Source organism: Gymnoscopelus microlampas (genome assembly GCF_963454915.1).
Source record: "Gymnoscopelus microlampas genome assembly, chromosome: 6".
NCBI classification, from domain to species: domain Eukaryota; kingdom Metazoa; phylum Chordata; class Actinopteri; order Myctophiformes; family Myctophidae; genus Gymnoscopelus; species Gymnoscopelus microlampas.
The window spans coordinates 20,866,060-21,121,792 of record NC_139943.1 but is presented as its reverse complement, the minus strand read 5'-3'; the positions used below and the strand labels follow the sequence as shown (position 1 = coordinate 21,121,792).

At 41.1% G+C, this 255,733-nt stretch overlaps 14 protein-coding genes across 24 annotated transcripts in view; 6 read left to right on the top strand and 8 right to left on the bottom strand.

Annotated features, from left to right (window-relative positions):
- Positions 1-9,235: 9,235 nt before the first annotated feature.
- snx20 (sorting nexin 20) lies at positions 9,236-13,276 on the top strand. 3 transcript variants are annotated; one of them, XM_084059990.1, is made up of 4 exons: positions 9,236-9,367; positions 10,122-10,272; positions 10,488-10,624; positions 11,574-13,276. In XM_084059990.1, exons 2-4 carry the CDS (start codon positions 10,155-10,157, stop codon positions 12,243-12,245), a joined length of 927 nt encoding a protein of 308 aa, XP_083916116.1. In that variant the 5' UTR covers positions 9,236-9,367; positions 10,122-10,154; the 3' UTR covers positions 12,246-13,276. The 3 variants fall into 3 exon arrangements, with proteins under 3 accessions (XP_083916116.1, XP_083916117.1, XP_083916115.1); XM_084059991.1 differs by having other exon boundaries at positions 9,309-9,367; positions 10,150-10,272; XM_084059989.1 differs by lacking the exon at positions 9,236-9,367 and having other exon boundaries at positions 9,412-10,272.
- Positions 13,277-14,945: 1,669 nt separating this feature from the next.
- Positions 14,946-18,925, top strand: mphosph6 (M-phase phosphoprotein 6). The gene is made up of 5 exons (XM_084059192.1): positions 14,946-15,121; positions 15,674-15,786; positions 16,880-16,970; positions 17,900-18,000; positions 18,393-18,925. Exons 1-5 carry the CDS (start codon positions 15,074-15,076, stop codon positions 18,532-18,534), a joined length of 495 nt encoding a protein of 164 aa, XP_083915318.1. The 5' UTR covers positions 14,946-15,073; the 3' UTR covers positions 18,535-18,925.
- A 1,982-nt stretch (positions 18,926-20,907) lies between these two features.
- On the bottom strand, positions 20,908-29,750 carry hsd17b2 (hydroxysteroid (17-beta) dehydrogenase 2). 3 transcript variants are annotated; one of them, XM_084059773.1, is made up of 6 exons: positions 29,630-29,750; positions 26,270-26,383; positions 24,600-24,812; positions 23,726-23,911; positions 23,364-23,501; positions 20,908-22,005 (listed from the first exon to the last, which is right to left on the bottom strand). In XM_084059773.1, exons 2-6 carry the CDS (start codon positions 26,295-26,297, stop codon positions 21,665-21,667), a joined length of 906 nt encoding a protein of 301 aa, XP_083915899.1. In that variant the 5' UTR covers positions 26,298-26,383; positions 29,630-29,750; the 3' UTR covers positions 20,908-21,664. The 3 variants fall into 3 exon arrangements, with proteins under 3 accessions (XP_083915899.1, XP_083915897.1, XP_083915898.1); XM_084059771.1 differs by lacking the exon at positions 29,630-29,750 and having other exon boundaries at positions 26,270-27,281; XM_084059772.1 differs by lacking the exons at positions 23,726-23,911; positions 29,630-29,750 and having other exon boundaries at positions 26,270-27,284.
- Positions 29,751-30,721: 971 nt separating this feature from the next.
- On the bottom strand, positions 30,722-44,375 carry gpia (glucose-6-phosphate isomerase a). The gene is made up of 18 exons (XM_084060379.1): positions 44,143-44,375; positions 41,972-42,062; positions 41,283-41,351; positions 40,630-40,749; positions 40,336-40,419; positions 39,165-39,311; positions 38,595-38,666; positions 38,390-38,434; positions 38,221-38,274; positions 37,469-37,529; positions 36,979-37,022; positions 35,675-35,827; positions 34,766-34,895; positions 32,928-33,004; positions 32,540-32,668; positions 32,079-32,154; positions 31,481-31,547; positions 30,722-31,239 (listed from the first exon to the last, which is right to left on the bottom strand). The coding sequence occupies exons 1-18, from the start codon at positions 44,259-44,261 to the stop codon at positions 31,116-31,118; spliced, it is 1,662 nt and encodes a 553-aa protein (XP_083916505.1). The 5' UTR covers positions 44,262-44,375; the 3' UTR covers positions 30,722-31,115.
- Positions 44,376-48,782: 4,407 nt separating this feature from the next.
- On the bottom strand, positions 48,783-59,227 carry lsm14aa (LSM14A mRNA processing body assembly factor a). 4 transcript variants are annotated; one of them, XM_084060993.1, is made up of 10 exons: positions 58,931-59,227; positions 57,435-57,598; positions 56,984-57,143; positions 56,222-56,332; positions 55,198-55,536; positions 54,024-54,222; positions 53,404-53,565; positions 52,968-53,006; positions 52,326-52,569; positions 48,783-50,437 (listed from the first exon to the last, which is right to left on the bottom strand). In XM_084060993.1, the coding sequence occupies exons 1-10, from the start codon at positions 59,049-59,051 to the stop codon at positions 50,414-50,416; spliced, it is 1,563 nt and encodes a 520-aa protein (XP_083917119.1). In that variant the 5' UTR covers positions 59,052-59,227; the 3' UTR covers positions 48,783-50,413. The 4 variants fall into 4 exon arrangements, with proteins under 4 accessions (XP_083917119.1, XP_083917120.1, XP_083917121.1 ...); XM_084060994.1 differs by having other exon boundaries at positions 53,404-53,575; positions 54,040-54,222; XM_084060995.1 differs by lacking the exon at positions 56,222-56,332.
- Positions 59,228-59,877: 650 nt separating this feature from the next.
- Positions 59,878-83,771, top strand: LOC311046899 (transcription initiation factor TFIID subunit 4-like). The gene is made up of 16 exons (XM_084059478.1): positions 59,878-61,250; positions 62,364-62,530; positions 62,676-62,765; positions 63,966-64,169; positions 64,713-64,835; positions 65,146-65,235; positions 65,687-65,943; positions 67,376-67,427; positions 68,482-68,557; positions 68,915-69,020; positions 69,384-69,553; positions 70,826-70,956; positions 71,864-71,989; positions 73,897-73,953; positions 77,892-78,014; positions 81,796-83,771. The coding sequence occupies exons 1-16, from the start codon at positions 60,014-60,016 to the stop codon at positions 81,955-81,957; spliced, it is 3,171 nt and encodes a 1,056-aa protein (XP_083915604.1). The 5' UTR covers positions 59,878-60,013; the 3' UTR covers positions 81,958-83,771.
- A 1,012-nt stretch (positions 83,772-84,783) lies between these two features.
- Positions 84,784-93,493, bottom strand: LOC311047493 (BTB/POZ domain-containing protein kctd15-like). The gene is made up of 5 exons (XM_084060225.1): positions 92,849-93,493; positions 90,101-90,276; positions 87,757-87,901; positions 86,139-86,441; positions 84,784-85,736 (listed from the first exon to the last, which is right to left on the bottom strand). The coding sequence occupies exons 1-5, from the start codon at positions 92,873-92,875 to the stop codon at positions 85,575-85,577; spliced, it is 813 nt and encodes a 270-aa protein (XP_083916351.1). The 5' UTR covers positions 92,876-93,493; the 3' UTR covers positions 84,784-85,574.
- Positions 93,494-96,304: 2,811 nt separating this feature from the next.
- LOC311047186 (enolase-like) lies at positions 96,305-97,603 on the top strand (the record flags this gene model as incomplete). The annotated part of the gene is made up of 1 exon (XM_084059826.1): positions 96,305-97,603. One exon carries the CDS (start codon positions 96,305-96,307, stop codon positions 97,601-97,603), a length of 1,299 nt encoding a protein of 432 aa, XP_083915952.1.
- A 4,935-nt stretch (positions 97,604-102,538) lies between these two features.
- On the bottom strand, positions 102,539-172,192 carry LOC311047666 (carbohydrate sulfotransferase 8-like). 2 transcript variants are annotated; one of them, XM_084060463.1, is made up of 4 exons: positions 171,842-172,192; positions 150,550-150,761; positions 108,611-108,651; positions 102,539-106,005 (listed from the first exon to the last, which is right to left on the bottom strand). In XM_084060463.1, exons 2-4 carry the CDS (start codon positions 150,734-150,736, stop codon positions 104,932-104,934), a joined length of 1,302 nt encoding a protein of 433 aa, XP_083916589.1. In that variant the 5' UTR covers positions 150,737-150,761; positions 171,842-172,192; the 3' UTR covers positions 102,539-104,931. The 2 variants fall into 2 exon arrangements, with proteins under 2 accessions (XP_083916589.1, XP_083916590.1); XM_084060464.1 differs by having other exon boundaries at positions 171,857-172,192.
- Positions 172,193-175,776: 3,584 nt separating this feature from the next.
- On the bottom strand, positions 175,777-178,643 carry LOC311047343 (uncharacterized protein). Of its 2 annotated transcripts, XM_084060030.1 has the most exons (3): positions 178,445-178,643; positions 177,494-177,661; positions 175,777-177,026 (listed from the first exon to the last, which is right to left on the bottom strand). In XM_084060030.1, the coding sequence occupies exon 3, from the start codon at positions 176,970-176,972 to the stop codon at positions 176,010-176,012; it is 963 nt and encodes a 320-aa protein (XP_083916156.1). In that variant the 5' UTR covers positions 176,973-177,026; positions 177,494-177,661; positions 178,445-178,643; the 3' UTR covers positions 175,777-176,009. The 2 variants fall into 2 exon arrangements, with proteins under 2 accessions (XP_083916156.1, XP_083916155.1); XM_084060029.1 differs by having other exon boundaries at positions 177,494-178,643.
- A 4,701-nt stretch (positions 178,644-183,344) lies between these two features.
- Positions 183,345-193,998, top strand: LOC311047344 (apoptosis facilitator Bcl-2-like protein 14). Its single transcript, XM_084060031.1, has 6 exons — positions 183,345-183,479; positions 184,416-184,672; positions 185,058-185,153; positions 187,031-187,089; positions 187,326-187,592; positions 191,574-193,998. The coding sequence occupies exons 2-6, from the start codon at positions 184,438-184,440 to the stop codon at positions 191,607-191,609; spliced, it is 693 nt and encodes a 230-aa protein (XP_083916157.1). The 5' UTR covers positions 183,345-183,479; positions 184,416-184,437; the 3' UTR covers positions 191,610-193,998.
- Positions 193,999-194,269: 271 nt separating this feature from the next.
- On the bottom strand, positions 194,270-204,529 carry tph2 (tryptophan hydroxylase 2 (tryptophan 5-monooxygenase)). The gene is made up of 11 exons (XM_084061052.1): positions 204,416-204,529; positions 203,399-203,533; positions 201,174-201,364; positions 199,816-199,975; positions 198,902-198,969; positions 198,114-198,310; positions 197,009-197,144; positions 196,210-196,336; positions 195,879-195,974; positions 194,844-194,977; positions 194,270-194,448 (listed from the first exon to the last, which is right to left on the bottom strand). Exons 1-11 carry the CDS (start codon positions 204,524-204,526, stop codon positions 194,274-194,276), a joined length of 1,530 nt encoding a protein of 509 aa, XP_083917178.1. The 5' UTR covers positions 204,527-204,529; the 3' UTR covers positions 194,270-194,273.
- Positions 204,530-207,171: 2,642 nt separating this feature from the next.
- Positions 207,172-222,453, bottom strand: tbc1d15 (TBC1 domain family, member 15). Its single transcript, XM_084060316.1, has 17 exons — positions 222,343-222,453; positions 220,982-221,083; positions 220,721-220,795; positions 219,032-219,194; positions 218,571-218,778; positions 216,552-216,654; positions 215,379-215,573; positions 215,159-215,287; positions 214,485-214,588; positions 214,126-214,220; positions 213,603-213,719; positions 212,693-212,793; positions 211,816-211,915; positions 211,386-211,483; positions 210,775-210,891; positions 210,397-210,483; positions 207,172-209,852 (listed from the first exon to the last, which is right to left on the bottom strand). Exons 1-17 carry the CDS (start codon positions 222,364-222,366, stop codon positions 209,652-209,654), a joined length of 2,019 nt encoding a protein of 672 aa, XP_083916442.1. The 5' UTR covers positions 222,367-222,453; the 3' UTR covers positions 207,172-209,651.
- A 10,970-nt stretch (positions 222,454-233,423) lies between these two features.
- Positions 233,424-255,733, top strand: part of zfc3h1 (zinc finger C3H1-type containing) — a 24,354-nt gene continuing 2,044 nt past the window's right edge. The window contains exons 1-32 of one of the 2 annotated variants that reach the window (XM_084060930.1): positions 233,424-234,208; positions 234,915-235,424; positions 235,559-235,905; positions 236,215-236,764; positions 237,038-237,249; positions 237,719-237,842; positions 238,151-238,245; positions 238,865-239,044; positions 240,057-240,206; positions 241,417-241,554; positions 243,382-243,500; positions 243,817-243,966; positions 244,185-244,359; positions 244,546-244,674; positions 245,631-246,281; positions 246,908-247,020; positions 247,580-247,711; positions 248,348-248,469; positions 248,651-248,752; positions 248,935-249,063; positions 249,459-249,636; positions 249,867-250,053; positions 250,432-250,620; positions 250,926-251,163; positions 251,964-252,069; positions 252,470-252,668; positions 253,156-253,250; positions 253,505-253,612; positions 253,877-253,981; positions 254,200-254,353; positions 254,853-254,953; positions 255,371-255,472. In XM_084060930.1, the coding sequence (XP_083917056.1) occupies positions 233,620-234,208; positions 234,915-235,424; positions 235,559-235,905; positions 236,215-236,764; positions 237,038-237,249; positions 237,719-237,842; positions 238,151-238,245; positions 238,865-239,044; positions 240,057-240,206; positions 241,417-241,554; positions 243,382-243,500; positions 243,817-243,966; positions 244,185-244,359; positions 244,546-244,674; positions 245,631-246,281; positions 246,908-247,020; positions 247,580-247,711; positions 248,348-248,469; positions 248,651-248,752; positions 248,935-249,063; positions 249,459-249,636; positions 249,867-250,053; positions 250,432-250,620; positions 250,926-251,163; positions 251,964-252,069; positions 252,470-252,668; positions 253,156-253,250; positions 253,505-253,612; positions 253,877-253,981; positions 254,200-254,353; positions 254,853-254,953; positions 255,371-255,472 (6,479 nt within the window). In that variant the 5' untranslated portion in view covers positions 233,424-233,619. Of the gene's footprint in view, positions 234,209-234,914; positions 235,425-235,558; positions 235,906-236,214; positions 236,774-237,037; positions 237,250-237,718; positions 237,843-238,150; positions 238,246-238,864; positions 239,045-240,056; positions 240,207-241,416; positions 241,555-243,381; positions 243,501-243,816; positions 243,967-244,184; positions 244,360-244,545; positions 244,675-245,630; positions 246,282-246,907; positions 247,021-247,579; positions 247,712-248,347; positions 248,470-248,650; positions 248,753-248,934; positions 249,064-249,458; positions 249,637-249,866; positions 250,054-250,431; positions 250,621-250,925; positions 251,164-251,963; positions 252,070-252,469; positions 252,669-253,155; positions 253,251-253,504; positions 253,613-253,876; positions 253,982-254,199; positions 254,354-254,852; positions 254,954-255,370; positions 255,473-255,733 lie in introns of both variants that reach the window. The other variant, XM_084060929.1, reaches the window with a different exon arrangement.

The window sequence follows — 255,733 nt, the reverse complement described above, 5'->3', positions numbered from 1 at the left end:
CAACTGAGGATGCATACTATTATTGCCCATCATCAGAGTTGTGCAAAAAGGTTATATTGTGCTTCCAAAGCATACAAAAATGCTTTCACCGGTTAAACATGACCATTGCAAACATATTATGTTTACACCTTGAACAACAGACATGGTTGGGGGTTTAATAAAGGAATTAATTAATAGAAGGCCCATTTGTGTCATACACCCAGCTTTTGCAAACTTCTGCCAAGGAGAGGTTTTCCAATCAGCTATGTTTGTTCACTATTTTTAAAATAGGGTTTAGGTGGTTAACCAATATGGCAAACTACAGTAGCAAAGATTTACCCGGTCCTGTCCACACCGCTATATCACTGATTCTCTAAGTGGCGTCCGGGGACCCCCAGGGGTCTTTGGACAGCAAAATGAGGAACAGTTAAACACTTAAGCCCTATTTTATTTTTCAACTCTTCAAAAATAGCCGATGTACAAGCTCTCAACCCGACGCATCACGATGCATTGATAAATGGGGGACAGAGCCAAATATTTTGGGACATTTTGGGGTCCTTGAAATGAAATCTTCTGGTCAAACATTAAATGTGTTTATTAGAATCTTTCAGGTTATTGTTCTGATCCAATTTGTGCACTATTTGGGCAATTAGCATTATAAATCTGTACTCTGTTACCAAACAAAGACCATAAGCTAGACACTTGTATCTCATGATGTGAATACAGAAGTCAACCCCCCCCCCCCCCTTCAGCCTTGTGTTAGAGGTCCTTTCTCGAGTGGAAGCAGTCACTCCTTCAGAATAATTATTCAAAAGTACAAATTATGAATGATTAAATTCAGAAATGTTAATTTTGAAATGTTCATTTACATGCAGTAATCCTGGTCTCTATACTGCCTCCCCCTGGTCAGCCGGGGCACCTGATGGAGGGGAAAGGAACTGGTTGGAATAACTTTAATGTTGTAGCTGTTAAAGGTGGAGATGATTTTACTTATTTCATGTGCTTCCAAGTATCTTAACCAATAACAATACATCATATTTCATCAGTTAAGGTACATTTTGTATTGCAAATCTAAATTCGCCTCTGAGATCTAGTGGAGTTGAAATATAAGTACCAAAAAAGGAACTATTTAAGTAAGGGTACATCAAAATTGTACAAAGTACAGTACAGTAAAAAGTAGCCCAGTTACTTTCACCCACTGTTGAAGTGATGTTGGTGACCAGAACTCTGAATGCAATCTGTTGGGGTACTCTGTTGGCGTACTGTCTTCCCTAAAGATACACAGCTAGGTATTTGATTAGGATATTTCTTTCATGGGGCGTCTGGGTTTCAACCCAAAGGGATTGAAAAACAATTGGCTTATCTAAAAAATTAAATAAATTAAAAAAAAAGCAGTAGTAGTGCCTCTGTCTTGGCCAGACGCGCCAGTAAACACAATTGACAATGATCACAGGAGGGAAGTTGGGAGGGGATCATGTTCTTGTTGCTGCACTAGATTCAGTTTGATTGATTGATTGATTGAATACTTTATTAACAGTAGTACAGTGGTACAATATTCCTGCTTAAATAATAACAAAAAGCCCTAGGGGCCTGTTTCCATTGTGGTCCGTGTATTCAATTCATCGAGACATTTAAAGACATACAATAATATACAATCCTAAACAAGACATCATTAGCACTAGTAGCAATAAACGTATATGTACAGTAAACAGTTGGGGGGGGGGGGGTGGTCAGCAGGGAGGGGAACAGGGAAGATATAGCGAGAACCTCCATGCACGTTAAATGGTAAATGGTGCATTTATATAGCGCTTTTATCCAAAGATAATAGGAGAAAAATGAGGAATATAATACTATATATTCACTGTCGAGTGGAAACGTATTTCCAAAACCGTTAAAATTAAAGGATTTACCTGTGTTCCAATGGATCCATCATTGGTTAAATATTTATAAAACCCACAAACAGACATAACCACTTTCATGTTGTTACACGTTGTGAGCTTGTAGATTTCCACTATTTTTGTGCGACACCATCATATGACTAAGTATAAATAGGGTATAATTTATGGGGGGACAAAGATGACATAATGGAGATACAAGGTTTCCACCCGACAGTGACAATATGTTCTTGGTTTATGTCAGACCCTTTACCTGTAGGGTGTCATGGGATATTGGGCAGGCCATATGGATACAGAAGTAGGTGGGTGGATGTGCAGTTTTATACAAGGGACTTCCACATGTACATCATTCCCCTGTATGAATAATATTTATGGAATGACTTTGAAAATCAATACAAATATTTGAAAGCTTCCTTGAGTATCATTGCTGCTGTCAATAACTGAGCTATTATTGGTGACCAATTCATCACGTAGTTTCTAATTAAAATGTGTAGGCTACTGTAGTACAGAACAGCAGGTTAATTTACATTTTCAGCATCATGGTTGTAACATGTTCAGAATACATTATAATATGAGATATTCTGAATATCAAAACATTGCCCTGGTTTATCACTTTCTATTCACAGTACCAGTGAATCAGGTGTTGCGTATAGGCTTCTAGGCTATGCTTGCCTCAGGGTTAGATAGCTCTGTGTCCATCTGAATATCACTCAGCGGCACCTGTCATATCCTAACCAAACACCTGAACTCCACTCCTTCAACTCCTGCATAAATCTTTTTGACGTACAGGAAATGTGACAGCATTTTACTTGGCCTGGGGGTCATTACTACTGGCCTCAATGCAAAAAAATGTTTATGTTATCAATGGGTGATTCTGTAACCTGCCAACTGTTGGTAATTACTCAAAACCACATTTTCAGCTGTTAGAGAATATTTTGGTGTTGATTTGCAGATGCTTGTCTTCAAGAACTGAGACCATGCCAGAGGCAGGTGAGAAATACCCAGGACCACAATGGAAACAAGCCCTTAAGGCTTTGTGTGTTACCCTTTTAGCACCATTGTATAATCGTACGACTGTAGGCTACTATTTGCAAACTGTTAATAAAGTATTCAATCAATCAATCAATCAATCAGGTATGTCATCCAAAAGGAATTGGTACCCTGAGGGGAGGTAGAGAGGACAGAGTTAAACTATACCTCTGTGCTGGAATTACCCAAAAAAAAAGACAGCATAGACAGGAGATTAAAAGCATGATAAAGGATGGGCACAGAGTTAAAAACCCAAGCAATTCTCCCAAGGGACGAATGCAACTCTTTGTTGTTAATTCTGCATAAGCCAATTTTCCCCATTAAACCACATGAAATCTAGCTTCCCTATTCTGAGCATGTCACAATACAGTAGGTGAACATTGTGAGTGTGTAGATCAGCAATTTTTGGCGAAGAGATTTTGTGTGTGGAAAAAGAGGAGGGGACCAAGTATAGACTCCTGGGGGACGCGGTCACAAAGTATATAGGGTTTAAGTGAATTCAGATGAAAAGCTGTTAGTTAATCCAATAATTTGTAAGCAATCCCACAACACTAATGAACTGTGTGTTGCCTAATTGTGGTCTCATGTCTAGTTCATGAACAGACAATAGAATATTGTCAATCATTGCGTGAAGGAAACTGTTATAATTATTTTATGTTGTAAAAACACAAAGGCGCTATGGATACAAGAAAATATTGCATTTCAATTAACTTATTATTAATCTAAATGCTATCAATCTTCGGGTGACTTGGCCCTACATCATCCATGCAAGTTAATGCCCATTTGATCCGAGTTAATGATAGTGTGTGGTGGTGTAGAGGGGCAGGATGATGCAAACAATGACAAACGCACTACCTTCCTTCTTATCTAAAAATATTATCAGTAACCTGTAATATAAATATGCAAATCCACTGCATGTACATTATCATCTTCACTTGGGGTGATTCATCTCCCTAAAGATTTAATTTGCATACAAAGATAGGGACCATGCATCATTGTATGTCATTTTGAAACCAAATATTAATCAATTGTTGGACCTAAAGTGGCCCAGAGTCCGTTGATATACAGGATACACAGGAAAGAGCCTAGAAGAAACTTCAATGTACATATTTGCTGCTGCTTCAAACGTCACATGGTAATTCGGCTGTGGCATCAAAATTCATTAAGGGATGATCTTTTTTTGTGCTCTTATCACTTGCTCACATAGTCAGACTGGGCAGCCAATCTGTTCTGCAGATCATACATGGGCTGTGCCGCTGTATAGCCACTTAACCTTGACCGGCTGAGGCTCCAACAAACACAGCCCCAAAATATTCAAGGACATGTGAACACAACTTGCCTGTGCTGACTAGAATGGATGCTAATCATCTTCCAGAATTCAGTCACTTCAGCAGTGTGATTTTTTTTTTCATTTCACTCAAAATCTGAGCTATAATTAATTTTCACATCAATGAAAGCTAGTAAAATTACATTAGTATAATTTTTTATTTCAGTGTATCCAACACAATAAGGATTTTTGTATGCTGTCAATTCACACACTGTGTTATTATGTTTGTTGGTTCAGTAGCCATATTGAATTTCTAGAAATCTGTGCTGAGTATGAACACAATGAACACTTATAGCTAGGCCCAAATGCACATCACTCATCTCAGGAATATTATTATTACAACATCTCTAGACCAGCTGTCTCTACAATACTCCGACAACAGCTGGACTGTGGAGGGGGCTAATATGGACACCAGCTATGACCCTGAATCGTACACTCCCTGGTCGGTGCCCGCCTGGAACGCACTGGCACCGCATTGTTCTGAAATTATGTCTTGGGCAGCTGGTTGATATGACACTCGAGGACAACTGATAAGCTATTGTGTGTGTGTGTGTGTGTGTGTGTGTGTGTGTGTGTGTGTGTGTGTGTGTGTGTGTGTGTGTGTGTGTGTGTGTGTGTGTGTGTGTGTGTGTGTGTGTGTGTGTGTGTGTGTGTGTGTGTGTGTGTGTGTGTACGCGTACATGTGTGTATGGGCAGGGAGAGAACGAGAGATAGAGGAACAGAGAGAGCAAGAGAATGTCATTAATGCTCAAACGTGTTAGTACATGTCAAGCTAGACATGTACCTGGTGTTAGCCTACGACAACATGTGACCAGCAAAGGAAATCAGACTTAGTTTAAACAGTCCCAGGAATCATACTGAATTCATGTAGTCAGGGAGACATGCAGTCAAACACAACCGGCTCATAGTTTCTTAGATGTGGTAAAAGGGGATGTCATCAACAGCTTAGGTCACAGACCCAGTCTGTACAGTTCACCCATAGCGGCTGTACTTGAGTAGTATTTACATCAGTCAAAAACCTCACCCACAAGGGCCAGTTGCAATTGAAAATGTTGATAGCACATGCAGAATGTGCAACTGAATACTTTTGTATATGTGTGTATATGTATAATATATACCTTAATTAAATAACTGGAATTATTTTAGCCATTATGCATTTGTTGAATCTGGTGATGAACAACTAATAAAAAGTCGAGATTTTGATTGAAATCTCACATTATTACCGCAACTACTTTTGTGTAGCCCAGTGGTTCTCAAACCTTTTCATGTCAAGGACCCCCAAATTGATATCTATTTGGCCATCTGAAAATGTGTTATGTCAGGGGATGCCCAGAAGATAAGATTTCTGTCTATTATTCAAAATGATTAAAAATGTCCCAATACTTTCAGATGTACACGCTTGTAGATCTGCGATTTTTGAATAGCCAATGTATAAATGGATAAAGTGGTTAAAATTATTGGGATGCTTTATTATCAAATTAGCTGGAGACCCCTTGGAACCCCCCCCCCCAATGACCCCTGGGGGTCCCCGGACCCCACTTTGAGAACCACTGGTTTAGCCTACTGTCATTGCAAGTCATTTTAAAAATGTGCTCTGACCTTGACCTTTAATTCAACTATGTTGTTGATTTATTATTGATTTGAGAATACTGGACCCCTACTGAGTAGAAAATACAACCACTAACACACTGCAGAATGCAGCCATATCCATTAGCAGTGTGCCGTTGATAAACACTTGTTTAGGTTCTACAATGATCAATCTCAAAATGGTTCTGACATTTGTATGTGGCATTCTTTTTGGGTGACCCCCCCCATTTTTCAAACAATATTTTCTTTGCTATCGACCCTTGATGTGAGCAATGCATATTAATTAGAAAAAACATTTCAAATACATTAATTGATTAGCCTTTGCTGCCTGGAACTGAAAATGCAATGTGCCACTCGTTCAAAGCATACAAGTATGAATGAGCAAAACATATTATAAACTAAAGTGTTTCATTTCAAAATGCCGTTTAACCTCAACAGCGCCTTCTTTCATACGGCCTTATTGCTGCAAAAAAAATTATACTCTTATTTTGGAAGAAGAAAGAGACCCCCACAATCAAACTCTGGCTCAACGAGATGACAGAGTCCTTACATTTAGAAAGAATCAGATTTATACTCAAAGATAGAAAGATTTTGAAAAGATTTGGAAGCCTTTAGTCTCCTTTCTTACAGGTTGAAAGGCTAATCCTTGTGGATGACCCGTGTCGCACGTAATCTGGGGCAGCACTTCTGGGGAGGGGGAAGGGAGGCGGGAGGGTCCCTTTGTTTTTTGCTTAAGTTTGAGTTTTTTTTTTTTTTTTCATGTTACCTGTCTGTTTTGTGTTTATGTCTGTTTGTTTTTGTTTAAAAAAAGGAAGCCATCCATGTATGAACAGTAATGTATAAACATAACCTGTGCTTCACAATAAAAAGATTTGAAACAAAATGCCGTTTAAGAAATAACAAAAGAATAAATAGATCTACAGCAAATAAAGCAACAAGACATAATAAAAAATATGAGCACTGGTGTTGTGTTAGCTAGTAATGTTTTTTTCTGCTTGCAACTATTTGGTAAGATGGTTTTACGTTATGAGGATGGTGGATCTCTATCTGTCTTTCCATAGCAAAGCAGCCGGTGAGTAAAAAATCGACAATGAAATCATCTCATGTCTCCCAGCTGGCTCTGTGGCCCACTGTACTCACTGGCCCCAGAACAAACAAGGACTTATGCTCTCTCACTGGTACAGACAGACAGAAATGTATCAAAACTGATAAATAAATGCATTTGGCCGCAGCGTGCCCTCTTAAGACAATGGAGCCTCAATGAAATGCCATTGTTTTTCCCACAAGCGTCCGTTTATGTGCTTATTTGCTGTATTAAAGCCACACAGGCATTGACAGTGTGAGGATTGTTTCATAAATAGACGCTTGAGTAAAGTGAAAGGACAAAGAATCATCTGCTTGCATGATTCTCAATGAATATTCAGTGACCATTTGAACTAAAGATGATAGTCATGCATCCTTCAATAGTATTAATGCAGTTATGATAACAATTGATTACCATTAAACCCAAATTTGTTTTATACAATATTAGTTGGTTGGCTATAGCTCTCATCCTGACAACGATGCAATCTTTTGTTCTAAAATATTGTGATCAATTGCTGAATTTATGTTTATATTAAGGCAATATGGACAAAATCGAATATCAGGATTTTTTTTGCAACAATACCTCAATATCAATATGGTGGGGTTGACTATTGACAAATATTTACACAATGAGATTTTCGATTAAGTGGGTAAAGACAAATAGAAAATCTGAAAATCACATCACATTACTGTAATGCAACATTTAAAAAAGGAAAAGTCCAAACCCATATCATGATATGATATTTAAAATCCCAGACAGTATCTAGTCTCATATTGATATAATTGGTATATTGACAAAACCTATATGATATCATAATGATGTACTAGGCAATGTACTGTATGTCTTGCATATTGTACTTCATTGTGTTCTACGTGGGTTCCTTCTTATGCTGTAGGCCTAGATTATATTGTGTATGAATACCACAGAAGATTAGCCCACACCCTATCCTATATTCAAATTGCCTAATGGACGGTGGACACTACAGTGGGTTGACGTCACAAACATAACATGCGGACCTGCGAGGTGCACCGTTGCTTCGATCCGCACCAAACTTGGCACAAACACTGTTCAGGGGTCTGCCATAACAATAGTCACACCAGGGGCCATACGTCCCCTGGGGCCATGTCAGGGCCCCCCGGGAGCACAAACACAAAACTCAAAAACGCACCAAACTTGGCACAAACACTGTTCAAGGGTCTGCCATGACGATCTGTCTGCCTGAGTCACCCCCAGGGGCCCCAAGGGGCTACAGGTGCACTGATGTTCCAATCCGCACGAACGTGGCACAAACACTGTTCAGGGGTCTGGTATGAGAATAGTCACGCCAAAAAAACTAAATTGCACACATAATGGGCACTACAACAGTGTTACAACAGTGTTTAAGACTTTAAATGGCCATAACTCGGTGACCATTGCTCTGATCAGCACAAATAGGACTAGATTTGAAGCCCACGTAGTGGCCTGAAAATCTAAATATTTTTTATCTACTTGAACAGTGTGAATCAGTAGTAGGCTAATTAACATTGGTAAGGAGATTGTGTTCCAAAAATCTATGATGTCATATTACAATATTTAGAATGATAAAGAGATATTTTCTGCTTGGTTTGTCGGACTATTGGAATGGTAGGTCGTTGGAATTATGAGCGGACCCCCAAAAAAACTCTGCCATTCATTGTCAATGGCACCACAGGGTATAGCAGGCACCTTAGCGCCTTAATTTGTAAAACAACATCAAACGGTCCTTGGTCAGCAGAATAGCATATAGTAATTATTACATTGAGCACTAGTCTCTTCATTACTAAACTTATTAGACAAACCTGTATAAGATCAAAGACAAGTATGAACAACAGAAGATTAAGGACTGCAGCTTTGGGCAGGCAAGAGGCAACATGTTGATAACAACAGTAATCCTTTGAACTAGTCTCCACCTAGTGGAGAAACACTGGTACTACAGTGTAGGTGAGGTCGGCGTAGAGATGGGCTGAATCAACCTGCCAGACCATGCTTTGCTGCAGAATACCTTCTTCCTGTTCCCTGGATTAGTAGGGCTGATTAGCTGGGTTTGGATTGGATTGGGGCAACTTGCATAGGCTTATATCCAGTAAGTTGCATAGGCTTATATCCAGTAAGTTGTGAGTGACAGTGTGTCACATAAAAATAAGTAGCCTCCCTACGCTATTTTTTTCATGTAGGCCTATAGGTCTTCTATTAATTGAATTGTCTGGTAAATATTTGGGTAGCCTTACACATGCAAATCTCACCATCTCGGATCAGGTTTCACTTCCTTTTTTCTTATTCTTGCTTCACTTTTGCACGCTGACATGACTTTATCTACAGACCAACTTCCCCCTTCAACTGGTTCCTCTATTAATACATCAAACCAGTAATTGTGATGCCTCTGTCACGCCGAGATTTCACTCCCTGACAGAACAGCATTCAAGAGACGCCCTTACTGCAGGAGGAAAGGTAAGACTAATAGTCTTCTGTAAATTGTGATGTTGTGTCGACACTGGTTATGAAACACAAATTATTACCATCCACCACTAAGAAAATATTTTCAGTTTTGTTTGAGGTACTCTTTGGATAGGCAAGTCTACATCGAAACTACAAGAAAACTTCAAGGCACTCTCATTTGAAACAAATAAAATGCCTTAGGCTTTACTGTCATGGCATGGCAAATATAAGCCTCTAAACAAACTCTGTGTTTCGACTTCAAGCCTGTGGCAGGGAGTCAATAAAGTAAAAGAAAGCTTTTGATAACATTCTGGGTTGGGTTTAAAACAACTTGGTAAAGTTGGAGAAAATTCACAAAAATGTACCAAATACCTAGAATAAGACATGTGGTTGAATGATTCAACCACATCAAGAAGAAATATGCTAATTTTCAACCATATCTTCATAGTAATTGGTCCTCACTAATGCTCATTATAAGATGCCACAATTTCTGTCTCCTCACTCACTCTGCATCTCATTGGTGGGCTGCTACGGACTGTTCAGAAACCTGCCTAATGACATCTTCGATGGGGATTCCAAGCTAATAGAAACTACAGCCTTTCCCTTCATGTAAAGTTAGCATTCTGAAACAGAAGCCATTGTTCTTAGAAATGAATAAATACATAGAATTATGAAAGCATGTTTGAAATTACGAAACCTGCCTACCGCTGATGTCACTGGTAGGCAGGTTTCTGAACTGTCCATAACCCTCCTCTGGTCCTTCAAGCTCTGCGGTTGCTTATATGCCAATATAGCTGGGATGGCAGAAGCGCGACTGGTGCGAATACCTGCTAGACAGAGGCATAGGAAAGGCTCAGACACAGTGACACAAGAGTCTGACCAGCACAATGGAAAAACATATGAGACACTGGCCCCAGGTATTCTTTCAGTTCTGTATTTCAATCAAAGAAACTTCCCATTTAACAGATTATGTTACAAGAAACAAAAAGTGCCTGGAAAAGGACTCCATTTTGCTTAACTGTGTGTGTGTGTGTGTGTGTGTGTGTGTGTGTGTGTGTGTGTGTGTGTGTGTGTGTGTGTGTGTGTGTGTGTGTGTGTGTGTGTGTGTGTGTGTGTGTGTGTGTGTGTGTAGGACCCAGTTCTTCCTCTTTAACAACCAAGGAGCTTCAGCAAAATTGGAAGATTGTAAAGAAGCAACTGAGGTCTTCCAAACTGCTGTTTGAAATCCCATCTGCACGCATTATAGAACAAACCCTGTCCAAATATGTGGTGAGACAGACCTCTTGATACAGAATATATTCAAAATCTGTCAGTATAAGGTACTATTATTAATTAGCCAATGTGCTGCTTGTTGGAATGGCCACTACTGGCTGCAGAACTTGTATATTTTAACCGACAATATTTCAGCATCCATAAACCAACAGGACAGTGTGTGTACGTAGGTAAAGTTAAAGGATAACTTTACAGATGTTTTTATCCTATCATTCCTTTGTGCAGGCATGTGTGAATCTGACAACACTTTCTGTTGTGTTTTGTGTTGAAATCTCACTCTCAGTGGCGCTGGAAAAATCTCCGCTATAGCTTGAAACGTGTTGTTTTACGTGAACTGGCACAGATTTTCTAAAGAGCAACGCCTGGACACAGAACTCATTGGGAAGTGTTATGTGAGATTGTCACATGTGCTCACAATCGAATGGCAGGATTCAAGTTAATAATTGGTTAAAGGTTTCATGACGTTCAGTTTTACCACACATTAAAAGTCTTTGTCATGGTCCTTCAAACGTGTATAAAAAGTTTTAACAAAAAAATCCACTCCAGTGATCCATGGAAGGTGTTTTTCTCTCACATTTCTAAAGCCTTTTCAACTGCAATGAAAAAATAAATCTTTGCCTGCTGGTGTCGCTGGTGAGGGATTTTGCCTGTCAATCATCGCCTCTGCTCCGCCCCCCCAAAGGAAAGGATAGGGGAGGGGAGGGGCAAGGAAGAGAGTGGGCGGGATTAATCGACAGTGACCTCACTGTCGAAGGGCCAAGCTCAGATTACTTTTCAGCCTAATTATTCAGAAAACCCCAGACCACAGAAAATCCACTGAATGTTCAAAGTTCTGATTTTTTGGGTGTAATTGAGGTCATAAAACCCCGCAAAAAAACATTAAAAAAAAAAAAAGTCAAAATGAATGTCATAGAACCTTTAAGTTGCCCTTTATTATATATTCCAGGTGTACGAGATTGTGGTGATGCGCTCTGGCAGCTACGACTCCAGGCGCGTGTCTGTAGAGCGCCGCTACAGCGACTTTGTCTGCTTCCACCGCCAACTGCTTGAAGAATTCAGTGATGAAATTGCGGAAGTAGAACTTCCACGCAAACTTCTGACAGGGAATTTCGACGAGGAGAACATCAACGAAAGGCGCTTAGCCCTCCAGGACTACCTAGCAGACCTCTATGCAGTGCGCTGCATTCGATATTCCTGCCATTTCTCTGAATTTTTCACCCAACAAGAGCAGATGCGTGCGTACAACCTTTTACGGTCGGGACAGTTTCGATTAGCGAGGGACCTGCTGCAGAACATTCTAGAACTCCTGGAGAAGTTGGCACAGAGGCAAAGCCCAGTCCAGCTGGTGCCCACACTGTGTGCTCTTGCTGTTTGCCACCGTGACTTGGATGAAACCGAGGAATCGTTCTCTACGGCCCACAGGGCACTGCCCGCAGTGAGACGCTATGGGCTGAAACGCTACAGAGCACCACTGTTAGAGCTCCTAGTGGATTTGGGGTACCAGCTGGGACGTCCTGTGGCTCAAATACAAGAGGAATTGACTGGTGTTAGGGATGCAGAGAGGGGGCTGGTGTCTTTTCTCTCTCTTAAACAGGTAGTGGTACAGGAGTTCACATAAGGATTGTGTGTTGGACCACAAATGTAATGTTCATATGGTATGAACTAAAAGTTGTTTTGTGTGTGTTTTGGCGACCCCACTAGTAGCTACGTGGTCATTACAGCATGTCATAGCTTGTGTTTTCTTAGCAGCCTGCCATGTTGGCTGTGTTATTTGTTTGACTAATCTCTCAAAAGAAAATTTGTTTTTGTTTTATGGGTTCCCAGATTGGTGTTGGACAGACCAGTCTTTAACTTTTGAACAGGATTATTCTAAGATGGCGGAATGGATGAACAGTTAACCACATGATGCTATGCAGAAAGATATAGTATGTAGCTCAAATAAAGGTTATTATAGGTTATATAGGTTAAGGTTATTATAATAAAGTTCATCAGTAGCCAGCCAGTAACCATGTATAAACCAGTAATTAAAACAGACATGGGAACTAATATGCACTGTATGATTATGTACTATACAGTAGGTACATGAGCATATATCCTCTGCCACCAATGGAACCAAAGAAAATGTCATTGAGTGCATGGTTGTCAAAATGAATACTGATAAGTAAAATGAGGAACTTGTTTGTTACACTGTTCTGCTTTCTGGTGGAGGATGGTCAATCACCACCACCAACCACCATGACCTAAATAATGTTTATATATATCTATATATTTACTAAATATATGTTATAATCAAGTGCTGATATGATTAAAGTCATACTGTGTAACTTTTTCAACTACGTTATTTTTGATATTATCTTTCAGTGGTATATTTTTCACAATAACCATTCCACATAAATGTGTTTTATTTTACAACTTCTCTAAACACTATTTTGACAATCGCGCCAAAAGGACACAGGCAGCGGAAATATACCAGAAATGTATTTATGTATTTCTGACGATGCTGTTCCAAAATATTCATACTGCTAGTCTCTCTCTTCCTGTTTCCTGTCACTCCACACTCTGTACTATCAATAAATAAAAAGAATATGTAAAAGCAGATCCATTCATTGCCAAACCAAATACAAATTTGAATAAAATATATTAATTCAATGTGTGTGTTGTCCTGACTGAAGTGTGTGTATGTGTGCTTGCATGCATGTTCCTGCCATATGCGGGGACAAAAGTTGGACATGAAACCAGTTAACTGAGGAGTGTGTGTGTGTGTGTGTGTGTGTGTGTGTGTGTGTGTGTGTGTGTGTGTGTGTGTGTGTGTGTGTGTGTGTGTGTGTGTGTGCGCGCTGGATTTGACTGGGGAAAGTTGAAAAGGAAACAGTGCAGGGTAGACAATACACTCACACATACTGCACTCAGTGCAGTATCAGATACACATCATCCCCCACTGAGCCACTTGTAGAGCCACACATGAACCTGAGAGAGGCTTTTAACTCCAATGCAGAACAACAGAGCAGAGGACAGATGATGCCACCAAGCTGAACCATACAACAACCACCCTGCATCCTTCGTAGCCAAATCCAATTCATAGCCAGCCTTTGGGCTACAAATTATACAACACAGCAATACACCAACAGCATGAATGAAATACTGTATGTGTATGCACAACACAGACAATGATAGGCAGCAGCACATAAACCCAGTGTTGGAAAAAGTATTCACATTCTTTACTTAGGTAAAAGTATCAATTCTGTAATATAGAAATACTCTGTTAAAAGTAAAAGTCTGGAATTCAAAATGTACTTGAGTGTAAAAGTACAAAAGTATTGGTATCAAAATGTACTTAAAGTACCAAAAGTAGAAGGTACTCATTATGTAGAATGTCCCATTTCACAAGTTTTCAAATTTATACAATGTATAAAAAATCTTTTGAAAATAGCCGATCTACAAGCTATAACTAAAGTTTTCAAATAATTATAGTGGAGTAAAGTACAATATTTGCCAGAGATGTGGAGTAAAAGTAAAAGTACTGAAAATTGGAAATGCTCCAGTAAAGAAAAAATACCTCAACATTGTACTTAAGTACTGTACTTGAGTACATTTTGGTACTTTACACCACTGCATAAACCATGGTGCCTACCTTAAGCCATCTTCTGTTGTCTGATGTCTGTGCAGATACGTCCTCAATCACATCACTAAAGAATCTACTTTCTGCGGCAGGCCACTGCACTCTCGATGGACATGACATAAATGTCTCACTCTGCTTTATATACTTGAGAGTGAGACATTGGTGTGAGATGTTTTTCTCATGATGGGCCCATATTAACCAAACTGTTCACCCAACTCTGTCTCACATAGGGGCCTGGGGAAAGGAGTCCATAAAGATAGACAGACAGATCTCCATAAGGGCATAAAAGGAACAGGCACACACTCATATAGACAGATAGATACAGAAATGTCCAAATATGAGCATACGTACAAGGAGACACACGGGTATTGGCCTTGTAGGCTAAAGGGCAATGCTAACAGGTGAGTGACATTAGTTGCTGCCCACCCAGAATGCATGCATTCTCTCTCTCTCTCTCTCTCTCTCTCTCTCTCTCTCTCTCTCTCTCCCCCCCCCCCCCCCGCGCAGTTTTCTTTTTAAAACACCCACTTTCTCTATACACTTATAAACTTGATCTATTTTTGTCTTGTTTGGCCACTAACAGTAATGTAAATGATAATAGGCAGGTGGAATGATTGATTGATTGAGCAGACTGCCTCTTCCTTTGTCATCATCGTTGAACACCGCTCGGGGTTCGATTGCTTGAATGTGAGGTTTAAAGTGGCAGCGTCAGCGTGTGTAACTCGTGTCTCTGGCTCTACAGTCTGTTTATGGTCTTTATCTAAACGTTCATTAAACACAGAGTCGAACGCCTCCTGTACATAACTTTTATATTTTTTAACACAGCTATGGCCAGTGACCCCGCGCATCTCTCCAAAAACCTCTTGCGCATGAAGGTAAGCAGTGTTGATAAAGTTGTGGGACCTGTAGCAACAACTTGCTAACATCATAACATTAGCATTAGCTAAAGCTAGTTTTTATCCATTTACAATGCAGGCATTTAGCCAAAGCGATTCACAACAGTAAGCAAATAAAATACAAGGTGATACATCAAATGTATAGAAATAGTAATCTAGGATCATGAGTAAACCAAGAACCTACCATCCATCTAAAAACAGTATAATATCCCCATAGCCATGGTTCACATGACAGTCATGTTTCAGGGATAAATATACCCCCCAAAAAACAATCTGTACATTGAAACTAGCCTTAGATCAAGACTCTCGTAGCTCGTAGATATAAAAATGTAAAAATCAATAAAATACGAGAGTATTGATCTAAGGCTACATTGAAACTATGCCAGGTCTACAAATGATCTTGCATGATGCATCTGTCTACATAACATGCTATAAGTTACATTTTAGCCTTTGCATAAGCCTGCAAGGTAAAGGTTATGTGTTGGTTGTGAACTTTAATGTTGTATGTTGTTCATCATCATGTCCCTCCAGTTCATGCAGAGAGGTCTGGATGCTGACACCAAGAAGCAACTGGAGGAAGAGGAGAAAAAGATAATTAGTGATGAACACTGGTATCTAGATCTTCCAGAGCTCAAAGCTAAAGAGTACGTATCCAATGCTGGTAACCGGATAGGTGGGCACTAGGGACATCTGGGCACCTTGATGTAAAATTGGCCATTTTGTCCAAAATGTTAAAAAATAATGTATTTGGAAAATGTTTTAAAGTATACATGATTAGCACATGCTTAAACAGTTGACAATTAAGGTCTAATATTTCTACAATTGCTTCACAACCTGTATATCCAGTCATTTTGGGGCATAAAAAAGAAGTCGAAGGATAAAATTAAGTCTGATAATGATGTACTGCATGTTAACATCATGCATGTTCACATCATGTACTTACATAAGACATTATTTTAATATTACATTTTTGACAAAATAGCCAATTTTACGCCGAGGTGCCAGATGTCCCTAGTGCGCACCTATCCTGTGTCAGCAGCAAGCAACTCAAATGCTACAATGCTAGCTGGCATCTAGAGTTGCAATACCAACCCTTGACAGACATCCAGACAGAAAAGTCTGATTGTATTAAACTATGTTCAACTCACCAACATTGCAGCTGTACGGAAAGCCTGGATTATCCTCTTTGTCTATATGTAAAGTTTTTGTTTCATAAAAATCCACCGTAGACATGTTGTGAGGTACTTTCTGTCAATAAATGCAGTGCAGGTGATTATTTTTCCAAGTGTTGAGCGCTCGTTGGGAATCACTCAATGGACCTGCATACCACATAATGCACATGCACATAATGCAGGAGGCAGTAGGACATTGCGTTATTGAAAACGAGTGCTTCCAAGCTCGAACACTTGCACAGAATTTATTGACAGAAAGTAGCTCATAACATGTCTATGGTAGATTTTATGAAACAAAAACTTGACAGATACAAAGAGGATAATGCAACCTCTCCTTAGCTGCAATCTAGGGGAGTTTAACGTCGTTTAATACACTCCGATAGGACTTTTCTGTTTTGATGCATGGGCTGTCAAGGGTTGGTAAAAAAATATATATAATACAAATAAAAACAGTCTACTAATTGTACCACCTTATTTTGAAATGAGAAATGGAATGGCAAAATGTCTCATAAGCTTGGATATCTTTGGGATAGAATGTCTCATTCTGCCACTTTTCTCACGCCAGGAACTTCATCATAGAGGAGAGGAGTTTTGTGCTTTGTGAAGACCTGAAGTATGGACGAATGTCATTCAAGGGTTTTAATCCAGAAGTAGAGGTTTGTATTTATTTTGACCAATTCTTCGATACATCGATCCACTATAAAGGGGAGGATCTTGTTGTTAGGAAAGAAATAACATACGTTACACTAGAAGGCACTGGCGAACCGTGATCTTGTGTGCTTGGTTCTAGTTCCTGAGGATATTTTGGAATGCAACAACAAGTTATCAAACAGTACGTCATTTTGGTGCCAGTGTCAGGGGCAGACACTCGCAAATAAAATTGGTGTTTAAAGAAGTTGTCAAAAAACATTTATGTGGAATGATTGTTGTAAAAAATATATCTGTGAAATATGATATAAAAAGTAACTTGTTTAATTGAATAAGTTACACAGTATGACTTTAACTTTCTGGGCATTAGAAGAAAGGGGTGGTTAAATGACTTCAGCATGAAAAACTCTCCCAGCATGCATCTGCCTGACACAGCGAGTACCTGCACCTGGCGTTAATGGTACAATGTACCGTCAGTGACTTTTCATTATGCCTCTGATGTCACCAAGACAAATTCATGCATACCTCAGTGCTTAATTTGTAAATGATTAGGTGCCGTAAAAACTGGCCTCCCTATTTTGGGCAGGTCATTATATAGGCGAATAAAAAAATGAAAAATATTTAATACCATTGTGTGATCTTGTAGATCGGCTATTTTTGAAATCGGGCTTAAGTGGTCACTTTTTTGCCACCCTCTAGTTTTTTATTAAATGATGACTCTGTTTCAAAGACCCCCACTTTGATATGCATTAGGCCCTCCATTTGGTATGAGTTTTATCTCTGGGAACCAATTGATTACATTTGTTACTGACTCATAACAGAAACGCAAACTATCAATAATTTAACTGGAGAACCCCCTTCAAGGACCCCTGGGGGTCCGAGATGCAGGTTGAGAACCAGTAACAGGATAATGACTGTTATGTTGCATCCACCATAGAAACTGATGAAATTGAAGAATGGCCCCAACGAGATTGAAGAGGAGGGAGAGGATGCAAGAAAAATGCAGACGGATGTCACAGATGAAGAGATGGCTCAAAGGTACAGTTAAAGACAAGGAACAGATAATGCATGCATCATTTGCATAGGGAAAATGTTGTTTCTTCTGACTTGTAACATTTAAGCTGTTGAAACCAACATGATAGAAAATAATTATACTATTTAATTTATTGACATTTTTAAAAGTACAATTTTAAAAATGCTAAATTGGATAAAAACACATAAAGCTTGTTTCCATTGTGGTCCATTTAAAACATTCAACACTCAAACATCCGTACAATGCACAAATATACAAAAAAGAAATAGAGTATACAGTTTAAAACAAATGACAATCAAAATGAAATGGGGCGGGGGGGGGCCTGTAGTTTGAAGGTTGAAAATCTATATGTATTAATTTGCTATTCTTTATTGCTATGCTGTCCTTTTCTTTGCAGGTATGAGAGTCTTGTAAAAACCATGAAGAAGAAGTTTGCCAAGAAGAGGGAGAGGTCAGCCATTGAAGAGGAAGAGGAAGATGTCAACCACAATATTGCGGAAACGAATACAAAGAGAACCTTTTTGAAACCTCAGGATTAAGTACAAGAGCATGTTAGACTTTAGAATTATCATTTTTTGTTTTTTATTTGATTGACAAAAAAAAAACCTTTACAGCAATGCTTGCACAGATAAATCCAGAGTGTTAATTTAACTGCAGAAATTGACCTGTAAGGGTCAGTTAACACGAAAGATTAGCTGTGTATAAACTTTAATGGATAGGGTCCATAAATATCACAGTTGTACTGTATTTTTAAGTCTGAATGGATGTTATACATCCTTGTTTAAAAAAAAAGTATTTTATGAGCGTTACAATGGGGGACATACTGTACAATGACATACAATGTACTCTGTATTTATGTTTTATTTTTTACACTTGCTCTATGTACCATGGAACAGATTCCCAGTAAATTCATGCCCCAACTTGTTCAAATGTGTGCCTTGTGATATTTGCCATGAAATGTTATTGCTTTATTGCAAGCATTCCAACAAAGATACAAGAGGATTTACGTGTCACTCACTCCAACAAGTACAAGCAGCGAAATGTTGTGACATGCTCCACAGACAGTGCTAACAATAACAAGATATCAGTCTATTCATGCGAAGCCTTGATATTAAACTCAAACTATCTGAACAGCATGCCTCTAGAAACAAATGCACCAACAGGCGATGGTAACATCATTTAAAGGTGTTTGGTTAAATGTTTGTTTTGCATGTGAAAGGGTTAAAACTACTCAGATAATTGCTATAGAGCAGGGGTCATCAAAGTGTCCATACACGGACACATTGTCCGTGGCGAGACTTGTCCATGTCTGCGGCAGAAATCTTTGATTTAAAAAATACAAATATTAGAGCCAGTATACAGTGACTGACTTGCCAGTCTCCAGGTTTTCTTCAGAATAGGTAGGACACTGATTTAATTTATTGAGTTATTGATCCCCATTAACTGGTGCATAACAGCTAGTCTTCCTGGGGTCCACACATAAACACATGACATTCGACAAGACCTTACAGGACAATGATATAAAAAAATTACGTCCATTTTCCTTCAAACAATGACTTTCATATTCATCATATGATGGATAGGAAAGTCACTGTTTGAAGGAAAATGGACGTTGTACATTTATACAACTTATTTTCTGATTCCCCTTCTTTTTTTTTCACAAATGCCTACCTTCAATTCTAGTAAAGTAAAAACAAACAAGAAAATAAATAAATAAATCCTAATCATAACTGTGAAAGGGTGTGTGTGTGTGTGTGTGTGTGTGTGTGTGTGTGAGCGAATGTGCCATGTTCCTGCATATGTTTAAAAGCTACCTGTATGAATGTGTGAGCTACTGTGTGATTACCATATAACCTGTCTGCAACTTGTGTAATTACAACCTTTGGGTTTCTAGATGCCTCTTAAATTGTCTTTTGAAACTTGATTTTGTTTTTTCTTTAGCAATCTGATCTGGCAGTGTGTTCCATGCAGCCATGGCTCTATACAGCACTGTCCGCTTCATAGACCCTGTTTTGGCTTTAGGGATTTGATAGCAACCTCTTGTGGCATGTCTCGTCTTATATGTATGGTTATTAGAGCTAGGTGTAAGTTGATTATATAGACAGGTAGGATGTTTCTGCACATTGATATTTCTCAAAAGACAAGGAGTGATACGGTCAGCCTCTCCGTGACTATCGTCCAGGAGAGCTTGACATGCATTTTGTTTACATTACACCCTGGTGTACACCTAAGGGCAAGCCGAGCTGCTCTGTTTTGAACCAGTTTCAGCTTTCCCAGGTCCCTCTTGTTTGGCCCTGACCAAATCATTGAGAGGGTGTGAAAGGACTCGAGTCTCAATGACTTGTTTTGTCAGTTGCGGTGGCAAAAACACCCAACACCTCTTATAACAGATATATTCCTCCCCATCTTTGGCACCGATGAATCAGTCTCTGGTCCATGATAGATTGTTCACTAGGATGACTCCCAAGAGCTTTGTTTCCTCCACCTTCTCAACCTTTTACATTATTCAACATCAGATTCAACTGCGGTTTAGAACTTAGTACATGATTTGTGCCAAATACAGGCTTTTTGTTTTTTGAATGTTGAGCACTAATTTGTTGCTGGTCACCATTACCAATGAATGTGTGCATTCAAAAATGCACACATTCATCGACACAAGCTCTCTCTCTGCACTGGACTAGCCTTGACGGGGGTAACTTATACAGTCTATGGGGGGTACTAGTCTCACACAAACGCCAACAAGGCGAAGCTGCCAATCACAGCGCGTCCTTTCCGGGACTTGGCAAAATCCAGATGCACTTGTCTGTACTCCTTCCATATACGAAGTGCACCTGCTGATGATTCAGCAGCTGATGAGGCTAAGCGCACGAGACAAGATCCGACAATATAGGCAATATAAACATAGGCTTGATATGAGGATGCACTGTCCCTTCCATGTTTGTTAAAAATAAAAACACAAATCTGACAATAATTTTATTTTAATGGCTCAGTATTGTTTTCAACATAACAGGTATGTGTATGCATGGAAGTGGCATTAATAGGCCATTTTTCTTTCCACATTTATGTTAAAATAAAACATGATTCTGTTCATGTGAATAACATGATTATCATGCAATTGACAGACTGTTGATAGTATTGACATTTGTTCTCAGTTAATATGGTATGTTTATAAATGGCAGTGGCACAGCATGAATATATTAATCTGTCTATTATTTGAATAGCTTAGTATTGAATGCACAATAAAATGTTATGTTTATAAATATTTTGTAGAGAAAGGTCCTTTTGCACACCTACTGGGACAGGTGCGTAGGAGCAGACATTTTTTTCATGTTTACACATAAACACAATTTTATATACATAAATATACAATATATGTGGTAGCGCCCTCTACCCTACAAGGTAGGGGGTCCCTGCTCCATCTCTCCATCAGTTTGGGGGTCCCTGGCCTGAAAACGTTGAAGACCCCTGGCCTACACAGTATTTGCAGTGAATTACACGTGGCCCTGTTATAACACTCGATACGTGCATCCTGTATCATTAAAATATGGGCTAACTAAGAGACTATTAAGTCTCTGGCAACTCTTTTTTTTTTTTTTAAAGATATATTTATTTAGACAAACATGTCATACAAGTTTTCTGTTTTTTTCACGTCTCTGGCAACTCTTAATGTCAATTCATCATAAGTCCTGCTGGTTGAGTGTCATAGAATTTAAAGAGGCGCGTGAGTAAGATGTCTGAGATGACAGTGGGGCAAACTCGGTGAATGAACGGGAAGAGCCAGCCCGCCTGTCCTGGTGTGTAGAGAGGGTTAGGGCTCACAGACAGCAGGGCATGGCAGATGTCATTAAGCACAGGATTCAGGTCGTCAGAGCATTGATCAGCCATCTTGGAGTACCAGCCTTGGAGAGAGGATATGTAAGCCTCCCCGTAGTCCCCCCTTGCATCAGGTGATATGCCGTTTAGGATCTCCTCTTGAAATTGACTCCAGTCTCCTTTATCTTTGACCATATCTGAAATCAAATATGAAGATTCATTGTTACATCTCCCATGTGTATACTGCAGAACTCGTTTGGAGCAATGGCAAATGTCTGGAATTGGCTTCAGGGTTTCTCAAAAGGCATCTTTTGCGGTGCCAGCTGCTCTACATTTGACCGTGTTTGTCCATCCGTCCATCTGTATATGCATCTGATACGCAGCACGCAGGAGGGGCTGGGCTGGGGAGGCAGCAATACAATCAGCAAGAATGTGGTCTGACTAGTCACTCTGAGGTGAAGGCTTATCATGTGTGTGGCTATTGTTCTTGAGGTGATAATTAATTGGCTGCTGGTGAAGGATTTCACACATTAACTCAACGATTGAAAATGCATCTAAGGCTAAAAGCAGCTCCAAAGTGGTTGAGTTACAGGGAGGGAATAGTTATAGTATATCCTCCAAAATAATCTAGAACACACCACTGCACACACACACACACACACACACACACACACGACCGATCTACAATGTGAGTAAAAGTAAATAGACAAGTAAATATATTTAAAAGTAAATAAATTGAGTAAAAGTACTTAAGAGTACTTAAATTGAGTAAACATACTTAACTCATAACCCATAGTAAAATTTGTAAAAATACTTAAAAGTTGTTAAAATGAGTAAACATATTTAAAAGTTGTTAAAGAGTAAAAACTTAAAAGTTGTTAAAATTAGTAAAAAAAAAGTTAACATTAGTAAAAAATATAAAGTCAGACAAACTTAACTGATTAAGTAAAAGTACTTAAAAGTCACTAAACTGAGTACAAATACTTAAAAGTAACAAACTTGAGTAAACATACATTTAATTAACTTGTTTAATATACACTTTTAAATATAAAAATATTTAAAAGTGATTAAAGTAAGCACAAATTAACACATTTAAGTATAACTACTTCATACAAACGTTCATACAATCATTAAAAATACTTCAACGGAACTAAATAAACCTAAAATGCACACATACTGTATGGGTCACTACAGCAGTGTTACAGCAGTTTCAAACCGGTTCGGTGACCATTGCTCTAATCAGCGCGAACTGTAGTACCGCCTCAATACCAGCACCCACACTCATCAAACAGAGTAGGCACTGCTTACTCACACTGGGTGTGATTTTAGACAAAGCCCTGATTCAATAAGAATGCAACAATGAAAAACGTAATCTCAATATGTTTCTTTGTAAACCGGGTCCTGGATGTCAACTTGAACTTGATTTATATTTAGCCGTGCCACAAAGAAATGCAGATCTACAATCTCACAACCCGCCACGTGTGAGCTTGTAGATCAGGTACTTTCAATGTTGCATGATGCACAACCCAAATCATACTTAAAAACTATTACATACTTGTTCTGAAGCCTGCAGGTTGAATCACAGCTACTTGAACGCCCCAGCCAGCCAGCTCCATTCTTATCACTTTTGAGAAGAGTTTCAGAGCTGCTTTTGATGCTCCATAGGCAGAATATCTAGGGAGAGGTACCTCACCTATATGAAAAAAATCAATAAATGAATACTGAAAATTTGCATTTTCTATTTGTTTTGTTTTAATTGCACAGAATAAAGCTGTCACATATTCCCTATTCATGAATGGTTTCATAAAAAAAAAAATTAACTCTACTTTTAATACCAACATAATGATGCTTTGATGAGTTAGTTCACAGGATTATAATCTGTGATTATCTCTGTCAGTGACCTGTGGTCAGAACTACCTCCCATGCTGCTGACGTTAACAATCCGTCCCCTGGATCTTCTCAGCAGCGGGAGGAAAACCTGACACATCTCCACAGCAGCCAGGAAGTTCACGTCTAGGCAGTGTCTGTAGGAACTCATGGGATGGATCTCCCCATCGGCCGCCCAGCCTAGGAACCCTGCATTATTCACTAACCCCCAGAGACCTGCCAGCCAATGCAGACAGGATGTACTCAGGGGATGTTTTAACACTGTTCACAGTTTTATTAGCTTCTCATGGCTGAGCCCTGGAAAAGAACTACAACTGAAAGTGTGCAACTGTTAGTTGTCGTGGAATTCTGGATCAATCAGTAATTGATGAGGCAAGACGAGTCGGAGACACTTGTATAAAGGTGGTGGTGGTTGTGCTTTAATTACATGAATTCATGGGGACAAATACATTAGACACACAGATCGGTGGTAAGGTAGTTCTGCCAACGAACACAGACCATAGTTATACAAGGACAAGCTGTACCAAAACAACAGCTATCAGGCCTAAGCCAAGAGACATCTCGACTCTTATAACGTCAATATATCATATCATAAGGCAAAAGATGAACAACATAAGTGAAGGTCAGATAACGTATAACAATAACAATATAATATGTAATTCTACCACAATTCTTCCTCATGGTATAGGGCTACATGTTGTCCAGCCTACCGGATCTTCCTGTAGTTCCTGCAGTTGTAGTTCTTGGCCATGAATTAAGTCATTTGGGGGCCACGGCCAAAGTTGTAGCAGTAATGGCATAATAATACAAATACACATAAGAATGACATTATAGGCTAGTTGCATATTCTGATGACACTGAAAAGCTAATCTTGATCCTGTTTCATTGTAAAACCTAACCATACCTGCCTCCCCAACTGTAGAGCGGATGTACTGGTGAGCTTGTTCTATCTGCAGGCGGTCCGTCACATCGAGCTGTAGAACATGCAGCTCCTTACACCCCTGTTTCCTCAGATTCTGAGCCCCAGCAGCATTCTCATCCAGAACACCAGCAAACACGTTCACTCCCATGTTACTCAAAAGTGCTGCCAGGGCATGTCCAAAACCTGAATCACAGCCTTTTGGGGCAGAAGAGATTTAACAACTTAATCTCCACTCCATTTCAATTTTTTTTCAAAATGTAAAAAATAATTTGAAAATACACAATATATAAGCTCACGACATGCCGTAATGCAATGTGTTGTGAGCTTTTCGCCTAATATGACGTGCCAAAAATAGGGATGCCAGGCTTAAAGTGTATATGTACACTCCGTAGCTGTCCGTGGATAAAGAATCATGTCATGTCACGAGTGGAGGAAGTTGCTAGTTGTACAAACTGTATTGTACTTGGTACATTAGAAATGAATAGCAATCAAAACCAGCTTTATTTGCAATGCGCTGGAAGCCTTTCTTCTGTTAAATATTAAGTTACAGTTACATTGATGAAGTGTCTTTGTATTTGTTTAGGTAGCTTGGGTGAATCAGGTCTTCCACTCCTGACTCACTCCTGATCACAAAACAATGTTTTCTGAATGCCTGTTCAACCACCGATTTCCAAAATGCATACAACATATGTATTTTTCAGAAGGCCACATTTTTAAACAATAACACACTGTTTTTCCAAATAATAAGCATTTCAAATAAAAATGTGCCCTGCAGAATTATTGACTCCAATGCATGTTGCTGAATAAATTGAGCATGGATGCGTTTAGGAATTTTAGATATGGTATTGTTCATATCATATGGTATGCAGTGAAAGACCTCACCTGGTCTTTTCAAATTGCAACAGGCAATGTACAGTAGTAGGCCTATAAATGTCCTGCCAGCTGCCACATTGCTATTGAAAGTAATATGGCAACTACAGTATGATTTTCTCTTTCATTTGAGGGGCTGCTACGCTGTATCAACAGACGGCATGTGAGGCTGGGACCAGTGTGTACCGTGTTATCAATTCTAGGAATGTAATGAGGGATCAGCTTGGTGTACAAGAGGCTAGGTTGTAGTCACACTGCTGACTTTTGGTTCCGTTGGAAAGGGCACAGATCATGTTTAAAAATAATACAACCGCAGAGGAAAACAAATGTATTTAAAGGAGATGTAAGTGATTATTTTTGTTTGTTTGCTAATAAGTGTTAAATTGCTCTATTTTCCCATAGTAATCATTGCTATATAGTGTTTGTTTAATGTTTAGTGACAGGCTTCTATCTCCCTGTCTCTCCATCTCTTTAGTAAACAGAAAATACATTTTCAGGTTGGGATACAATTTTCTTCCAATCAGGGGAGAGAACTCATACAGAATAAACAAGCGAAATTGGAACACTATAAAATGTAAGCAATGATTATTATGATAATATAGCTTAAATTTCTTACCCACAAAATAGAACTTTTAAGCTTCATGTTCCATTGTATTATAGCATGACTGGAAATAATCTGAGGAAAACCTATAGTACAATACAATTGTTGGATGCAGGAAAAACTGTTTCAAACAGCTAGCAGAAAAACATTTCATTACACAATCATGTGTGTGCATTCTCACCTGTAACCAGAACCGCTTTTCCATGCATTGGCAGCAACTTGGTATCTCTTGTTCCCGATGTCCTCCTATAGCACAGCCAGATGCCACAGCACAAAAACAGAAGTCCCAAGTAACCTGGAAAGAAGAGAGGGCCCCCAAGGGCAACGAGGGCTACGGTCGAACAACCAGAATTATGACCCTTTTTGACTTTCCATATCAAAGCACAAATGTATACACCTATGGTTACTGTATAAATAGTAGAATACCAGAATCCACTGTCAGAGCTTTCCATTATTCAAGACTGACAGCTGTAGTCCTTAAGTTGGCATGTCACCTGAAGCCTATGAGTTGCCAATATCTCCCTGTCTTTATATTCTCCACTCTGGAACGCTAATTCATACTTGCCCTACCCGCTTCCCAGTCGGCCAATCAGCCAGGCGTTTTATACTCGAGCAAACAGGCGTGTCCCAAGAGCCCATTCGTCTTCTGCTACATTAAGAGGCGGTGACAGGTGGGAGAGTATCTGTGATACTTTGTCATTTGGCAGACACATCACAGTCCCAGCTTCCTGACTCGTTCTGGGAAAAGCGAGTTGTCTGATACAGTTCTCCCCTTGATTATGCTTCACATGAACATTGAGTTTAGAATCTTAGAACAGATTAGAATATAATCTGTCTAATCTAATCAGGGCTGGGCAATTTTCTCTGCCATGCCGTCTACTTTGTCTGCTAATCAGAGCCAATCAGAGGCAATAATTTAATAGCAATAATTTTAATAAAGAAATGAATTCTTCTGGGTTTTCAAAATTGTCCCTTGATCTAGCGAGAGGTCCATCTCTATCTACCAGTAGATAAAAAAAAACACTTCTGGATTCATCCATTTTATATAGAGTATACTTGATCTTTGCAAGATTGCATTGATCAGGAAAAGAAATAAAAGGACTTGTGTATAATACTCAAGGTCAGGGACGTGCTGGGCCCCTAATTCAGCCCAAATACTAACCAATGAGCTGTATATTTAGCGGTGCCAACCGCTCTACGTTTGACTCTGTCTGCGTGTCCGTTTGTTTGAGCACGGGATGAGCACAGCAAAGAAGCAAACAGCTATAACTTCAGTTTGCAGCATGCCACCAAGTCCAAATTTGGTATGTGGACTTAGACCACCAATAGGGACGAGCATGAATTGATGACGTTATCAAAGAGGGGTCCAGGGACCCCCAGCGCCCGTATGAGCACGGGATGAGCACAGGATTTTAAACAGCTATAACTCCAGTTTGCAGCATGCCACCAAGTCCACATTTGGTATGTGGACTTAGACCACCAATAGGGACCAGCATGAATTGCTGAAGCCCCCCCCCCCTCTGTCTTCCCATTGGCTGGCCTTCAAACAGCCATAACTCAAGTTCGCAGCATGCTATGGAGTACAAAATGTCTACGTGGACTAAAGCCAGCAATAGGGACTAATTGTCATTACTTAAGCCCCGCCCCCTCTGTCTGCCCATTGGCTGGGCTTTAAACAGCCATCATTCCAGTTTGCAGCATGCTACCAAGTACAAATTTGGTAAGTGGACTCAGACCACCAATAGGGACGAACTGAAATGAGTTAAGGCCCGCCCCAAAGGCACCGCTTCCTTCACACAGGGTGTGATTTTTTTATTTATAATAAAAATACACAATGAAAAATATACACTAATGATAATATACTGAAGGCAATGGAAAGAAGAGTTAAAATTTAGGAGCAGCTTAAAAAATGTGCAGGTAATGTGCAGAATATACAATCACTAATCAATAGCAGGCTAGCAGTGCTCAATCAAATGCGCAAGAGGAGTCAAGCATATACATAGAATAGGAAATAAAAAAGAAGCAGTAGTAGTGGACTATTATGAATGGGTGAAGTATGAAAATGATTACATGCAAAAATGAGTCTGCATGCAATCAGAACTTTGGCTAGTTAGCCAAAGTATAGAAAACAAGGGTTGTCTATTAATGATTTGAGAATGTTATCTTTTATAGGCTAGATCTATAGGCTATATGAGGATGGCATAACAGGAAATTCTTAATGTATACATAGTGAAGGCTGTAATGTGCGTACTGTGTGTATGCAAAGTTGTTTTATTGTAACAGTCATTCAGTGTTTTTAATAACAGCTATGTATGACCCTGTGAACATAAACAATAACACTTTTACTGAAACAATAATATTGTGATGCCTAAATGCCAGGGGTTCCTGGGCACCAGGAAAGATGCATATCACTTTAACCACTTTAACCCTGGTGGCCTGGTTTTGGGGATGTCATTATTGGCAGAAATGTTAAGATCTACAAGGATACAACAATTGCAGTTACACTTTGTGCCTTGTGATTTTGTAGATTGTTATTTTTGCATGACATAATCATATGACGATAGGATTCGATTATTATTATTGCCATGCTTTAGCAGTGGTGTAAAGAAACTAAGTACATTTACTCAAGTACTAAGGAATTTTGAGGTATTTTTTACTTTATTGTAATATTTCCAATTGTCTGTACTTTTACTTCTACTCCACTACACCTTAGAGGCAAATATTGTACTTTTACTCCACTACATGGAGTTTTGATTATTAAAAATACCTCAAAGTTGTACTTAAGTACAGTACTTGTATGTACTTAGTTACTTTACACCACAGGTCGCAACACACCAACAACATGCAGTTTAACGTTCTTCAGATAGCTAAGCAACCATTCGGAACTCTTTTGCGATAGAAAGAATGTTTTACTTTGATTGGCAGCGGCAGCGTATGTTCACAACGTGTTGCGATCATGCGTCGCGCTTAAAAAGTTATCCATGCTTAGCCCGGAAACATGACTGTCATGGCGCTACTTGTTCCTGGTTTTCTACATTTACAACCCGTACATCTACATTAACGTTCAAATGTAAAATATGAAGTGCTGACCCACGGCCATGGATGTAGCAAGTTAAAACGCCCGGGTCTAAGTACCCGTATCTTCCGTTTTTGTTCATTTAAAAGCATTTTACTCCAATCGGCAGCCATTTTTCAAAGAGTTATAATGTATCAGAGTGCAGTACACCTCCCAACCGATAGGGTCGCATAATTAAAAGCACATGGAGAAAGTTCTGAGAAAATGGCTACCGATCGGATTAAAATGCTTTTTAATTGAACAATACGGTAGATACGGGTACTTAGACCCAGGCGTTTTAACGTGTTACATCCATGGCCGTGGGGTCAGCACTTTATATTTGAAATCTGAACGTTTATGTAGATGTACAGGACACATTTCAAAAACCAGGAACAAGTAGCGCCATGACGCTTGTGACAGACGAGCGTCATGTGAACCACGCTGATGTTGGATAAGAAAGGCAGTCTTTCTGTTGTGTTTGCTTACCACATCAACATCACCTCCTTCCTTCACATGGTAAACTGTCTGTCCTCTCTCCGGAGTGTGACACGTGTTTTTTCTCCCTCTCTCTTCTCTGCTCATGTATTCCTCGTCGCGTCGTGTACTGTGCAGAAGATCTACAAGCGCATAATACGTCAAGTCAGCGATACAGCGACCAGTTAATATGGGCTTGCAGATCAGCTGTAATATGATTGGGTGGAACTCCTGGGCCACGCCACTATAGCCAGTGATTGGTCCACTTACTAGGACGGTATTCAGATGGTAGACATGCCATTTGCAGTGATCAGTTAACCAATAGTACTGACCTAATTGCAACACTAACTATAGTTGAACTACTGTATACTAACACGAACTACGCTAACAGTGTAACCACTGTATAATATTAACATTACCAACACTAACTATATCACTAACACTATACTGTAACTGCAAAATGCAATTGATTTTCCCATTTGAGCATTTGGTCACATAAAATTGTTCATGATTGCCTGATGTTTGTTTAGACCTGTGTGATTAGTTTACATGCCATTTTAATTAAACCGAAAGTATGTGATTAGTTCAAATAATCCTGTCCTACAGATATTGGTTAATTATCTCTAAGATTTTAGATGGCAAGTCTAAATACACAATTATACATTAACGTGCAGTAGGTGATATTCTTTGTGTTAAATATTCTGATAGCAATGATTGCTATGGAGTGGTTCTTCACTCAGTAACTGGGAGTCTTCCTGTCAATAGAGCTCTTTAGTAAACAGAAAACATTCAGGTCGGGATAGCAATTTTATCCAGTCAGGAGAGAGAACTCACACAGTATACAGGATAAACAAGTGAATTTGGAAGTGATGACACAAAGTGAGCAGACAAAACCGGAACACTATAACATTTAAGCTGATAAATGGAGACTCTCTCCTGATTAGCTGAAATATGCAACCCACCAGAGAGCTGTAGAGACGGGTTTGTTATTGAACAAATCAATGATTACTATCAGAAAATAGAGCTTTAACTTTTTTACTTTAACTTTGAGGGATAGGAATAAATGTGTTGTGTAACCAACCAAAGCACAAAAATACAAGTGCATAAAGTGACAAATGGAACATTTATTTTGCAACTCAGTGCTGACTATGTTAAAAGTGTGGGGCACATTTTCACCTACAGTAATATCTGCACATTATTAATGGGAGATTGTATTTCTTCCCCTCAAAAAGCAACCAGATGATTCCCTTTAAAAAGGTTATACACATCAACATATACAGTAAAGTCTCACAATGTACATCAACACTCAAATTAACATACTGGCGATCACAAACGTAAAGTGCTCATCCTGGCGGCAGGGGTCAAACAGCTACTGTATGGTGGCCAAGGACTACATAGTGAATTAATTTAGCCAATGAGAGGACAACACTTAAATTATTCAGCCAATGGTGTTGGGTTATAAACTGAAGCTCAGAGCAGAGGGAGGTTGGGAGGTTATTCAGGCATAGTTTTTCTTCAGGAAGTTGATAAGCCCGTTGGTGGAGGAATCATGGGAGGTGACCTCAGATTTATCTTGGAGCTCAGGTTCGATCTGCTTGGCCAGCTGCTTGCCTAGCTCGACCCTATGGGTAGGGAAGACAATAACTTTGTTAAACAACCAAAAAACAACACATTTTCAATGTTGAATAAAATAAAGTTTTGCGTCAGTGTGGCTCTCATCTTAGAGGTTATTTCCATTTCATCTTCAAAGTCGATATGTCTAATTTCATGAAAGGCCCTCAAAAGTATTATAAGTTTACCTAAGATTCATTAAGTATATGGTTTGTACAATATACAATTTACATGGCTGAGTTTTTGACTTACCCCCACTGGTCATAGCTGTTGATGTCCCACATGACACCTTGCACAAAGATTTTGTGCTCATACATGGCTGTAAAACACAGGACATCAGATCAGAGTGGAAGCATAAAATACAGAGGGCCCTATTTTGCACGCCGCCTTACCCCTTATGCCTAATCTTTAGGCTTTTATTTTGAAAAAATATTTTAAATTAGCCGCTCTATAAGCTCACAACATGTCGATGTAAATCGTCTATTTTCACTATTTTAAAATATAATCTTATGATTAAGTTCCTTTGGTTTGACAGCCATGGATGAAAAAACAACCCAAAAACATTTCCCTTGGAGCTCATTAAAATACACCTGGCTGACTTATGATGTGTCACCAGATGAGGTACTGGTCCCAGTATTGTCCCCTCATCATAGTTCAGTATGCCTCAAACACAGTATCACTAACGAAACACAAGCTTTACTTCCTAACAGCAGAAACACTAGCTTAGTTACCAACAGCAGAAATACTAGCTTACTTCCTCCATCCTTAACCATTTGTGCCAAGTCCTTCCCCCTGACCAAAGATGCCAATGGGGCAAAATTGCAATCTGTGCCAACAAACCACAACTTACCAACCAGAGCTCCAAGCATAAAGGGACTCAGTTTCTTGAAAACAATAGAGTTGCTTGGCTTGTTCCCTTGGAACACCTAATGTTGGACAGGGATAAAAAAGAAAATAATTATAATTAATTCACAATTGGAATAGAGCAAAACAGAGCATAGGGCTAGGCATTTGCAGTTACAGACAATTCAAACTGAGGTTCAAATAAGCAGATAAGTTAATGTCCATTGGGATTTTAACCTCTGTAAGCTTAACCACTATATTCTTTGTTCACCGAAGCCCCCCAGGAGTCTATACTTGGTCTCTACACCAATTCCCGACTTATACATATGCTATTTTCCCTGAATGTTTGCCTATTATGGCATGCCCCGAACTGGGACACTACAGTTGATGTGAGTAAGATCAATAAAAATGCCTTCCTACAGGATTGGACAATCAACTGACTAACAGATCTATGATCAGTGCACCTACTTTGTGAGGCAGCAGGTTCTCCAGGGCCGGTCCTCCCAGGCCGCTGGCCTCCAGTTCTTTGCGGGCCTCGTCTGAGCTCTTCCCCTTCATCAGCGCTTCCGTCTGGGCCAGAAAGTTGGCCATTAGGATCTGAACAACACAGAATCAGGAGAGACATTAGCCTGCAGCAAGTGGAATTGGAGTCTTGAATTTGAACCATTGAGAAATAGACATTTACAGTTTGTTTAGTTGCGAAATTCTTCTACGTTTCCACTGGCACTGGATTAAAATACATGAAAAAGCAGACTGAGGCACATGCTTTCACATTCAAAATGGTCACATATCTTCTGCAAACAATTCGATTAAAAACTATGAGAACAGTTATTGGGTCACGGGGGGGTGGGGGTACCTTGTGATGAAGGTTGTCCCTGATTGGGTTCTGTGACTGGGCAGGAATGAGGAAGTCAGCAGGAATCATTCTGGTGCCTGGTTGGATAACACATAAGGGGAACTGGTCAAAGATAACACATGAGGGGAACTGACATTCATGAAGGTCCTCAGGAATTTACAGCAGCGGTCGGCAAGTAAGTTTGACCTCGGGCCAATTCTTTTCTAAGCCATTAGAATGGCGGGCCAGAACACAATCAATGGCTAATTTAGGAACTGGAACATGCGACAAACCACCTTATATACACACACTTAAACACACAATAAAAGCTAAATGTGTGTGTAATTAAATGTTATAGTTGTACATGTTGTGCACATTTTGTGTATGCACCATCCTCAAAGGTGGCACTTAGAGGATATTTAGTTCATCAAAACGTAAAAAACGTATCCATATTTTATCTAGAGAGAGACAGTCATACTTTTCTAACAGACCCCTTTCATGGTTCAAGGTCTCTACTTAGAACAGAGAGAAACAGTGTATTGTTTTAGGCATGTGAAAGACACGTTTTGGATTTTAAAACATGAGTATTTCATCCACAAGTCTAAAGATTAAAGTTGGCAGTGAAAACAGAACATTCAAATTAGAATGGAAAGAGAACCATGCGTTCATCCTGCTTGGTTTCATCAATGCAAAGCCATTGCTGTCCATATCCTACCTATGTGGGATCAGATATTCTGATATTCAGATTTTCTGATATTGTTGCTGGCGGACCATGGGCTGCCTGTTACCTACCACTGATTTAAAGTATAGTTCTGTTTGCCAATAAGAACTACACGATTCAGTCATTAATATTTAGAGTAACCAGCTGGTCTTAATGATGATATATACCATGCTCTGCAGATGACACTACATACAGTAAATGTAGTAAATGGGGGTGGCTCAAGCTGCGCAGCTCACTTGGCCTGTGTGGCTGCTCTAAACTGTTGTTTTCTTGGCACTCCATTAGCTTGACAATTTTTTTGTTGACTAGGATTCATGCCATTTACTCGGATCTTGCACTTTGTAAATCACTATAGATAAGAGTGTCTGCTAGGGCCGGACAGAGATTCAAGCCCGGAGTCATACACCCACACGGACCACATGTACACCACACACACCAACAGAGGTCGCTGTAGGCAAACTTTGGTGCAGTAATTACCGGTATAAGCCATTTTAAAAAATGACAAAGACCAGAAAATATAATTCCATCCAGATATCCTGGCCAGTAAAAAAAGAAAAAAAGCACAAAGGAAATGTATCATTATTTATTCTCCTTCTGTCTCTATTTGTCTCTTTCTTGGAGGGCGATCCACAGCATTACAAAAATGGAGAGTTTGGCAGGTATGAGAAGTCCACCCACAAATCAACAACAACACACACTCATTTGAAGATGAAGCATCCAACAGAGATGCCGAAAAAGACTGAAAAACAGGTGTCCTATACTAGTGTCACGTGGTGATGACAAGTGTGCAGGTTAAACCACAGCACTAATTACAAAGGTAGAATACACGGTCCCATTCCATAAAACATTACCATTTGAATTGAATTTTAAATAAATCATAATGCAACCCACACTAATTGACTGCTAAATTCAATAATTGTAATTTGATAGACAATTGCGACAAAACCCTAACAATTCAGGCCTTTTTATTTTTACTTAGTGGCAGAAATGGGTTTCCGTCCATACTATATTCATAATTTTCACCACATTCATGTCTACAAAACCATTTTCATTTGAAAATACAATATCAAAATTCTGTTGCCTATTGCAAACTATGCATCAGAGTACGAGACAATGTGCGTTAACATTACAGTAGTACCTTGATGAATGAGCTGATAGAAGGCATGCTGTCCATTGGTCCCTGGCTCTCCCCAGACGATCGGTCCAGTGTGGTATGCGACACGGGAGCCACTTTTGCTGATATACTTTCCATTCGATTCCATGTCACCCTGTGGACCACAAACAAAGATCACAATCAGACACAACACAGCTTCTCTATCTCTGCCATCCTGACAGCAACCAGGCGTTCCTGGTGCCAACCAGGCCAACGCTCCAGGGGGCCTAGCGCTTACAGTAAAACTGTGTCTGGACTTCCTGACATTTTTGAAAATATACTTTTATACAAATAGATTTTCATATTCAATTAGTTAGATTAACTGTTGCACCACACACACACACACACACACACACACACACACACACACACACACACACACACACACACACACACACACACACACACACACACACACACACACACACACACACACACACACACACACACACACACACACACACACACACACACACACACCTCCATGTATGGGCATAAAGGGGACACAGACAGACAGTACAAAAATCTCCATAGATTATGGGCATAAAAGGGACGAACATGGGTACAAAGGGTACTCTGACAACAGGTATTGCATAACCAGGTTGGGCATGCATTCCCCACTTGTGTGGTCCTTGAGGAGGCTGGTAATGTGTGAGAGATATACTGTATATAGATATACAAGTCTCTTTTACAAGACTCGGACGCCAAGATGCCATCAAGATTTTTTTTTGTCAAAGAGTATTTTAAAATGGAACAATTTTTAAAACAAGTAGCAGACCACTCAGTACATATAACCTGTTGTTCCAACAGATGTTATGTCTTTCAACCTCTGTCTTCTATCTTTCAGTCCCTCTTTACCCTTTTGTTCTGTGTTTGTGTCTCTGCCTGACTGACCTGCTGGAAGTAGGCAGCAAAGCGGTGCATATACTGGTCGTAGGGCAGCATGGCGTGGGTCTCAGCCTGGAAGAAGTTGATGTACCAGACTCCCAGCACAGCCAGAAGCACCGGCACATTCTGTTCCAGAGGCGTGTTGCGGAAATGATTGTCCTGAGGTGGGATTTGGAAACAATGGTAACTATACTGCTCAAAGAAATGTAGGGAACACTTTGAACCCTTAATTATTTTGAATTTTCATGATCTGTGTACATACTGCAAACAAAAACTGCTCAAAAGAATTAAGGGATCAAAGTGTTCCCTTAATTATCTTGAGCAGTGTATAATGCAAAAGGCCTCATTAACTCATTCACTGCCAAGGGCGTAATTGACGTGTTTTTTTCCAAATGCCTGTGGCCAGTTGAAAAGGTAAGAAAAGCGTCCATTTTTGGCAAGGAATGGTATATTCACTGTTAGAAGGTAAGCGGCCATCGCGATTGTAATTATTTTTTTCTCTGGGCAAGGCACATGGATACTGTGTGCGTTTACAAACGATCGAACAAGGGATCATAATAATATACATTTTCTGTGACCAGTTGAAAGGATTAAAAAAAAATGAAAATTGCTGGCAGTGGGCAAATGCAGCCAGAAATAAGTCTGGCAGTGAAAGAGTTATATTATATATATACATATATGTTCTTTATGCTTCATTGCATAGTACAGTGGCAAGATACTGGACAGAAGGTAAAGTGAGGAGATGACACAGGGCCCACCCTAACCCCTAATCCGACTCAAACCCCAATAGGACCCCATTAGGAATGACCCCATGACACATGAGGGGTCATGTACCGGATTGAAACCCCCGATACTGTGATTTAGTCTTGCCTTTGTAGTGCAAGAACATACTAGGAGTCACAACTCCTGTTGTGACTGACTGTGTGACTGAGTTCTTGTTGTCCTAGTCTAGTGTTCTTAGTCCTATATTTTTCTCTTTCTTCGGACTGCGCCCCGGGCCAATGTAATAACTGGGGGGGGGGGGGGGGGGGGGATTCACAAATCCCGAACCTATGAACTAGCCAGCTGCATGCCCTGGCAGATATTTTCAAAGGAGCCTCCCTCAGATAACTTTAAAGTCAAACAAGTAAAATAATAATAGAATGCAAGAATTTGTCATTTCAAAATGATTTAAATTCAGTGGAAGTAATATGATCCCCAAGTCTGACACGTACTCTGTGGCACAAGCATGCACCAACTTGCCCTCAGATGCCAGAACAGTATTGAATAATGCCTACGGAGAGGAAAGGGAGGAAGAAAAGTGTGCCTACCATCCAGTGTGCACCAGCAAGAAGCTGCTCAAAGTTTTCAAATCCTACAGGAAGGAGGGGAAACAGAGGAAACATTTTGATAATACTTAAAAACAAAATTTAAATACTTCCAAGATGAGCAGGGAAATTTGATCCACAATTACACATTTCAGTAATGAGCATAACAAAGCATATTCACATACATAACATGGTTAACAACTTACTTTATAATGGCTTTATTCCAGCATATTAGCCTATATTCTGATTTAATTAAGTGATAATTATTATATACACAATCACAGTGCCAGTACAACCTCTTTCCTAATGGCCTAATCAGTCAATAACATTTCTGTAAATGCTAGCAGCACTGCATAATAGTGTACTCTGCAAACCTTTCCATAATTAATTCCACTGGAATAACACCATAGTAAAGCCATGTTACCCAGGAATGATCTAAACTGCTTTAAGACAATGCCATACAATAGATTATGAGCAAATCCAGCAGACATACCTATGTGCAGTGCAATGGACAGACCAATAGCCGACCACAGTGAGTAGCGGCCTCCAACCCACTGGAATATGCAAACATGACATAACAGTCACCAAACCAATCAGACAGACAGCAACCCACAACAGACATGGCCTAGTTTCTCAGACAAGGCCACAATTCATCAAAAATGTCAAAAACATTTTTGATGTTGATGATTGTTCATTTCCCAGGCTGATGCTGATCTGAAGTCCTTTGTGGCATCTTGTAATTGTTTTATGCATAGCTGGGTAAAATTTATAATAATTAACATTTGAAGATATATTTTATGGCTTGGTATGTTCAAATTAGTTAAAATCAGTTCAATGGCATAACATGTATGCCACTGAACAATTGAGCTCAAGAGACAGTTTAGGAAACGTATTGCAAACTATATAAAAACTTAACTTGACCTGGCTCGAGTCTGATGCTATGCATGCTACTACAGTCGCTCAGAGCCTTACCAGAGCCATGCAAATAATGTTTATGCAACAAATGAATGCAGATTGTGTTAAAAAAAGAAAAGAAATCCATACCATTACAAAGTATTTTCAGACAGGCATTTGTCACTCAACTTTTTTGCAACTAGCCACTTGTCATTCTGAACTTTTTGCACATTTCTGTTAATATTTGCATCATGGCATCATCATGTTACGTGCATGGTCTTTATACCATTAACAAAGAAAGTCTGTTGATTTGTACATTATACAAAGCATACTGTAACAGTAAACACTTACATCCCAGAACTCAAACATGTTTTCTGTGTCAATGCCAAAGTCCTTCACTTTGGGCTAGAAGAAAGGAGAGGAGATCAAAGTAAAATGTCACTGAAAGGTTAAATCCATTACCCAGTATGGCTGGCATGGGCATATGTGGGGATCAGTGTCATTGGAAATGGCCACTTACTGCGTTGGTGGACAGCGCTACAAAATGTTTGGCAACTGCAGATTTCTGCAACAAAAAGAGAAGAGAGAGACACATGCATAAAGCTGATGACAATGACATGTAACTCTTGTGTCTGATACTTCCATGCACTAATCAAATCAATCTTTTTATACCACGGTAGGGAAAACACTGGCCTCATTGGTATTCAGAATAATAATTCACTCACGTCTTTTGCGGTCTTGAGGAACCAATCCCTGGCAGACTCGGCGTTGGTGATGGTCTCTTGGGTGGTGAATGTCTAAAAAGGTTGATAAACTGATTGTAATGCTGTGCAGAGTTAATGAACACTATAATTATGTGCCTCATTATCTCTGAGAACAGGGAAAATAAACAGCTATTCTGTGTTGATACCACCCATTAACTGTTTATGTCCATGTAAACATAAGTCAATCACAACCATAATAACTAGATCCTGAGCGATATATCTATCAGATGATATTGATATACAGCATCATTAATTGGCGTATAATGTTGTCCAATACACACCAATATGACATTGTTTTCAGAACATAAGGCCAAAAAAGCGAAATGCTTGGGATGATGTATAAAAACACAAATAAAACAATTTCTAATACTAAAGTAATTTTGGACAATATGCTTTATTATTAAACTGTACAATATGGTGCATGTGGTGGACAGCAACATTTTAGGAACCATTGCAAAAATGTACGTGTCCAGTATCGGTCAGGCTCCATTTACATGTATGTAAGATGGCAACAATTGTGTTTATTCAAACCTTGGAAGCGATGATGAAGAGTGTGGTCTCAGCATTGAGTTGAGCCAGGGTCTTGGCCATGTGAGTGCCGTCAATGTTGGACACAAACCACACATTGGGTCCGCCTACCGAGTAGGGTTTCAGAGCCTCTGTCACCATCAGTGGCCCCTGCACGTTCACATAAAGAAAATCAATGATACTGCTGCGTCATGGCGGGTATGCATTGTGATGTCTGACCTTTTCCAAGAGGATGTCATAACATGGCTCCTTTGTTTGCCCTGCTGCATGGTGTCATTATGTGAGTTTGTTTGCTTTTTTGTCTCGGGCTCCATCTTCTACCACCTTATGACTTTCTGTCAAATGTCTTGATTCATTAAGACCCTGTGACACAGTGATGCGTGACTGGCAGGGCATAATTTGTAATAGCTCCTGTCTGTCTGTTAACAGACAGCCAAATTTCATTAAATCAAAAATGGAGATATGTAGAAAGATTAGATTTGATTCATTGGAAATAAAATAATTAACCAATGTGGTGCATAGCTACAGTAGATGGTGCAGGGTATGTACCACCAAATGCATCTTATTATACTGGTGCATCTTATTACTTTTATCTGTATTTCCTTCCCTTTGAAAAGACCTTTTTTTTGCCAGGCCATGAAAATGTGGTACAGTGAAGGAGTGGCAAAAATGAAACAGGCTTCAGAACCACGCTTTAACATGATCAATTTGTATGAATGAAGCTGTGGGGGAAAATAATGACAATCCACCAACAAGCTAATTTAAAAATCATTTGTAGTGATTCCCTGCAGCTTATATGTAATATTAAAGCCAAGCACAACTCCATGTTACTTTAGCTCATATCTCATGATGTATTCTTGAGCAGTACCAAAATAGCTAAGCATAAAAAGTAAAATAAAAATCGCTAAAGTGGGATCACTGGGATGGGGACATACGGTGTATATATTGTAGTCCCACATACATTTTATAATCTCTCTAAAGATCAGACACGGCGTCTGTGATCTAGGCCTAGTCACAATGATAAAGATGTTCTGTCTATCTTTTAAACCCATCCCTCTTTTTATGTGCAAGATCTGTCATGTTTCTAATTAACTAACACAATTACAAATACTTGCTAGTAAGTACATTCAACTTGACTCCTTTTTAAAATGGGGGGGTAGAAATTAACTCTCACCAGATCAGAGCCTCCGATACCGATGTTGACCACATCAGTGATAGACTTTCCACTGAATCCCTTCCATTCTCCACTACGTACTCTCTGCAGTAAACACAACAGTAAAATCTCAAAGTTAAAGGGTCTTTTACATTGCTCTTACTTAAAAGAAATACAACACCACATTATACAACTACAAGACAAGGTTTAAAACACCACAAATAAAAGACTCCAATTTGAAGTCCTGTACAAAAGTTGAAATATGCATACACACCCACAGACACTATTGTGCATACATATACACAGAATACTCACGTGACAAAAGGCCTTCATCTTGTTGAGCACCCTGTTGACCTCTGGCATGACATCGTTGCCATCGACATGAATTGGCGTGTTTGAGCGATTACGTAGGGCAACATGGAGCACAGCACGACCCTACACACACGTCAGGTAAAATGCATATAATTGTTTAATTCTAGACAGTTAAATATATAGACAATAATATTTAGATGATACAAGGTGAATAATTGGTAATACAATATCATGAACAAACAGTGAATCTTCTATCCAACCTAGGCTGCATTATCTTTGAATGCATTAGTCTGCACAAATTGCAGTGTCACTGGGACGATGTTACGTAATGCCTTTGCATCATAGTGTTGTGTGAAAGAGGAAGGTTTACCCTGAATGACTAAACAGGGTGTGCTGTAATAAGCAGCAACCCCAAACAGTGTGCAGGCACCATTGTGAGCACAAGGCAGTCAAATTGATAAACCACGACATATGGTCAGACTTATAACTATAGCGTATAACAGAACTACAATACTATCACCAGCAGCAATATTTGCTCCTCAGTCAAAATCAGGACATAAGCCCTGATATAATTGTGCACTTTCATAAAGCTTTCACACAGTATGGAAATGTACTAAAAGGTGTTGAAACCTTTCAGATACTGTTGCAGTCAGTACCTCTGTGAAGTTGATCTTTTCTCCAGAGAACATCTTCTCCCTGGCCTCCTCGACTCCTCTGGACTTGGCCTGGGAACAACAAACAAACAAACAAACAACATTAATAAATCAATTTATTGCCCATAGACATTAGGATCAACAGCAACACTGTATGTACCAACACTTTGGGCAGTTATTTCTTTAGCAATCTTAGGTTGCTCCATTTAAAAAAGGAAGAAAGTTTTCCTCATTTTGAGTGAAAATTAGTTACCACATTCTCGAGGATGTTAGCGTAACACTTCTACACCACAGTTTCCAAGTAAGACTTTAGCGAAATACCTCAGTACAATGTCCTCATTTGGTCCCAAGTGCATCACATGTGGGTACAGAGGATACAGAGCCCCTGAGACTTGTACACCTCAATATAGTGGATGCCTGAACCCCACAATTTAAACATCGATATTATATTACGTAAAATTACAACAAATCCCCAACATTGCTGACAGATAAACAGCTGGTATGTAGACCATCATTTCATATGTAGGGAAGGCTCTAAGAGGCTGACAAGCCATTTGACTACGAATAGAATGAGCTTAAGGCTGATCAAGTGTGACAGCTGCGGCCTAACCCACACACTGACCGTGTGTCGTGTTGTGTAAAAACAGAGGAGGAAACGCTGCTATTGTTACAGAGGATTGGATTTACCGTACCATGGCCAACAGCATGGTCATGACTTCCTCGTTGATGAGATTCTTAGAGTAGTCCAACAGGATCTCTCCATCGTCTGTCTCAACGATTGTGCTGTCAGAGAGAACAAGAGCAGAGTCATACATTCAGAATACTAAAACCAGGGATAGTTCTGATCTTTGTTTACCGGTACCAGCGGCTTGTAAGCAATGATGAAAATGGGGGGAAAAAAGGAGAGAGGGTAACAAGTGTGTGGATTATAAAGGTCTACATTTACAGACTTGGCAGTTCCTTATTTAGAAATACTGTTCGGAAGTTAACAGTAGTCACAGTTAGTTTCCATAGCACTTTACGTTATGATTATTGATCGACAATGACAAAATCATGCAATCAATGATACTGAATCTGCATACGTTTTTCAGAGGGTGCACAGCACACCAGTCCTCATGAGGTGCCAGCTCACGGCAAAAACACTGAATGAAGAAAAAGAAGTAGAGCCGCACACTCGTAGCTGCCGATGCCAACTTTTTTAATAATAATCACAGGGAAACCAACTGAATCTGCATGACATCATATGGGGACTGCTTGCTATTTTGCATTTAAAAATATGGTCATTCAGAGAACAAATGCAGGAATCATACTTCTATTAACCCATTAAAACCTGGAAAGCATCAGTGTCATTTTAAATTTGAGCTAAAAGGCATATCTTATACTTTGGCTATTCAAAAATAGCAGATATACATGCTCGTTAAGATTTGTGCACATCATTGAATATATAGATTTTTAAAGTGAACATTTTTAACTCAAATATTTCCTTCTGGGGGTCCCTAGAACAAAATATTTTGAGATGGGGGTGCATGGCCAAATACAACAATGCTGGGGCTCCTTGACATGGAAAGGTTTGAGCACCACTGATGTATATAGCAACATCTCAAAGTCGCTTTAGATTGCTTTAGGATTAGGTGCACGACTGCACGTTCATGATGAAGTAAAAAAGTACACAGTGTATCCTGCTGTAAACCAACGACACGACTGGGTCATCATCCTCCTGCTTATCGTGGGCGTAGCACCCATTCCATGCTGACGAATGAATGGACGCTGAATGGCTCATATTAGAACGGCATAGCAAACTTAATTTCCAATTTGTGAACAAAATCACTCTCAGGGGAAACAGTCAAGTAAGTCACCCTGACTGGTCGGATGTCCCCTCAGAATCAGATGGATGATGTGCAGACCTGCACGTAGCAGGCTGTGCTTTATAAATGGTAACCGGAAGACTCGCCCCAAAACGAGCTTACCCCCATTTTCTTTCCGCGGACCGCTCGCCCACAGCGGTTCTTGTATTTGTTTTACTACGGTTAGAAATACGTTTAGGCATAGTTTTACTGAGGTTAAGATTAAGAATAAGGTTTGGTTTAGGCACAGTTTTACTGAGGTTACGTTTAGGAATAACAAGGTTAGGTTACCGACCGTTAAGGCATAGTTTACTGAGAGATTACGTTTAGGAATATCTGTTGGCGACCGTTCCGAGGTCGCCGTATTTGCCCCGGGGCGACTGTGTTTTGGGGCGAGCGTTTTGGTATTTCTTTACATGTGACAGAGGAGGAGGAGGAAACGCCTTCGCTGCAGTCAAACAACCCCGGCAGCTTCACGCCTTAAAGAAAAGCCCTACTTGTCCTGCACCAGAACCAGAAACCAGAAATGTGTCCTCTTCCTATTCAGAAACACTGTTGGAGGAAGGCGAGGTCACGACGAAAGGAGACTGACTGGGTAGCTAGCTATGGCAGCAAGCCAGCAGCTAGCATTAGCCAGCTATTATCTTATCACCACATGATGAGGCCTTTAGCTCACGTAAGACAAGTTTGTATAAAGTCGAACCTGAAGATTAACCAAAAAACTCGACCCAGGTCCATTTTTACGGTGGAACAGTTCTGAAAGCTTTCACTTGTCAAATGAGGGCTTAAGAGAAAGGCTTCATTTGAAACGATGACCTTGTAACTCATACAACAAGTGGAGGCAGAAAGTCAGTCACAGTGGTGTTTAGATGTAAAGAACACACGTTAGTTCCATCACAAGAGCGTCGGTGTGAAATAGGCTGTAACCTGTTACCATAGCATTGAATCTCATCACCTGACACGTGAAAGAACTAATTGCGTTCTGTTAACTGTATGGACAGCTCTGTTACGAAACATACCTGAATTTGCTGAATCTCTCCTTGTCCGCATCAAACATGGCTCTCATGTTGAGATTTCCGGCATTGGCTTTGTACCATTGCTCCAGTTTCTCGTAGTTAGGGTCGCTTGCCAGTCCCATGGTGATTGAGTGATGGTGATGGTCCCTAAAGTTCCAGACAGTCCAAACAGTGCTGAAGCCGCGGAGTGAGTGAGATTCAAGAGTTCGTGACAGCGGGGATGTAAGGAAAGGGGTCGGTACTAGGTACAATGCAGAGGAACGGTTTGAGCACTCTGCACCAATGACAGGCCCAGGTGTGACCACTCCTACTATGACTGTATCGGCTCCGCCCACCCAGTGTTAATTTTGACAGCAAATTTTGATTCAAGTCTTTTGAATAAAACGTCATTTAGTCCTAGACACATTTTAGGCATGTGATTTTTTGTTTGTTTTAGTCGACTAAATATCATAAGATTTTAGTCGACTAAATGTACAGTTGATTTTGTTGACACAAATGTATTTTTAGCAGGCCTTGATGGCGTCATAATGGTTGATTTTACACTTGGTTGCATGCTGAAAATAGTCGATCTACAAGCTCACAATGCGTCGCATCGCGATGCATTGTGAGCTTGTAGATCGGCTAATTTCAAATGATCGAAATGTATTTAGGGTTGAAGTGGTTACTATGTTTTGTAATAATAATCCAAATCTGCAAAGTAACTTGTAAATAAAGTTTTCAAATAATTGTACTGGAGTAGAAGTAAAAGTACTGCAAATTTAAAATTCTCCAGTAAAGTAAAAAAAATACCTCAAAATGTGTAGTTACTTTACACCGTGGAAAGTTGATTATTGATTATGTCCGTGTAAAATCTGCAAACTGTTAATAAAGTATTCAATCAATCATTGATTTGATTGATTGATTGAATAGTTTATTAACAGTTTGCAAAGACAAGCACAGGGAAGCTCAGTTCAATACAAGGTCTGTTAAGAGGATTTTAAATCCAAGAAAGCACTGTGGCTTGTTTCCATTGGGGTCCTTTGTACTCAATTCATTGAAATGTACTCAATTCATTGAAATGTACTCAATTCATCAAAAAATCAAAAATCAATAAAGTTCCACCACCACTCAGGCCTGTTATGTGTGAACCTACACACCACTATAAGGCTAGTCCACAACAATATTCACGACACAACTCCTTGCAACATGCAACTACTTGCAACCATTATCCCCAATGGAAGTTAGCCTTAAAACGGTTTTGTTGCAAGGATTTGCGACAACGGGTGTATTTTTTCTGAGCACAAGGAGCTTTTAAGTTCATCCTTATTCCCTAGTCTGTAAAATGATTGTCTAGACATACAAGTACATTTAAAGACACCCAAGTGAACATTTGGGTAATTACTCAAGTACAAGTGAACTTTTATTTTTCAACATACTTGGAAGTTTTTTTTTATTCACAAACATCATCTTGAGTATATTATGTGGTTCTAGTTAGCTGCTTTCCATATCTTCTAAGTTCTGACAGTTGTAAAAGATTGAAAAAACAAGACCAGGAGACCTGGTTGTGCCAGACCTAGGTGTTGTGTGAAGTCGTGTGAAGTCTAATTCTGAAATCTTTGTGTCTTACGTTATATACCAACCGTATTTATACTTGTGACATAATAGTGATGTCACGACTAGTCTGTGCCTATTTATTCATGCATAAGAAACTTAACCACAACCAGACATACCATGTATGGACAAATTGGTGACAAAGGCTTGTGTAGGCCATACCTCTCAGGTCTGGCAAAAATCACACAACAAAGTAATAATGAACTGTTTATTTTATGCATAAAAACAGTCCAATGAGGCCCACGATGGAGGACACCATGCTGGATTCAAAGACAAAACATGTGGCTATGACTCCAGAAACTGTTAAAGGAAACCAGAAGACAAAAATGTTTTTCTGTAAATATACTTTTACTGCTCCTAGTATTGATGATCTCTTTTGTATAGTATTGTATCTTTATATGTATTGATAAATTAAATACACAGGACCACAATGGAAACAAGCCCTCAGGGCTTTTTGTGTTAACCTTTTAGCATTATTGTATAACTGTACCTTTTGCAAACTGTTAATAAAGTATTCAATCAATACAATTTATTTTAAAAACAGACAAAATAACATGACCATCACCTGTGCATACTGGGCGTGTTCAATGTTCTGACTACCACCTTACATTTCAGTAATTCAGCAGGGGTCTTCAACCCTTTTCAGGCCAAGGACCGCTGAGAGACGAAGCAGGGACCCCCTCTACACAGATATTTATCTGATTGTCTCATCAACGTCTGTTGACCGTTGAGAAATTTGAGACTAGATTGGAAGTATTCAGGTTTTTCTTTCAACTGCCTATATAGGCTGCCTCCAAGTGATGCTGCAGCTTTGATGGCTTCATAGATTTCTTTGACAGCACTATCATCAGTGCTGTTTTTTGTTTGTTTGGGAAATATCTTTGGGCAATAAGTTTTTGAAATCATTTAAAAATAAATGGTCCAATCACACAATAATATGGCAGCCCCCCCACCCCTGTATGAACACCGAGAAGCACCTATGGGGTCTGAGACCCCCTGTTGAAGACCCATGCCCTACAGCAAACAGCAGTAAACACTTTGTTATAAACATCTACAGTATCAGGACAAGGGTTTAAATTTCATATCAACAAAGATTATACCCATATATGCTATGACATTCAATACTATTCAATTGTGTACCAACAACAATTGGTACACAATGGGCCAGAGATCTACTGATTACATCTTTCTCTCGTGTTTTTGCGTATGGCGGCTACCAAATAACAGGACCACCATGCAGGGCTCTGTGGATTCTTATACACCACCAGCTTAAACTTGACATCATCTGTTAAACTCCTAGAACATAATATCCCCCTCTTCTGGGGGAACATTCGTCAAAAATAGCAGATCTAAAAAGCTTACAACGCGTCTATTTTCGCAAACATATTTAGTGTAGAATGAAAACAGGAGGGATCCGGTCAACCAAGTATAGGGTTTAAGTGGTTATACCAGTTGTACCAAACTGGTGTGCCAAGGAAAACTTATGTTACGACCCCACTTAGCTGTGATTAGGTTAGATATTACATTGTTTATTACAATTCAATTCAACCAAATCAAGTCTCCAAAACAATAAGGTCCAATACACATTGCAGTTCTTTTCACTGAACAATGCTTCCCCTTGCATTAGTGCAAGGCTTTGTGTGCCATAGATATTAACAAGTAAAGCTATGGCATTTGTGTTTCTTTCTTAAATGTGTGACAGCACTGAAATAGTTGAGAACCGCTCTTCCTATCAATTAACTTCCCTCTTAATAACATAGCCTGATTTATACTTAGTTACATGTCAGTGGGACACGCGTGCAAACAAGTTTAGCTCAGGCTTTATGCTTTGAACCGGTCACCTCAATAATGTGCCAAGAGGAAAGATCTTAACATCTATGCATGACAGCCATGCTGTATTTACAAAGGCTGCTCTGTGCATAACTGTCCCTTGGTTTCCAGAAGGTGGGACGACCGTTTCCCATAGCTTTGTTTTATTAGCTCAGCAACAGATTTGAACCAGAAATACATATGAAGTTTGTGGATCAAACCTGCTGCCTAGCCAATTAAACAAACCGATGGGAAACTTAACTGGAACAGTGAACAGTTTTGCCACTGTCTGGAAACCTGGGACAACAGTTATGCACAGAGCCCATTAGAAGATGGTAAAACTGAAATCAAATACTGTATATTCTACTGACAATGAGCCACACTGACCTACATACTTATTACTTAGTGACTTGATGCAAATAAATAGCTATTCAACAACCTAGCAGTAAACAGTTTGATCTATGAATGTATCTGCTCATAACTGGAACACATTTGAAAATTAATTCACGTTCAGAAGTGCTGCACCACCATCAAGCTAAAGTTGAAAAAGAACTGTGTAAAACAACTTGGTTATAACTACACAACAAATGAACACCTTTTGATTATTGTTCATAGACTTTCAATCATCTGGGGACCTTAGCGATGATCTAGCATTAAGGCAGACCATAATATATTTTCTATACATTTCCTGAGCACAATCAAGTACATTAAAGGTAGCTTTGCATGTCACACTGACATCTTTTTAAAGAGAAAAATACATAAAAGAAAAGAAAAAAATATTCATTTTATAACTCTTAAATTAACACTAATTTGCATTAGTGCTGTCAGTGCCAGGCCTTGTGCACCAACAAATCTTTATGCACACTTGGCTTTTAAACCCTTGGCATACCGTAAAACAAATCTACTCTCTGGCCCATGTTCTACATCTGGATTATACAGTACTTATAATATGGAGACTCTAATGACAGATGCCAATTATTAATATATATATATATAATTGTTGCTTTCTGGCACTGTGTTTTGGCCTATAGTGTAATCCCATTCAATCTGCTGCACCACATACGGGTAAAAAGATACCAATTATTCTCTGCCTGTATAGACAAATATTCCATAAATTAAACTCCACTCTAAAATCTAGCTTCCCTAGCTGGGAACCATGAGAAATGGGTAATATGATTGATATGAACAGTATCAGTATCAATGTAATTCTATGATCAACAGAATAAAATCTCAGGACAGATGAGCAGAAGACACCACTTTATAATACAATTTTGGAAATTGTAAAAGTGCAACTGTATACATTTCTTGCCTGATCAAAATCCCATTCCCATTCAAGACTTTATTCAGCCAAACTTCATCAGTTCCTATTTAACTTTTCCCAACTGGCCCCATCATTCATATGCTCAGAAATATGCATTAATATTGCTAGAAGACTATAGTTGCTACACCCTGATAGCTATAAATAATTAGTCTTCTCCTTTTTTTTGTAAGAGTAACTGCATTGACATGACATCTCTTATGTAGATTTAGTAGGCCATCAACCTCCATGCAGTGTCATGGGACAAAATTAGTGGCATTGAATCAAGAGATTATTAAAAGTGGAGTAATAATAATATAAGCTGATGAACTAAAGAGACAGACCTTGGTCTATCTGTACCTGTGCTTGACATTATGAATATCAGGATGAAGTTACAAAAGATACCAGAAACAGTCCAGAGGAAATTAGTGTCGGTCATGAAACAGCAGCGGACATAAAAGTGAATATTACACATAATTATGAATAACATCACCTCAAAGAGGTGTTTAGCCAAGACACTAAGTGCAATCAACCTTAACTGGCCCATTTTCTGGGAAGCAACTCGTATAACTTCATTTTTTTTAGATCTTGCCTATATAGATGAAACTAATAGACATGATTGTAGCAAAGAGCAGCATCTCCAACTCATGTTTGTACCAGCAGCCTGTGAAACAATTCAAGAAAAATAAAAGCAAGTCGGCTTTGTCCTATGATCTGCAATGCTCCTGCCTTAAACTAAGTTGCGTTAACACCAAGTTCAGTTGTGCATTGGTAACACTACCACAAGAAAAAACAGAGGTTGAAGTACAAGTTGACATCTAAACTATGTTAGACTTGACAGATTTCCTTCCTTTGATTTCAAACCTACAATTTAACAGAAAGATCAGAAGACATAACTAAAACACAGGAGATGTAGTCAGTCAAAACGGAATATTGCGTTGATTATGAGATCTAGTGGGAAAAAAACAAGCACTGCCACTTCGGAATTGGGATAGTTACCAAAGTGCATGGACTGAGTAAATACGGAATACCGTAGGTATTGTGGGAGGGTGAGTGGTGATAGAAAAATACATGGTAAAAAGCTGTGACTGAGACCCTGTGGATTGATTTGGTGCTTAAGTTACATTAAAGGCTAATATCCCCCCTACCCTCCCAAAAATAAAGCTATACCAGTGATCATCACAGTCAAAGGACTGAGGTTTATGACCCTCAACACCAAACAAAATATTATCAAATACAAGTTTATAGGGAAAGGGAGGGAAAAAAAACATTACTGCAAAAAAAATAACAAAAATAATGACATCCCTCTGAAATATGACATTTATACTTTTTTTTCAGCCACCTGGAAATGTTTCTTGTAGAGATCTTGAAATTTTCTGAAGGACTGCGCTGTTGTTTCCATTGTTGAAAAGATATGGAAAGGAAGTTGCATTCAAGCAGTCTACCCAGTGCTGGTGACGAATATACAGCTAGTACACAATCTTCATTCTTTTAGTCAAAAAGTAGCAACCAAAACTAATTTAATAACTTTTTAGCACAAGGAATTGCACCTTTCCATGGACTCTTCCTCCAGTTGTACTATGCAGACACTTTGTTGTCCTTCTGGAAAAAAATAAAAAAGACAAAAGAAACTTCTTCAAAAACTGAGCAGTAAATGTCTCCTATTAGTACCTACAGCAAAAACTACCAAGTTTTCAATAAACATATTGGCCAATTATTTTTTATGGACATTATTTTTATAACCTTTTTGTATTGATGCCATGTTTTTCATATAGCCAAAAGCTTGTATTTTTGCCCCAGCTTTTTGAGGTAAAAGTTAAAGGCACAATCCCCAAGTCCTGTGGTCATCTGAAGTATTACAATAACAGAATTTCTAAAAGCTGACAGTTTTTGTACACCTTCAATTCCATCATGATCATCAGATAAAAATTGTTATGCGCCGAAACGACACCTTGCACACGGAGTCTGACGCGTATTATTCTATTAGTTGTGAAAATTTCACAGAACGAAACAATACAGTCTGTCATCAAACAGTAAGGATCATTGTGTGGTCCTCTCACTTAAAAATATAATGTAAATATTCTGAAATCGCATAAAGACCAAGACGAGTTTCAATTGCTGACCAAGGAGCTGTATAATTATCTCAATTGTTTAAATGATTATTTCAATGCCGTATTTGATGCTTTGCTAGCAATACTGGTGCCATATTTCCATAAACCGATTGATCCTGAACAGCGGCTGGTAGAAGGGACACACGAACACACACTTTAAGAGTTAAATTGTGTCATTGCATTAGAAAAGTGTATGCACACTAGGCAAGGACCCTTCCTGAATCCACAGACAGGCTATTTTAAAGACGTAGTGAAATGAAAAATATTTCTTTCACATTTTTAGAGCATACCCACGGACATATCCATCATTAGATGCCAAACAAAACTTAAAAAAAAAACGTGTATTCTTGTCAAAAGTCCCTAAAACTCGATTTTTAATTACTTCCTGTAAACGCAAACGTACTGTGTGATGACATAGACCCTTATGAATATATATGAATCTTGATTTCATTAACCTGTTTTATTCCCATAGCTCACGCCTGATTTTAATTAGCCCACTCTTGGGCTGCTACGTTCTTTATCTAACACAAGATGACGGCCAGACAGTGCATTGCTAGTTTTAAACTTAAACAGTACAGTAGTGCCGCTAGAATTGCACCCCTCGATTATCGGTGTGGTTCCGGAGGGGTTGGCAAACATACAAACGGTTTATATCCTGCATATCCTTTTGTTGATTGCAAGAAAAATGATTACCCTATCCTGGCTGAAACCTCTACCACCTACGATCAGCCAATGGCGTGAGAGGATATTGAAAATGTATACTATGGAAAAAATGACTGCCATGCTCCAGATGAAGTACGATGTGTTTCTGAAAAGATGGGCCCCAGTTATAGGGTACTTAAATTTGCCTATATGAAAGTATATGTTACCATGTATGTGTTCTTATGTGTCATGATAATGTATGTGTTGTAACTAGTTATATTCTTCCAAGTGAATGTCCTGATATTTAAATCTGATTTAATTTGTAATCTGTAATCTGCCGAATTGTCCTGTTTGTCTTTCTTTTCTGTTGTGTTTTTTTTCTTTGTGTTTTCTTTATTTTATATATTTATTTATTTTTAGTTTATTTGGTTAAAAATGATTGTACAATGTGAATTATCTGCAGAAAAGCAAATAAACGCCTTTGTTCAAAAAAAATAAAAGAATTGCACCACCTCACTCTCTCTGCCTGCCTCAGCTGCGCTATGATCAGTGCAGTGTCCAGAGATCCCATAGCCTGAAGGGGATGGGACCGTACGGTATAGTAATTGCAATCGCTCCCCTGTTTCAACATCGGTAAACTTTCTTCAAGGTGTAAATTCTGCATTATTCCCAATATTAAGATTTGTAGATCAGAGCTTGCAAGGCCATCATCTTTCTAAAAATCTGATCAAATTTACCCTGTACTCTGGTAAGTCGGCAAACTCCCGGCCTCCCTGGCTGTTTCTGTATGCTCCCCTATAGCCACCGCCTCCATGGGGAGGTCCAAAGGACCCTCGGCTGTTAGAGCGACCTCTGCCCCCACGGAAGCCCATGCCACCACCACGCCCACGGTAACCACCGCGGCCTCGGTTCTGGCGTAAGGGGATGCCAAATGTCTCTGAGTTCATCCGCCTCTCCTCAGCCCAGGTCTGTCTCCGTTCCCTGCACGAAACAGTAATAGAGTGGATGGTCAGCTTTCAAACTATTTTGTCATCATAGGTGAAAACTTCTCAAAAGAAATTCTGGGGGGAATGGGGGGGGGGGGGGGGGGGGAGTAGAAAATCAATCTACAAGTTCATGACATCACATAATTTTCGCCACATGTCACGCTCATACCATGAACTATACATCAGGTGATTTAAGAAAATAAGCACCAAAGCCAAGTATCACTTGAAGTAAAAAAATATATATATATATATTATATATATATATATATATATATATATATATATATATATATATATATATATATATATATATATATATATATATAAAATAAATAATACACAGTGGCAAATACAATAATGACTGTAATTGGTAGATCCTTTTATCACATTTACCTTGGGAACACCAAGCCTCCAGATTTTTCATTCGCTTTCCTAATGAAAATAAAACAACAACAATAGTTATTTCATGGACATCAAGATTCAAATGGTGGCTGGTTCAATCACATGCAAGGACAAGGACTAACACTGCATGTATATGAACCAGCATGCTCCAATGACAAAACACTGTCACAGCACCCTGCAGCAGGTATTTACTTGCGGCTTTACTTGTCCTTGTACACAAGGTAGTAGACTACTGTAGCACTAGCAGTTAAGCACACTTATCTGACCCCTGCCATTATGTAATGCACCACCTAGTAATAATGTTGGTGCACTGTACCTTTGTTTGCTAGCTAGTATGATATTACATGACTTGGCATTCAAGTGTTTCTGATTCTGATTGTGGTACATTGTGGATGCTGTTGCACATTTTTTATCTGTAGGCCTATACCTGGTGTCATCACAAGAGATGTTGTCGAAGAATGACTTAGACTTGTCGTAGTAACAGTTGGGGCCTAACGGGTCTCCTTCATCAACGTTCCCTTCACTGTTCTGGGTCTCCACGCCCGAGTCTCCTTTATCCTCTCCATTCACCGCCTTCTCTGGCTTGTCACTCTTCTCATCTGGATGATGAAAGGTTTGATGTTTACTTGATTATCCCTTTGGGGAGCTTCTCTTTATCAGGTATAGCAGGTTGATCAAAATACACAAAAAGTAAAGAAAACGAGATCTGTGAATCCACAACGTGCTCGTACCATAATGCAAAAGGTAAAAACTGCCTCAATAATATATTTAGTTTGGTCTGCTCCAGTTATTCCCATAATATAGTAGCTACAAGGCATATTAGGGGACCACAGTTATTGTGCAGGATGGCCTGGAAAATGTTTCATATCGGTTTGGTTTGATTAAATAAATATACAAACAACTTCCAGAGAGAAAAAAGTAATGAAGTATTGCCATCATCAAAATTAAACTTTTGAGGCAAAAAAAACACTACAGTAATGCTGTTTTTCAAAGAACCATTTGTGAAAAAGTATTGAGAATATCCTGTTTTTCAGTGTTACTATGAACGTATTCTGTATGCTACCTTTCAGCTTCAGCTTGCTCTGAAACTCCCTGTCGATCTCCTCTTTGTTGAACTGGGCGTTTGCGCTCTCAAAGTCGAAGTCTTTCTCAAACTTCATGGGTCCATCGCGGCGCACATTGAAGCGTCCCCGGCCGCGGTGACCACCTCCTCGACTGCGCCGGTTTGTTGGGGCACCTGCAGCTGCTAAACAGGCACACCAACATAAAGTGTCAATTACTGCCATCTATGGTTGAGCGGATTTCATTCATTTAATTAGATATATTTAAGTAATACCAAATGACAAGAATGTTTCATATGCGCACAGGAAATAGTCAAACAAGTCATATTGTCTGTTAAAACACAAAAGCATACTTGCTGTGACAAAGATTTTCTTTTTCAATTGCCAACCAACATAATGCAAGTGTTCATGGCATGAAGTGTTGGTTATAAAACAGCCCAACACTCCCATTAAAGTCAGATGCAAAACAAACATGGAATGATGCTGTACGGTCACTAATCACAGTTACTAATCACCAACATTGATTAGCATGACAAGCATAACCTCCAAACGAAGAAATGGCTTATCATTCACCTTTATAGTCATTGACACGAACAGCATGTCATTCTGCACACGTATGCAAACAAACAAACAAATTAAAACAAAAAGGGGGTGTGAGGCTGAATGACTTTCAAAAAAAGAAAAACATGAGATATGGGCTCCATTGCCCAAAAGGGAACTGGAAAGGCATGCAGTCTTTATGGGCATAGAGCTCTTTGTGAAGATGGATTTCAGAGCAGTAGGAGGGTTGGCGGACGGAGGGGGCGGGGTTTAACCTGTGGAACGTTTAGAGGTATCCCTGCCTTCACCTCGTGCCTGCTCAGACTCGGGCTTGTGGACTTTCTGGGCATCTGTGCCTGTAATAGTAGAGTCCTTTAGTCTTCCAAAAATAAAAACACCTTGAACATTCAAGAGTGAGAACAGCCCTGTGCTGTATCGAGATGGGCCATTAGTCTCCTACCTTCTGCAGGAAAAGGCACAATGGTTTCAAATATGGAACCTCTGGAACAAAATGTTAAGCAATTATACAAACTGGCAGGTTTCTTTTCCAATGATTGCTGTTTTAGTGGCACAAAAACAAAACCACACATATTAGAGTATACACTGGGCTGGGCTCTCACCTGAGGCCCTAAAGATAGAGTGGGTAAACCCTGCAGGGGGAGCCCTATCTACAGCAGTGGTGTGATAGACGGAGGTGGGACGGAGCGCAGGCCAGCCCTGGCTGCTGCCGACACCCCTGACAGTCTCACCCCGCCTGGGCTCCATGCCATCCTGATGCTGACTCTTCTGACTTCCATGGCCGGCGGGGGCGGGGGCTGTACGGCCATGGGCGGGACTCCTGCGTCCCAGCCCGGGTGCAGGAGCAGTGGGGGCGGAAGATGGAGTCGACGGGGTGGCTTGTACTGCCTGCTCCAAGGTGGGGCTCTTCCTTAGGGCATCCAGGCTGGGGCTACTACGACCTGGAGCAAAAGACAACAGTTAAAGATGACTGGTCTTGACTACTGATAGATAACAGATGGCAATATTTATTTGACCACCATTGAAACCCAGATTGAGGTCAGGTTAGAAAATGCACATCACCTAATTAGGAGTTAAACTTTAGATTACAACAAGGCTCTGTACGGACTTCAAAGCCTAAAACGGACCGGAAGCCCATGGACACAAAAGGAGTAAATAACACCGAAAATGCAGATCATCAAGACAGTCATAATCATGCAGTTATAATCTTGTCATCAGGACACAGAATAGAAGTTATTGTAAGAAAACCAATTCACAAAAATATACCACTTTTTGAGATTTAACCAAAAATGTATATGTTATGGATGCAGTTATTACATTATTTATTAAGTTATTATGTTTTAAGCAAACGTGCATGTATGACAAGTTAATTACTGTAAATCAAATATTCAATGACTCAGGCAATCTTATTAATTCCAGACGGATTTCATGTTTTCTACTTTATCTGGCTTGTAATAAGTGTGTATCTTCTACTGTGAAATCAAAATATTCCTCAAAATGTCATCCTCATCAAAACAACAGTCACAGTAGAGGCACACGGGGGCAGCACCACACAGCGTGGTAAGAATTAGTCAAACAGATTCCGTGGATTTTCCTTTTCAAACCCTCTTTTTGTGGGTATTTTACCTTCGGTACCCAGAGATAGTGAGTCAGTGGGGAGAACAGAGCCAAATGCACTGCCCTGACACTGGGTTGCTGCTCTGCTTGTGTCACTCCCAAATGAGGGTACTGATCGTCCTGTATAGGAAGGAACAGCAGGCAGAGTATTGAGTGCAACAACACTCTTGGTTCCTTTTTTTGTCATTTTCCACATGGGCTTCACAATTAAAGTGTGTGTTCAAATTATTCCACAAAGTTGGCATATCTGTAATGCTTAGTGTTCAATGCTACAAACTTGCACCCCAAATAAATTAAGACCACGAGTCCTGATTAATAATAATTAAATATATTTAGTAAGTGTGTGTGTGTGTGTGTGTGTGTGTGTGTGTGTGTGTGTGTGTGTGTGTGTGTGTGTGTGTGTGTGTGTGTGTGTGTGTGTGTGTGTGTGTGTGTGTGTGTGTGTGTGTAGGGGGAAAGAGTCACCTCAGTGGTCTGTGCGCGCACTGAGATGAAGAATCAGTTCTTGTAGCATGCCCTATGTGGTCCATGAGCCACACAGTGACCCTGAACCTTTGGATAGCATGCTTGACTGGGCCCCTTCACAGCAAGCTCCTAGTTCAGAATGAATTTCACAGCTTTCTTTTCACACCGACAAAAAGTATGTTTGCATAAAAAGTATGTTTGCATGGCACAAGAGGAGGAAAAGCAATAGTTAACAGACTATTCAATCTTTAATTCTACTTAGCTTACTCCCTCTAACATTATGTGAACCGGAAAAGTTATTCTTACCGACACCAACGGCTCCAAACTGTGGGGAAACCAGAGGGCTGTTGCTGAATTGGCTGTACTGGGGAACTGGGACCCTGTTGAAGAGGCCATAGGAACCAGCAGACTGGAATGGGGTTGAGGCAGTGGAAGCAGCAGATGATGGAGCTGAGCCCATGGAAGACTGCAGAGAGTAACAGACCTTAACTCTAGCTTAAAACTTAATCTATAGGGTCAAGTACAACCGTGTCACTTGCCCACAACAACAACCTAGGATGGAGCACAAATTAGGCTTAATCTAGATAAATCGTTTGCTGTGGTTCTTGTCACTCTACCACTTTGTCAAGTAAGTTAATACACTGTGTCATTATTTAGCCATTATTTATTTTAATCACACGGGTATGAGATTGAGTTGAGGATGAATTTTACAATGCAAAAAAAAACACTTTGATTAAGTGTTTCGTTGATTGTTTACCTGGACAATGGCAGGGTCCTGGGGCAGAGAGCATGTTGGCTTAGGTGGCTCACACACAGTCAGGTCCTTGATGTCGCTTCCTCTGAAAATGATGTACTCAAAGATCTCATCTCTGGGCGGGATGGGTCTATCAGTGGGGCGATCCTCCGTGCCAAAAGAACGAACTAAAAGGAAGACACACACCATATTATATTTAACTTAAAAGCATTTGACTCCTTCTGCGCAACACCCAGGAATCATCAGGATTGTGTCGTGCTGCTGTGACTACAATGCTGGAAATTGCTTATCAATATGCATAAAGGAAATTCAAATAATTAACCACTTAAAACCTATATTCTTACTGAAACGGACCCTGTTACAACTGTACTTGCCAACAGCAAAACTCTTTGCCAAATATAGCCAATCTACAAGCTCACAACGTGTCAACGCGTTGTGAGCTACTGTAGTACATCTGCTCAGAATATGGATGTTGGGGTTCAAGAGGTTAAGCCCTCTCTAGCAGACCAGGTGTAACGTGTAGTAGTACTGTAATTGACGCCATGATTTACCACTCTTTCTGCCATCTTTGAGGACTTAACATTCAAAGCTGCTTGCTTACTTAGATAACATATGTAACTAGCCTGAAACTTCGCAGAAGTAGTGGTGTTACATTTCAGTTACATACAGTAATAAGTGTATTACAGTGTAATAATCAATGGACCCTTTTGGTGCATTTCAGACAGGTCGTTACGGTCCTAGCAAAGTTGCCAAGCTGACTCATGTTGCGTGACATACACACAGGTCAACATCATCCGTGATGTTAACCTGTGTGTAGCTTATGTTCTCTTCCAGAGTGTCAATGCATCAGCTGACATGATGATGGGACATCAGCAGACGAAGATATTTATCCTTCTTGACAGTTCCTATTAACCACAAATAAAGTTAAATAAATAACATGACTACTAGTAATGTTGACTAGGTAGCTGGTAGATACAACTTACTAACTGACATCGACAAGATAATAAAATAAAATAAAATACCAAACAACAGACTGGACAGGTCAGCGCCTGCTGGCCAACAAAACCCAATCAAGTTCTATTACTATATATGTTTATAAACAACATTGCACGAGTCTTTTCGCTCAACGAAATTACGTATTCCCCACAAAGATTACGTTATTTCCAACGTAATGACAACTAAACAAATAAGCGTCGGCATTTATTTCAGTAAAAAAAAAAAGCCATTAATTTCAGTTGTAAACACGTCATTGTTTTTGTCGGAACGAAAGACTCGACGAATGCTGCGCGCCGCCGCGTCGCGCAAGCGAAAGTGTCGCTTGTCACTTGTGCCAAAAAACAGAACAGTGCGATGCGTTGTTGTCAGCTTGCAGATCTGTTCTTTTTTGGCTTCTCTTTTTTTCTGCAAAGCGACAAACCGTCGTCGAACTGCGGAACGGGAGCCCCGTTCCGTAGTTCGACGGTGTCGCTTTTTCGTCAACAGCTCGCTGGCATCGTTACCTTTGGCGAGAGCGACGGTGGAGTTCTCTGTGTCAATGGTGTAGAGGATTCCCTCGTAGCGAATCTCGGCCTTGGAGATGAGGCTGATTTTGCTCCCCAGATAGGGCGTCCCTCCGCTCATTGTGCCTCCTTCTCTGGGCTCCACAGTCACACTGCTCCTCCGCTAGTTCGATGCCCCCCCTCCACTTTCTAACTGCGTGGTTAATCGCAGATGAAGCTATCCTCCACCCCCCCAACCTTCCTTGGATGTGTGCTTGTTGTTGTTCTCTAACTCGGCTACACAGCGCACGACCAACCACTACAATATGGCTACCTCATTTTCTCCATCGAACGGCTCTTCACGCGGGGGTTAATGGGAAATCATAATATCGCGCGTTTACACGCTGGGGTTGGAAAGTAGATCCGCGCCGGGTAGAAACGCTACGGTGTGGACCGTGCGCGCGCACACCGAGCCAAAATACTGGGGATCGATTCATTTTGCGGGTTTGCATCCGTCTTGAGCGGATACGGAAAGTTTTCATTGAACGTATCCGTGCGACGAGCTTGATATTGTCTTCGTTACCGGATACAGTAGGCGGACCAGCCTACAGTCTTCTAGACCAGCCGGATATGAGCACTGAACAGTAAATAGGAAAGCCTCATGGAAAGCCTGCTGCCATAGGGTGGTGACGCGAGGTTAATAAATAAAACATAATAATAATAACAGCTGTTGTGCATGGAGGACCAACTACGACGTATTAGGAAATGCATTACTAAACTGTTCGTATAATTTGAACATCATTTCATTTTAATAATTGTATTTATTAATGTATTGTATTTCCTAATAGTTAAAGTGGCCCACTAGCACATATATCTCTGCAAACTCAAACAAATACATTCCTCAATTGATCAAGAAAAAAAGAAAGAAAAAGAAAAAGGAGCAAGTGGTCGGTGAAGAGAATCGCATATCAGACCAACGCTCATTTTCTAAAAACGGCACCGATTCCCTTCTGCTCGCTCTGGTTCTATGGTCGTAAACAACACGGGTTGTGCGCGCACGCGCACATTCTAAAATACGATTTGCACAACGGTCCGACATCAAAGATGGCGGGAGCCTCCGACCCACTGGAGGACATGCTCTTCAATGAGGTGGACGAGAAGGCAGTTAGCGACTTAGTTGGCTCGTTGGAATCGCAACTCGGCCATCAAAAGACACCCAGTGCTTCGTATACCGGGGTGAAGAGAGAGGGACCCGCGGGCGCTGCCGGTCAGTTCTCAGGGAAAGTGCGTGGTGATCAAGTGGGGAGCTCTCTGGAGCAGCAGCAGCAGCAGCCACAACAAGGACAACCAAAAGCGGGGTTAAACAACCAGGAACCGAGCGCCAACAAGATCCCCACCTCTTCTACCTCTACTTTGTCCCCCGGGGGCGTCATCAACGCCGGATCTAATTTACAAACACTTGGGGCATCTCCCACGATCTCTACTCCCGTGCCAGGATCTGTAACTTTGCCCACTCAGTCCGCTGCTGCTGCTAGCTTCAACAGGGCTACTGTTCTGGGTTCGGTGGTGGGCACATCGTCGGTAGTGTCCGCTGCCCCCAACCCAAACATCAACACAACACAACAAGGGATCAGAACTGCCTCCTCGCCCGGATTACAGAGTTTGAACGGTAACTCTGGAGGAGCGGTGAAACGGGTCAACTCCCCCGGTGTGATCCCACCACCACCCCAAGCTGGAGCCACCAGCACTGTCATAAGTAACGTTACTGTCAGTGCTGCCGTTGGTGGAGGCTCCAATATTATTGTGTCCATGGCCTCACAGCCCAACTTTCCCATACCTCAGTCTTCTTCAGTGGCGTCCACTACAGTTGCTTTGCAGAGGCACCCCTGCAGCCCCGTGTCCAGCCTGTCCCAGAACGGGATGGACCCAAAGGTCGCCCCTCTGGTCACGCAGGGGGGCACGGGGGGCTCCCCGGCATCCGCTCCACCTCAGGTCATGAACCACAGCAACACTCTCATGCACACCAAGATGTTGGTGCCCAACCAGCCTGTTTCTGGCAATTCTGTCATCCTCGGAACGACCCCCCCGCCTCCGTCTGCGATCAATCCCCCCATTAGCCAGCCTGGCACCGCTGTCACACTGGCTGCCGGTGTGAAACCTGCGGTCAACGGACTTGGTCAGCCCGCAGTGACTCTTGTGAGACCTGTGATGGCCACTTCGGTCCAGCAGCAGAGGCCGGGGCTTGTTGCCAGCCCTGCCAGGACCGCTGCCCCTCAGCTGGCTGTTAGACCACAACAACAGACCACAATTCAGCTGCCTCCTGGATTTACCATACCCCCTGGTAACTATGAGCTCCTAGTTGGTGACCTAAAGCAGTGGTTCTCAACCTTTTCAGGCCGTGACCCCCCAAAATAATCATATTTGAACTGAGGACCCCCCAGGCCCCCACCCTGATTAGCACTTGGAATGTAGGAGCCGAGGCATTACATTTTTGCTTCCACAGATAAATATTGTGAAAATAGCAGATCTACAAACTCACAACGTGAGTTTGTGGATCGGCTATTCATTCTTATATTATATTATTTGACAATTTGGCCAATGTTTGAGGTCTTTTCTTTGCTTTTCTTATTTTGGAGGTATTAAGGATAATTCCTTTTAACAGGTCGTCCTTGCGGTCTTGTTTCCAATGAGAACCTGTGAGCAATTAGGGGTTAAGAGTCTTGCTCAGGGACAAATTTCATTTCATCGACACATATGCTGACCTGGCCTGGAATCGAACCTGCGGCAACCAGGGCCTCTGGCTCCCTAGGCGGACTCACTAACCACTCAGCTATGGCCGCCCCACGTTTATTAAAAACGTCTTAAAAGTCCTTAAATTGTCACTTCACTGTCATCTGGGGACCCCCACAAAATCATGTAGGGACCCTCCCGGGGGTCCCGACCCACAGGTTGAGAACCAGTGATTTAAAAGGATAAATTCTTCCCCCCAGCGTGTTTTAAGTTTTTCTGAAAGTGAACATCACTCAGCACCATGCAATGTCTTTGCAAAACACTTGTTGAGCTGAGCAGGAAAACAATATTTTTGCTTACTGCCTGGTCATCATTATACAAGCTATGTTGGTATAATAGAATAGAACCCCCTGTGTCCGGTAGAGTTGACTAACTTACCAGCCTCAGCTATAATGTACCAAGACACCTTTGTCATTCATGTTGCCTTCATAATATTGAACTAAATAACAGCATGGAAAGAAAAGAAACAAATGACAAGTTTGCAAAGATAAAAGAAATAAAGGGGCATATGAAAACATCTTATCTTACAACAAAAACCAAGAGCCAAAACCCCCCACTAGATTCATCTTTGTAGCTGGACGTACAGTATGTCAGTGTGTCAGCTTGGAAGGTCTGTCAGATACAGTTGACTGACTGACCGATTATTTCCCCTTCATCTTTTCAGGTATGGTTCTGGTGAGAACAGAGACTGGCCAGCTGGTGATGGTACCACAGCATGTCCTGGCCCAGGCCCAGGCGAAAACCCAACAGGGCCAGACGGTCACCAACATCCCCCCGAGACCTGCTACCCCTACAGCTGCGGCCACAGTCCGAGTCAGTGCGCCCAGTCCGGTAAATACTACAAGTAGATCGGACTTGGAGTTACAATTGTGTCAGTCCCTACTTCTATAAAGGTTTATAACGGTGGTGTTTGATCCATGTTTTTTTTGTATCGCCCTTGACCTCTGCCCTCGGCCCCTCTCCCTGTTTTCTGAAGGTGCCTGGAACGGCCCAGACTGTCCGACTGGCGTCTCCAGGACAGACTAGAATGGTACAGTCCCCGTCTCCTGTTGGTGCTTCCACACAGGTATGTACTACGTTGTAATACCCTAATCCGTTCTTTACACTTATGCTGCTTCGACGTTGCATTTCCTTACTTTCGTGTTCAGCCTAACTGATGTTAGTAGTAGTAGTGAGAGATTTGTTACGGCATGGCTCATAGAAGGGGCGAGCGTCTCTAGAAGAGTGTCTGTGTGTGTCTTTGTGCCTGTCCTCCTGGGCTGATCCTGCAAACCGCTGGACCAATCAGAGTCAAATCTTGTACACACTGCCAGTAGGCCAAGGCAGTAACTCTTCAAATATATATTTTTACATATGTTTTATACCATTATATTTTTATAACCTTATTTTCATAGTGGAAGTCAATGGGGCTCAGATCGATTATTGTAAAGCAATAAACTGTTATACCATATTATCTGTTTCGTCTAGCCAAAGCAGGAAAAAATGCCTTCAGTTTTGTCGTGCCATGCAGTGCATCTCTTCTATCTGTCAGTTCTGTTGGTTTTGAAACGTGTATCCTATCAAAAGGTTTGTTCTTGGCAGCCTTATGCTGACTGGTAGAGGTGGCATTTGCTATGTCAGGGGTGGGTTGTCAAAATATCACAATACTATATCAGATCAAGTATCATCTTAATGCAAATTAATTGCTAGCTGTAGTAGTAAAATATAATAGAGTAGTAGTAATACTTTTCCAAAGGGTTCAAATTGCTAGTCCATATTAATTCATATTTGATGCTAAGGTGGGTGGTCATAGTCAGAGAAGGAAGCTAATAAGCTAAACACTTAAACAGCTGACTTGCCAGAATGTATCTGTTATCAATACAATATTACTGCCCAATGCTGCTGTCCATCAGTTTCTGCACTGTTAAGACCCTAGTAATAGGTATTTTGTTTTGGTAATGAAGTGCTAAGTTAGTGTCAAAACACCATGTAGGCTGAGTTTAGGTGTTCCGTTACAGTCTGCTTTAAATTGGTTCTGTCAAGACAAGAGGACATTTTTTTAAATGGCTTGTAAATTCTAGATGTTCACCAGTCACTTTCACTTTTCTACTATCCATCTGCATTAAAATAATATTAATAATACATAAAATATACATTTATTATATTATATTGTTATTGAATCTTTCTTATGGGTCACTAGTAAGTAGTAAGTAATAGTAAAGTACTCTTTATAATACTGTCAACTACAACCTACATGTTAACATGAAATATTGCTGTGTTTCTCTAGAAGGCCATCACAGTGGCTCCTGTCGGGACGGCCATGTCAGTGAAGATGAGTGCCCCTCAGAAGGCCCAGACGGTGATAACGGCAGGAGCCACAGGACAGACCATGGCCAAGCCTGGCACTGTTCAAACCAACATGGCCCCCCTGAATAGCGGTACAGCAGCCACAGTCTCCACCCCTGCCGTCAGAACCACAGTGGTGTCGCAGGTTTGTGCAAAATTCAGGCCAAAACACTTGAATTAAGTGCTTTCGTCATCACCTAAAATAGTCTCAAAACGATTCACAGAGAACACATATGCAGCAAAAAAAAAAAAAATTATTCACCAGCCATTTGTACTTTTTTTCCTTTTCCAATTAAGTTTTCCCTTTTTCCTCCCTATTTAGCCATTATGCCAATTCCCAATTCCACCATTTACTGTAGTCTCCTGCTGACTGTTAATGGTTGTGTCTCCTCCAATACACGTGCCATTTTCTTCTTTTCACCGTCTCGCATAGCCAGATGATCAGAGGTCTCCGCCTTCTGATATGGGAAATCTAAATTCAATAAAGGGGCTAGAACAGCAGTGAGAGGTTCTGCAATCAATTGCAGTATTTATTCATGTGGTTTTAGCCCCTACGTTGAATTTAGGTGTTACCAGACATATCAGTAGGCGCAGATCTCTGATCTTTGACTGGAAAGGCCACAGAAATACAAGAAATGTTATAATGAATGTTATTTTTAATGTTACTTTTTATTCTTAATTCTCACAGGAAATGCAGGAAAACGTGAAGAAATGCAAGAACTTTCTGGCCACGCTGATCAAGTTGGCATCCCACAATTCCCCCTCCCCAGAAACCTCCAAGAATGTGAAAGCCCTGGTGCAGGATCTACTTGTGAGTCTAAAATGCCACATTTACTTTCGTAGAGTAAGAATTGCATATTGGGTTGTGGTTTACATGAACGTGTGTGTGTGTGTGTGTGTGTGTGTGTGTGTGTGTGTGTGTGTGTGTGTGTGTGTGTGTGTGTGTGTGTGTGTGTGTGTGTGTGTGTGTGTGTGTGTGTGTGTGTGTGTGTGTGTGTGTGTGTGTGTGTGTGTGTGTGTGTGTGTGTGTGTGTGTGTAGTGTATAATATATGTATTTATTTTAATTTTTAAATTATTATTATTATCTCATTTCATGACTGATTTATTTTTTGTTTTTTAGGATGCTAAGATTGAGCCAGAAGAGTTCACCACTCGGCTCCAAGCTGAGCTGAATTCCTCCCCTCAACCCTACCTCATCCCCTTCCTCAAGGTACAGTATTAATAATGCTCTAATGACGATCTATTAATACCACTACTACTCCTTAAAGCACTTAATAATAAATCAAATTAAGTAAGGCAGTTTGATTAAATTTGATATCAAGTCTGTCATAGTGATTTAGATGCTGCTGTTAAGTGCATTTTAATTTTGCTCGCCTGTCCTGTGACACTTCAATGATAAAACTCATCATTACATTATTTTTCAGACTCAGAAAGTTACGCTTTCAATTTAGTTGAAACAAATTTTATTTGTTTTAAAATAAAAGTAAACACAAAATATGACTAATAGTAATATGGCAGGTGAGACCTGAAACCATTTATTTATGAACTCTCTTTCCAATACAAGTGCTAGCTCTGTAATAAACCGGACATAATTAAAATCTTAATCATCATAATACATGATCATGATCTACTAAACCTGTGACTGATTCTCTGCCCCACAGAAAAGCCTCCCTGCCCTGCGCCAATCCCTGCTCAACAACCAGCAGTCTCTAATAACCCCGACGACTTCCTCCCAGCCTATCCTGGTGACTCCGACAGCACACAACACCACCACCATCAGGGCACGGTTGCCCACCGGCCCCACCTCGGGCAGCATCAGGCCAGCGTTCTCACAAATACAGCTAACGTGGTATGATGGTCTAGATTTAAGCCAATTGCTGCTTTTCTCATCAAACCGCATACGGTTACGCTTTGAAATGTAAAATCAAAGTATAAGTGAAGCACAGAAACGTCTTAAGAGCATAGTAATTTTGAGGTGGGAGACTGCTCTCTTCCACTGTCATCTATAGAATCAAATCCTGAACAGTAGAACCTAGGTTTGAAACCAACTGCATCACATTTAGTTAAATACCATTTTACTTTGTGCTCAAAATGTATTTATTTACGGGAAAACATTAAACATCTGGAAAAAAAGTCTTAAAAATACTGTAGGGGGCTTTAAGCCGGTGGTGTCCCCTCATGAGGGCAGAATATATGTAGGTTTTCATTACAAGAGAACACTACACGTGGGGATTTTACTGATTAGCACACACTTTCAACCAGAGAGAGGAAACAAATTAGAGAAATCAGCTGGTGTCATGTTTGGTTGCTATATGGTTGCATATAAACATGACATATTGAATGAAGTGTTTGCAGCAATATTTGGACAGGAATTATTGATCAGCATTTTTTATATAGTTGTTTTTTTTTGTGACATGCATGAGTACAGACCTTGGGTATAAGCACCTTGGGGATACAGTTCAGTCACATAAAAGACAAGAATGAGACATTGATTGTGGTGTGTGTTTAAGTGACTGGTGTTGCTTTAGTATAGCGGATTTGTCACATTCCTGGGAATGCATTCCCAGAGAGCGTACAATCTCTAATTGAGTGTGATGAATGACTCATGTCAGCCATACTAACATCTCAATAATGTTGCCTGTCTGCTGTTCCATACCAGATAGAGTAGTATGCTTCTGCCCCTTCTATGTGTCTGTTGCTAGCAGCAATACATCTCTCAATTGCTAAATATGGTTGACGTCTCCTCTTACTGTGTTGCTTAAAACAAAGGTTCTGTGAAACAAAAGAATATACACACACACATTGCCGATGTTTATACCAATATATTGTCAGAACAAGTTTCCAAATCAATTTGAAAAACTTAGTTGATAACATTTAAACAAAAAGCAAGGAAATACATACAAATAGAAATATAATATATTCTTTTTTAGAATACATTGTCGTACATACGGGCATATACGGTACATATACAATTCATATGTCTTGTGATACGTTGTAGACCTTATTAATCACCAGGGGAAATTCAGTTTCAGCTTCACCCAGCTGATGGCTGCTCAGATGGTCATGATGAGCGCTTTTGGGGGGCGTGGCAGTTTAAGTGTCTTGCTCAGGCACACTTCGGGGGCCAGGAGGCAAACCGATGACCTTATGATTACCAGCCTCTCTACCCACTAAGCTACGGCCGCCCCATTCAGCAAGAACAGACAAGAAATAATACACAAAAACAAACAAGTTAACTTACACACCCTGTCCATTCAAGAAATTACTTCAGCGGTGGCTGGTATTTAGTGTTCTCACCACAATTGAAGGAAATAAGCTACCACTAAACCTACCGGTGTGTGCACTGATAGAGTGGTAAAGCCTGACACTGGGGAGAGCAGTAATGTACTCATTACCTCGATGGTATTCATCCTGGATAATCATATCAGCCTTCTAGAGATGATCCTCTAACCGTACAATAAGTCAATGGAAGAAAACTCTAAAGTTTAGAGTCTAAACCAATGACTATTTCTCTATTTCTGTGCGTCCTTCATAAAATATTCCCACTTGGGCTACTAGTGTGTGCGGCCACCTATTCGAGTTCTTCTGCCGTGGACCGGCACTACTACAAGGAGTGGTGTGCATAGCATTCCTATAGTGATTGCTTGTTGTCTTAACACAATTCATATCACCAACATACAGTATGTATTAGTTGTGAATACACATAGTGTGAGCTGTGTTTACATTTCTTAAAATGCTATTAATATGATTTGATCCAGTGCGTACCAATGTCATTTTGTCAACCAAGTACATAAGTTACCTGCTATCATTTAAAATGGATGGATGGTTGATAATAGCAAGTATTGTATTTTCCAAAGGTCAAATATCTACATTTTGTGACGCAAGCTATTGACATGCACTACCAGGATATAAGCAATTTATCCATGAAATCCCTTTCATTGTTGGGTTCATAATTGTCTTTGTCCTGGAGAAACTCGTTTTTCAATGATGTTTTTTCAGGGACAAAGTGCTGGTTCATTTTTCCATTGACTTGACACCATTGTAAAAGGGTAATTATGCTTTACAAGGCATTTTAACAAGGATTAGCTGGTCCAAGGGTAATAAAATCCCTTTTTACAAAGGGGAAACGGTGTCAGCTCTTGCTCACTGCATCATTCATTTTCTGTATATTTAGATATGTAGATATGGATGTGTTTTCTAGATTTGTATGTTAAAATGTTGGATTACAATGTGCCATAAAAAAAGTTCCCTTATAGATCATTAAAGCTTGATATTGGCTTAAGCTCAACTAAAGGCACAGGTGGAAAAAACAGAATTCTACTATTAAGACTAGTGTGTGTTGTAAGACTACTAGTGTAGTGTGTTGGACACTTGTCCTAATATTGTACACTAGTCCTATTATTGCACTACCTCAACCGCTGACTAGAGTTATTGTTTTCTTCCTCTTTCTTGACAGGCTATGAGAAGGCCGGGGGTCCAACCAGCTAATACCCGTATGCCCATTATGATCTCCCAGTCCATAAGACCGCAAGGTACCACACATCATCCAGTCAGAATTCCTGATGTTTGTTTTAACCTGTTTGTTGTAATGAAATGGGTGGTGTTTACCACATTAGGTAATGTTTGTTAATTGGCGTAAATGTTCTTTAATTTAATTTTAAATATTTTCTCTGTGCTTCTCCACACATTGTGGTTTGCGGATGTCTCTGCATTTGCTTTTAACCCCACCCAGCTGTGGTGCCCAAGTACATAAAATGAAGCATCATGTATTTGCTAATGCTGTTTTCCACTCGTGTATAAGAGTAATGTAACATTATGAACATCCTCAATAGTGAGAGCATTGATGTTGAACAGGGGTTGACTTAGTTTCTTCTCCATTCGTTCTTCAGGTACAGTTGTGAGGGCGCCTACCATCATAGCCGGCAAGAGTCCCATCAGTGTGACCGCCCAAGCCAATCAGAAGAAGCTGAGTGATCCAGGGGGCGGGACTTTCCGGTGAAATATGGACTTATTTTGTTTGCAAACCTCTTAGTGTACTTAAATAGGATGTTGAACTCATGACCTGATGCTTGTTCTTGGTGCAGATAAGCTGCTTATTAACATGTAGATGCACTTATCAGCCACACGAGGGCAGCTCCTACCCATGCAGTGAATGCATTTCAAAGGTAGAACTCAGTAAATGTCTGTAATGGGTCTGATGGATAAAGAGGTGAATTTAGGAGATCCTTTATCCTGAGTATGAGCAAATTCTACAACCACCCATAATGTTGAAATGTCGGCTGTAAACATTTAGATAGTACACTTAAAAACTCCCTTGGCTTGTGCTTAAATGTGGGATCTGCATCTGTTGTCTTCCAGAGATGACGATGACATCAACGACGTGGCGTCCATGGCAGGTGTCAACCTTAACGAGGAGAATGCCCGTATCCTAGCAACCAGCTCGGAGCTGGTGGGCACCAAGATCCGGTCCTGTAAGGACGAGGCCTTCCTGCCCACTGGCCTGTTGCAACGACGCATCCTAGAAACGGGTAATAATTAATAACAATAATAATAATAATTAATTGGTTGGGAGTGGGATGGAGGGGACAGGCCAACAGTCCATCAGTGAAGGAAAGGCATCACTGAATGAAAATGTTTTCAGGTTCTTTAAATAATAATAATAAATAATAATAAACTTTATTTGTATAGCACCTTTCATGACATGAAATGCAGCGCAAAGTGCTTTACAGAGCAAGAATACAGTTACAGTTACAACCAATTTAACAATAAAGCAAACAAAAAATAAAATAAAATAAAAGCAAAAGCATAAAACATTAAAATAGGCAATACAGTGAGGACTTAAAAATCAACCAAAGAGTCAGCTAAAAGCAAGAGTGAATAAATAGGTCTTGAGCTGTGCTTTAAAGCTATCGACAGAGGCTGCCTGTTTTAGGTGTAATGGGAGTTTATTCCACACTGTTGGTCCGTAAAAGCAGAATGCTGCTTCACCGTATTTTTTATATGTCATTTTAGGCACCTCGAGTAGGTCAGCACTTAAAAAGACTGGTGCAGTGCCCATTCGTGACATGGCCGTAGTTTACAACGCAATGCCCGTTCGGAGCAGGCTGCTGTTCTGGAGACACCCTTATATCCGATCGATTTCGCACTCAACACTGCTCTTCCTTGCGTCCTTAGCAATACACTCACCAGGAGTGAAGTCGATCACATGAACTGTTCTTGAGATATATGAAGGAAAGTCAGACATACAGTACAGGCATTCCTGGAATTTATAGATAGATGAGTTTGTGGAGCCCTCTGGTGGTCGGTAAGGAGATGAGGTACACTTGCGCAGAAGGTATTAGTCCTCTATAAAAACAACTTGTTGTTTTGTCATAGTCAACTTTGAATGAGCAAGTTTTTTTATTAAACATACAGGATCGTGATTTCTTGCTCAAACCATTATTCAGGTCCCTGTGAGAGAGACCTGCTGATTAAAAGTAAATCACCTCTAACCTTTTTTATTGCTTTTAAATTTTGGGGCAAATACAGACTTACAAGTCGTTAAACAGGCATAAGAAACCTCCTGAACATCACACAAAACTGAAAAATAGCTGATGTGTATATAGGGCCATGGGGGTCCCCGGACCCCACTTTGAGAACCCCTGCATTAGACCATGGACCACCATAACTCATAACTCGGTTCCTAACTATCCATTTGTCTGGGGACCCCCTGGAAGCCCCTCAAGGACCCCTAGGGGTCCCCGGACCCTACTTTGAGAACCACCGAACTAAGCATCATTTTCCATGCCTCCCCCTCTCAGCCAAGAAGTTTGGTGTGACGGAGGTTCCCGTGGAGGTGGTGAACTTCATTTCCCACGCTACCCAGTGCAGACTGCGCTCCCTACTGGAGAAGGTGTCGGCCGTAGCTCAGCATCGCGCTGACGGGGGCAAGGTAAAGTCTTACTTACTAATGCTAACTGAGAGTACATAGTTAGTTATAGTTAGTTAGTTAAGCCCTTTCAAACGAGTGTCCCTATTGTGGGAATGTCTTTATAGGCAACATTTTCCAAAAACTTTCAAAGACGTCATCGTACGATGAAATATAAATAGGGCGTAAGTGGTTTATATGAACTAGTTCTATATTGCTTAATTTATTTTTGTTTATAAGTTTATTGTGTTTGCTTTTATTTGTTGTTTTCATATATTCTTGGTTATATTGTGTTAATGTGATAATCTTTTAGAAAACCACTTCATTTTGATTTATTTTTGTATGTGGGACATTCACAGTCCCAGAAAATAAACTAAAATATTTGTACTGGACTAATCGATAACCCATAAAGACTGTACACATCTAACACTTTTACCTCGGTCTCCCCCTCTCTTCCTCTATGACCTCCTTCCTTCCTTCCCATCTCCTTGTCTCCTCCCTCTCATCTGTCCATCCTGTGGTTCTGTCCTCTCCTCCCTCTCATCTGTCCATCCTGTGGTTCTGTCCTCTCCTCCCTCTCATCTGTCCATCCTGTGGTTCTGTCCTCTCCTCCCTCTCATCTGTCCATCCTGTGGTTCTGTCCTCTCTCCTCCCCCTCATGTGTCCATCCTGTGATTCTGTCCTCTCTCCTCCCTCTCATCTGTCCATCCTGTGGTTCTGTCCTCTCTCCTCCCTCTCATCTGTCTATCCTGTGGTTCTGTCCTCTCTCCTCCCTCTCATCTGTCCATCCTGTGGTTCTGTCCTCTCCTCCCTCTCATCTGTCCATCCTGTGGTTCTGTCCTCTCTCCTCCCTCTCATGTGTCCATCCTGTGGTTCTGTCCTCTCTCCTCCCTCTCATCTGTCCATCCTGTGGTTCTGTCCGTTGGACCAGGATGAAGGATGGTATGAGCAGTCGTCGGATGTTAGGGCACAGCTCCGTGTATTTGAGCAGCTGGATAGAATGGAGAAACAACGGAAAGACGAAGTAGAGAGAGAAATCCTTCTAAAGGCTGCCAAGGTACACAGCAACCACACACACACACACACACACACACACACACACACATTTTAACTATTTATTTATGTCCACACAAAAGGAAATGTATACGGGTATAAGGACACAAATATTACGGTGCAGCGAGGTTACATCCACAAAGTCAAGGCATGTGTCCTCATGATACAAACAAGCATGTCAGGTCACCCAGCCCTCCATGGGCACCAGCAGCAGTGTCTCCGCATCATAGTAGAGACAGCACAACACTCTGCCAGCCCTCCTGCCTCGTTTCAGGGCATCCCATTCCCAAGTTGTCGAAACACGCTCTAACAACCAGTCTGCGGGCATATCCCAGGCTGGACCACCAGAGGAAACAAAGTTCCAAGTCCACTCCTGCACTGCCGCCCGGTGTCAAAGTGCTCTCCGTAGCGTAGCTGCTCCCATGAGCCCGAAAGTCTGTTCACCCATTGTTGTTCCTCAGCTAGCGGACACACCGCTAGACCAGATGGCTGCCGGGTCTTTATCCACCGCCGGGTGGTAGTTAGTTACACCGCCCCTCTTCCCGGTATAGCTGCTCAAGGGAAGGGCCGCCAGGCAGCGTGGGCTGTCGGTTCACTCCATCGGTGAGCAGCACCTTCTTGTATGCAAGCTTGCGATCGTAATGAAGAACACAGTCCCCAGAAGTTGCTAATGCATCTTAAATGTGCACCTACTACATTAACGGTGGTAGTTACAACGGGGCAGTTTAACGTCATGCCCAGGACACACACACACATACACACACACACACACACACACACACACACACACACACACAGCACAATATAGCTTGTAGCAGCATTATAGGCAGTGAAATTCTTTCACTTCAAGCTTCCTCAACAGTGTGGATAACAATGAAATAAGATGGAAAGGTAAACCAGTAAAAAAACACACACACACACACACACACACACACACACACACACACACACACACACACACACACACAGGGGTTTACCAGCTCAAACCAGATTTTGAGTTTTTGCTTTGAAGTGTTAAGTCGAGTCATAAAGCAGTCAAGTCTCAAGTCAGGTCAATTCATAAAGCAGTCATGTCTCAATTCAAGTCGAGTCATAAAACAGTCAAGTCACCTGTTGAGACTTAAAGCAGTCATGTAAGTATTGTTTAACATTAGTATACAGTTCTGAAGGTGTCACCTTATATCTGTGTGTGTGTGTGTGTGTGTGTGTGTGTGTGTGTGTGTGTGTGTGTGTGTGTGTGTGTGTGTGTGTGTGTGTGTGTGTGTGTGTGTGTGTGTGTGTGTGTGTGTGTGTGTGTGTGTGTGTGTACATGCCTGTGCATATACCTGCATGCAACTGCTTTTGTGTGTGTGGATTCTGACATATGAAAGGCGAGGCAATTAGAGAAGCATCCACACACAGTGTCCTTAATATATCATTATTGGAGTCACACACACACACACACACACACACACACACACACACACACACACACACACACACACACACACACACACACACACACACAGGGCCAGGCTGATTATGTTGATGTAGTATAGAGATGTCATGAGGAAGGTGATTATTTCTTGGCTTCCGCTGAATAGAATTCCCCAACCATACTATCACTGTCACAGGAATTAAGTTGGCCAATTTAATTCACCCTGCACACCACAGTGACTTATGTGGGCTGTTGAATACCATTAACACTTTTCTCTGAATTATCCATTTGTGAACTAAATGTACTTTCCTATCTAGAAAGTGAATGGTATTAAATCTATTTTCTCTTTTTTTATTGGAGTATTATGTGTTAAGTTATGACCCATATTATCATAGGCAATTACTTTTTATTGCAGTTCTTGGCCGCTATTGGTTTAGTCTGTCTTTCTCTTTATGTTTTATTATAATTGTCTTGCATGTTTGCTCTAATTTCAGAGTCGTGCCAGACAGGAGGACCCCGAACAGGCCCGTCTTAAAGCAAAAGCAAAAGAGGTAAGCCGCGTGCACGCGTATGTGTAATAAATACACAATTAAATACCTAAAAAGGATTGTCTCCTCTGCTTAGAAATCCCTTCATACAGTTTTCATTGGTTTATTTAAGATTATTCTATTTATATCTGCATTTGTATCATTTCATCCCTGTAATGGCCAATAACATCTAACCACCAAATTGACACACATGCGCACGGACACACACACACCACTCTACCATGATTGGTGTCCTTGTTCCTCTCTCTGCTCCTCCCTGTTGACGAGCACCCCAGGCAATATTTAGGGAACGTCTCGCGACAGTAGCCATGAGCATGCCCGGAGGGTGTAGGGTGGATGGGGGTCAAGGGTCATTACCCACAAGTCTCCGATGGAGGCTGAGGCACGAGGATGGAGAATCATGTTGAGACATGCTGGACCTAGTGTAGTAGCATAGTAGTAGCCAGAAAATGCTTCAACTCTATATACTTTGACGACGAACAGCGAAAATAGCGATCCCAACATGTCGCATCGAGCTTGTAGATCTGCTATTTTCGCTATTCTTGAAAATATTTAGGAATCTTTGAACATTTGCCCAAAATAGGGATGCCAGGGTTAATGTGGTTAAAACTGGATGCTGTACTGTGCATTCTTAAGGTTTGTAGTCGAGTATAGTAGAAAAATGTAAAACAGAAATCCTGAATGTGTATGACAATATGGAACAAACTGATTAAGATAAGACCTTTGTTGATCCCTTAAGGGAAATCCAGTCGCCAAAGGCAGCACATCGGTTGAGGTCACAGTTACAGGGCAAGAAAATGTACTGTAGATACAGCAGGGTAAAGACCACACAAAAAAAGAAGCACCATCAATAATGAACAAAATGTACAGTACAACAGTATACACAGCCATATATACACCGTCAACAAAGCTTGCATTATGCAGGACAAAATAAACCAGAATACACACACAGTAACCATGTCAGAATCTTTCTGATCATACTGTAATGAGCTAAATGTCTAATTAGCTCTGAAGTAACACAGCAATTGGCTATTAGCAATTCATTGTAACACTGGCTCTGAACCCCTAAATCATGGGTGTACCATAGTTAGTAACACAAAGAATAAGAGAAAGGCATTTGTGTGTACAATAAAAAAAACATCCCAATTTCCTGCAATTATTTACTGTAGTATTTCCTCAGTACTCAAGCTATTCTTCCGAAAAAGTAAAATAAAAAGTCCACTAGTGGAGATTACATTGTAGTCTTTCCTATAGCTACGGTGTATCTGTCCATATGTAATCTATCAGATGGTTTAGTCCAGTATGACTTGGTTTTGTATATGCCTAATATATATATATATATATATATATATATATATATATATATATATATATATATATATATATATATATATATATATATATATATATATATATATATATATATATATATACTTGTAACTGAAAACCAGCACAACACAAATAAGGTATTTCAGTCAACACTGCGTTGTGTTGCAATACTCTCGTGAGATGGGAGTATAAATTAAGCTTTAGTCAAAAAAAAAGACAGGGAGCCACAGGAGCCTGAGGCAGGAACACTGCCTGCCCGTCCGCCTGACTGCCCTCCAGGTTCTGAGTCACACCAGGGTTTGCGGCTCTGATACTTTATACAGAGTGTATCTGAAGGATGTGATGCTGCTGTTTAGGTGTGTGTGTGTGTGTGTGTGTGTGTGTGTGTGTGTGTGTGTGTGTGTGTGTGTGTGTGTGTGTGTGTGTGTGTGTGTGTGTGTGTGTGTGACATTGTGAGCTTGTAGATCGGCTATGTTTTGGCTTTAGGCTTAGTACAGTTAAAATGGTTAAAAGATAGTGAAAATGGCATTCATAAAATCGTTTATATAATCTTGCAAAATGCTGGCTAGACCGGCGATCAATGCCAAATTTCTAACACCCAATGAAAAAGAAGGACATGCACATGCACTAAAGCCCTAAATCGGGCAGGTGCTGAGTGAAAAACTGTTTGAAAAACTGCCTTTATTGCATACCACAAAGTGCTGTGATGTTTCAAGCTGTGTACGATCGTTTTTTGGTTTATATATCTCTAACTCCCATTTTTTTCACATAATGTTATTTAAAATAAATGATATTTAACTTTTTTATTAGGAAAGTCAACGGTGGTCAGATTGCGCTGAGTCCTTGCCCAGATAATGGAGTCATAAGTCATAGATATGTCATAGATGTCACAGGCATCATAGACTGGCCTGTCTTGTTTTTAAGGAAATTAGCCATGTCTGTTTTAACAATATTAATTTATTTGTAACTTATTATTGTCACTCATCTGGAAATAAGATCTTGGCTAGAATGGAAGACACCAATATGTTAGTTTGTTTTGCTTGCTGCCTTCTCAAAGAGAGTGATTGAAGCAAATATCACACCACTACCATTGTACTTTATTTGTGAGAGGTAAAAAATCTGCCAGTATCGCCACAGCAATACATCGCTCACTCTAAAGAGACATACAGTCCACACGACACCAGCCATGTATATAGACAATGTCTCTATATTAACAGCAAAGATGCATATTAAAATTCTGCTGAATGCACGCCTACACACGTGCACAGCTAAACACAGTATGTAAGCATATCCATCTTATAGGACCCTAAGGCAGATGACCTCAGCTCCAAACTGGCCGTCATGATCAGCTTAAAGGTTAAAAGCCATAGACCTGTAGGGGGCAGCAGTATGTTTCTGTCTGTAGGTTTGTGTATCTTATCAGTAGCCAATTTGCACCTGTGTGAGGTTATTGTTTGTGTATTAGACAATTTAGTTGCTGCTTGCGCCTGAGCATGGGTTGTTTTATCTACATTGGGTCTATCTACAGTTTGTGCATACGTATGTATGCACGGTATTGTACATGGAGACAAAACAGTGTGTGTGTGTGTGTGTGTGGTCATGTATACTACTTCCCTTCCAATTAACATTACGGCCTCTTAATGAGGATGTTAACATAGCCTTGAATTATGTCCTCTGTCCATTCAACTCCTCGTCACTTTCTCCTCCTCCCCCGCAGAAGCCAGTCGTTTCAGGGCATCAGCACATAGCTCTAGCAAGCTGCCAGCAGGGCTTACTACCAAAAGGTTGTTTATACAGGGATTTGACTCTGAGGTACTGCATCAGGATGATGCATTGCACTCAGGGAAGGAAGACATATGTTTGAGTGGTGGATAAAAGAGATTACTTTTAACTATTTAGCCCGCTATTTTAACATCTGATGACAAAAAGAGTGAAAGGCAGTGAAAGAGTTGACAAATAGAGCACCCACATGTCAGATTTGCCACAACTCTGCCTGGAGCTTGTTAATTTCCCAACCTGACTGTGTTATCGTCTGTATATTCTTTCCCACTGGCATCTGGTTTTGCTTAAAATTACATTTTATGACCACGTTTATCCCAACACGTCTATTCGTTTATTTAAAAGATTTTACATTAAAAATGTCACTCAGCAGAATAACAGCTATTGGACGTGGCATAACAGGCCCCCAGTCTTGGCCTATAGCATTTTGTAAAGTGACAGCTCATTTGTAAAAACTCTGCATAGCAGAACAACATGTACTCAGTTCCTTTGCAGACAACATGCAACCACAATAATAAATTCCCTTCTGGCATATTCCCTACTTCTTCTGACACAATCAGAAACACTTATTTGTCATGTACAATATAAAGGGTTTGTCCTGGTGACCCTATTACTGAAAGCCGACAACTACAGTAAAATCTTTAGAGACATACGTCATGTACTGGTAGGGCCTACGAGGACAGCAAAAATGTAAATTGTCCGATCATCAGGAGTACTGACAATGACTAATTGGAGTGATTGTAGTATTTGACGTGATAATCAACACTTACCATTTTTACCCAAGTCTGCAGCTGTACTCACATTGTCATGCCCATGTCTGCCTTTCCTTACAGATGCAACAGCAGGAGCAGGCCCAGATTCGGCAACGAGATGCCAACCTCACGGCCCTCGCTGCAATCGGCCCCCGCAAGAAACGCAAGCTGGACTCGCCAGGATCCAGTTCAGCTGGCACAGAGGTAAGTGATACTGAACACGGTGAAGTTGTTGCGCATTAACCACTTAAATCCTATACACTTCGCAGACTGGAGTCTCCGAAGGGTCTACACTAGGCCCCCTCCTTTTTCTCCTGCTACACCAAATGTCTTTGCCCCAGAGTAGGGACGCGAGGGTTCATGTTGCTAATTTAGAACTGAAATAACCATTCTGTTATATAATTTAAACTGCTGTTGAGTACATCCACACAGAACGCAAATTTCAATTATTATTTTTTAAACAAGATAGATTTTTCACAGCACATAAAAGCTTCAACTTGTACGAATGAGGCATCACCAATGTGGTGGTTCTATAATATTTGCCAACACATTTTCTGATCGTTTATTCGTTATTCATTTATCGCCTATTGCAGTTTTAATGTATGTTTTATTAACTGCTCATTAAGCCCAACTAAAACCTATTTTCAGCTGGTGGCAGGTGTTCATTTCCTACTCTGGTGGTCATGATGTTTGTCTGCCATAACTTTGTCTCTACCTCTCTGTCTCTCCTTTCTGGATGCTGTCACAACACTGTGTAGTAATGTTTGAGTAATGATGACAGGACAAAACGACAGTGGGAACTTTTTGTACCTTCTGACCTTTTTCATACACACACACACACACACACACACACACACACACACACACACACACACACACACACACACACACACACACACACACACACACACACACACACACACACACACACACACACACACACACACACACATATACACACATTGCACATACAGACACCCCACCCCCACACTGTGGAGTGAATGTGACCAAAGTTGAGTGAAGGGGGTCAGTGTGTGCCTGGAGGCTTATTGTGGGTGTGTCTGCTCTTCACTGCCCGTCTATTTTCCCCTCTAACTCATTTGTCTATTACCCCTCCCTCCCCACACACACACACACACACACACACACACACACACACACACACACACACACTGCCCTGAGGGGACCATAGACTTCAGCTCTGCAGAAATGAGCCTCGGGCAGGGGGCGTGGCCCCCGAGGGCACCTGGCTGCAGGACGGGGTCCTGCCTTTGCACTCGCCCCCCCCTCCCACCCTCCTCTCCCTCCCTGTCACACATTCGGCCCAAGGCTCATAGCCTCCAGAAGCCCCCAGACAAAAGCAGAGGCCTCTGTGCAGAAACAGAAAGCACAGGATTAGGGAAGGGAGGGCATCGGGGAGCTGAGGGGTCCTTGAAGAGAAAGACGGGGGGGGGGGGGGGGTTTAGGTTTGCTGAACTTTGTGATATGTGAGCTATTTGCTAGCCTGCAGGTCTTAGTTACGCTGCCAGGGGATGTTTACGTTTTATCTCGATTCTGGGACTATGCTAGTTTGTATGTTAAGCAAGTCAGCGCATTTATGAGAGAGCACGGCCCTTAAGCCTAGCCTAGACATGTCAGACGTTTCTGATAAACATGAATTGGTTGACCGACGTCTCAGACATCTGCCTCAGGTGAGCCGCTACGGTCGCTTATTTACTGTTTTAAGTGAAAATACAAAGCCTGCCCTGTATTGTTTGCAAGTATTCATAACAGTCTTGTGCCTCGGAGGGAACGGGGATGTGTTTAGAGAGAGAGAGGGGGGGGGGGGGTGGTTGATGTTGCCTATCTGAAGCCTGAGTCGGCCCACGGCCGTTGGGAGCTTAGGGCCCCGCTGAAGCTCCTTGAGGGCAGATTAGATAGAAGGAGGCAACCAACAAGACTCTGAAAGAAACAGAAAACCATTTGTGTTGCGTGAGCATTTCCAGCTACAACCGGTTTGAAAGTCATAGCACACTGGACGAAGGTTCTTCTGCTTGTATCCTGAATTTCCTTGAATGTGTGATTAGAGTGAATAATTGGAGCATCTACAGGATATGTGATGTTTGGGATGTATTGTGCCAAATTTGACACACCCCTGGGTATATGCGTGTGTGTGTGTGTGTGTGTGTGTGTGTGTGTGTGTGTGTGTGTGTGTGTGTGTGTGTGTGTGTGTGTGTGTGTGTGTGTGTGTGTGTGTGTGTGTGTGTGTGTGTGTGTGTGTGTGTGTGTGTGTGTGTGTGTGTGTGTGTGTGTGTGTGGGAGAGTAGGAGGTTAGCGTGCCTGCAGGCTGTGAAGCTTCATAATGCTCTGATTGTGTTCCTGTGTAGACCTGGAGCCTCATTCCTATCCTCTGGTGTCAGCTCTGCCCTGGAGCTCTGCTTCCATAGAAATAGTAGCCTAGTTATCTATACAATGGCTACCACCACTGCACCATGAAAAGATAGAAGCCTAACCCATTTTCAGCTGCTGTTCAAGTTGGTTCACAAACTTCTTCTTTTTTGCCCCTCCGGAAAAATGGTAGCCTAGTTATCTATATAATTGTTCACAGCACTAGCTCACAAAAAATAGAAATTCACCCTCACCATAACATTGGAGAAGTACGAGCTGCCCCATGACATTTTCAAATAATATTTGAGTTGGTTTGGTTCCCAAAAACATTTTTTTTTCTTCTTTTTTTTTGGGGGGGGGGTGGTTTTGCTCACACAAATCATAGTTTTTTTTATAGCCATTACCCACAGGCTCAAAAAAAGAACAGCCACCTAGGACAAATTCAGAAAGCCACAAAGGTCTATTTCACAGGCCGGTTTCAACTAAGTTCAAGTTGGTACCAAAACTTTTTATTTATTTATTCTGCTCTCCCCTCAGGCTCTGTTCACATAGAAATAGTAACTTTGGAATTGTAGGTAGCATCACTGGCCCTCCGCCAACACCTGTTTTGGCAGCACATTGGAAAGGCATACAACTAAACACATTTTCAACTATGCCACCAGGTAAAAAGACATGTCAAACACCCCGAGCCAGAAAACCAACCGTGCTATATTTCCATATATTTACCCGAGGATTAATTCAGGAAGTGGCTCTCTAGTACTAGGGAACATTCTCTCTCTCTCTCTCACACACACACACACACACAAATGTTCATTTGTGCCCTGCGATGCTCTCAAATATTTCACCCCACTGAACACGCCCGGGGCCATTTCAGCGGCATGGGAAGCAATGCTTCAAGTCATCATCACTGCTGTGTGAATTGGATTATTCTGTTTGGATAATATACAGTGTTGGGAAAGAGGGCTTGTTGGAGCAAAGTCTTGTGCTGCTGTATATGGCTACTAGCCATATAGTCCATAGGGGGAGGGTGTGGCTTTTTGCCTTTGGCTATGGACACACCTTTTGATATAAAGGTGTGGCGATCCTATTACAGGTCTGGGCCGAGTGTGTGATTACTGGTGTGTGAGGTGTAGTCTGTCGTTTTTACTGATGATTCAGACTTGTCGGGAAAAAAGTGAGATGGGTCAGGAGAACTGTAGGGATGACTGAAAAGGGTGGTCTTCTAGAGATCATGTTCATGAAGGACTTGTCAGTTAAATTTTATATTTAAGAAATTTAGCTCATGCTTGTATGCAGAGTCATTTGTTGTGAATGCAGCAGAAAAATAAGCTTCAAATCCTAGATTACCAGCATTATAAACAGTCAATGGTAAGGAATGTAGAGTCAAAGACCTGACTGTAGGTATAACATTATGTCCTTACAATGATCATGTATAATAGAGAAGCAGTTAAACAAACAAAATTAGCCACCATGAAAAGGTAGAAAAGTCATCAATCCTGCTGCATTTGTAGGAGCCTGTTTTTCCACTACTGCTGCTTGCACAATTAGCTTGATTCCCTGAAGGCTGACTCCCATATTGTACATCCTCTGCATAATGCTGTCCTCTCTTTTCCTCTAGGTTGCTTCGGGCTCAGGGGCAGGCTCGTCCACAGCTGTCTCCCCCCGTGGGCAGCTCCGGCAGCGGATCACGCGAGTTAACCTCAGGGACTTCATCTTCTGTCTGGAGCAGGAGAGGACCACGGCCAGGTCGTTGCTGCTCTACAAGGCACTACTGAAATAAGGTGTCCCTCAAGGAAGCGTACTCTGCCCACTGCAGATCACAAATTTGAGTTAAACCTTTTATGCCCCCCCTACCCCCCCTCCTCCTTTATACATGTTTATTGTCATCTATTATGAATTGGTAGCCAAATCCTCTGTAAGACCTCCATGCTCGCATACCTATTAGGTTGACCTGCAACACTTTAACTGAGTCTCTGAGATTTTAATTTGGCATGATTCTTCACCCGTACAAGATGTCACTTTTCAACATGTCCGTGTGTCTAGTTTGGGACAATAGTATTATATGTTACATTTTTATCACAACATGTTAACAGAAACACAACAAACCATATATTGTGTTGCAATGTAACACTAGTGTATGTGTTCCCAAAAAAGATACAAAAATATGCTGAAAATGATAGGTTTTTAAAGTGTAGTTTGATAACAAGTTGAGATATTGAATCCTGTTGGCAGAGATGCTGCCAGGATTGTTTTTATTTGCTATGATGACTCCAGCGCTGTACCTGAAGAGGTGCCTTTTGAGTCTGTCCAAACTTCTCCATGAAAAAATACAGATCATGTCCCTTTTCTTGCTAATTGTAGCCCAAATGCAACTCACTCAGGATGCTACGTAATGACAGGCTTATGGGCTCTGTAGTTTGTTTTCACTTTACTCATCATGGTTAGTTCTGTGACAAAGTCTATTAAAGTTCGTAGGAACGAACACATATTCACCTATCATGGTATCATCATGTTTGCATTTTACTGTTGTTGAAGGCTGAATGTCTAACTGTGTTGCATCAAATCTCGATAGTTGTCAGATGAATGTACCGACAGTACTGTGATGCTTCCTTGGTGACATACACAGTATGCATGGTACTACAAAAGGTGATGGTTTGGGAATGCATAGTTGCCAGAGATGTGTGTGTGTGTGTCTGTGTGTCTGTGTGTCTGTGTGTGTGTGTGTGTGTGTGTGTGTGTGTGTGTGTGTGTGCGCGTGTGTGCGTGTGTGCGTGTGTGTGTGTGTGTGTGTGTGTGTGTGTACGTGTGTGTGCGTGTGCGTGTACGGCTGTGTGTGTGTGTGTGTGTGTGTGTGTGTGCATGCACGAGTGGAAATCATGGCTCTCTAGGATAAACTGTGAACACAGTTACATTTGTCTGGCTGTTGTTTTTTTGTTTTGTTTTTTGGTTAACACAAGCTGTCCAAGTTTAGATTACAATCAGCGGAATCAGGGAGCTGGCTCTCCTGTTAACATTAATTCACGCTGCGATCATGAAGGGTAACAAAATAAAAGATAGCAATGTCAGATGAAACAACATTCCTGTGATTTCCTCAAAATAAATTCCCCTTCAAATGGATTTCCCTCATCCCGATCATTGTGTAACAATGATTTAGCTCAACCTGCTAAATGCTTTAGGATTCACATGATAGCCCAACTGTTTAACTGCTTCCATTATTGATTTGTCATTGTCTTGATTGATTATAATACGATTGCTTCACAGTTTGTTGTTGAAAGGCTGTTTTTAAGTTGAGTTTGTTTTGGAAAGACTGTGCATTCATTGAGGGTTTTTAACGCTTGAAATGTCTTTTTTACAGTAATGGGCATTTGGTTTGTATAGTATATAGATCTAATTGATGATTGAAGCTGTGGTGTTTGTACTGTTAATTCAGTAAGAGCCTGGGTCTTGGAGACACCCAGCTTAAGTATCATCTGTTGGAAGGACACATTTTTGTGACTATTTATATTTCCTACATTCTGTATTCAATCCTGACACATTTCAGGCAATGCAATTTTACTATTGTTTGTACCTTTGCAAAAAAAAAAACTAAATAAAGAAAATTATAAATAAGTCTGTTTTTGGTATGGTTGTACCCTGTCAGTGATGTCGGTCTGTTAGTATGTGATGCGTGGTGGCAGGGTGTGAGGGAAATATTCATCATGGGATGATGAACATTTTGGACTGCTCAACAACGGTCAACAATTATTTCCAATTTTTAGATTTAAAAGCCAATGTGTGAAAAATGGTTAACACGTTTCAAACAGTGTCTGCAGTTTATCATCTATCTAACTATATAAATGGCGACCAACTTCCGCACCCTCGGTGTCCACACCCCACAGCTCTGTTATCGAATAAACAACGCACCGCCAGACCACATGTCGCCAACTGACTCGCCACGCCGGCCGCGCTGAATTTACGCCTCGCGTAGGGGACATCTCACTGGTCACTACACCTTTTCCACCGCGCAACATAATTAATTCTACTCACCAAATGTCGGACAAAACGGAAGGGGAGGCAGCTTCGTACCGTTTACCGTGCGCACAACCTCATCACCACAACAGCAGCCAGCCGCTGCGGGGGGTTTTTCCTTTTTTTCCAAACTTTTTTTTTGGTCACCATTTTCTCCAGGCACCATTTCTGGTGTAACGTGCGGCAGCATGCGCTGGGCTGCCAGGTTTGCACAGCCAGCGCCAGCAACAAGCAACCACCTTCATGAAAAAAAAAAAAACACCGAAATGGTCCGCCATGTTCCAGGGGGGTCCCCGCGCGTCCCAACACTCCACAGGGGGTCCGTCGACCAGCAGGGGGTCCGCGGGGGTCCCCCTCAAACATCAAAAATATATTTTTTTCCAATTTTTTTTTTTTTTTTTTTTTTACTTTTCCACAGTTTTACTCCGGCGATTTGGGTCCCCCAATATACACGCGGCCACGCTCGGCCACGTGCGCGGCTGGGGTTGAGGGGGGCGTAGCCCCCCGAAACTCTAGTGATAAATATTTCCCCAATCACTGTTCTCTCAGATCATTATATGTACCGTAGCTTGCCTCTAGTTTAAATTGCAGAGGTGTGAAAACAAGACAACAAACAGAGACCATTTCAACTTTTTACCAATACATCTGTACAAATGGAAAATTGTGACACAAAGCAAGCTAACAAATACATTAAATATATCTTTTCAAAATCGCTCCTTATAAAAAGAATTAAATTATGTGCCTTATGGCACCAAAGCACAGATTTAAAAAATGACCTTTCAATGAATTTGTATACACAACATATTCACCAAGCAAGTTATCAAACAAAAAACATTTTGATTCTTATTACAAATATCTACATTTGTAAAGGGAGAACTATTGTATAGATGTTGAACAATGTATGCTTTGTTCCTGAAAGGAGGGGTTAGATTCTGGTATATATTACATACATACTTGGATTTCGTTTTAATTTCCCCTGACAAATATTTGTCACTGGACTAGGAAGTTCAATTGCTTTGCAGAAGCTACTAGATAGCATCATCAGCCTCATACTGAAAGAGGAAGGACATGATTGGTCTTTAAGTAGCTACTCTTCAGTCCAGGGTGCACATTTATATTTTTCAGTCTCTAATGAAGAGATCTAGGATTCTTCCCCAACCCCAAAAAAAGAAGAGACATTTCCTTTTCTGCAACATGATCCAAGTCTTCAGGTCTCAACAAGATCAGGTCTTATTTGCTGGCTCAACATTGCCATTAGTGCATGAGGATATTCCCCTCTGGCTACTAGAGACATTAGAAGGATTCAGACATTGCTGTTACTATTTTAGTTGGTAATGGTGTTGACAATTGTCATAAGGAGTCCCTTGGTTGGTTGGTTTTGGTTACATGCTAGTCCAGTGGTTCCTGTTTGATCCTGATTGGTGTGCTGGTAATGGACTGGCTCCTCCTCAGATCACGACACAGGACATACTCGCTGAACTGTGATGAGTCAACTCCACCACCACATGATGCCTTGACTGTGAAGCCCTTCTGAAACAACCTCTCCAGGACCTGGATGGTTTGCAAAGACAGAGATTCAATGACCACGAGCTTCCTTAGTACTACAGATGAACACCTCCTCAACAAAGTAATAGAGTTGACTTTATTATTGACATGGAACTGACATTGACTGTTTACAAGGTTAACTGAAACTGTCTGCCAGGGTGCTACTGTACTCGTGTACATTAGATTCCTACAGTTCATCAATTCATGATTGGTGCTTAATCTTGTCTTATTTTAAATTGCTTTTAAATCCATACTCAAAACGACTTTGGCCATTAAGCCTTCATCAGTGGCTGAAGATTGAGTGCAAACTATCACAAGAAGACCGAATTCATCATTGTTTTGCTGTTGATCACAAGACAGTAACAGATTTGCCTGTGTGATGAAGTAGCTGAGCTGACCGTAACTCACCTGCACAGAGTTTAGCCTACAGTAGCCATTGAGTGGAAAGCGGATGACATGCGTGGGGTCCTGGTTCCAGCCAGCGTTGACCGAGTTACACATGACGTCTCCGGTCTCGGGGAAGATCTCCTCAATGAGGACCTTCTCCCCACTAAGGGCAATCCTCTCCCCCAGGTCGGGGGTGACGCGGACCACCAGACACTCACAGGGGGCAGTGCGCTGAGCCTCGCGCTCCACTTGCCAGCGCTCCAGCTCCCGAACCATGGGAGTGAGCTGGTAGTAGCGTGCCTCCTCATACAGCTGGGGAAAGTCCTGTGACACACACACACACACACACACACAACACAACATGTAAAGACTTCCACATGACATACTTAAACCATCGCCTGTATGACATAATTAGCGATGCAAATCAATACGAAGTCCTACAACGCATGTAAATGTGTTCAATACATGACAAACTTCGATAACAAAAACTGAAAGCATGTTTTTGGTTTACGGAACAGTTATGCCAACAAAGCCGGCTTCAACTCACTTTACGGAAACCGCCCGAGAGGCTGTGTGCAACTAGAGCTTAGAACTCACACAGTGGCTTTACTCGCAACATGAAACAGTATCTGTGAACTCGACGACATGCTTTTGTAGCGTTTGATATCCAATCTCTCATCCCTGCATACACAGGTGGCCATGGTATCTCCTGCGCCAAATCCCTCTAAAGCTCTTTATGACGTCTCCCTACGTGTTCCATAGTGTGCCGCTTTAGCGGGCGAACAGCAGACATGTCTATTCATAATTAGTGCGTGTGAAAGGGAACGAGCGGCTTTTCTCTCGCTATATTCCTTTTTTCTACTCCATATCGTTTCTGACAACAAGCATACACAGAGCTTACAGAGCTTCTGGGCCCCGGGGCTCTGCTCTGTATCAAAGCTTCAGCCTCCTTAGCTCCCCTCCCTTCATGGGCTTGAAGCAAGGGATAGATGTATTTTATAAAAAGGGGCTCTGTCCGCAGGGCATTTTAGTCATCCTGAGCGCAGAGGCGCAGAATAACAGAGGCAACGCTAGCTAACTACAGGGAAGATGAGAGAGTTGCGATATGTGCACAGAGGCACGCACTCGCACAGTATCAAACATACACGTTTATACATTCAAACACAGTTTCTCTCTCACAGACACACCACGTTCCTCACACATCAATTTAATAAAACACACAGCGTGTCCCTGCTGTAAGCCATGCACAATCGACCCCAATAGCAGCCACAGGCATACTGGAGCACTGATTAAAGTGTCAGCGTCTGCACAGTTTAAACACAGTAAAAGACTGGCTGCTGTCGGTGCACAGTGGAGTAATGAAGATAATGCGTTTGTGGACACTGGCGGATAATTTGTTTGACCTCAGTGTCATTTCTCAGATTTCTGTGAATTACATGAATTTGCCGTGAGGAAGATTTACAACAGTATTTGCGTTTCATCATCATGGACAGAAATAACATATGGATGATCGTTTGAGAGCAGTTACAATCAAACATAGATGCAACAACCTTATACTCAGGCCTACGTGTTGAGCCTGAAAAGTTGTGTTTTGTGTCATAATTTTTACAGTGTCGTCTTCTAGTGGACAGTAGAATACCTTAAAGTCCTCTGGCAGAAGTAGTTTGCAGGTCCGCAGGAAGCTGAGGATGTGGCGGAATATGTCTCCATCCCTGTCGATGAAGTAATGCTGCTTCAAGCTGTCCAGCACAATTGGCTCTGTGCCATTAAAGAGTCGACTAATTCTGGAGGGGGAGAGAGAGAGAGAGAGAGAGAGAGAGGGAGAGAGAGACAGACAGACAGACAGACAGACAGACAGACAGACAGACAGACAAGGTCGAATTAAGAAAGAATAGTGAAACAAATTGTATTATGAGCCTAATGAGCTAATCTGCTATTAACTGTATGGTTCATCAAGTTCATTAAGTTAATTTGGTGGTTTTAGTGTCCGTGCATTAATTGTTTTGCTATTTTTTATTTTTTAGGAGTTGCCTCCCAGGAAACGCCAATAAGCCAATTTCTGGCATAGAAACAAAATGTTCAAATCTTTGGTACTTCATAACAAACCCTAACCCTTCAGCAGTGATAGCAGTCAAAATACTATGATGAATGATAAACGTAGAATGTGTTTTTATGGGGGACAGGTTATACTGTACATTGTCATACACAAGTGTGTTGAATAGATTATATATTCAACAAAGTTATTTGACTCTTTTGTAGGTTAGGTTCCTCTTAACTCTGGGCAATTTAAGTCCTCTCTTTTTCTGTTCACTCTCTCTCTTCCTCATTCTCTCTCCTTCTTTCCCTGTCTCCCATCTCCCTCCTCCTGTCTGTCTTGCTCATTTTCACTCTATCCCCCCTCATTTCTTTCTCAGTAAATCGATGCCAGATCATTTTCTAAGAGCCAGTGCTCATCTTTCCCTAGCTGCCTGTGGCGTTCCTCTGTTTTCCAGTCGGAGACTCACCTCCTTGCTCCAGGCCAACTCAGCCCTTCTCTGCTGCACTCCCTCCCTCCTCTCTCTCTCTCTCTCTCTCTCTCTCTCTCTCTCTCTCTCTCTCTCTCTCTCTCTCTCTCTCTCTCTCTCTCTCTCTCTCTCTCTCTCTCTCTCTCTCTTTCTCTCTCTCTTTGTCCTCCGAAAGGCAATTAAAATCTACCCTTTACTTCTCTTCTCTTCTGTTCTTCTTTCTGTCCTTTCTCTCTATTGCACTCGCAAATTGGATATCGTGAAGGGGGGGGGGGTTCTGTGTGAGAAAATTTGTGAACAAGTGGAGCTGGGGTGGAGAGTATTATTATTAGAGGGTTATTAAAGGTTTAGCCAATGATGGCTAAAACAGTGTTCAGCAATCTATAATTCTATCATTTTATATAATTTGATATGAGCACAGTAAGGTCAATTTCACTCTACAACTATAAGCTCACTAGGTGGTGTGGCCGTGAGGAGGAAAAGACTATCACAGGTTGCCTCTGATGGCTAAAATGTAGTTTTTAGTAGTTACATTTACATGTATTTATTTATTTTATGTTCTGGCTAAGAATAATATATGTTTTTAAATTGCAAACAGAGATTTGCAACCATGATGAAGAGTAATCAATTGCTAGACACTAATACAGTCACAATCGGACTGTTAAATGATTTAAAATACAAGAGGATTGAAGTAGTTAAGTTTCCAAATAGGGGAGGAAATAGAGAACAAATTCTTCTCCATAGGCAATCATTTCTTAGGAACCTTTATGCCAAAAGGGTGGAATGAAGAATTTACACATGTTTTTATGGGTGGGTGGGAGGTATTCCATTTTTTTGGTTTGTTTGTTTTATTTTGTTTTTTTATTCTCATTATATTTTGAAGGTAATTGGTCTTTGTGAATAGTTTATGAGATTGTGAGTAACCCAGGCAGTTGAGTACTGTCTGTACACAGTCTGGTTAAAAGCAAATAGAATGTGTTGAACATGTTTGTTTGTTGTAGGACTGTCCTCGACTAAACAAATTCTTAAGTCGATTGTATACAATTATGCAGAGACCAGCCTTAGAAAAATTGATTATTCGATTATGAGGGGCCAGGTTTATTTATGGTTTGTTGGCCAAGTAGTATCTCACTTGAGGAAAACGGAAATGTGCCAGGAATGTCCATGCGGATAGAATGTCTTAATTTGTAATGTGTTCCTGGTCTTCTATTCATTGTTTTGAAGAGATCATAGTATGATACCTGCAAAAACACATCCAAGGTCCATCAACAGTTAACACATATTGTCTGTTGTCAAGGTGCCCTCAAAGGCACACTGAATAACACCATCAGATAAGTGTCCATATCTAAATGTTAATTTCTCCATTCATTGTACAGATTAAAATCAACCATTTGCCTAGTGCAAATTTAAACACCTTTACCAAACCATTTAATAGACTTGATATAACATTAACTTAGAAGCCTATCATTCTCCTCTTACCTTGACTCTGGGTATTTGGTGAGGGTGGCGAGGCTACTGGTGTACATGTGCCCTCCGACATCGATGTGAACAGGTGCATTGGACTTGGTAAGCTGGGCTGGCGAGGGGATGCCCTGAGTTGTCATCGGAGAGACTGGGGACCTGCTCAGAGACATCCTGGACATGCACCGTCCATCCTGATATGGGAACAAGACATCATTTAATGTATATGAGATTCAGTAATCATCTGTAATCACATTTACATTGTAGGTATAAACTGATTAGCTTATTTGGGCTCCTATTCCTATAGGTGGAAGAGATTGAATGTCTAGACTGGAGCAACCACAACATATTGAGAGCAATGGCAGAAAGCTTATTAGATCATCAACATAACCAGCCAATAGTGAGGAGTGAAAGTCACTGTGCCTGGTCCCGGCCCTGACTATAGGCCTGGATAAATTCAGACTCTAGGCCTAGGTTCAGTGACATTGATTTCTCAGCTAGGCTATAGGGTCATCCATGAGCAGACAGACACCAGTTATTTTTGGGACGATGGGTCCCCAACTCAAAAAAGATGTCCCAGTCACCCTAGTCCTAAGGCTAGTATAGAACCTCTAGCTACTGAATGGGTCCCGCGTATAAATAAAGTGAGAGGGGTCTGAGATAAGCTCACCAACCCAGATCTCTCAGCCGTAGCGTGTTCGGCGCTTGCTTGGCACCGTTTCTTTTTCAACCCCAAATCCCAAGAGCTGTTCTGCTGGTGAGCTGCTGCTGTTGGTCTGTTCATGGCCCTGAGGATCGTTTCTTTTTTAAGTCGTTCAGAGACCAGCTACAGGGCACACTGTGTAGTTTCACTTTAGCTGCCGTCCTTCCAATTGAACTCACTGTTAATTTGATGTCATGCTTTTCAATCATGTTTCTATAGACCTAGCCGCCAATCTATGCCACGACTCGAACATTATATCAGTGATTAGAAAAGAAAGAGATGGAAAAAGCTGGTCCCTCAAATTACCATGAAAGTAGGCAAATATTCATATTCATAGTGCAAGGGTGGTTGGCAGTGGTGTAAAGTAACTAAGTACATTTACTCAAGTACTGTACTTAAGTACAGTTTTGAGGTATTTTTACTTTACTGGAGTATTTCCAATTTTCTGTATTTTTACTTCTACTCCACTACATCTCAGAGGCAAATATTGTACTTTTTACTCCACTACAATTATTTGAAATCTTTAATTACTAGTTACTTTGTAGATTTTGATTATTATTACAAACCATACATTAACCACTTCAGCCCTATACATTTCTGCCATTTGAAAATAGCCAATCTACAAGCTCACAATGCATCCCAATGTGAAGCATTGTGAGCTTGTAGATCTGCTATTTTCAAAAGGTTTTTTTTAGAAATGGGACATTCTGTATAATGTAGGCTACTTTCTACTTTTGGTATATTTTCATGCCAATACTTTTGTACTTTTACTTGTAACAGAGTATTTCCACATTGCAGTATTGATACTTTTACTCAAATAAAAAATGTGAGTACCTTTTCCACCACTGCTCAAATTACCATGATAGTAGGCAAATATTCATATTCATAGCGCAAGGGTGGTTGGTCGAGGAGGGTGCCCGCATTGATGAAAGTAACAGAGGGCGGTTATGTCCCGGGGCCAGTGGGCAAGGGCAGATTCAGGATTAATTGAACCATCCCCCCGCAGAAAGTCTCTCAATTGTGAAGAAGTTCTTTGAACCATAAAAGGTGAACAGGAGGCGGACTTCATTCAGCGCCTCTCTGCCCCCGGGCAGGTTGATGCCCTGGGCTTGTAAAGGCTACAAACAGACCGCGGATTATTCCACACAATATTTTGGGTGTTGTCTTTCTTTCTCAGCAAAAAGCTATTTTTATGGATATACGTTGTTGAGAAGATGTCAGTATTCCTTTTTTAAGGAGTTAAGAATCTAATGCCGGTTGTAGACAGTTTTTTTACGGCACGTGTTGCATTGCATAGCCTACTTATTTTGTCTAAAGCACCAAAGGAAAGCAATATTAAAGTAACACTAGCCTACTATCTGTACAGTTACTAGCAGATTGCATTGCTTGGATATCTCTAAATTAGTAGCTACGTGTTTCAAACATGATATGCAATCCAAAGATTAGAGCGATCCGTTTCTATCAAAATCCGACAATTCTCGGAAGATTTTCTCTGAATGGCGTCCAAATAAATTGCAAACAGAGAAACTTTCACTTTAAATCTACAGTAAGAAGGCTGATTAATGACTGACTGACACTGTGTTGGTGTGTCTTAAGATAAGACAACCCAGTCTGTCAGATTTAAGTCATTTGAGCCACGGACCACCATTTGATGAGATGTAGCCTCTCAGACCCAAAACTTTGAATATTTCGTTGTCGTTGGAAACGATTTTGTCCACAATTCCATCCAAGCTGTACTGTATTGTATTAATTGCATTGAGAGATAACAGGCACACGTTGATCAAAGTGACACTTATTGAATTAAGTAATAAGATGTTTAACAATAATTTAACTCTTGAGAGTGTAAAATGAAACCAAACCATTTGGTTTCATTTTACGCTGTCAAGAATTAAAGATCTACCTAATAAGGGTCCAATTGGTTGCCGACTCTCCATCATTTAGCTGGGGACCACCTGGAACCGCCTCTCTCAAGGACCACTGGCGGTCCCCGGACCACTGGTTGGGAACCACCGCGACGGAGTAATAGAACATTGAGCGAAACGACGGCGTGCGTCGATCCTTACCTGAGAGGACACTGACACGGTAGACATGGATGTAGTATATCTTCTCAGCTCCAGATATTTGTGAGAAGAAGATCTGTCACTTTTCGCTGATGTGCTGCAGAGCTGCTGGTGTCCTGATCGTCTCCCTTCTCTCCCTGCCAGTGTGTGACTGTGAAGCCGCCGAGCCTCTGAGCGAGAAGCCAGTCGGTCTCCAAAATGAGAGGAGGGCTGAAAGAATTCGTGCCCGGGGCTGATCCAAACCGCCCCAGGGCCGAGGATTAGGTTACAATAACGTACAGGCCCTTTCTCTTCTCCTCTCTCGCCCCAACTCGCTTCACACACCAAGAAAATGTGATCCTCTCTGCCTCGTATTAGTCCAAACGTCAATTTGACTTGACAAAATGCATTGTTTGCGTGTTACTCATTGAAGTGGTGTCTCTTGGGTTATACGGGTAATAATTAAATTAGATCATCCGGATCAAAAAATAAATGCGTTATTCTCTGAAGTCATCCATAGCCTACTACTACGTAGGCTACAAGCCTTAAAATAGGTTCATTAGCCTATCTTAGATAAGGGAAGACAGAAGCTTGTAAAAACAAACGCACAGACCGACAGATCCTGCTCGCGCTCTCTCTCTCTCTCTCTCTCTCTCTCTCTCTCTCTCTCTCTCTCTCTCTCCCTAACAACTCACATTTTAGCAACATCAAATCCCTCTGGCACCGGAGCCAAATGACGTCTATCGTCATGCATTATGCCATGGCAAAAAAAAGCGCCCTTTCAACAGCCGCCGGCCAAATGCGCCATTTCAATTATTGCGCACTGGTTAGATGGAGATGGGCGCCGCGAGGGTGTACAGACACATTGGTTTTATTCTCCTCATCCCCGCTCGGGAACTGTTGGCTCGAATGTCTAATATGGCTAAGAAACATTGTTGGAATTCTGTAATAATTTAATAAAATGTGTTCAATGAATGAATGAATCTTCATCACATAGGCTACTGTAGGCCAAATGGATAGCGAAACCCATTTTATATATAGGCTGATGAGCACAGCCTTTACGCCAGGGGTCTTCAACAGGGGTCCGGGATCCCTAGGGGGTAAAAAATAGCAGATCGGCTATTTTTGGCAAAGAGGTATAGGTGTAGAGGGAAAAAAGAGCAGACCAAGTTTAAAAAAAAAAGTTTGATCTGAAACACAATTTTATACAATATAGAGGGGGTCCCTGCTTCATCTCTCTCTCAGCTAGGGGGTCCTTGACCGGAAAAACGTTGAAGATCCCTGCTTTACGCAATGCACTCAACATCACCGGTTCACTGGTGTTTAGACGACCATACCCCGGTCCCGATATCGTACAAATGCACTGCTTTCTATTGCATCATGACTATTTTGCTAATGTGGGCACTGTGTCATGTCAGACAGTCAACCTCCCCTGACGCCCCATCACCACCATTCCCTTCCAACTTCCAATCAACGCTCTATTGTCTTACAGAAGGCACTGGTGCAAAAATTAATTTAAAATACTGTTTGGGCATTTCTTGTCTCTGAGTAGCCTATCCTCTCCCACGGGGACCAATAGGCCGGTGTGATTAAAAAGACATATTGTAGGTCTATGTCTTCATTATAGCTTGACGCTGGGAGAACTGCCCTCCCCTCCTCGACTAAGTCAAGCAAAGAAATAGAGCGATACACATAACGTCTGTTTAGACACCGAGACTCCAGTGTTAAATTTTCCTCTTCCATTTGTTTTTGCCCGGGGCTCCAGGCTGCGCATGTCTCCCTTTGCTGTGCAAACCGGCAGAAGTACTTGGACCCCCCTCTCTCTCTCTCTCTCCCTCTCCCCCCCTCTCTCTCTCTCTCTCTCTCTCTCTCCCTTTTTCTAATTAAAGCAACCCTGCAGTTAGCTCAATTAGATGAAGTAAGGGGGAAAGATGTTGTGAATTTAAAGATTTAAATAGCTTGTAAACCCACCCCGGGCGAACGCAGTTAATTTAGTTAATTTATGAATTTTATGCAGTAAGGGATGAGACTAGGGTGAACGGGAGGGATGATGAGGGGAAGAGTGTCCAAAGCAGTCGGTCGTCCACCAACATCACAGCAGTATAAATCCATTTCATGCTCAATGCATGAATGGTGACATTATGAGGCCAAAGGCTGAAGTAGCCTACTTCTGATGGGCTGGCGTGATGGCACTGAGACTTAACAAAATGTTGGCCTATTACATGGGTCATAGGCAACATAAATACATGTCTAGTAGTAGTGGAGACAATAATTGCAGCCTTAAGATGCGTGTGTGTTGTGTGACATGTGTACATGTAGCCTATGCATGTGTGAAGGGTGGAGAGGGGTCAGGAGGAGCTGATGCGCCCCCCGACATTGAGCCTGGGGCTGGGGGGTGGCTGAGGCCTGATGAGACAAAGGGAAGAAGGGAACAGGATGGGGGGTTCGTTCAGTGTTCCCTCTAGGCAAGGAGATGACTGTGGATGAAAAGGTGACAGACAGTAGCCTACTGGGTGACTTCAGACTTGATTTAGGCCGAGGCCGGTATCTGTGGACACAAATGTTAGAAGACACACAATCACATCAGAGACTGAGTCAATGTGTCACGACTCTTGATTACAATTATGGTATGGGTTTAGTCACCATGAAAAAAGGAAGCACAAAAATGAATTGCTGCATCAATCCAAAACATGAAACATATTCACGAGGTTTCTTTTTTTATATATACTATTTTAATGCATGAATGGTTGTGTTTTTCTTGAAAGGAAAAATCCCTAAAATAAACAAAACAGCACAATGCCATAATACTGTGACATACTGTGTGTGTGTGTGTGTGTGTGTGTGTGTGTGTGTGTGTGTGTGTGTGTGTGTGTGTGTGTGTGTGTGTGTGTGTGTGTGTGTGTGTGTGTGTGTGTGTGTGTGTTTGTGTGTGTGTTTGTTTGTTTGTTTGTTTGTTTGTTTGTTTGTTTGTTTGTTTGTGTGTGTTTGTTTGTTTGTTTGTTTGTGTGTTTGTTTGTTTGTTTGTTTTTAGCGGCGCTAGCCGGTAGCCCTCTATACCTGGCTTTTGCGTTAACGTTCTGATTGGTCAGACACGTCAACAAAGTGATTGGTCAAGCTTCACGTGACACGTGGCTATAAACACATTATAAACACTTATTGATGACAAAATGTATCAAAGGCGCCGCTACCTTCACACAGGTGTGATGTTTTTGTTTATATGTGATACATAGGACAAAATATATAATAAATAAATGTCATACTATGTTATGTGGTAATGATAGAATATAATATTACCACATAGCTTATGACATGTTTTGATGACACTACGGTATTAATTATTTCGACAACAGACTGACGTCATCACCATGATGTCATCGTCAGGGACATAATCATCAGCTGGGACTGTCACAAGCTCCTTATCTGCCCTCCCGCATGAGAGACTAAGAACTACTCATAGTTAGCTGACAGATCTCTAAAACCATGTCCATCCTGAAGATCCACGCACGTCAGATCTTGGACTCCCGTGGCAATCCCACTGTGGAGGTCGATCTGTACACCGAAAAAGGTCTATTTAGGGCTGCAGTGCCCAGCGGTGCCTCTACAGGCATTTATGAGGCACTGGAGCTCCGTGACAATGACAAGACATGCTACATGGGCAAAGGTGTCTCAAAAGCTGTTGAGCATATCAATAAAACAATTGCACCTGCACTGGTTAGCCAGAACATCAATGTCTTGGAGCAGGAGAAGGTTGACAGGCTGATGCTCGACATGGACGGCACAGAGAACAAGTCCAAGTTTGGCGCTAATACCATCCTGGGTGTTTCCCTGGCTGTGTGCAAGGCTGGTGCAGCAGAAAAAGGTGTGCCTCTCTACCGACACATTGCTGACCTTGCTGGTAACTCCAACGTCATCCTCCCCGTCCCTGCTTTCAACGTCATCAATGGTGGCTCCCATGCTGGCAACAAGCTGGCTATGCAGGAGTTCATGATCCTACCTGTGGGAGCCAGCAGCTTCAAGGAGGCTTTGCGTATTGGTGCAGAGGTCTACCATAACCTGAAGAATGTCATCAAGGAGAAGTACGGCAAAGATGCCACCAATGTAGGAGATGAGGGTGGCTTCGCCCCTAACATTCTGGAGAACAAGGAAGCACTGGAGCTGCTGAAGAATGCCATCGCCAAGGCTGGTTACACTGACAAGATCGTAATTGGCATGGACGTGGCCGCCTCTGAGTTCTACAAAGGTGGCAAGTACGACCTGGACTTCAAGTCCCCTGATAACCCATACCGTTACATTAACCCCGACCAGCTGGCCGACCTCTACAGGAGCTTTGTCAATGATTACCCTGTGGTGTCAATTGAGGATCCCTTTGACCAAGATGACTGGGAGGCATGGTCCAAATTCACAGCAAGCACCAGTATCCAGGTGGTGGGTGATGACCTCACAGTCACCAACCCCAAGCGCATTGCCAAGGGTGTGGCCGACAAGGCCTGCAACTGCCTGCTCCTCAAGGTCAACCAGATTGGCTCTGTCACAGAGTCCCTACAGGCATGCAAGATGGCCCAAAGCAATGGCTGGGGCGTGATGGTGAGCCACCGCTCTGGAGAGACAGAGGACACCTTCATTGCTGACCTGGCGGTTGGACTCTGCACTGGACAAATCAAGACAGGTGCACCTTGCCGATCTGAGCGCTTGGCCAAGTACAACCAGCTGCTAAGGATTGAAGAGGAACTTGGCAATGATGCCCGCTTCGCTGGCCAGAACTTCAGGCACCCTATCTGAGCTGGTCTTCCTCCTTGGGCCTTTGTGTTTTCAATACTCATAAACAATCCCACACATACAGTATATGCCCACTCTTTCCAGAAAGAAGATGGAACGCAACTGAAATCCAAGGTCCAAGCCTGTGATTTGTGACACTGGCACAACACAGGCAGTAGTGGAGAACTGTGTTTCTATGTTCTCGTGCACGGTGCACCACAGCGCAGCCCATCTGTGTCTGTGTAACTGATAGAGCTTTCTTTTACTTTATAGTGTTATTGGTTCTCTCCAAGTATTTAAGTGCAGACCTTCTGTAAGTAGGCTACAGAGCTGCCTTGAGCAGAATGTGTTGTTGTAAGCATTGGTAGACATACTATACAGTATGTAATAAACAATATAATTTTGGAAAGAAAAAACATGACATGAGAGAACCTATAAAAAAACATCAACAGTTAAAGGGATAGTACAACCCCAAAATGACTTTTTTTCCTATCGATTAGTCACCCCATGGAGACTTGAATTCATGGATATTTTTGTCGCATTCCTAAGCCAATAATTTGATGACCGGCAATGGTTCCGATAGGAGACACAAAGAGTCTCCTTTGTGTCTCCTACCGGAACCGCTGCCCACCGGTCTGCCAGCAGACCGGTGGGCAGCGGTTCCCACCGGCAGCGGTTCCCACCGGCAGACCGGTGGGCAGCGGTTCCGGTAGGAGACACAAAGGAGACTCTTTGTGTCTCCTATCGGAACCATTGCCGGTCATCAAATTATTGGCTTAGGAATGCGAAAAAAACATAAAAATATCCATGAACTCAAGTCTCCATGAGGTGACTAATCGATAGGAAAAAGAAAAAGTAAAGCAGCAGACATCAACTAGACTAAACATGCAGAAAGTCAGGCATGCAATCCGAAATATAAATAATACATTATATACACACACACACACACACACACACACACACACACATATGTATATAACTTCAATGGGGCTTGGGCAGAAACTTTGCCAAAGGTTCCGAGTCATACGTCAGAGATACGTCATAGATTGATAGATCCCAGGCTGGCCACATGAAATCCACATTGGAGCCACGCTGCTCACATGTGGATCCCAAGATCCACATGATTCGATTATGTTTTACATCCTTTTTTTTTACTTTCTAGGTACATACTTTTACAGTTTTGAAAGGTAGTTTATACTGTAGAAGAACACTTCAAGAGCACTGGGAGAACCTGCAGGGGCGTCAATTGGGTATGGCAGGCTATTGCAGCTGCCATACCCTGGCTCCAGGGAAGAAAAAAAAAAGAAGTACTTTTTTGATAATAAATCAGGAAAATCAGGCAAAAATAAGAATTAAATAACATAACCCTAACCTAACCCGAATCCTAACCCTAAAACCGAAATAAAGTAACCAGAAACTGGAAAAAAACGAACCCAACCCGCCCAGAACCGCACAAAAATTGAGGTCGCGTGCATGCTGCCATACCTTAGCTTTTGCTGAACTGACGCCACTGAGAACCTGTCTAGAGTGTGAACTGTGAAGGTACTGTTGGTGCAGTGCGTGAGGTCAACTTAATCGTGACCTCTGCAAAATGATCTGGCAGGTTCAAGTCCCAAGCCATCCTAATATACTGGATCACAAACCCAGAGGATGGGGTCAGGTAGAGGCCATGTCTCTCCCGGATGTTTCCAGAGAGGTAAGGTTGGGGGGTTATGGAAAGAACATCCTCACCCAACTGAACTGTTACAGATAGCCTATGAATTAATGGCACTAATATTTAAAGGAAAAAAGTTGCATCTATATAAACAAGAATAGTTGTGTACTGTAGTTACTATACAAACAAAATAGTATGACACTAATATTTAAAGACACTATAAAGAACAGTTACCTAAGACTACTGTTCCACCTGGAGTTGGCTCTAAAGACTGCACTTCCTATGAGTGGGGTTTGAACTCACAACCTTGGAGACATGAATGAAGTAATGTTGTATCTCACTGTGCTACTGTTTTAACTTGAAGTTCATTTAGACTTTCACACTTTATGCAGTACATAAAGACAGGTGAAAGTTGGGCTTGAACTCACAACCCCGGAGACATGAAGTAATGTTCCGATAGACACGAGAAGTAGTGTTCTAATTGACGGAGCCAGAGCCTGCCTTTCATCAGTATGTAATATGTTTAACTTAGATATAATTAATAATGGTTGAACAGATAGCACCTCTTACAAGATTGACAAAATATAGATAGTTTGGAATAGGATTAGACAGGAAATATTAAATACATGCTTCACATTGAATCAAAACAACAAGTTTACGCTTGGCAGCTCTGCTCAGTGGTTTGCGATCCATACTTTACCATACAAATGCCGCTCAGTGACCAGTGTATGCCCTTGGCAATGCATGTCATAATACATAATGAATGTATTAATACAATAACACACCAATTTAAATGTATCAACGTAATGTATCAAGGTATAGGAAATTGATTTATTTGTATGTACCCAACATGCAGTAGGCTATAGCCTATTTTGAAAGGTTTTCATTCATCAGTTGGGCCCACTATTGATGGGCCCAGCGGGCATTGTCCTGGTAAAATACATTGTCAGTCCGCCTCAGGAGGGGCCCGAAATGCCACAAGCACCGCTGGACCGATCGGTGAGAAACCTTGAACGCACACTCCCAGTAGGCCAAGGAAGAACCTCCACCATGTCATCTATGGTGCTTCCCTGTCATCTATGGTGCTTCCTATGGTGCTTCCCTGACTTCTATGGTGCTTCCCTGTCATCTATGGTGCTTCCATGGTGCTGTCATTTATGGTGCTTCCTATGCATAATATTGGCCATTGGTACAGTCAATATATTGTTTTCTGTGAAAATCCATTTCCTACTTATCATAAACAGCTCTTACTTATGCATACATATTGCTTTAATAGATTCATATTATTAGCCTCCCCTCATAATTTGTATAGTTATTATTCAACTAATATGAGCACAAACCTCCACACACTGAGCCTAATATTGGCACTTGGTAGTCAATATAGTTGTGAAGTCCCTTCCTAGTTTAGCTCCAAAGGACATACAAGGACGCAACTCATATGATTTTCAGACTCAGTCAACTCTTTTATTTTCCAACTTGTTTGTTTTTCATTTGTTTCACTTGTTGGTTTTGGTTGAATCGGTCTGGTCTTCAATCAATTAGTAGTTAGGTTGTAAACCTTTAACACAGAGAAACAATAAAGGTTAGCAACATTGCCATTTTACAACAAATCATAGCATTTCTTTAAACAACTCAATTTTAAACAACTTTGTGTTTTCAAACAAGTTTTAAACCAATAAAGTTTTAACACAAGTTTTAAACAACTAAGGTTTTAAATAATTAAGTTTCAAACAACTAAAGTTTCAAACAATAAATGTCCAAAACAATAAACGTTCCAAACCAATAAATGTTTTAAAACAATAAATGGTTTAAAACAATAAATGTTCCAAACAATTAAATGTTAAAACAATAAATGTTTAAAAACAATACATGTTCCAAACGGGGTCATCCCTATGTTCCCCGGGTTCTATGTTCCCCCACTAAGGTTAAGATTAGGGTTAGGTTTAGGTTAGGAACATATGTATGGTCCCTTCCAAACAATTAAAGCCCTTAGACCAAACAATAAGTGTCTTTAAACAATTATATAAATAACATAAAGACACATCTTCGGAAAAATAGCTGATGCACAAGCTTGTAGATCGGCTCTTTTTCACTTGGCATTTTAAACATTTTTTAACACGGCAAATTCATGAATTCCACATTTTAGTAGTTTTAAATCAAATAAACCACAACATGGTACCTTTTTAACTTTGTATTATTCTTTTGTACTTTAACTTCACACTTAACTTTCCAAACACAAGAAATCAATGTTGCAATGTAATGTGTTCCTTAACTTTTAACCTAGCAGTACACATGAACACATTTAAGCAGCATTGCAAACATTAAACAGCATTTCAAAAGCAACATTAAATAAAACCATTTCACAGCATTGGCGTCTTTGGGCTGAACTCTTTTACTGGCACTTGGTATTTCTTCCCTCCTCTCTGGAGTCTCTCCTTCTCTCTGGAATTAGTTTGATTGAATGAGCACCTTGGGAAGTGTAGTCCTGTTTTAGTAGTTGTAGTTTTTTTGACCATATAAGGGAGAGGATCTGGCAATGAAGCTCCACTCCTGAGTCAAAGCTCCAGTTTTGACTTAACAATAGTCTTCTGTACAAATGTATTTTCTTATCATAAATAGCCCTTAATTATAAATATTGTTTTAAAATATTAATAATATCATTAGCCTCCCCATATAATGTTCATATTGTAGCTATTATCCAAGTAATCTAGTGTTAGACATTCCTATGTGTTTACCATGAATAGCATTATTAAAGCCATTAAAGGTTTGGTTGTGAGCCTGAGCAAAGTCCGCTTTCATTCCACAGTCTCAGTAGCCCTTCTGTGGACACAGTGAACATTGCAGGCCTAATGATAATACTAAATAATTAAATAAAATGAAATCACTGATCCAGTGTGCTTATTTATATAAGCCTTTTTCAAGCATTTGTTTTCTTGCAATATCACTATTGACTTTATTTAATTTTAATATACTGCATTAATTATTCATTCAACTGCGAACAGGAGACAGCTGCTCTCTAATAAAAAACAAAACAAAAAAACACACAATCTGCTCTTGATATTGTAATTTATTTCACCAGGAAAGGAACTATGCATAACCAGGCCTCATATACTTCATATTATAATATAATCAATATAATTATAATATTACGTATTTTATAACACATACAAGGACAGGAACCCACACACACACACACACACACACACACACACACACACACACACACACACACACACACACACACACACACACACACACACACACACACACACACACACACACACACACACACAGCAGTGTGTTGTGGGTTGCAGATTGCAGTCTCATACGGTTAATACAGTATCTGCTGGAGATGGAGAGTAACCCTATGTGGGGGCATTTTAATTGGGTTAACCTTCCCTGTATCAGTGTAGTGAAACATCTAATTAGTCCTACCTAAATTGGTCTTACCCTGGATAAACACAGAGGCAGTCCAGTATAATAACTGCCTCACTGACCTAAGGTCTCCTGGGGAAAAAAAAACCCATCACCTCTATCCCAAACTGACTCTTGATGCAGTGTCCAGCACTGTAAAGTGTCCTCCCCTTCAGTTGCCTCACATTCTCCCACCGTAACATCGACATCTACTGTACATGAGTAAAAAGTGTACCCACTTGCTCTGGACCATAATCACCCACAATAAAAAACGTTCAAGCTGCTCATTATCCTTTTCCTGGAGAAGGCAGTGTAGAGCTGGCCATATAAGGCAGGTGGATGCCAACTCTTTTATAATTTTGCCCCTGAACTTTTGTTGATGGTAATTGAGAAAGTCAGTATGACAGTATGTTCACTCTGTTACCGTCTGGATGTAAAGGTCTCAGGCTGGCAGCTCAGTCCTGGTGATGTGCTGTGCTGTTTTAATCACCCTCCGTAGAGCCATGGGTCGTGAGTAGAGCATCTTCCATACCAAGCAGCTGGCCATTGTTTAGCCACCTTAACAATGATGCCCACATGATGTGACCAGCTCTGGACCTCACTGACGTGAACCCAGGGCGGGGAACCTGAACCTGCTCACTTTCCACTGTAGCCCTGTTGATGTGAATGGGGGCATGTGCTCTCTGCAGCACCCTATAGATAGCGCATGCACACAGTAGGGCAGGGCCCCTAGTGGTCATAATCTGGGTCAATAATGAAATGACTATGCAAAATGTACAAATTGTATTGTATGCAAAGTAAAAGAGTGAAAAGTAGCCTGTTCAAAGTCCAGACCCATGAGCGATGTTTGTGCCAAGTTGTGGCTGTGTTTCTTATCATCACCAGATCATCAGAGGGGATGAGATAGTGGATAATGTTCAGCCTTTTCCTCACCCTCCTCTCTGCCAACACCTCCAGACTGTCTATTTCAACTCCAAAAATGTTGTTCCCCCAGTATGACATGGCAAAGAAGAATATCATGAGCTGTATTCAAGATATTGGCTCTCAAAACACACATTTCGTTGAGGTTGGGGGACTTGAACTCACAACTTGAACTCCACATCTTCACAGCCTATTACTGTATACAATCCATATTGAAATATTTACCTTCAAGAGAAATTGTTAGACAGATTAGATATAGCATAGATATTGTCTGACTCTAGGACAATAATAGGCTTCATTATAGCATGAGGTGACTGCTATGAATCCAAATGTAACTACAGTATAGCATTTTGAATAAGAATCAGTGATAAAATAATGCATTCAGGAATGCATGTGTATAAAAACACTGAAGAAGTGTATTTTTTAATGTATTGAAAAGTATAAAATAATGGGCAGAAAATTGTAAATACGTATATTTACTGACTTGGATGTATTTTTCCTTTTGCTGTATCTGCATTGCATGATATGAACAGTTAAGTTCTTCAAATGGTTTCATTTTGGAACAAAACTCTTAACATTTTTGTTTCAAGAGGAATATACACAGACAGTTGTGTCATAAGTAAAAGGTTCATATATTTATTTATAATCACAGCACATGTTTTAAAACAACTAACATAAATGCATCGGGTGAAATGGCAGTGTTAAGGCTAGGATATAATGTTCATATATTTTGAACATATGTTTCCACTTAGTCATTGGTTCTGAAACCATGTGTCCCATTGGAAGTGCAAGAAAACTTAATTCCCCATAAGGCAGTTTTGATTTAATTTTCAGCCAGGAATTTTACAATCACATGAAACTGCGAAAGAGCAGACCATTATATTCCATAAAATTTTGCTTCTATCTCTTATGATTCTTATATAATAATGACCATAATATACAAATTAACAAGCATCTTCAGGTGACACTGTTCATAAGCTTGACACAATTACCATAATGTTGAGTCAATGTATATTTAACTTCATAGAAGTCACTAAATAATACATTTCAAACTGTAGGCGCTATGGTATTTCAGTTAAATAGATTAGTTGAAGGCTGCTATAGGGTGGCCTAATGTGATCTTTCAAATAACAAACATCAAGAGTTCAATGACATACAAAAACATCTGAATCACCTTTTTGGTATTTGGTTATACCCAAGAAAGAGTTTTCTCCATGGTCCTGTGAAATTCCACACATTTGATTAAGCATGAATTTGTCATGTTGAAAATGTGCCAGCAGGGTGTATTCAAAACCCACAGAAAAAAATCTCTGCACGCAGTCCATAAAGTGAGGGAATCTTGACCTGGCAGACCCACGTCATTTTAATAAAGGTCCTTGAAGGGCTTGGGGTAATTAAACATCAGATAGTCCATGTAATAAAAATCATAAGCCTTCTGCCGCTCTGTGGAGTTCAACTGTGCAAAGTACCTCTGGGTGATTTTGGAGGAAGTCCTTTCCGCATGTGGGTTCCTGTCCTTGAAGTCGGGGAAGGTGAGGTTGCTCGGCGCTCCGATCTTCCGAAGCAGAAAGTTGGCCTCTTCCTCAAGGTTCTCAAACTTTCCAATGAAGTTGTAGCGAAGGAGGCATGGGTTACAGAGCTGGCTGACTGGCTCCCAGTGTATGTCCATCCCCACGGGTCGACGCACATCTAGCAGGTACTGGACAAACTCCCGAAATGTGACTCCGGTGCCTGTGCGCAAGGCAGTCTGTGTGGCGTTGGCGCGGTATCTTGAAATGATCGGCCGTCCAAACACAGGGTGGTAGTAGGAGTTGGGGCTCTCAAACTTGTCGCGGAATGCAGACACCAGCCGCTCAAAGGGCTCCCGCACGAACAGCACCTTGGTGTAAGATTGGAGCCTCTCTGCAATGCCTGAGCTATCATAGCCCTCCAGGCGGCTGAGGTGGTTGGCATAGTGGGCTGCGTCATGAGGGATGCCCCGCGTGGAGACGGCACTCCCACCCAGCACCATGAGCACCCTCTTCCAGTTGGAGCATCCAGCCTTTGGCACCTCGCAGTACAGCAACCTGGAGTGGTCCTCCACATAGATCCGAGACACCTGCCGGCGTGAGACGCTCTGCTCGGTCACGCCAGGCTGGTACTTGGCACAGACCTCCCTTAGCAGCTGACGACGGGACTCCTGTGTATTGGACAAACGCTGCTGCCGTTGCTCCTCCTCACCAGCAGGGGCAGTAGAGGTTGCAGAGTTGGTCTTCAGTAGCAGTTTCCTGTGGCGTTTGGTGACCGGCTGTTTGGGGCTGACGGCTTGGTCTTCAGAGGGTGGAGGAGAGTAGTAAGAAGTTTGATGGAGGCCGTGGTTGGAGACTGGGTTCTCTTGTTTTAGACTGCCTTCAGCTTGACCTGGACTGAGGTCCTCCACTGCTGCATTACCTGTGTCCTAAAACCCAACAAGAGTACTTGAAGTCAGTTATTAAATAAACTGTGTTTGATTAAACAAAACAATAACTTAATAACTATAACGTTATTTCAAATCTCAGTAGAGTAGAGCACGAGTCTCAGTAGAGCACAAATCTCTCCCAGGAGGCATGCCCTATAATAATAAAAATAATAATGTATATGCAAAGCCAATGAAATTACTATGCAGAGCCATGAAACAGAAGCGTGGCATATCATTACCAGTTGTACATCGTCCCTACTGTCTTCCACTCGCTCTCTCACACAAATTGTCTACTTCTAGCCATCTGTCTGTCCAATTGCTGTCATTCAAATTTCTCTGTTAAGTGCAAAGTCCTGATTATTATTAATGCTAATGCTATGTGTACATTTTGTTTGTATCAGCAGTCAAACAAAGGTTGTGATTTGACAAGTGCTTGATTTTCAAAGGCCCACGACACGTCACTTTGCAAGTCCTTCGCGGGAGGAAGTAAGCACTGTAATGGGGGATATACAAGGTGACAGTCAATTGTACATTACACTGAAAAGTAATGGCATTTAGGATTAGAGATATCTAAAAGGTGGCAGACCATTTTACCATAGTCTCAGGAGTGAGACCTCAGACCTGTGTTTGTGTGTGACACTCTGCATGAGATGGAAATAGAGAGAGAGAAAAGAGACAGATTGGCATCTCAACCCATACACCTGCATATTTAATGTTAAATTCAGAAGGGATGTCCTCCTGATCATATCGCCCAAAACATGTTATGTTCAAATTCAGCATGCCTGTTCAGCAACTGTACATATCTGTGCTTTCAGGATGGCACTGTATTAGGCTAAATTAGTTTTGGCGCAAGCTTTGCCGAGTGTCAGCACTCTAAACTCTCTAAACAGCTCGGACTGAGTTGAATGTCCACGGACATTAAGACTTGTGATTGGGGGTTTTGAGGTATGTGGTCAGGTTGATGAATTGCATTGAAATTGGCTAGGTAGTATTATAGATCCGATAAGCTGGAGGGGCAGGTGCCCACATATCCCATAGCCTGGAGGGATGATTGCACTGGAATTATTAATTCACAAAAAGGGCATACATATTTGTAATTGACCGATTAGAAAATATATTTGGGAATTGAGGTCCTTGGCCTGCTATCACTGAGCACAATAAATATGACGCTGATCATCCTAGAAGTATACAAGATTAGTTACGGACAGACACGCAGAAACTGACAGACAGACAGACAGACAGCCACGCACACACGCACAAGCGCGCGCGCACACACACACACACACACACACACACACACACACACACACACACACACACACACACACACACACACACACACACACACACACACACACACACACACACACACACACACACACACACACACACACACACACACACACACACACAGGCGAATGCATACATCTCCTGGCAGGGCACAGTATACACTTTAATACACTGTATTAAACACGATGGGAGATTAAGACAATTACAGCAAAAGCAATTACTTTCCACCTTCATACAGTTAATTTTTCAAAGGCTAAAATGTAAAAACAAGTACTGCATTGAAACAAATGTGTTATTCATGTGATCTTAGGCAGTTTAATAATCAATTGAAATGGTAAATTACCATTTTACCATCAATTTAATTGTGGCCCGGAATAACTCCAGTTTGGCCTTTATTGGCCATTATTATATTAGCAAATATCATTTTTTTTTCCCCCTTATTTTCTTGGGGGGGGGGGGGGGTGGTAGCAATTCTTTAACCACAGCAATTATATATTGCTGTAAAAAATATAAATATACAATATTTCACTGGCATGATACTGACCATGATACTGCCTTGATACTGACATGATACTTACCATGACATTGAGATGATACTGACATGTTACTGTCTAGAAAAAGGGTTGCACACCTGCTTTTGCTTATAATTCTAAAAACTTTTTTGATGATCTCACCTAGGGTGGCGGGATGGCCAGAAACACCACTCTTATCTACTGTCCAAGAAACATCTCTGTAAGGGTCTTGGTAACATTACAGATTAAAAACACTACGATCTTTTCTTGCCTGTTTTTTAATACTGTGTGCATAGCCATCTCGCCTAGGGTGGCGGGATGGCCAGAAACACCACTCTTATCTACTGTCCAAGAAACATCTCTGTAAGGGTCTTGGTAACATTACAGATTAAAAACACTAAGATCTTTTCTTGCCTGTTTTTTTTATACTGTGTGCATAGCCTACGCACACAGTATATGGGCCACTATTCCCAAACAGCACAGATAGTTACTGGTTCTTTGGTTTCTAGTTATTGCCGATCAATAAGCCCAAATCACACATTGCAGTGTACAGCTTTGAGTGGAATCAAGTGCAATATACTAAACATTCCACAAGATGGCACTAGATCTTTATTTTACATGATGGAAAAGCTTCTCATGCCAGCTCAAAGGTAAACTCAGACTGACAACAATCACATGCACACATACACATGCACACGTACAAGCATGCACACATAGAAGCATGCACACACACATGAATTTACGCATGCACGCACACACACATGCGCATACACACACGCGTGGAAGGCATCGGTTTTTCTTACCTTTTGAATTGGCCACCGTGGACCCACCATGAACTTGGCTCCTGGAGGGCAAATAGAATAAAAATAGCTGTTGAGATATTTCTTCAAAGGAGATAAACAGTATTAAAGCAAATGTGAAATAGTCTGTGAAAAAGGAATGATGTCAGAAGTCAAGATAAAACATTATGTGAATCACACCTACATTCTTTTCAGCTGAAAAAGTCTTTCTTGTCGAGCGACATAATGCAGAACTTTTTTCACCAAAGCATTAATTAATTAAGACTTTATATATATATTAAATGAGGGTCTTTGGATTAAACTATCAACCTCTTTCTCTACAAATTATATTCAGGAATTGAGGTCCTTGGCCTGCTAGCATACGAGATTAGCTGGACGCACGCACACACACACACACACACACACACACACACACACACACACACACACACACACACACACACACACACACACACACACACACACACACACACACACACACACACACACACGCTGAATATAAGAGCTTACTGTACCCGCTCAACCTTAATACCACTGACACACAACCTGGACATTTGGGTCAGGCTGTATCCACCTCCACAGCAGAACACAGCTCTAATAAAAACATATGATTCATGATGCTGGACTAACCAAAAAACATGATCTTAAGTTCATCGATCAATATCTTCAAAGATATCTCTTGGAAAAAGAGTAATCGTTTTTGTCTCCACAAACGTGCCATAACTTGCTCTGATCCTGTGACATCAAAATCAATCAGTCAATATTCTAAGAATAAGTGTTTGTCTTTTTTGTTTTTGTTTTCAAATGATGGATATCTCCTGCTGGAAGGAAACTCTTTAACAGTAACCTTCTCAACTTCCACAGCTGCTGTGTGAACTACCCCCGAAAGGTCACGTGATTATTTTACGAATTATCCGCTGCCATTGACATTTATCTGCACAGCAGATGTAATGGCGCCACTGTTCACTGCATAAAGTCCGGAGTGGGAGGAAAACAACTTTGTCCAGCCAGGCTGAAAATATTCTGGTGAGGCAACCCGCCCCAAAGGCTGGAGGAGAGATGGTGTGCATTACAGATGGAGTTGCCAAGAGAGGGCTCAAGATTAGGTTTTGATAGAGAGGCCAGGTGTGTGTGTGTGTGTGTGTGTGTGTGTGTGTGTGTGTGTGTGTGTGTGTGTGTGTGTGTGTGTGTGTGTGTGTGTGTGTGAGTGTGACAGCAGAGAGAGAGAGAGAGAGAGAGAGAGAGAGAGAGAGAGAGAGAGAGAGAGAATAGGGGATAGGGGATAGAGAATGATCATGTGGAGTCCAGTGGGTTAATAAATGACACATCCTGTGATATAATGGTTTTCCTACATGGCCAGTACCCTTTCCCATGACTCTGGTACCATACCCAGCACATAAACCATAAGCCTCATTTGGTGCACCCGTTCCAAATAACTCTAAATAACTCCAGATGAGCGTGTCAGGTAAATACAGAAAATCTGAATGCTTTAATCGCTTTGTGTCTACTGTACCATAGTAAATAATTGAGAATGACTGCTGCTATTTTTGATGCCAAGAAATTCCATGTGGGATTGTTCTTGAAAAATAAAGTAAAAATTAGATGACAATGCAAAAACAAGGACAGCAATCATTATAGAGCAGAAATATCCATAAGCGCTGCATCAGCCAAATCTACACTACAATCTACCCTCTGATCTACACTCTGTTCAGTCCATTTCACAGTCCCTCTTCATTCGTGGCTGAATTGCGTTATCAGTCAAACCCTCAACATGATTAATTGCGACACTCAGCAGCTGCATGTAAATTTAGTTTGAATAGTTGATTTCTGAAAAAAGGGATGAAGGGAAACATGAAAACCCTGGGGTTTCTATGTTGATGTAGATGTACTGAATGCTGAGACACAGATGTCTATGTTTTTTATGCTGAATTACTTAATGCTCCCCTTTATTCTAATGACCAGATTTTTGATGCACCCTTTTTAATGTCCAGAAAGTTAATGCCCCTCTTTTGACAAAACTATGAATGGTTCCAATGGTTTCTGAGCCAAAATTTGACAACCCATTCATATCATTAAAGGTAGGGTAAGTGATATTTTTTGGTTAAAACAAAAAGTATTTTGTTAAAAGGTTAAAATACTATATTCTGATAGTAATCATTGCTATAGAGTGTTTGTTCAGTAACAGGAGTCTCCCCGTCTCTCCAGCTCTTTAATAAACAGAAAATACATTTTTCGGTAGGTGTAAAAATCTCAGCCAATCAGGAGAAAGTACCAATTTTTAAGCTTAATTTGTATAGTGTTCCAGTTCCAATTTTGCACGCTCATTTCTTAGTGTCATCACTTCCAATTTCACTTGTTTAATCTGTATCCTGATTGAGTTCTCTGTCCTGGTTGGATAAAATTGGAAATGAAACTGAAACTGAAACGAAAATGCATTTTCTGTTTTATAAAGAGGTGGAGAGACGAGGAGACTCCTAATACTGAACAAACACTCTATAGCAATGAGTACTATCAGAATATAGAGATATTTAACGAGAAAAAATATCTATTCACATGTTTTCCTGGCAATTCTTTGATATACAGTAGGCCTATAAGAAAACAAAAAATATCAAAAAGTTATAAGTTGGTTATTGGTTCTAAATACCGGTTTCAATATATTTTCGGTTAATTGCCCAGCCCTAGCCAAAGGTAACAACAAATGAACATCTAGAAGCTTCGATTAGTTTACGCTTATTCTGTGCAGCCAAAGCTTTGCATTATCAGTATTATCTGATAACTAATGTCTATCCCTCCCCTCATGCCTACAGCCACACAACACTACAGGGCCAAGTTCTCACAGTTTGCCGTGTCTACTAACTCGTATATTATTGCTTACAGACCATTTGATATTTGCTAGTCATTTCAAGGGCAGCTTCACTGATGTGTTTATAAACGTGGGATGTGACAGAGAGTGTAGTAAGTCATAACTCAAAGCTGGTATGTGATACACCTTGACTGCATAGCTTCAGCATGACCTTGTCAAAGCTGGTCTTGCACACTGCTATACAGGATAAGTCCATTTTCTTTTCAATGCAGTTCCTATTTTCCCAGTTGTTTCAAATTGTGGTTCAGCTGTCAACTACAATCCAACAGACAAACATCATGAAGTGAAACCTTTCAAAACAACACTTATTACCACTACCATTTTACCTTTCTATCTCATTTTATTTTGTATTCTTTTTATTTGACCATTATATAAAATGAAATGATTGATCGTTATTCCAATTCTGTGTGATAAATACATATAAAGCATAAAAAAATGTTTAACCACTTACGCCCTATATACTATGATGTACGACGAAATGGCGAATAGCTGTAATAGCTGATCCACAAGCTCACAATGTGTTGCATCGTGACAACAGTAGATCTACACAACTGACCGGCACGGTGGAAACAATTCAGAACAACTCAGAGGAAAGGACTTATCCATTGCAGTCAAACATCGAGTCAGCACATAACGTAAAATGAGCAGTTGTAATTTGTTTGTGAAAGGCCCACTCATTTACCATAGAAAAACTCTTGGCTGATGGGAGTTATTGGCCTCCTCACGGACACAACAGAGTCCAGACAAAGCCAGCAATGCTTGACAGCAATCAACAGGAGGCAAGTCATAGTCCAGATAACTCTGGCAGCATTGCAGAATCCTAAATAGAGTGTGCACAAACTGTATATGCACACACACACACACGCGCATACACAGAGAAATCGCATACATACAGTATATATTATATATATATACTATGTATATATATACTGTAAATATTGTATACAGTATACTATATAGCCTACTCATATACAGTACACACATATACATACAGTATTTACACATATGCATCAATAGTAATTTTCTTTCTCTCTCTCACATACAGTACATACACATAAACGCGCACGTGCACACGCACACGCACACGCACACGCACACACACACACACACACACACACACACACACACACACACACGCACAAGCAGGGAGGCAGGCTCCTGCAGTGTGGTCCTGCTCATGTTTTATGTGCCAGAGGTAATGGGAGATCCAGATGGCTTCACAGTGCCAGCTCCACCATCAACCTGACACCCAAGGTTATCAGCATCCTGGGCCGCCGTGTCAACAGTGTGTGTGTGTGTGTGTGTGTGTGTGTGTGTGTGTGTGTGTGTGTGTGTGTGTGTGTGTGTGTGTGTGTGTGTGTGTGTGTGTGTGTGTGTGTGTGTGTGTGTGTGTGTGTGTGTGTGTGTGTGTGTGCGTGCGTGTGCGTGTGTGTGCGTGCGTGCGTTATTTTGAGGCTTCACAGTTATTCAATGCAGAAGATTTTGGGGGCACATTTCTAATACTCGGTCTTCGAAACCTCTTTTGTAGTGTTAGTGCTTAAGTCAATCCTTAAAGGTCTCTTCAGTTATCGCCTATCATCTCCTATCGTCTCTCTCGTTGACATTTAAAGTGAAGTCATAAATACAGTGGTTTAGAGCAGTCAGTCCGATGGCTTTCTTAGTGACATTTCAACACACCTGGCTGATTGCTAAAGCACCAAACTTGCAATCATTCGGCTACAAGGTACTTTATATAATCCATTATGGTATCCTGCCCACCTACCCTTGCCCCCTACAGCCCTCCTTCATGCCTCAAATGAATGTATGAGCCCGATCACAGCCTGAAGTCGTCTGGCCAGGGTCCTTTGAGTCGTCCCAAGGGCATTACATTTATTACAAAAGGTGACCGGGCATTTGCAGTCAGGACTCCCAGGCTTTGGATTGCCACAAGCTTTAAAGCACGTCTTAACCCATTTAGACCTGAGGCCGAGTCTAAACACGCCTTAAGGCGTTTCTGTAAATGACCTCCTAAAAACAGTTTTCTGAAACAATTTCACTTCACTGAAAAATATATTTCTCAGACTCTGTAGCAGATAGAAACATGAAACAAAAACAGAAACATTTGAGAGCTTAAACCTTTGGCTTTTACTGAAAATGACTTTCATTTGCCCTAATTTTCATTAAAAGAATATCAATAAAAAAGCAAAGACAGACATACAGAGATTTGTGGAATTGATTATAGATTTTTCTTTCTTTATAGATTGTTTTTAAAATGAACATTAGCACAAATGAAAGTAATTTCCAGTAGCCTAATAGCCAAATGTTCAAGCTTCATGTTTATTTATTTCATGTGTCTATCTGCTACAGAGGCTGGGAAATATATAAGCAGCATCTAAAATGATGTCCACGTCTTCCCTGTCTCTTGTTTTTGTTCAACACAATTTCATTGGCTGTTAGCGTTTTACTTTGTACATTTTCCATCTAGTCTAATTCATTTACTGTGTAAATTACTTTGTAATGATCATAATTATGAGTATTATTGCCATCTGTAATTTGATTTCATTACTTTATTAATCCCCAAGAGGGAAACTTCATTAGCTACTGACTGCATGCAACAACCATAATACCATAATTAAGATATATACATTATTGACAGTAGTCACAACAGAACACATATACAGTACCACCACATTAATTACACACAGGCACTGCAATCAGTACTACCCAATACAACAAGAGAACACTGGAAATTCTGTTCAACTGGAAATGTTGGATCTCGGACATCATGTGGCCAGTCTATGACGGCATTACTATGACATCAGTAATATCAATATTTCGGAAACAATTCAACCTACTCCGACTTCCATTGACTTAAAATGTATATAAAGTTGAAGAAATGATTGAAAGCATAACATTTTAGTTGTAAAAAGTAAAAATAATATCCACAATAATGTGAAAAAGAAACTGCCATGGCCTACTGGCAGCATGCACAAGAACTGTGAGATTAGCCCCGGACGGACATACGGACAGATGGACGGTGACATAAACACACGTGCACGCACACAGCCAGCTCTTCTAGACGGCTCGTCTCCTACAGAGCCACAGCATAATAACGTAACAGCTGCAGGCATAAAAGTCTTTTGTTAAAGTTCAGTGGAACACCTTGGCATAAGCAGCCGATCATTAAAGGTGCTTCTAAGGCTATTAAAAACACCATGGAGAGGGTGGCTATCATATTGCAATGTAGCTCTGAATATTATTTCTGGTTCTCAATTCTATTATGATGACCTCTCTAGCGAATCTGGTGCCAAGCATTCCGGGGTCAATAATAATAATTGTAATAATAGTAACAACAATATGCCCATAAGGTGATTTTTCTTTCTCCTGATTTCACCTCTTCAGTAAGGGCTTGGTATACTTTGTTGCACTGCATCGTGTTGTGAGCTTATAGATCAGCTATTTGCGGTGTGTGACACCAGTGTGCAACTAAGTATAAATTGCCCTGTTATACTTCACATAGACAGCAGGCACATTGTTTGTGTGTATCTGTGTGAATCTGTGTGTATCTGTGTTTATCTGGGTGTATGTGTATGTGTGTTTATCTGTGGGTATCTCTGTATATCTGGGCGTATCTATGTTTATCTGTGTGTTTGTGTGTGTGTCTATGTTTATCTGTGTGTGTGTGTGTGTGTGTGTGTGTGTGTGTGTGTGTGTGTGTGTGTGTGTGTGTGTGTGTGTGTGTGTGTGTGTGTGTGTGTGTGTGTGTGTGTGTGTGTGTGTCTGTGGTACAATAAGTGGGTGGGTGGCTGGGTGCAGGGCAGCTGCATTCTCAGGCAAAGTCAGAAGCCTATATAGTGGAAGACCTATTTTAAGATCCCGTACACACAGTGCTGTAGTCTAGGGCTTACCCAGCTAAACTTAAGGCTTAATTGCTTAATTTATTTGTAAACTAGAGGTTCCTCACCTTCTAAAGCTATTACAAAATTGTTACCTAGACTACTTAGAAGATTCAAAACCACTGTAGCATTAAAGTACTCTCAGATGGATGCAGGTTATGTAAAACAGATGGTCTTTTCTGCAACAACAGCCCACATCAATTTCATATAAAGTAAGAAAAGATTGTGTTTAAGTATAATAATTCCCATTGTATTAGTGGTCATATATGTGTTATGGCATTCATCCACATCTCATAATTGACAAATCTCTCTATTTAATGCGACATCACTGCACCCTGAAGAAAAGTGTGAGGAGAATAACAAGTAGCAGCAAGCCATGCCAATCTGTGGATCTAAATCTTGCTTGAAATGGTATCATCTGCCATGGCTGTGTAAACACAGTTGTCGCACAGGCTGTGACAGGCCCGTTTACCTATCTATTTAGGGTATATGCAAAGCTTGCACCTGCTCCCCTACCCCCCCCCCCCCCCCCCCACACACACACACACACACGCACACGCACACACACTCTCACACACACACACACACACACACACACACACACACACACACACACACACACACACACACACAGCAGATAAAAGGCAACCCCACTAAGCACATCTCTCTTCAAAGAACAGCCACTGAGTCAGGAGTTCCAAATCTTCACCTGCCTTTTAACTGTGCTCCGCAGCACCTCCCAGCACCTCCGCCCCTTCCCACCCAATTCACATCCGAGAGGCAACTTCAGAAAAATCCCCACTCAGAGCTTGTACGAATCCAGACAGCAATTTTTTTTTGAATAAAAACAGTATTCGACCATGCAACAGCCTGCATTGGAGTGTTGATACACAGTAAAATCTTTCGTGTTAATTTATATGATTGTAACTTATATGATTGAGTGCACAAGAATAAAGAATAAAAAAAACTGCACACTCTTCATTTACTCAATATAGGAAATATTTATAGTTATTAACTAGCAATGTTTCAGTCAAGGACATTCTTCAGGCATACTGACAAATGATACAGACATCATTATATTCAACACATGAGTTGTTAGTAACCCCAATCCAAAGTCAAATACACAAGAAAGCATTTCTCAATGCAGTAGTGTTGAGAAATTTGTTCCTTGACCGAAACGTTGCTCTAAAAACACATTATATACATTTTATTGATTGAATCAAGTGACATGCAGCAAATGGTCCGGCTGGCCGAGAATCGAACCGGGGACTTGCTGTCAGGCATTAGAGCCCATGTGGTACATGTCCTAACCACTCGGATATCGGGTTGCACCAGGGGGCTTCTACTTTGTAGGGGTAGTCCTAAATGGATGGAGTATGAATGGCCTTTCACAACATCAGCCAGCTATGCAGTTTACACACAAACAGACCTGGTAGCTGCCCTATACAATCAAAGGCTTCAAGCGCTGGGGGGCGTGTCTTCTCCTCCGCGTCACCAGTGCCCATACCCTAGGTGGGGTTAGCGAAAGGGCCTACTCTGTGTGGAGTTTGCATGTTCTCCCCGTGTCTCCTAGGGTAGTTAATTAATACCCTCACAAAAACATGTAGTAATCCTGGTCACTATACTGCCTCCCCCTGGTCCGCCGGGGCGCCTGATGGAGGGGAAGGGAACTGGTTGGAATAACGTGTTCCTTCCACGCGCTACGTCCAACCAGGGAAACTCCCCCCTGTCGGGTGACAAGAAGGTCAGTTGGCTCTCATGCATTGAAGGAGGCATGAGCTCGGCCCTGGCCTCCCTAGGCTGGTGGGGGGAGTGTAGTGCCCAGGATCACTTAGCAAATTGGCACCGGGTGAAAAAAAGGGTTACAAAATCGAGGGATAAAAAAAATAAAAAAATCAGTTGCTGGCCACCCTGGATTGACCACTAAGCAATTTTTAGCATTGCTCCAGGGCACGTCGGCAGTCGTTGCTGAGGGAGGTGACAGAAGGAATATTTCTTCCTCACTGTCCTCTAGAGGTGCAACAGTTAATCAAACTAATCGATTTAATCGATTATGGAAAATAATGTATTTGAAAAAAATGATAAAGAACTGCGTGTTGTGTATGAAACGACTGTGACACACATACACAGATCAGTTTCAACTGCTCTTTATTCCTCCCGTTATGTGTAAAGTATATCACATCATCAACTGGATCTCATATCTATTACCGATTTGTAGTGAACTCACAGCATACCTTATTTAATCATACATAACACTGTGTTTAACCACTTACTGTACTTGGTTGACCGGAGTCCCTATATCTATACTTGATCCTCTTCTTCCTTCTCACTACAACAAATCTCTTTGCCGAAAACAGCCGATCTACAAGTCCATAACGTGCCGCAACGCAACGCTATTTTTGCTGAATGTTTGCCTATTTTCACCGAATGTTCTCTTATTATGACATGCCCAGAAGAGGGAAGCTACAAGCTAGGGTTCATGTGGTTAATGTCTTTGTATGCAGACGGAGAAGTCAATGCTGGGTGGTGATGGAGGTGGCGGTGGGCAGGGGATCTGCCCAGGCTGACAGCCGTGTGACAGAGCTGTCAATCTCTGACCTACACAGGCAACGCCCTCTTCCATCAATTACATGCCAAACCCTGGCGCTCGAGGCAGACGGACATGAAGACAGACACTAAGTCAAGCTGATGATGGGCAGTGCGTTCCTGCATTCCTACATTTGGTGTGCGTGTCTACAGGTATGTGCGCATTTGTAGTTGTTCGAAAGTGGATCGAAACCCCCAGGGGGATCCCCACATGATTTTGGGGGGTCCCAGATGACAGTGAAGTGACAATTTAAGGACTTTTAAGACCTTTTTAATACCTATAAAAAAAGACCATTACTGCATCAAAAGTAATCAACAAACTATTATATAAGAACTGGTCAAATATTGGTCAAATTGTCAAATAATATAAGAAAATGGCCGATCTACAAGATTCAGATCGGCTATATTCTCGATATTTATCTGTGGAACCGAGTCAAACAATATTTAATGCCTCAACTCCTACATTCCAAGTGCTTGTCAGGGGGGGGGGGGGGGTGTCCCAGTTCAAATATGATTATTTTGGGGGGTCACGGCCTGAAAAGGTTGAGAACAATTGGTGTATATGATATTTGAGGTATAGTAACGAAAATGTGCGTGCGTGCGTGCACAAACAACCAATTATTCACCAGCCGGGTGGTGGACATAGCCAGGCATCGCTCGGCTGTCAGCCTAGTTGTGGACTTCATTACATCCTAACACAACTCTGACTTTCTGCTCTGTCTGTCCCGCAGTTATCTCCCAATGTGTTGGATTTTAAATATACGGTCGAATGGACGGATATAATTGCTAATCTCGAGAGGAAAAGCCCCGTCCGCCATGCGGCAGCTCAGCTGGTGAGCTCCGACGGTGACGTTCCCGACACCATCACAGATGGCAATGCTGGGGCCGGGAACAGTTGACATAGTATTATGGACAGTCACACAGTCCTTGTATTAGCTGAGAGGAGGAAAAAGAGGTTCACCATTTCATTTATTATTGACTATGATTATTATGAATCTGTATGAAATCTAAAAGTCTAGATGTATAGTCTATTCTGTCTGAATGTTTGTTGTGCAGTGTGCTTGTTGCACTACATGCTTTTACATGAGTCAATGGTCCTGTTTTCACTGATGAATGTTGCATTATCACTTCATGAACTAAAGCAAATTCCTTAATAATTACTTTTCTTATTGTGATGATGTTCTCTATTGTGTTTTAGTATGCAATGTCTCTATTTAAATGTTTCTACATTTTTTTGACTGGGTTGTTTACTTGGAAAGCAAACCAGTGAGAGGCACTGTACGCAGAGCCCTGGCGTCCCCGTGGCCCAGCTGTGCCAAATGTGTGTCAGCATGTACTGTGCAGCTCTGCAGGCTGCCAATATGTCAACAGTGGCACCAGTACCACCACAATACCAGATCCGGGATCTGGTATTGTGGTGATGGTACATTATTCTACTCAGCGATTAACCCATTAAGACTTGGAACTGTGTCATTTTTAGATTTGAGCTAAGAAAGCATTATTTTACACTTTGGGCTATTCAAAAATAGCAGATATACAAGCTCATAGCGCGGCACCGAGTGCCACGCTACGAGCTTGTAGATCTGCTATTTTTGAAAATTTGTGAAAATGTGTGCAAATCTTTGAATATATTTTTAAAGCGAACATTTTTAACTCAAATCTTTGCTTCAGGGGGTCCCTGGAACAAAATATTTTGATGGGGGTCCGCAGCCAAATACATATAATTTTGGGGGTCCTTGACATGAAAAAGATTGAGCACCACTGATATAGAAACATACGTTTTTCAGAAAACTGTTGGGATTTAGGAGACGGCTTCAGGTCTCAATGGGTTTTAACACAATTCTAGAATCCCAAACTACCATCTCTCTCTCTCCTATTATTGTATTTCTGATGTACTCTCTTTTTGCTCCACCTAGGTTAGTCAACAAAACTGCACTGCTGACATGTCCACCAACTCTAAGAAGTGCAAACTATGGCTAAACAGCATGGAAGTAAAGACAAAGCAGAAATCTCGGGGTCCGGCATGGGCGTATTTACGGACTCCTGACCCGCGTCAGTAGTGCTCCCTCCCACAGGAGGCTAATTAATTACACAACCGCATGTCATGCATGCCCCGCTCTGCACCTGCTCCAGCCAATCCCATTGGAGCTTGGTAGGGCCACAACAGTGGTAAGTGGGCTGGGACTGAAGTGAGCCCACTAATGATACCATGAGAGCACAGCGTATCACACCTGTGCGTGTGAACACACATGTACGTGTGCATATACCGTATGGACATACATATGCACAGCACACTGCACCTGCAAACATGCATGCGCGCGAATGTGTGCTTACACTTATGTACAGTAAACAGACTAAACGCATAAACACAACGTATCGCATTACATGCCCATGCAACTGTACAGTATATGCATACTAATGAATGCAGACCGTATTAATCCTGCAGGGGATATTCAAGTTTCAGCTTCACCCAGCTGATGGCTTCTCAAACGGTCATATTGAGCGCTCGGGGGAGGGGCAGTTAGGGGTTAAGTGTCTTGCTCATTGACACCTCAACACATAGCCGAGCCTCGAACCTGAGACCTTCTGTTTCCCAGGCGGCCTCTCTACACATTCAGCTAAAATACTGAGCAACATAGCCATAAATACAGGAAATGCTGAATAGACCTTTTTCCACGGCAACCATATTGACATTAAATAGTAGGGTAAACACAGGTGTTACCAATCATACTAATTAAGGTTTTGTTCCATTTAGTGTAGCATTTCCAGTGAGCACCCCGACTCCGTTTGACCTGAATGGAACACATCCCAATATTTTTATGTAGAATTTGTAGCACCTGTGTTTACCCTACTAAATTGTTTCATGCCAATAGACCCCTTAACAGACGACGTCACACTGATAAGAACCAGTATGCGTGCAACCAGTATGCGCTAAAAGAAACCCATTCTATCAGGTCTCGCTAGGACGCGCCTCACTAGCCAACACACAAGAGGGGGTTGGGATGTGCTGAAACTAGCGCACCCCGAAACAACAGGTTGGAAATTGATTGCGTGAAACAATCACCTGTGCATCCAGTCTCAATGTTAGTAAACAATTAATTGGTCTATATGGTTGCTGTGAAAAAGGTCTATTTTTGATATTTAACGACTAATACTATAATACAACAATGCACAATTTAACGACTCATGATTGCTATTTGGCTACAGCTATGTTCTTGACCAATTTGTTTAATGAACATGAACATACCTCCCCCAACTGTATCATACAGATCAAGGTACAGTACAGCTCATTTAAAACAAACGATTGACTGAATGTGACTATGAAACACAGCATAAACAACAATATCCCTGAGCTTCTAGTACTGTTGCTAAACTTCACCGCTCCAATTGTCAGTGCACCCTGATCCCCTGGCAGTCATTCTGGCTTCCGTCACAGTCCTCCTCTAGCATATTTTTCATTGTCATCCTCTATGGAGTCGTGTGTGTGGGGTGAGACATCTTAGAATAAAGATGCATGACAAGCTGTTCCCTCCTTTTATTCCAGGAAGACAGCAGAGAATGTTTACTCATAGAGTGAACTCTCCTAGGGCATAGGAGCAACATGCTGTATTTCTCAGACACATTTCAGTGGTATTTCTCTTTAAGCTTAGCTTTAAATCCTATCAAAAACGGATGTAACAACAGTATACGGTACCTCACCATAATAATAACCAAATGCAATTTTATAGAGCTTAGCAGTGGCCTGCCAACACTATAATATGCAAATCAAAATTCAACACTCTCTACAGCACACTGACAACCACAAACAATGGTAAGCCCCTGCCAGGTTTTTCATTTTGCAACAACAAAATAATATATTTACTGATTCAATTAATCTGACAACTCTACCTAAGGAAATTTGATAAATGAGGGGAATTTGATTTGCAGACTTAGTTTATTATTAATAAAAAGACAACATATCAGCACACAGTCTACCATACAGACAAACCAGTTTACTGAGCTAAATCAAATGCAACAACCAAATATTAACACAGTGTCCTCCTATTTCATTAACCACTTGAAGCCCAGCATCAGTAATCTGGGGGGAACATTTGCCAAAAATATCAGATCTACAAGCTCACAACGTGTTGCTACACCAAAATTGGTGTAGAGGGAAAAAAGCGGTCCAAGTATACAGTAGTTGTAACTGGTCTGTTTTATCAAGAATAGAGGGCTTAAAGTAGTATTTGATGACCGGTGGAGTCTACTCAATTGACCAGCATTTAGACTCCGCCGGTCATGGGGTGTTTAATTGATAGAAAATAAGTACTTTTTTGGGTGAACTATTCCTTTAAGTGGTTAGGGGTATGGTCACACATCTGCGTCAGAAGCATTAGTTAACACATGGCATCAATTTCCCATATTGTCTTGCGGGTTGTAGACAGCGTAGTTCGTTTAACTTGTGTTGGATTATACTGGGATCAACTCGTTTTGCAGTTATCTAGAGAGAATATAACCTTGTGTCACCAGGTGGCAGAAACTAGAGCGGATATCAATGTAGCCTGGGGTCCTCCAGACAATTACTCAAACCTACCTAGCCTAGGTTCTCTTTGTATATAAACTATCATGTGTCTTCTGTAGAAGACGCATGATAATGTGAATTCACGCGACCGGGATGGTTTACCAGGCTACTGTATAGCATCTTGAGCTGCAATTTATGTGTGTAGGGCGCCGTACAAGTACTTTATAATTATTGTTATTTATTATTATTGCTTAGTGGGTTGTAAACTCATGTGGAGGCCATAATGAAAGCCATGTGCAGGAAGCATACAGGGTAGAGAGGAGTATTTAAGGCCATACACTGTAAAATACTGAGTGTTCATTTTACACAGAGTGCACAAATGGCTCTGAAAGCTATTAAATGAACACTCAGCATTTTACTGTGTATGCAGTTACACCTCTACGCTCAGAGGTGTATGTTCTGATGTTGATACAAAGGCATCAGGAAGTACTGTGCTGATTCTAGCTCAGATTCAATAAAATTAATGGACCAAACATTGTCTTAGTGAAAATCTTGCAAAGTGGTACTGGCAAAGTGTTTCAGTAGTAGCTACATTCTGACCCCCTCAGGACAACAGGCCCTCATATGGAGCATAAAGAGACAGTGCAAGGATGTGGACTATGGTTAGGCATTGTTAGGATTTAAAGTTCATACTGGAGCCACAAACCACCAGGAAACAAAGGTTGCAATCAAATATCCAGTTTATTTTAGCCGGATAATGAAGAATAGGGTTGACATTAGGTTTCATGATGATGCCATGGTTCTAAACAAAGACAAAGAAACAAATTATAATATCATGCAAATTATAATATCAAACATAAATATGGCCTTTAAATTATATTATACATTAAGGTATATCATCAAAATAATAATAGGCCAAGTATTTACTTCATAATATTAAACATCTAAATATCCATATAACTCAAGTTCATCAATTCTTAAATAATAATCATATAATCCACATCACTAGAAGTAAAACACTGGAACTTACATTATACCAGGTTTAACAGACGCATGGCAAACATCAGTGGTACATCAGCAGCACACGGCAAACACAGGCCGGCTGCATGTGTTTGGAAACAAAGGACAAGGGGGGAAATGGGAATCCAGTCCTGCTTTTATAGTGGGAGGAAGTGCGGTCACCACCACAGGTACCAGTCTGAATCCCATTGTGGTGTCTCCTTGTGGAGCGGAGGGGAAATGAACCTTGCAGTTTCTGACAGGCATGTAGTACGAGTTTTTCAGCGCGACTGCTGGGTGACGAGTATCCCTGATAGACAGACGGACGGACGGACGGACGGACAAATGGATGGACAGATGGACAGACAGACAGACAGACAGATATTTTATTTATCCTCTCATTCATCCTATTCATAATTCAGGCATCCCATAGCTCGCACAGGCAGTCATACAAACAAAGCAACAAAAGGATGCCGCCTGCCTTAGGTTTAAAGCACAAAACAGATACTTAAATTCATAAAAGATACTACTGAAAAGCAAGTAATCCTATGAATAAAAAGTGATAAAGTGCATAAAAAGGTGCCACTTGGAATAATACTTATTCTTACTGCAGTCAGAGTCCAGTGGATGGATATGTGAGCTGTTTTTTAACTAAATACTACAGTACCCACCACCACTCACATGGCTTTGAACATGGCAATGTAAGTAGCATACTAGTACTCCGTGGTCCATGTCTATGCTCCTTGTAGGAACATCACCTTGTGGTGTGACCCACTGATTGAGAAACGCAGTTACTAATCATGTAATGTAATACAGTATTATACGCACCCAGAGTTGTACTTTGTGTCTCACTATGTGGAACGCCAGAAAGGGCAATTTATACTTAATTACACACCAGTGTCAGGCACCGAAAATAGCTGATCTACAAGCTCATAACACAATGCGTCAGGAGCTTGTAGATTAGATATTTTTGGTGCATGACAACAGCGTGCAACTAAGATCACCCAACCATTCCTGAAAACAGGGTCGAAAGAACTGACCAGCTCCTTTAAAGCTAAATTAATTAGAAACCCAGGACTTCCGGTTCAGAAATATCACAACACCCACTTCAATCATGATTCATAACAAAAGCATTCCAGTTCTTCATATGGTGTGACATTTAAGTTGTGCTATTTTTAATCATCAGCTTTTATTGATAACGGAAATGACTACTCAGTGTTACTGTTGCACAACAGGTTGGCTTGTTTGTACAGCCCACATTGCTGCAATAAATAGGAGCTGCAGCGGGTCCAGGTTTTTCACTTGCAGTGTTTCTTTAATTCTCTATATAGCTACACTAAAATAGAATCAAGATTTTCATTATCTCCGCCAGGCCAAGGGGCAAGGGGCAGAGATTATGTTTTCACCCCGTCTGTGTGTGTGTGTGTGTGTGTGTGTGTGTGTGTGTGTGTGTGTGTGCGCGCGTGCGTGCGTGCGTGCGTGCGTGCATACGGACAAAAAAAAAAGGCTTTTTTTTTTTTTCAATGGCATTGATGACTGGACTCAAGGAATGCGAGTTGACGTCACACCAGAGCTCACAGCTGCGTGTCTGCTGCTGGTCTGCTTTTTTTTTTAATAGAATAATCGAATAGTGGTTTGATAGTCGAATAGTCGGTTTGATAGTCGAATATTCGAATATTCGATTATTATGTTAATGCCCTACCCCAAGTCACCCTCATGGTGGGGCTATACCAACCCACTTTACATTTTATATTACCCATCAAGTACCATTGTGTGTAAAATTACGGAAAATACAGTGAGATTGAAAATGAAAAGGTGTATTATGTATCAGGAGGACAGTTTCATTAGCTAAATGCATGAGCACATACCCGGAATTTGTCCTTTTAACCACCTTATATACTAGTTCATTGTACGACTCATAGTGAAAATATCTAAAAGCTCACATTGCATCGCAATGGGTCCTGAGCTTGTAGTTCTGCTATTTTTTAACTATATTTGAAACGTTTGAAAATATATATTTTATGTTATTATTTGGGGTTTTTACATTTAACTTTTTTATGTTCACTTGTAGTAATATGCCGAAAATAGGGACACCAGGGTTAAAGTGGTTAAGCAACCCTAACGATTGAGAGCAGTGGGCAGCTACTAAGCAGTGCTCGGGGAGCAGTTACTGTAGGAGCTCAGTATCTTGCTCCAAGGACATTTGAGCCAGGATGCCAGGATGGCATCCATGTAATACATTTTGTGCCAAGTCAGAAAAGAAATACAGCTTGTTTCAACATCCAAAGCTGAGAAAAGGTGCCAACCAACACTGCCAGACAATCTTCGGCAGCTGCTTACTGTAATTTCACAGGGATTAACATACAGTACTGTACAGTACCTGGCGAAGTCGTCGCATCCGTGATGTTTCAAGAGTTAATCCATCAACCAAACACAAATCTTGCAGATGCTTGCCAGATATTTGTATCTTAGGTAGCACGGTGCGGGGAACAACTGCCCCCGCTGAAAGGTGCACCAAACATTGACACACTTTTTAATGTGCTCTAATATGGTCCATTGGGTGCAGTTTTGCTGAGTTAGGCATTATCGCTTGGAGGCTTTTGCATCATGGTGAGACTATACAGGGCTCCTCAGTGAGACTGCACCATACAAACAATTCCTCTAATAGGTTTTCAATACCTTGCTAAACAGCTGTGTGCATCATCACACTGTGAGGACAGGAGACATTTAAGACATCGTTTTCTCTTGAGCTGACTCCCATTGAGATGGTCATTTTCACTTCACGTTCATCATAGATTACAGTTGTGATAATAAATATCTAACATTTTTATTACCTGCTAATATCTGAGTGGAATTATTGCGTGTATGTCTGAGATGGGCTCAATGAGGATTCAAGAGCATCTGTGTGTATGTGAGTGGGTGGGTACTTATAAGTGTGTGGGTTTTTTTGTGGTTTGTATTGGTTCTGTCACAAAAGAAAATAGAGTCTGCACACTGGTGATGCTGAAAAAGCTCCGCTGTATTTTTACTGCGCAATAAAAATACAGTGGAGCTTTTTCAGCATCACCAGTGTGCACACTTTATTTTATTTTGTGATACTTCTGCTTGTCTTGCACCTGGGCCACGGATGTACACTACCTTCCTCTTGTATTGGTTCTGTGCCTTGAATTTGACCTGATTGTTCATGATCTTGTAGTTCATTCACACACACACACACACACACACATGATTTTACCTCCAAGAGGTTGGACTACTGTAATGGTCTTCTCTCAGGTCTCCCCAAAACACTACAGCTCAGATGCTAGAGTTTTAACTATTTACTCCACCCAGAGTGAATAAATAAACATGGTGAGGTAGGTTGCCTACTTTTAAATCAAGGGTAATAACCTTTGTTCTCCACTGCTTTTTACTAAGAAGAAAACATTTAGCTTACAGTTTACCCCGTTTCTTTTGTATCTTTTTAATTTCTTTTTTTCTTTCATTCCTTCTTTCCTTCTTTCTTTCTATTTTTCTTTCTTTGTTTAATTCCTTCTCTCTGTATGTTATGCTTACCTTCCTTATATAAAGCACCTTGATTTGCCTTTCTGTATGAACTGTGCAATACAAATAAACTTGCCTTACTTCTATTTACCTACATTTTTAATTCATCAAATTTAATTTCATTGCATTTATTATTTATAATATAATAAGGAATAAAACAACTTTGCATTATGAGTTACGATGGGTTTAAGACAAATAAAATACAGAGCATTTCCATTCCCGAGTCAAGATCTTCTAGAACACAGTAAATTCAACTGTATCTTTAAATCTGATACCCTGAATATGATCTGTGCTGTGTTGACCCAGAGGCAGTCTTCCTCTGGTCTTCCATTCCAGCTAAGTGCCTTAACTCATTGCCTCTGTGCTGAGCATCGAACCCAGTGACAGAATGACTTCTCTCAACCAGCTCCCTTTTAAGTTACGCTGAAACCAGCTTAAAATATTCATAACCCTCCTATCAATAAAATATACCCTTTGGTGAAGTTACAAAGGAGTGAGCAGAGAGGCGGAATGGAGATAGACTCACCAAGTTAGGTCGGTGAGGCAGTAAAAGCTCCGTTCTGTCTTATTGACCCAACTTTCCCACCACTCAAGAGAATTTCCCCAGCCAGAAACAAATCCCACCTCAAACAGCATCCAACCCTCCCTCTATCCATCTTGAGAGATGTCTTTTTAGCAATCTGTTGGAGGCTCATACTTGCCTTTTATCAAATGGCCTGCTCTCCCTGTTTGTGTGAGACATGGAGTACTTCAATCAAGGTGTTCCATCACTTACATCTTCATAAACCCAGCCCCACCGCCCCTTCCCCGTCTCGTTCATAATGTCTTTATTATATCTCATAATTGTATTACTTTTTGTATAATAATATTTTCATTTTTTTCTGTGCTGCCAGTGTTACTGTTAATATTTACAGCCATTGTTATTGTTACTGTTCAGTTGAAATGAATACATTGAATGTTGATGTACTCTGTGAGTCTTTTTGGCCTATATAAGGCAGTGTCGGGTGTTACAGAACTACAGTGGCTAGTATTGTCTGTTGCCATTCATTTTACTTGCCCATTGAATTGTATTCTGTGTCATTCATTTACAACACTTTTCTGGATAAGATCCATGGAGACTTGGGACAGACAAACAGGCCTGTCCTTGGCATTGTGTAACAACACTTCAGTGTTCTAATTCAATATGGGGGATAATACAATATGGCAGAGGAATATGACTGTGAACTGTATACGATTACAGGTGTAGATAATTCTTCTCAACAACAAATATCACAATATGTGAATAGTGGGGTCTACGGCTGCATAAAACATGACATCATAGATGTACAGTATCAGTGCAGAATAACAATCACCCGTTCGCTGCCAGTCTATTTGCGGAACTGTACAATTTCAGGGTTTAGAAATGAGCAAATTCACTTCTCACACCTTTCCGAAGTAATCCGAACCTCCCGGAACCTTGTGGAAATCACAAGTGCCTGTGTCGTGACAAAGTGCTGAAGCTTCGTGCCGCATCACTTCAAGCTGTCGTCAAATTACACTGTCTTCTCAGCTGGAGCACATTTGTGCCAGAGCTCATCAACACATGGTTCTTTGTCTGATTCCCACCTACGCTGCTCACACCCCAGCACACCTCCATCCTCCTCACCCTCACTGCTCCCTTCTCTCAACTCCATGGAGTGAGATTTTCATTTCGTTTCTACTCACAGATTTTAATCTGGGTATAAATGCAGCTGTTTTAAACTGAAAGGCATTGATAATTGATTTTTAAACAGGGTAACCTTGCAAGTTGGGAATGCATACCCCACCCGGTTGTGCAATACCCAGATTACCTGTTTACCTGTCTATCTGTCTGTGTCCCTTTTATGCCCATATCCCAGCACTAACTATAATTATAAATATAATACTACCAATTGGGGCCATGCATGTCAGGAACATTTACACTGCTATGCGGCACAAGCGTTATGCGAACCTCAGCCAATCAGTTAAGCAGACGGGTCGGGTTAGCCAATCAGGGACTTTATACTGGCTTAGCGGTACAAACGCGACGTGACGCTCAATCCATGAAGCTATGGTTGGTTGGTATGGTATGGTTTGGGTTGGCCAATCAGGGAAGCCTGCATGCAATCTCCCGAACACACAGAGAATTTCTCCCTCTTTCTCAGGCCAACTGATATATTCTTAATTTCTTTTTCTCTCGGAAACCGTTGGTCCGTCCGAATTGCCATTCGGCTCTGCACCTCTCGGGTCATATGAGACACACGCCAAGTTTGAGACCAAACGGTTGGACGCTGTCTAGTTATGACAGGGACAAATTTTGTGTGACAGACAGACAGACAGACAGACAGACAGACAGACAGAAACACACACACTCTGTGAATGACTGTATAGTACAGATATTATAGATAAAGATATTGAAAAAAATAAAAACTCAAGTAGATGGCAGACTCCACACCACAACTATAATGGCGGCAGTGGTGAAGGATATCGATATGGTTACAATGATAATGCTTGGTGTGGTCGGCCCTTAAAAGCATCAGCACGTGATGGACACTCATTATTCGCTCTTTTGGGACCTATAACTGTTTCTCACACTAGACACTAGACAACCTTGCCACCATTATCAGTTTTCACAATGAATATTTATCACTGTTCAAATATTAAATTGTTTTGCTCAGTATCAGAATGTGAATGTGCCTGGCCTCTGGGTAGAAATATCTTTTGGGGGAAAAAGTATTGAACTTCATTCAATGAGATGTAATGTAAGATTACAGTTGACTGGCTCAGAAAATATTTACCTTTTCAAAACGTTGTGGACATCCAATCCATCGTTTTGACATACAGTAAGTAGCACAGTGTTATATATTCCATGGCCTTGTCAGAGTTCAGCATCCTGTTGGTTGTATATTTACTGTTCTGGAGAGCTGAGGGTACTGTATATAAAGGCTGGGCATTTTGACTGTTTATTTGCACTCACCAACGTTGGTGATGGTGGTGAATGTGTCAAGATAGTAAACGTGGCTTGGTTCCACTCAACCACCCACACGCGCACACACACACACACACACACACACACACACACACACACACACACACACACACACACACACACACACACACACACACACACACACACACACACACACACACACACACACACACACACACACACACACACACACACACACACACACACACACACACACACCATTCTTTCTATTGTTTTATTCATCACGCTTTGTGTTATTCATAGGGTTGTGGTTGAGTCTGCATCAATTCAAAGCAACGACGACAAGCGATATGATACAAAAAAAAAAGAAAAAAAGCAGGGCCCAGCTGTTTGAGAGCACAATCTGATGAATAAAACAGCGGGAGAGAATTCATCTGTTTAGGTAAACCAGTAGATGATTGCTGTGAGACGCTGCGGCATGCCACACAAAAGATTGTTGGCCTGCAGTAACACAGTGAGAAATGTAAAGTGAATCAAGAGACTAAGGTCTAGTCGCTCTGTCTGTGCATTGCCTTGCCGGACTCCAAACCCACTGTGGGCTCAACAAATCCAGCAATCGCTCAGGAGTTTGTTTTCTCTCTATTAAGGAGAATGGGGAGTCCTACTGTACCTCCTTTATATGTGTTTTAATTGAGATAAAAATGGCTGAGAGGGAGAGGGCAGCACAGCAAAATAATCAGTGCTAGTTTAATTAAACGGTTGAATTAAACGGATCCCTGGCTAATAAGCATTATATGCCTTAATAGTACATTATAATTGCCCTATATAACTAACATTTGAAATTAAAAACACCTTAAACATTGTATTTATTTTAGAAATCACAACAAGTTGATGATGTCATATGTCCATGTGTGGTCCAGCCCTATGGAATGCATGTGCTAACTAAAAACAAAAAATAAATAAATAAATTCTAAATTCTTCCCACGGTTAATGACCGTCAAAGAAATATTTTAAATACTTTTTATTAGCACATGCATTCCATACATTCCAAAAGGCTGGACCACACATGGACAAATGACAGCATTGAATTGCAACGGAAAGATGAACTATTTCTAAAATAAATAAAATATTTAAGGTGTTTTAAATTTAAACATTTTGTTATAGAGGGCAATTATAATGTATTAAGGCATACAGTATAAGGCGTATTAGCCAAGGATCCTTTTAACACTGAGGACTTTTCAGTGCACAGAGGAGACTTTTTGAGGAGACAAGATTTAAACTTGTTGACAAAGTAACAAATGTAACCATGAAGATGAAGTTCTCCTTTTTTTAATGAATGCACAACACTGCTTCTGCTGAAGTATTGCTTCTCCTTAAAAGAATAATAAGAGTTGGAAGAAAATTCATATTTTCAGCTGAGGCCAAGGGATTCCCTTGGCAAGTTTTTCAGTTACAGCACAAGTGTGTACTACAGTACCATACCACATTAGGGACTGGGCAGCATGTAGAATAAGCTCTACTGTATGCAGGAGAAGCCACAATGGAATGTGAGAACAAAGCAAATATTCACAGCAGAGGGACAGTCTGGACTGGAGTGTCTGCAATAGCCTATAACTTGTGTTGCTTTACTTGAGAACTGTTCCGTATGACTTGGGTCTATAAGTAAAACTCACATAATATTTTCTACTGACTTAACAATAGCAGAATAGAAAAATGTAGCAGAGCAACATGAGAAGCCTCTTACAGTACATAAAATATGACTGATTTATACCCTAGAAAAACATTCTGATCCCCAATCATCTTTGACAAGGTGATGACAAAGTATTGAACAATTTTTTAAGTTAGTTAATTTGTTCAATCTCAACAGCTGTCCCTTATACACTACAAACAAGTTCACATAGTGTCCAGACTCAACACTATACACCACCTGACTTTTTCTAAACATGACATATCAACTCATAAACTGAGTTCAAGCTCTGTGTCTCAGAGGTGAAAAAGACAATTACGGCAACAGGAAATATTTTATTGGGGTAGGCTAGCAGCATGAGATAATGTGCTGTGGCCCAGCTAAAAGCAAGACTAATGGATTATGTCCAATGAATCACTGGGAGATCGGTTATGAGGTTATGAAGACTTCGGAATTATCTCATCAGCACATATTGTTGTATATAGTGCTCAGATGCCAGGAATTAAACTGACTTTTATTCCAAAGCTATCTACTGTACCACTTAAAAAAGAAGTGACACCTGTGGTGACAAAATTATTCCTGCCATTAAAATGTATTAGGGTAAAAAAAACTGACCCCTTCTGATTCAATGTAACCTTTCTTTAAAAAAAGAGGGACAGACTATAGTATTTTATATACTTTATTTTATTTGACATGTTGTAGTTCTATGACACAGAGCAGTGGTTCTCAAAGTGGGACCCCCCAAGGGTCCTTGAGGGGGTTCTAGGGGTCCCCAGCAAAAACTAGTGATAGTTAGGAACCAAATGGACCCTTATGGATTCAGAGAGTGTACTAATGGTTCCATTAGTTCACTCTCAGTTAAAAAAGAGTTAAATTAACACTGAGGATTTGACAGTGTAAATTGGGGTCCAAGAAATAATAATGGCATCAAATGGACATCAGTGGTCTAATGCATATCAAAACGGGGGGTCCTAGGGAAGGGGGAAAACAATCTTATGGGGGTCCCTCCCTGGCATATCTTATTAAAATGGGGGTCTGCAGCCTAATATTCATCAATTTTGGGGTCCTTGACATGAAAAGGTTTGAGAACCTTTGACATAGAGGATTGCCAACCACTGTCCATCATTCTCTGTGATTCACAACGGCTGAGCGGCCTGCAAATCTAGTAAATCTGTTTCTGTGTCACAAGACCTGCATAGGTCGAGGACCATCCAACCGATCGACTTCAAGCCTGGCGTGTTCATCACAGAGGACCCGAGGGTGTGCTGTAACGATTGGGAAGTCGGACGGATCAGCGGTTGTCCAGAACCAAAAATCCAAGAATATCAGTCTGTCTCTGTGTCTGTCTGTATGTGTGTGTCCCTTTTATGACCATACTGTATATGGAGACCCCTATGTCATCAATATGACATCATAGTAATAACGACATGAACTGGCCTCCAAGTACTTATGGTAATGGGTACTGCACTAAGTAGTCTGACAACTGGTACATTTTTTTTTTTAATTTTGGAAATGTGACGCGTTGTGAGCTTGGTTAATTTCGCGATTTTCGACAAATACATTTTAAGTATAATATGGGGTTTAAGTGATTATAACCAGGAAAGGACAACACTTGCCATATGATGATATTATGATATCCATAACATCCACAATCGCAGTCTTATGTCAGGATATAATATTGATATATTGCCTAGCCCTACATAAATCATAAATCATCAACAACGATGCAATACACGCACGCCTTCAGCATAGAGTGTAAAAAACAAGACGGGGTCTAATAACAGCATAGCTTCCCTGTGGATTCCTGATGTCTTGTTGATGACATCATTCTTGCCCAAATATGGAGGCATGGCAGGACGGGCAGATGGATGGACACAAGCAGAGGCGTCTGCCTGTGGACACAAGGACACACAAGGACACACGAATGCTCTTCTAGGCACCATGCGGTAAAAAGTGGACTGAGCCAGCCGTCATGTCTTCTTAATTTGTCTTCTTAATTTGAAGCCTTGAGTTAAGCAAATTGACCGTCGCCATGTTGGATAATTATGTAAGACGCTGCCATCATGGCTCTTTGCAACCTGACGTGACCATATTTGGATGAAAAGGTGACAATTTGCTCCGCCTCTATCCTGATCGCCGTGGTAGTCTATGATAGCAACTGCAACCAGTAGAGTCGCCCCCTGGTTGCGTTTGATGGAATGCCAGTTTAAGACACTTCCACATTGGCTTCATTTTTCAGGCTGGAAGCTTCCCACTTGGCCTGCAGCCAGAGAGACAGCAGTGAATTGGCAAGTAGTGTGCAGATCCCATACACCAGACTCCATAGCCTCGCGGATATATATTCCATAGCTTGGAGGGTAAGGGTGGGTCTGAGGTTATTGATTCATAGTTACATTACATAGTAACATAGTTGTTGAGTGATTTGAAAAATATTTGGGAATTGAGGTTCTTGGCGTTCTGGCAGGGACGCCGCGTATGCACACGCACGCACACGCTCACGCACACGCACACGCACACGCACACACACACAGGCAGCAATGGATGACAAACTCTTGGCAGGCAATATGAACTGTGGATTTTATAAGTAGTCTGGAACTTCCTCTGAGAACAACCAAGACGTGCCTCAAAGATACTGACTTCCTATTTAATTCTATGAACATCCTCGGGGAACAAGCAGGACGTGCCACAAAGATACAGGCTTCCTATTTATTTCAATGAACTTCCTCAGGGAAAATGCATGATGTGCCACAACGATACAGACCTCCCATTTTATTCAATTCAAATTTAAATGACCAACATCAACTAAATGCTATTGCTTGCTGCAAAGCTCTTTGGGGGAAATGTTAACTGTCATATACTGTTTTTTTTTTTTATGTTTTGTGTATTTGGAAAATACAAAAATACTGTTCTCAGAAGTATCTTCTAGTCAAAATCTAGAAAAAGTGCTCCTCGGAGCACAGATCTCCGCCAGGTTAGATCTGTCTTGATCACATGACCATAGAGATAATGTGTACTGATTTGCGTGATGTTTGAACAAAATCTGTAGGACCAATATAAAATAATATGTTTTGCAAAAATCGGCCTCCTGGTGGCGCTATAATAGGGCAATGTGAGAAGGGTGGCATTTGTTCCTCAACGTAGTGGAAATGTGCGTGCAAAGTATCACAGCAATCGGACGCTGCGTTCATGATTTGAAGCATTTTTGTCTTTAGCTATCATGTATAGACTATAATTGTACAAGGACATAGCTCTTTGCGACTATCCTGTATACAGTATGCTGCGTAGCTTCTTTTTTTTTAAAGAATACTATCTTTGTTTTTCAATATAATACAATAAGGATATTTGCATCTTGTCTACTATAGTGCACCAAAATGTAGTGTGCAACCCTATCTATATAAGTGAGATGGTAAGTGAGAAGTATTAACTGAGTATTCTCACCACACAGCTCCAGAACTTTTCTCTCAGAGGGACAAACAAACCTGAGATAATGAGCCATTGCTATGCCGCGCCGTGCGGCACACACACACACACACACACACACACACACACACACACACACACTTACTTACTTCCTGGGCAGAGGATTGTACATTGCATCAGCTTCTCCCTCCATATGGAGGCCTGTCCAATCTTTCACTGAGATGACACTAAAAAATTAAGCTGTGAAAATGTCTATTTTTATGCAAGTTGCTATGCAGGTTGACAGTGGGTGATTAAGTCATCTTCAGCACAACGTCTCACCTGAGTTTTAATAAGCGAGGGCTTAATTCAAAAGCTGTGCTACAGCAATAGCTGAAAAGCTGTTATGAAATATGCCATCTGGCTAGCGTTCCATGAAAAGTGAACAGATGAGCAGAGCCTGTGAAGACAAGTATTTGCTGTTTGGACATCAAGTGTTTACATCACTAGCTGGAGAGCAGTATAGATAAACTGGCTATCCAACTAACTCTAACCCAACTAATCCTAACCCTATCACAACTAACTCTAACCTAAATAATCCTAACCCTATCTCAACTAACTCTAACCCAACTAATCCTAACCCTATCCCAACGAACTCTAACCCAAATAATCCCAAACATATCCAAAATAACTCTAACCCAACTAATGTGCAAAATACACAAATCACAGCTCAGCATTAACAAGGCCAGGTGTTTCAGTGTATTATCTCATTATCGTTTCTTTACCATTTTTTTTCTGGCTACAGAAAGGCCTGCTTATGGGCTTAGTTAAAATGTGTTGCATCACTACCTAGTACCTACTCAATCAAATTAGCGTTTTTGCTCTGAGCTCAACCATGTGGTTCCTGCTGCCAAGTGAGTTGCCTGAGTGTGAATTGAACTCAAATGGACCCGTCAGAGTACATTTTTACACTGTGCCTTTTACTGTGTACATTTGAGCCACAGCCAAACTGGGTGATACACTCAATTATTTCACCTGACAAGTTTCCTCACTCATCAATGACAAACTCCTACACATATCGTACCATACTTCAGAGGCAATCACGGCACCCAACGTCAGTGTCAGACAGATAGCCTGGACTGTCTCTGCGCACTCGCCAAGCCTCAGTGGCATTGAACATTCATTACGACAATGCCACGGCAATGTTTTTAGTGCCAGCCAAAGCTCCAGTATAGTGATTTACAACCCCTGCACGACCACACCGCACACAATAGGTCTTTACATTACTGAAGTGGATGCACCCGTCATCTTCCACTTGTCTGTCGGAGCAGTGGAATGAATCATGTCCTACAGAGGCAGGTCATCTTATCATGTTTATTGGACACGATGGACATGGGGACATTATTTGAAGTAGAGCCCAACTGAGTTTTGAGTCCTACACCACCACCACAGATGTTTAGAGTTTCAACAACCAATCATTTTCAAATCAAATTAAATTTAAATTTATATTTGAGGACATTTAACTTATAAGCAAAATTAGATCGAAAATAAATACAAACTTGACACAACACAAAAATGAACTTTATTTTATACAACCACTTAAAAGACCACTTCACCCATTCATTTTCATGGACAGTAATTGGTCCTCACTAATGCTCATTATAAAATGGTACCATTTCTCTCTACTTGGTCTGTGTCTCACAGGAGGATTGCAGACAATTCAGAAACCTGCCTACCAGTGACATCATCGGTAGGCAGGTTTGGACGGGCACTTATTTGAAGTTCTGTGGGGTGCACACTTTGGGCAGGTCGAGGCCAGATTATACTTCATCATATGGAAAATAGGCATTTAGGTACAAAGCACCTAATTGTTTTCAGTGCACAACATCGTCTTACAAAGGAGTATAAGTTTAAGCATTAGCTTCCTCCCACCAACCTATGTGATTGAACCCCTTCAATCACAGTTAGTTAGCATTCTGAACGTTTGAAATCTTGTTTGATCGATGATGTCATTATTAGGCTATATTTTTAACTATCAACTATCTATCACCTATCACCTGACAGAAAAAAGGTGAAATCTTCCTTTAATACCCACCTTTTATCTAATGACCATGGATTTTTTTATTTTTTTTATGCCCACAAAGTTAATGCCCCTTTTGACAAAAATATTAATAGCTCCAATCTTACAGCTTTAGAGACAAAATGTAAATGTCTATTCATAGACTTGGAGCAAGTCATTAGTCAATGATCATTATGATTAGCGAGTGCCATCTGGGTTCGAGTATATTATCTTTTTCCAAAATGTCATACTTTTAAAGTCTTCATGAGTCTTAAAAAGTATTGATGCCCGTGCTTTAGAGGCCCAATCCTGGTATGCACCTTTATTGAGGCTAATAAATACAAACACGCACGCACGCACGTACATCACAGGAACCAGGGTTTTCCCTGGTATTCATCAGCCCACAGTGTATCCCAAGGTTTTGTTTTGCTCCATTAAAGCCTCACTCACACTGCATCCAGCCAGCCTGTCTCTCTAAGTGCCTGTACTACTCTGCGTGCTACGTGATCTGAGAATATGAATTAGGCCGAGATCTGTGTCGCCTCTGCAAGAGAGAGGGGAACGTGAGCTTAAAAACAACTCTGGCACGCCGTCTCGCCCTGTAAGCGCATTTGGCATCGCATTTGATTTAGACGACTGGCATATACCCTCCCCTTTTTCCAAACCACAACAGATGCTTCCTCGTTTCAGACATGGGAGATGAAGATCTTTTATTGATGTTCATCCGTGATGAGGAAACAAACAAGGATGCAGTGTGCAGCATACAAAACAAACTTAAGACTTATCATTTCCCACCACGTTGCAAAGGGCAGTGGACCAATTCAGAAACTAAGTATAAATAGATAATACATCACACCAATCCGCCATCAACGTCTCGAAATACCTTCAGATGTCACACGGAAGATTTACATTTCTTGAAACTTTACCTGCCTCTATAGAAGCGAGAAAATATCTTCCCTAAGATAAATACAAATCTAAGTAACTTCATGAAACATCTCTATGAGACATCTTAACATTTAGAGATAGCTGGGAACAGCGTAAAATCCTCAGTGTTCATTTATCCATTTGTAACCAAAAGTAATATGTAACCACTCTCAGAGTTAATTTATACACTGAGGATTTGAGTGGCTCAGAGATCTACCAGCAGCGAGGTCAACACAGTGACAGCTATTGTCCGGCCAATTAGTTTGCACGCAGTGTAGCTACTGAAGGAAGTACGACGAGACAGCTTGATGTAGAGCTCCCTTCCCCCAGCTGTAGAAACCAAAGTGTGGGCAGCAGAGAGAGATGACTCCTCGAGACTGTTTGCCTGTTGGCATCTCAATGCTCCGTTCTGTTCTTCCCCCTCGTCTGTGGGTGGCTTCTTGCGGACAATGCTAATGCTATGTAATATGGAGTGAGAGAGCCTGTGGACATGAGATCATGATCATATTCAGAGGAAGTCGTAGGACCGAGGACGAGGAGGTGGGGGGGGGGGGGGGGTGTGTGCAGTTAAAGGAGTCTCTGTGTCTGTACTTATCTAGTATAATTTTCAAATCATCACTTCTTTACTTCCATTAAGGTCAAGATAAGACGTATTAGCATATGATTCCTCATTCTCACATTGTAGCCTGCCTCCCTCCACAGTCCGCCGATGTCTGATGCAGTCTTCTTCTCATGCAAAATTTACATTGCCTACGCGACTGGCCAAGGACCCCGGAGACCTCAAATCAACACTGGTATGGGTGTGACCTTGTGTGGTTCGTGGAAAGAAAGAAACTCACGTCACAGATGATATCGAACGCTAGTACTTTCTGATTACCAATGAGCTGTTTTAGGGAGGAAGGTCACAGCAGGGGGAGGCTCAGGGGGCCACTGCTGTCTTCATAAAGGCTTACATTCTGAGGAGACCTTGACCTTGTGTTAGCGCTGACTCAGTCCCTAGTGGTACGTGGTGTGTAGCTACTGTGGCTGCTGTCAGCATATCCACACATAAGGCAAGGCGAGGGGAGCTGTGCACGGAGACGTACATTACCGTTACGTGACCTGGGCTCTTTTTAAGTAAGAAAAAAAATTATTGATATGCCTAATATATAACACTGTCCTCTCCTCCCTAAAATGAAACCCTGGATATTGACATGTAGGAAATAGAGATCCATTTCAAGGATTTTGAGAGTGAGTTCCTGGTACAGATGTAATACAGGCGCCAACAGCCATATTATACTGTAGGACTATTGCTTTTATTGAGACGCCACAAAAAGCACTGTCAAGTGTCACCGTGATAATCTCAGCTATATGAGCCATCATGGGAAGCATTGAGATACACACACAGCGACCATTTTGCACTTAGATTATACACGTCGACCCTAATCCCCGAGTATAACATAAGAACAAAATGGCCACCATGTGAATAATAAAAAAATTGCTTGAGAATAGTAATAGGTTTCCCCATCCCCGAGTATGACGTAAGAGCAAAATGGCCTCCGTGTTAATAGTCGACTGAGGATTGTGAAATGCGTAGGTTTCTTTGTTCTTCCATTATGGGAGGCTGTTCAGCGAGGCAATGATTTTGTCTGCGCCCCTGGCATGTACCTTGGGGAAAGGAGTGACCCTGCTAACCTTATGTACAGGAGCAGCAGGGCTGTCCATGTGACATGGTGACGCTCATTGTCTGCCCAACGCTATTAATATACCAGTGAAGTCACCCTGCAAATACAAGAACTGCTACAGAGGGCTGAGCCCGGAGCGTCCCATAAGTAGGGTTTTAGTAATGCAGCTAACAGTCTGACCAGCAGTGGTCACTCAAATGTTTTTACTTAAGTAAAAGTATCAATACTGCAATGTAGAAATACCCTGTTACATGTAAAAGTCAGGAATTCAAAATGTACATGAGTAAAAGAACAAAATCTACAAAGTAACTAGAGTTTTAAAATAATTGTAGTGTAGTAAAAGTACAAAATGTTTCCTCTGAGATGTACAGAAAATTGGAAATACCCCAGTAAAGTAAAGAAAATACCTAAAAAGTGTACTTAAGTAGGCTACAGTAAATGTACTTAGTTACTTTACACCACTGCTGACCAGTGACATCACAAGGCCAGAGGAAACAAGCTGCATTATTCATACCGGACCAACAATCTGTCTGATCTTTTTTGGGGCAAAAGTGGCCCCATATTTGGATCTAGGCCTGCATGTTAATATAAACGACAGTTTATTGTACCAGAGTTTGTACCATTCGGTCTTGCCAAGCTGCATGAATGTATAATAAATGCACACATTTGTTGGTTTGATTCCTTAGGGCTGGGCGATATTGAGAGGTAAATAAAACAAAGTGAAAAGGACATTTACTGTGTGCTGGCTGTTTTCTCAGTTTCATGATATTGTTGAGCCATGCACCTTGTAATCTCTCAAGAACAGATTCCGACCTGCGGTGGAATCTGTCGGAGCGGTTCGTCCTAACCAGTGCGCATTGGCTAAAAGTGGGCGTGCCTTCAGATCAGGAAGTGGGCCGCGCTTTACCCAATCAAATGTAGTGGGCGGGATTCACGTGTCCATCCACCATGATCCACCCCCCCCCTCGAAACTAGCCGAAACTAATTTAACAATAGCGTCCTCGGAGCGGACAAAACCACGGAAAGATATTCACATTTTAAATTACTCTTTCATCATAGAAACAAGTGGGCTTATAACCAAAACCATCCATGTTCTCTGGGAGAAGTGGTGTTAGTGTTCCGTGTAGAAATATTGTTAGTGGGAATGAAAACATGGTCGCACCAACCGGAAGTGATGCGCTATAGGCAGACATGAAACCGGTGTTTCCCTGCGCTCTAGTCTAACATTATACTCCTGCCAGACTCCACAGAATATCAGAAAAGCAGAGGTCGCTGTTTTTCATTTTCTGTGGGGTCTGGCTACGCGAGACTATGCACCTTGAGACTTTGTGTTGTGTTGTGTTGCGGGCATTCTGCTTTGCAGTGCTTTCTCTCTGGGAGATATTGACAAAATCAAATATCCCAATATCTTTTACCTAATACCTCGAGATGACTATTGGTGCTTCACAAGACAATTTTGACAAAAGATCATTAGTAATGTGGATGTGATGACCAAACAGGTAGAGGCATTCATTGTTAGAACAGAGTGTATTCAATTCAAATAATTCTATCAATACTGTAATGCAGCCATTAAGAATCTGTTTATTGGCCAGTACTGTATGACTTGGTGCATTGCTCTTACAAGCTATATCACAATTATAACCAAAATACCAGACACTATCTAGTCTCATAGCACAATATCTATGTTATATTGCCCAGCTCTAATTCCTTCCTCACCAGAAAATACACATGACACTCTATGGAGGACATGACTTACGACCAGATCCTTTAAATATTGTTAAGAGTCAACTCCCTATTCCGGCATACAGCCAATACAAAAAAGGAGCCCTAATTTAAAACTAATTATTCCTCTTCATCTTCAACTACCAAAAGCCACTGTAATATGTGGTGGGAAAAGCAGTCTGAACCAGTAGGCTCAAATTAAACTCTTATTTTATCGAAATAACCTCCACTTGATGGATGTTGACATGATGTTTTCACCCTCGTACACAATAGAGAAATGAGAGAACAAGAGGCTCCTGTCAAAGTCCTTCACCGTATTCTTTTATAATTTCCCACACAGCCTCCCTGTCATATATAACAAAAGAAAAAATGAAATACGTGGAACTGGAAAATAACAATTCAGTGAAGCACTGTGGGTCACTGAGAAGGTTCATTTCTTAAAGAATGGAACCTTTCTAGGCAACTATTTGCTTTTTAACCTCAGCCTTGAACCGTGTGGATTGAAAATACTCCCCCTTTGTGAGGGTAAACAAATCCATGGATTGAGCTGAGTGTCTATTTTAGTGTTCCTCTAACGCATATAGGCTCTTCAGACATCCTTATGTGAGACTGCTGAAAGATGCCATAATGTACTGCGACATTTATGACGCCGGTGTGAAATAATGTAAACGTCACTCAATGGCCTAAAACACAGACACTTCTCATACAGAGAGAGCCAAGCAGCCAGTGTCATTGCTTAATAAAGCACTGAGTGGCTTTATGCCCCCCCCATACAATCAAATCAAATTTGTCTTGCTCCGACATGTTTTTGTTTGGACTGAAGTAGGACCTACATCACACTCATCACACACCAGTAGCCAACTTTCAAATTGTATTAGCTCACTTTAGGGAGGAAATTCAATCGGCAACACATGGTGGAGAGTGGCCAACCCAGAGAAGGCTTTGATGTAATCTAATGTGATTCTCTTTTTCCTCACCGCAGCTTAACGCCGACACGCCTCCTGTTTACAACCTCGGCACAGCGAGTTCTTGTACAAACTCAAGGCAGCTACTGAAAATGTAAATACAGTGTTCTGTCAGGGGAATAATAACGAAAAGGCAAAGTTCAATTTCCTCCAAAATGATTTGTATAGCACCTACTGTGTAGAAAGAAAAGCTATTGAGATGAATCTTGAAATGCAATTACAATCCGGTTGGTGGTGAAGTAGAGCGGCACTCAAACGCTCCTAGGATTACACAACATGGGAAACAAGTAAGCTTTGGTTTCACAGGTCTGAACTTAATAGCATTGATCCAATTAAGCAGAAACAACCATCCAAAACGCCTTGCAACTTATCGCTATTTGCAATCTTATGCACTTCTGCGATTCCCAGTGCAGCACGCTGAAATCAATTACTTGCTAATCAATCAGGTTTTAGGGACATCCAATCATCCACTAACCGAGCAAGGGAGCAGATACTATAGTTAACACAGGCTAAATCGATGATGGAGGAGAACCATTCTATTTTTAGTAGCAGCTTTTACAAGGCGTATGGTGGCAAGCTGAGTGGGAACATCATAGTTCAATCAATGAGAAATGTAATATGACTTATTCCTTTTTATAAAATCAATGATAAGAAAGACCCAGCCGAACCAGATGGATTTCAGTCGTGACTCCCACCACCAACCCAAACAGAACAACACAGCCAATTATAGGCCGATGGTGATGTGGCATTTTCCTATTCCGGACAGTGCTATTACACTGTAACAGTGGAAATTTCCTGGAACATACAAAATGCATGGTCATTGTTGTACACTTATTGGTGCTATTGTCAGCAATAAAAATCAGAGGTCAAAGGTCTTAAGGACAGTTTATGCTTTGTGTGACAAAAGTGACGTCAAAGCGACAAGAAAATGTTTCGCGGAGGACCTTAACAGACACGTCATAAAATGTTGCATACTCTGATTGGTTGGGAAGACAAAGTCATCTCCATTATGCGCGAGACCACATTCACTTCCTTGTTTGCGTTTTATGGCGATGATGTCGGCAAGTCGCAGACAGTAAGAATGCTCAAATCTGTGAAGGTTGTGAGACACGTAGTGCGACGTGTTGTTCGACACTTGACGTTCAAAGAGTAAATTGGCCTTTACATGCCCCTCCTAATCAACATACACCAGTGGAGATGGTGAGCAGTTTCAAGTACTATACCTTTGTGTACACATCACCAAGGACCTGACTTGGAGAATGCACACAGAGACTGTGGCAAAGATGGCAATACAACACCTGCACCACCTCAGGCACTTGAGAAAATTCTGGATCTCTGAAATCCTTCTACTCTGCTACCACCCAGAGCAGCATGATGGGGGCCATCCCTGTATGTAATGGGAATAGCTGCTCTCAGAGTGCGAGTTCTGCGGAAGGTGAGTGCACCACAGGACGTTCCCCCCCGTCCCTGCACAACGTATACGACAGTATACGATACCCATTGCTGCTAAGAGGTTTTTAAAGATGGTTAGAGTGAGTCTAATCTGTCCTTTTTTAAAACCTTATTTTTAACTATATTTTTAACTTATTGTATTTTTTCATTACAATACAGCATTATCTCTATTATTATCTTGCTTGTATCTATTTATATTGAAGTTGTTAGCACAGTTTTGCAGAACATACCAACATTTTGCTGCTTGTACCTGTAAGAGTGAGTGACAAATAAACCCATCTTGATTGATTCTTGATTCAAAATTCTAACTTTTCAACAAATTCATTGACTCATAAAATTCTTTTGAAATGGATTAATTTGGGCATTAGGGTTGTGACAGTTTATAAAAGTCTATCTATAAAAGGCCACCTAAAATTCAAAGACAGAAAAATACAAATCTGTGAAGCTGGAAGTCATGAGGTTTTCACACAACAGCACTCTTAGAATGTATTTTGACCCACCAATGGATCACTACTACTGCAGAGCCACTGGATATAGTATACAGTATATTGCTCTTTTCATCATATGAGACTAAATACAATCTATCAATCTATAACCTTTATCAATCACAGTAAAATCCAGGCCTATACACCAAATAGGCAGAGGACCACGGGCTAACTCCAGCACGCTGGCCGTGCAAATTCAAGACAGCCATTTAATAAAGTCGGACGCAGAGTGGCCCGACTTGCTGAATAGTGCATAGATCCTTCCCAGGACCCTGTCATCACTGTGGCTCTCACAACCATATGGGCACCTGGAGCAAAGCAGATGCTCATAAATTTAGATGAGATGTTTCAGGATGATGTTTTGGGGCACCCCTACCCTCCAAACACACAAACAAACGCAAGCACGCACGCACACACACACACACACACACACACACACACACACACACACACACACACACACACACACACACACACACACACACACACACACACACACACACACACACACACACACACACACACACACACACACACACACACACACACACACACACACACACACACACACACACACAAAATAAAGGTAAGCTAAAGAAAAGATGTGTGAAGTTGATGTGTAACATCTCAAATCAAACCATGAGAATCTAATCATGTGCATAATGTGTATGTGCCTACTACTAGTATTGATTGATATAGTGTGCCTGTGTCAACACTAGAGGATTATCAGCCACTATCTTCTCAGGTGACTGGGCTATCTTGAAATTACTTCATAATGTTTTTGCCATGCAGAAAAAACTGAACTTTTAATATTAAAATGTGGTCAAGTTGTAAATGGTAAATATAAGACTTATTTTACATGATACAGTACATCACTAAACTGATGATATGGGACGATTAAACCTACTAAATTTTTATGTGATTAATTTCATGCTGACCGATAAGTTGATTAATGGTTTCACCCCTGGTTGCAGAGACCACTGATGATGCCAACAGCCAGAGCAGTCTCCTCCACCCCGCACACAGAGAGGATGGTTTTATATGAGCAATGACAGATGACAGATTAATTTAGAATTCTGTGCACATCTTGGTGTAGTACATAAAAGCTGCTTAGTTATGAGCAAGGTTGTGACTGAAAATCATATGGTGAATACTAAGATGTTATCCTTAACCACCATACTTGGCCCATCTCCTTTTTGCCCTCTACACCAAATGTATTCACAGAAGACAGCTTATCTACATGCTCACTTGCAGCTTGTAGATCTGCTATTTTCAGCGAATGTTCACCTATCTTTGCAGAATCGTTGCCTATTGTAACATGCCCAGAATAGGGATGCTATAGCCTCGCGTAGCCAGACAATATCACACGACACACTGCGTGGATATTAGTCTGGTCCCTATCAACGGTAGATTTTCTTCCAAGGGGCGGTTACAAAAAGATCCAAACGGACTCTATTGGTTAGACCTAAACCAATCAGAGCAGTGCTTCCTTGAACGAACCAATCAGAGCAGTGCTTCCTTGTACGTCATTGCTCCAAATAAGGTGATAAGCCCGCCCACATTTGGATACTGGGCCCTGGTTGGCTCCGCACAACTGCGGAGGGAGAGAATTGAAATCTCTATGGAGGGGGGCCAGACCTAATCTGCCGAGGGCTAAAGTGCATGCAATTTTGCAAAGGCAGATTCGTCTGGAACCAGGCTAGGGATGCTAGGCTTCATGTGGTTAAGCCATATGACCAAGTCCTGCCTCCTATACTTGGAAGCAAAAAAACATATCATAAATCAATCCCATTCTGAATATCTCTAGATCTACTACTGCACCCATGCTTTATTGCGCATGCAGGTGTGTGCGCGACTGTTCGCACAAATCCCGGCCAAACCGGGACTTCTGCTCACCCCTATATACAATGTATGTGCGGACATAGGTTTTTTTCCGCCTAGAGCGGTAAAAAAATCTTCACATGCAAAAGCACAGCGTCCGTGCGCTGTCAGTGTCACTTTTAAAAAGTATAGTAATAAAAGTAAAAATGTTAGGCCACGCATTTTGCCAGTGGTTCCTCTGTTTGACGAATGGTGAGGGCAGCAGTATATAAACTACTCTGTAACCAGAGGTCGTGCCATTGAGCCCCCCGTGGCCACCAGGTTACCTCTTAACAAATTGTTATAGTCAAAAAATAAGAGCCAGGCAGAAACATTGACAAATAAAAAATACACAAAAACCAACATGTCAGCAAGCACCAGGAACACTACAAGGTGGTTCAGGAACACAGGTTTTACACTGTCCAAGGATATCACTCCCTTTTCAGTCATAATACACCAGCTGTAGATATATTTATTATAGTTGTGTGAGGTCATTGGGTGCTTGTACAGTATATATATCAGTTAAAATGTTGTTTTTTTCCTTTCCTTTTCTGTTTAACCACTTTCAACCTGGCATCCCTATTTGTCATTACAGTCAAACATGTTTTATTTTTTTCATAAAGAGTAGAAATAAAAGATCTACAAGATCACAACGCATCGCAATGCAACCTATACTGTGTTGAAGTATATAGGGCTTAAGTGGTCAAGGACAAAAAAAGAGCTTTACTTAAATATTGTGTCTATAATGCATTATAATCCCATTTATAATGCATTATAATGCACTTATACGGCTTCATAACATTTGTTATACATGTTTATAATTATGCATAATAACTTATAACAAAGACACTTTATAACTGACTAAGTTATAAAGTAAACATACTGATAATGTAGCCTGGTAAACCCTCCCTCCGGAAATCTCATTTCCATTTGATTTCAGAAAGGAGTCTGGTCTGAAACGCCTTTCTGCAATAATCGCTGTGGGCTGGAGTTGGGCGGGAGTAATACCGTTGACTGACAACCCCTTCAACCAATGATCGTTTTCCCCTTCAGCCAATGAGCAGTTCATTTTGACGAGCTCCAGACTATGTGACGCAACGGGACTTTTGGGACGGCCATGCCGAAAATAGGTTGCCTTATTGGGATACATGCGTGTCACTCCCCGCCCCTGCCGGTTCTCTAAATTTATATTTTTAAATAGGCTCTGTCATGATTAATTGACCACATATATGAAGTTAAACAACTAAATTCTATCCAAACGATATCTTATAAGTAAATTCCGTGCCTCAAAAAAGAAGTTTGAAAGCGTTATAAAACTGAAAGTAAGAAGTGAAGGCACTCGCACAAACAACAATGGCTGCCGTTCGTCTTTTGTCGGCGGCTCTCAGGCTGCACTCGGGTTCATTCGGGCTCACTCGAACTCGCCACCTGATTGGCCAACTGTCGCTGTCAATCACAGAACAATGAGCGACGACGCTGATAGGCTCGTCGGCTCGGCGAGCAGAGCGATTATTGGAGAAAGGCGTTTCAGACCAGACTCCTTTCTGAAATCAAATGGAAATGAGATTTCCGGAGGGAGGGTTTACCAGGCTACTGATAATGTGCTGTTCGCACTTATAATAATTCATAAACCTTGTTATAAGTTGTTATGCCTAATTGCCTATAATTTTTAAACATTTATAACTAGTGTTATGAAGCCTTATAAGCGCATTATAATGCATTATATGTGCCTTTTCATTTACTGTCAATGTACCTTTTTGGGAGAGGGTTAGGTGGGAGGGTTTGTGTTTGTTTGTTTTCTTTCAGAAAACTAGAAGGGTTTCTTTTAATCACCGTTTAGCCTTATCCTGTAAGCTGTGAATAAAAATGATGTTAAAATAAAAATAATGCATTATAAATGTGTTTATAATGTATTATAGGCCCGACCTTTAACCCTTTAAAACCAAGAAAGCACCTGTGTCATTTTAGCATTGGCCATAGCAGATCTAAAAGCTCGTGCATCTGCTATTTTTGAGTCTTGAAGTCTTGAAAGTGTGAGAACCATACTGATTTAGAAGGCATTTGTAGAATCGGCCTCAGGTCTAAATGGGTTAAGTAAAGCGCTACCAAAGAGCTTACTCATGGCATGCTAATGAACAATGTTGGGTCACCATCAGGGCAGGCTGAGGGGATTGAAAACTTTGTTTCCGTCCGTGCAGAATGTTTACGTTGGCATCATTAGATTTGTTGACAGGCCCCGTGTTTCAAGAGGCTATAGAGGCACGGGCTAATAACAGCTGTGAAAGTCATTATTATCGGATGCACAATGCGCTCAACACCCTGACAATTACACCCTCCATGTCGATGTTCCTCAAGCAGCACTGTGAAGTGATTGAAAATCTGCATCTGTTTAATCTATGGTGTCAGTGAGGGATTCAGAAAGGAAACAGAGGCGATTGCGAATAGAGACATCACAAAACCAATTTCAGGGTATTGTGCGTTCTGCACTGATGGAACATGGAGGGGATGCAATTTAAAAATGGCCTCTGATGTGTTCATTCTTTTATGCTGTTATATTGTTATATTGATCTGTGAAATGTAATTTACGAACTCAACCATTTCCAATTTCTTTTAACTGCTTTCTTTCTTTCAATACCCATCACATTATTATTCTGTTTCCTTAAATGAGGTATGGCACTGCAACGACCCCATGCTTCTGAAAGAGTGCTTAACTACAAAAATATATATATATATACATGCTCCCACACATTTCCATTCTGTTGGAATGAATCTACATTTTCTCAATAACTCCACCAAATTACAAAGTATGAGGATAATTGAGACTAACCCTAGCTCACTGTGTATATACAATGCAGATCAAAATACCAATTCCCAAAAGGCCACTGGGTTTGATGTTGCCCATGTGTATGAGACAGTAAGTGGCATAACCCGGCCCTGGAAATGGCTCTGCTCAGGAAATTGACTGTCACCACTGGGGACACTCACGTGGAAATTACAGAATCCACCCCATGGTTACAAACCAGGCACATTCTTTGCAAACCCTGAAAAACAAAGTTCACCTACTGCCAAACTGCAGCCACTTTTGGTTCGCTGGTTGAAAGATGGTCCCTAAACTGATGGAATTGGAATGGACTTGTATCAGGACTTGTTTACTAAAGATACGTTTACTGCTGAATATGACCGACATGAAACACAACATTGTCTCATGTACTACAATTCACTATGAGCGAACACAACTATTCCCTTTTCACGTCAGTTCAAATTAGTGTTTTCCTAGTGTAATCTATCTAGTCAAGTCTGAGCCACAGTTACCACCTGAAAACAAGATGCTGCAATGTCATCCTCTGTCAGCCACAAAACAAGGCCTCCATTACACAATATAAAGGCACTGCAGAAGAACAAGGAAAACAACAACAACCTCTAACTCAGCTTGAGGAAAGATGGAGCAAATGGATTACATTTACAAAACAGAATGACACCAACAAAAGTTAAAGGACATTAAAATAATACAGTATAGACAGTATATTTGCATAAGAGGGATAACTAGGTAAACCTAGAAGAACTACTATGTATGTTAGCTCCTCAGACAGTTGATTGTTTTAAGAATTTGTGAGTTTGAGATGAAGAGGAAAAACTCAATAAAACAATGATTTTTAAAAAAAAAAGTAATTAATTTTCAGAAATTGGAAGAACATCTGAAAAGATAAAACAAAAACAAAAAAGAAATAGAAAAACTGAACTGTCCAACCGACTTTTCTCCACAATGGAAATATAGCATTTTGGCAATATATTTGTCAGCTAATGGTGGATCACCTGCCAAAGTGGTTGGCAGCGTATACGAACACACCAGCCACAGCACAACATTTACCAGCATTTGGCTGGTGGTTGGTGGTAATAATTTCCCATGCTGTTCTACACAGCATGGACAACTACTGACTGTGTCTGTGCAATACTGACCACAAGAGAATACTGTAAGTAGGCTACAGTAAATGAAAAAGTATACACTTGACAGAAATCAGGCAACGTTCGCTGACTCTAATACGATGCCGGCTATTTGCCACCTTAATCACCTCAAATCTATTTCATACTTTGTTTTACAGTAGCCGATCTACAAGCTCACAAACCATCACATTGCGATGCATTGTGAGCTTGTAGATTGGCTATTTTCGATATTTGTTAAAGAAGAATACAAGTGACATTTTGAAAACCTTTCAAGGTCTGAAAATGTTCGGCTATAATTACAAGCCCAAAATAGGGAAGCCAGGTTGAAAGCGCTTACGGCTAATTTAGACTCAGAACAACTGATCTTCGACGTGTTGTCTGCTTGAATATCGGTTGCTTTCAGCAAGCTATGCCGGCATGTGACAGAGTATAAAATTAAGCGTTACTCCACAGAGCATAGACAGCCACTGACCTGGGGTCTGCTGCTGGACCATCTCAGAGAGGTCCTGGAGGCGGACCAGAAGGAGCAGGGAGCCGGCTCCCAACAGCAGGAGGAACCACAGGGAGCAGTACAGGGAGCAGGGCAGCTTCATGGCCACCACCAGCAGCCTCTTCCGCCCACGCGGAACATCCAGAGCCCTACAGTTCACCTGGCTCATCCCACTGCAGCCCAGCCTGCACAGCCTGTGGAAAGAAAGACAGTTACAATGTTAAATAATGTATACTTAGTTGCGCAGCTGTGTTTCATAAAACGAAAATAGCTGATCTATTAAGCTCACGATGCCTTGCAACGCGACACACTGTGAGCCTGTAGCCGGCTAGTTTCTTTTTTTCTTTCTTTTTAGAAATCAGTCTAGAGAAGACCTGAGGCTCTCTATAAACAGAGTACGGTGGGTTGTATTGTTGTTCAGTGTTCCCGTTGCATTGAATCCAAAGTAGCAAGTATGAATGATAGGGTTCCATAACACACATTCATGTATTGTACTTGGCAAGTAAAGTGATTCCGGGAAAGGTAATACATCGGGGGGGAAGAAACCACCACAAAGAGACATGTGAAACATGAAAAGACAACCGGAGGTGGAGGAAGGGTGGAGGTTTGACAGGGTAAACACTGGTAACACTCTGCTGTGGTCTTGCTCAGCTAAAGCAAATCGATTCATGTGCGTCATGATGACAGAATATTGTGGGATTGTGTGAAGACAGGGACACAGCATACCCTGTGACATCAACATTCTTGTGAAACAGAAGCTTGTCCACTGACAGAGCGAGAATCTCTGAGAAGAAACGACAACTGGCAACGCTATGGTAGACTTTAAACAAACAAAATACAAATACATCTCCAGGCTCATTTAATAACATTAACACAGAGTTTTGTTTTTGTAGGCCTGATGGGAAGGCAAATTGTCTTTTTTTGATGAGACCCAGAGAACCAGAAGCACACAAACTAACATGACCTCTTCTTACCTAATCCAGGAGTTAGAGTTGCAGTCAAAAGCCACTGACTAGAGCAGAGCCCAACTTTTTTTTAAACTGCCCTCAAGTTTGCTTCCTACAGTAGCTAAGGGGCACCTGATCTTTGAAGGCTGACTGAGACCAAATGGATCAGTGCCTATGAGAGTAATGGCTAGCAGAAGACCGGAGACGTCAATGCAAACCACAAGACCGCAGCCAGCGTAATGATACATGACAGTCAGGGATAACCACAGCCAGCGTGAAACACATGGGCGCAGGACACGGAGCGATGCTTTCGTCTGTCTAGAAGAGATGCTTACTGTACAGCAGCCAACAAGCCCAACTAGAGTTAATAAGGATGCTGCCAGCCTAGTTAAATATGCTGGTGCATGATGAATTTGTGTGTGTGTGTGTGTGTGTGTGTGTGTGTGTGTGTGTGTGTGTGTGTGTGTGTGTGTGTGTGTGTGTGTGTGTGTGTGTGTGTGTGTGTGTGTGTGTGTGTGTGTGTGTGTGTGTGTGCAAGCATGTGTGCGTGCGTGCGGCCGTGCGTGTCTGAGTGTGAACATATACGCATATGTGCATTAGTGTATGCATTTCCGCATGTTTACTCTACATGAATCCAGGAGAAGATGTTGCTGACTGCAGCCTTCCTGTTCCCAAGAGACCAGGCAGGAACATCTGTTCCTCTGGAGCTTGGTCAAACAGCCTCTCTCAGCAGGTGCAACTAGCCGGGGAACTTAGCAGTTCAGTCACAAGCATAAGCACACACATGCAGGCATGCATGCACACAAACGCACACAAAGACACACACACACACACACACACACACACACACACACACACACACACACACACACACACACACACACACACACACACACACACACACACACACACACACACACACACACACACACACACACACACACACACACACACACACACACACATTTTGTGCAATCATTAAAATAAAAGAGCATGTTCTCGAATGATCCACTATATCTCTCTAACACACGTACACAGTTAAAGGATGCTCATATTAGACATTGGTTGGAAGGACACAGACAAAGGCTGGCCTTGTGATGATGAGCAGTCTTTTACCTTCAAAACAGGCAAATGCAAACATGAATGCTGCACTCAGCACTCTAGCCTAAATAGTTTGACCAATTAAAAAGCAATACAGAAATGAGGCAACCAGGTGGCTCAACTGTCAGCAGATCCAATTGTGACATTGTGGGCATTGTGGGTTTGATTCAGGCTCAAGACCAAAGCCATAATCCCTTATTGTTGCCTCTTTTTTTCCTTTTTTTTTAGCGGCGCTAGCCGCTCTATACCTTTAGGTATAGAGCGGCGCTAGCCGCTCTATACCTTTAGGTATAGAGCGGATATTAGCCCTCTATGCCTGGCTTTTGCGTCAACGTTCTGATTGGTCAGGTGCGTCAACGTTCTGATTGGTCAGGTGCGTCAACGTTCTGATTGGTCAGGTGCGCCAAAGTTGTGATTGGTCACTATTCATGACATCACTATGATGTCATGAATATAGAATTCGATGTCTATATAAACGATGACAATGACTTCATCTTATTATTCATTTGGCTAAAGTCTCCGTCTAGGTAAGTTATTTAAAGTTAATATGACGAATAGAAAGAGAAAGATACAAGAACAGATGAAGGGTGAATGTATAGAAAGTCTGAGTTCGGGACCCAGTCATCCGTTATGACAGAATGGTTTGATAGAGACGATCGAGAATCCAAGAGTCCGTTAAGGTTCTGATTGGTCAGGCCCGTCAAGGTTCTGATTGGTCAGGCCCGTCAAGGTTCTGATTGGTCAGGCCCGTCAAGGTTGTGATTTGTCAGGCAAGGGGACTATTCATGACATCACTATGATGTCAAGGTTTATTTTTTATTTCCTCATGTTTTTTTTTGTATATATTTTTATTTGGCTAAAGTCTCCTTCTAGGTAAGTTATTTAAAGTTAGATCCTCAATTTAACTTTATCTGTCGTCGACGCTCTGATTGGTCAGACCCGTCAACAAAGTGATTGGTCAAGCTTCACATGACACATGGCTATAAACACATTATAAACACATATCGATGACATAATGTATTCAAAGGCGCCGCTACCTTCACACAGGGTGTGATTTTTTTTATAGATGCTAGTTATAGTATACTATGCATATATACTGAACAGTGTGTTTTTTATTTATTTGGTTTATTTATCAGGGACAGTCAGAGATGCTCGTAGGCCTGCGTCCTGCGTCGCTGACGCACCATATTGCGAAAGGACGCATTCATGACAACTCTAGTGCGTCCATGGGACGCAGCTCCGATTAGCTCCGATAATATATAATATTTGTCAGCTGTGATCTACATGGACTCTCTCGGTTAGGCACCGTTGGTGGAGAAGTATAACTCTCCGGTTAGACACCGTTGTACTGGAGAAGTATAACTCGGTTAAACGGCGTTGTGCAGCAGCACAGCCCCTCGCTGTTAGTCTACGCTACACACAGAGAGAGAGAGAGAGAGACGGCATGAGGACCTGCTCTTAAACGTGTTAAAACGTCTTGGATAGACCACTGTCTGGAATAATAACTGATCATCATACATACAGGTCTACTACTAATCTTTGTTGCTGTTGTCATCTTAAATTGACCAGCCAAAGTAAAATCCCCGATTTTAGAGTGTTCTCCCACTTGCTTGGAGATCATAGTGAGTGGTGGATTAACGCATGTTGCCAATCAGCTGTGTAACATTAGCAGGTTAACGATGGCTCGTTGATCCTATGCATTTGACCCTGATTTGACCACAAAGGCAAACAAAAGCACTAATTAATGGCAGCTGTAAGTAACCGGTTGTCTATCGTCTGTGTCTTGTGTATGTTTAATAGGCAACTGGATGTTTTCTGTAGCTTAGAGATATCATAACAATTAATTCCCTGAAGAGGGTAGACCCTCTCCCTCATGCTAAACTTAAAGTGACTTATAAGGTTCCACTTCTCCTCAAAAAGACAACTTTATTTTCCTTTCTCAATGACAAGCCTAATAGTATTATTGCATGTTGACTATGTGCAATAACTGCAAGCCAATGTTCATAGGCATTGTCAGTATTTGTCTTCATTATTTCTTGAATTCCTATTTCTTTATTTGCCAATACTTCCACTGTAAGCCAGTGTTTTCAGTCTACACAATAAATAGTAAAAATAAATTCTACATTCATAAATAATACAAAATAAAATAATAATAATGATTAAAAGGTTCTATGATTAAATGTATTCTATTGGTCAAAGGTATGTTAAATCCACCTGTTGCCCACTACTAGTATTTCTTACCATAAGGTGTGCTAATACTACAGAATCATATACATTTGAAAAAATATATTTATGATTTTTTAATATATGTATATATATCGGTATCGGTCTTGAAAAGCAGGAACGGGTCGCACTGATCTAGATCTGCTATTTTCACAATATGTATCTGTGGAACTGAATCAAACTAAATTAAGTGCCTCAACTCCTAATTCCTCAGGGTGGGGGGTCCCCAGTTAAAATATGATTATTTTGGGGGGTCGCTGCCTGAAAAGGTTGAGATCCACTGCATCAGGATATAATGTACACAGTCACACACGCATAGAAGATATGGAGATTGGAGATCAAAGAAAACGATAGGGGGGGGGACGTGTAATTGGGGACCCATAAAATGTCCCTGGGACCCATCTAAAAGACCACCCTTGCATCCCAGGACCCATTACATTGAAAACCTAGCAACATCACTGGACAGTGCACATTAATCAACATGTCAGTTTTCACATCCACATAAATGAGCCAGAGTTAGCCAAAAGCTAATTTTCATCTGTAGTCCCTGAGCAGGCTGTTCACTTCAAAGGTGGTGATATAGCTATCCATACAAAAACAGACATCAATACAATACAAGACAAGTAGTAGACATAGTACAGGAGACAGAACAATTATAGTGAAATATGAGAAATGACACCAGTGACAAATGGAGCTGATAATTACCCATGATAAAACATTTGCATAAATTAAAACTTTAAGCCATCTCTTAAGGTTGAATTTGAAGGTGTTGATTACTTGTTCAGATACATTGTGTTATTAAGATATACATTTTGTTTGCTTGACCACAAATACAAAGGCTGTTATTTAGATAGGTGGCAGACACTCTATATGTAAGCACAGGTGGATATTCCTGCTGGGCATTGCTGCCTGTCACACCTACTACGGTGCCACTATAGGCCACCTGCAGGGTTGTCAGCCGGGAGCCACCCATCACTGGCGTTTTGCTCCTTTAATCCCAGAACATCTTGAGGCGGTGGAGCAGCGGCAGGGACGTCTTCCTGCCACTCCCTGCAGCCAGCTCAGAGGACCCTTGTTCTCCCCACACTCTGTACCATGTGGTATTGTACTTGTGTGTACAGTGTATGTGTAAATGGGTCCCAGCCACAAGGCTGCTGAGCTGCTGCTCTGGATACGAGCATCTGCTACATGCCTAAATTGTCAATTGTAATTGTAATGCCTTAACAAATTCAATCCGGGAAATCAACGATTTGCACAAATTATCATGATTTTTCAAAAATAGCAGATCTACAAGCTCATAGTGCGGCACTCGGTGCCGCACTATGAACTTGTATATCTGCTATTTGTTAATAGCCAGAGTATAAAATAATGGCTTTAGCTCAAATCAAAAATGTTATTATCACTGTGGTAAACTCCGTAAAATTATTTGGTAAAGGACCAACGTGGGTACTGGGAGTCCTGTGTGTTGTGCCTAAGAGACATGGCTGAATGGGAATATTCCAGACTGTTCAGTCAAACAAGCCAGCCCAGAAGAGAGGCAGTAGGCTTCCAAGGCATAAAAAAGCGAGTAGGTAAATCTCAAAGATAATACACTTCACTCCACAACAAGCTGAAATTAATTAAAATACTTAATTAGGTGTATGGAAATGCAGACGTGCACACCAACACCGTCCCTTATGAGCAGACGCGGATGCTGTGTCAAGATGACAAATTATAATCAAATCTATAACATACAATACACTCCTGGAATTTTAAAGAGTTGATTCCAGTGACAATGTACAATAAGAATATCAGTGCAAGCTGTGGAACATATGGCTGGTTCCTGCTGGTCAAAACATATCCCATGTTTTACTTCAGCCCTAGGCCTCCACATCTGCACTTATTTCCATGAAAACAGATGAGAAGAGTGGAGGGCTATAGGCCCCGGGGCAGCTCTGCGCTGAAGGAAAACATTCTATTGATTCACTGACTGAGCCTCCATCCTCATTCTAGATTCCTCACATCCACAGTAGCCATGAAAAACGTCATTGTCTAGTTTTGTGGGACCTCAGACAGTGAATTGTCTTCTCAAGCACTATTATCTGCAAATCAATTGTTTTTCTTTATGCCCTTAAACCAGTTTGAGGGCAACTGAAAGAAATTCAAAGAATGAATGATTTGTCTATAATGATGACTCTTGCTATTATGTTTGCTTCAGTTAAAGCACAAATAGAGTTTGCCACTCTCCACTATGTCCATCCTTTATCGGCACTATGTTTAGCAGTATATTTAGCGTAACTGTATGTAGCCTTTTTCATTGCATTTTTCTTTCCACATTATTTTACTTTCTCATTATTCGTTTACTCATTAATTTTCTTGACACATTATTATGAAATTATACTAAATCAGTCATTTATTGCCTCCGCCAGGTCGGATGGCCGAAGCCCGGACGGGCAAAGGCTGGAGACAATGTTTTCAATCCTGTCCGTCCATGTGTCTCTGAAGAGTGCACTTTTCTAAGTCTATAAGTCTGTTACTTGTATTGCGTTGGTATGAAATGGATAACAATCCCTTAAAACTCAAGTAAGGAAGCTTTTATAAATAACACTCACATCACCTACAAACTAAGCAAGGCCACCAATATTCCTCTCCAGAAATGTTAACCAGGGTGAGAAATTAACACCAGCTCCCACTCAGGTGGTGAATGTGAGTCATTTGACATGCATTGTGAATCTGTGATCAGGTGAATTCATTGGTTTACCATACATACTGTACACGTTATCAGTTACAAGCTATAGCAGGCAAATTAGGTGGACACAATGACACCACACACAAGCACCTACAACACAGAAGGACTGGGCTGCAACGCCTGTACCTACGCATTCTCCGCCTGTTATTTTGCTATTGAGTTTTGGTTGTAGGCCTGAATTCTGAAATCTAAGACTTCCTATTCTTCTCTGGTAGTGATTACTTTTCCCTGTAGTTCAGACAAAGGTTTTAGAATTGATAGTCCACTCCATGTTCCCTTCCATAATCAATGTTAATTCACTTTTGGCTGGTAGATGCACTAGCTGCATCGATCATTTGACAGATTGGACAGAAACAGTGGCACAGCATGTGAAAAGAATCAGATCCCCTTGATGTCGGTTGGTTGTGGATATAGCTGGGCATTGGACACAAGACAGAGCAGATGTTAAGAGCCCAGTTTCTGTGCACCCTGCTGGCCAATGATTAAATCCCATCAGAACTTTTCTGTGCCTCTCTTTAGTTTTCTCCCTCCCAGCTCTACTACCAATCCTTCTAAAATCTGGGGTCTTCCATGTTTTTCAGGCCAAGGAAGGACCCCTTAGCAGAGATAGACACAAAGCAGGGACACCCACAAGAGGCTTTCAAAGCTAGCACACCATATTTAGCTCATTGTCACATCAATGTCAGTTAACTGTTGAGAGATTTGAGACTAGCTTGGAAGTATTCCACTGTTTTTTTTCTCTTCCTTTTAAGTGACAGGAGTTGTTGCCAAGTGATGCTGCAGCTTTGATGGCATAGATTCGTTTGACAGCACTATCATCAGTGTTGTGTAAATTAGACGTTTTTTGTTTGTTTGTTTACACATTATCATTGCTAATAATAATATGTTGTTAATGTGTATTTTCAGACAACCCATCCACCCACCAACCATTGCCCACCCATTAGGCAATTTTAATATAGGATATATATGCAGAAAACGCAGCGCTTCACGCCGCATTATCAGCTCGTCTGATGTTGTCAGGGTTATTGCTGTGCATAATAACCCCGTGTGACACTGTGTTCAGGTTTTGGTCTCCCTCCCTCTCCTCCTTCATGTCCCTCTTCCTCCCCTCCCACTCTCCCTCCCTCTCGCTCACTCTCCGTCCTTCCATCCCCTTCTTCACTGATCATGCTCTAGTCAGAAGTCACACACAACAGAAACAGTTAGACTGACATTAACCGTTACACAGGCTTAACAATACTGACTTGCGCTGGTGTCAACCACGTACGGCCCATATATGGGCGTATTTGCACTGACGTTAGGCAAGACCAGTCCATACATGAGCATATCTGTGACCCGTCACAGACAACGGCAAATTGAAATACATTTTTTGAGAGTTAAAGTTTTCTTCCCCCCTACAATCCTTACTAGATTACAGAGACTCTATATTTGCAGCATGTACATTTTAGTCAATGCTCTTATCCAGAGTAATGTACTTTGTCCAACAGCAGAATATACAATATACAAGTCCTAGAGTGGCAACATTACAAACTACCAATAATGACGCAACAGCAGCAGAAGGACTGGACTTCTGACTTAACTTTAGTCACTTTCATAATGACGTTTTAGAAATTCAGGAAAATTTGGGATTACTGAAGAGATCAGTTTGCCTTGTTAAAATTATTTTAGCACGGCAAACTGATCTCTTCAGTATTCCGAAATTTTCCTGAAGTCATAGTAACAATTCACGATTAATGTGCAGTGTAATAGAACAAATCACACAATCAAGCTCTTTGTTTGGTCTCTCAATCTCTTTCATTCACAGTGGAATGAACTGTAATGAACTTCATAGCCTGCATGCCACCATTCAAATAAAAAGCATTTGAGCTTTTGATTTGAACATTTTGCAGAGATCAGTCCAACAGCAAACTCTCTCACTCTTAGTGGATTATGATTACTATACGTAAGGGCATAAATTTGGTCTCAACATTTATAGGGACATAACAACCCACCCAATGCATGCTACACAAGCACAGGTTAGTCCAAAATAACCAATCAAAAGCCATGCCTACACTGGAAATGTGCACTAATAATAGCTCCAAATCCCTACCCTACTTGTAGCTGCTGTTCACGTATTAGGAGGGCAGGGTGAGACACCAGCACCAAGGACAGGTGATTTTGATTAATCTAACATGTTAAAAATAGAGTTTGAAGTTATAATGGGTTTGTATAGGAAGGGGGCGTGTCTGATAAAATGAATATCAAATATCTAAATACTGAATCAAGCAACTTAAAAGCTGTCTGGGTAGACGATAAAACGTTTTTTTTTTTAAATATCCCTTTAACTTTCAAGGACACAATTGTGCAATCTCAACGTGCTGCACTGAGACCCCGATTCCAAGGTAATGTTGGTGATATAAAGTTTTGTCAATGGATGTTTACCATCGGTTAGCTTGATGCCAGTTTTAACAAAGAAGCAAATTTGCTCCCAATGAGAAACTAGTGTACAGCAGTGTCTGATTAGTTAATAACATCTTTTTGTTAGCAATTGTGTATTTAACTAGAACGGTCACCTCACCACCCTGCAGTATAACAAGTAACACATCTTCTAACTAAACACATGCCTTGCCTTCCATCAATATTGCTTTTTCACCAGTCACTTTTCATAAACTGAGCATTGGGTTCTTTCTAGGTGGAGTCTTGGTGGAGAAATAAACCACCTACAATGCAAAACTCATAAAACATAACATGATATCCAACCCTAATTTCAAAGTTTAGTACTATGGCCAGGGCCGCATTAACCGTGGAACTTAGTGGAACTTGTGGTCCACGGCCCGTAGCCTGCAGGGCCCTGTGAGAATTGTGCATTTAATTTTTGTGTATTTAAAGAAAAAATGTTGATTTATATTGGTCAAACAGAACCGAATTAGACCCGAATTAGACCCGAATTAGACCGAATTAGACCCGAATTATTTCGCGCCGCGTGCATGTGCGTGAAATTACGCCACTGGGGGGCCTTTGATTTTGTGGTGTTCCACGGGCCTGAGGGGTCTTAATGCGGCCCTGTATGGCATGCAAGTATAACCAAAGCCATAATTCATGTGATGGAAAAAAGTACAGTTGTATCTCTTGTTGATCACATTCTTAGAGAATGTGTATATATAGCTTATTTTGTATGTGTGTATACTTGCGCGTACACACACACACACGCACACACACACACACACACACACACACACACACACACACACACACACACACACACACACACACACACACACACACACACACACACACACACACACACACACACACACACACACACACACACACACACACACACACACAAAGCTTCCTAGAGTCAACTATATTGAGTCAACTATATTGCCTGACCCCTGACCCTTCCTGGCTGAGTCTTCACTCAGGCGGAAGGAGGCTTTCATCAGGTCTGCCAAGGAGACTGTACACAGCTGAGAGAGGCTGGCAGCGGCTGGATTAACATGACAGATGGAGTGCACACTGAGATCAATAGCTGTCTGTACCTTCCTCTGTGTGGGTGCAAGTTGATGTCCGATAACCTTATGGACAAACATAGCACCCTTTACAAAACGGACGGGTCACGAACGTCATCCATCATCACACACTGCATCCACATAATGCTACATCCCCGAGGTGGGTCATCAGCACTCTGAAATAGGAAACGATTGCTAATATTGAACGTGTCGGTTGTATCAATATTGTGACTAGAGCTACAACTTCATAATAGTGAGTCAGCGGGGAACAGTTGGAGCTTTCTGCAACGCAGAATTATTTGATGTTTTTGTTTTGATTTCATGAACATGGTGCTGAATTGGAAAGAGAGATATAAATAAGAACACAGGCAAAATTTCAACTCTATAGTACATATGGAGACCCAGAAATGTCAGAAAGGATGGTGTTTTTCTTTTTGCAGCTCTACACTTCCCCCAAGCAAGCACATTACTTCTTTTGTCTCAAAGACGCAATGAGCATTGGGCAAGATGCAGCATTCTGTTAAACCCTCTCTGAGGTGGTGCAAAAAAAAAAGGGGGCTTGTAAATTACACTGCAAAAAGCTTTTATAGCAACTGTCACTGTTACCCCTCCCCCCAATTCCTGATTTAATAGCTGACCCATCTTAAATGTAATGATATACAAACTGCTGGTTAGATACTACAGTATACTGTGCTATTCTAGGTTACAGTTTGACCTTATACACCTCAGCTACATGCCACTGTCTCCTGTAGTACGATTATGGTTTCATCAGAGAATGAAAAAGGGATTAATCTACTTAGCTCAAGCTGAGGGGGGCTATGGGCCCTTTATTGTGGTGGAGGTGGTGGCTTACATTATAGTATCAACTCGTCGGATTTACAGATTATATTATATTGCTGATAAAAGTCCTTGTATTCAATCAGTATACTGTAGGTCTCATAGTAGGTCAACATATTTCAGTTGGAATATTTCCTTAAAGAATATAAGCTGACATCCTTGCACTGATATCGCTTTGGAACAGCTACTACACGCAAGGCAGCATTGAGATGGAATGGAAATAGATTTCAAATGTCACTCACTACTCTCTATATCAAAATCCATGCCTGTCGGTGATTTCTCCACAGAATAAGCGGACAATTTGGCCATTTTCACAAACATAGCTTACATACTTTTGCTTTTACTTAGTAAACTGAGGGTAATGGTATATACTGTACTGATTTTAGGCTAATTCCCACCGACGTCGCCACAGCGGATCATCAGTTTCCATCTGGTTCTGTTTTATGCGTCTTCCTTTGTGACTCCTGCCACCTGTATGACGTCTCTCACCGCATCCATAAACCTCCTCTTGGGCCTTCCTCCTCTCCTCTTACCTGGCACTTCCATATTCAGCATCCTTCACCCAATGTACCCCTCATTCCTTCTTTTCGCAACTCAACCTCGCCTCTCTTGTGTTATCCTCAAACCTTCTAACCTGGGCTGACCCTCTAATGTAGTCATTTCTGATCATGTCCTTCCTTGTCACTCCTAATGAGAATTGTAGCCTCCTTAATTCTGCCACCTCCAGCTCCGCCTCCTGTCTTTTCGTCAGGGCCACAGTTTCCAAGCCGTACAGCACGGCTGGTCTCACTACCGTCCTATCCATCTTCCCTCTCACTCTTGCTGGTACCCTTCTGTCACTGATAGCTCCTAACACTTTCCTCCATCCGTTCCACCCTGCCTGCACTCTCCTTTTCACCTCTCTTCCACACTCCCCATTACTTTGGATAGTTGACCCCAGGTACTACTTAAACTCCTTCACCTTTGCCACCTCTTACTCCCTAACTGTTCCACTGTCCTCTCTCTCGTTTTGGCACACATATTGTCTTACTCCTGCTCATTTTCATTCCTCTTCTCTCTAGTGCATGCCTCCACCTTTCCAGGCTCTCTTCAACCGGTTCCCTCGTCTCACTAAATATCACCATGTTGTCCGCGAACATCAGTCCACGGTGCCTCCTGCCTGACTTCATCTGTCAACCTGACCATAACCAATGCAAACAAGAAAGGGCTGTGCCGATCCTTGATGCAGGCCCACCCCGCCTTGAACCCAGCCCGGCACTCCTAGCGCACCCCTCACCACTGTCATGCTTGCCGATACCTAAACGGCACCAAAACCGATACTTTTCCATTTTAAAAAAGGAAGAAAAAAAAGAGTCAATGACATTAATGGCTTAAAAGAAATATCACAGGGTTGATCTCATTACCAATTACCATGATTTTGAAAATATTTTATTTGTATTATTTATTAACTTAGTATTTATATTTCTTTCTGGTGGACAATGCATAAGTGTATATGGTGTGTGATATAAACTCTAAACTTAACCATAAACACAATAATCACTGTTTGATTCATACAAAATCACTGATACTTAACAGAAACAGATGGAACCCTAACGCTAACGGGACTTATCCGAAAGAAGAGAAGATTTAGTGCCTTAGTGCCGTTCCCCCGCCAAGATGCCGGAACGGCCAAAAGCGAGGATTATGTTCTTCACATTGGCCTCAGGCCTCATTGCCTGGGAAAGCAACCTGACCTGGCGGGCATTTGCGCTCTGAGGAGCGGACTTTTCGTCTGCTATTAGTGAGGGGAGGAGGGGCTGGCTATTGTGGCTGAGTCTGTGGAGTTTACTTTACTTTATCTACAAAAAACCTTCATAACAAGACACAGGCATAAGCATTTAACAGTTGGACTTAATTTGTGCTAATTCTCTACATTTCGCATCGATCAGCATTTGTGGCATTTGTTTTGAAAATATGTCCACTGCTTGATCAAATACACCTACCATCAAAGGATTTAATCAGCCCTCTCCCTGACATCATGGGTTAATTTTGAACAATTTACAGAGGTCAGTTAATACATTTATATTCGAAAAGCTGTATTATCTAGTCTAATATGGAGCACCTCATTGCGGCTGCAGTGCAGAGTCTGTCTATTCATTATATCTGATGGACAGCTGATCGTCAGGGGGTCCTCTCTGTAAACTGTGTATTTTGGGCCATTCATCAATCAAAGAAACATGTTTACATTATTGAAATGTGACCCACATCTCCCTCTTTATGCAGGAAGGGTGCCTGCAGTTGTGATCCCCATAGCACACAGGCATACGTTGACTGTCTAGGTAACGTTTTGCAACACCGAATTCTATGTTGCACCGGTACCAGATTGGTACCGAGAACCGGTATCCAACCCTAGTCATGCCGTCTTCATACATATCCTGCACCATTCTGACATACTGTACTTCTATGCCACTCCTGACTTCACATTTCCTTTCTTCGCACCCTATCATATGCCTTTATTAGGTCCACAAAGACTCATGGGTCGTTACAGACGGGGAGCGGTGGACGCGGGCGTTATCGCTCGGATTAGCGGGGATCACGCCGCGATCATGGTTGTTTTGTCCTCCTGTGCGTAGCGGGGAAGACCACAATCTAGCTCTTGCGCGCGCGTGTGCACAAACGAGCACGAGCGCGAGAATTTCACGGGCTGAGCCTGTTCGCCTCACTGCCCCTCAACTTCTCTGCACGTCCCAAATAATCGCATGCGTCTCATTGAAAATGGCGTGTTGGCCACTCCCCGTCTGAACCGACCCTAACTCCTTCTGTGCTTCTCTATACTTCTCCATCAACACTCTCAGGGCAAACAGCACATCTGTGGTGCTCTTCTTTGGCATAAGGTTTAAACACATACTGCTGCTCGCTAATTGTTACCTCTCCTCTTAGCTTCCACTACTCTTTCCCATAGTTTCATGCTGTGGCTCATCAGCTTTATACCTCTGTAGTTACTACAACTCTGTACATCCCCCTTGATCTTGAAAATCGTTACTACTATACCATTTCCCACTGTTCAGGCATCCTCTTGCCTTCCAAGATTTTGTTGGAACAGTTTAGTGAGGAACTCCACTGTTGTCTCTCCTAGACATTTACACACCTGTCATCTGGGCCTTCCCATTTTTCATCCTCCTCATAGCTGCCCTCATTTCATCCTTCCCAACCCCCCTCACTTTCTGGTTTGCTACCCCCCCATTATCCACCCTTCTCTCCCTCTCATTTTCCTCATTCATCAGCCCCTCAAAGTACTCCTTCCATCTTCTCAACACACTGTCTTTGCTCGTTATAACATTTCCATCTCTATCCTTTATCACCTAAACCCGTTGCACATCCTTCCCATCTCGGTCCCTCTGTCTAGCCAATCTGTACAGGTCCATTTCTCCCTCCTTGGTGTCCAACCTCTCATACAACTGCTCATACTCCTTTTCCTTAGCCATCTCTCTTCACCTTACCCCTCATCTCCTTGTACTCCTGCTTACTTTCTTTGTCTCTCTGACTGTCCTCTTTCTTCTTTGCCAACCTCTTCCTATGCTTTCTTGTACTCCCTCATTCCACCAGGTCTCCTTGTCTTCCTTCCTCTGTCCTGAATTTCACATTTATCATAGTTCAATTGAAGGAGATTAATTCAGCAACCTGATTGCCACTGGGAATGCACAAGTTAGTGTGTGCGTAGTGCCGGTCCCAAGCCCGGTTAAATTGGGTACGGTTGCAAATTGGATACGATTTCCATGCCGGATCTATTGCGGACCGGATTACCAACAACTGCCACCGGTACTGTACAACAGGGTACCGGCGGAAAGTCTGCTACTGTTGGGCGAAGGAGGAGAGGTGGAAGGCAGTTTCGGAGACAGCAGGAGAGGAGGAAAGGTAAGAGAAGGGGGTGAAAGTGGGTACTTTGACAGGCAAGGGCAGAGAGCTAGCTGATGGACAAAGAAATCCACAATTTGCAAAAAAAAAATGGGGGCTTACCCGTTGTACTATTTGGGGGTCCTTGGCATGAAAACGTTTGAGAACTACTGGTTTAGAAGGCATTTGTAGAATCGGTCTCAGGTCTTAATGTGTTATTAGAATCCGTGGTGCCAGCACCTGCCCCTGGGGTCAAGTGACCATTGTTTTGAAACATCATCATTATTCCACTACCACTTTTTCTATAGATATTGCTTAAAAGCTGTGAGTGAGTTTGGAATGGGTACTCTCACCATATGACATAGGGTTTTCGATTCATGTAGAAAAGTTCCATGTTTAACATAAGCCTAAGGGAGTTTTGTGTTTTTTATGTCTTCAATTACCCCCTATCTCAACCATGAATTCTGAAGCTTTCTTTTCTTTTCTTTTTTTCAGTCAAACTCTTCTAGAGCTTATTGAGAAATGCATAGGCTACAACTTTAAATTCAAAGCAAATCTGATGATGTCAAAAAGATGATTAGTGAATCTGGAAATCTTTTTTTTAAGTCACGTTCTATATGTTCCGGATGAAGAATGAAAAACTGCAGCATATTATATACTTCCGTAAACTATGCTTCACAATAAACCTATGTGTTATACTTTAAGCTGCAAGAACATTTTTAGCTCCTGACAGATGATGCTCCTCTCTTTTTTTTAAATCTTTTTACGTTTTCTATCATTATTCTATTGTTGTTATTACCTATGCTGCTGCATTGTCTGAAGGAAGCCAAACCAAAATAAGTTTTACTCTTATGTACCTGTAACCTTGAACCTTTTTAAAACCTTTTAAAACTATTTGGGGTCATTTTACTTGAAGCATCCTGTTAATTACCCTCCCTCAACATTCGTGACATAGTGAAATAAGCTATAATAAAGAGTCGTACCAAAGAAATTGCACGTTTGGCCCTCTACTGAACTCTGAGGTATTAGAGCCTAATAATTTCAACAAAAACATTTCTTCTTTTTCTTCTTAAAAACTACAATAGTTTGAGCAGATTTGCCCCGTTTTGTCATGGCTCAGTCTTTACACCTGGGTCATTGAAGCTTAGCTGCAATCAAATGAAAGGCACATTTTCCCATTCTCAGCTGCAAGTACCATAAAATGTCTCTCTGTAATTGGAATAATATTACTGCAAACACCTCAGCATCAGTCACAAGGTCTATGCGTAGAAGACCTCAGAAGCAATTTCACGTTCCATCTCGGCACTAAAGGGATTCAGACGCAACTAAAAAGAAACTGAAATGTCATGCTTAATCAATCACTATAAATATATATATATCTTTCGTTTTTTGGCAATATTACCAATATCAGAGAGTAGTGTAGAGAGACTGAAAACCAAGGTCAGAGAAAAATGCAAGACATGATGGGAGTCAGATTCGAACTCGGGTCCTCACGACTCACAAAGAACATATGTGTAGTCTGTGCACCAACAGATATCACCCTTACAAACAGTTTGTCATGAAACCTTTTATCACTGGACCCTTTATCAAGCATTTAGCATCCTGTAATTTACTCTGCCCAATTCAAGTGATACGATTACGGTATGTAATCTCCATACAATCACAGAAGCTCTGACAGCAGAGAAAAGATTCAGCCATGAAATTATATCACAGAAAATATATAAAGGGCAAGTCACAAACCAAAAACATTCAGCCTGATCATTTATTCAAACAATCCTTTCTGCATCCTGCTGTTGATGCACTCTTAATCAAAAACCCTTTCAGGGTATTAATAGATCAAACAACTGGAACAGAAACCAACTGACTGAGTTGATAACCACCTCATGTTGAGCGTACTTGACACAGTGTCTACATGACAACCTAACGAAAAAACAATTAAGGGAAATGACACTTAAACACCTAAATCACTCTCTCCAAGTGATTCTATCTCCAATTAGGCTTTCAGTGCTCATCCTCAGAAAGCCTTCATGGACTGACATTTCCATGGTGTAGTCATTAAAACTCCCATCTCTGAACCTACCAGTGCCCACACTGCCCTAGGTTCAAAGTCCCTTCAGGTATGTCTCTCTCGTGCTGTTTCAACTCCCAGCTTCCCAAATGTCTATATTAATGAATACAAATTACTAAGGGAACTGGACATCCTATTCTATATTTAACCACTAATGGCTACTATATATACTTTGTCATACGACAAATAGAAATAATAGCCAATCTACAAGCTCACAATGTATTTTGATGTGATGCATTATGGGCTTGAAGATCTGTTATTTTTTTTAAACAAAAAGCAAGATATTTTTTTTAAATGTTTGGATATTTTGAACAAAAATAACAAAAAGAATGGTATTTACAATTTAGCACTAAAGCTATCTCAATAGGGAGAAATAACTACAGCAAAAACTATAATTGCATAGCGACTTGTTTGGAATTGTCACTACCACTCTCCGTAGAAGCTTAGCAGCCATTAGCATACCACTAAAAGATGCAATATGGAGATCCCTGGAGTCTTGTTTCCCCAGAATGGAAGGAAGCAATTACTAACAGCCTTCCATATCAGGCCTGTTCAAGTCAGCCTCTGCCCAAGGGGAAAACAGGGTAAAGAAGGAAGAAAAAAAACAGTGACAGTAAAGGTCAGTCAAAGGAAGCTATGGTTTTAAGGGAATTGACCTCAAAAGAAGGACAGAATCCCTTTTGGGAAGGTACGGGTGTCTTTAATATATTATTAATGGCTTCTGTCCCTTAAATAACTGCCCTTTGTAGATGATGTACTTGACACTACCGGTGAAGAATCCTGGTGTGTGGTTTTTTCTCATTAGTGAGGGGGGAAGGATAGTGTTTCTCTGAGAGCGTGCTCAGATTAAAGGTCCTTATGGTAATTGAATCCTAATGCTGATTTACAGAACAGTGTACATCAGAGGGAGGGCAATTGAAATTGAGCGTCAACTCAGTGTGCTAGTTAAAGCCACAGGCTCCTATTTCAGGAAAGACTAATTTATAGGGAACAAAACAATTTCCTCTGATTTTTGGTGTTTTTGTTTTAACTTGATGAAATATCCTGTATGTAAATCAGTATTCCACCTGTTCATTGTCTCCGCCAGGCCGAAAGGCATGGCAAGAGAGTATGTTTTACCCTCCGTCCGTCCGTGTGTGTGTCGATGTGTGTGTCCGTCCGTCCGTCCTGTCCGTGTGTTACCAGCTAATCTCTGGCACCGTTGGCCCGGTCGCTGCGAAACTGTGCACACACACTCCCTGGATGCCAATTCAGAACCTCTGCCTCAAATTTGTCACATGGGCCTGTTATAGCGCCACCTGGAGGCCGATTTGTGCAAAACCCATTTTTTTTTACATTACTCCTACAGATTTTATCCAAACGTCAAGCAAATCGGTACACAGTATCTCTATAGTCATGTGATCAACACGGATCTGTCCGATTTCCCATATTCCATCCTCATTGGCTAAGGTTTGCTTCCAAAATGTGCAGGATTGGTCCGTTCTGAACAAAATGCCTCAAATCATGAACGCAGCTTGGGATTTCCGTGGAATTTCACAAACACATTCCCACTAGGCCAAGGAAGAAATGCCACCCTTTTTCACATTGGCCTGTTATAGCGCCACCAGCAGGTCTAATATAGCAAAACACATTTTTGGAACAAAATGCCTCAAATCATGAATGCAGTGAACGACCTAAGAATAAATGGCACCCTTTTCACATTGGCCTATTATAGTGCCACCAGGAGGCCACAATAACGTACCTGACCTGGTGGAGACCTGTGCTCCGAGGAGCACTTTTTCTAGTTGACATTATTTTTGTCTGATAAGCTAGATAAACTCGACTAATTAAATCAAAACCAATAGATATAATTTCAGTGCTGTGTTAGTAGATTAAAACGTTAAGTTAAGTTAATCAATCAGGCTAATGAAAGCAGTGTGACAAATGAACACATAATACTGTATCTCCTCAGTGAGGTTGTATGTTACTGTCATAGCGTAACCAGTGGGATTGATGTGATTGTATTGATACCTAGGGCAGAGATCAGCAATAGCTGAATGGGTAGAGAGGCTGCCAGGGAAACAGAAGGTCCCAGGTTCAATTCCTGGCCCCAGCTATGTGTCGAGGACTCGAGGTGTCCATGTAACCCCTAACTGCTTACTGCTCCCCTCGAGCGCTCATCAGAAACATCTGAGCAGCCATGAGCTCAGTGAAGCTGAAAACGTAATTTCCCCCATGGTATTAACCCCCCCCCCCATTAGGGACCAGGGTTTAACTAACCTTCTGCAATATCCAATATGATTTATTACTGTATGACAACAAGATGGATAGGTAGACAAATGGGTAGGTACAGATCGGTTGATCAATCGATTGATGAATTGAATACATAGGGAATACCCCAGGACTTTTTAGTGTTATTCTTTTAGCCTTAATGTCTGACTGTATCACTGTTTACATTTTTGACTAATAAAGTATTCAATCAATCAATACAAGTAGGCAGAGAGTAATGGAGACCTAATATGGAGTAATGGGCTACTGTATGTCTGTTTAAATTGTACAATAGTGACATTTCTCTACAAGGACACTTGACATTTTACTACCATAAGGATATTTGTTTGTTAAAGGTTAAGAAATCACAAGAAAACAGGAGCAGTTCATGACAACTTGATGAATGACATGTATTAGGCTAGCAGGCCAACCTTTCTCAAGAGTGTGTGCACATGGGCATGCCTGCTCACACTCTATTGCAAAGTGGGCACACACACACTTTGGGAGCTAAGTGCACAGATTCCCAGGCCCCAGGGTGTGCTGTGAGGTGCACAGGACAACCTGGGCTATTTATAGCTGCAAGGAGAGAAATAATTCAGTGCGATCTCAGAGCAGCTCATTCAACTCTCCTCCTTGACAGAACAGATGAGGAGAAACGAAAAGATTAAACCCTTTCTCCTGTCCCTCCACTACGCAGGCATGACAGGTGGGATATGGTATCTGTTTGAAGCTTTCATGGCTCACTCAGTCCCCTTGTGTGGGCTGTCAAAGAGAAACACTTTGCAGATATGGATATCTTCCCAGTGAATAGTGCAGCACAGGCAAATCAAGAGAATTTTGATATCTTAATCTGAGCCAATTCTCCACTGCCTGCATGATTCCACATTCGTCACTGCCAACAGACATTGCCCCATAAATATATGCAGTTTAAATTGAGTCTTACCCAGATTAGCCTAGTTGAAATTTGAGGGGGGACCATCTACAATAAGCCTTTAGGCTATCTGATCAGGTGCGGCACAAAGTAGGCTAGGTACACAGGCACAAAATACCCAGGCACAAAAATACTGCATGAACTGGACAAAAGCTGAGTTACAACTTTGCCTTTTGTTTTTGGTACAATTATACATTTTAAACTTCTAAAATGTCTGCATTTTCATGGCAGTATTAAAGCTATAACTTTATTCAGAAAATAGTTAATTATGTGAAAAAGATTGCATAGCCTATTTATCCCAAAGCTAATATGACAACGTTACCTAAATTTAATTATTTTAGAATTTCTTGGTGGAAAATGAAAAACATGATGGGTTAACACAGTGGTTCACAAACTGTGGGTCGGGACCCGCAGGAGGGTCCCCACATGATTTTTTTGGGGGGGTCCCCATGATGACAGTAAAGTCAGTGACAATTTAAGGAATTTTTACACCTTTTTAATACCTAAAAAAAAGAAGGAAAGAAAATTTAAAAAGACCATTAATGCTTCAAAAGTAATCAACAAATTATACTATAAAAACTGGTAAAACATTGGCCAAATTGTCAAATAATATAAGAAAGAGGCAAAATTGTGAAAATAGAAGATCTTGATTGACTATTTTCACAATATTAATCTGTGGAACCGAGTCAAAATAAATGTAATGCCTAAAATTCCAAGTGCTTATTAGGGTCGTTCAAATAAATATGGTTATTTTGGGGGGTCACAGCCTGAAAAGGTTGAGAACCACTTGGTTAACAAATAAACAAACAAACAAAGAGTGCCTCATACCTTTGCAGCTCTCACCATGGACGCTGTGTGTGAAGAGTTTTGCTCGACCGTGTAAACTCCCGTCCCAATTGTGCTGTGGTTGTTGGATGATGACAGGTTCTCCTCGGCAGAGCTTCGATCTTAGCCTTCCTACTTATGTAAGAAAACTCCAACTGCAATCAATTGTGACAATTAGCAGTCAGCAACAGTGGCTCGTGTTTAAGTCTCGTATAGGTCCTCCTCGTTCCACGACGTGGGACAAAACTTAAAACAGTGTGTGTGCATGGAGGCAAACCAACTGAGTTGCTTCTGGTCTGAGGCGCAGCCAGGTTTTGTGTGTTGCTGCTATGTGTGACCGTTAGCGCTTCTTCTCCTCTCCTCCCTGTACTGCTTCTATTTCTTGCTTTCCACGGGCAGTAGGTCCCGTGGGAGAGGATGCACGGATACTGCCGACACTACTGCCAGGCAACGGCACTGCTGCCTGCACACAACAACACACTACTAGCTTCTTCAAAGATGAGGAGCATAAAGGCAGCAGGCACATAGCGCAGGTGGATGCTTGCACAGGAAACAGTGTGGAATAAGAAAACAAATGTTTTTTTCACCATCAGTCTAATAATAGCCACTGTCTAATTGAAAAGACGAATGGTGTAAAATGACGCAGCTTTTGCCCATTATCTTGATTAGAATATAGTGTTTTAGGGAAAGGTAGCCAATTTAACTTATAAACCAAATGGGCAAGTACATTTACTCAAGTACTGTACTTAAGTACAATTTTTTTTAGGTATTTTTTTTTACTTTACTGGGGTATTTCCAATTTTCAGTAGGTTGCTTTTACTTCTACCCCACTACATCACATACCAGAGGCAAATATTGTACTTTTACTCCATTCATTATATGACAACTTTAGTACATACTGTAGTACATACATACTGTAGATTTTAATTATTAATACAAAACATGCATTAACAACTTCAGCCCTATGCATACTTAGGCTATTTGAAAATAGCAGATCTACAAGCTCACAACACCTGCAAAGCGACACGTTCTGAGCTTGTAGCTATTATCAAAGCATTTTTATACATTTGGAAACTTGTAAAATGGGACATTCTGCAAAATGAGTACTTTTACTTTCGGTACTTAAGTACTTGAATACTTTTGTACTTGTACTTCTGTTTGTGAGTATTTCTACATTGTGGTATTGGTAGCCTACTTTTACTTAAGTACATCATTTGAGTACTTCTTCCACTGGTTTTAGGGTAGCCAATTAATTTACTGATAGACCAAATGCATAAATGAATGCTGTTGTCGATTTGTCATGATGAGTGCCAACATTTGTATACATTTGTTTGTTCAGGTAGGTGATGGCCGTTAATTTCAGTTAATTAGTAACAACAACCTTCCTACTTATTGTTTAATTAATGGCCTGAAATAAATTTTAAAAAAAAACATTCCACAGGCTGCCATGTATTCAGGAAGACTTTAAATTGTTTTAGATTGCCCCCTGCTGGTTTAAATTGGGACAACAATGGCAGGCACTGTAACGGTTTACAATGTCAGTGACAACTTGCCAATAACCATTGTCTGCGGAGAACCCAGAGAATGTGACTCAATTGGAGTTCATTAAATTCAGCTCAATGGCATCTAATAGCCAAGGGGTTGGAATAATAGATAGTGTGCTTCTCTATGGTGGCACATATTGATCAAACTTAAAGGCTAATTCAACTGGTTTGGCTGGTTGAAGCTACAGGGAGAAACAGACATTAACGGCTGCCTTTCTGCCTCATATTTCACGCCAAGTATCCTGAGGATAATGAAAGACTGCAGCGGCCACTGCGTGGCCTTTTGACGATATGATATTGATTTGAACGAAAGATGGAAGCAAATCTGTCTTACCAGATTTTAAATAGCCTAAAAGCCTTAGATTTTCTAGCACTGTTCCCCCCATTGACATTTCAATAACTCATTTCACTTTCATTGTTCACAAATTCAGAATAAATCAAAAAGTAGAAAAGAACTCAAATTCGATAAATCTTTAAGTAAACCTGTGCCTTGCTTTCCTGTTCCTCACATTTATGGTGCAATAGGCCTATAACCCATAACTGCGCCTAGTTTTAGTGTGCGGCCTGATTTGTGCCAGAGAGTAGAGAGAAAAAATAGGCTAGGCCTAGCCTACTTGCTGCTGCTGGACAGGTCAATTATGTTGTTCTTCAAAATGTATTTTCAACGCTATATGTTACCAGTTTTTACTACTTTTAAAATAACATAATGTAATATTGTTGTTTTCGTACTTCGGCTCTATTTCTAATAATCACGACAGGTGAAGGGTTACATTTACAAATTTATCTTGGTACAAGTTACAACACAACACAAACGAGGAGGCGGAATGTCCGACTTTACGACCTCATTATCCACTTGGCAGGCCATCCATCACGTGCTATTTTCGGGTCAGATCCAAAACCTAAAAAACTATCACCTAATTTGAATGAACGAGGTAAGTAAAAGGATTCCAGCAAGAGTGTTGCTTTTTTTTTACCAGAAAACCAACTTATTCAATTGTAGTCTGATGGGATTAATGATGATTCCTGTTTTATTTTTATTTTTTTACAATAAGTGTTAAATAGCTCTATATTACCAATAGTTGCTATAGTGTTTGTTCAATAACAGGGGTCTCCCCCCCCCCCCCCCAGCTCTTTAGGCCAAACAGAAAATGTTATACATTTTTAGGGGTATCAATTTAATCCAATCAGGAGAGATAACTCATGTAGGATAAGGGATAACCAAGTGAAATTGGAAATGATGAAACAAACAAATGAGAAAACACATTGAAACACAGGCTGATAGTGATCTTCTCTTCTCTCTCCTAATTTGATGAAGTGGGCCAATGGAACCCACCTGAAAATGTATTTTCTGTTTACTAAAGTGCTGGAGAGACAGGAGACCCAATGTTAGTGAACAAACACTATAGCAAGCAATGAGGACATTTCAACCATAAACTTTTTGTATTAACAAAAAGAATGTCACTCATACCACCTTTAATCGTACAAATACATTTTTCAGAGGCAGTGTGGAGGCTAGATAGTTCAGGTCGAAAATGTCACAGCCACTGTGGGTTGCCAGTTATCAGTTCCAAGTGAGCTGGCTGAGGGCAGGAGCTCCCAAATGAGCTTGCAGGTCGATGGGGAAGCCTGCTACTGCCATCTATAGAAAGGTTTGATTGACACCTTGCCTTTTGTAGATGTAGATGTGTTGTAGACCAGTTTCGAGCCGATAAAACTGAAGCACAGACTGTGGATGGCGCTGGACAGACCCAGGTTGGAAGAGATTGTTCATGGAGATCAACATGTGGAAGTCAAGGAGACATTTGACCCATTGTCCCTCAGTCCAAGTGATATATCAAGGTGATTCTAACAGACAGACATTTTGTTTGCAAAATGTGTTATTTTGTCATTTCATGTCTGGATACAAACTTGTTTTCTATCTTCTAAACTGTGTTGAAATTTGTATCATTGGTAGGGAATTATACACAGAGGAATTGAGAAGCCAAGAGTGTCACTAAGTAACTATAATCCGGACCAGTCTAATCACAAATATAATGTCCCCGCAATGTGAATTTCCTTTGCAGCATTTCTAATTCAACCTAATGACATCCTGTGCTATTTATATGAGTTGAAAAATTACAGCCCACCACACACAGTAGGCAAACTGGTGGCAGGGTTTTGACTTTGACTGCACGCCCATTCTGTTTTTGTGGAAAGACATTTTGCATGTTTCGTTTCACATTGAGCCAACAAAGTGGGCAACCATTCCTGAAATACATGTAAAACATGTACAGTACAACAGTAGGTCTATGGAATAGACAAATTAAAAGGTTACAACAGAGAAAACAATTAAGAGACTTGATGAATATTACTGCAATATTACTTTATTTAGACAATCGTGGATTTAGGCTATATTGACAGTTCACACTTACAGTATAATCACTCGCAATAATGACAAATGTTTCTGACAATATAAATAAGGTCACATTCTGTATTATCTTAGCTTATTTGGCATGGCATTTAAAATTAGTTTGAGAAGTTGAAAAAATAAACAGCACACATTTTATTACTAAACACGACTTTTGCCTAGATCCAAAAAGTCAAGACACTATGAAGAACTACATAACCTAGAGTCACAGTGCAGATTACTATTCTGCCTGTATTTTAGTGTTTTGGTTTTGTTCTTTATCCTTCTTCCTGCAGGCTAACTGTCTGAATCGAGACAGATAGAACATCGGCCCAATGTACAGGCCAAAGTCTGGGAAGGCCAGGAGCACCTGCAGGACATTGCATTGTGTGACACTGGCTGGCCCCTTCTGGGATTTTATCACGGCCATAAACGGAAGCATGACCACAAGTGGTGCATACGCCACAAATGATGGTACCATAACTGCCAGAATATTATTTAAAGCCCTTCTTTTCAGTGGCACATGGGATCCTGAGACCTCACTTGGCCCACTTTGGCACAGAACCCGCACGATACCGATCATACTCAGCAGCATGAGCCCGAACATCAAAGATATAATGAGGGCCAAGTATATAGTCATGGACAACAACCCCAGGAAATAGGCTAGCAGTGCCACAACAAGGGTGAGAACCCAGCCACAAGCACACAGTACAGCACGGTACTCCCATTTACCAAGCCTCATATAGGCAACGGGGTGGGCTGCGGCCAAATAACGCTCAAAACACATGAACGTTAACAACAGCGGGCAGCCAAATAAATTGAGGGCAGAGAGGGCTTCCAGAATGGATGTAGCCACTTTAGAGAGCTCATGCATGGTGTCATAGATGCCCAGAGGCAAGCAGAGACAAAAGAGTATGTCCAGAATGGAGAGGTTGACTCCAAGTACCTCAGAGGCTGACAGTGCTCGCTTACTGCTGAGCAGTATCCACATCAAGCCTGCATTGGCTGGAAGGCCGGTCACCAGTATGAAGATGTTGATGCCGAGCAAAATCATTGAGCCACTGTGTAAGTGACACTGGTAAATTATCTCTTCAATGTCACTCTCTGAAAAGTCAAAAAATGAGAAACCACCATAGGATGGGGGACTTTCCACGCTGCTGCTGCCATTGTTGTTCACAGAAGATGATGTACTGTTGTTACCCATTGTGATTCTGCTCTGGTCATGCAGAGTTCTTTGCTGTGAAGAGTGACTGGTTCACTGTGGATCAGATGGTCATACAAATGAGTATCATCAAAATAATAACATACTCCTGCTTTATGAAATACACAAACCACACACACGCACGCACACCCACGTCACACACACAAATACTCATGCTATATGATATCAATATTCAAGGAAGATTATATTTAAAAAAAGATTACATTGAACTATAATGTAGTTATAGTTAATGAAATCTAATTTTAATGTAGTCAATAACATTAGTTAAGATGTTGCCAGCTGTTAGTCTATTGGTTCTGGTTCTGCTGCAGAACCAGAACCAATAGACTAACAGCTGGCAACATCTTCTGCTTCATCATAATACTAAATTAACCTGTAACAGACCATAATAAACCAGAGTTCTCAAAAATGTTCTTTAATTTTCAACTTGGCCCATTTAAAAAACGATTAATTAATAGCTATTAAGTGATACAGACAGAAGAAAAAGCTGAGTTTGAACTGACCTTTGGGACAAGAGGAAGATGGATGGATGATGATTGCAAGGTGATATGAAGTGTTTCACTTGTGACTTGTCTCCCCTCTTCATCCTTTACATTTGACAGAGATATAGTCCCGTCTCCCGGATGGAGTTTGCATGTACACCTGTGATGGTCCAGTAGACTTGACTTAAACTGTTGACATGTTTACGAGGAATTTGTCAAACAACTTCCATCATGCAAATCTCCCCGGAAAAGTTACATTTGCGGGCAAATTCATGACAACAATGTGGTCTGGACATTTTGCCTAACGAACGCACGCATGACATGTGCTATAAGATATACGAGACTCAAAGATTGCATTATTCAAATGCTCATATAGGCTATGCAGTGAAATGTTTGTGTGGCAGAGGCAGACCCCACCAGACTGTGCTAACAATGTAACATAGGCTACAGTATAAGGTATAATACAATTACGGTTAAAACGATAATGATAAAATGTATGGTCTGGGTTCAGGTTCAAGTTCAAGTAGCCTATTTTATCACTCAATTATGATAAGCGTTTCTTCAGGTTCAGTGTAAGATACAAGGCTACACAGTACCAAGCCGCTTTCCAGGGTGTGGGGAAGATTAATAGATGCACCCAGATTCTGAGAATGGGAGTTATGGGACCAGCCGCTATAGGTCGTCACACTGCAGGCCACTGGTTCTCGACGTGACGTCCATGGATCCCCATTGTGTGGAAACTAAGCCTGGTGTCGCGAGATTAATCAACACACTGGGGTCCTTGGGGGTTTTCTGGGGATCACCACCCAGCTATGATTCTTTACCAAAGTTTACCAAATTGACTCTAGGGTCTGTAATGGTTACAGTCAGTATTCCAAACGGTAACAGGACAGATGGGCACCAAAACCATCTGGGCACTAGGGACAACTGGGCACCAAAACCATCTGGGCACCTGGAAGAGTGGGCACTTACGGGTGGAGATAACTGGTCACCTGGAGAGGTGGGCACCAACACCATCTGGGCACCTGGACGAGTGGGGACTTAGGGGTGGAGATAACTGGGCACCTGGATGAGTTGGCACCTGAAGAGGTGGGCACCAGGACAACTGGGCACCAAAACCCTCTGGGCACTAGGGACACACAGGGCACCTGGACGAGTGGGCACCTGAATTAGGATTCATGTTTTTAACTTAGCATAGGGTGCTGCTTTGTTGTTGGTAAGTGATATTTAACCCACTGTTCTTTAAACCCCCAAACACAACACAACAACTAGGTCAAAAGTACAATATTCAGTTCAGCATTTTTGTTTTATTCAGTTATTTTTTCCCCCTCTATTTTTTAACAGTAGGCTACTCATTTGTATTTATTTTTTTTAACAGTAGGCTACTATTTATCTCCATTTTTCTATCATTAGATAGTGTACTGTTTAGCTATGTTTTCTCTATATTAACGTTTTTTTTTTTTTTGGTATCCTTAATTATTTTTGGTATTTTCCAATCTTCCCAATTTGTTCAGTTTTTAACAATAGGCTAGGCTACTTCTATTTTGGCAAATACGCTCTTATATTGTACTTTGAAACTCTGTTATAATTGTACTTTTGACCCCAGTACTATTTTGGAAAATAAACTCTTATATTGTAATTTTGACCTCGTTGTTGTGTTGTGTTTGGGGGATTAAAGAACAGTGGGTTTACTTACCAACAACAATAAAGCCGCATGCTATGTAAAGTAAAAAAAAACACGACAGACACGAATCCTAATTCAGGTTCCAGTTATCGCCACCCCTAAGTGCCCACTCGTCCAGGTGCCCACATGTCCCTAGTTCCCAGATGGTTTTGGTGCCCAGTTGTCCTGGTGCCCACCTCTCCAGGTGCCCAGTCACCCCGAAAATACGGTGCCCAGATATCCCTAGTGCCGAGACAGAGTCAAAAGGGAGAATCCATAGAGTTGAGAATCACAGCTGTGTTCCGTGAGCAGAAATAACGGCGCAGAAATAATACTTCCGGTTGACGATCTCTTCAGAATAAGAGTACCCTCTAGAGTAAAAAGAAACCATTGAAAATCATTGAAAAACGGTTCATTTGCACATTAAAACTATAAATTAAGCATTTAAACGAAGCTATATAACACATATTATGTTTCTGTGTAACAAAAACGTTTTTTAAAACATTAAAACATTATCTAAATGGATAAATGCTGTTCAAAGGACTGCATAGCCTATACAAATTGGATACTGGACCGGAGACGGCTGCCGATGCCAGCACTTGTGACATACACACGCGTTCAGGGAGACCCCCTCTACAACGCCACACTCTCCGCTAAGCGGGAGAGGTGTAAAAAAAAGTGTGGCGGGCCGTCCAGTGAGGTCAGAGGTCAGAAAAGTGCCCTTTTCTGCCATTTTCAGACAATACTGGACACTGGACCGGAGACGTCTGCCGATGCCAGCACTTGTGACATACACACGCGTTCGGGGAGACCCCCTCTACAACGCCACTCTCTCCGCTAAGCGGGAGAGGTGTAAAAAAAAGTGTGGAGGGCCGTCCAGTGAGGTCAGAGGTCAGAAAAGTGCCCTTTTCTGCCATTTTCAGACAATACTGGACACTGGACCGGAGACGTCTGCCGATGCCAGCACTTGTGACATACACACGCGTTCGGGGAGACCCCCTCTACACTGCCACTCTCTCCGCAAAGCGGGAGAGGTGTAAAAAAAAAAGTGTGGAGGGCCGTCCAGTGAGGTCAGAGGTCAGAAAAGTGCCCTTTTCTGCCATTTTCAGACAATAGTGGACACTGGACCGGAGACGGCTGCCGATGCCAGCACTTGTGACATACACACGCGTTCGGGGAGACCCCCTCTACACTGCCACACTCTCCGCTAAGCGGGAGAGGTGTAAAAAAAAGTGTGGCGGACCGTCCAGTGAGGTCAGAGGTCAGAAAAGTGCCCTTTTCTGCCATTTTCAGACGATAGTGGACACTGGACCGGAGACGGCTGCCGATGCCAGCACTTGTGACATACACACAAGTCCCAGGAAGTGCCACAGAATATCATCAGGAAGTTTTAAAGCATCTTCTGTGTATACAGTACTGTTGCGTTGACCAGTTATTGATAGATATGTGTGGATACTCCCACAAAACAGACATGGCTATGGACAAGCCTTGCTTCTATTTCAGTTTCCCAGTTTGACATCAGAATAAAATTTCAATACCATTAATAAAGGCACACACCAACATCTCGTTCTGTGTCTCTCTCCGTTCCTGAGATATGACTGATGTAACATTGACTGTGACTATGATTGTGACCTTGAGCCATTTTTATAGGGCAGCCTAGAGATAATTTCTACCAAGTTCCATGAAAATCTGCAACTCTCTTCTATCAGGTAATGGATGTGGAGCCATTTCAAAATGTGTGACATTTTCAAAGAGAACTCTGGAACTAATCTGAACAAGAATCAAGAGGGATTTATTTGTCACTTACTCAATACAGGTACAAGCAGTGAAATGTTGGGAGCTGTTTCTACAGAGACTGTGCTAACACAACCAATGTCTTTTTAAAATTATAGATAACAGAAATAAAATTAAAGTACAGATGGAATGGCATGTATGATAAACCTCTTAAAACATCTATGATAATCTGTAGCAGCAGTGCCAAATGTGCAAAAATAGAAGATAGCAACGCATTGCAGGCTTGCAGGCTTATGCAAAGGCTAAAATGTAATTAGATACCATGTTATGTAGACAGATGCCAGGCCATTGTTGACCTGGCATCCTATAGTTTGAATAGTTTCAATGTAGAGATTATAGATTTCTTTGGGGGATAGGGGGCTGTTAGACTGATGATTCTTGGTTTACATATGATCCTAGATTACTGTTTCTATGCATTTGATGTATTACCTTGCTTACTGTAAATCGCTCTGGATTAAGAGCGTCTGCTAAATGCCTAAATGCCTAAATTGTAAATCGCATTGTGAGCTTGTATATCGCCTATTTTAACTATTTTAAAATAGTCCCAGTCCCACACGTACAGTCCCAGTCGGAAAAGTGTCACCTGGTACTACCAGGTGACCAATTGACACTTATTTGCACAATGTTATTTACACTTATTTGCACAATGCACTGACAGACAAATCTAACAACTCTCAAACCCATAGAATCCCTTTACAAACAGACATTAAAAACACTTGATCAAAAACCCAACCGTTACCACCATTGCTGTATAGTTCAAAAGTATAATTTATTTAATTTTGATATCTTTAAACATTTTGCAGATGCCTGTCTCATTTTTAAGGTTTTAAATGGGCTTGCACCTCCACCACTAAAACAGTTCATAGAGCGAAGGGAGAGTGGTGACAGAACAACAAGGGCAACTACCAGAGGAGACTGTAAGGTGCCATTCAGACGGAGTGTGTTTGGTAAAACAGTCTTCTCTGTTAGAGCCTCCCATCACTGGAACAGTCTTCCTACCGAAGTAAGAGAGACCAACAACTTTCTAACCTTCAAATTCAACCTTAAAAGATGGCTAAAAGCGGGGGTCTCCCTGAACGCGTGCGTATGTCACACGTGCCCCCGCAAATAGCTGTCTCGTGTCCAGCGCCCAATTTGTGAAGTCTATGCACTGAAAATGGCTGTTTTCTGACCCCTGACCTCACTGGACGGCCCGCCACTTTTCCAAATACACCTGTCTGGCTTAGCGGAGAGTGTGGCGTTGTAGAGGGGGTCTCCCTGAACGTGTGCGTATGTCAAAAGTGCTGGCACCAACAGCCGTCTCCTGTCCAGTGTCCAGTATTGTCTGAAAATGGCACTTTTCTTACCTCAGGCCGCACTGGGCGGCCTGCCACTTTCCTTTTTTTACAAATTATCTCTCAAATGTTCACCAACATTTTGTACTGGTCTGTATCCATTTTCTATCAAGTTTAGGGGCGCTCAGTTATGGAGAAGTACACACACACACACACACACACACACACACACACACACACACACACACACACACACACACACACACACACACACACACACACACACACACACACACACACACACACACACACACACACAAACTACAAATGTACTAATATTTCTGTCCTCTATCTTTTTTTATGCTGTGTTTCCATGTTGTATATATGTTGTTAAATAATATACATTTTTAATGTTTTTTTTCTGATTACATTTGTATTTGTATTGTATTTTAGTTTTTAAATAGGTGAGATCAACTTTATAAACCCCAAATAAATTCTTCTTCTTTTTTTATCTCACCTGCACTATCTACTATTATTATTTGTAGCATATTTTGTGGTCTCTTTTATCATTGTTTATTTGCTTCTGCAATAAACAATATTATATCATCATCATTTTCCAAGAGTGACCTGGCCTGAGTCAGCATTATTACAACAATGGACAAACAATACAAAAACAATACATATATGTAACACACACAAATCAATATCCAGTTAAAGTGCAAAACAGTGCTAAGTGCACATTTAATGGGGGTCAATAGCCAATTTCAAACTGGAACAACCTGGCACTTAGAAGTGATCTAGTATAAGCCATTTAAAAAGACATACTGTACATCATACATTTATTTTTTAAATACAATTGTGTCTTTTAAAAAAAAACTTTCCACTTAGAAGTGTTTTAGTATGAGCCATTTAAAAGGCATACATCATAAATGTATTTTTAAAATAGATTTGTGCCTTTTAAAAAACATAAAAAATGTATGATCTTATTTTTAAGGCAACCGGAAACCTTATTTCTGCTAGCTCAAAAACCGGAAGTCCAATTTCTGCTCACGGAACGGAGCTGAGAATCACTGTATGTGCGAGAAATGTCCGGGCATATCACCAGTGGCAGTAGTAGGCGTAGACTGCGTGTGCGTGCAAGCGGAAGGGGGAAGTTAGAACTTTCAACAGTTGGTTCACCCTGAAGACAAGCTATAATGGAAGACGTACTACTAGGTTACAGTAAATGGTGACCTGGGGAGCAGTGTTGCATTTATAGCAAGCTGGTTTTGACACAGTGAGTAGACGTTGACATTCATGAGACACTCTCTCTCCTCACTCATACAGACTGTTTAATGCTGGTGGTTTGCATACTTGCTTTAGCCTACAGTACATGCTAATATATATAGGTAGTCAAATGCCGGTGTTATGCCTATCTTTTTCTGTCTGTGTCTTTAGACGCATTAAAACTGTTGTGAGCTTTTAAAAGAAGTCAATATAATTTGCGTCATGCTATTGCGAGAGCACAGGCTTTCTTTCTTTAACGTTTGTACACAGGCTGTGATCATCGTCATATCATATCATATCTAGTCTATCTATGGACGAAGTCTGATCATGTTTCTTGCAGAGATAAAAGCGCACAGTGTTGTTTTTGACTAACTCTAGAGGAGATATTCCACTCTAGAATATGTAGATGTGACTTATATTTTAGACACACCTGCCAAGAATGTAGCCTATCATATTTGTTTTGATGCATGTTGATTAGCCTACATTAGAGTGAAATGCACTATGTTGAAAGTGAAACTAATTAAATCTGATTGTTGATTTACAAAATCAACAATAATACATTGTTGGTTGTTGACTGTGTATATCTATATATTGTTATATATTGATATACTACATGGCTATACCTTTTTACATATCTTTTCAGAGATAGTTTAGGTTGGTGGGTTTCACGGATGTCAAAGAGTCAGACAGGCCATTGGGTTGTAAAGTGTCATCATACAATATACTTCAAATGTGCACATTTTGTATGGTATTCATGCAATTCCATGAGTGAGGACTCTACGCATTTGTTCAATTCATGCAATTGAACAAGACCAAAACCTTCCTTTGCTGGAGTCTAAGTAGGCCCTACATTTTCTTAATCAGAGCAACACCAGTTTTGACCAAAAACAGAATTAAGTAACATGTTAAGTTTGAATTCTCTCTTGGAAATCATGTGTCTTTACAGTTTGTGCCTCTCAGCTGGTCAAATGGAGAGCTGGGGAAATGGAGGGGCCAGTTTGGACGAGTCGATGGCAGAATCTGAGGAGTACCGGTTGCTCGAGGCGTACTGTGCCACGAGGATACAACAGAGGTTTCCCATAATGCACCAAGGTCCTGCAAACTCCAAGAATCAGGACCATGCTCAGTTCTTAGGAAATGTTTTCATGGGAAAGCCCATCAAAGTTCACAGGATACTCATGGATGATACAATTGGAGTTCCTGGTAGGTTATTTCAACAGAAAATAAAACACAATCTATTTAAACAGGATCTATTAATTAAAAAAGCACTATTTCAAGTTTTGTGTGTGTGTGTGCAAATGTGCCTATGGCATACAAGCGCATGCACACGCAGTGTGTGTGTGTGTGTGTGTGTGTGTGTGTGTGTGTGTGTGTGTGTGTGTGTGTGTGTGTGTGTGTGTGTGTGTGTGTGTGTGTGTGTGTGTGTGTGTGTGTGCGTGTGCGTGCGTGTATGCAGACAACTGATGATGGCAATGTGAACAGAGCGGCCAGAGGAACAAACTGCTGTTACTGTATATTTATCATTATGTGCATTAATATTGCAGCTGAAGGTTTGATTCTGCGTGTATTTCTGTTTATGCATCTGTAGGCAGCACCTTGGGCAGAGTAACAGACCACCTGGTTCAGATTGCTGATAGTACACTGATTCATGAAAATGACCTCGAGTCAGATGGAACGGATGATGGTGGGTATCACTTGCATAGGGAACCACAACATTAAGCTTGATTTATATTCCATTGTACGACAAAATGTAAATCAGGCTTTAGAATCAAATCATGTCCTGACTCACAATTTGTAAGAATTGGCGCCACTTTGAGGTACAGGAAATAAGCTATATACAAAGTTATCCTAGTGACAGTACTGACAAAAATGTCACATTGACCTATTTCTTTGTTTAGTGACGAAAGTGTTGAAAGAGTTGTGTAATACAATTATCCTTATTATGTGTAAACAAGTGAGTGACTATTATCTTTCTAGCTCTTAAGGCAGATTTCTTTGTTCTGTATCATTAATTCTAGAAAACCTGAGTAATCGATTTTACATTCTCACATTCATTTTGTAGTATTGAGCGGTATGGTGTTGAATGAAGGGTATGAAATGGCTTTGCTAGTTGCATTTTATTTAAAGGTTATTTTTTGCTTAGACAAGTAGAGGAGACACGAAACCGAGAGAAGTGCGAATAGACATGCATGACATGATGGGAGTCATATTCAAACTCGGGTCCTTGTGACTCATGTAAGTAGCATAGTCCTGCCATACTGGAGGCTGCAGTTTAATGACAACAACTTGAAGTCCTAGGACCGAATTTCTAGGACCCTATTTGACACCAATGGAAAAGGGGCTTGTGCATTGTCTATTGCAGAACTGGCTGTGCTAGTAAGGCTAGTCTAGCAGTATTTCTTTAGAACTGTTGAGATTACGTTGGAAGAGGCAATATAATGAGAAATTACTTTTTAATACATTTGTGCCTATTCCTCTCTCACAAGTCCACTCATATCCATCTCACTCGGCCCATGCAGCTGATAACTGGAAGAGTGGGCACCTGACCTCAATGTTAAATTGGCTATTTTCTTCCAAAATGTAGAAAAAGATGATTTGAACATTTGACATTTAAGGCCTAATATTTATTTATTTATTTTTTACAATTGCTTCAAAACCTGTGGATAGCCAGTCATTATGGGCATAAACAAGAAGTTGAAAGGTAAATCTAGGTCTGATAATGATGTACTATGCAAGTTCAAATCATGTTTAATCTACTTCAGACCATTTTCCAAATTCTATCTTTTTTTACATTTTGGAAAGAAAAGACTCTTCCTTTATCCGTGCAGATCAGTCGGCTGTAAAACTGTAGCACCATGGATTCTCAGTTGCCATGCCTGATTTCATGAAGGTTAAAGCATCAATCTGCAATTTCTTCAACTGGTTGGCTGTATAGAACAGCAAGAGGTTTAGAATTGTAATTACCTAAACGTAATTCTACATATTGTGCTAGTTGTTTAGGAGACACAGCGCTATTGTGGAGACTCAAGACTCAAGCCATGACTTGTTTTTGCTTTAATCCCTGAGCAGCTCTTATAGGCATATTTGTATTGCATTTCTCAGTTCTGCAAACCCATGTGAGCTACATGCAAAAAAGCACTAGCTTATTCAAATTTTGTTGAGCTTCCAAGTGATTGTAAAACTATTGTAATGAGGATACCTACAGTATGTGTATGTCACCCTGTATGCAAATGTATCCACCAGAGGGAGCCTAAAGGCCAAAATGAAAAACTATTGAGCCATGCAGGTCAGAGAATTTGATGTCTGCTGGGGGCCAAACTAGTAAAAATAGCCGATCCAATGCATCACGTTGCATTTTTTTGGAAGAAGGAAGAAAAAAAAGGGATATTTACTCGCAAGTTGCGACCCATCAAAATGTGTCCTTGACCCAAAGATGGGTCCCGACCCACTGTTTGGGAAACAGTGATTTAGTGTATTGTATATACACCTCTGTGTTTCTTTGTTAAAGTTTTGATACCAGTGAATTGGATATTACAGTATGTGATTGCTGTGCTTCTGCAGATGTCATCAAGGAACTTGTGGAGTTGCTTAAGAAATCTGGGGATGAGCTGGATGAGAAGGTAGGTAGGTAGGTAGGTAGGTGTGTGTGTGTGTGTGTGTGTGTGTGTGTGTGTGTGTGTGTGTGTGTGTGTGTGTGTGTGTGTGTGTGTGTGTGTGTGTGTGTGTGTGTGTGTGTGTGTGTGATGTCAATTAAGGGATAGGCCATATGCATCCCTACATGTCTTAACTGTCCACATGCATTTCACGTCACTGTCATGACTGTACTTCATGTCTCTTCTCTTACCTGTCAATACAGTTCAAGAAGGACAAGGCCTTGCTGCAAAAGATCCAGCAGTCCCTCAACTACAACCTGTTTGAGAAGGTGACTACCTCTATCCTCCATACCCTGGTGCCCCCCAGGGGCTGTGCAGCTGTACCCAATAAGCAGCAGATCGCCTGGGCCTTCGAGGTGACCAACAGGCTGTCAGCGATGGATGTCATTCCCAGGAGGAGAGCACTTGTCTTTGGGGCACAATTCATCCAACAGTACTACTCCGCTTGGGTCCAGCAGCAAGGAGGCTGGGTGAGTGACCTTGAGATCACATCACATTGACTTATTTTCGTATTCAGATCAGATTTATGTTTTCCATATGCAAAAACAAACAGAAAAGAGACCAACTTAACAAGGGGTGTGGGATCTCTTCTGTAGTTCAAAGACACACTTGAAAAAAGGAGATTTGGGGGAAAAGAGCCTATACATTTCAGCTGTTTGTTACAGCTGTTTCATAAGCTTTAATCTTTAATGACTGTTTTGACAAATTGGACTGGTAGGTAATATTGCCATTACACAGTGCAATACAGAGAATAGGTGAAATGACTGTGGAAATCTGATTAATTGGATGCACCCTGGCCTGCACAGAATTGTCCTACTGTTTATGTATTGTCTTTGTTATATGCTTAAAAGGTAAACCATCGATTTTGCTGATGTGAGACCAATAATCAAGTGTGGCAAAAAATACCCTGTCTTGTGTATTTGTCGTCGACATCACAAAACGTTAACGTCGTTTTATGTTATAACATGAAACATATATGTAAAGATCATAATTTACATACACATAAAACATAGGGTATTTTTGCCACACTATTATTCTAGCGGAGCAGCTAAGTGCTACGATCTTTCAATTTATGATAAAAGCGTGAAAATTGGCGTGAGCAGTCTCCATGGGTCACTTGACAAGAATATTGTCTGAGCCATTTGTAATTTCAAGATGGCGGCCATTTTTCAAGATGGCCGACACCTTAGTGGGCAGTTAAGTGATATGATGGTTTATTTGGTGATACAAGCATGAAAATTGGCATGAGCAGTCTCTGTGGGTCACTTGACAATAGGCCACCCACAGCTATTTGAAATTTCAAGATGGCGGCCATTTTTCAAGATGGCAAACACTTTAGTGGAGCAATTAAGTTATATAATGGTTTATTTGGTGATACAAGCATGAACATTGGCATGAGCAGTCTCTCTGGGTCACTTGACAATAGGCCACCCACAGCTACTTCAAATTTCAAGATGGCGGCCATTTTTCAAGATGGCCAACACTTTAGGGGAGCAATTAAGTTATATAATGGTTTATTTGGTGATACAAGCATTACATTTGGCATGAGCAGTCTCTAAGGGTTGCTTGACAAGAAAACACTCCCAGCCACTTGAAATTTCTATTTTCAAGATGGTCATCCCCTGGATCCTCAAAAGACATTTTCTCATAGAAATGTACGTGTTTTTTTTTCATTAAGGACGATTATTATTATTATTATTATGCTAAAACAGTTGTGTTGATTTGTTGATCATAGATAGATTAGATAAGAGTGAATATCTGCACTACCAGGGCACACTGGTGATATATCACTGCTGTTAAACCTCAGAGTGGGGTTCAATGTCAGCTAATTGAAAGTTAGTATCCCAAATGCTGTCTAATTTACCCCAAAACAGTTAGATAGCCGCACCTGAATTGACAGGTTGTGCCAGCGCGGGAGAGCCTAGCCAAGGTTAATGGGGTTTTAATTAACCGGATGGTGTACAGATCGCATGGGATTTAAATGGCATTGGATGAACGATCGGACCAAGTGTTGGGTTAAGGCACAAACTTAGTTGTATCCCATACATCAAAGTGCTTGGTAAAAGGTGGTAAAAGGATAAACCCTCTGCCTCTGCCTATGCTGCAGACATGGCAGAAGCCATCATAACAGTTGTGAAAACTAACTGGGACAGATGTTTCATTTGTCAGCAGGTCACCAAGGAAAAACTCATTCAGCCAAGTTTATTCAACAGAGAGCACGATCGTACTGGTCATGATACCATTGCAAGAAATGTTCCATTATTTCATAAGATCAATGCTCTGCCTATCTTACTTAGTCCAACCAGACTAGATGAAGGTGATGGCATAGAAAGCACATTGACAAGAAACAGAGCAACATATCATTCAAGCTGTTCAACAACACAGAGCTGGAAAGGGCCCAAAAGAGAGCATCTACATCTGCTGAAGACACTGAAGATACCAAAGATATCCATGTCAAGAGACTAAGAAGATCTAATGTATGACCGGTCCAGTGATGTCACAACTGTGAACGAGGCCAGGCTTGATCTCTTTGCCAGAAAGCAAAGACGATATGACTTGATCCTGCCAACTCAAGCAGCACTCAAAGAGCATGCCAAACGTGCTTCTTATGAGGCTGGATACGTGTGGGGACAGGCATTGAAGCGACCTCCACAAATGCCGAGCCCATCTGACTGGGGATGGGTGGAACAGGACGAGAAGTGGAAAGTCTTCTGGACTCCACTTCCACCTATTGTGGAGAGTTGTTGGGAGTTGACCAATTGTGGGTGCACCAAGGCATGTACTGGAAGGTGTAAGTGCTTCAGATATGGACCCAGTTTCACATGCCTATGTAATTGCCCCTGCTAGAACCTATATTTGCATGTTTATTTTGCCAGAGTTATTCCCCGTTGTCCTCTGTGTTTTCAAGGGTAGGCCTATGGCTCGGCTTCCCCTCGCCACATCGGCGCATCATGTTTTACTTTGTATCTAGTCTGTTACTGTGTAATTTTCAGTTGTTACTTTGTAACATTGCTTCCACTACCTTCCACTGCCATATCTAACAGTGAAGCACATTTTCAGTTTAGTTCCTTAGTATAGTTTGTCATGGTTCCGTGGCTATTGCCATTCAGTGTTAGCCATTGCTCATAATTTTGGAGCACTGTCCGTTCAGCACCACAACTGTGCTTATCAGCACCACAACTGTGTTAATTTATTCATCTTATTTTTTGTTTCCCCACCCCTTAGTATCTATTTGACACATGTAATGGCTGTTAGTTTAAAAAAAAAAAAGATATATATTATCCTCCCTTGTGACTGTTACCTTGTCGTGGTAAGGGAGCTTGTGTAAGCCTACCTCAGTGAACACTGAGAGCTATGCCGGTGGGAGGCAACTCCTGACAGGTTTTACCAAACTGGACAGCTTGTGGGCGAGGAGTCAGACAAAACACAGTCAAACAACCTCTCTTGACAGAGCTTTTTGAGGAACCCAATACATTTCTATGAGAAAAGGTATCATTTAAGGATCCACATGGCACACGGCAGACATCTTGAAATTTCAAGTGGCTGTGGGCGGTTTCTTGTCAAATGACCTTTTGAGACGGCTCATGGCAATTTTCATGCTTGTATCACCAACTAAATGATTTCTTAAGCTTAACTGCTCCACTAAGGTGGTGGCCATCTTGAAAAATGGCCGCCATTTTGAAATTTCAAGTAGCTGTGGGTGACTTATTGTCAAATGACCCACAGAGACTGCTCATGCCAATTTTCATACTTGTATCACCAAATGAACCATTATATAACTTAAATGCTCCACTAAAGTGTCGGCCATCTTGAAAAATGGCCACCATCTTGAAATTTCAAGTAGCTGTGGGTGGCTTATTGTCAAGTGACCCACAGAGACTGCTCATGCCAATTTTCATGCTTGTATCACCAAATAAACCATCATATCACTTAACTGCCCACTAAGGTATCGGCCATCTTGAAAAATGGCCGCCATCTTGAAATTACAAATGGCTCAGACAATATTCTTGTCAAGTGACCCATGGAGACTGCTCATGACAATTTTCACGCTTTTATCATCAACTGAAAGATTCTGCCAGAAAAAAGCATTTAGCCGCTCCACTATTCTCCTCACATCAGTAGAATGGGATTTGAAAATCATTGACGTTTCCCTTTAATTTATACTCCATCGTACGACGGTGTCACTCATTGAAAAAAGCAGATCTACAAGCTCACAACACTTCACATTGTGACACATAGGCTATACTGTAGCCAGCCTGTTTTTTTGTATAGCTCTTGTGATTATGTGAATACGTGATTCTTTAATTAAGAAAAACATAAGGTATCCAGTCAGAACTCAGAATCAAACTGATAATGTTTGCAGGGTTGGGGTCGACTGGTTAGCTACCAGTGTGTTGTACATGCCCCCTATAAGACATTTCTGAATGTGTAATTCTCTGTGTCTCATCTAGGATGCTGTGGTTAGCAGTAGTGAAGATGTTGATTAAAACCGCTGGAATCTCCGGTTCATCCAGACAGACCATTCCGAAGAAGCCCACATTCTTCCCACAGACAAAAATGATTGTACTTCCAACATTTCAAAATGAGGGCAATGTAATGTATGAATGTAATGAGCTGTTTTATGTGCACCCCTCCACAAGGGTGATTTCAGTCTTGAGACTATAAGTCCAGATCATGTCTGTGGCTTTCAGTTGCTTCCACAACCAGACTCAAATTGTCTCACTGTAGGGTTGGAACCCACAATATTAAATAACAGTCCAAATAATAAAAACTAAAAACAGTTCTTCTGTATGTGATCAAATGGGATAAAAATGCTGCTCTATAGTCATAGAAATAAATGTATAGAAGACATTTCCATTCATAGCTAAACTGAGCATTGGTGTCAAAGACAAAAGCGGAAGTGGTCAATCCATGGTCTGTTCGATATGATGTATTGTTTATGGTATCCAAAGCAATAGGCATCACTGGCTGCCCCAGCAAAGTAGGTGGCTGTGTGAACGTGGAAGTAGAGTGTTATATCTATTTATATCTCTGTCTATAGTACATTGTTCTTTCCCCACTAGTTTTACATTTGTCTGACATTTTAGAGAATTGTATGGTTGTACTAATGAAACATTTTTTTTTTTTAATCTGAAAATATCTGTTTTTGTTGCAAAAGATGGTGTCATTTACTTACAAATGAGCACACATTTGTCTTATTTAAGAACAAAGTCATTGTATACACTTATGTTGTGATTGTGTTACCTACACTTTATTTTCATGCATGAATATTTAAATATATGTATTTCATGAGTGAACTGTACAAATCCACAAGCTCTCAAACATTTACATCATAGCATGTTTGTTTCTTACACAGTAGTGGTAGTAAATTAACCCTGGATCATTGATCCAAGGAATCCAGGGGGAAAAGATTGATTGTACAACCTACGGTTCAAGAGTTATAGGCCAAAACGTGAAGTGGGCTGTTGTAGCGCCACCATGAGATTTAAAAAATGTGGGATGGAGTTTCTTCCTTGGCTTAGTGGGAATGTGATGATGTGGCATTTTGTGCAAAATGACCACGCACCACAAACTAAAGCCAATCATAGCTAATCGGAATGGAATAAAAGAAATATGACAGATGTCTTGATCACATGACTACAGAGATAATATATTGTAGTATACCGATTTGCATGAGGTTTGGATAAAATCTGTAGGAGTAGTAACAGAAATTGTGTTGCACAAAAATCTGTTTCATAATGGTGCTATAACAGGCCGCCACCATGAGGCCGATTTGAAAAATGTAGTGTGGTATTTCAACCTTTTCACAGCAATCTGACGCTGTGTTCATGATTTAATGCATTTTGTTCAAAATGGGCCACTCCTGCAAACACAAAAGCCAATCTTAGCCTATCGGGATGGAATAAAATAAATATGACCGATATGTCTTGATCATTACTATAAAGATAATGTATAATGATTTTCATGATAAGACAAAATCTGCAGGAATAAAAAAAAAAAAGTGTTTTGCAAAAATCTGCCTCCTGGTGGCACTATAACAGGCCGATGTGAGACATTTGGGGCCGAGGTTTTTACTTGGACTCCAAGGAATATGCGTGCACAGTTTCATGCCGATCAGTCCAACGGTGCCGGAGATTAGCTGCTTCATTTTTAATGTTCTTTAATGAACATTAGGGCACATCATTTTCAGCAATAGCCAAAGGTTTTAGCTCTCAAATATTTTTTATTTCATGTTTCTATCTGCTATAGAGGCTGAGAAATAAATATGTAAATGTATATATAGCAACATCTAAAATTACACAGATGCTTTCCTGGCTTGAAAGGTATAAAGACGTATAGGTAACAACAGGTCTTAATTGGTTAAGCTGTGTAAGCATATAGATGTTTCTGATGCCATGTGCTCTCCTTTATCAGAATACATTTGGTTCAGAATCAACTTTATTGTCACATCAGGTTTACAGGTGTAAAACAGTGGGTGAAATTCGTTTTTGTGCAAGCTCCATTGTTTTTGTTATTTCCATAAAAAAGAAAAGGGAAGAGATATGGGCGGGTAAGGGGGAAGAGAGATCAATCAATCTCAAGACACTGCCATTTCCCATCTATTCCCATACCTTGCATACTTCTACATATCAGTTTTGAATCTCTGGTCACAAAAGGTGTCTCTCTGTGTTTAATAAACTCCAGAACATGATGTGTGACGCTGCCTTGGTGTCATCTTGTTCTCTGAACTCTCACTTGCTTGCAGAAGGGTAATTCAATTCAATGAGCAGTCACTCCACCGACTAAAGCAGAGTGATCAGGATCATGACAAGAGGATTCTAAATAACAACAGGAGCAATACCCAATTTAACAGATACACTTTTTCCTTTGCCACTTTATGAAGTAAAGTACCGATGATGTATATTCTAAAATATATATTTTTAGCAATTTGTTTAATTTCTCTTTATATTATTTATCTGTGCACTAGTGTACAAGCTGTTTATTCTCCCTTATTTTGCAGGTACACACAAATTACAGAAACCTATAAACACAGACTATAGATGCTACCGTTATCGAATTCTACACAAAAGCCTAGTTTAGAAATGACACCGATTCACTCCCGGAGCTCATATTAGGATATAGTTATTAAAGCCTTCATCCATACACATACTTCATATGCCCAGGTATGTGTTCATTTTTCCAAGGGCATCACATACAGTTGTCAGGTCACTGCGGAGGTCTTGGACCACGTTCTCAATGCTTCGGGTGTCTTTAAGCAGGTCTATGCTTTGAGTGTAGGGGTTGTAATACACAGAGAAAGGCCTCTTGATGCTCTTGGCAAACTCCCTGTCAAGAGAGGGAGGGTCAAGTTCAAGGAGGCATGTAAAACCCTAATGCAAAACTGGTTGACAAATGGGTTTTCTTTACACTGCACATCACATTCAAGGACCTGGATGATATGGCATTGAAGAGAGGAATTTTCAATGTGACAATTTGAGTTGGAAGAGGAAGCAGAGAATATTTTCTAAATTAGATACTAAACATTTGACAACTAAAATTACTATAACAAAGTACATAAGAATACTAACACTTGCACTGGAGATAGACAGGATCTTTAGTTTTTAGATACAGTATATTTTATATTTCCAAACTGACAACATTTTCATCTGTTCTTTAACTACTTTTCTGAGTTCTAGCACATTGGCTGTGAGAAATGTACGCATGCATGTAATGTATGTTACCGCATCCTCTCCTTGGCTTCCTCAAAGCTCTCAGAGACAAAGTAGACCTCTTGGAAGGTCGTGATGAGACACTCCTGGTGGCAGGTCGTCCGAGGGTCAAACATCTTCACACAAGCTTTATCGGACAAGGCATGCTGGGAGAATGGAGGGGTCACAAAGACATCATGAAGTCAAAGCAACTGATTCTCTGTGAACATGAACCATTGTTTGTAACAGGATTAAGAATGAGAGAAGAGTCCAATGCCAGAAGTTTGGGTCCGATACCGATCCTGATTTTGGAGTCTTAGCCCACCGATCACTGATGTTTTGACCGATGTGTTGGTCAAAAGGTGCATCAATTCTGGCCTGGGCCGCAGCGTGTCAGTCCAGGCACCCTAGGCTGCATTGCTGCAATACCCGCCTGATGACAACCTTTGCTGCGTGTCACTCCCCATCTCTCTCCCCATTTCCCCTCAGTCTACTGTCCTATAAATAAAGGCATAAAAGCCCTAAAACAAATATATATACATTTTTAAATGCTGATCTACCAGCTCACAATGTGTGGCATTGGGCCTATCTCCTGTTTCCTTAGTGTGAGGCAGCTTGATGTACAAGTACACCCCCTGGACATGACACTAGTATGTCGCAGGGGCTTACCCCCAATCCAACCCTTGATGCTGAATGCCAGCAGGGAAGCATTGGGTACCATTTTTATAGTCTTTAGTATGACTCGACGGCGGATTGAACCCTGACCTCCCAGTTTCAGGGCAGACACTCTAACCACAAGGCCACTGACCTGTGGTGTTAACTTGTAGAAAATATATTTTTCGCTTATAATGACATGCACAAAATAGGGACGGCAGGTTGAAAGCGGTTACAAATCAGGACACATCGGCTGCATAATTGCAGATAACGATGTCATTAAAAAAAGGCAAATAATGTCCGATATATCAGTCTGGCTCTATTAATAATTACAACAGAACAGCACTCCATGAGAAATTACACTGATGTATGATATGAGGTAACGCGTGCAAGCGTGTGTGTGGGCTGTATTACCCTCAGTTCTCCAATAGAGGACAGCAAACCTGCCCCATAAGCTCTCAGCTGGCCGTCTTGTTTGCAAAGCCCAAACTCAATGGTGAAGAAATAGCACTGTGGAAAATGAGTTGAGTATGTGTTAGATGAAACACACCTATGACACCCTGAGTGACAACGAGTTTGCATCAAACTGTGGACTTTAAGGCACAGCTTCCCTATATGTGACTACCATGCAAATGTATCATTATTGTTTTAATAAAACAATGAAAAGTATCAATACAGTTATATATATTTAGATAGATATCAGGAATAAAAGAGCAAAATATGAAGAATCAAATAGCATCCATACTGTTGCCAGTTTTTGTACATCCTCATCTGATGCTCCTAGCGATGCAAGGCCAATTTCCTGGGAAAACTGGGCAAACTTTGGATCAGCCAGGAGTGGAACGTGGCCCAACAGCTCATGACATGTATCCCTGTGTCCAGATGAAAGTATTAAATACTGTATACAGTGAATAGATTGACCGACTTCTGTGTGTGTGCATAAATGCATGAGCTTGTGTAAGTGGGTAGGTTATCTGAATATGCGTTGTGCATGCATGGTATGCAGGTGCTGTAGGGAATGTGTGTGTATGTGTAATGGGGGTTATAAAAGTGTACCATGCTCTTCTTATTTGAAAAAAAAAGTAAACATCCTGCATCTTCGGTGAAGGAACCTGCTTCAATACCGGAGCTTCTTTGACTAGCTGAATGGGTAGAGAGCCCGCTTGGAAACTAGAGGGTCCAAAGTTCTATACCCGGCTCCAGCAATGTGTCCCTGACCAAGACACTTGGTGAAAAACTGAATTCCCCCCGTGGGATCAAATACGTCTAAATTATTTTTGACTACGGTCTACTACATTGTCAGTCCATTTTAACATTACATGTTTAAAGCAGTAGCGCCAAAACTGTCATGATAGATTACAGCCGTGCTAAACTGCCTGTTAATTATTTAGGTGTCTTCACTCATTTTAATTTTAGCTGTTAATGTCTTCCTCACACATGCACAATAAATAAGCAAAACTTACAGTAGGAATACATTTAAAAATAAAAATAAATGAGTCTTTATGCATTGGTACAGTCAAAGCAAAGGAAGGTAGAAGACTCACGGTTCAGGTGTGTAGAGAGGATCGGTGCTGTGGCGAACATATTGAGTGCAGTTAAAGACTCGATAGGCCAGACCAGCCAGGAAGTCTCTGGGAGACAGATATCCTGCTACAGGACGCACTGTGAATCCTGACCTCTCTGAAACAAATGGTAACACCACAATAATGACTATATTCACAATTCACATAGCAGCCATCTTGCTCTTACATTATGTTAGTATGACATAAGAGAAAAATGACCAGCATGTGAATATGGTTAATTATACAGAAGTAGAGCTACTAGTACTACAGTATAAAGGTTACTAAGACGTGCTTCAGCATGCTCTTTTTGACTAGTTAAGAAGAGAAAAGTTTGTCTTGGATCAGTCCATTCAAACAGTCAGTAGCTTGCTCCTCAATGTCTTCTGCACAGGCTGGGGAATGCATTGATATTAGGCCTATATCGATATCATGAGCACATCAGGATTTTGGATATCGTAATATTGTGACATGACATGACAAGTCTTTATATGACTCTTTAAATTACTTTTCCAGGTTTTAAAGGCTGCATTACAGTAAAGTGATGTAATTGATGAGCTTACCTGACTGTTCTAGCTGTTTTATTAAATACCGCCCTTTACCCACTTAGTTATTATATAGGCATTACTGGTAATTATTTATCAAAAACCTCATCGTGTAAATATGTTCATATAGTCATCCCCGCAACATCATCACAATATTGATAGAGGTATTTGGTCGAAAATATTGTGATATTTGATTGTGACCATATTGCCCAGCCCTTAAATTCATTGATACATAATTTCTGTCTGTGTATTCCTTTCTCTCCCTCTGGCCCCCTCTCTATCTGTACAACACCATCTACATACAATACATCACAATTACAGTATCTGACCTGTGCTGACAGAGATCTCTGTAACCTGAGCCATCCATTTTTTCCCCCACGTTTCAGGAAGTACATGACAACGAGTGACCGGAAACCCATGGCAACGACCACGGTGACCAATCAGTGTTCTGTACCACCTATTCTGTACCACCTATTCAAATCCTATTTCATGAAATCAATATCTACAACATGGAGGGCTGTTATACTGCAGTCTGTGAACGGCACCTCGAAGAAACAAAGACACGTCTTCCAGCTGAGGGATGTTGTCTTCACGGTAGCCGCATAGTTTGGTGAGGAGGGGGAGATTTTGGAGATACTCTCGACAGGCGTGGGTGGGGTAAAGCTTGGTCAGCTCCCTGAAGACCACACCCCAAGTCCTGATCTCCTCTGCAGTGTACTCCACACAGGGAATGGGTTGTCCACTGGCATGAAGAGAGCGCCACAGTGGTTATAGGCTCCAGCTAACAATCAGTATGTCAGTTAATCCAACTGTTAAGAAAGAGACTACCATAGTGTTCTGCGAAAATGTTGCTTAAATTATGTGGTCTGAAAAGTTTACTTTACATGGTCAATTTTGTCATATTCATTCACCAGGTAAAACATATTTTACAGCAGACATTTTGACAGTATTTATAATATATTTTAGGCTTGATGTGCTTAACCTTTATTATTATGTAAATTGTTGTGGGTGTCTTTCATTTAGATGTTGCTGTGTTTGCCAACATGATGTGAACATCTAAATGAAATACACCCACAATACATTTTATTCATCAAAATGTCTACTGTGAAAATGGTCTATTAGGCAAATGTACATGGCTGCCAACCTGAACATAAAAATGTTCTATTGAACATCAAATCTGCTTTTGAAATGCTAAATTAAAACCAAAATTACAATTTACCACACACACACACACACACACACACACACACACACACACACACACACACACACACACACACACACACACACACACACCAACATATGTGGAGGTATGTGGTAGGTGAATGCTTACAATTTGTAATTCATGGCCACTTCCACAAAGTATTTCCTCCGCTGGCGATAAATGTCGTCTTTAAAACCCTGGCAGGAAGAATTCAAGAGGTCAGCTAATGTGTCTCAAGCAACATTAGTAGCAAGCAGTGTGTAAAGTTGTTCTTTGAATAACTCTGTTAGGGATGCAACAGTTCATCAAATTCATTGATTTAATTTGATATATTTGAATAATTGATTTTCATAAATACAGAAAATAGCAGATCTACAAGCTCACAATGCGACACATCACAATATGTTTTGAGCTTGTAAATCGATATGACACGGTTGTAGAACAAAGTATAAAATGGGGCTTAAGTGGTTAATCAGACTTGATATAGTCGATGTTTTCACATTGATTTGTTGATATATCTATTATTTATATAAAAATTGCCCCCAAAAACATGCTCCTTGATTATTCAATTAATCAAAAAAGTAATCCATAGAATAAATCGCTAAGAAGATTATTAGTTGCAGCCCTACTCAACAGCATTGAGTTACAAAGACTTGTTTCTTCTTGGTGCAGGTGATGGCAGGAGACATCAAATGAGTAAAAAAATAAAATTCACAGCACACTAGGCTTAAATGCTTCCCCTTTTTATATTTATCAAGTGCAAACTAAAAAACGTTGTAAACAATGCGAACAACGCATTTAATTTATAGCTTCATCAGAGCAAACCTGATGAAGCAACATTTGAGCCTTGTGAATTTTTGTTTTTGTTCATTTGACATGGACAAGACATTGGCACGCATATCGGAATGCAATGAAAGTAGAACAACCTAAACTAATGTATTAAAAAGATACGCACCAAATAAGAGCACAGGCCAAGCTGGAGGGAAATACTTATTTAAAACCTGAGAAGAAATACTACAAGGTATCACTGCTGTGGAACTCACAGGATGATCAGCGTCCAGTTCTGTTCCGTACATCAGCACCCTTTGAGAACACTGGTCAAGCTCAGAGATCTTCATGGGGAACCAAGGAACATCCTCACAATCTGATACACATTGGAATATGACTTTAGAGAACACATCCACACACATGCACAAAAGCATTCTACCAGTACCATGAAATTAAGAAAACATAATAGAAAACATAGAATTGCTGAAAATGCATACCTACCATTACCAAAATAATAATATGCTGTACGGTTCTTGATTTTTGATATGTTCCCTCCCAGCTAAATCCTTTGAGCCTAAATGTCCTACTGTACCTCTGTGCTGTTTACATTTCTGACTAATAAAGTATTCAATAAATCAATCAAATGTGCATCCTAGCATTAATAAGTGATATTGACATTGTGATAAGTTATGTTTGTCCAGGAGAAGGGACTATATGAAAATAAAACATTTGTGTGAATATTGATAATGTATGTTTGTACAGGAGAACCTAAACCTACTCTATGCAAACCAAATAACGCTGTCACTCTGCATAACGGAACACCAGCTTCACTTGCCCTATTGCACAGGCCTTATCCTGAAGGGACAAACGTGGCATCTTTCCATGGGGGCAGTGTTGCTGCTTGGAGCATACACAAACACAACAAAGTTGCAGAACCCATGTTCAGGTGCCAGTCACACACCTGTGACTACTGGCACACACCTCACAGCAGGTGTGTGCTGGTAGGTTGCTCAAAACAAGAGCAATTACCAACAGAAGCATATTGGGTGATTTTGGCAAATTCTTTGGAGGCGCTACCCACACGTTTAGCTGTGTTGCTCATTCCACGAATGCCCGATCCTTACAAGCTGTTCCTCATTGTAAAGGTGACTAATCAACGATAAAAATTATATAAAACATAATATCAATTGGTATTACTAAAGGGGAGATATAATTGACCGAAGTTAAAGCAGTTTAGTTTTGGATTGTACAGCACTGGTCAACAGTAGTTTTTTAATGCTGGCTGTTATTCTTTTGTCAGTGAGCAGGTTCATAAACTGGACTATGCAATACACTTCTCTCAACAGTGGCATCCGTAATGTACACTATGCTGCCTGAAATTGTGCACAAACATGTTGTTATGTATACAATTACCTGCTGACCAATAAGTACAGTCTCCTGTCCATGGTATATCTTCAATGCACCTTCATCTCATACTGTATACTGTATGTACAGGTATATGTGTCCTGCTGTCTTTGTATCATGTGTGGAAGGCATGTGCAGATAAACTCGGCAAGGCCTTAGTTTGCTTCTTCAGCAAGTAGCGCTAAGTCCAAACACAGTGTAACATATCTTTACATAACTGGTGGTCTACTCTATACCTGCCTCTGCTGACCAAACATTGGCAGGTGTGTTGAATGAGATGATGTTGACGTGGTCTTTGAGATGCTGCAGGAGGTCGTTGAACTCCTTCTTGCTGCAGTTGCAGTCGGCGTAGATCTCCACCTCGTTGGTGATGCGCTTTGACACCCGAGATTCAATGTGGTTCAAGTTCACGTGCCTCTCCTGCGTGGCCGTAGGATGAAAAGAAAGAAGGCGAATGTGAGAGAGGACGAGGAGAGGAGGATAGGGCAGGACACAAGGAAAGAGGAGAAGAGAGTAGGAATTAAAAATACAAAACACAGTGAAGAGTGCAGTGGAGAAAGAAGGAAACAAAAACATCATCCTCTAAACGAGTGGTTTTCAAACTGTGGGTCATGACCCATAAGTGGGTCATAGTTGGGAACCAGGTGAGTTGCTGGATGGCCACATTAAACACCTTTTTTAAATGTAGAGAAACAAAATGGATGCTTACCTTTGAGCGAGTACGGTTTATGTTTGACACACGTTTAAGGCAAGCTACGCTTAATTTATGTTAAATACAATTCCATGCACTATTTGTGACAGATATTCATATTTTGTAGCCTCTTTAAATAACTAGTAGATGCCTTTTTATGTGGTCCAATAAAAGTAATCAAATTAAAAAGAGCCATTTATGTAAGCCTAAATCTGAGGGTGGTCTTGCATTGCCAGATTTGACTTGATGCAGCAAATGTTAGAACGATTATATTCTATTTTCACTCCACTCAGCATATCCCTAACTGGGTAATGTTGGAAAGAGAAGACTACTACCGATTTAAACCATCCTCCTGGCACCATCTAGAGTACATAAGTCAAGATACAGTAGCAATGTATTAATACAATCCTCAGATGACATTTGGAGACAGAAAAACAAACTTAATAGATCTGAGCACATTATGCCTATTGTTGCCAATTGAAAGAAATCTGTTATTTCCCCCATTCAAATTGGACTCCGCCTTTAAAGGTATGGGAATTCCTACTATATTGACCTGTATACAGAGGGTGCTTTTTCCTCATTTCAACAGCTAGTAGATACGTTTGGGTCACCCAGTAAAGATTTTTTCAGGTACTTTAGAGATTAGAGATTAGAGATTACGTTTTGAAAAATGTACCCTTATATATGTCACTGACACATAAATCTTAAATCTTATTTCTGAGCTTTATATGAGTATACGAGAGGGTAAGGTAAGTGGATACAGATTCATAGATGCTCTATCAATGCAAGACATTGTCTTGCGTTAAGATTGTTCATATGTGTGAGAAATGCGTGAGAAATGCAAGTCTGGTGAGGCCACTCAGGCGCATATTTATATGCCGTCCTAAAATTCTGAATTATTGAATCAATGTTTTTAATACTATCTCTACAATACTCTCACTGCAAATTACACCAGATCCCCAAGCCATCATCTTTAATAATTCAGCGATCATGAGTGGTCTCCCCATGCTCACAGATGTTTTCTGTCTTATGTCTGCTAAGAAGTGTATATTAATGCTGTGGAAGGGGAAAGAAGTACCTAGTGTCAATATGTGGCTTGCTGACCTTGTGAATACACTGGAGGTAGAGAGCATAAGATATCTGAAATTAGATCAGACATATAAGTTCAATCTATGACAACCTTTTATTCAGCAACTGAAGGAAACTATCATCATACATTGTTACCGCTATTTATTTATTTTTTGTTTTTGTATTGTGTTCGGTTTTGCTTTCTTTTTGGTTCTTTATTAGGGTGGGAATGGTTATTCTTACTTGTTACTTTTTACTAATTGTCATCATTGTTATTTTTATATACATATTTGTATACACAATATCAGTCATTTCTAATATAGTTTAAGTTTGTACTCTCCTACCCACCTGCATTTTTATTATCCTGTGTTGCTGCCGTGTCATTTGTGTACAAAAACCTAAGGTGTATGTATGGTGTATCCTGTACCAGCATTAGTAAATGCCAATCAACTTAATAATAATTAAACAAAAAAAACTGATATTCATATTAAACCTCGTCACGTGCCTTGTCTAATTTCATCATTAGTATGTTTGAATACGGTATTGATGAACAATATACGTACAGTATATATAATATACAGAGTTAATTATCTCACCTTTTTGGGTCACTGCATGGAAACATTTGGGGAGCCTCTAAGTCGAAATAATCAAACCCAATGCAGAGTGTTGCTAACAGATTGGACACATTCACCCACCTGAAACAGCCTGAGGGCTTTGACCAGGCAGCCCACCTCGTTCTTCAGAGAGAACACCACAGCTGTCCTCCCTGCCTCCTCGTCATTCTCTGCCTCCGGCTTCTCATTTATGGGACAGAAAGAGGACCTCCGCGACTGCATAGCGAAAAACACAGACGATGGATATTATTCATATAAACCAGCATGTCACTAACCTTAGCACAATGCATAAAAAGCTTTATGTTGCTGTTTTTTCTCCAAAACTTTCAAAGTGAAAACATTCTTAAAGTCTGTTCTAATTCTTGGATTAACCCTGAGCTCTCATGCAGTGTTGAATCCAATTAAGAGATAAACTCATTATATGACTTATATTATCAATGCATTTCTTCTTGTCTGAGAAAAAAAAAGAAGAAAATGTAAATTCCTGACATGCGCAACATAATTGGATGGTTGGTTTGGATTCAATATTTGTCAAGGGAGTTCTCTGGCCAAGAACGAAGAATCAAGACGCATAAAAGCGAGATCTCTGGCCAAGAACGAAGAATCAAGACACATAAAAGTCGCAGACAGACCTATGAAGCAACATACACATTTTCGCCGATACTATTCAACTTCAGCCTTTGTCGCTCTCATAATGACATCCAACAGGTGTTATTTTCCTTACGCTTTAAAGTAGTAAAAAGTCCTCCATAGGACGCACAACATCAACATTTTGCATGTGTTGATAAAGACCACAGTTCACTCCTAATGATTCCACATGGGAACAAGTCTGCTGAAAACATCAAAAGAACCTTCAGTAAATCTCAAGTGTCACCTAACAACTGAACCTCAACAGTTTTTAAACGGTCCAGAATTGCTATTGAAACCTTGACCTGACTGTGGACCCAGACTGTTGGGAAGACCACAGGTACAGAGTACCAATACCATTGATGGATACTGGATAGAACACTGAAATCAAAGATAAAGAAGTTGGAGAAGCAGCAGCAGGAAGAGGAGGAAAGACAGCGGGTGGGTCGGAGAGGGTCGGGGGTGGCTCACCATTTGCCCACCGGTGTGGCGTTGCTGTTGGTGGTCAAACATGGCGGAGTCCAGAGAAAGCCCGCGCCGGGACCAGTACTTACTGGAGAACATCATCATGGCTGGCTGCATCTTAGGCACTGGTCCCATATCGACCTTCTTCAGGTGGGAAGATGCCATGGGATACCAGTGGGTGTATGAGTACCACGGCTCCAGGTTGTCACGCGTTCAGCCTACCCCTTCACACTGTATTGTAAGCTGTACTGTATGGCTCTGTATTGCAAGCTGTACTGTATGGCTCTGCCGGCCCAGCCTCAGCCTAGGTTCTGTTTAAATAGTGTGACGGAGGAGAGGCGGATGAGTGGCGCACAGTGTGTGTAATGGGGAGGGGGGGGGGGGGGGGGGGCTGATAAGGCTATGCTGCCGGTGTTTACATGGAAGCTCATATAAACTAGAGATGCCTTTTGATGCCCCATCTCCCCCTCCTCCTTGGATTTGATAGAGCTGGGAAGACGTTCTCTCACTGAGGGTTGAATTGTACCCCTTAACGATCAAGATTTCCGACAGATGTTGCAGTACAGAATTAAGCTACAAGATTGTTACGTGCATATCGAATCAGAATGATTGAATGTTTGTAAACAGACGGGTATTTCCGGGTAGAATGTCTATGGATATCTACACAATATAAAATGAAGTGTCCAGAACATAGTTCTAGTTTGTCATCCTGTAAATATCTAGAATAAAATATAATTCTAACAGTCAATAACAATATCATAAGTGTTCTGTTCTTCCAGAAATAACATTAATGAATAACACTGCTCCAATGCAACGCTGCCGGCGTTATATATATGGAAATAAAGTTTTGGTTGTTGTGATGTCATGATGATTTGGTCTATTGGTGAAGCAATTTGAGTGTGAATAGGCCAATCTGTGTCTATTCAACATCAATATCTATTTATATTTAGCTACTATAGTATGAGCAGAATACAAATTATTTAGAGACAGTTTTTCATATCAGACAGGCAGTCTCAAATTAGACTCTTTGACAGACTTTCAGCTTAGCCTAAACAGTGAATTTACTTAAATTCTTGCAGATCCAACCAATCAGCCTAGCTTTCAGAACAGGGGATATATTTATTATTTTATTATACCATTAGAAAGCAGGGTCAAAATAATTGCTTTTTAACTAAATTCAAAAGCAATTCTTTAAGCTTGCTTATTGTCGCTGTCAGGCGGAAACCTTGTATCTACATATTTCATATTTTTGTTCATAAATTACTGCCCTATTTTATTCTTTGATGATACGGTTTCATATTTTGTGTCGTGTGTGTGTGTGTGTGTGTGAATGGGTGAATGTAATGCACAATCTATGTAAAGTGCTTTGGATAAAAGTGCTATATAAATGCACCATTTACCATTTTACCATTTACGGTTTCATATTTTGTGTCGTGCAGAAGTAGCAAAGCTAGCCGATCTACAAGCTCACAACACGTTGTGCTGGAACGTGTTATTTTTGCTATTTTTTAAACAGCCCAAAATATGGTCTCAAGGTTGAAAGTGGTTAAGTCTGTCCTTGGTTTTTTTTCAATATTTAAGCAATTCAATGAGAAGTATTAACAAGAGCTTGTGACTAAATACTAACTACATTGGATCCATTGGAACTTTTTTCCATTTTCTGAAAAGTAAAGGTCTTGGGATATACAAGGTTTTTTTGCCCGACAGCAACGATATGTGACAGACACCGTTCTGCAGAGGTGTTTCTTTGCCTGTCAATGGTCAAAATGTTGATGTTGCTTCAGGGCGCTGGTTCTGCCCATTCAGAACTACACCCATGTTTACGAGTTGAAGCTGAACGAATGACAGGACAGACATCACGTCCACATAAAGCAGCCTCCATTTTAATAAAAACCCACAGCTGATAAGCCGCAGCTGTGGGCAGCGTGCTATCTACCGTCTACTGTATGCTGAGGCAATTTCCTGCTGCACAGGAAATGAAAGAGCTGGGAGACGGGATGGGAGATGCTGCTTTGTTCCAATTGTGCTGCCGCATAAGCTATAAGATTGCAGGTGATAGCTCACTCTGACAGACAAGTCATCTATCAGCACCTCAAACACACTCCAAATGTCTTCCCTCAAAGGAATCGGTAGCACTGTGTGGACTGTCACAGAGGTTAAGATGGTCACATCTTGACGTCCCTCACATACTTGAAAGAGGGGCGAAATGCCATTCGCAGTCGCCTCCAACCTGTTTTTCAAGTGAAATTACAGGGGAAGGGGTGGGTTAATCCCCCCCCCCCATCATTTGCCGTCGTCTGGAAATGCTTTGATACCTATATATTTTCTTGTGCAAATTCATGGATGAGGGTGTTTTAAAATACAAAAAGGGAATATTTTAATTGAAAATATTTGTGGAGCTTAATTGAATGCATGATAGTCTTTTATATATACACACACTCGGCATGGTTTATTTCACCATGCCAAAAATAGTGGTCTGTTTATAAGTACTCCCCTAATTTTCATGTACTTCAATTTGATATTACAAACGCTTATAACCCCATGAACCCCACCTTCCCTATTTTGGGCATGTCTTAAAACTGTAGCCTGACGTTCGTTGAAAACACACAAACAAATGGTGAAAATATCAAAGCTTTTAGATTTGCTATTTTTGCAATTTGATGTACCGAAGTATAGGGTTTAAAAGATTAAGGTTAACAAGTCTAAACTCTGGAGAGAAAAATCTAATATTCAACAAAAAGTTAAGTAAACAAATACCTGAGTCCTTCTTAAGTGGCTTTATTACCTGCAGTGCCAATTTCCATTCCAAAGCAGCTGAAATCAGTAATGCCGTTAACCTGCTTTTGCATCCTGTGGCAACGCAACAAAGTAAATCAAAGTCAAAATGGCATGAATTCAAATGCAAATGTATTTCTCAACAAAAAAAAAAGTAAATATTCACATCAAGGCGTAAAATTCAAGGAGTAGTTCACCCTCAAAATTACTTTTTTCTATCAATTACTCACCCCATTAAGCCTTGAATTCATAAGAGGCTTTTTTATGTTAGACACATTCCTGATCCAATATCAAATAGATCCAATAAAGTAAATAGGGGGCCAAGCTTAACAGCAGAAAAAATATATTAAAAAATATTGGATTATGTGAGAGTTGTTTTGGAGTTTATAAAGAAAATGTTGATATAGTTTTATTGTTAAGACTGAAGATTAAAGCAAAAAAAAGAGTGGGCTCCCATTTACTTTCATTCATCAAATATTGGAATAAAATCCAACAAAAATTCAAGGCTTCATGGGGTGAGCAATAGATCATTTTGGGGTGAACTACTCTTTTAAAGGTCTAAAAAGATAATGCTTGTGCCAAACAAAGTATATACTGTGACTTGATTCGGTTCAAGACACAAGTATCATATACAAAAACAGATTATAACATATATCTGGGGGGGGGAGCTTACCTTATAAGACACAACATCAATAATACTTTAATTCCATAGGACATGGAATGACCAATTGAATAACAGGTAATACTGAGTGGAGCTTATGTATCAATAATCTATTTTTGTTTGTTTGTTTTTTACGGCGTGGCACCGAATGTCCCTCATACTGTATGTAGGCCTATGTGTGTGTCCTCACATTTTGCCCAAATATGGAGCTCCACAAGTGAATATTTGCCCAAATGAGGAGTACCACACAGCTCCAGACTGGCCACCAAGCACTGACTGACTGCACAGGAAAGAGATGCAGTCATTAGCCCCCATTTGGGTTTTTACGGCAAGCCACGTTTTTTGTCATGTCATGGAGGTCAATGAGGGGGTCTGAACTGAAACCTTGCTAAAATTTGCTATGAAGTATGCTTCATACAGTAGATACGTCATAGATGACTGACGTCAGACTACTGGCCTCCTGAAGTCTGAGATCCAAGCCGCTATTAGAGCCCGTCTTGTTAATATCCGACTAGCAGCAGAACAAATTGTTGACCTTAAGACACATTTAAGATGGCAAGATAGAGGGCCTTGTGAAAAAAATATTTAGACAATAATAATACGTTGTCAGCAACTATTGAAAAAAACAAAACAAAACAATACTCAAATAAAATCTCTGAAGCTGGCTACTTAGGTGTTTCCCCCCGCCCAGATGTTCTATTAATCAACTTATAAATCAATGTTGGTGATGGGGTAAACTGCATTTATAGGGCACAATGATTACTGTACTTTTCTTTCCTCTCCCTTTTTTTCTCAATTTTTCTCATCAATTTAGTCACTATGTCAATACGGTCCCTGTCACTGGCAACCCCTACTGTTCTGGGGAGGGTGTGTAGACAACCACACCTCCGATACATATGGAGTCATGACTAGCTGCTTCTGTTCACCCGACAGTGAGGAGATTCACCGGAAGGACATAACGCATGTGCAGAAACATGATCCTAAACCTTCCATTTCCAGTCCCTGCTGAACAGGGACCAGCCTTTCCAACCGGCTTCCCACTTGCGAACGTGGCCAATAGACCTTTTTCACGGAAGCCATATTGACATAAATGGTTGTGCAATGTTACTTCCTAATAAACCCCAGGAAGATTAGCTGATGGTATGCATCAGCTAAATAGCAAATAGCAAAAATAGCAGATCTACACGCTCACAGTCACAACACGTCACATCACATTGTGACCGGGTAGATAAGCTGTTTTTACTATTTTACAAATAGGGCTTAAGTGGAGTCTTTCCAGTGAGCCAGCATGCACAATAGCAGCACCCTGGCTCTGTTGAACTTAACAGAGCCTTAATTAATATCACTGGTAACATTACATAAATACTTGTATCAATATGGCTGCCATAAAAAAGGCCTACATTTGTTTGTGCCCAGCCGAGCTGGTACGAATGCGGAGGAATCAAACCCAGTCTCCACAGTGCCACCCGGATGCCCATAATTATGATTATGATGATTATTAGTAGTTACAATAAGACACTATTTGCCCATCTTTAAAAAACATCTGCGAGAGAGAAGGAATGACTCATTTCAATGAAAGACAATAATATGGTACAAGAAATTACAAAAATAAGATTTGAATAATCTTAAATCCATTGTACATTCTTCTCCTTTCTCTCTTGTTGGGGGAGTGGCAGATAGAATGGTGTAGCACACACACTGCCTTTCTTACCCTGCGTAGGCCATATACATATTATATATATAAAAAAATTTATCCCTTGCAGCTGTGAGGCTATTGTAAAGTCTCTGTGTGGGTTTTGTTGTTTACTATGATATGAAGGCAACTTTGCAGCCGTTGGCAGGTGTTTCTCTTAAGTGTCCGTGGCCGTTAGAGCAGGCCTCCTGTCTCTGAGGGGGTCTGGGGGAGGGGGGTGCTCTCTGTGAACCCCCCAACTCTGGTGCCCCTAACCTGGGAGCCTCGGCGTCTGTGTGGAACCCCAGGACGTCACTTATTGAATGAGGCAGATCCTGAGGGGGAAAAACATTTCAGTCATTAAATAACACTGAACTGCCTACCAATATAATCAATGGGGATTCCAAAGGGACTGAAACTACTGCCTTTGTCTTCCTGGAAAGTTAGCATGCTGAAATATAAGCTATTGTTCTTGCATTAAAAAAAAGCGCATTGATGATGTCACCGGTGGGCAGGTTTCTGAACTGTCCACGGCCCACCTCTGAGACACAGAGCGAGTAGACAGAATTCAATTGATACCATCTTATGACTATTAGTGAGGACCAATAATATTATAATTATATAGAGAATGACATTTCAGACCTCAAGGATAGCCAATTCATAAAAAAATAGCAATGCTATAAAAGTTTGTTCTACTCAAAGGAGATGGCTCTGATTTCAAGGAGGAGAATCAGGTGCAATTGAGGACTTTTAATATCCACAATACATTCAATTATAAGGATTATAATAGCGTCAAATTTGTCTGTTGATATTACCTTTAAATTGTACTGTACAAGGTTTATAAACTGGTTGTACCGGTTATAACGTGCATTAACCTACCTTGCAATTTTTGATCTGCAAGCAAATAGCTTCTGCTTTTTGGAGGATTTCCTCAATATCCAGCTTCATGGAAAGTTCATTAATGTGCTGTTGAAAGGTAATGAAAGGTTTTAGAAGTTATCACACCATCAGGTTCATTCTCACTTCGACAACTTGCACACAAATACGTTCGGTTTCAGCCCGTTTCTCAACCAGTGGGGAGGACCAGAGGTGATTTTAGTGATGATTTGAGGAGGTCACTGTAAAGAAGCAACTATAACAAAGAGGTATACTATGCAATTTCATTCTTGAATGCACTGACAAGGCAAAATCTAGGTTCTTGTGTCAATCTGTTTGAGGACCATTGTTTTGGATTACATTTACGGTGACAATAGTTACCTTGAGGATTTCATTGAAGCCGTAGTTCTCCTCCATGATTTTACGTTTCTCGGAGTCGAGGATGGCACAGCACACGAGCAGATGGAAGTTTTGGCAGGGCAAGGCAGTCCACATGACCTGAGAGAGAACCAGACGTTTACTGAGAGAACCAACTACGCCAAATCTAAATGAAGAAAAATATGGTATCCATCTACACGAAGAAAAATGTGGTATCCATCTACATGAAGAAAAATATAGTATCCATCTACATGAAGCAAAATATGGTATCCATCTACATGAAGAAAAATGTGGTATCCATCTACATGATACATGAAGCAAAATATGGTATCCATCTACATGAAGAAAAATGTGGTATCCATCTACATGATACATGAAGCAAAATATGGTATCCATCTACATGAAGAAAAATATGGTATCCATCTACCAATTTGTTTATTCTATCAAATATATTCTTAATTAAATGACATAATGTGACTGTCGTGTGTGTGCTAGGTGAGTTCTGGTATTAACTCATTCACTGCAAATGAGGTGTTTGACGTGACCAATGTCGATGTGCGTGCAATTAGATATGCTCTCTGGGCGAGTTCTGGAAAACTGGAACATTTACTCACCTCCCAGAGTCGCAGCACGTCCTGGAAGCTAAGTTCCCTCTTGAAACGGATCAGTAACCAGCGAAAGCAAAAATACAGGAACCCAGAATCCTGTGACTCTGCAGTGTAAACACAAAAGGGTGAGAAATGTTTAAGTGGTGCACAGCAACTGCTCTACAAATAACTAAAACAATAATGTGAGGGTAAATCAATCAATTAAGCAAGGCATAATAAAATAAAATTGTTTGGGAGCATTAAACCGATGTTTCCTTTTTTTCTGATTATTGCCTTGATGTCCAGCACCTGGCCTAAATACAGGTACAAGATGTGCACACAATCTCGTCTTTGAACTGTTATTTTTTGATACCTTTTCTTACCAGACACCTACCAGCCAAGCAGAAATTAGTATTTTCCCTGATCATGGTACAGGTATTAAGGGGGTTTTGCATACCAAGGTAGTTCCAGAAAGTGAGATCCAGCAGTCTTAACAGAGTACTGAGCTGAATCAGCTGGGTCTTCATGCCCTGCATCTGTTCCTCAAAGTTCTGGTGCTGCACACGCACACGCACACACACACACACACACACACACACACACACACACACACACACACACAGTGACCGAGTAGTCATCATGATCTTCAAACTGAATACACTCTCTGGGTAACAGATAGTCTCCAAGCAACAAGTAACAAGGGGGGACACAGGATCCAAACTGCATTCAAATGTATCCTGGCAACACCACGTTCTTTCTTGATCGCAACAACAACACTGAGATCATTTGTACCCACTGATGGTAGAGTGGTTAAGATCTTCACATAAAGACCTGCATGCATCTTTGTCTGCTCAAGGATTCAAACCTAAAAACTCCTTAGTGGGCCTCCTGTCCTTCATGGTCTACCTCCTACATCTCCTACTGTAAGTAGGAGGTAGACCATGAAGAGATTGCATATCTCAATAAAGACATAAATAAACTGAATGTACATTTTGTTAATTTCACAAAACGTTGGACCAATCAAATTCCTTGTGCACACTGCTGGTAGGCCATAGAATTGCCTCCACTAATTTATACTTTTTGAAATATTTCGTCATAGATTATTGACATCACGTGCTGGCCACATGATGTCCAAGATGCCCAATGGAGCCATGCTGTTCCCATGTGGATCGCGAGATCTACATGATTTTCTTCTATTCGTTACCTTTTTTAGAATAAAATATACAAACAATATATTTTGTATTCATATATACTTATGCACCTTTTGTATGTTGCCTTGTCTGTCTCTGCCATTGAACTATACAAAAACAGTAGCAAAGACACTGGGACTTTACCATTTGGTCCATGTAGGAGACAAAGCACCAGAATGCATCCACCTCATTCTCCATCACATAGAGGATTGGGGAGAGGAGGTCACTCATTCCCTGTACATACCCTGGAGATGGAAAAGAATATCACATTACACGCAGCAATTATAATTATCCAGCCCGCAGCAACGCATAACGTTGTAATTAGTCCTTGTCTGTTTGTGTGTTTGTTTGTTTACAAGATTACATGAGAATGGATGGCTGGATTTTGGGAATGATCAGTAGGCTGCTCTGAGGAGATGATTAACATTTGGATTGAAATGTTTCATGGTCACAATCGAGAGCCATAGAATAAGAGATGTTGGAGGGTTTGCACCCCCAGGTGCATTTGTTTGATTAGTATTGGTGTTTACATAAGGACTAATGGGACTAAAGAATGCCAACATGGAAACCTGGGTTGGATGTTGATATTCTCTCTAGTAGTCTCTCGAGACAGACTGTTGGCTCACACAATTTACCTTGTATGTCCAAAACCGTTCCATTTTTATAATTACTTAAAAAACTATTTAAAACAGTGAAAATAGCTGATCTACAAGCACACAATGCCTCGCGGTGTGCTTGTAGATCTGCTATTTTCACTACTTTTGTGTGACACTCCTGTATGACAAAGTACAGATTTAATTTACGAAAAAAGGACACAGTGTCTGCCTGACAGCAACGAAATGCTTCCGCTATACAGTCTGTACAACAGAAGCACTGAAAAATATTGATTCATGGGAGAAATATTTCAAATTGAATAAAAACATTTATTATGACACAAACCACAGTGGGTGACATCTTGCATACAGAATCTCATAATAAATAGCGCAAATTGAACCTATTTATCAGAGAAGATGTTAATCCTATGCTTATGCCTAGAAATGATGGCATGGCTCACCCAGGTCGAAGTCGTACATGCTGTATGTCATCAAGATGTCATGGAGTAGAACCAGGCCAGGGTTGTCAATGCCTTCATAGAACCTGTTTGTCCTGTCTGTTCGGTTCACGTCTTTCTCTGAGGAGTCAAAAGAAGTGATGGTGGCGGTACAAAGGGTAGTCATATGTAATGAAAGAGCATGGAGCATGCAAGTAGCATGTCTTCGAATATACATATCAAACTCCAGCAGTAATTGCATTGTGCTTCCCTGTTTCATTGTACAAAATGTGTGATCCTGTTGTCAATACCTAGTTACTTCTACTAAGTGCTGAAGCTGGACTGTGTGCATGAATGTCCAGACAGACACTTCAGTGGCATATGTTTCTGACACAACTTGTTTTTATCCTTTAAATTATACTGACTAATGTAGCATTTTATTATTATCATCATCATCATCATCATCATCATATAATGAAGGTAGGTCCTTGGGAAAGCATTAAGTCATGAAAAGCAACCAGTAAAAGAAAAACAAATCTGTTGTTACCTATGAGACTCTTGTAATCTCTTAACCTGGAGTTTCTCCTCTCCTGCTCTTCACTGACTGACTTCCATTGAAGTTTCATCCTGAAGTACTCGTCCCTTTGGCACAAGGAAAGACGGACATGCACTGTGTTAACTAACAAACGATAAAGAGGCCAGAATGTTTGGAGAGAAACTACAAGCTTTCAAGGTAACTTTGTTTCTTTCCTGACAGCGTGTATTCTTGAACCACTTGAACCCCAGCATCCCTATTCTGAGGGGACCGTTCGTCAAAAATTGCACAAATGTTGAGACACAACGTGAGCTTGTAGATGTCAATGGATTTTGACACAATTTTGAAGCATGGTTACGCAGACCCCTTACGTTTTTCTTCTCTGTAGGTTTTTCCTCTCCTCCAGGGTGCTGTCCCAAGGGAAATACCCCAGAAGAAACTTCCAGGCCTCTTTCCTCACTGCATGGCATAATCCCTGCAGGATCATAAGTGTAAAGAGAGACCCGGGTCAATTGGAGGACATATTGTCAGTCACAATATACAATAAATCCCCTGCTGAATATCAAACACCGAAACTGAAAGGGTTGGGCGGGGTAAAAAGTGTATTGTACAGTAAGTAAGTAGGTTATGTTATGCTTATGTATTGTTTCTCAAATGGGGGTACTATACATGACACAGTGGAACATTTAAACAATTTTGACTGTTATGTATGATAAAACATTAGCAATTGTTTTGTGAACTTGCTGATCTGTAAAGTAAGTGTAAAAACATGACTAGCACTACTGTTATTTGCACATTATTTGAACATATTGACATCAACTGAACTTACTGAAATGTTAGGGTCACAGTTTACAATAAATCTGCTCAGGAGGCACTAATTGCAACTCTTTCACTGCATTTCTTATTTGTAATGCTATATTCCTCAAAGGGCGGGTTATCATTCATTCATAGAATCATATGCTAGCAATGGTTTTCTCTTCTCAAAATGACCAAGTCATTCAATCCTGGCAGGGAAATGTTGATTAATAAAGAAAATTCAACATGCCCCTTTGAAGATGACTTGTTTGAGCTGAGGGACGCTCAACATGCGTCCCTCTGTGTCCTGGTGCTCAACCCAGTCCTCAGCTGACAGCGGCTCTCTCCTCTGGACCTCTGGTCTGCTTCCCAGATCAATCTGAGATGCACAAAGCAAAAGTCCAGTCAAGTCAAATTCACCCATGACTGTACACAGTCACCTACTGTATACAGTCTCTCTAACCACTCACTCTTGTGATGACTTCAAAACCAGGCTCTTCCTGCTGGTTGATCTCCAGGCCTGGGATGACCTCCGTGAGCAGGTCGGCCACCTCCTCTGGGGGGCGCTGTTGCTGTTCGTCTGCAATCCAGAAGGCATCATATATGTAGTTGGTGACCCTGGAGAAGCCTCCAAGCGTTGCCTCATATGGGTCCTTTGTCAGTTTCTGTGGGAGAGTGGCGTCTAGTTAAAATAAAGTTGGTTCCTTCCTTTTCTTTGTGTAAAGTGACTTTGGGTACTTAGAAAAGCGCTATATAAATCTGAGCTATTATTAAATCTGAGCTATTATTAAATCTGGGCTATTATTAAATCCAAATCCTGAGGCACCTTTTCCACCAAAAGAACTTTGATTCTAGAACTGGTTCTGTTCTAGATTCTTGGAAGCGGCTAGCGTTTCCACCAGTTTTAAGCACCAGATTTAGGTGACATAGTTGAATGGTTAAGAGAGCCCATTTGGGGAGCAAGAGTCCCCAGTCGTAGTGATGGGTCATTCGTGATCAATTCGTTCAAAATAACTAGTTCATTGCCGTGAAGTGAACAGGAACAAACTAGATCACTTTCTGAAACTGTTACGTTCACGCTTTCGTTCATGCCCCCCATTCCCTCTCCACGAACACAGGACGGGGGATCGGGCTGTTCCCGCGACAGACAAACAGCGGTGCAGTTTAATTGTATTTCACTAGACTAGACAATAGCACTAGTATTGAACGGTGAACGCGAATGGATCATTGCCGTGAACATGAACGAAATCGTTCGTTCACTGAAATTAATGTTTTTCCCCACCACTACCCAGTTGCCCCTGTTTCGATTCGAGGACTGGCCAGCTATGTGTTGAATATGATGTCCCGAACTGGTTCAAAATTTGGCGGGAAAAAAGAACCGAGCCGGTTCAACCCCGGTGGAAAAGAGGCCTGAGAGCAAGTGCAACAGGTATTTTATAAACAGGTGGGGCATGCCTTCCCAACTTGCATTGTGCCCAGAGAGCACCATTATAATATAGATTATAATAATTTACAATTAGGCATACTGTATAGCAGACGCTCTTATCCAGACCAACTTACTTGTGCAAAATTATAGTAAAAGGCATTAATCCCATATTTCATATTGTACATGGTAAGTAACTTTGCTGATTTTAGCTCCTTACATTGACCAGGCCATAATTTTTGTCATCCAGAAGATTCTCAAAGGACTGGGAGAGAGCCTTGTTGGGAGTGGTGACCAGCAGGCAGCTTTCATTATCTGGTGACCTTCAAAACAAAGAGGGGAAAAAACATGTTTTAATACCAATAGAATTGAGCCTGGGGGGCGGCCATAGCTGAGTGGTTAGTGAGCCCGCCTAGGGAGCCAGAGGCCCTGGTTGCCCCAGGTTCGATTCCAGGCCAGACCAGCATGTGTGTCGATGAAATGAAATTTGTCCCTGAGCAAGACTCTTAACCCCTAATTGCTCACAGGTTCTCATTGGAAACAAGACCGCAAGGACTTTCATGAACAACCTGTTAAAAGGAATTATCCTTATCCTTAGTCTAACAGTCTTCATCAAATGAATAATATCAACATGCAGTCAGGGTCTCCGCTGCCATTTTATGCATTTTGTGCGTTTATTGTGTGTTTCATGGTAATGTATTTTGGTTCATCACACATTCTATTTTGAGCCCTTAGCTCTGAGCTCGGTAAAATCTGCACATGGCTCGCTGATAACAAACTGTCATTATACCTAGGTAAAAATGAATCCATTCTCTTTGGGTCCAAAATTAACCTCATGGCCTGATACTAAGCACTTTCGGTCAGTAATAGGCTAGTTATGCAAAGTGTTTTACTGAACAATTCAAAACGTCTTTCATGTCTGTCGCCGTTACGCTTTTCAGTGATATGATTTAATTATATTGATTGTATCCACCTCTACAACGCATCATGTTTTTCAATTAATTCAAGGTTTGCTACGTCATTATTGTCTTTTATGTTAATGTTTGTTGGCTAACTTGGTATTCATTAGGGATTCAAAAAGCTGTCAATTAATGCAGGTTGAAATACTAACAATCATAAACAATAGTTGTAACATCAGAACTAATTCGCACTCCTTTAATTTGTGTTTAACTGTAATGTTATGCTCTCTAGTCTACAACAGCAATCACTGCAGTATGAATACAGAGGATGCTGCATTGATGGTATTGCAACCTGGCTCTGGAGGTCAACACCAATAAGACAAAACAATCTAGGCTGACAAGAGACAAAGGCATGGTGGTATGACGTCACACGCCATTCACAGTTCACACCTGATGCTTGCGTCTGCGGCATTTAATCCAAACAATTTCATTATGAAAAGCTTTGATAAGAACTTTAATAACAGCTATCTGCCAGCAGATAGAGAAACACATTGCCCGTGTCCACCACAAATCATTTGCTGTGATATTTGGCTCAAAAGGGAAGAGTATGGCTCTGTGCTGCAGGCTGTCCACCAGCTCAGACATCAAAAAAGTAAACAGATGAGGGTAGACAGAGGATCCCTTTGCTTTTGACCTTATGCAAATCACTTGAATTAGCATATAGATAACATGTATACATACATACCATTGAACTAAAGGCAAATTCGGTATGGTAGTCTTTTAAGTGGGTTACTTATATTGAAATCTTTCCATTTCACTGGAATGATATAAATATCTGTTTGTTGCCAATGTTTCAGTTCCTGATTACAGCAAGTTCAGAAACATCACTCCACTCACTAGCCAAGTCACTTGCTTTATAACAGGATTAACTTCATAAATACTCTTCTGAATTAATTTTGGAGGGTGCAATTATGTAGATATACACTTGTTGACTTACCATGACACCATAGTGTCATGTTAATGTCATGTGATTAAATAAATGACCACCAGTATTGCTTGTATGTGTAATGACAGGATAAATCTATTCAGGATAAATTCAATGATTTAACATGTCATGAAATAAAGGGGCTCATTTGTGAGTCAAGAAGGGTGGTGTCTAGAAGGTATCCAGTAAATCACAGGAGGCTAAATCTCTGTACAGCAAAAGCTAATGAAACTTAATTATAACATTAGGTAATTAAAGGTTCTCCAAAATGTGTAAAGACACGTGGAAAAACTACTGGTTACTAAATAATAGGGCAGACACATGGTAATGTCCCACCCTGGAAGAGGATACTCACTCGCTGAGCAACACGTATCTCCTGAGGCTGTCCAGGAACTCTCTGCTGCCGCCATGGTGGAAGTGGAGGGCTGGCAGGGAAGCGGACGACTCCTTCAGCTTGAAGAGAAGGTAGGACCAACCTTCCTCTTTCACTGTGATGGACCCGAGGTCACCAACACTGAAACTGAATGCCCACCTACTCTTCTCCTGACTGTGGTGCAGGGAACCTGAAAGTGAGAGGAAGTCAATGGGTTGCGTTTGTGCATTGTTGCAGTTTGACGCAAGTCATACTTTTTTTCTTCAACCAATCAATAGAGAAAAATGGTGTGTATTGGCTTTTTCAGGACATTGATATGGTCGAATGACTCCAGGAAGAAGAATACATCAAACTGTAGAACACCAGTATCACATCCTCAATATTGCAGTGTAAAACGACTTGCCAGAGCCGCATGTTTGTAAGACTGTAAAAATTTTACACACTTTCTCCATTTGTACATGTCTTCTTCTTGAAGGAGACGGCGTTAATCATGTCCCACTCCGTCTCGTAGCTCTGCTGTGACTCCAGCTGGGACCGCTCACCTGCACCCTGGGACCGCTCACCTGCACCCTGGGACTGAACTGGATCCATGACTGAACTGGAATCCTGGCGAAGCACAAAGAGATTCACTTGTGTTAACCATTTTCAACATGGTGTCCCTAACTTAGGCATTTTTTGGGCGAAAATCTATTATCTAATTAATAATAATAATCCTAGCTAAGGTAAACCCCATCTCCCCCCTAAACAAGTGGAGATGGCAATCCATGCCTTCATATCCTCTAGACTCGATTACTGGAATTCTTTGTACACCGGTATTATGCAGTAGGCGCCGCAGCAATCAAAATGCAGATGCTCGCCTCCTCCTTACAAAAAAAACGGGACCATATATCCCCAGTTTTACCTGCACTTCATTGGCTCCCTGTCAATTTTACAATTCATTTTAAAGGTGCTTTTATTTGTTTATAAATCCCTACATGGGCTGGCCCTGTTATATCTCGTTCTGTTAGAACTCTTGTGCCCTTATACCCCAGTCAGAGCACTGAGACCTGCTGACAAGCTGCTCCTGGCTGATCCAAAACCAGACTAATAAGCAGGGGTGACCATGCCTTTGCTGCTGCAGCCCCCAGGCACTGGAATAGACTGCCCCTCCCTGTTATAAGAGCTCAGTCTGTAGAGGTTTTTAAATCTCTCCTTAACCTAAGACTCACTTCTTTTCATTGGATTTTACACCCGAGTTTATTTTCTTTTTTCTTTCATTTTCGTTTTTGATGCTATGTGATTATGTGAGTGCACATGCACATGCATATGTATATATATGCAATTTTGATTGTTTTAAATGTGATTGATTTGATATGAAATCTGATGGCTGATTACAATACCAGTGAAAGAAGAAATCCTACTCTCTAACCTCCTAACCCTAAAGCTGAAATTGACAGGGGGGTAGTTTCAATATCTCACTTAGATTTCTACCATCACCAAATCCTTGTGAAAGGAATACATACAGTACCTATTTAACAAAATGTCAATGTATTAGTCATAGGCAAGCCCTGGGCCTTTCTCCATCAATATAGTATGCAGTGAAAATGTTATTGCTTAAATTGGCTCCAATGTAATTGGATTGCATCGACAAAAAAGTGGCAAATGGCAATATTACGTATTAATAATAACAGACTTTGTAAATGTACTGTGACTGATAAACATTTTGTAACGTACTAAATAGCCATCTGCTCTTATATAGCAAAGTTAGGAGTAACTGTAATTAGCTTTGTCAGTTGTCACGATTATGAAATTTTGCATGACGATTCATTGTTATACAATTAATAGCGATTAACGATTTAATTGTGTGGCTTTAAACGGCTTTGTAAACAGAAGTTGCATGGGGCAGATATGACAAAAAAAACAATAATCAAAATAGATAGCCAAAACAAGCCATATTTTATATTTTATACAAAAACATCTGTTGAAAATGTTTTTTTAAATATTTTAAAATGTATGAACCTTTCTCAACATGGAAACGAATATGACGATTATGCAAAATAATTCTGATTAACTCAAATAATTGCTATTATGTAGTAATTATGACCTAACTGCATGGCCTAACTGCAATGTTGAAAATCAAGACTGAAACAAACCTTCCCAGCACAGAGTATGTTGGATGGGTCAACGGTATCTTCCAATGGTTTATATTCCACAATGATTTCAGCATCCTGACAAGAGAAGATATTGTAATCAACAAAGACGTGCTGAATGTGGCTATAACCTCAGCTCTCTTACAGCATGAAAAATGCACCACATTTCATGGTTCATTGTACTACAAACCATAGACAAAGGGGGGGGTGGCTGACTATGGTGCAACATATTTCAAAATCAGGTTACCATGGAATTAGGAGTACCTTGTCAATAATGCGAAGTGACCCTGAAATGAGTAGATCTTGCTCAATGCCATCGTCATCTGTGTTTGAATGTATGAACACCCCTTCATGTTCATATACAACCTAAAAGAGAGGTGGTAAACTTCAACGGACAGGTAGTCTCAGGCAATACACACATTCAAATGCAGCATTGAATACGTGAGATATAACAGAAATAACAGGTTAATTAATTGAAACACTGAAGAATGGACCCCTTTGAGACACAACTCGAAAGTTATGTTTTCAATCAGCCACTGAGCCTGCTAAACAAGATTAGCTGGCTGCTTATAAACACAAACAATAGCTTTATTTAAAACAGAAACCACTGGGCCATACTGTATGTCTATGCTCGCCTCAACGGTAACAGGATAGGTGGGCAGTCTGGGCACCAAAGAAGAGTGGGCACCTCATCGGTGTTAAATTGGAATTTGTTTCCAAAACCAAAATGTTTTTTAAAACATTGGGAAATGTTTTTAAGTAAGGTAAAGTATACATAATTAGAAAGTGCTTCAATATTCGACAATTAAGGTCCAATATTTCTACAATTGCTACAAAACCTGTATATCCAGTCATTTTGGGGCATAAACAAGAAGTTGGAGGATAAAATTAAGTCTGATAATGATGTACCGTGCATGTTCACATCATGTATACTTTACATTACTTAATGACTTTTTCTCTTTTACATTTTAGAGTAGATAAAATAGCCAATTTTACACCGAGGTGCCCAGATGTCCCTATTTATAAGTGCCCAGACTGCCCACCTATCCTGTATCCGCTTCGACTACTGTTAGCTAATGCTAACGTTAGGTCTTTAGCACTTGTAATTAAACAATGCTGCACGTCAACAGCTGTGAGGTAGAGACCGTAGGGTCGCTGCAGTTATAAGTCAGAGAGAAAACAGAAAACCAACATGTTGTGATGCTGTGTGGCTAACGTTAGCATCTAGACTAAAGGGGAGTCAGGTCATAAGAGTTGAGGCGCATTCGTGGCGTGTTTGTGTGGCACAAAACAACAAGCCACAGGCATCGTCGTACGACGGCGGCGCGCGCCACAAAAACAGTCGATCTACAAGCTCACAACACGTCGCCAAGCGTAGTGTTGTGAGCTTGTAGATCGACTGTTTTTGTGGCGCGCGCCGCCGTCGTACAAGTCCGACCGAGCATAAATTGTAGGCATAACGTAGGATGTTAGCTAGCTGTTAGTTTGCTACTGAAAATAATGCTGGAAAAACTACCGGGGGTGAAAGGAGGTTAGACACCCGACATGTCTCGGTTGTTATAAGCGCGTAACTTGCGATATAATTGTGAACACAGAACACAAAGGGAGGTTATTTTTTCCAGTACCTTGGGAGGAGTATTGGCCGCCATGTCGCCAGTTGCTTTGCACTCTACAGATGACGGAGGCTCACGTGCCTGACTGTCAACTTCCAAAACAACCACAACAACACTGACAAGTCATCTTCCGGCCGGGGGGCGGAGAGGGGAGATGTAAGAACGAAGAAGAAGGAGCGGACACAATCGTCACATCCTGTGGAAAAGCAACTTGTAGGCTGCAATTCAAAAGATGACCCCCCCTGTCTAAGTCTTAACCTACCCCCCCCCTATTTCTTTTTCTTCTCTTGTACATTTGTTCACTCTTCATACCAGTAACCTGTAAGCTGATTGTATGACATTCTGTATAGTAGTGTGTATATCTGTCTGTCTCTTATATGTCATCATGATTTGTGTGCATGGGGAAGCTCAGTGCTTAATGAGTCTCCCAGTTTAGTAGACCTTGTATTGTGAATGTGTACTTGATGTCTTACTAAATAAAGTACATCAATCAATCAAGAAAAACAAATCTGAAGGTTTTATTTGTCACTGGTACAAGACGCGAAATGCAAATTTTGTGCCATCAACTCTGGTGTTGTAACAACAATAACAATAGATTCCCTTACATACAGTCTCTGTCTCAGTGTAGCTTAGTTTGTGGCGCCCACTACAGAGGTGGCCCCTCAACATAATTATGATGGGGTTGACTCAGATGAGTTCGGGTTCATCCATAGGGTTTGTTCATTCATTTGAGGTTTCATTCATGCTATGGCGTTTTTTTTCCTCCCAGAAATGGGCCCCGCCACAAATCTTTGATGACAATTATAGTAAAATGTATAGAATATATAATATTTGGCGCTCATTGTCACTTAAGATTATTTACCTAATTTGGTGAAAACAATCATGTTACTGCAACAAACAGTGGCACGTCTATCTATGTCTTTTCTAAACATGTTCGAAATTTTGAATGGTTTGCAGAAACATGTATATATTTATTATGCGGGTCAGCCAAATCCTGATGGCCAGCTATAGTCCAGTGTCGGTACCAAAGAGCAGTGAAAAGACTTTTCTGCTACTGCTTTTACTGTATACTTACACTGCCCAGCCATTTCCCCTGTCCTTTCAAATTCATATATATATATATATACATGCTAGAACTGTAACTGACAACCTGTGAATTTGTGCAGGGCAGGGCATTCACGTATGTCAACACGCAAAGCAACAGGGCTGGATGGAATCTATGGAGTTATATTTTTGCCAAAATGTAATAACAAATAGAGCATGTTTTGCAAATGATTCACTGACAGTGTGTTTTGCAAATGCAAAGCACACCTATCAAACTAATACATCATGTCTTGCTAGTAAAATTAAATAGAAACAAATCCTACAGATATTACAACTAGCAAGACAAACATATATAAAGACAAAATGAATATTACAACTATTAAAAATATGTCCTAGAAAGACAGAAATATCAGTGGAACAAAAATGCATGTCCTACAAAGACAAAAACATAGGGCCTTGGGCACATATAGGACCCTAGGAACAAAGGACTCTTATGTTCCCATTAGCGTTCTGAATATAGGCACCGCCTTTTTACATTAAACCCTATGAGTTATTACCAAAATGTGACTGCATAGAAGGTGCTGATCAGAGTGCCTTTTCTGGAACTTTTAAAAGTTGAAAATAGTAAAAAATAAAATAATTGGCTCCATTTATGTAAATGTTCAGGGCCACAAACTGTCCAAGTGTACCAAGTTTAATTATTTTATGAAAAAGTGAACATTTCATCTCAAATTTGGCACATATCACCTGCCTCTATGATCGGATGTATGGATTGATTATTACAGTATCCTGGTCCTCTCATTCTGAAGCATTGACTGTGTAGGCACTGGGCAGGATCTCTTTCAGATCTGCAAGGGCTTGCTGTTGTACTCCTGACTGGATAACCCTGGTGCTTCACTGTGTATCCTCTCTCTTTGAGTCAGTGTCTTACTATGTTTTGAGTGTGACATGTAAAGATTGTCAGCAGGCTGCTATATATGTTTTGTTTGTAATATCTCTTACACCTACTGGTATTTGATATCAGTGCATTACATTTCAGTACTGGCTTTTGGCTTGTGTACAGCCCTGAGCCCTCAATGGCAAACACAACAGCAGCAAATGTGACTACAGGCATCCTGCAGTCTGAATTCAAATGCTCGTTATGAACATAAGCCTAGAGATTGAATCCGACCCCTGTCTTGTCTTGCATATCTCTCCTCTCTCTGCTGTCTGTTTCCTGTCTCTCTACTGTCAAGGCAAACTGTGTGGGTACTCAGAAACAGAAAAAATGAAATGAGGAAAGAGACTTCAGATTTCAAAGAATGAGGGATTATTATTTTAGTACTAAAACAGGAGACAGATTTACAATGAAATGCAATGGAAAACCCCAGTCTGGTTTTAAGTAGAGCTGGTCTGGTCAAACGTCATACAATCGCCCCATTATGAAGGACCACCCTAAAGACTTTAGATTGATTCTGCAATGCTGTTTATTTTAAAGTTTTCAACAAAAGCTGGGACATTTTCCTCAGTCTCTATTGAGAGAAGCGTTTAGGGCCTGACTTCACTTAAAGGAGTAGATCACCCAAAAATCACTTATTTTATATCAATTACACACCCCATGAAGCCTTGAATTCATGGAGTTTTTTGTTTTTTTTTGCATTCCTAAGCCAATAATTTGATGACCGGCGGAAGATGCTAATGTCTCAGTGTAGAAAAAGCATTGACGTTACGTCAAACGTTACTGATGCCACCAAATACTAGACTACTGAGGATATAAATGTTAAAGGATTAGTTCACCCAAAAATGACATATTTTCCATCAATTAATTCTATCAATCCCATGAAGCCTTGAATTCATGGAGATTTTTTAGTATTTGTTGCAATCGTAAGCCAATAATTTGATGACCGGCTGCGTTTCTGGTACGAGACTCAAAGAGTCTCCTTTGAGTCTCTTACCGGATAATACTTTTTTTTTTTTAAAGGAAAAAATATATATTATCCGGTAAGAGACTCAAAGATAGAATTAATTGATGGAAAATATGTCATTTTTTGGGTGAACTAATCCTTTAACATTTATATCCTCAGTAGTCTAGTATTTGGTGGCATCAGTAACGTTTGACGTAACGTCAATGCTTTTTCTACACGGGCATGGGCAAAAAGCTGCACAAACTATGTTTCTTTTGACATATATCTGTATTGACAACATGTGGCAGCAAACTTTAAGTGCCTAGGTTACAGGTGAAAGTAAAAGGTCATTTCAAGAATACATTTTACAAAATAACTACACACTCACAGCACACATAGATACAAGCACACATAGATACAAGTGTCATGGTGTCTATGAGGGAATTATGAGATAATGCTAATATTCTGTATTTATTTTGATGTGCTTACTTTCCTGGAGTCATATGGAGTGTGAGAGTGATACGGAGGAAAACAATCTTTTATAATTATGTTATGTTAGAGAAAACCGACGAGGTAATGTTTTGCTAGAATGAACATAAGACTGATTTGTACCACGTGCTGTCCACCTGGTTCCCGGAGAAGGGGGGTTTGAGATCACCTTTACTCCCTTTACTAGATAGCTTGGGTCAGACTAATCCGAATGCCCATCTTATGTATTGGGCAATTAGACAAACAGTTTAGGTAGAGTCACTGACTGTCACAGGTACAGTCACAGTCTGTCTTATGCTTTTCTCTTCATCAGATCACATCACTCCATGGGGTGTATTCTTGTACTCATGTATAATTACATATCATTTATTCCGACTTCTTGTGTGTTTCTCCATCTCAGGGCAAGTCTGGAGATTAGCCTGTGACTGGTAAGGTTTTGAGATAAGCCGAGCTCACATCTGTTGGCTGTCGCTCGGGGCTGTAAGATCAACATTCTTGAGGGAGATAATTGTTTTAAGGAATCTCTGTGTAAACATTCTTACTATGTCAGCTGTTGACTCCGCCCATGGGGGGGTCTGTTCTGTCATGTCCAGCTGTGCCACAGCCCACAGGATCTGTGCCCAGCAAGGCTGACCCTATCAGAAGCTCTTGCCTTTTCACCAATAATAGGTTGTGATGTAGAATGATCACCAGACATTTTACATCTGGATGCTGTCGGGTGTGGAGTCTCTATTAAAAGACTCACTGTATCATATTCATAACGTTTTGGTCGCATATCCCTTGTAGAAGTCATTTTTGATGTGATGAAGATTTCTACAACAATTTAACGGTCCGATTAGCCCCAGACAGACAAAGAGATACTTGTCTAGGCTGTTCGCCTCCTACAGAGCCACAACAAAAAAAGAATAATAATGGGGGGATCCAACTAGTTTACTTATATCTATACAGTATATTGTTTGTTTCGGTGTTTTCATAAATGATGTAATGCCACTGCATTCCCCCTCTGGATCAGTAAAGGTCTGTCTGTCTGTTTGTCTTATGTACTGTATCTATGTCAGGGGTTTTCAACAGGTGGTCCGTGAAGGTATTGCATGTGGTCCCTGACCATGCATTTAGTAATGTAGGAAAGTGAAAGTGAATATTTCCTTCCATGGAACAGTGCCCTAAATGACCTGGTGACCTATGATGATGTATCAGTTACTGGGAAGTCGGAAGTCATTAAATTCCAAAGAAAATCTCAAGAAGGGGAAGTGTACCGGATTGCCTGTCATCATTATTAGGAAATGTACCCATATAATCGCATGTGTGTGCTCACTCATACATAAGATAAAAATCAGTACATCAGTTAACATGAGTTTAATGGAAGGTTGGATAAAGTAAGAGAATGGAATAAGGGTAACCGTGGGATAGGAATAGATCAGTGGTTCTCAACCTTTTTTTGAGCTCTGGACCACTCCCATATTTCAGTTAAACAATGCCTGGGCTTGATATAATTTGTTGCATTGTATCGTGCAACAAATTAAATCAAGCCCTTAACAGTCATTATTTAATTGCAAGCTTTTTCTCCCACACCATGCCTATTAACTCAAATATCTTCGTACATTTGCTGGACTTATTAAATATTATTTTGATACATTTAACAATTATTATGGTATTTTATTTATGTATTTAAAACATTTTCCCATGGGCCACCTGCAGGCCTAATTACGCCATGGACCACTAGTAGTCTCGTGGACCATTGGTTGAGAAACAGTGGGATAGCATAGCAAGTGTGTTACCACACAACAGTGGTCCCCAGGTTGATTAGTCAGGGTAGTGGTCCCTCCCTGGTTCGCAATCAGTTGAAACCCCCTCATCTATGTGACCAATGTGGACTGTGGTTGAAGAATGAGAACATCATATGATGTTCAACTTCTCATCGTGAACGAAAGAAGTATTCAGACTTCAGAGAGGCAGACAATTGTGAATTTACCAAATGGAAAGTGCGGCACAATTTTCTTTGTTTGTAAGCCAAATATCTGGGTCAGAAATTCTCAGAATACATATCTGAAGCATAGGGTATCAGAAGCTGTGTTCCGTGAGCAGAAATAACGGAGCAGAAATAAGACTTCCGGTTGACGATCTCTTCAGAATAAGAGTACCCTCTAGAGTAAAAAGAAACCATTGAAAATCATTGAAAAACGGCTCATTTGCACATTAAAACTATAAACTAAGCATTTAAACGAAGCTATATAACACATATTATGTTTCTGTGTAACAAAAACGTTTTTTAAAACATTAAAACATTATCTAAATGGATAAATGCTGTTCAAAGGACTGCATAGCCTATACAAATTGGACACTGGACCGGAGACGGCTGGCGATGCCAGCACTTGTGACATACACACGCGTTCAGGGAGACCCCCTCTACACTGCCACACTCTCCGCTAAGCAGGAAAGGTGTAAAAAAAAGTGTGGCGGGCCGTCCAGTGAGGTCAGAGGTCAGAAAAGTGCCCTTTTCTGACATTTTCAGACAATAGTGGACACTGGACCGGAGACGGCTGCCGATGCCAGCACTTGTGACATACACACGCGTTCGGGGAGACCCCCTCTACACTGCCACACTCTCCGCTAAGCGGGAGAGGTGTAAAAAAAAGTGTGGCGGGCCGTCCAGTGAGGTCAGAGGTCAGAAAAGTGCCCTTTTCTGACATTTTCAGACAATAGTGGACACTGGACCGGAGACGGCTGCCAATGCCAGCACTTGTGACATACACACGCGTTCGGGGAGACCCCCTCTACACTGCCACACTCTCCGCTAAGCGGGAGAGGTGTAAAAGAAAGTGTGGCGGACCGTCCAGTGAGGTCAGAGGTCAGAAAAGTGCCCTTTTCTGACATTTTCAGACAATAGTGGACACTGGACCGGAGACGGCTGCCGATGCCAGCACTTGTGACATACACACGCGTTCGGGGAGACCCCCTCTACACTGCCACACTCTCCGCTAAGCGGGAGAGGTGTAAAAAAAAGTGTGGCGGGCCGTCCAGTGAGGTCAGAGGTCAGAAAAGTGCCCTTTTCTGACATTTTCAGACAATAGTGGACACTGGACCGGAGACGGCTGCCGATGCCAGCACTTGTGACATACACACGCGTTCGGGGAGACCCCCTCTACACTGCCACACTCTCCGCTAAGCGGGAGAGGTGTAAAAAAAAGTGTGGCGGGCCGTCCAGTGAGGTCAGAGGTCAGAAAAGTGCCCTTTTCTGCCATTTTCAGACAATAGTGGACACTGGACCGGAGACGGCTGCCGATGCCAGCACTTGTGACATACACACGGGTTCAGGGAGACCCCCTCTACAACGCCACACTCTCCGCTAAGCGGGAGAGGTGTAAAAAAAAGTGTGGCGGGCCGTCCAGTGAGGTCAGAGGTCAGAAAAGTGCCCTTTTCTGACATTTTCAGACAATAGTGGACACTGGACCGGAGACGGCTGCCGATGCCAGCACTTGTGACATACACACGCGTTCGGGGAGACCCCCTCTACACTGCCACACTCTCCGCTAAGCAGGAGAGGTGTAAAAAAAAGTGTGGCGGGCTGTCCAGTGAGGTCAGAGGTCAGAAAAGTGCCCTTTTCTGACATTTTCAGACAATAGTGGACACTGGACCGGAGACGGCTGCCGATGCCAGCACTTGTGACATACACACGCGTTCGGGGAGACCCCCTCTACAACGCCACACTCTCCGCTAAGCCAGACAGGTGTATTTGGAAAAGTGGCAGGCCGTCCAGTGAGGTCAGGGGTCAGAAAAGGTCCATTTTCAGTGCATAGACTCCACAAATTGGACGCTGGACATGAGACAGCTATTTTCCGTGGCACTTACTATTACTTACTTACAATTATAACAATCTGTTCTTGCTTACAATTGACCGCTGATCATTCAGGCTACAGTCACAATTTAATACAAAAAATTGTAGATTAATATCACAGACTGAGGTTACCTGTTGTTGTCATGTCACTGTGACGCAGTGTTAATTTTTATTTATTTTTAGTCGTTTATTTTGTTTTAGTGTAGTTTTAGTCGACTAAATATAATACGATTTTAGTCGACTAAATCTACAGTTGATTTTGTCGTCAAAAATGTATTTTGGCGGGACTTGATGGCGTCGTAATGCTACATTTTACACTTGGTTGCATGCTGAAATTAGCCAATCTACTGCTGTGACTTCACCTATCAAATTAAATAAAATACCTTTTAAAAAGTTCTATTGATGTCACCTCCTTATGACTCCATAATAAATCAAACCTACTCATTGGCTTTTTGGAAGAGGATGCAAGTCCCAGGAAGTGCCACAGAATCTCATCAGGAAGTTTTAAAGCATCTTCTGTGTATACAGTACTGTTGCGTTGACCAGTTATTGATAGATATGTGTGGATACTCCCACAAAACAGACATGGCTATGGACAAGCCTTGCTTCTATTTCAGTTTCCCAGTTTGACATCAGTATAACATTTCAATACCATTAATAAAGGCACACACCAACATCTCGTTCTGTGTCTCTCTCCGTTCCTGAGATATGACTGATGTAACATTGACTGTGACCATGATTGTGACCTTGAGCCATTTTTATAGGGCAGCCTAGAGATCATTTCTACCAAGTTCCATGAAAATCTGCAACTCTCTTCTATCAGGTGTGGATGTGGAGCCATTTCAAAATGTGTGACATTTTCAAAGAGAACTCTGGAACTAATCTGAACAAGAATCAAGAGGGATTTATTTGTCACTTACTCAATACAGGTACAAGCAGTGAAATGTTGGCGGCTGTTTCTACAGAGACTGTGCTAACACAACCAATATCTTTTTAAAATTATAGATAACAGAAATAAAATGAAAGTACAGATGGAATGGCATGTATGATAAACCAATTAAAACATGTATGATAATCTGTAGCAGCAGTGCCAAATGTGCAAAAATAGAAGATAGCAACGCATTGCAGGCTTGCAGGCTTACGCAAAGGCTAAAATGAAATTAGATACCATGTTATGTAGACAGATGCCAGGCCATTGTTGACCTGGCATCCTATAGTTTGAATAGTTTCAATGTAGAGATTATAGATTTTTTGGGGGGATAGGGAGCTGTTAGACTGATGATTCTTGGTTTACATATGATATGATCCTAGATTACTATTTCTATGCATTTGATGTATTACCTTGCTTACTGTAAATCGCTCTGGATTAAGAGCGTCTGCTAAATGCCTAAATGCCTAAATTGTAAATCGCATTGTGAGCTTGTATATCGCCTATTTTAACTATTTTAAAATAGTCCCAGTCCCACACGTACAGTCCCAGTCGGCAAAGTGTCACCTGGTACTACCAGGTGACCAATTGACACTTATTTGCACAATGTCATTTACACTTATTTGCACAATGCACTGACAGACAAATCTAAGAACTCTCAAACCCATAGAATCACTTTACAAACAGACGTTAAAAACACTTGATCAAAAACCCAACCGTTACCACCATTGCCGTATAGTTCAAAAGTATAATTTATTTAATTTTGATAGCTTTAAACATTTTGCAGATGCCTGTCTCATTTCTAAGGTTTTAAATGGGCTTGCACCTCCACCACTAAAACAGTTCATAGAGCGAAGGGAGAGTGGTGACAGAACAACAAGGGCAACTACCAGAGGAGACTGTGAGGTGCCATTCAGACGGAGTGTGTTTGGTAAAACAGTCTTCTCTGTTAGAGCCTCCCGTCACTGGAACAGTCTTCCTACCGAAGTAAGAGAGACCAACAACTTTCTAACCTTCAAATTCAACCTTAAAAGATGGCTAAAAGCTAACCAAATTTGTAATCATGAGTAAATTTCGCCTCCATTAATCACTGATGTGTCTTCTCCTATTTTACTGTATTGTATTGTTTTGTCTTTTGTACTATGTCTACTTGTTTTGTATAGTTGACGATGTCTCTTTTTGTATGGATAACTATACCACTTTTTTAACAGCCTGCCCAGGGACTACAGATGAAAATTAGCCAACTCTGGCTCATTTACATGGACGTGAATAACTGACATGTTGATCAATGTGCATTGTCCCTGTTAAATAAATAAATTAAAAATAAATGTGCACTGACAAGTGATTCTGACGTATATCTGCATGCTAATCATCTATATTCTCTATTTCAAAAATGTTTTAGAGGGGGTCTGAAAATGGCTGTTTTCTGACCCCTGACCTCACTGGACGGCCCGCCACTTTTCCAAATACACCTCTCCCGCTTAGCGGAGAGTGTGGCGTTGTAGAGATGGTCTCCCTGAACGTGTGCGTATGTCAAAAGTGCTGGCGCCAACAGCCGTCTCCTGTCCAGTGTCCAGTATTGTCTGAAAATGGCACTTTTCTTACCTCAGGCCGCACTGGGCGGCCTGCCACTTTCCTTTTTTTTACAAATTATCTCTCAAATGTTCACCAACATTCTGTACTGGTCTGTATCCATTTTCTATCAAGTTTAGGGGCGCTCAGTTATGGAGAAGTACACACACACACACACACACACACACACACACACACACACACACACACACACACACACACACACACACACACACACACACAAACAAACTACAAATTTACTAATATTTCTGTCCTCTATCTTTTTTTATGCTGTGTTTCCATGTTGTATATATGTTGTTAAATAATATACATTTTTAATGTTTTTTTTCTGATTACATTTGTATTTGTATTGTATTTTAGTTTTTAAATAGGTGAGATCAACTTTATAAACCCCAAATTCTTCTTTTTTTTTTATCTCACCTGCACTATCTACTATTATTATTTGTAGCATATTTTGTGGTCTCTTTTATCATTGTTTATTTGCTTCTGCAATAAACAATATTATAGCATCATCATTTTCCAAGAGTGACCTGGCCTAGAGTCATCATTATTACAACAATGGACAAACAATACAAAAACAATACATATATGTAACACACACAAATCAATATCCAGTTAAAGTGCAAAACAGTGCTAAGTGCACATTTAATGGGGGTCAATAGCCAATTTCAAACTGGAACAACCTGGCACTTAGAAGTGATCTAGTATAAGCCATTTAAAAAGACATACTGTACATCATAATTTTTTTCTTAAATACAATTGTGTCTTTTTTTTTAAACTTGCCACTTAGAAGTGTTTTAGTATGCGCCATTTAAAAGGCATACATCATAAATGTATTTTTAAATTAGATTTGTGTCTTTTAAAAAACATAAAAAATTCACGATCTTATTTTGAAGGCAACCGGAAACCTTATTTCTGCTAGATCGAAAACCGGAAGTCCAATTTCTGCTCACGGAACGGAGCCATAGAGGTATAGAACGGAGCTGGTATCAGACAAGCTGTGATGCATGTAGAAAATACCAGGGCTGGTACAGTGACGTCACAGACGATTTGACGTGTAGTCTGTCTGCCTGTTGTTCGGTTAACATTACCATACTGTTTCCTAGTTGCCTACTACTAGTACTTAGTCTTGCTTCTAGTAGCGAGCTTAAACATTTCTAACGTTATAACGGCGCGGTTCAAGCATTGATTTATTCAATAAGTGTTCGATGGAACAGCTTTTCCGATAGATGGCGCTTAGTTGTGACATCACTGGTGAAACCTTGGCATGTTTAGTATAGTAGTTCACCTAACGTTGATCACCAGCCAACCAGAGAAAAACGAGTAGCAGAGACAACGTTAGGAGCTTCGCTAGCTCTCTAGCTGACACATAACAGAAGCTAACCGGCTAACTAAGCCGTGGAGTGTTTTTGTGTGTGTCTTAACTTGCCAATGAATGATTAATTCAAACCCGCATTTTCGAACCCATGGATTTATCCGAACTTTGCTAAGTTAGCTAAGGTTGTAATTGATTAAAAATGAATTCCAACGTCAGTTCTCCGGCCGTGGGGGAAGAAGACGACGACGAGCTCGAAGACGGAGAGATCTGTGACGATGAGACCGAGGAGAACGTGTTGGTTCATCTGGAGGACATGAGGCCTATAACCAGCGGCGGGGCTTCGCCCAGGAACAGGCCGAAACGACGCCAACAACAGCAGCACCCGCACAACCTGAGCTCACTCATGGCTCACAACCAGCTGCAGCCACCGAACTTTCGACATTTAATGCCTTACAACGGACCTCACAACATGCACGGCCCTTTCCCTCCGAGCCACAGGCAGCAGCAGTGCGGGCCTAGCGGGCCCGACCGACCCCCTCCTCCGCTGCCGGGACTGGGACTCGACCACGACCAGAGCCCGCGGTCCAACTTCTGGGAACGGAGTCACGGTGCCCTGGGTAGATTCAGGCATAAGGTGCCGAACGGAGGACGCGGGGACTGGGGGGACCGGGGAGGAGGGACCGTCTGGAGGGACGGTGGGGGAGTGCGAGACAACACCCGGCCTCCCCCTGTTCGTTATGGGCCTACCGAGAGCCACAACAACAAGAAGGAATCTCCCACGAGAAAGCGTATCCTTCTTTACCCATCATAATCTAATTCTAAATTTGTTTGGAGTACTAATTTAATTTTGTCCCTGATCAGTTCTGATTGGTGTTAGTCTACTGTCCATGGTAGTATGTTAGCCTTGGATCAAGGCTATCATAGATGTATTTTGATCAATTTTGACATTTAGATTAGAAAGTAAAATCAGACTCCATAAAATACATCTATGATAGTCTTGATTCAATGCTAGAATGTATGTATGTATGTAGAGTAGACCATTAGCCTTGATACAACAAGACTGTCATATATGATATGACATGACATGACATGACAGATGACCGTCTTGTGATCCAAGGCTAGTAGACCATAGAATGTGTAGAGACTACTAGACTAGACTGATTGGGAGACTCAGTATCTATTTTTCAGGGAACGTCTGAGTCGTTTCCGCCTCACACATTCAGACTGACGTAACCTTCACATGTCAGTCCAATGAGGCCATTTTATACAGCTGTTAACTGTTGCACAACGTCAGAAGTGGAGTTTGCTCGGGTTTCCTCTGAATTGTTGTTTTTGGTTCCATTGTCACTCACACAGCACACATTTGTCTTTCTTCGTCTATGTCTGTCTATAGCTGCTGTTATCCTGATGGTATTAAATATCTCTTCATTACCATCAATTAAACCCCAAACAATACTTGTAGGCTACTGTGCTTTCCTTTACTCTTAAATTCAGAAAAACAGCAGGGGAGGAATCAGGTAAGAAAGACTGTGACGGTGTACACAGTTGCCAAATCAGAAAGTGCTGCTGATGAGAGCTTCGAGGACTTGCTTTCAAAGTATAAGCAAATTCAGCTTGAACTGGAATGTATTCGTAAAGAGGAAACGGCTTTGGAGCCCAAAGTTTCCCTGCCAATAGAGGAGACGCCACAGCATCCTGCCATTATTCCCGAAACTGAACCAGTACCTGAAATTCCCAGTATTCACCAACAATCTCCTACAGAGGAACCACAATGCCCTGAGAATGCAGACAAAAAAGCGTTTCAGGCGTTCAACATCAAACCAATACGCCAGAAACTGCTCACACCTGCAGAACTGGATGCTGCTTTTAAGAGCAAAATAGCAGAGGAAGAGGGCGAGGGACCCGAAGATGCTGAAAGGGAAGAAGAACAGGGCCAGGGGTCAAAGCTGGACGTAAAAGAGTCTGACGAAGTTCCTACTGATCTACCAACTGCTGCTCTTAAAGGTTTGTAAGTTTGTATCCGAGCAACATCCAGCAAGTAACAGCCATATGACATGGAATCAATCAAATAGTTTCTGGTTCAGTGTCCATATGGTTACACAGCATCAGCTTATCAATGAATTGTTCTGTGTTTCCAGAGAATGAAGAAGAATTGAGACAAGAAGATGGAGAAAAGACGGAGGAAAAGTCAAAAGAAGGGAGTGTGGATACTGCCACAAAAAAGACCCTGCGCTTCAGTAAAGACATGGGGAAAGGACTGAAGGGGAAGATGAAAATACCCTGTGTATGCTGTAGCAGTGGGTCTGCAGAGGAAATGGAGGAAAAGCCAAATACAGGGAGTGTAGACACTGCCACAAAAAAGACTTCCCTCCACTGCAATAAAGAAATTGTGAAAGGAGAGAAGGGACTGTTGAAAAAGCCCTGCGTATGTTGTGACAGTGTGTCGTCCGCTTCCAGTGAAGAATCGTCCTCATCCCCTGACAAAGTATGTGTAAGCACAAATGGGCATGGTCTCACATTAGCCTGTCTGCACAACTTTAAAAGGTTGACTGTTTACTAACTCACAGGTTTCATGGAATATTTGGCCATTTAACTTAACTCAACACTCCCAAAGTTTAGCTATAAATTGATTCTAGTTGACAAAATATACCAACTTGTTTTTCTCAGTGATTTTTCCAGTGATTCTATTCTTTCTATAATTATTTTTAGTTTGTTTTTGAGAAGAACTTTTACAATTCAAAATGTAAAGGGTTGACGACGATTGTTAATGCTTTTGTACTCCAACCCTTCACAGCCACTAGTCAAGGTTGAGGAAGAGGAACTGTCTGAAATGCAGCTTCGTCTTCTGGCGCTGCAGTCAGCCAGCAAGAAGTGGCACCAAAAAGAGCAGCAGGTGATGAAGGAGAGCAAGGACCGGAACACCAAGGCCTCCCAGGAGAAGATCTCCAAGGCCTCCCAGGAGAAGATCACCAAGGCCTCCCAGGAAAAGATCACCAAGGCCTCCCAGGAGAAGATCACCAAGGCCTCCCAGGAAAAGATCACCAAGGCCTCCCAGGAGAAGATCTCCAAGTCAGGTCCTGCCACAACTCCACCCAAAGGCCATTCGATCACGAGTCGAGTCACCACTCGATCAGTTTCTTCTGCTGCTGCTTTAGATAGAGTCCGGACCAGGTCCAAGCCCCTGGAGAGAGACCGAGAGAGGCCCATGGCTGGGGCCAGGCAGACGGAGAGAGAGAGGACGATTCCCGCAGAGAGGGACAGGGCAAGACCTGGCCCCAAGCCCCTGGCGGAGAAGGGCAGAACTCCAGTAAAGCTTCATTCAGCCAGGAAGACGATCAGCCCAGGCGAGAAAGGTCAGTACCATACCCTCTGCATGACTTGATGGTTGATGGTCTCTTCACTGAGTCGTTTTTTTTGTTTTTAACAAGACAAAAACAACACCATTGTGTTCAATCAGCCATCACATTAGGACCTTGCAATATATACATTTTTTTTTTTTTACTGATTTATTTATTTTTCTGCCAGTGTTGCGAGTGTGATTTTTTTAAATATTTTTTTGTCTATGAAGCCTATGATGATCTCTTTACTTCTCTTTTTCTTTTTTGTGCCCATCCAAGGCTTTGCAGCCAAGCAGGCGTTCAGGAAGCAGCAGCTGCGAACATGGAAGCTGCAGCAACAACAGGACCAAGAGGAAAAACGACGACAGGAAGAGGATGAACGTCGCAAGCGAGAAGACGAGATTCGGAAAATCCGCAACTTGTCGAACTCTGATGAACAATACAACCGTTTCATGAAGCTGGTCGGAGGCAAGGCGGCCCCCCGCAGTAAAGTAAGATGCTGATGAGGAATGTTTTGTCTAATTCCATGTCCCCTAAAAACCATGGTGCTTGCAACTCCTGAAAATCTCTTAAATGTCTTGAGTTGTTGTGACTTCCAATTTCCAGGCTGTAAAAAGTAAGAATAATGTTAAATGTAGTATTAAAAGTAAGTAGCATAATGCACAAGACAAGTGGAAGATAAGGTTCTCAAACAAAGGTCCAAAATATAAGACGGAAGGTAATAGCTATTGTATAATACCAAAATGATTACTAGCCATTATTATGCTACCTTTATAGCAGTTTTATTAGGCTTACAGACACAATAAGAATAAGACACAATAAGAATAACTATGTACATACAGAGCAATCGGCAATGCGTTTTGGGTGTTAATAGTAAAAACCAGTTAGTTGTGTATGTTAGATGTGTTATGGTACTACTAGTATAGAGCAAACACAATCCAAAAATGTTGTGTGCTTCAGTCTAGAGACAGAGAACACAGGAAATCTACAGGCAAACAAGGCCTGGACACATCAGGGAACCTCTACCAATACGACAACTACGATGAGGTTGCCATGGACACTGACAGTGAAACCAATTCACCAGGTCAGTGACCATTTTACAGGCCTTTATGTATTCTGTGCGGCACCCCCTGACAGATGGCTCCCTGTATCTTTTAAAGAATTTACTTTGAAATGTGCCTTTATTTTCATATTCACTGCCAGAAACCGCTTGTTACCATATTGGGATAGCAAGTATGAAAAGCAGGATTTCAGTTATGTTTCCTGAACCACGGTTCTATCCCATTAATTTGAAAGGCACTTGTTTCTGGCAAAGGTTACTTTAATATATTGACTAATGCTGAATTTGACAATTCATATGCCTAAGTACTATGTATGCTTGTTTCTTGCTAGCCCCTTCGCCATCGCATCATCCATTTGCTGCTGAAGATCCAGCCTGTGTCCCTCACATGCCTCCATTCACTACAGAATCTCCACAGTTTGGAATGGTATGCCTTGTACCAGTGATTCATAACCTTTGTTTAATTTTAAGGATCCACAGTTTGATAAGCATTAGGGCATTAATCCTAATTTGATATATTAATAGGACCCCAGTCACCCCTGTGACTGTACGGTTCCATCTGTACACTCTTGCGTTACAGACTTGAAAGTGATTATGTTCCTAGTTATCAATCATCCATCCCTGGAACCCCCCCAAAGACCACTGGGGGTGCCCGGAATTCATGTTGAGAACCAGTGACTAATACAGTAGCTTATGTAACGTTTTTATAAAATTAATCAGTGTGACTAATGTCCACATCCACAGTAGCAGGAAGCTAGATTTAGTTTTGTGCGTGTACAACTGCCACAGTAGCATCGTAAACTTTGCATGCAACTTTGGCAACAATCTATGGCTGATGATGGTTGTTTAGCTGATAATTAAATGTAGACAAACTTTATCATCTCTGACCTGAGATTTACCAAAAGTTGACTGATGGCTTGTGGTAATTTCTATGGCAAAAAGTATAACAAATAACGCTAACCATCTTTCTCACTTATTCATTATGGCAATTGTATTTTATTTGTATAGCACATTTGCACATTATGTATTTTCACGATTCTTCTCAGCCTTTCTTCACGGCGCTGTTGTCCACGCTTCCTCCCCCGCCACCTCCACTCCCTCCACCCCCCGACGAGGTGGAGCCGCCACCCAAACCACCGTTTGCTGACGAGGAAGAGGAGGAGGAGATGCTGCTGAGGGAGACCTGCCTCATGTCCATGGCCAATAAAAGAGTGTGTGCGCCTGAGGTACAGTCTCCACACTACCACCGCAATTATCACTAAACCCCTTAAACCCTATATACTGCAGGATCTCTTTGCCGAAAATAGCTGATCTACAATGTGTTGCAGCTCAAAGCATTGTAAGTTAGTAGATCGTCTGTTTTCGTTAACAGCATGAGCAAATTGTGGCTGGGGAGGTTCTGTTGAGTGTCTTTTATGGTGAGATGAGCATTACTAACTATGAACAATTGATGGCACTCTTGCTTTTGTTTCATCCTGTCTATGCTGAAGTATATTCATGTGATTCAGGAAGAGTGACTTGAAACGGTCTCTGCCACTAGGCCTCTAGGTCAGTGTCCAGTCAGTGTCAAAGTGTAACTACAGTAGCTCTATGGACGGTTACAAAAAAGAATGTCATGATCTGATTAATCGTGAAGTAAGTGTGTCTGTGTCTGTGCATCTCTCTTTCGTACCACCTCTCTTATTGACACATTACGCCACCAATTCAACATTTGAATGTTGAATTGACACACTCGCTTCACAACCGCCAATGGCACAGTAGACACGGTCACAGACGCTAATTGGCAGCCAGACAGCCCGACGTCAGCTTGGTGTCATATGACGGAACATACCTGATGAGCAAGCTCACAACGCATCACATCATTAGCTATATCAGCTATTTTTGAAAATGTTCATCTATAATGACCAAATTGGTCATGGGTGCCAAATTGAAAGTGGTTACAGTTTTGGCGCATATTGCATCCTACAGGACAATTAAAATGATAAAGTTAATGATATAACGTGCCTAATTCGGAGGAGGGCAGGCAACATGAATAACAATCTGTCCTTTCATTGTCCCCTACCAAAATGATTCTACAGTTTACTCCATGCTTCAAGTACTGTAGCTTATAGTCCTCAATCACTGACTATCCCAAAGTTGTGACTACATCACTGGTGGGGGATGACATGTTTACTATTTGCTTTTCACAGCCGTTCACACCACCTTTTCATGATTCTATGTTGTCCTTTCCTTCTCCAGGACAAGACGACCACTAGCGGCCCTCCCTCTCCGAGCCCCCAGCCCACTGTGGGTGTTCAGCCAGCACCCAGGGGCAACCTGAACACGGTGCCCCAGACACGAGGCAACAAATTCCCCAGAGGCCATCATGTTCCCCGAGCCCCGCTTGTGGTACGTTTGCTGTGTTTGAGTTAAGTTTTACTGCATACAATATTTTATATAAAAAAATAATATACATTCGAAAATCGATCGGATCGAATGGCTCGAACCCATGTGGTGTTTTAAAAGGAATATTCAAAAGTAATTTTTGGCCAATTCTGACAGCCTTTATTAACACTTAGCATTTTACAGTGTAATATAGTTGTGGGTGTGTGGGGACTTTTCCAGTCTTCATGTGAAAATAACACAATAGCACGTGCATACTGTAGCTGTAGGCAACATGTGTGGGCAATATACACCAGCTCCAATGAAGCCTATCTTCAGCTGTGGTCCTTGAGAGATGATCCTGGAGGAGTCATGGACAATGAAGCTTCAGTAGAATTTTTATGTAACAGCCGTTGCTTAAGGGTAATTTGTCATTTAGTCCAATTTGTGGTTCTAGTGCACATTACAGAGCTAACAATCTTGTTTTTGGACACGTTGGCATAATAAAAAATCTGCTTTTCATTTTCAAACGGGAACACAACTTTTTTTATGTTGAGCGGGAAATCAAGTTTTTATTTTGCCAATTCCTCTTGCGATAATGATACATTTTCTTATTGCTGTGGTAGCCCACCAGTGCTGAATGACTTCAGAGGAAACACTAAAGCTGATATGACCTCGTTCTCTGTTTTTTTTTATCTCCTCGTGAAATCGAGAAAGTGTCTTACAGCAAGTACAGGGCATACATGTTGTCCAGCCTACTGAAACTCCCTGTAGCCCTGTACTTCTAATAAAACACTTTGGGCCCTATTTTGCGTGTCTTAAGTACCAGTTCGTATGACTTCACTTACGACCTGGAGGCGTGGCCAATGCTGTTTGGCCAATCAAAATAGCCAAACAGCATTGGCCACGCCTCCAGGTCACAAGTTAAGTCATAAGACCTGGTACTAATGACACGCAAAATAGGGCCCTCTAGGTCTTCCAGCCTAGGCTGATTTGATGAGGATAAAACAATAAACAGCTGGACCTGCGTTAAATGTTTTTATGTAGTTACCTACAATAAGATGTGAACTGTGGTTCAGGCAACCATGCATGTGGTAAATCTTTTTTCATTTATTTTAAGTGCCATGAAGCTGTATTAACAATGTAGGATACACCCTATGTATTGTTCATTATGCTTTATGTCTGCAGCAAACCAAATAAGTGTATACTGAAGTGTGTGTGTGTGTGTGTGTGTTAGCTCCCCAGGCACAAGTCGGTGGTGGTGCAGTTGAATGACTCTGATGATAGTGACTCTGACATGGATGCCTGCACTTCTACTCCATCTGTGTTTGGAGGGCTGGAGTTTATGATCAAGGAAGCCAGGAGGACAGTAGAGGTGGGTGGCTTTGACTTGAAATAACTATAACCATAATTCATCTACTACTCTAATAATGATCTAATAACCCTCCCCCTTTCATTAACTACTAGACCATACCCGGTGAAGGGCGCAGGCGAAAGTATTTGCAAAGTTGGGGTTAATGCACGTCCTGTCGCGCAGTTTCTCCCCCGCGCGCGCCCCGTCGTGGCGCCCCCCTATTTTTAAGTATTTTTACTGTTTTTCTCAACTTTTAGGTATTTTTAGTGTTTTTATCAATCTTTAAGTATTTGTACTTTGTTTTTCAACTTTGAAGTATTTGTACTCATTTTCAGTACTGTGAAGTGTTTTTACTCAAGGTATTTGAGTATTCTCTCCGTCCCTCTCTCTCTCTCTCCATCTCCCTATTTTCACAACGCATCGCGAGGCGTTGTGAGCTTGTAGATGAGCTATTTTCAGTAGGGGAATATGAGCAGCGAAAATGTGCAGTTTGGCTTATGCGCCGAGAACAGACAGTTTATCAGGGATCGAAAGTGAGTGTGTACTGTGTAGTGCAGTGGTTCTCCAACGTTTTTATGTCAAGGACCCCCAAATTGACACTTGTTAGCCCGCGGACCCCCATTTGATAGATATGCCAGGGACCCCTCCCCTCCCCCCCCCACCCCACCCACAGCACGGAGAATGGCGTAGGCATGTTACTCGCCCGCCCCGGGTCCCGTGGCAAACTTATTTATTCAGGCTATGTAGTCAGCCTGTGGCCATGTTTCCCATTCAACCCGAAAAAAACCCCTACGTCCGCTGCCAGTACTGCTCCCGGTTTGGCTCCAATGGGAAACATGGCCACAGGCTGACTAAATAAGCGATTTAAACGGGTAGTTTCGCTGGCGACCTAAAATATTATGCAGCCGACCAAACCTTAAACATCCGTGCGGTTTAGAATCTACCATTAGTTTTGGGATACGATGTATACAAAAGGGTAAACAGCGGAGCCTTGGCGGACGTTCGCCCGATCCTGGAAGAGAACGACATAGAACCGTTCTTTATGGAGCTAATGTGCATCGTGTGTGGGGGAAAAAATCTGGAGTGTTTACGTAGAGAGTGGGCGGGGTCTATGGTGTAGCGTCGGCGTCGGTGTTGCCATGTCCGCCGATTGTAAGCGCTTTAGGGCCAATGTTGGTGTTATAGGGTTCGTTTGGTTTGGCCTTGTTTTCATAGACCTTGCTGCTTGTTTCTCTCGCGAAACCTGGCAACGACGCATGCGCAGTTTGATCAAGAGTCCCCCGAACCACCAAGACACCAAGACACCGCCGCCACCACCACCGTGAGGTTACTAGAATTATAGGAGGATGTAGATGGATACTAGGGGCATGTTGCTTACGTGTCATAGTTACTCTATATATAGCATATTCACACTCTACTTCCCTGACCACTTTTGTAGTGTTATGGGCACCTACTCTTATTATGTATTGTAAATTGTATGAGGCCTACCTTACCTGCCAGTTTGTGGTACATCAGAAAAAATGGAGGGAAAATATGTGGGAATTTTCCATCTGGCTTCACAGCATTGGGGATAGTACAGCAACATTATCCATTTCCATCAAATATTATCCACAATATACATGCTCTTTGTACTGATATCTGACAAGTGCTTTGACTGAAAGCATCCATTAAACGGCTTTGCTATAGCATCTATTTAAAGGGCAACTTGATAGCTTTTTCTTTTTTTTACTTAGAATCTGCTGATGAGACACAAAATGTTATATCCGATTTATGTCTTCCTCACAATAGAATGATGATGATGGATGTTATTATATGCATGCACGTCTTAAATATAAAATGTCACCCTAGGCTGCGAAGCCCAAAGGCGCGTCCGGATCTGAGAAAGAGAACAACCCAGTCAGGACCCCCGAAGCTCTGCCCGAGTCAAAGAAGGCTGAGTATCGTCTGCTCAAAGAGGAAATTGCCAGGTACTATTTTATTGCCAACCATCAGTATTACTAGTTGGTAGCCTTGTTTTACTGCTTGCATATGATGTGCTGGTCTGTTAGGTAATGTAACCAGGATTAGGGCTACCATTCTGAGGCTGCTATTGCTAATGCTGTATGTAGCCCTGGTACTTTAAGGCTCCTTGTGTCAAAAACATCCACTACGCTAGCATTAATGTAAGGAAAAGGCTCATAAAGAGTCCTAAATGTGAAAACGTTTGACTTGTAATTCGGGGAAATAGAAAATAATGCAGTGCGATTCAAAATAGTTAAACATTACTTCTCTGACCGACTACAGCAGGGAGAAGCAGAGAATTGTGAAGGAACACAGCCACAGCCCTGTGGGCACTGCCTCACCAGTGGTCTCTGACTCCGAGGTGGACTGGTCAGCCAAGGCCACGGCAGAGTTCCGCTTAAAAGAAGCAGAGGAAAAACTCAACAAACACAGGTAACGCCCTCAGCACTGGACCAAAGGGATGTGATCTCATGCCCCTGTGTTGCACAGTCCCAATTTCACCCCTATTTGTCATATTTTCCCCAGTAGTTCCAAGTATTAAAAAAAAGCAATTGGGCTGCAAAGGTTTGTCTGCAAATGTCATGATTGATATTGTTATTGTGATATTCAGATGAAACCATTGCATTACCCCTTGTCCATCTCTCTTCCAGAGCTCTGTTGCAGAAAGATGAGGCCATTCTCAGGCAGCTGCACCAACAGGAGCTGAAGAAGAGGGAATCGCTGAAGGCAGCCGAGTCCAAGGTGGTCAAACTGAAAGAGCAGCTATTGGCCTCTGAGAAGATAGTTAGTGCGAACAAGACTCTCCTCAAGAAACTCCTGGAACAGGTGAGGTCAGATGGGAGCTGGTAATCAGTGTTTTGATTGTCTGTTGCATGAAACCTTTTTCAAATGGTGAGATGTTTAGATTGATTGATTTCTCTCAGAAGTCTACAATAAGTCTACATAAAGGTTGTGACAAATAAGTTACAGGTAAGCACGTAAGTAACATTAAACTCCATTTCTTCTGCATAGTTACATCGTGTTGAGCACCGTGTGTCTTTAAAGAGGACCATTTCTGCGCGGCTGGAGAAAGAGTTGACCCTGGCCCAGATGGCATTAGGCAGGGGCCTGAAACGACACACCGACTCCAGCCATCACTTGGTGAGTCTAACCTAGAAAGAAATATATTAACCATATGAACCCTAGCGGAGAAAATAGGCGGGCATTCGCCGATGCAGATCTACAAGCTCACAATACGTCAGAGATTTGGCGTAGAGGGGAAAAATGAGGGGGCCATGGATAAACATATGGGGACCCTGCTCAACGAAATATACAGTATATGGTGGTTAACAAACAATGAGAACCAGACCAGAGTGTCCCACACAAAGTGTCATTGCATCATCTTGTTAACTGAATAACAAGCATACAAAACCATCATGATATTGTTATTACAAAAAATAACATTGTTATTTACACATTCCTCTTCATCGCTATCTAAAATGATATAAACATAATTTTCTGTCATGGCTATTTATGTTGCTGTTTGCCATCTTGACACTGGCGAACCAGTTCTCTTTTGTACATTTCAAAATAATTGAACTCTGCCACACCCTGTGTCATGGCACACATTATAAGGCTTTCAAAAGTCATACGCTTTGGCACCACCTTGTGGCATTTTGTCGTAATAACAGTAATTGGTGTTTCTCAGTGGTCTGTCACTCTGTTCATACCAAAGTTCAGATCATGTGATCATGATATCTTGTCATAACATGTGCATTGAGGTTATTTATAAATATTAGTGCACACTGTATTTGTGCTGCTCTGTAAGAATGGTTTATAACCAAGACATTACAATTTTGTTTATTTCAGTTTTACAAAAACATTTGATGAAAAGAGGACACAGTAAACATGTTATATTTACTCTCATGTCTGACGTTCATTGATTCCTGGTGTTAGCTGTCTGTCAAGTGATGCGTTGAATGAACACTCATCTATCTCACAGAATGCCCTGATCAGAGCTCTCTGGTTCCAGAGCAGAGCATTAGAATGCAAAGAGAATACAAAGGTAGATTGTAACATGATTAAACGTTTTTCAACGTTATCTCCTGTTCATCCAGCCAGGAAAGCTGAGCCGTGTCGACGGAGCTCCCCGCGGCTCTGAGCGCCACTTCGCCGAGCTGATTGCGCAGAAGCAGAGACTCCAGCAGCTAGAGTCTGAGTACGCCCTGAAAATCCAGAAGCTGAAGGAGGCCCAGGCTCTGCACAACCGCGTAGGGGGAACATCCGAACCGCCGCCCATACGGACTTCAACCCCAATCCCATCCCCATCCAACTTGCCAAGCCAACACCCACCGCCGTCCAGCCCGTTCCCTGTGCCCCAGCCCTCCCTGCACGACCTCACTCAGGACATGCTCACGCTAGACAGTGGAGATATCGTGGAGACGGAGGACAACGACGCCGAACCTCAAGCGGCACCAGCCGCTGCCACCAAAGAAGGCACCCGCAGACATTCCCTCCGTCAGTCCAATTCTTTCACCAAGCCTAAACTGGAGCAGCTGAGCTCCACTCCAGCCAAGGACGGCAGCAGCAGCAGCACAGTCAAACCAGCCAAGGCCACGGCTAGCTCGGCTGAGCCTTCAGAACTGTTTGCAGGACTACACATGGAGGCGCTGAAGAAGAGGGATAAGCAACAGGCCCGAATGGGCGAGCTGCTGCTAAGCGAACTGCACAAACTGGGAGGAGATGTGGAGCCTCCTCCAGTTGGAAAGGTGATGCTGAAAGATTTTAAGAATCCAATGACCTGTAAATATATAATTAGCTCGTCGAAAAAACAAACTACGGTACACAACAGAGGGTAATATATGCTGACATTGTCGCTGTGTCATCTGGCTCACCTGCTCAGAATCTAAATTGTTTGTTTGCTATTATTTTACACATTGAGCAAAATTAGAAAGCCTCAAAGTTTGAACATAATTAAAAATAATTACTGAACAATGCTGGACCAGACAAGGGAGCTATCAACAATTTATAATTTATAATGCAGTTTTTTTGTTTTCTTTTAATAATGTATTTAAATTTTGGTGGGGGGGGGACATAACTGGTATGTGAAGCTCATCTTTTGAGTAATGGAGTTGGGGCAAGTGCCAGTAGGCTTCTTGAGGGATTTTGTTATATTTTCACAACAGCAGTTCCAACATTTTGCATAACTTTACATCAATGACCGTCTTTGTGTAAAATAAATACTAGATAGGAGAACGCGTTTCATTAGACTGGATCTTTAAGGCCTAATTCATGCGTTGATACATGACCCTTCACTTTCTCAAAAATGACTTGTATACTTGTAGTGTGGTAAATTCCTATTAATAGTCTCTTATATTGCTGCCTGGCTTTTCAGATGATTCCAGTGGATGTGGAAGCAATCTCAGGCCAAACGGCTGGTTGTACAGAGCTGAAACCTGTTCCATTCGGACCATATCGTAGCCCTCTCCTGGTCTTCAAGTCCTACAGGTATAATCTTATTCACCATATACTCAAAGTAACAACAAGTGTACCATAATTTGTCTTGTCACTCTGGAATAAAGATGTGTTTAACTTGAAATAGTAACACAGTGTATGCATACAGATAAATGGATGGATATCATGACTGCAAGTACAATGTTAACCCATTGCATGCCAATCACGTAGATCTACGTGAACCTATTTAAAGCCGCCACGTGCCAATCGCGTAGATCTACGTGATCTACGTGATTTATCGAAGATATAGGGGTCTATCCACTTCCTTTTTAACTTAAAACTTAAAAAATATTCTAAGTACTTTTTTGTTTTTCAATGAAAAATCTCTGGCACTGGCTAGAAATTTTCAGAAATAATCTCTGGCAGTTAAAGGGTTAAGGGACACATTATTGTCCATTATTTACTGTAGACAATAACAAAACAGTTCCTTCACTGTATACCATTAAGCTGTATGGTATACAACAGTATATTCTTATATTGCTCTTTGCTTGTACCTTTATCATTTTATTAATTTCAGGACATTTTATGAAGATTTACATTTCTTTTTTCTCAGATTTAGTCCATATTACCGGACCAAGGAGAAGTTGTCACTGAGTTCTGTAACTTACAGCAACGCTGTGGAGCCCAAGAAGTGTTTCTGCCGCTTTGATCTCACGGGTACATGCAATGATGATGATTGTCGTTGGTAAGTTGTTCAAAACAAAAACGGTGACCTCACAGGTACATGCGATGATGATGACTGTCTGTAAATGTCCTTACACACCGGGAGCGTGACAAATAATAAGCAATCCGAAAATGTTTCTGTGTATATTTCTCAAACTATTAATTTGGCTTATTCATATAGGTTGATGCTTCAGCCTTGCTTCAAAAGAAGATTACACCTCTTAATTGCAGCGTAATGTTCACGTTCTGTGTGGATGTACTCAGTTTAAATGAATGTGAATTCATCGCATGAAATAAAAGCTTCCAGCGTGTAAGGACCATAAGTGTTCAAAACTGTAATAGTCTTTGGCAAGTGTTCAAAACAGTAGTTAAATGTCCTCAACTGGCTCTGTGATGACCTGAATTTTGGGTCAGAAGCCAATTATTTAAATAATGCAGTTTTCCTATCTATCTTTTATTTGTTGTTCACCTTTGGGTCCCAAGCTGGCTGCTTGAGAAACACTGCATTGAGGGAAAGTCTGTCAGTGTAGTAGTGCAATTCATTTGTGTTCTATTGTAGTACACTGTGTGATACAACAAGAACAAAGCGTTTCCTTTAAATCCCAGACCTCCTTTTGTGTGGTTTAATGCTTTCTGTCCTTTATTTATACTTCCTCAGGCAGCATATGAGAAACTGCAGTTTCACTGGAAACCGGCTGTTCCAGGATATCCTTTCCTACAACCTGACCTTGATTGGCTGTACGGAGAGCAGCTCAAATGACGACATCAGAGCATCCACAGGTTGGCTTTAATATATGCATGGATGGATGGATGGGTCTGTAGAAGAGTGTACAGATGAATGGGTCTGTAGTGAGATACATGGGTGCATGTTTGAATGTTGGGAAATAAACTTAGATTAACTCATATTGAACAGTTTAAGGTTGCAGTCTAAATACCTTGTGTCCTAATTCTCTGTTTTTAGAAAAGTATATCAAGAAGCTCTTTGGCGCAAACAAGGACCGCATGGGGATAGACCAGAAGGCAGTCCTCCTCGTGAGCAAAGTGAACGAAAGCAAGCGACATGGTCAGTATACAGCAGTAATTGTCAAGGACCACCAGTTTCATATGCATAAGGCTACAGACGCCCATTTTTTATACGACGGTGGAAACACGTCCTTGGGTTTTATTGTGTTATTTTTCTGTTTTGGGAAGTGCTATTTGTGCTCTTTATATCACCAAATAATTTTAATTTTGTTTGTTTGCCAGTCCCTCCCTACACCACATGCAAGGACGCAAGACTATGGAGGCCCACCCCGTCATGGCAGACTGGCCCCGGGCCCTCAGAGGACAGCGAGGATGAGAGCACAGCCTTCAGCCTGACTCCAAGGAGATATGGTGAGCACTGATCTGATCTCTGCTGCTGACTGGCTGCACAAAGTCAGGGAATGTTGTTTTTTGTTGCATGAAAGTGTAACTCCAGATTTAACATTACACTTGTCTGCTGATAGTTTGTGGTACTTGCTTTACACCTTGAGGAAATTGTGCTGTATTGTACACTTCTTTTAAATGGCAAGACTATTGTGTGTGTGTGTGTGTGTGTGTGTGTGTGTGTGTGTGTGTTGAACTAAGGGTGTCTAATCAGAGCTTTGAGAATCTGAAACCTCACTTGTCCTGACCCAGTAATTCAGAACATCCTGATGATTTTGTTCATCAGAGATCAGTGATTTATTTGAAGAGCATATAAAATATGCAGACAATTTACCAGATTTGTGATTTATCTTTGCTCACAGACAAATGCTCCAAGACCAGCTTGTTGGCCCTGGATGCGTTTGTTTCACCAGGTGACAAGCGTTATTTTGTCAGCGAGACAGACGACATATCTAATCTGGAGACCAGTGTGCTGGAGAACCCTAGGGATGCACAGCTTTGGATCAAATTGGCCTATAAATACCTCAGTCAGGACGATACGTAAGTTGCAATCATCTGGAATATGTTGGTTTTTCACTCTATGGCACTATTGTTGAATTATTTCTTCTGCTGAATTAGGAAACCATTAGTAGCTTTGTTAAACAATTTAGACCTGAGGCCAATTCAAAAAATGCCTTCTATTGTTGAATTATTTATTTTGCTTAATTAGGAAACCATGGACTTGGTGGATTAATGTAGTTCCTCTATCTACGATGTTCTGTATCTTCCAGCTCTGCTTCAGAGTGCCTGGACGCAGCCTTAAACACACTGTCTCGTGCCCTGGAGGACAACTGTAACAACCCTGAGATCTGGTGCCAGTACCTGTCTCTGTTCTCGCAGCGGGGGAGCAGGGAGGAGGTGCAGGAGATGTGCGAGATGGCCGTGGAACACGCTCCTAACTACCAAGTGTGGTGGAACGTAAGGCCCCTTTACATCTGACAACAAGTATATTTGGGTTTTTTGTTCCTCTGGCTTGTTAATTTATATCTTCTCAAATATGCAAATGAAGCAAGGCTGTATCGCTTAGACGAAAGGGTTCAAATGGCTCAGTCCTGATGAGGGATTTAAGTTTTTCAATATTAAAATGCGGTACCGGTAATTAAATTGACAAGCAAGGGAAAATGAAATGCATTTGAATAACCCAGGTGGAGATGACATTTACTTTTCAAGCATCAAGTCGATGTGTACTGAGAAAACGTGTATTACCAGAATCCATATGTTAATCAACAGGAGTAATCCATCTTTAAATTAGTTCTTCTAAACATTGTCTTTATTCATCCATCATTTGTTTTTCAGTATTTGACCCTGGAGAGTTCATTTGAGGGGAAAGACTACGTGTGCGACCGTCTCCTGCAATACCTTTTCAGCGTGGCATCGTCGGGGGTCACTGACAAAGTCTCTTTCCAGCTGCTAGAGGTCCTGCTCTACAGGGTCCACCTGAACCTCTTCACAGGCCGCATGGGAAGCGCCCTGGCCATTCTTCAGGTGAAACCGCTGTCTCTCAAAGACTTCACACATGGCACAGCAGGCAGAACCACACTGTGTTTAATTAAAAGTCTAAACTTTGGTTTGTTTTTTAGAGAAAGTTGTCAAAATTGCGCTCATGCATTATTCCCCCCCAAAAAAGGACGTTTTCAACTGAAAGTTGTTTTGAAACTTGGCACTTTCACAAAAGGGTTGTATGGCCAGACTGTGCTGTTTTTATAGGTCTCAAGTGGAAACCTAAAAACCCACAAGGAACACAATCAACCTGTTTAGGTCCACACTAACATGGCATCTGAATGTTCCAGAATGCCTTGAAGTCGGCCAATGAGAGGAGCATTGCAGACCACCTGACCGCTAGCAACCGCGTCTTGGTGTGGCTGTCTTACATCCACCTGACGGAGTTTGACTGTCTGCCGTCCAGCCTGTATGACCCGGCCACCTCTGGCCCAAGCAGGGTGGTCAGCACAGAGCCTTTCAAGTTACCTTGGCGATCGCAGCAGGACATCAGCACCCCGTCCGACATCCTCATCGCTCTCTTTGAAGGTACGAGAAGCACATGACGCAAATGCAACGTGTTGCCTGCTTAATCTAATATTCTTTGTACTGCGTGGCTCCTGTGGGGCAAGCTGTCTGACTCTGTGTGTGTGTGTGTGTGTGTGTCTCTGTCTGTCTGTGGCTAATCTCGCAAACCGCTGGGCCGATGAGCACCAAATTACTTGTGCATGCTGTTAGTAGGCCAAGGAAGTACATTATTTGCATTTTATACCTTTTGAATATATTTTTCTAAAGTTCAAAGGAGAGGCAAATGACTCCATATTTGTAAGTCAATGTCACAACAATGATATGACATTCAGTGTCAATATGATGTCATGAACATGAATTCCACGATCCACATGGAAGCCATGCCATTATTATGACCTTTTCACACGGGAATCAACCCATGGCAATTCATTTTCCATGAGAAGCGAGCAGTCTGGTAGGGATGCGCAGGCAATCTGACTGGCTGAGTTACAAGCGGACGTACTCAGGGGGGTACACTCACCCGTCCGCTGCTAAAGTTGAAAAGTGTCGAACCTTTTCTACACTTCTATTGACAGGCCGATCCAAGCAAGTACACAGGCATATGAAAAGACATTTAGACCATATCTTGTTTGTCTCAAGCTTGATAATATGTACTCTGCAAAGATTTCTTGAGCATGAATGCTGTTTTTCAGTTTTATGTGACTGGCACATGACAGCACACAACTCAATTTGTTTCTGTCCTACTTCACTACTTCACTCCTAATGAGTATAATCGTTTAATGTTATAGTTACATGATGTGTGTTTTTCCCTGCTCTTTTAGATGCCATCCGACAGTGCACAGATGAGTCTCGGCCCCAGAGTGAACGGACTCTGGCCTGCATGCCTCTTCATTCCAATCTAATCTTCCTGTATAATCTGTTGGAAAGGTGAGCTGGATGTAGCTGTTCTGTGTGCAAGCCTGTACGGGCTTGTGTTGTGTTGTACCGACACAACATGCTACTCACCAGGGGTGCAATGCTCAGTGGACGGGGTTGCACGCCGAGCATCCACTTATTTGGCCAGGGGGACGTGCAGGCACACGCATAGATTTAAAACTACTTTAAATTCACACTTCATCAAAGTTTACAAAGGCTCCCGACTCACGCCAGGTACATTAACATAGGAATTAGCCTATATGCATATCAATTGCCCATTGTGTGACCTGTACTGTAGGTGTTAAGCGACGTGCGCATCACGTCATTAAAATAGAGAGCAACCACTTCTCAAATGAGCATAGCATCACTGGTACTCACGCAAATGCTAATAAGCGTCTGCTTATTTCTTTAGGTTTGACGTGGGCATTCAGTTGTGTCAGTCCCTGTTGGAGTTGTGTCCTGAGTCCTGTGCCCTGCGGAACAGCCTTGCAGACCTGCACTTAAAGAAGGGTGACAGCGACCAGGCCGTGAGCATGTGGCTCCACGCCCTGGTAGAGTGTCCCCACAATGCAGAGGTCTTCTACCACTCCTGCAAGTTCCTCATGGCCCAGGTAAGCGTGGATGGATGCCTCCTCATACAGTCTCTCACTAGGGAAGTTGACAGTTGTCAGAGTTGTCTGCAGGTCTTCCTGATGAAGGCTGAAAGACGTTCATTTCTTGACTTCTGCAGACTTGTGAATTTCACCCTGGGATCAATAAAGGTTATGATTCTTTAGCACTAAAACGCATTGATATTTTAATCATGATTGCGAACAAACACATTCTCCTGGAAATGTCTTAAAAGGCTATTGAGATATCCAAGGCATAAAAAGTCTACCTTACCAAATAAGGTAAAGCGCAGTAATGATGATACAAATGGAAGGCAGTGATAATACAAAAGAAAAGTAATCTGTCCAATTTATATTTTGTCAGACATGAGCAAAGGGCATTTAAATATTTACAGATGATCAAAGGTTTTGCTCGTTCATCACTGCAGTTATAACCATGTCTGGGACTGGGTAGCTGTCACACTATACTTAATCACTGTTTTGTCTACAGGAGAAGTCGAGTGCCATTGTTCCTCTCTTCCGGGGTTTCATTTTGTCGCTCTGTGAAGATGAACAGAGTCAGAAGCAGCCTGTAGACGTTCTGCGGTAGGTCAAAGACTTTCATATGACATCTAGCTTGCAGCAATGTAATGCTTAATTTATACATGATGAAAGTAGGCTATTTTTGGCACACTACACCATTGTATGGTGGGTGAACAGTCTAAATCAGGCTGAACAAATCACAGTAACGCATAACATTCGAAAATGAAGCGATGAGCAATGAGTGGTGTATTGGACGAACAGAGCCATCTTTTACGCAGTCCACGTAGAAGTCGTGAATCTCTTTGTTCCTTTTGTAGACACATCCTTGGTGTTCCCACAGAGGAGATGCTGAGAGGGCCGATCATCAAAAAGCACCTTCAGGAACAGATACGTCACCAGATGCCTTATCTGCATCTGGTTTACTGGTGTGTACCACTTAATGTTTTGTACATAATCAACAGAGTCCAGGACGGCAAGAGACCGCAAGAGTTTTATTGCTTTCGGCGAATGATTTTCATCAATGCGTTTTAGTTTTTATATTGTTGCATCCCTCCTTTTGAGTGTCTTACGTTAACCAGTGGTTGGCCCTAGTGGGGATCAAGATGACCCAAGATGACCCTGACAGTGTTTTGATGCCATGCGCTACCCATTGAACTGTTTGATCCCCATTAAAATGTTGTTTTTGTCAGTCACTGGCAGTGGCTCCACGGTACGGTAGAGGAGACTGTGGATGCTTTCGAGAGGGCTCTGGGATCAGCCATGCAGCTGGACGTGCTTCACAAACTCTGGATGGAGTAAGTCTTGCAGGCACAGAATTCAGCAGCATGCTATGTTTCACTTTCATTGTGTCACCAACAATTATTCCTTTAAAATACTTGACACTTCTTTACACTACCTGTATGAAAACATGTAATGTTTATAGTGCTATAATCTATCACTATACTATAGGTACCACACATAAAGGTGGGGTTCAAAGCAGAACCCTTCTGACTTTTCTGTTTTCTGTCTCCAGTTATCTCCTCTTTACCAGCAGTAAACAGACTGACATTCGGGGGACCAGACAGTTCTCAGACCTGGTGCTGCGTTGCCTGGGAACGGTTCCTTCTAGGTTGGAGGTTCCCTTCAGTCCAGCGATGTACTGGAGCTGCTACCGCCTCCACAACAAGGCAAGAGAACACCCACTGGCTCTGAGGCTCTGCTTGGCTTATTTTATATTTTCTAAATGAAGATGGGTATCTGCATATTCTCCCTTGATGCGTCAACTCGATGCACTCTGTTCATTATTGATGCAGAGTGGGAGATGCCGCCGCGAGTCATGGTGGGAGGCTGGTACATTCACCGGTCCACATATTCATAAATAAGACTTGACTTCAACTTATGCAAATGATTCCCTTTAGCACCATTTGCCTAGCTCACAAAACTCAGATCAAACTGTTGAACTAGGCGTTGGTCAAATGTGACAAAACAGGAAGGAAGTCGGCTAACGTAGGCTAAAATAGCTCACCATTTGCTTGGTTTGATTGGCTGTCTTGCCAAAGTGTGACGGCAAACTGTACATACTTTCCCCATTTGTTTTCTCAAATTGTTTCATTATGTTTATTATGGTGCTTTTCTGGGATTGCCCCAGAGCACCGCTAATCCTCTGGTTCTGCATTGGCTCTTCAGGTGGTCGCTCACTATTTAAGCTGCCTGCCCAAGTCCCAGCATGCCCTGGTCTTGGAGAGACTGAGATACACCATGCCCAACAACACTGAGCTGGCCCTAAGGTACCGTTCACCACTGTCATCACCCTGCAAATGCATGCCTAGCATGAATGGAACACACCTACAGCATATTGTGATATCTTATCACAGGTTTCTCTGTGGTAACTTAAATGGTTGTAGCTTCATTGGTGTAATATTGCAGGATATCTAGAGGGGTATTTTGCCTTGGGAATGAACGTGCGCACAAGGTTATATTGCCATATTTAGATATAAAGGCATTTACTACTGTATTGTGTGTCACTTATATTTCCTGTTTTTTATCCAATCACTAACGTAAAGGCTATGGGATGTACTGGTTATGTTTGGGCTCCTCTGTCTGTTTGTCATGGATAAGTCTGTCGTGCACTGATCAGAGGCAAGTTTGTGGGTTTTCTAGATCCATACTGTTCAGACGGTTAGTGTTGGTTTGTCGCTGTACAGGTTGCTGCACCATGAATGGCAGGAGGGAAACATTGAACACCTGAAATTCCAGGCCAGAATGTTGAGCAGTAGTATTCCAAAATGTCTGGCTTCCTGGAAAATGTAAGTTCCAAGATCTCTCCTCACTGCTCAGAAACGTTAAAAAAAAAGCATGAGGAAATTATGCTTGATTCAGAGAGAAACGTATCGGACCTGAAATATGTCTTTTGTAAAAAAAATAATAATAATAACATTGAGGGTTCATGAATTGCTGCTGATCAGTTTGTGTTAGCTAGCCAGGATTGGAAACTAACACCAGCCACAAGGCATATGCTGATAAAGTTTGTCTTCAATATAAGCCTCTTTGGCAGGTAAGCAACTACG

Excerpts from the sequence above, each read along its gene's own strand:
- snx20 (XM_084059989.1), top strand. The coding sequence starts at position 10,026 with ATGAAAGCATGTTTGAAATTACGAAACCTGCCTACCGCTGATGTCACT. Across the intron at positions 10,273-10,487 it reads ATATGAGACACTGGCCCCAG|GACCCAGTTCTTCCTCTTTA; the intron begins GTATTCTTTCAG and ends GTGTGTGTGTAG. Across the intron at positions 10,625-11,573 it reads AAACCCTGTCCAAATATGTG|GTGTACGAGATTGTGGTGAT; the intron begins GTGAGACAGACC and ends TATATATTCCAG.
- mphosph6 (XM_084059192.1), top strand. The coding sequence starts at position 15,074 with ATGGCCAGTGACCCCGCGCATCTCTCCAAAAACCTCTTGCGCATGAAG. Across the intron at positions 15,787-16,879 it reads CCAGAGCTCAAAGCTAAAGA|GAACTTCATCATAGAGGAGA; the intron begins GTACGTATCCAA and ends TTCTCACGCCAG. Across the intron at positions 16,971-17,899 it reads GTTTTAATCCAGAAGTAGAG|AAACTGATGAAATTGAAGAA; the intron begins GTTTGTATTTAT and ends CATCCACCATAG.
- hsd17b2 (XM_084059771.1), bottom strand. The coding sequence starts at position 26,540 with ATGGAAAGCTCTGACAGTGGATTCTGGTATTCTACTATTTATACAGTA. Across the intron at positions 23,912-24,599 it reads CTCTACAGTTGGGGAGGCAG|GTCTCTGGGGGTTAGTGAAT; the intron begins GTATGGTTAGGT and ends ATTGGCTGGCAG. Across the intron at positions 23,502-23,725 it reads TAACGTCAGCAGCATGGGAG|GTGAGGTACCTCTCCCTAGA; the intron begins GTAGTTCTGACC and ends TTTTTCATATAG.
- gpia (XM_084060379.1), bottom strand. The coding sequence starts at position 44,261 with ATGGGACTGGCAAGCGACCCTAACTACGAGAAACTGGAGCAATGGTAC. Across the intron at positions 38,275-38,389 it reads TAGCGCTGTCCACCAACGCA|CCCAAAGTGAAGGACTTTGG; the intron begins GTAAGTGGCCAT and ends CCTTTCTTCTAG. Across the intron at positions 31,240-31,480 it reads AACAGCTATGACCAGTGGGG|GGTCGAGCTAGGCAAGCAGC; the intron begins GTAAGTCAAAAA and ends CCCTACCCATAG.
- lsm14aa (XM_084060993.1), bottom strand. The coding sequence starts at position 59,051 with ATGAGCGGAGGGACGCCCTATCTGGGGAGCAAAATCAGCCTCATCTCC. Across the intron at positions 57,599-58,930 it reads CACCGTCGCTCTCGCCAAAG|TTCGTTCTTTTGGCACGGAG; the intron begins GTAACGATGCCA and ends TCTTCCTTTTAG. Across the intron at positions 55,537-56,221 it reads ACTATCTCTGGGTACCGAAG|GTCGTAGTAGCCCCAGCCTG; the intron begins GTAAAATACCCA and ends CTTTTGCTCCAG.
- LOC311046899 (XM_084059478.1), top strand. The coding sequence starts at position 60,014 with ATGGCGGGAGCCTCCGACCCACTGGAGGACATGCTCTTCAATGAGGTG. Across the intron at positions 62,766-63,965 it reads CTGTTGGTGCTTCCACACAG|AAGGCCATCACAGTGGCTCC; the intron begins GTATGTACTACG and ends GTGTTTCTCTAG. Across the intron at positions 67,428-68,481 it reads ATGTACTCATTACCTCGATG|GCTATGAGAAGGCCGGGGGT; the intron begins GTATTCATCCTG and ends CTTTCTTGACAG.
- LOC311047493 (XM_084060225.1), bottom strand. The coding sequence starts at position 92,875 with ATGTCTACCGTGTCAGTGTCCTCTCAG. Across the intron at positions 90,277-92,848 it reads CCGTGTCAGTGTCCTCTCAG|GATGGACGGTGCATGTCCAG; the intron begins GTAAGGATCGAC and ends TTCCCATATCAG. Across the intron at positions 85,737-86,138 it reads GTAGGCTAAACTCTGTGCAG|GTCCTGGAGAGGTTGTTTCA; the intron begins GTGAGTTACGGT and ends CAAACCATCCAG.
- LOC311047666 (XM_084060463.1), bottom strand. The coding sequence starts at position 150,736 with ATGAGCCAGGTGAACTGTAGGGCTCTGGATGTTCCGCGTGGGCGGAAG. Across the intron at positions 108,652-150,549 it reads GGTCCAGCAGCAGACCCCAG|GAGCCAAGTTCATGGTGGGT; the intron begins GTCAGTGGCTGT and ends TTTGCCCTCCAG. Across the intron at positions 106,006-108,610 it reads CACGGTGGCCAATTCAAAAG|GACACAGGTAATGCAGCAGT; the intron begins GTAAGAAAAACC and ends GTTGGGTTTTAG.
- LOC311047343 (XM_084060029.1), bottom strand. The coding sequence starts at position 176,972 with ATGGGTAACAACAGTACATCATCTTCTGTGAACAACAATGGCAGCAGC.
- LOC311047344 (XM_084060031.1), top strand. The coding sequence starts at position 184,438 with ATGGAGAGCTGGGGAAATGGAGGGGCCAGTTTGGACGAGTCGATGGCA. Across the intron at positions 185,154-187,030 it reads GTCAGATGGAACGGATGATG|ATGTCATCAAGGAACTTGTG; the intron begins GTGGGTATCACT and ends GTGCTTCTGCAG. Across the intron at positions 187,593-191,573 it reads TCCAGCAGCAAGGAGGCTGG|GATGCTGTGGTTAGCAGTAG; the intron begins GTGAGTGACCTT and ends TGTCTCATCTAG.
- tph2 (XM_084061052.1), bottom strand. The coding sequence starts at position 204,526 with ATGCAGCCAGCCATGATGATGTTCTCCAGTAAGTACTGGTCCCGGCGC. Across the intron at positions 194,978-195,878 it reads CCTCTATTGGAGAACTGAGG|CATGCCTTGTCCGATAAAGC; the intron begins GTAATACAGCCC and ends CCATTCTCCCAG. Across the intron at positions 194,449-194,843 it reads GAAGCCAAGGAGAGGATGCG|GGAGTTTGCCAAGAGCATCA; the intron begins GTAACATACATT and ends CTCTCTTGACAG.
- tbc1d15 (XM_084060316.1), bottom strand. The coding sequence starts at position 222,366 with ATGGCGGCCAATACTCCTCCCAAG. Across the intron at positions 215,288-215,378 it reads GTTTTGAAGTCATCACAAGA|ATTGATCTGGGAAGCAGACC; the intron begins GTGAGTGGTTAG and ends TGTGCATCTCAG. Across the intron at positions 211,484-211,815 it reads CACTTTCTGGAACTACCTTG|AGTCACAGGATTCTGGGTTC; the intron begins GTATGCAAAACC and ends TTTACACTGCAG.